Below are 272,167 nucleotides of genomic sequence, written 5' to 3'. Positions count from 1 at the left end.
CACCAGCTTTGCACAGTTCTACTCTCTCAGGGTGAATAAATTTTTTTGATGGGTGAGTTAAAACATCATTATTTTTTTCATTATCATTGTCATCAGTATAAATGGCAGAGGTGTAGGGTTTTTGCCCAAGCTTTTAAATTTTCATGACAATTTTACTAAGCTATTTTATACGTTATTAAGCACACTTGTGATTTGTTTCAACCTATACCTTAATGTGATGTTTTAAGTGAGCGTTCCCAGAAGAGGGCAAAGGGAGCCTGTACATAGGGGACCCAGCTGCAGCCTTGGGCTTCCCCGCTGCTGGGTGCCAGCGTTGGGGCCCACAGACAGGCATGCCCAAGGTGCCTGCGAGTACATTTTTCTTTCACTGAGGTTTTCTTTCGAGATTCTTTTGAAAATCCCAGCCTAAGGGATTAATGGTGTTGATCATTCTTGAGAATCGGGACACCTGTTTTGCTGAGACTCAAAAGCAATGGTTTTGTGAAAACAGGAGCTGTGCAGGTTTCTGCTGGGGGGAAAAAAAAAAAAAGACTGCAGACTGAAGCCCTTGTTTACCCAGACACAGATATAATTCCTTCTTGTGTCCATTTCTAGAAACTGAGGTCAATGCTTGTACTTATTTTTTGAACAAGACTTCAATGTGGTTTTACAGACAGCTGCTTTTTGTAAACCATTGAAAGAGAGCAGGGGCACCAGGATTTCAGCGCAACTCACACGGTAACATTTGACTGTGGGAGGAGCTGAACGGGGCCCTGAACGGGGCCCTACTCCTGAGTGAAAGTCTATTTTCATGGTATTACACTGTTCCCAGTAGTGTATTGGCCATATTTCTTGCTAAAACACTGATTTCTGTAATATGTAATGAAATTTGCCTGACCAAATCCTGAACTGTACAGTTGTCTGCTGACAGTTTATAACAGCTACAGATCTGCCTTTCTAAATTGATATGACCACACTTTCCAAATATGGGGTTAGTGCTACGTCTCTAACTAATGTACATGGGACTTTGCAGGTATCTAATTTTTTCTTGTTTGCAAAGGAAACTCTCTGCCATAATAAATTTGATTTTTTAACTATTGTAATGTAAAAAGATGTCATCTTGCACGTACAAATTACTGCTCCTTTCCCTTCTCCCCAGCCCTCAGATTTACATAAAGGACCAAATCCTGAGCATTTTCTCAACTCTTGCTGAAGTTAATGGGAGTTTTTCCTGCCAAAAAACTTACTGAAATGGGACTTCAGAATTAGATTTGAGTTGCCTTCTGAGGGCAGGATAATGCATCACGCTAGAGGCAGATGCTGGCCTCCTAGTCTAACTGGACGTGTTTCCAGTCTAAATATAGAAGCTTCCCCCTACTCGCCCCAAGGATTGTTTAATTTCCACCACATTTCTTTTCCCTTCCCCATGTATTTTCGTACTAGGCACTCAACATGTGTATTACTGTTTCTTTACAAAAGTGCCAGTTATCTATCAGGCTATTCCCCTCCCCTTCACCTCAATAATTTCTTGTTTTTCTGATAAGAGATTTCAGGCAGAAAGGTTTTTTCCTCTTCTTTTATGCTGTACGCTATGGTATGTCCACCAGGCCCTTCAGATCTAAAGCACGCCATTAGAAAAACCTAACACTCCATATCCCAGATGGGTCACTTCCCAAGTCTAGTGCTGAAATCCTTTTAGCTAATACTGTTCAGGTGACTTAGTACTAAATTATATTTTAGAAAGATATGGTCTGCCCTTTACTTTTTCATGGGGCTACCATTCAGTCAATTTTAAAGCTGTAATTCTTTTTCAGGGTTGCCATGGAAACAAGTTAGTGTTCCACTGCTGCCTTGTGAAAACGAGAAGAGTGCTCATACATCATTTTACTGCTCCTGGGTCGTTATGCAGTGTTGCTGTTCTGGGCTTCTCCTCTCCTACGCACGCGTGAGCAGGGGCAGAGCCTCACGCTGGTTTAGCTCTTCTAGCACCACGAGTCAATTAGTTCAACTGAAGTCATATTTAAAGTGTGAATGCTCCATTCGTTCCTTGCTCCTGGTGCTGTTAGCACCAATCTTATCATCTGCTCCAGTTTTGGGATTCTTGGCCTTTGAAGAACAGCCTTCCTGAAACCTGGGCTTTATAGCCTGTAGTGAAAGGATTGTACTCCATACCAAGGTTACATCCACACGTGTGATATTGGGGTTAATACCCGATTCCTAGAAGGTATGATTATACTCAGCATAAACAATATGCCTTACAGATAGTTACAAGCACATCAGCAGAAGACAGACTATAAGCCATGGTGGTAAATAACCTGTTGACTTAGTTGGCCATTACAACAGCAGCCTAGAGAGTGATCAAAATTAGTAGTCTTTCCTTAACCTTGGAAATCACTCTGGCTATGCTTTGAATAAGAAGCTTTACCAAACCCAAAACATAACAAAGAAAACTCCTCAGGTATCTCCACTGATTATCTTTGTGTGTACGAGACATATCTGTAGTCTGTATATACATTTTAGAAAGACATCTATACATAAATATCTATACAATGTTAAATATGTAATCCTGATATCCTATGTATGTTCATATAACCTGCCTAACACCACAGCATTTAAATACTTTAAGTGCTGTGGTTAACAGCCATCGCATCTTTTTTTTTTTTTTTTTTACTTTTTCTCAGAAAAAAATTGTGCAGGGGAATATTTTGGAATTTGGATTTATTTATTTTTTTTAAATATACTACTGTAAATTTTTGTTGGGGAGAGCAGGGTCAAAAAAAGATTGTTGTTGCTTTAGAAGTTCATGCCACAGATCTGAGATTTCTTGAAGATTGTTTTTTTCTCAGAAAACATCCAAGAAAACATTTGATTAAAATCTTTCTTATGTATTGCTGAAACTCTGTTACCATTTAAGATCATAAAAAATTATTTGGGTGCAGTTTGATGTTACTCTTTTACTAGTGTTGATTAGTACTGTAATTAAGGTAAGCATAGGGGTTATTTACAGGGAAAGGTGCCACATTTAAAGACCAGGCTTCACAGCACTGCTGAATGTAGATAACAGCCAAATAAGGCTCTTTCCTGTGCCTCTGAGGCGAAGCACCATCAATGAGATGCATTAAGATTTTATCCTATCATCGTATCATTAAGTTGATGGCTTTCATTTCACTGATTAATGTTGATCAGATGTGAGGCACCTCTGTTAAACAGTGCTTTAGCAAAAGTGAGCTCACTGCTTTTGCAAAAAAGTAATTAACAAATGAAAGGCATGGTGTGGAAGCAGGACATATATGTGCTACAGCACAACAGCAAAGCCAAGTAAGCATGTGGCTCAAAAGAGGATGGTGCTCCTTGTTCTTTTCTATTTAATTTTGTACGTCCCTTGGATCTGTATCTTGCTTGTTGTAACACACAGCAAATTGGGGTCAAGGAAATTTTTCTCCTTGAAAACACTTTTTCAATATTTCAGCTGTTTCTTTCATGCCTAAAATCTATTAGGACTTTTTCAGCGGTAGATGTGCACTCAGATGTGCCCAAGAAACCTACCTACCTTCTTGCCATCAGGGGTGTATTCAGTCAAACAGCTGTGGTTTGCCAGGCTGTGGGAAGTTACATCCTTACACCAGCCAGATTAGGAGCAGTTTCAGTCCCTTAGGTACAGTCACCAACACCTACACCACTGCTCTCCTCCCACCAGCTAGGTAAAAGCCCAGAGGCAGTGTGAGACGTGGCAGTGTGTGCTGCCTCGCCTGCAGCACGCAGCTGCAATCCGAGTCAAGAGCTCTAGAAGGAATAACAGTCTCAGGTTAAGTGGGCTTGGATGATGTGATTTCTTTTCTGAACGTCTTCCTCCAGATTTGGTGACTTCAATCACCGTGATTCCTCAGAGTACCAACACCTGTATCACTTGCTCACAGACGTTGGCAGACAGGAGTGAAGCACAGGGCCAGGTGCTTCACTGAAGTACATCGTCTCCGGTTTTTTATCTGTCCAGTGATATCCAATGACATGATGCGAAGGTTAAGAGTACTTGGAAGGCACGTTGACTTCACCAAACACAAATGCTACCCACTCGAAAACTGCTGTTCTTCGGTATTATCAAGTGCTAAATATACCCCAAATGCTTCTCTCGTATAGCAGTATGCAATACCCGCGACTCTGATCCAAACACTCCTCAGATACCATGGACTGTATGTTTGGTAAATGATGTAAGAGCTTGTGTAAGGTGAACAGGCTGATGGCTGCGTCGTATAGATGCTATAGTGTTAGATTTTGTTAAATGTTTTGGTGTTGTCCAGGCGAGTCTTGGACGCAGGAGGGTAGAGCAAGGCTGCACACAAAACAGCCAGGTGGCAGAAAAGCTTGGAACGGGGCACTGCCAGTCCATCCGAGCTGTGAAATGAAGTTTGCCTGGTTCTAGGAGTAAACTTGACCCTTATAGAAAGTGACTACCTTCATTTTATGATTGTAATGTACTAATAGCAACTCTTGGTATAACCTGCAGGGCTGGAAATAATGAGGGAACTGAATACAATACTCCCAGGGCATGGGCTTAAAGTGATAACTATTCAAGCGTAGCCTTTGACTAATGCAGTTGCTCTTGCACATCAAATAATGTCAGAAATGCCACACTTCATAAGAAAGGGCTATAAAACTTCATTGTGATCCTTCAGCCCAGAAATCCACACTCAAAGGACTAAAAAGTGTTTAAATCTGCTCTATTATGTATGGGGAAATGGACACAGGAATGAAAGATATTCCAGGTCACCTGCATTACATTAAAAATGTGTTCTCCCTGGTCAGTGTTTTTACAATACCACGTCCACACACATTGCTTTTTTTTTTATCTCGACAATTTTGTTTCTGCAATATTGTATTAGCCAGATAAGGCTACTGGAGGGCAGCCAATAGAGTGATACTTAGAGAACAGCATGGATGCCTCTTAAAGCATTTGGAATCTTTCGCTCCAAGCAAGCCATCTTGCAGCAGTGAGTCTGATCCATCATGAGTTTAGCCATGTTGGCAGCCAGGATAGCAAGAGCTGAAGAAAATGCAAACACAAGCATTTTCTGCCCAGCAAAGGAACAGGGCATCGGAATGAGTCTTCAGTGATGACTCTTGTGACAGAAAACAAAACTTGCTTTTGTTGTGCTTATTGGGACAATTCCTAGAAATAGTCATTCAAAGGAAAAAAAAAAAATCATATCTCAAGCATGGACACAGGCAGCACGTATGTTTGCCTGGTGTTTGAGCATCTAGCACAAAGTCCCAACTGTAATTTGCCATAGACTTACAGAAAACAAAGCAGCTACTAACTATGCTGGCTGATGGAGGCAGGTGATTTTGAGGGCATGTCAGCCAGTCAGTGAGTTTAACAAGACATTACAGCCTCTATTCCAGGTAAATGCTATTGAATTCACTTAGTCTGCAAGATGATGGGTTTTGTCATTTATAAAAAACTATTCTGGTCTCTTTTCATTTTTTTCTCATAGCTGCTAAGTGGTATTATAAAACCATTTATGACTGATAGTTCAGGTAAATGAATGTTCATGTTTACCAAAACTCAAAGGTGCCTACCAGTCTTTTTATTTCATTAAGTTCCGGCAAGCTGTTCTTTGCAAGTCTGCTGCCACTGCGAAAGCAACACTTCCCTAAATGATGGTAGAGCACATTTAGTGCTAATCTGATGGGCAGGCACCTTGCTTGCTTTAACCTGCAGTCCTTGCTCTGCACAAAGCTCCTCTCCTGTGTCCATACAGTACCAGCCTAACAGGACCTCAGCCCAGGTGGACACTGCTGTAGGAAGTAAAAATCGTTCCTTGAGACTACATGTACTTCCTTTCATGGTTTTTCAGAACTACAATAGCATTTTCTAAAATGTCACAATTTGCCAGCAGTTGCATTGCATCTTAAATATCCAGTTTTCTGTATCCATGAAATAGGCAAGTTATTCTACCTTAATGCCTGGCTTTTGTTGACTTGTTAGTGCCTTTTGTCCTGTTCATAAAATGCACCCAATTCAGCAACACCCCAAGTAGTTAGATCCAAAATGTTATTTATTTACAATGACCGTCCAAGGATGTTTTGCAGTAACTTAAAAAAAACCAAACCCAAACCTGTTTGCTCCTCTCTGCAAGTCATTGTCTACTGCAAACAATCCTTAACCTCTTCTTCCCTCCCCAAATAGGTAACCACAGTTTGCTGCAATTCTGGCTCCTGCTATCATCAGTAAACACCATGGCTTCCTAAATCACTGTTGCTGAAAGGCATTTCCCAGACTTGTTCATGCTCCATAGGATGCAGGCAGAGGGTTCCCCTGCCTGTGTCCGAAGAGAGTCTTCTGCTGCCTCTTTAGTAGTCTGCTGGCTGCCACAATGAGATGTTGAAGCTGAAGCCATGCCAACTGTGTCTCAACTATCGCTTATCTGATCTGATGGAGATGGGGATTCTTGCTGCTATTCACAGGAGCAGATGACGGCAGGACCTCACCCACCACCCACTCGGTGCCAGCTGCCATCGAATGCCCAGGGCAGAGCTGGTCCCTGGACCCCGCTGTCACAAGCTCCAGCTCTGTCCTTCGGTGGCTTTTGCCAGCCCCAGGCGGTCCCGGGGGTGTGCTGGTGCTGCAGGACTCATGGCAGGCAGAGACAGTTACTGTGGCTGGATGTGCATTAATTTGGGGCATTTGTTCTAAGTACAAGCTAAACCTGAAAAAACTCCATTGACGTGTGGGGTTTTTTTCTTTTTTTGCCCAAATGACAGCATGTTTCAATGCTTTTTTTTTTTTTTTAAGTTTTATGAGTTATTTGTTGCAAAATAAGCATTTCACAAGGGTGATTTCAAAAGGAAAACAATCCATTTTAGCATCCAGTCGTATCATTCCATTCCCAAATTGGATGTTTACCAGTGCTGTCAGACCTTCCACCCTCCTCTCCCCTGCATCCCACTCTGGGTGTGAAATTTCAGCAAATATTACACAGCATTTTGCAAGACATTTTCAGTTTGGTTATCCTCTGACAACGTAACAGGTTCTTCAGCTTTCTCCATATGTCCCCATCCAGCCCCAAGAGGCGGGCAAGGCTCTGCCTGGGAGGTTGGGGCGAGCTGCGAGGAACTGCCATCCAGTACCTGTGGGGATCCAGTGGATGTCACAGGTTGGTTTGTTGGAGTCCAAATCTTGTTTTCACCTTTCACTCCTCTACATTTCTTTCCTGGACAATATTCAGTACAGAGGCGCTCGTTTGCTCTCATATTTATTACCCTTGACTCTTCTCTGTTATATAAACCAGCTAATTTTCAAAGTCATCTTCTGACATATATGGAGATACAAGCTGGGCACAAAAATGTTCTGGGCAACGTTTCAAAGCAGTGGCAAGGCTTCCTGATGGCAGCAAAGTAAAGGCAGCCTCTCTTGTTTTTCTATCTTGCAGTATCCATTGTTTTGTTTTGCTACATGATACAAAGGAAAATTTATTTTACCACTAATACTTCCTATCAGTAGCGAATGAAATAAAAAACCAACAGTGGTATCTTTCAAGGGCTGTTCTTCTCTGAATCCTGAACATAGGCAGTATAGTGACTGAAATTCATGCTTGTCCAACACTTACTGGAGTTTACCCTACACCATTGCTACAGAAACAGGGCTCTGCTTACAGCATCAGAAGGGGGGTGGGTGGGTGTGTGTGTGTATATATATATATACACACACACACAGAAGGTATATATAAACTTTGTAAAGTTTTCTGAGTGAAACAAAACCAAATACTCCATAAGAGCTGAAAGCAGAAATCTCATTTCAAACTTTCTCTTTAGGGTAGTGGGTTAAAACCATCTAGATGGTCACATCCCTTGTATCGATATACTTTTTCACCTCAAGAGCTGCTAAGCTACAAATAAGGATCTAAAGCTCTTGAAACACCTACCTTTCAAACACTGTTTTTTATTATTGCTGGTTTCTTTTATTATTGTTGTTGTTTTCTTGGCATGTATGAGGTGTCGTCACAGAGCAGGGTCCTACTGGGGACAATCGCTTTGCGAGCACAGATAGTGCTATAACCAGTGTGACTTGGGTGTTGCATTTCCAAGCTAGCATAAAACTGCCACCAAGAATGTGGAGTCAGCATGGTAGAGAAAAGAGAATGAAAGAGAAAACTAAGCCTTTAATCTCAAAGGACCATGTTATGCAATATTAACTCTTAAAAACCTGGTAAGGGAAAAACTATTAGGAACATGATTGACTAGAAGGCTGCAGGCAGAGAAGCTTTCAAAGCATCCAACCTGGGCCAGTGACTGGAAAAATAATATCCATATGCCCTATGAAAGCAGAAGCTATGCAGTAGAAAATGTCTTTATTTGCCATGTGATTCTTTTTTCGACTGACTCTTCTTATATACCATCAAGTATGTATGGTTTCATAAAAAATTAGTGTGTGTCTATACAGACATTTACATTAAAATGTCTCATTTTAAGAAAAAAAATCATTCCAGACTGTTACTGGACTGACTGCAGTCATTAAGCATTATACACTGATAGCTTATTGTTCACTTATGTGATAATTTTACTTCCAATTATATCTGGGTAATGAATAAAGACAGTTAAGACTTTAACCTATTTTCAGAAACCAGAGTTCTATCAACATGCAGTTATTTATGCTAATGAAAATAATGATCTTTTTATAGTGCTTGTCACTGAAATGGAATGATGTCCTGCCAACTGTGCATGTTTGCCAGTGGCTACAAATTAATCAGCTAAACTGGAGTGGTAATTGGAGTAAAGACAAGTCAAGGGGCAGCAAGGCCAGCTATGGCAGAAAAGCTTTTGAAGATGAATACCCTGTTCAGCGCACAAAACAAAAGAACTTGTTTATATAATGCTGTTGTTTAATTAAATCTAAACAGCTGTTTCATCAAGAGGTCTCTGAAGATAAATGTGGAAGGTGATGGGCAGGGGAATCAAAATGTGATGATGATTGTGTTATACTGGATTACACTGTAGATTTACCTCACACCTGCCTAATGAAATGATTTCATGGAGCTCCTGATTAAAAACTGCAAAGAGACACCGGAGTGCAACCCCTGGCCCTGAATACACACAAAGCTCTGCTTTGGTGGTCCACGTGTGACTGCCCATGACAGATGTCCCTGTGTACACACAGCGAGCAGACAGGTGATACCCTCAGTATCCTGCCTTGGTTTGTTTTGGCTCCCTGTTGTAAACTGCAAGGGTGAAACATGGGAAGTGCTTGTGACTTGCTTTGCGCAAACAGCCTTTTTTTTTTTTTTTTTTTTTTTTTTTACCCTTCCTTTTTTTCACCACCTTAACTTCTCACCACTTTCTCTGCTGAGGTTTTTTATTTTACCTTGTAGGCACAACTAGTAATTGCTTTGAGTAAGACGTGTAACTAAGCAGTGGTCTGTGCTGGACATTTCTTTCCCATCAGGGGGTGGATTCCTCCTGACAGCTGCAGCACAGTGGCTGGGGAGAAGCTTGCAGTGAATCGTGATGGTCCCATAACATGCTGCAGAAGAGGGATGGGTGAAACCTCCTAAAGCGCATGCTCCATGGGCTGAAAAGCTTTCTGTTCTCTTTGGTGCTGATCCATTCTAGGAGGTTCTTCCTGTTCCCTGCCCTTCATCCCACCCTGACCTTGTGCCAAGAGCTAAAGCAATTATAAGGGGGGTGTTCCTTAGCTGAGGGCTCAGAAGCTGTGGTTGGTTGTGTAGGAATAAGCAGCCATGGATAGGAGCCACAAAATGTCGTAGGAATAGCAGGACATTTATAATTATTCATGCATATGACATTTGAAAACACACTTTGAACCTCCACAGTTGCAAAAATTGGAAAACATGACGCTAGTCTACTGTAGTCTACTGTAAGGACTCAGAAACCATAAGGCAGAGAAAAAATATGCCAGACTTCCACCTTCCCTAAGTATCCCATGATTTTCTGCATTGACTTTGCATTAACACAAAATTCAGAATTTTGTCCACAAAGGAATTTGGGATCTGGATGCTGAAGGCTTCCACTGTTTTTTGGTCCAGTCTGCTGCAGCTCAAATCTCATCGGTAGCTGCAGACTCCCTGCCTTGAGAGCCATGGATAGCAAGGAGCTTTGCTGACATATTGGTCCTTGTGGGGTCTGATACATGTCTTGCACACATTTAGTAAATATTTTGAAAGGAGTTTTCACAGGCCCATTAGTAAAAAAGGCACATTTTGTTGGTCTGTTTTTGAAATTATGAGATCCTTAAGCATTTTTGCAATATAAGCAATAATAATTAAAAACTGGCACTGGTTGAAAAAGTCTTCACAAGGGTTTTAATTTCATCCAGAAAAATAGTATTTCATAACAGTCAAAGCACGTTACAGGAGTATTTCATTTGGACTTCCTTCTTTTATTTTGTTCAAACTCGAAGAGTATTTCCTCAATGATAGATGTGGAAGCTTTTTGCTTAAAGATGAAAAATAGATTTTCAAATTTTAATTTTCCAATCAAATGTATTACAAGCAATTCACCTACTGCAAATCAGGTAGCCATTTTCCTCTGACAAAGACAAAACGCTTACTTGATGAGAAACTTATTGTATCACAGACTCAATAGAATCTTTATTTGTCATTCATTCCTATTTAAGAACTTTCTACAGCCCTTATAAGAGCTGCCACTGCTGTGCGTTGTTAAAGGCAGAGACCACATTGCATCCCAGAAGACACCGCAAGTCATTCCCGTGGGAATATCTTTCGTTCTTTAATAGGTCAACAATTTTGATCTGTGCCGGATGGGAACAAGACAGGAAAAAGGAGCTTACTAGCACTATTTAAAGAATGTTTAACATGCTACTGACAAGTCGCTTTTCATCAGAGATCATCAGGTGTCTTTGTGCTGTTAGAACCCAAATCCTATTTCTCTTGCCATACAACACCACTTCCAGTCTAAGAGGGTGTTTTCTGATCCTTAAATTCAATTGCCTTTCCTCAGTGTCTCGGGATGGAGAACGGCAGTATCCTGCAGCCCCGTGCTCAGCAGCTGCAGGTGTGATTCTGCTGTCCTTTGTGGCAACGAAGGTGAACTTCTGTAGGATCAGGCCTTATTTGAGTAAAGCAGTGTACCGTATCATATTAAATTGGCACCCCTGACTGCTTCTGTGAGCTTGGCCCTGTGGAGTTTTCAATAAAATGTGAGTAATTATTTTATAAGGTGTATAAAGAGCTTATTCAAGGCACATGCTCATTAAGCTCTTTCAGTCGTTATTAACATCAACCCCTAAAGGACAACAATGGTAATAATGCGATATGGGGCTGAAAACTGTGGCATTTAATAAGAGAGCACAGTGGAGTGATTTAAAAGCACTAAGCTTCTCTCACAGCCTTCTGCTAGGGCCCGGAGAACGTGAATGTTTGGAATTAGTTAATGACTCTTAAATTACACTTGCACTAATCTGGAAGCTTGGTATTTAATTGAAGTGAATCTAGCATTCCAGATCAATTTTATGGTGATACACGGGAATGAGTAGTTGTTCCAGACCAAAATTAAGAGGCAAATTGAAAGACGGTCTCTGTTTCAAACAGCAGAATAAGCCACCATCATGCAAGGAGCCCCTGGTGGCCTTTCAGCTGCACAGGGGCTGGGGAGCAGCTCTGCATGTGCGGGCATATGGGAAGGCTTAACCCAGTGGATTCAGCGGGGAGCTGGAAGGGTGACTACACGTGGAGGACTGATGTGCTCCCGTTTGTTCTTCACCACACCAGAAGAACAGGTCAGATTTAACAGGCTGTTCTAGATTTGCACTGCAGGAACCGGGACCAAATTCGGTCCTTCAGGCTTCTGCATCATGGCAGTCCCCAAATCATCATGGCTGTGCTGTCACAGCTGTCCCCTGTGAGCTCTCAGAGACCAGTATGAGGTCCTGGACCTTTTCCTTCTTCCATTTTGGAGTTGCAGTCTCTCAGTTTGGTCTCCTCTGTCTTTCCAGCAAGGCATCAGGGCTGTAATATCCTCTAGACCAACCTGTTCCCACCCACATGATCCAGTGCATTCAGAAAAAAGGAGGGTAATTCTTCCCTGACCCAGAATTTCTGAACAGTAAGACTCTCTGAAGGCTTACCAATGAATTGTGTACTTCAGAGGAAAAGCAAAACACATGCACGCTTCATTGGCTTCTTGCAGTCCTGCCACCGGAGCAGCCCATCACAGCACCCGCAGCCTAAGCCCCACTGCCCTTCACCTCTGCTCTCCCCCGCTGCCTCAGCACGCCTGGCAACCCCAAAGCCTGACTGCCTCCTCCGCCAGCGGGAACAGGGAAAAGGCACTTTGATTCCTGTATTCACAACCTGGCCTTCCTCACTTGCCAAATCCACCTGACCCACCCACCAGGCATTTAAGTGCCCACCTGGCCCAGCTGCTCGAAGGACAGTCCCTGTGTGAGCAGGTTCAGTTAGCTCAGTAAGACCTACAGAAAACTGTGCTCCTGCAAAAGAGAAACGCTCTGTCTGTGTAAGGATTGATCTCCAAGTCCGCTGGGACGCTATGTGCAATGAGAGCTAACTGGCCATCATACACAGCTGCACCACAGGTTTGACCATTACACAAAAAGCAGAGGCCAAGGGGCAGAGCTCATACTGCAGGCACAGCCCTCTGGGTATTGCAAATTTAACAAAAGCCTGGGAATTTTTTATAGCAAGGTGAGGAAGGAATAGGGGAGGCAGAGGAGGACCGTTAGAAGTGGTTGATAGCCAGCAGTTGAGCCAGAGGGGACTATGCAAACCACGGTCTCAAGCCCTGCTCGGGTGCTACTCCTGTGGTGCTGTCCTCCCTGCCCAGCACCTCCAGCACCCCGAAGAGACCCGCAGACACCGTCACCTGCGGCCGCCGGGGAGCAGCGGCTCAGCACTCACGTGGCCTCGCTCACGGCCCCTCTCCCGCTGCTGCCTTCTCTCCCATCAGGATTAGCAGCCAAGCTCCTCCTGGGCATTACAAAGAGGTGGCTGCTAATGAGCATGCAGCCCTGAAGTAAGGGGGTGGACTAATAACAAAGGTGGGAAGAAACATACGCTTTCCTCGGCTCTAGCAGTGCTCAGAAACCTTTTTCACATGATTGATAGGTTTCATCCGCAAGGGCCTGCTGGAGCCCAGATGGAAAAGCAGCGCTATTTCCCCAACTGCCTCATCTCACTCCCCAGCCTCAACTCCCCACCCAGTAGAGGCTGTGCACAAAAGCCACTAATCAAGTTAAAAAGCCAGCTTGCAGTGCCAGAGGAGGGGCTGGCAAGAATCATGTAAAGAAGATTAAATTCAGCAATGGGAAGGGACAAGTAACGAGGGTTAGAAGTTGAACCGATGGGTCTCTACCCATTTGGCTGCTCCAAGGTTAGCTTCTTTTTTTGTTTCCTCTGGTGTATCTTTAATATCCTCCTTCCTCTCTGATACAAATCATTGATTCCTGCTTGGGTATTCGGCTCCTATAAGATTTTAGAGCAGAGCTGAAGGCTACAAGGTTACTGAACAACAAGCAGAACCTGCTTTATTGCCAAGCATTTAATATCCTGTTTCCAACAGTGGAGGCTTAGAGGAAAAGTATGGCATGAGCCTTTCCCCAGCATATCCACCGTGCCTCTAGCATAAAGAAGGTGAGGAGGGGGGGGTACATTCAGAGCCATCAAAATAAGAAGCCATCCTTCTCATATTAGTCCCTTTTTCAAATAAATCTGCACCTGAAAAGTCATTCACAGTCAAACAAGGCCAAAACTGTTTTCACAGTTATGTCCATCACTCCCAGTCTTACCACTCGCTCATTTCTTGCATATGTGCAGTATTGGATAGTAAGTGCAATGGGACAAAGAGCTAGTCTCAGAGTTGTCCATGAAATGTCCAAAAATTTGGACCACTATAAAAAAAAGTATTTATAAATGTATTGTGTGAAACAAAGGGGGTTTTTTTCTTTTTTTTTTTTTTTTTTTGGCAACAACTGATGCTGACTTTCTACCTTTGGCTTGTATTTTTTATTAAGCTCTTTGCTCAAAGATGGAATTTTTTCTTATAGAAATTACTCCTTGCTATTGCAAAACATTCTGTCTAGCTTTCAGGAAGGTCTTTTGCTTTTGACCTTCAAAGCAGAGGCCAAGTTGTCCAAAAATTATTTTAATCCTTTTACTTCTAGGATATGTATTATGGAAAGCAGGGTATATTGCATATTCACCACAGCTCACCAGTAGCTTCACACAGCATACCATTACTACTACAAAAATCCAGAAAATCTATTGTGATCAGAGAGTTTTAGGACAGGGGGTTCTAAGGGTCTGAGTGAAAAGCTGCCTTTGTTAGAGCACATGTAGCTTGAGGAATAAACATCTAAAGATGACTGTGGAGTAGATTTTGCAATACCACGAATTTGCAGCAGCTCGTGGTCCCTACGGCTTATTTCATGGTGTGCTGCTTCTCAGGATACTCCCGCTCTGCTGCTTGCTGGCGGCAAAGCAGCACGGATGGACCTTCGACCCTTCACATGCTGAAGTCCCCGTGGGGCTCTGCCCCACGCCCGGCGGTCTCCCTGCAGTGCCTGCGGCAGCTGCACCCCCAGCCCCAGCCGGGGGCCGCCTGTCCCCCAGCAGCCACGTGTCCAGGCTGGCGCTGGCCCCGTCACCGCCTGCACGTGGCTCTGGGACACCTCACTTCTCGGAAGTCCACAGCCTTGTGCTTGTCATAATCATTCCCCAAGTTATTTCCCCATGCGTAGGGATCGGAATATGGCTCTGGTTCAACAAGGTATTTAACCATCTGCTGAACTAATCAGTTCCTTCGGCTGGAATTTGCAGACTGTGATGCAGAGAAAACAGCCTGAGCATTCCTTGCACCCCACAACAAATAACGTCAAACCTTTCCCAAGCAGAGAACTTGCCAACTTCAAAACAAATTTTGCGTCACCTCCGAGGTGGCCGCCTGGTCAGCGGAGAAGTCCCATGTAGTGCAGCCCTCAGCAGCGCTGCCACCTCTTTGGTCGAAGCTGCAGATTGTGCTTTTAGCTCTGGAAAGCTGCAGTTCATAGTTCCAGCTAAGGTGATTGTCACTGCACCTGAATCACAACCCACCAGATCACTGCTTCTCTGCAGACTCCTCTACACCCAACTTCTGCTCAGCTGGGATTTTTTTTCTACAGCTGAAAAAAAAGGCTTATTTTGAATAGCATCTCAACTGATATTCAAAACAAAGGTATACATGTGTTTTGTTGTAGCTAAAGGCTAAAGATTTTTATTATTAAAAATATTTCCAGCTTACCATTTTCCATTCTCAAGGTGTTCATCTATGGACGGGCCTTTATGTACTATATTTAGCAGTAAAAGTGAATTTGAAAAAAATTACATTTTAAAGTAAAATGTGGTGAAATTTATTTACCTAGAGAAACATTTATGTAGCTATAGATTGACAGGTAAGAGAGATCATAACATCTCAGGGTGCACTTGTGTGCGTGAAAAGGTATGCATGAATAAAAAAAGACAGTGCTGAATAATATATATATGTGTACATAGAAATCTAAGGAACAAAGACATTCAGGCTGAAAACAATGCATATATTTTTGCTTATATTCACATTGTATTCAGAAAAGATCATTTAAAAAAAAAAAAAAGACAACTCGAGAGACACAGGTGCATGTGTATATCCATGCCTTCATGCAGGACTGATGGCAAAATGTCACAAATTGACATTGCCAGTAAACAAAAATCCTCACATATTTAATGCTGAGTGGTTTTCATTGCCCTTTGTTGAAGGCATCTTTTTCTGGTCATAAAACTATTTTAGCCATCTCAGCCATTAACAAGTGTCTACAAAATGGGGACAGTGTTTCTCCCGTTAACACTTTGAAAACTATACAGGCAGCTGCCACCGAGAGAGATGTTCTGTAAGAGCTGGATTCAGATATTAGATATTTTCTTAGATCCTAAGCTCCTCTAAAATCATATCATACGGTATGTCTTAACGTTAGGACTCAGTTAGACCCTGAGGCTAAATGCACTAGAAACCCATGAAAGAATTGGAGGCAACTGTTACAGATGCCCTTTGGTGAACAAATTACCAAGCTGTGCCCTGGATGAGCAACCTTGCTTCATCTCCCTGTGCAGCGGGGGAGCAGTAGTTAAACCAGCAGCAGCGCTTAATGAGTTAAACTGATGAGTCCTGAAGACTGTGCCGTGCAAATAATGATGTATCTGAATAGCTCCAGTAAACTGAGTTGTTAAACTATTGACATGTCTGGTTGCAAGAAAAAGGCCCAGGGACCAGCAAGAGGACCCAGTACAACCACGCCTGCCTACGGCTCCCTTGGTAATAACTGCTCAGGGCTTCTGTTTCAGCCATGAGCAGAAGTCTTTAAAGTCCTACATAACTCTGCACACACAAAGTGAGCTGCTTTCCAAGTTTTGCACACACTAGAAGGAAACGACTGTGGCTCGGGGGTAGGCCGTTTGTGCTCCCCTCGGCACTGCAGGGCTGGGAGAGGGCGGCAGATCCGGCAACCCGTGTGCCCCAGCGATCCTCGCCGTGGGGCGGGCAACGCTACAGCCTTGGCACCGCAGCCTCAGAGTTTTGATCAGTTTGGCACTTTCTTAGTTTGGTCTATTTTTGGGTGCCTCCGTTTTTCAGGCCCACCTTTAAAGAAAGCAGATTTTTCAGAGAATGAGCAATTAGTTTTTATTGTCAGTGAATAAATAAATAATGCTTTCTAAATTGTTGCTAGTTTCCCACCAAAGTCCCCATTTATTTCTGAGGACGTAAATCCTTTGAGCTTGGACTTCCTTGCAGTTCTCCCAGCAAACGCACAAGAAATGTATTGCACTTCAGCTCGTGTAAATTGAGCTGAGCTCTGGGCACACTGGTGGACTTCTGAGGGTGCCACAGATTAGATGCTTGTATGTACGGGTATGTATCCATTTCCTCATTTGGGCGGCCCCTAAAATACAATAAGCACCAGCTGGAAATGGAATACCTATCTCAGACCTTCACTTTCTATTAGCTACATGGGGGAAAAAAAAAAGAAAAATCGCCTTGTTTAGTCCATTTTTGCAAAGTACACTAATATAATAACAACAACAACAAAAAATCAGTTTCCTTTGGGTTATAAATATTCCAGGGCAAAGAGCACAAGTACTCCATGCCATGTATGATGTCCCAATAAACTGTTCAATTACAGATAATAAATAATAACATATAATAATAAATTAAAACATATAAACCCACAGTGACTGCAGAAATATTCATATTTTGCCATACTTAAATGGAGCTTAGTCCAACTTGCCATGGCAGATGAACAATCCTTAGGGAGCTTTAAGGACTGTTGGGTACTAGAAGGTCAGGTTTCTTTTAGATCTGGACATCCTAATTTAATTCCAGCTAATGCCTGGCATATGAATAATTCATTAGTATTTCTCAGTTTGGAACTAAACTTCTCAGAGAATTTAGTAAGTGTGAATGTTGCTGCAGTAAACATATGCCGATTATTTTTTTAGAAACCAGAAAATGAGGTTACTCCCAAAAAAGTGGGTAAAATAATTAAAATGTAAATTGAAATAAATTATTCACACTACTAAATTTAAATAAATGACTCAAACACCTAAACTCAATTAAGGCATGTTGTTAGTTAGAATACTCAGTATTGTATAGCAGATGTACAAAGCCAAGAACTGGCACCAAAAAAGTGTTCAATGTGCATGAATGTTTTATAGGTAACAGAGTGTATACCCTAAGGGCCTTGAATATTACATTAAATTATACATTTCTAATAAAGAAAATATAAATGAATATGGAACAAATGTCGGCTTTCAGCTTAAAACACCAAATACTTCTTTCAAGAGCGAGCTTTACCATTGCATAACAGTTGCAATATTATCGTGTTTAATGGCTTAAACACTGTTGTCAGCTAAATAGCTGTGTGTGTATGTATGAGAAGGCATAAGTGCCATTGGCAACTGTTGTGTAGTGTTATGGAAACCATTCTAAAATAAGACCACATTTACTGTCACTTCAAACTCTTTTAAAATTTTAATAGAAATAACATATTCAGCAGAGGAGACTTATTAATTTGCTGTAACTCTCTTCTTTCTTTTTTTTTTTTTTTTAATGGCTCACTTGCGATGACAAAAGCAAGCTACTGTCAAAACCTAGATATGGGGAGGGAATATTGCTAGCTCTACAATAGGTGCCTAGTGTCAGGAGCAGGACTGAGGAGGAGGAATCTGGCAAGCATTCAATATATTTTCTCTGCCATGGTTTTATAAAATATAATATTGCATGTTGAAAGTTCATGTATATATAGTATTTAAGCCTACAGCCTAAGCTGCAAAATAGAAAGAATTCTTTGTTTCTTTTTTTGGATGAGGAGGGGGAAGAGCAGCTATAGAGCAGCTTTGTATTTGACATACCATGCCATCAGTCAGATTTGGATGCACAGCCTCACTTCAGACTTCACGTGGGATGGGAAGTTTCAGCTGTGCAAAGAGAGCAGGCAAAGCCCCACTCCAGCTCCAGCAGCCGCAGCATCCCGCACTTACGCGGAGGTTAGCACAGAGCTGGGCCACGTTGTGACTTGTGGGCAGTTTTAAAGACTGCTGGAGCCACAGCACGCTGTCATCAGTCGTGGGCTGGAAGGAGCTAGCAATGTGACTACAGAAATGCCACTTCATGGCAGACTGCAGACTCGGGCAGCCTGCAGTGGAAGTTACCACGCTGCTGAAGATACACATGTAAATCCAAATACTTTCAGAGACAGAGAAGATGCACTGGGAAAGAACTTCGGAAAGATTTTTTTCTCTAATCAGGTTTGAAGTTAAGATGTAAGCCAGTTTTGGTCCTCTGCAAAGCAGCATAACAGATTTTGAACTCAGCCCTAATTGGATCTGTTAACCACCTAGCAAAGCCATTGCACACGAACCATTTCCAATTACAGCGGCTATGAATAAAGATCCAAACACAAGTACAAATGAGGAAAACAGTGTGCAGACATTTTAGTCCAGGGAACCAAACTAAATAGGGGTATTGTTTTGAGAGCATTGGGCTTTAAGGAGAGGGAGCAGTGGTGAGTTACCAGCTCAGTCTCTCCCTCGAACTGAAACACCAAGCAGCCTGAACCTGCTCCACGTAGACACAAATACTTAAAGCAGCTTATTCTCTCGGCCAGCAGCTGAGTGAACAGGAGTGCTGCAAAGCAACTTGAAAAATGCAGCCTATTAAGAAGCCAAGCTCTGATCCTTTACCTCCAACATTAGCCCAGGCTTGAAGCCAGCCCAGCGCAGAATTCACTTGGGGAGAGCTTCCCCTTGACGCCAGGCAACTTTGGGGCAGAGCCTATGGGTCTGAATGATTCCTTCGTAAATCCTACAGACCCCATCAGACGGGTGATAAGAAGAGGGTTAATGCTCTTCGCCTTGGCAGAGGACACCTCACAGCTGCCTGTCCTCATTTCAGGGACTGCCAGGGAACCCTGCCATGGGGGAAAGAGGAGGGAGGTAGAATGTGTGCCTGGGCCCAGCTGGAGTGAGTTGCCATATCCCACAGGGAGCTATAAAACTGCTCTGGTGAGGCTGGCATTCCTCCTGGTTTAACTCAGCAGCCAGGTCTTTCCTGTAGGAAAGATGAGAAACCTTTACCAGAAGGGAAGACTTCCATGTCAGGAGTGAATGAACCAGTTTTACGTGTGATTTTTGCTTACCTTTGCTGTGCTCTTGAATAAAGGGAAAATACCTACACCAAGGACCAGTCTTTGCTTCATTATTGACATATGAGTGGTAATAATTCAACTAGTGTTGCTATATGCAAGCAAAATGAAGTTTGAACCAGTACAGTATACAGTGGTGCCTTAAGAAAGTAAGTAAGCTTTATAAAGCCAAAAACCATTATGAACAAAATCAACTAGAAGAAGGAAATAAGGCAGAAAATATGAGAGCTTTGTAAGAACTACTTAAGAATATCTTTTTTAACAGGAGAAAGAAGGTTGTATCTGTGTAAAAACACAACAGAATAAGCTCAGCATAATAAATCAAAAACCTCTGCAGCAGGAAGTGAATGCAGTCATAAAAGTAAGTCTTACCGATAAGGAGAAAAAAGATGAATTTGATAGTAAAAGAAGATAGATAATTGACAAGAAAACCAAAAATGTGTAGTTGAGAACATTAATAAGGGAACAGTTTTAGCAAAACATTTCTGGAGCAGTAAAAAAAAAAAACTTGAAACAGACCAATAGGTCTGTTCCCAAAGAGAAACAATAGATACTTCTTTTTTATTTAGTAACAATGCAAGAGAATTCAGTAAAGATGTCTGTTCTGTACTGGGGAGAAAGGATGATGTATTTGTTATATCATGATGGTAATATACTTTCTATTCCTACTGTAACTAAAGAGGGTATTAATCAACAGCTACTGTAGTTAGACATACTTAAATCAGAAGTTCTGGGTAATTTGCATCAAGGAATTTTAAAGCAGCTGGCTGAGAAGCTTTTTTGGCAGCTAATGTTGATTTTTCAGTAACCCGTGGACAGGGGAGAATTCCAGAAAACTTAAAGAATGCTAGTTCCTTGTTAGTTCATTAAAAAGTACGGGCAAGATGGCTGAGATTACAGAGGTTGTCAGGCTGACAACAGTATGGGAAAACAAAGGAAAAGCTCATATTTAATTCCTTTAACAGAGACTGAAAGGTGCATGCTACTGTTAATCTGATCAACAAAGTATGGAAAATATATCTTCTCAAAGTAACTTTAATCTTCTTAGAGAGATTATTAACCTGGTTGATATCGGAAGAGCATTTAATAAATATACTTGGGCTTCAGTAAAACATTGCTATACAGCTGACAAAATAAAACTATGAACTTAGAAACTTTAAAAGAAAATAAATCAATAAGTGTACTAAAAGGTCAAACAGAATAGAAAGATACACAATAACTTGGCTATAGAGTGAGTAACTGGAAAGGTAAAAGCCACCAGAAAGCAGGAACCTCTGCTGAACAAGGAAATCTACAGCAGAACCCCAATTGCTTCAACTTTAAGCAACCCACATTGTGTATATTCCACACATATTTTTCAAGTTGCTAACAGTGAAGCTTCCTAAGCAGAGGAACAATTTAATGAAGGTTGTGATAGTTTTCATCACTAGGAATCTTTATATTAAAGGTGGATATTTTTTCCATCTGAGGCTATAGTTGCACTATCACTACTGGAAGTTAATAAAGCAGGCAAAATGTTTCAAGCCCAGCAGGAAATGCAGTTTGCCCCTGTGGCTCTGGATGCTCTGTTGGGTTACAACATGTATATTACACTTGGAGATCCTCACCTCTCTTAGCTTTCTTTTCTTCTAATTGCTTTTTTTCCAGCATGTGGCATTGAGTCTTGCAATAGTATCCTCAAAAGTTTATTTATAATGTACTAAAAGATGCAATCTTTGTAGCTGAACCAAATTTACAGTAGCAGCATTGTGGGTGATGAAACTGCAGTGCTCCAAGCTTTGTGAGTGATGCTTTACTTGGCTTGGGGGTTTTTATTTGAATTTAAATAGAACTATCTTACTTGTTTTACATCAAAGAACAGTGGAAGCAGAAGTGACTAATTTGATTGCTCAGGCAGAAGCTACTCACACCAGCTCCTGGAAATTAATATTCTTCAATGTTAGGAGATACAAATTTCAGCCAGCCATACAAAATCAAACCTCTTTCCCAGGTGAATTTCACTGTCTCAGTCTGTGACTCTTAAGTAGTAAACAGATGCTGAGCATATGAGCTTTAGGGACAAATCAGCTGACCTTTAATGATTCTTTAAGTCCTTCCCTCATTTTCCATCAATAGCATATTTATTGATCAGAGAGCTGGCTGGTACTGAATTCCTCTGGAGAAATGCAGTATCAGAAAGGCTAGGAAAAATCTTTAAAGTGCATAGCTTAATTCTCTGGTCTGTTGTCATCAAAATTGAACCTCTGAAACTGCACTTTACTAACTAAAAAGGAGTCTTTTCCCTTGACTCTAACGTCTTGGTATTGCCACTTTGGCTTCCAAAGTAAAATCTTTCCTGCTTTTGAAACCTACTTGTAGGCAGGTGACTCAGCGTGACTCCCCAAACTCACATCACTGTTTGGGAGCTAGGATGCCTCAGCTCTTCAGGAAATTTCACTGGAGATTAATCTATGAATGATGTCCTCTGAGAAGACTTGAGTGAAAATGTCACTGCTGTGATGCCTTACATCTGTATAAGCTTCCCGTGAAGACAGCTGCCAAATGAAAGAAATAAGGAATAAGGAATGAGAAATATCTTCAATTTTTCCCTCCAATTACTTGGTCCATCTGCATGCATATCAGGTGTAATATTATACCATTATTGCAGAAGAGTTGGTTGGTACTCACAAAATAGTTTGAGAGCCCTCTGGCAGTAATCACTGTCTTGGGAACAAGCTCAGAAGCAGTCGCAAATTAAATCGAAAGCCTGCTGACCCTGACCTGTCATGCCAAGGCTCTACATATCATTTTGGTGTGTAAATACTACGAGAAGCAATCACCCAACACACTCACATTGCAATGCAAGATGGTGAAAATCTGGAGAGCTGATTCCCAAGCAGCTCCACCACTCAATGGTCTCAGGGGTCTTTTCCAACCTAAATGGTTCTATGACTCTATTCTATGATTGTTTGAACACTCACATGCCCTTTAGATTTTAAGTATTCAAATGAGTAACAAAAACCCGTATATGCAGTATACATTTCACATACAGTTACTGCTGAACACACATACACAGTGCATATGGTACATTATGTCGTACACCATGTTCAGTATATGTATATTGAAGTTTGCCTCTTCCACTAATGCTTAAACTCCATTGCCTGATGATGTATTGCAATAGTACATCACTGGAGTGATGATGATCTGATGGTATATTACCATCATTTATTACTGGAATATCATCACTGGCATATTATTGCAATGTATCACCACAGCAGCAGCCAGCAGGAATATAGCTGCAAGAGAGTCATGTTATATGTTTTATTAATTCCTAAGTGATAGTTGTAGAATTAGTATGACAAGGAATCAGCATATACCCTGCTTTCCTCTCATGCACATACTTGCAACATGAACTGGTATATTTTGTTTGCTATTTTCAGCATAGCCTGTTATTTTCCAGGTGTGAGTCATTTCCTTGCTGAAATTTTAGATTGGGACCCTCATTTTGAAAATTTTGTTAGCAATTACGAAATAACACGAACCAAAAGAAAATGGAAATCTGATCTTGACTGTCTTGTTTTATCATCATGTCTATCATATATTTGAGGATGATTTTTGTGGCCCTGAGTAGGAAATTGCTTCCTATTACCCAAGATATTATACAAAGACTTATAAAATGGACAAGCCATTAAGGTATAATACCCATTTACAATGACTTTTTTTCTTTTGCATCTGCATGTGCATTTTAAAATTCAGTATCATCTCAGCTGCTGCCAAAAATAAAGTATAAAACCCAGTATATTCGTGCCACTCAACCACTCAAATTGGCAAAACAATATCAGATATTTAAACATCTTCATGAAAACCAGGGGTGCTTTCTCCCATCATTGTTAATTCCGCCTATCTCACTGTGCTTTGCACAAAGCAAGAGTGTACTTACATTACAGTCTCTCTTCCACAGTCATTGCCTGAAGGAATTCTGAAAACTCTCCTGCAAACATCCCCTGGATTTATTTCATCGTACCACCAGAAAATAATGTTTGCTGCAAGCTTTATATAGAGCAACTTCTGCAAAGTGATCTCAGTATCAGCCTGTCTGATTCAGTCAGGAGGACTCTGTTTCAGTCAGTGGTAAGGCTCCTATCTGCATCCCACTAGAATCAGATGGGGATATTGGATAACCATAGTTAGTTCTAGCTACCCACTGGAGGGTTGCATTAATCATATCTCTGCTACTTCTGGCCATTATCTATCAGTACATAAATATCTTCATCTTTTTTAGCTTAAAAAGTCTCTCTGATAGACCACTTCAAATTTCCATCGTTCATCTCTGATATACTTTAGTAGAACTATTAGGATTGAAATTGAGAGCTATGAGTGCTGTATATATTTAAGAAACACTGAGCTAGTTTCAAGTTGCAGCACTAGCAGAGACAGTCAGCTTGCTTGACCGTGATTGTTCAAGACACAGACAGGCAGGAACAGGCAACCTTGGAGAGGAGCCGCCTATGCGGTTGATAAGATGTAATACCAAACTAGAGGTAGGCCATCACAGCACAGCACTTTCTCTGGAATTAATTTTTGGCTAAACCTAGCACTTGGATAACTGTAATACCCCCCCCCCCCCCCACGCCCCCCTCCTGGAAGATCCTGAATAGTAGAGCAAACTGTGAGAGAAGAGGTGGGGAGTAGTAGATGAGAAACCAGAGGGATACAGGCTCTCTGGAGAGATGCTGAGAAGCACTTTGGCAGGAAGCAGCCCTTTTAGTGGCAATTCGGCTGTGACCAGCTCCCTAAGAGCACCGCTCAGGACTGGCCATCGTCACTGAAAGCACAGGGCATGCTAGTGATAAAAGTGAAATGTCAAAGGTTATACCAACCTGTCTGAAAACAATTTCTTGTTGCTGGAGAAAGACTGCCAACATTTTGTAAAATTTTCCCTTCCTCTCTCCCAAGAAACAGTTAATGCTCATGTAGCAACATGTAGATCATAAGGTTAACCCTAGCATGTGCAGTGTATTAGGTAGGACAAAAGTGTACGAAACAGCAACATGTGTTTCAAATGACTGTTTCTTGTTTATCTGCACATCCACTGTTGACAAAAATGGATTACACTCAGCAACAATCTTACCTTAGATTAGTAGTTTGGAAGCCCGAGTCCTCTTGCCTATTGTCAGCTAGATTCTCCCTTGCTGAACACAGTGACTTTCCCAGGACCGACTACTGTCATAATGGACATTCATTTAATCATGCTGCCTGACATGTTGCAGCCAATTCCATAAAAACTGGCGGGAGGGATACAGAACTAACGGAGAATTAACGTCTCTTCCTTCTTTTTGTATATGTTGGCTGGATAATAGTGTTTAAGCTCAGCCTTAGATGTTGATGTCATTCTCTGACTATCAGTAGCTGTACTCTTCCAACACAGTCTGGCTTCTGCCATCACAAGAAAACATCTGGAGGACGGCACAAATTTTGGCATACCTTCAGAAGGATGTTTAAAACCTTTTCTCTTCTTTCCTCTCAAGACCCCAGTACAAGACTGAGAAAGGACGGGTTGGGAAATGAAGGAAGGTTCCGAATGTGAGTCTGATTAGAATTAAAAAAAAAAAAAACAAACAAAAAACCCACACACGACACAATTTGTACACTGCTACCATCTAGTGAATTAAAAGAAAACAATATCTTCCTCTGAAGTGAGATGAACCATATCTAAGGGTGTGAACCTTCATCACTGAAGTCACTGAGACTTTTGCCATTGACTTTACTTGGAACAATCCTTAATGGAACAGGCCATACTAAACATCAGGCATTTGAACTTCATGCGCAATTACAGAAAGTATCAAAGACCGTTACATATATTTGTGATCTAGATAATTGCCGTAATTCGTCCAGAATAACACTGAACCAAAAGAATCATTAGCAATTACTGCTTTAAGGCAGTGCAAATAGGTTCAACTGGATGAAAAGGCACTTTTTAAGACTGGAACAAAGGGAAGCTTTTTCATAGGTACTGCATTTTCTGTTTTAAATTAACTTAAACCTTAGGAAAGAGGTTTACCCAGCAGCTTTGGAAACCTCAGTTCTCAATTTATGCAAAGAATTTCTCCATAGAATTCGGCCACCTTGCCTTCTTGCTCTTTGGTGCTTCCCCAAAGCAGGAAGGACCAAGTCACTCCCATTCAGTCTTCAGCTCTTATTTAGTGGGCATTTTTCTCAATTAGTTTGGCACATGCTAACTCATCTCACAAGTCTGTCACGCTGAAATGTCAGTGCTAACATCCAGTGCTATTAAAATCCACACTGACTTTGACACTTCCCTTTGCAGAGTCAGCATTTTATTTACCCCAAGGCATACTTTCACTTGCAATGTGAATCAAGGTACAAAGTGTCAGGATTAAATGATTTGTACCATATTTGCAGTACTTGATCCTTTCTTCCCTATCCTATGCCAGGAGAAATCCCTTCCAAAATGATCTGCAGGTTAGATATGAAACCAGATGACTTATGCCACTGCTCAGCTGCCCTGTGACTTTAAGCAAGATGTCTGGAGATGCTAAATATAATCATGGCACACAGAAAAGAGTGGCAGCACTTCTGAAAATGAAGGTATCAATTTAACTGTGTTTCCTCTTACCTATCTGTAAGCATAGCTAGGAAGAATGCAGGGACTTTAATTACCTAATATTAGTAATACAAATGCATTTCTATGCGATCGTGCTTTAATCACTTTCACAATATTTAGCATCATCAGTCTCATATCATAGGTGAGCAAAGACCTTAAGCATATTCATAACTCAAAGCACCAGTATTTTACCCTTTACTTCTCAGCCTTAAAATTAGGGACATTATTTGAGGCTGAGCCTAGAATCAGGTCTCACAACTGCCCTAGTTTTCCCTGACTCTGCTGTGTTTATTTGGAGCTCGGCTTCTTTCAAAAGAGAATCTTTCTAACAATGCAGAACATCTGATTAATTTCCTCTTTCTTTTTTTGTTTGCAATTGGAATTGCTTATGTTAAAGCTAGTTGCAAAACAGCTCTGCAGAAGCTTCTGCAAAGCAGTTTTCTGTCACAAAAACGTATTCTTTCAGTAATTAAATCTTTCATAAGTTTGATCTTTTAGAAAGATTACAATTTATATATCACAAAAATCATGCTTTAGAGGAAGAAAAGAACTTTAACATTTTATCAATGTTATTTTCATTTTGAAAATAGGTTCTTAAATAGTCTATATTACAGAACATAATGTTGAAAGCAAAATCAAACCTTCCTGAAATTTCTGTAATGTAGGTTTTCATAATATAGGGGGTCTCTTCAAAAACTTAATTTAGATATCTTAAAATCTTCCATGAAATCACAGTGTGTATAATCCTCCTTGCATTGTCCTCCCAGCTTCCTTAAAAAATCTCTCGGTTTAAGGATCTGTTTTAAACATGTTAAACACACCCTCACAATGGCTGATGTAGCATTTCATGGCAGTGCTGGGTTGCTGGCTGGTTCCCCCCTGAGCCTCCTGTAGTGGCTCACCCATATTCATTTTAACTTGTACTTCGTGTTGCTACATAAAGCATTATTTTTTCTTTCTTCAGGGCAAATGGATGGGATCTGTAAAGCAAGTGATTTTGAAATGCATCTTAACTTCCAGATCAGCCTTTGAGAAATTAATTTCCACTTAGTTTTTGGAGTCATTCCAACTCATCCTCATGAGTGAAATATGGGCATCAGAAGGTGGAACAGAAAATACAAAGCTAATGATCTGGTTCATGTTAGTTAGTTCTCTCTTAATCCTTTGAAAGATTGCATTTCCCGTCTCTGGAATTTCCTCTCACTGACGGTTTTTAAAAGAAACAAGACAATATTTGCCATGCATTATATATCAAGATTAACTCAAGGAGCAAAAATGATCTATTCACCATCCCTATAAGCCTCTCATAATTAGGTCTACCAGCTTTCAAGGACAGGACTGCCTTAGCTTTAAGAATAAGAATTCCCAGTGAAATTTAAACTGTTTCCCAGAGTAAAGTTAGAAAGGACAAAAGGACCTAATCTTCACCCCTTATCCACCTGCCATTTTTACTGGCCTCAGAGTTGTGAGTACACAAGAGCTGCAGACCTGGAGTCACTTTGCTCCTGAAAAAAGGACACGGCTCCTTCCCAGCCAGCCTTGCACCACAGCTTGCTTCAGTTCTGATCTGCCCTACAGCAGGGACCACATTTAAATTTCCTCACACTTCAAGCTTCTGAAGTGTTGTAGGCTTTTCATTCAGTTTTTTGCAAACCCACATTGCCTTCAGCTGAGCCATCTACCACATTTTTGCTAGAAGATCCCTCAGGAGGAGGAGGTAGGAGTCAGTGCTCACTTTTTCAGCAGTGTTTGGTGGATTTTGCATTACAATGCTGTGCAAGACAAAGAGCTGGTAGTTGACCTTGTGCATAGCGGTATCTTGGGACGTCTCTGCATTTCTGTCATTGGTGGGATTAAGAGCAGGTGATGCAATGTGGTGCGGCTTGGTGGCCCATCGGTTAGATCATGCCTGCAGAAGGCTTCCCTGCAGCCAGCATCTGCCTGGAGAAGATGGGAACCTACCAGTCACTCGGAGAAGCTTGTCCTGAGAGTTGAGCACCTTCTCGCCCAGAGGCTGCTGCCATGACAAGGACAAGGGACAGCAGTCGCCTCTGAAGAGCTGGGGGCAGCTGACCCTTTTGAGTACCTGAAGACCACCCGTACTTGTCGCTCTGCTTTCGTCCTCCTGCTTGCTCTCCCCAGCCCCGTGTGAGGCCATGCACAGGAGAGCAGCCATTCTACTCCCCGCCTTGCTCCAGGAGCAGCCTTGCTCCCTGGGCCAGGTGCACAAGTGTGTGCTCAGCACTGCTGCTGCCTACGGAGGCTGCCTGTGGCCCAGTACAAACCCCAGGTACAATTCCTAGGCTAGGAAGTTTGAACCACCCCTGCAGGCTGGCTGGAGTTGGTTTTGATGGATATCCTGGAAAGATATTCAGTAGAAGTGTATCTGAATGAGAAATGAGAATTAAAATAGTATCAAGTATTTCTCCTTCTGCCCCCAAATTTCCTCTTTTGTCCAGCCAGCTCTATCGACAGAGATACAACAATAATGTATGAATGGAAGTTAATAGCGGTATTAGTGATATGCAAAGATAACAAACAATATTTGTTTGATGTCGTGAAATGAACAGTAGATTTACAGAGCTAGCAAGATTTTCTGTTTACTTACACATATGTGTTGGGGGTGGGGGGCGGCGTGTATTTGCATGAAACCATCTCAGACATCATATTTTTCCTCTCCCGGAGAGGAAATTCCTGGAGAATGTTTTCAGAGGCCCAGCCTCTTAAAGAAATAGCATCCTATCACAGTCAGATAAAGAAGGGTAAATTTGAAGAGACAGTCTATTCAATTTTGTTCCAATAGAATTGCAAGCAGTTTACTTTTTCCTACTATTATTTCAAATGTTAAGCTGCAAAATTCAGTCCAGCTTCCAGTTCTTGTACTCAGAAGCTGCAAAGAAAATGTATTGGTTCATTTCCAAACAGTAAGGAAAATTTGGGGTTTTAAATGAATGAACGTTTCTTGGAAACAGCTAATTTCAGTCTTCATTACTGAAGATCAAACTTCAGCATGGAGGGACTCTCATCATTTCTCTCAGAAAAGGTAGCTTGTGTTCAGATTTTCAGAATTTCTCATCTTTCTTCTCCTCTCCCCCCCATTATATTATACAGCTGGTGGGGCTCAGACTCTAAAATAAGACATTAAATCAGAAAGCCTGTGTCTGTCCTACTTTCTTCACTTTTCTACATTCAATTCCACACTTAATATCAGGGAAGACAAAAGAAGGAGACATTTTCAATACTCAGACCCTAATAATATCCCTCTGGGATTACCTGCAGCTCAATACATCATTCAAAAGCAAAGATTAAAAGTAATAGTCACGTTAATATTATTTCACAATCCACAAACATAAATCCTCATTTGTTATTCATGAGCTTATCACACACACCTCTTAAGGAGCAAAATACTGCAGCATGTGCAGAAAATGGTAACACAAAGTAAACAGGGAAGGAGAGGCAGACAACTTTATAGCTTATTTAAGGTAAAGATATTGCAGGTATGTTTGCTAACAGAGTAGAAGTGTTCCTGCCTGGCTTTGACGATGCACCACGCAGTAGTATTTATTGTCTCCCTAATCATTACTTAACCAGATCCCAGTCCTTATGTGCCAACATCCTAAGTATGTTGCTTTTTTGTGATGGGTACTCATAGAAATGACTTTTCTGTAAGGGGTCTGAGATGGTGCAGGGCATCAGCGCCTTGCACCCCTCTCTTCACGTGGGGTGACAGACCCATGTCTTTCACATGCAATGAATGACATGGACGCCCTTTCTCAAGGAAATTCAGAGCTAAATCTAAACCTTTTACCCACCACCTATCAGGGTATTTCTGCTTTCTACATAGAAATGAGCTGCTGACCTTGAGCACTGCGTGTTTCCTGGGCTTGTAACACGCTGCCTTCTGCACACAAATCTATTCACAGAAAGCTTGGAAGCAGAAGAGGCTGCAAGAATCACTTGCAGGCAGGCATGGGTGGGCCCCCATCCAAACACCCTGTCACTGGCCAGAGGCAGATGCAAATTCAGAGCCGATTTTTATTTCACAAGTGATCTCCTTCAGGTGCTAACTCATCACTTTAATGCCCACTATCTGAACACTCTGAGCTTTGAAAAGTTTGAGGCAAAGCAAGTGGCGCTCTGTACGTGACATGCATAGACTGTTTTTGCTCTGTAGCCATGCAGTTTTGAAACACTAAGCGTGAACCCCAGCTAGAGTAAACATGTACACAGTCCTCCTGATGGTGGTTACTGTAGAAACAGAAAGGAAACTTTCACCAATGTTTCTCTCTTATTTCCCAATAAATAGCAGCATCTCCCCTAGAAACTATATCGATCTCTAGTTGTTCAAATAACTACTATTATAGAAGTAGATGAACTCTCCCCTGATAGACCTGTCAGACTCCCTGCTGATGAGAAGGTTTCCATGCAATCCATATCCACAATTGCTTTGGAAGTAGACAACTGACATTCCCTCCCTTTTCCCCCTCCAGCTATATCCCTGTAGCTTTTTTTGGTTTCCTCCATCTATGCTTTTTTAAGCTGATACTTGTTTTGAGAAACTGCTCGAGTTGTGACAGAAACTTCTGAGCTATCCCAGTAATTGGCCTGCCTATGAGGAACGGAAAGGTTGAGAATGACAGTGCAAGGGAAGAGAACCTTGAAAACATCATGTCTTGGGAAGCTCCTATCATAAATATGGTCATGTTATGCGAGCTTGCCATACATGTGCAGTGTTCTGTACAATGAGTATTTCCTCTCAACTCAATGTCTTCTCACATATTTGTAGATACAGGGTTTGATTTTATATATTAATCCTATTATGTCGGTCTTTTATATTTCTGTAACTACTGCAAACTGTTTTCTCCAGCTCAGAGGAAAAGGCATTAAATACACAACTCTTTTAATTGTAACTGTTGCAAGTTTGCTGATGAAGACTCAAACGCTGAAGAGTTAATCTAAGAAATCAGAATCTCATTATTACCTGGAACTTCCAAGAAACGTAACATTCATCATGTGCTAAAACATTTTATAGTACAAGGTTTAAGCAAAAATCAGCATAGGCCATGTCCTCAGCTGTTACAAGCCAACAAAGTTGCATTGATTTCACTGGAACAACATTGCTTTATGGAGCACAGGCTCTGGCCCGCAGTGGAGCTGTCATAAGCGAAGACAATTTGCATCCCTTCCAAAAAGAATTAATTGAAAGTTGTTTGTTAAGTTTCTTGACAGATGCATAACACAGTCCACTGCCTGATTTTTCTGATGCTTATGGAGTGACCTGACTGAGCCAGAAAAGTTCTTAATACTTCACCACCTTGGCATCTAGGGAAAGAGTCAGGCATCTAGCTTTTAAATGTGTCTTTGTTTTCTTAAGTGTTTAGTTGAATAGACAGAGAAACAGTACTGCTTATGCTCTGTTTTTCTTGTCACAAAAGGGGTGAAGGAACACCCTCCTGAGCAGGCTTAATGGCACACAGTCTGAACGTAGCTGAACTAGAGCTGTCAGCTTTCCCATGCTCTCGTTCAGTCCTCCCACATCTGACTCGATGCTGCGCAGGAGGACAAGGCAACCTGCTAGACAGCACCACCTCCAGCTTCCCCAACAGCTCTCACCACACCGAGCAATCACCGTCCTGAACCTTCCCACAGGAACAGCTAGAAGTGGGCTAACCGGGAAAATGAGTGTATTCATCTGTCACCTATACGTGCAGGTAACGAAAACCATGGATACTCACCCTGATGCTGTTACCTCTGTAGTGTCCTTAAACAGTGTAGAAAACTGGGTGAGTGGTGGAAATCTGTTAGATTGCAAAGGAGCTGGATACACTGATCATTCAGTTCCAAACTTTATTATACAGAGTTGGCCAAGGGGGGGTTATAACCATACTATGATAACAAAGCTTTAAAATTCTTCAGGTGTTAGCCATCTGCTGACAAGCTCCCTACTTAAACTGTCATCTAGCAATGTTTTTGGCAATTGCGTTTTCCTAAGTGTATTTCCCTATTTGTCTTCCAGAGAATTTCATTATCTGCCTGCGTGAGGCTCAAAGAAAGACTTATGTAAAGGTTCCTCATGTCTAGACACATCCCAGTTTGAAGCTGACTATTCCAGCCCTTTCCAGGTTTTAAACCGAGTGCTCACTCCCAACCTTTCCTTCTCCTCCAACATAACAGACCTCCCTTTTCCACGCTTCTGTTTTTAAATGTAAAAAATATTCCTACTAGTCAGATATTGGAGCCTGTCCCTCTCATCTTAAGAATGAGCAGGTTTAGTGTAGAAATTACTGCTTTCAGACACCAGTAAGAATCAGCAGATACATCTCCAAGTTTTTTGGTTTTGTTTAAAGTGACATCTGCTTGAAAATTTTCAGGTGTCTGGAAAATTACAGTAAGTCTCCTGGGAATGAATTAATAGGCCGCAGACATGTGAGGCAAAGCTAAATGCTAAATAAAATACCTCACCTAGCACCGCAGTTCATCATGTGGGTTCCCATACCTGCAATGAACCTCTCCCATCTGTGCCTGCAGGTACAGCTTTCAACCTTCTCCAGGGAGGGAACTCCAGTCACAGTGAGGTCGACGCTGGCACAAACGCTTTGGTATTATAAAGTACTCAATCCATTTAGCAGGAAAATTGCTGACTGTCTCTCAAAAGTAGAATGAGCAGGCAAGGATTAGGTTTTTAAGTAACTAAATACTCCAGAAAGTAAGACCTCCAAAGCCTGTGGGTGGCAACGCACTCTCTTTTTGTTAAAAGGCTACCAAATTGCCTAGGCTGTAATCTGAAAAATGCTGTCTCAGTGTTTGGTACTCGATTACTGTTAAGGGATGACTGAAGGACATTCTTTATAAGATACAGTGTGGTCTCCATGTGTTTATACTGGATGTGTTGAAGGATGGAGGGGAATGTTACTAATGCTGTTTGAAAGTCTGACTCGGCAGCGCATGGCTCTTCACGAAGTGTTGGGAGACCTGTATTTAACATCGAAGAGGTAAAGACAGTGACCTTCTTTCCACGCTTGGAAGGAGAGCTTGAACTCATCCTAGTACCACCACCTCAGCTGAGAATCCAGCCACCAGATTCACTCACTCAACACAGAGGTGAGCCGTGGCATAGAGACCAACAACTACCAGCAACAGGAAGAGAGCAGATCACACTGTTCACTTAAGTTGTTGGTTAATACGTCAGTTACTGAGCTAGAATCATGCTGAGATTACATCTCAGACCCACACACACACACACACGCCCCTGCCCTAGGGCTGGAGGGACGCCAGCATATCTGGAGTGAAGGTTGTTTCCCCTGGCAGCAAGTGCGCAGCCTCCATCTAGCAGGGAGGGATGCACAGATTCAACAGGAGCCGCACAAGTGTTACAAGAAGTAAGACACAAAGGTGAAAGGGCCCAGGAGCTTCCGAGCTGAAGAGAGATCAGGAACACCAGGAAAACCAAACAAATGGAGATGGGGAACAAATGGAGATAGGGAACAAGCTCTGAAAAGGGAGGAGGGCTGTAGGGGAGAAGGAGAGAGAAACTGTCCCTACAAAGACACCCAAATTGATAAAACAGAGGGTTAGGCCAGAGCTGCAGGAAAGAGGAACTCTTTTCCTCCCTATATTTAATAAGAACAATTAAAATAATTATCCAGTTAAAACAGCGTTCATTCTATGCTGACCACAACAGAGAAGCTTGGCAACCCTGCCCAATTCTAATTTCACATGGCTTGTAATACTCTGCCACTGCTTTGGTGATTCCAGGTATTGTTTTTACTGGTTGAGATGCCTGGATTGGCAATTCAGAAAATTGCAGACTGACCTCAGAGTTGTTTCCTCCACAGAAAGCGCAAGGTAGCTGAGCTTAGCCTGCCTCATTCGGTCCAAGCCCATAAGCAAATGGAAGGTATTTTTCCTGAAGGATGCTTAGTGCACCCATCCCCAAACCAATAAAATTCTTACGTAGTGGCTTAACATTAACTCCAGTGAGCCTATTCACATCCTTAAATTTAAAGTCTGTATATAAGTACTTTTCTAGACTGAGCACTGGAGTGCACATCCCATGTCAAATCAAATCTTTACTACAAGATTTGCTGCTCCATTTTGTGCATATTAAAAAAAAAATCCCTTCAACTCTCATGTCTTTTTATGTTTTTATATATCTATCTTATAAGATTGAGATCCCCATATAAAATGCTTCATATGAGTGAGATTTCAACCTGACAGGCAAATTCTTTATTCAATCCTCGTCTGCATCGGTGGTCTGCCTTAAAAGCCAGCCATTAGCCTACTCTTCTGTTGTGTATCTCTAGAGAGCAACACCACATGGACATGACTGTATGGCACCTGCCCATATGGCAGGAGATACCAACTGACACGGCAAGAAGGCAACAAGGAGCTCCCTGCCCACTTAATGCTCTGAGAGTTGGTGTGTGGGCAGAATTCAGCAGAATTGTACTGTTAAGCCAACCAGCTCTTACAATTTTTCATAGACACTTGATAATTACAAGGGAATACATGTTGGTATCTAGACCGTTTGCCTGATGTTTGATTAGTTCACAGAAGGGTTAGCAATTCCAGTTCTACAGTTCTAATTCCAGCAACATACCAAAATTTGATTCAACTCACAATTACACACAACGCTCCAAGCTCCAAACTTCTTGCATGAAACCCTGAATGACAGCCTAATTGGCTGTATCAGATCACAAACTCTAGCATCAGGGACCAGCAAGAGCAGGGCTGCTCCACAAGGGAAGGAGAACCAGAAAACAAGGCAGCGCAACCAGGCTGTACCTGCAGCAGCAGACAGAGCTGAGGGCTGATAGCAGGGTCCATGAGGAGTCCCAGACCAGGGGAGGGGACGAGCCATGGGCAGAGGGGGAGGGTGGAGGCCACAGGTGAGGATGCTCAGGGCCATTAAGGACTATTAGTGCCCCCAGGGCCCAGATATCTAGGTGGCTGAGGAGACACAAATGGTGAAAACAAGGTCTCCAGGTTCTCACTTACCAGGCAGGTTGCCATGAAGCAGAGTTGCTGAGGTGTCAGAAATCGAGGCAGAGATCTATAACTCTGGCCTCTATTTTAGAAAATCAGATTATTTCCATGCACTGTTTAAATTTTATTGAATTGGCCTATGGCCACAGAAAACCCTTATTTTATCTCTTTTTCTCTCTCTCCAACCAGCTTTATCTATAGTACAAAGGAGAGGAGTGTTAAGAGAATTAATACTTGTTCTCATCACTTCCCTCTCTGCAGAGACTGAATGAGGAGCAGAACGCAGAGTGCCTGCATCCCCCTAGCCACACCACTCAGTCTATACTTGCACCCACGTTTCCATAAATAAGGATCATATAACATTATATGCCAGGCATGACCTATTTACTGTTGATTGCCCAATGAAAAGATTTCTGGGTGAGAGCTAGCCTTGGATCTTGTGAAAATGTCTCTATCTTCAAAGCACCACAGTGTTACCTGAACTAAGCTTCTGCTGGCTTGACTTCAGATTTCAGACTTGCTCTGTTATGGGAATGAATGCTGCCTCTTCAACATCTTCCGAAGTGTGATTTTGGTGAAGGAGCCATATGTTGAAGAAAGAAAGAAAGAAAAAGTTCCTGATTTTTTTGTTTTATTTGTCAAATGTTTTCATTAATTAATGATTGTTTGAAGCAGATGAGAAAATATTGAACTTTATGTGGTAATCTCAGTGCAAATAAGGGACAGGTAGAGACAGGGATTTTTAGTAAATTCAGTTTGGAACCCAGGTCTGTAATTTATTTGATGATGGCCATCACATATATTATGCATAACTGAGTGCACTTGTGTGTGCATGTGTATATAATATGTAACTTTTTAGTTTGACAATATTGATTGAAATCCTTTCAGTTTGATGAATGAGTGCATTATGCAGTGAACAGTGAAACTAGCCTTGATGAGTCATTGGCAGGATTTTCCCAACTTTTTGAAGGCATCCTCTCCCGTGGGCTAGAAGTCAGAAATGTCCTCCCAGCATGTCTGCTAGAGATCAGTTTTTGACTGTGACAAGACAAGCCCAGGTATTACTTCAAGCCTGTCAGTTCCTCCCACCTCTTCAAATCCCTCTACACATATCCTAATATACACATGGAGGATCAAGGGATGGAAAGTCTCTCAGGGTTCATTTGGACTTGCAATGCAGCTCTTTCATGTTAATTTTCCTTTTCCTTTTTCTTTACCTCAATTCACTCTGACGTCTTGCCACAATATTGTCAGTCTCAGAGAAAACAACAAGCCAAAGCAGATGTGCTGAACACATGGTCACCAACAGGAGCAGTTCCCAAGCAAAGTTAGCATGTGAAATCACTCCAAAAGAGGGATGTCTTATCCAAAAAATAATCTGCATCTGCTCCTGTTGTTTGGTGGATTGAAAAAACTCCCATGTCTAAGTTTACAGTTTGAATTTATCCAGTGCTCTGAAGTTAGAAGGGTCATGATTTTAGACAGTCCCTGATGATATCATTATAATGAATTTCTCTTTGTTGAATAACAGACACCTACAACTTTTGTAAATTTTTTTTATAAACAGTATAATACTGCAAAGGCCCTTATGTTTTGGTGTCACAGAGGTTATGATGGATAACTCCACATTTCTGCAGATACTCTAAGAATATGAAATTGGGTAAAAATTATTCTTCTTTCAAAGAAAGATGTGGTTTTCCAATTTAAAAAAAAAAGGGGGGGCTACTTCATGTATAATGTTTCTCTATTCATTTTCTTTGCCTTATAGAATTTAGGTGACTAATGTTAAATTTGGCTGTGAATTCATCCAAATGCAATGTATAGAACAGCAATTATACATTTTTACTGCTATTTCTGTTCCCTTTGAGATCTGTAGTCACTGAAAATGGGAGTATACGAAGTAAACCCCCTGAAGAGCAAGACACATCTGGCAAGCTCTAAAGATAACCTCAGCCTGCCAAGGAGAGAGCACAGAGTGCTGAGGTCTGGCTTGGGTCTGAAGAAAGATGAGGAGGCAGCTTTCCAGCTGAATCCTGAATTTTTAGCTGAAGTTTTGTACTGGATAAACCCATTCACTGTTCTCCCTGAAAGAGGCCATCGCTGCCCCGCAATATAAATAGAATAGGTACAGAAAAGCAAACCGTAACAGTTAATGTGAAAGCAAAATCCATGCCCATGTTTGGGAGGAGTGGACGGGAAGCTCAGATAGTCAAAACATGCAGCCTCTGAATTTATAAGGACTTGTCCAACTTCAGCACAACACCCTGAGAGACTTGCCTATTGCTATGATTTGATTACCCATACATTCAGATTGAGTATGCACCACCTGTTAACATACAGAACAAAACACTTCCACCAAGAGCATTTGGTAAATAAATGACTTGGAAAATATTATTAAGCTCAAAAACAACATTTTACCATGTTTGATTTGCCACCAGATGCTGTGGGATCTGAAGATACAGGGGGAAAAAAAAAACCAGCCTAACAGTGGCAATGAGAGACTGAAATACAAGGAAAAGGCAAGTTTTGTTGTGAAATTATGGTCAGAAATGAATGCAAGGCTCTTATTCTACTCTGGACTATGTCATGTACAATAAACCCAGCCTATTCATGGAGAGTAAGCACCCCTGCCAGTAAGAGCAGCTGGTAATGATGCCAGTTAAACTTTCATCTTTTTGCCCCTCTCCTCAAGATGAGGAGGAGGGACAGCTAGTATAAACAAGATAACATTCCTCTTAAATACCATGAATTTAGGAAACATGTACAGCACTGTCAGTCTTCAGGGCTCCTTCCTTTAACTGATAAACATTTGCAGGTTCCCTTTGAGAGTGACATGTGATTCCTGGAAAATTCAGTTAGAAATTTTAGTAACATGCCAAAGACCGTGGTTAGAAATGAGCAATGGCCATTGAAAAGACACAGTAAGAGCTGTTTGAGTCTTCCCAGATGACTCTGCTTGGCACCTTTTCACCCTAAACTGAGTTCACAATGGGGCCAACAACCCCATCACAGTCCAGACAAGACCCTAGGGAAGGCCATCATGCATGGTCCAACTGTCTTGCTACAGCCTAGAAAGAGAGGTAGTGCCCTGTAACATCTCTATGCTTCTAGAAGAAGGACACTCTGCCTTCTAAAGCATGGGACCGTTAGTGTTGGGCAACTCAGCCTTAGTATCGCTGAATTCTTTTTTCATTCTTTAATCTAGATCCAGGCCCCAAATTCAGATATAGCTCTACACACCTACAGTAGCTTGAGCTAAATCCACTAAATGCCCTCAAACTGAAATATGCACAAAGATGTTATTTTTTTAAGCTGATATGGTTCTCTTACTACTGTCCACAGCACTGTTACATGGTCATACCAGAGAGCACCAAAGGTGGCTGCCCAGGAGCATGTGCTTCACCACCAGCTCAGCTGGCTGCAGAGACCAACGCTGGCTACTATGCCAGTTTATTCTCTTCTGATATTTTTCCTTTCTTTTTAGTATATTTGAACAGAAGTTTACTCCAAATCAAACTGACTCCAACACTGATGGGGAGATAAGACCTCCTGCAAATACATGACCCCAAAGTGGATGTGTGCTGAACAAACCCATGCTACGCTGAAACCAAGACCTTCACTGGAGTCCTTGCTGTTTTCCAAGTCATAGGGTACTGCATTTGGCATCTTGGTCCCCAAGAGAGATGACACTAAGAAAGACTATTTCTTCAAGTACCCAAGTTTTAAAGTTATCTAGTGACTTGGGAAGGAGAGACTTCCTTTTTTTTTTTTCTCCCCTTTTGCTTTAAAGTGAGTGCAGGATGAGGTTATATGACTAGTTGGAACCAATGCAGGTTCTTAATGGTGCATGAAATGAAATATTGCTGTCCAGTGCACAGTGACTATTCAGTGTTCTGCTCTATGATAGATACATCCTGTGCTGATCTGACAGGGGAGAAACGCCCCGCACAGCAGCTGCAAACTCTGCCCTGCACCCCAGCCCATACTTTGGGTTAAATGGGTTGGTATCTTCTGCTGCTACAAGCTTTTCTATAGGCTAATACATCTGGCAGCCAGTTAAGTTCTTTAGCCAAGAGGCAAATAGAAAGCATGTTCCATGTCATGGTTCCTGCTTTGGGAAAACAAAAAAATCATTGACCTTATAGAATTTCTAAACAACTACATATCTTTATCTGGGACCTCTGCAGTCCAGGCCTGGATTATTTGTACATGGTACTTGTACATGGCTTTTTGCCCTTTTAATACTTGTGGAATCATTGCCAATTGAAACTGGACCTAGATGGATTAAAGCACTGCTCTGTCAGGGCCAGTGTATCTGTAGCTCTGAAAGCTTTCTTACATCAGAAGGGAGAAGCAGCATGGAAAGGGTTGAGTTACTACTTACAGAAGATTGGAGGAACATATGTACCTGTAAGAGATACACTGGAGCAAAAGCAGGGAAACAGCCTGTGAGTAGAATATAAGCCATCCATAGGTTTGTGTTGTTTTAAAAACATGTGATGCTCTACTTGAAATAGAGCAAAACTTTCACAAACTGCTGAAAAGGTAAACCACTTCAGGGCTTTCTACCCAAGAAAACTGACCAGCAAATACATAGTAAAGTGGAACAGGACTGTAGAGTAACAGTGGCTGCATAGCTTCTGAACAGCAGCTGCCTTTCCAAAGGGAAAATGTCCTTCTGGATTTGTGCCCACAAGAATATTACTCTGAACAGTTTGTTCTGCTTCAATTGTGCTTGCTTTCTTATGCAGACAAGTGGCATCATCTTTGTCACTCTTATGGAGATGAATTTGGTATAATAGAGAGAAGAATTAGAGAATAAACAAATGAGAAGAGAAAGGTGTAGGCTTCCCTTCAGTAGAGTCCCATCTCCAGTATAATTTCCTCCTTCTCCTTAAAGAGTAGACACAAGTGACCAGGGGACACACGCCTTTAAAGACCTAGTACCAAAACCAACCCTCTATCTGATGCAGGTTGCTGAAACATTTTAGATTTGTAACCTGAGCATGACCAGATGGCTCTGAAACACTGCAGGCAAATCCCAAACTGAAGGCAGAGTTCAGAGGGATTCTGTGTAATTTCAGAAAGAGAATTTATTGCCCTTTTGCCTGTGGCATAACGAGGCAGACTGGGGCAATTGTAGCAGAGATGTCTGGCTGCCAAAGGGCCCATCTTTGCACTGATTTCAGGGGCATCAGCTGGTTCACAGTAGCAGCCAGACAGGATTGGGTCAGATCTGGGAGGAGCACGCATGGGACAAGCAGTGGCATGGGGTGCTGGCAGCTGCTGCCTTCTACTCTGTCTTGCCCAAATCAGCAGGACTGCTTCATCTGATAAACCCCTTGAACAGTCAATGATACAGCACCTAATGCAACAGGAGAACCTGTTCCTGGTGCCTTTCATATTTAATGGTACACACAGATTTCCATATTCCTCCTGTTTCTGTTGGTAAATAATCTGGATGCTCCTTCTTATTGCTTTTATCCAGGTACAAAGGACACTGAAAGCTACATGCTGTGCCTCATCTTTTCTCCTGATTAGCTCTATTCAAAATGAAAATCCAGCCAGAGAAAGGACACCAAGGGCTGCTTGTTCAGTATGCTCTCTGTGATGAGATGATTACACCGGGAAAGAGAAAAAGAGGGACAGCTAAACCAGATAGTAGGAAGCCAAGACCCAATAGTAGCAGAGAAGAAACCTTTTTATCCCATGACTAGTGCAGATAGTCAGAAGAGGAGCTGTTACTGAGTTGCAATTTGTTCTCTCCTGTCCCTTGTCCAGGGAAGATTGTGGTTTTGTTATCTCAGGCTCAAGTGTTTCAGCCAGTCTGTGCTAATTCTCCATGCTAATTCCTCCCCACCCCCATCAGCTCCTGCTCCTACACACCTGACTTGAGCTTTATCTTCATCTTTTAAAGCAGCTTGAATCACCATTTCAGACCCTCCAGATTTATGGTTAAAATTGAAGTTTTGGCAAGCCTCTGTTACTACGTTGCCCATTACTGTGATACAATATAATGTAATTAATGTTTTTATGTTTAAGAAAGAGGAGGCACATATGTTCCTCAGCTGCTGATGAACAGATTTATAGGTAACACATCTGAGTCTGTGCCCATGTTTAGACGTTAGCCTGACAGATCACTAATCATTTTCTAAAAGCTGTGCACCACTGCCCTGCTTCCCTAGATTTGTAAGCAGGACTGTGCTGGGATACCATAGCGAGATGATAGATTTCAGGTGACACAAGGGGAGGAAGCAAAACATCAGTAAATGTTTCAGCATATCTATCTCTTCATAAGCAGATGTTCTTGCTTAACACGTACCATTAAGCTAGAGCACACCGTGTGCTTTCTTAAAGAGAAAGCCAGCCTGCTCAGGGTAGGCAGTTTGCAAAGGCCCTCGACCCAGCCCGTGTTCTGGCCCCAGAAACTTAAGCCCTTATTTAAGCAAAATCCTCTCCATGGAAGAGGGGAAGCTGTCACATCCACAGCTACCCAGGAGGAGCAAACTTGTAACTTAGATGGATCCTCTCCACCTCTTGTCGCCATTCCTGTTTCGATTGGCCTTAGCCGAGGGGTACAAGTTTCATGGTGCTGGAACGCTGGCAGGTGGCACCCACCTGGGCTGAGTGGTCCCTAGCAGAAAGACTGCACCCACAGCTAGAGGTAACCAACCCTCCTGCTGCCTCAGGAGGATGTTCAGATGTCTGTCAGAGCACTGTCCGATGTCTTGGTTACAAGACAGAAGCGTGCGTTGTGTTTAAACGCCACCAGTTTTCACAGCATTTCTTCAAGCTGGCACTGATCTAGCCGAGATGAGGCCCAGCAGTGGGCTGACCTTGGCCGGGCGCCCGCTCAGCCGCTCTCACACTCCCCCTCCTCGACAAGCCGGGAGAAAATCAGACGGAAAAGCTCATGGCTCAAGATAAAGAAGGGAGATCGCTTACCGCTTACCATCACAGGCAAAACAGACTTCACTTGGGGAAAATTAATCTAATTTATTACCAATTAGAAATAGAGTAGGATCGTGAGAAACAAAGACAAAAACTAAAACACACAGACGTCCCATAACCCCTTCTTCACCGACCTCAACTTCACTCTGTCCTAGACTCCCGTGCCCCCCGTCCCCCTACCCCGAGCTGGGCCCTGGGGCTGTGGCCAGCCCACAGCAGCTCCTCTCTGCCGCTGCCTCCCCCTCACACCTTTCCCCTGCTCCGCCGTGGGTCCTTCACACAGGCGGCGGGAGACTCCGGCCCAGTCCCTCACAGCGTTTCCCTCACCGCCTGGGCAGGGTTTTGCCCTTTCTTCAATCTGTTTTCCCAGAGGCGTCACCAGCTTCACTGAGCTGGTGGGGCCGTTAGGCGAGTGGCCGGAACCGGCTGGAACCGGCTGCGTCTCCTCACAGAGGGCCCCGCGGGCGCTGCCAGCCGGCGCAGTGCTACGTGTCCGGCGCGAAACAAACTGGAGCTGCGTCCGCCGGGATGGCGGCGGCGGCAGGCGCGCGGGGCAGAAAGCGCGGCCCAGAGCACGCCGAAGCACGCGGCTCTGCTGCACCCTCTGCCGCCTGCACCGGTTTGCACCCGCTGAGGAACTCGTTAGAAATCCGCTGATGGCCTTCCCTGGCCGGGGAACTAGAAGTGTGTGTGATAAATACGTACGATAAATACAGGGATTTAAGTAAGAGAAACAAATGTCTTGCAAGGAAGGAAAATCTGGAGGTTCTGTCTCCTTTGCAACAGTCGAGTTTTCCTTTGGTGTTTTTGGTTTTTTTATGGACCCCAATAAAGGGAGTCGGTAACCTGGGAGCTTGTTTTTCTTTTTGGTTCTGTCCTCAGGGGAGAGCACACTGGTAGGAGGGGGAGAGGCCTCAGCCCACGGTCCTGCGCACCAGAGAAGGGAACTCCTCTTCTTTCGAAAGGTGCTCCAGGAGGTGGGAGTTGTGGGCTTGGTGTGGGATTTAATTAGCCTAAAAAATGTGAGTTTTCTCCTATACTTATAGCTGTGGGCTGCTTATGCATTTTGGTGAGTCATCCTCTACTTCCAAGCATAGGCTCTCTTTCAGAGCCCAGTGTATTCAATCTACTGACTACTGACTTAATGACATTAAGAAAAAATAACGCAGTTTAAGAAAATCTTTGCACAGAGCAGATTTGTTAACCTATACTAAAGCCCATTCTGGGCAGTCTCATTCAGAATTAAAGTGGCTTTAATTCAAGTTAGTGTTTGAGTTAAATCTAAATTAAATTTGAATTTAAATCATTAAATCTGCGCAGGGATTTAGTGCAGTTTACATAATCAATTTTAAGTTCATACCCTTCATTAATTTGGATGACTATCATCCAGTCTTTGCTTACTTAAAAATAGTTCTAATGCATTTATTAATATTATAATACTCAAACTGGGTTATTCGTGAAGAAACAGGGAGTTTGAGCCTTCTTTGAAGTTTCACAAAATGAGAGTATCTTGCTGAAGAAACTCATTTTGTTCTCACGCATATTAAGGGCAGGAAGGGCTTTTAATTCCACTTAAAGAGCTTCTGTGTTGTCACAGCCAGTAAAGCAGGCAGAAGGAGCATGGCTCTTCCCTCACTAGCACCAGCTAGGGAGCCCAGGCTGGTGTTGCACCCCCGTGGCCGCGCAGCCTCCCTTCCCAAACAGGGGTGGCATCTCTTCTGCTCCAGCATTAGGTCCTCACTCCGCCTAGCCCTCCGCCTGCTTTAGTCCTGGAAGCATCCCCAAGCCGGCGTTGTGCTGTGAAGACCACGTCGAGTAGGTAGCGTTAGGTCCGCGAAGTCAGCCTCGCCAAACCTGCTCCCACAGCGTTGCAGGCACAGACGTTCGCACGCCTCCAGCCCAGCCCCTGCGCTATCCCCACTCCACGCTATCGTCTCCTGGAGGCAAGGACCAAACGCAACGGTGTACGCCGCGGCTGGGCAACCAGCTTGACTCCCACCTCCTGGAGCAGACTGCTAGACTAGAGTAAGGGGGTTCTGTGGGCACTGTAGATTCATCTCTGCCACAGAGATTGAAGTGCCTTTGAAAAATGCAGCCTCCAGTGCAGAGTCCCTACTTTTTCCCCTTCTCCATGAAATGCCAGCCATTTTTGATCAAAATCCCCCGTCACCCGATTTCAGAGGAATGCAGAGTGGATTCATTTTACAATATCAGAACCAGCTGCTCACAAAAATAGCTTTCACTCTCCCAAGGTCTACTAATCATTTCAGGAGACAAGCATAGAAGAGGATATCTCAGCTGACACCGGAGAGCACAAATGTTGACACAAATATGAATCTGAATTTTCTGACAGTAGTTGATTGTGTTGCTTTAGAAGGTTTAACAGACATGCCACTCAGCCGACAAGACCCTGTTTAATGCTTCACTTTAAGTCTTTGTGTGATCTTTGGGGTTGTCAGTTCTGGGAATTGCGGTTCTTTGAGAGCAGTTTCGGCAATCTCCCTGTATGTTACACCTGTAAAAATACAGTGCCTGCTTCTTTTTCAGGCTGGCCTGCTGATAATCTGGAATCACGTGACATCTACTTGCAAGAGCGGTTTCTAAATCTTTTTCATGCTTTCCCCGCTTCATAGCAACTAGCTTTCATTGGTGCCAAGCGCTCATTATGCCAACCAGGTGTGTGCAAAAGCAGCAGTTGCGTCACATGAGGATGTGACCTGTCCACCGCCTCTGGAACTTCACCTCAGATTGCTCATGCTTCAGGGCCTCAGACTAGAAATCCCGTATTGACCTGTTTTGTGTTGGTTCTAATTTTCAGTTGGTCAGGGAAATCTACTTTCAAACAGTTCAAACAACATTGGAATGTTTCAATATAGGCTTTTCTCTTTTGCTCCACCAAAAATATTTGGCTTGAATTCATAGCTAGTGATAGGTCTCCTCAAATTACGGTTTGGGGCAACCAGAATATTCGGATGAAGGCTAGCCTGTTTCTAGCAGAGGTAAACTGCTGTGTTATACTTGTAAGGCTGCATTTGTATATTGCTTGCTTCTGGGGACCTGAAATTTCATGGGAATGCACTGAAAATGATTAAAAATTAAACTTTGTATCTGCTTTATATGTTTGGCATTAACATTGTCTCTCATTGTTTTCTAATAGGGATAATTAGGTGTTGCATTACTCTCGGGTATGCTTGTAGCACCCCTGGGAGGGCTTTTATACACAAGATAAATACTAGTGTATATATAAAAGTAAATTTTTTTGAGATAAAGCCTCTGTTGGTTTCATTTTCATAATGTTTGCTTTCACCTTCTTCCTCCAGACTCACAAGTTTCTTTTAGAATTTCCCTTTATTTATCAGCTTTTTTTATTCCGTCTACATCTTAGTTGCCATTTATCTCAGACCTTTCATTCTGCACCAGCGTCATCCTCACCACGTGGGTGGACTTAACAAAGCAGTTAATGCTATTACATTGTTGGATCCTCCTGTACCGGCCTGTGCTAGTGCACATCAGCATCAGCAAGGATGGAAGTCTGACAAGTACGTGGGAACTGTCACATAGGGACCAATGTCTGTTGGTCTGTAACTGATATGTTCCCAGTGTCCTGTTAGAACAAATAACTGTAGAGGCAAACTCTCCTCACAGTAAATATAACAGCAGACATTTTAAGTGCCTAACAGCAAGAGCTACAAAACCTGCATTCAGCCTGATTTAGGGACAGGCTGGGCCATCTCTGTATTGACTAGCATCTTCTTCCACAAGTAGTCCTTGTGGTCACTAGTGCTTTTTAGTGGGGACAAGGAAATAGAAGTTTGGCTGTATGTAGTAATAATAATGATGATGATGATGATGATGATGATGATGATGAGAAGAGAAGAAGAAGAAGAAGAAGAAAAGAAGAAGAAGAAGAAGAAGAAGAAGAAGAAGAAGAAAGGCCAATAGTGATGGGTATCTGCAAGTTTTCAACATTTCTGGACACCAAGAGATTTTCTTAGCCTAAATTCTGGGTTCCAGTTTAAAATTCCTGATGGCTACATGATAATCTGAATTCTTTACATGTATCTACACAGACACAGTGTCATAAAATGCTCCAAAGTGAATGACTATTCAGTTCTTCCCACTGCCCAGGGAGATGGACATAGGGAAGCTAACTAGATCAGTTAATGTTTAGTGAAGCTAGGAGAAAAGCAGTAAGAAGACTGCTGTCATACATGCCTATTTTAGAAATTTTTAGTTATGATTCCTAGATGTTTTAAAATGGGTCATGTGTTCCTACTTTTAGGGTTTACAAAACTAAAAAATTCACTCTAGACAAAACTTGGTGCAGCAGTCATGTACAATAAAAAGGCACCCTGGAGCTCCAGGAAAGTATCTATCTGATCTGAAGGTCTGACTACAGGGATACTAATCCTAACCTTCAACAATAGGAAAATGGAGAAAGTGATCATAAAAATAAAGCTGCAGGCAATAATTGTCTGAGCATGAATTGTAAAAGTGGATCTTCAGTATTCAAACCCCCCATGAAAAAACCACATATATTGCTGAATGTTACTTATTTAGTATTATTACTATAGCTATTATTATAACAATCGGCATGAAAGTCTAGAGCTGAGTGACCACCTGCTGTTTGTGTTGATGCTCAATTTGCAAACTGTCAAGTACCATTTGGTTTGTACCAGCTTGCTGCATTACTTCAGCCATAAAAGATATTGTGTAACCTAACAGCAGCTTTTTAACTAAAAATAGGTGTTCTGCTTATATCCGGTAGAAAACTGGTATTTAATGATTACAATACAATGTATTCAGATTCTTTCAGCTGCTTCAAGCTGAAAGAACAGCTTTTTCAGCTGCTACAAATGGGACAATCCTGCTTAGAGGAAAATTTAGTAACACCGGCAAACTCTGAGACAAGACAATTGGACAAATTTACTGCTGCCATAGCACTGCAAAAGGCTGCCTGTGTGACCTTGGGCAAGCCTTCAGATGTGGTTTTAGAAAGGTTAAGCATTTAAAACTCCGCCTGAAGTTACTAGCAGGCCCAGGGACTAAGCACCTATGAAAATCAGACTTTAATCTTCACCATTTGTCATTCTGATACCACACAAGGGTGAAAGGGATCTTTTGTATTGACCTCAGAGAGTCAGACCAGGCCCTCGCTTACAGGGTCCAGTCTGAATTCAAGGGGTTTTATTTTTCTTATGATGACAGATCACCTGTCCAGAAAGAGGTCAGTTAGTGCAGCTACTGGAGAAGGGAAGTGTGCTGTTGTGTTTAGAGGGAGAAACTGAGAGTCAGAGCTCTTGGGAGCTGCTATTGTATCACATTGTGGCTTTGGGCAAGAGGCTTCACCTCTGTCTTTCGGTTAACCTGCCTGTAGTACTTACATCACCTGAGTGTGATGATACTTAATTGTTATTTATAAAATGCTTGGGGATCGCTGGAGATATAATCATCCAAAAATTAAACCCGCTATCATTTGCAGCAAAGGTACAGAAGAGGGAATCTGTGTCTGGGCAGACAGAAAAGCTGTTCAGATCCCTGTTGCCGCTGCTTGGGCACAGAATGTGTTAAACTGCAGCATGCAGAGATGTTTCTTATTCATTAACAGCCTTATTGTGTGATGAAAGGAAAGGCAAACTCTGTGACCATTTTGCTGATGTTAAGGATTTCATACACATAATAAATTATACGTGAACGTTGTTGCCATGCATCCATCCCAGAATTCAGCCCCTCGGGGACTCAATCATGCTGTTCTCCTGTAGCTAGGAATATCAATGCACCGAAACAATGAGCTAAATCTACGCGTATCTCATCAGTGGATGTTATGAAGATAACATAAAAGGGGAGTGAAGGAATGTGGACCTCGCTCCCTACCTGATCGGGGGAGAAGGTTACTGACCTCATCATCTAATGTAATAAACACCATCCAGGTAGGGAGCTATCGCAGAGCCCTGAGCAATATGAAGCCCCATGGAATGAGATACAGCACAGTACATGCAACTTTCATAAAGATTTCCGTGTGGGTAGTTTTTGGTTTTGATAAGAAGAAAGGAGGAGGCTGTGTGCCCAGTCGTGAAATACAGGCCAGCAGCACCAAGCCTTTTCTCACAGCACCCTCGTGTGCTCTCAGCAGAAAATGCTCTGTGTCACAGGGGGAATGCTGTGTCTTTCAGCAATGCTGTAACTTGTTGAAAGAACTAATTTAAATTAAATAGGACAGCCAGTACATATTAATTAAGTATCAATTGATTCTTAAAAGAGTACTTATTGAGGGTTCTCAAGTTGGGAAGGGATAAATCTGGCTGTCATGTAATTAATTCAGAATGACACACGCAACAAATGCATATTACATAGTTTTCCTCTGAATATTAACTTGTAAAGAATGTTTACATATCCAATTAACATTTAACAAGATAACCTTATACTATGTTAATTAGCTATCTGCTAATTAAAAATGTACCAAAATTAATATAGACATTAGGCAAGTCAACTGTATAACTGCTTATGCATAAGGGGAAATCAACATTAAATATTTGGAAAAACTCTTTGAGGCAAAATATGGGAGGATCTAGACCTATTATGTCCCTGCGACTGACTCCAGAAACCAGCATCCAGCTGAAGTAAACAAGGAGCGGTGGGGTTTACTTTTCCTTATGTACATGACTAATGAACTCCTTTCTGGCCACATTTCATCCCAGTGTTGTTGGTCTCCATGTTTTGGAAGCCTTATGAAACTAGAACGGATGCTTCTCTTTGTTTTTGATCTTTAACATGGTGGATCAGAAAAAAATGGGGATTTTGAGAGCTATGTGAAAGACAGATAAATAAAAGTGAATAAGAAACTCAATTGTTATTAAACTAAACACCTTGCTTGACCTCTTAAATACATCAATACTGCAAACATCTGACCAGCCCCTGTGTATGTAGTAACATATCCTCCCTGCAGACTATAATAAAGCACCTGCTCTGTGAGCAATGAAAGGAAAATGAGTGGTTGTCCCTGTGTTTTAAAGGACAGAAACAATTCTTGCCCGTTAAAATAAGACATTAAATAATATTTGTGTTTGTGTCTATTTCACTGATTTTAGCATTTGAGCACTTGTTTTGGCACCTGTGAAGAATTATATACCCCTGATGGAGGGTCGTTTTCTGAGGCAACCTGCCTCGCCTTTACCAGTAATTGCAGCTAACGAAAATGAAGCCTGTCTCGATTCTAAATTGGGCTGTGATATTCTGAAACATTTTAAATTGGCCTATTTTTAAACAAAGTAACTCTGAAAAGCTAAGCAGAACTAGAAAAAATTCACCAAGGCTTTGTCTCCTCTCTTGCACATAACAGACCTCTTGCTTACAAAGGCCCATATAGTAGAAGTGCAGCTTCCAGCCAGCACACAGATGGCAATAGTTTTCTATATGGGTACTTCAATGTACCGTAAACCTTTGGGAAAGTGTCTTACGCTCATTAGTTTAACAGTTGACTCAGTTATGTCTACCGCATGTGTTTCATTTCTGAGTGTGTATGTGCATACATGTATGTGTACGTAGTCACACATGCACTTCTGAATTTTTTTTTATGATTACTGTCTTTCTGAACTGTAGCACTGATTAAAGTACTTTGAGATATAACTGATCTCTTTAATACCATTGTCGAGCCACTTACATTCAAACATTACAATATTCAGTTTTCATCTGAGTTTAATCACAATATAGATCTGATTTAATCCCTTTTGTAAGATTTTTAAGACCTATGCGGTTCAAACCCTGTTAAGATATAATAGAAGTGAAGAACAGCAGCAAATGCAAAGCACAGAGAGAATTAAAATTTTAAAAGGAAAAAAAAGAACAATTAGATAAACACTGAGATGTAACAGTGAAAGGGAGAGGAAGAAGATGCCACAGAAAGTGGAAGGAAAGCAACTAGGATGCAAACAGGACAGGAGGTGGAAGGTATGTACAAAAATAATGGAAAAAGCTGAAAATAGAAAGTGATTCTGCAGAGTTTAAGAGTGATCAGCAGAAAGACAAGGAGGACATAGGAGGGAAAGACAGATGTCATGTTCTTGTAATGGAACTGACTGTGCTAATACCCCTGCGAAGCCTCTCAGCACGCCCCTTGTAAATGAGATGTTTTCAGAAGCCTGAGAAGAACCAGACAGGGTTGACAGCCTATGTGGTCAGAAAAAAAATCTCTGGGTGTAGTCTGTGGCCCCTCTCTGCCTCCTGCTGCTCCCTGAATCTTCCAAGAAAGCACAGTCCTCTTCAAAAGCCTCTTCTGTGGACCTAGGTATAGGGACCTGTGAAGAAATCTGAAGATTTTCAGCATACGCGCACTACTGAAGAAGGCTGTCCGTCATTCCACTGCCATATTTTCAGCTGTGTTAACAAGACAATGACCAGTTCAATTCCACCTCAATAAAATCTAAGCAGCAGAGATAAACAGCAGTGTTGAGCTGGAAAAATGCAACCAGATGTTGGAAAGGTACAGTAGTCAGTAGCTATGAAAAGGAAAAGACGTAATTGTTGGCACTTCGAAGTACTTGACTAACGGAAGCATTGTTCACCACTAAATAGCATGGACAGGTAAGCTTGGCTGATGCTAGTGCAGCACCAGCATTTATTTCTTCAGGGTGAAGGAGAAAGTCAAGCTGAGCACCAAGCATCATACAGACTAGATGTTTTCTAATAGTAGAGCAAAATTTCTTGGAAGAATGTGAAGAGTTAAAGGACAAGCTGAAATTAGAAACAGACCCCACATGAAACCATGAGAATGCAGCAAGTCATACTCATCAGGTTACGGAGAACCGAGACTGCAGTGAAGAGGCAATGCTGCAGCTTACTGCTGGTTAAGAGCAGAGCAGTTAGAGATGCAGAGTGATATAGCGGAAGGAAGACTAGGAGTCACAGTGGTGCAGATCAGGAGCCAAAAGCATTGGCTTCAAATGCCTTGACAAATACAGAAAGGGGACAGATAGAAAAGGAGTTCTTGGCAGCACTCTCTGGAATGGAACAATTCTCTGACTGGCTTTTGGCACAAGGTGGATATGCTGGCTGATGACAAGCTATTAGATGGTATGATGAAGAAACAAGTGCTCAGTGCTTCCATACAACTACAGACAAAAGCACTTTCATAAAAGGTGAAGGCATCATTCAGGAAATCCAGTGCTGGAGGCAGTTAGTGGAAAGGATATCCTTTTTAAAGTTCCATGGAGAGGAAGAAGTTAGGGGTTATGCGGCTGTCTGAGATGAACGTAACAGCGGACATGCTAGACTTCTAGCCAGAAGGAAACCATTTTTCACTGCTCTAATAGAGGAAAGGGAAAAGATACTGGGTAGGCCTTGACCTTTCTGTTGCTGAACTGCTAAATCCTGATTTTAGATTTGTAAGTGCTGCATGTATTACATCGATGAAGTGCACAGCAGTTCTAAGTCCCACTGCCCACACTCTGTGACTGTTATCTAGGATGTGGCTCTAGAGCTCAAGACTCTAAGATCAAAACCATGTTTTTGAGAAGAAGGATGCAGATAATTAGCTAAATCTGAGGTCTCTTCAGGCCTTAGAAGGTTTTACCAGCTTCTAGGAAGACCAGTTTTGTCCTTCACCAAACTCATTGCAAAATTCAACTTTTAACTGTGTGACAGGCTTCTCATGAACCTTTCATATTATACTATAGCTCAGTGATCAGTAATACATTCTTTACTACTAATTACTCTAACAAGCTTTGCCTTTATAAAAGACTGCTTCAAAACCATGGAAATCAGTATGTTCCCATTCAAATTTTAAATCACTGCAACCTTTTGACGGTTTAAGCACTTATTTGGAAAACAGCAAGCAGGTAGCAGGTATCTACATTGCTGAATTCTGTTCCCAGATCTAGGAGAGAAATACTGGTTTACATGTGAAAGAAACTGTCAAATAATTGGGCATGGGTATCGCAGTAGGGAAGAATGTTGGCTTTTGGAGGGTTTCTAAATGTTTTATTATGATTGAGCCTGGCTGAGCTTTGTGATCAGCTCAGAAAACCTCAGCATTCTTTACAGCCTTTGAACTACTTGTATCTTTCTTTAGGGTCTTCTGGTTCTGTGTATTTCAGTGTGAAATATGATCCTGGATTTTTTGGAGGTGTTAGTATTACAATAATTTCATTTCTGGATGCCATTTCCCCCATCTGAACAACAGAAATAATGATAGCTACCTTACAGATGAGTCATGAAGTATAGTTATGCTCATGTTTGTAAAATACTTTCAAGACACTGAGTGTCTTGCCTTGGCTTATAAAACCCTTTGCTATTACTAGATGTCCTGTTATCCTCTTTTCCAGAAATATACATGAACATTTTAAAACAGAGAGGGTAAGCTGCTACTCACTTTTTAAAAGATTATGTATGTACATAATCTACTAGATTCCTCACTTCTCAGCTGATCTATCCACTTTCTTATACTCCTACCAATCACAAAAAATTGCACAATAAGGGATTTTCAATTGTATCTTTACTCAGGGGAAAATTTTAAATGAGGATGTCCCTGGAAACAAGGGGGCAGGCAGTGGAATGGAAAGACAGACAAATAATAACGTTTTTCAGTACTAACACACAAGCATTTCTTACCTATCAGGTGTTTTTAAACCTAGAATAATTGGGAGGAGCGAGCTGTTTGGGATTTTTAAAGCGTTATTACTGCTGTTACACAATACTGTGTAAACAGAAGCAATCTAAGATTTCAGGTTAAATTATGTGCGTTTCAGTGTTTTTCCCCAGAACTCATAGTAAGTGTATGGCCTCTTACACCTCAACACAGAGCAGGATGACTCCTATTTGGAAGCATGATAGCTGTAGTCCCAGAGGAGACAATAGTTATTTGCTATTTATTGTTACAGACGGCTGCATTACCAGAGGGATTTAAGGACATTTAGCACAACACATGCACTCTATAACTGAGTGAACATGCCCTTTTGCAAACACATCTTCCCCTCTCAGTGCCGCCTGGAGCACTGAAACTTTCAGGCATTGCCTTATCTGCGATTGCTGACACCTGTTCTATGGGAACAGATAATTCTAGAGGCCTGTCATTTTCTTCTCCAGCTGCCATCTCACCTTCCAGCCTCCTAAGGGCCCTGTCACCCTTAATCACAGTTTTCTTTGTGATGGAAACCACAGGTGAAGAACCAGACAGGTTCCAGACTTGCCCACAGCAGAATTGTTTTCAATTTATTCCCTGGGAAAAGGATGGGGGAAAAATGGGGAGACAAGGGCGAAAATGCAGATGTACTACAATAGACAGCTACACCAAAAGCAAATGAGCATGAATAACTCTCCCGTTGGATTTTCCTCCTCATTAATTCCTTTCTCCATGTGGAGTTCAGGTATACTAATACTCCAGGCAAGCATCATCATGGTGTCATAAGGTTTGGGCTGAATTAAGTACTTGTCTTTGCAAGACTGATAAATGGATTTTCATTCAAAGCTCTCCACACCTACATACACCAGTTCCATTCAGGTCAACAACAGCAAAACTCTGATTTACCTTTGTGGAGCCTGAATTCCCATTTATTCTTCAGAACTTTTTCAGCCAGATTTTAACGTGCTCACCATACATAAAACCTTTTCCTCCATTTAGGCATCTACATGAATACAAAAATAAAGAGCAGAAGCCAGTGTTAGGACAGTGCTGGCCAGACTCTTCCATATACGTGCAATACATTAAATCCTTGGAAAATATGGCTGTGACAATGATGTTAGGCCTTTTGTGAAATCCAGCCCTCGATAATAATCCGTTGGTTCTAAATTAGGACTTAATCTAATGCACAGACATTGGGACAGTTACATGCCTCTGAGAAGGTGAAATAAGATTTTGTAGAGCCTAGGGCCAATGTGATAAAGAATTCCTTCAAATGCCACAGAATGGGGATTGGACGGGGTAGAAGTTATATGAATCATTTTTCAGGTTCACTGTTTTGGCATCACAGCTCAAATGTTTTACTCTGATCAGATCCAGCATTCAATGAAGGACTCTGCAGAAACAGCAAACCTCACCCAACTGCTACTGAAAGTAATACTCCGTCCAGCTCTGCTCGGGATTCAGACCTCAGTCACCATGTCCCACGCTACGATGTGTGGTGGGAGCTGAATACTGTTTTCATTGTCTAAGCTTACATCACAAAAAGCTGTGCAGCTAAGGTAGAGAGTAGTACACTCCTTTGAATGTCACTCCATGCCATTTTTCTCTGCTGTCACGTTAAAAAAAATGAAAGGCATGTTCTGGAGCATAGTATGCCTAATTTAACAAAAACTGTAAGAAAATGTACTGTGCTCCTACTGCAAGATTATGTGCATTTGCTAAAACTACACTGTGCTTGTTAACGACTTGGTAAAGACTCCTATTACCTTCAGTGGTCTTTGGATCTGACACTAAGTGAGGCAGCATAAATAGATCAGGATTTGGAGGAAGGTTTAACTATGTACCATCAATTTTATAGCACCTTTAAACCAATATTTACAATAGCTAGCATCAAGTGATTCACTATTTAAAATGCTCCCAAACAAACTATTGACAAACCTGCAATTTGCCTTCCATCTCCAAACTCTGGATGGGTATTTTTGGCCCTATCTTTTTTTTATATATTGACACTTAACTTTTTCAGCGCAGAATGTATATTGATGGAGCCATCAAGAGAGCAAACACATTAAACCTAAAACAACAGGAAAAAGCTCTAAATAATACAAAGCTGGACCTACAAGCATGTATGCTGAAAAGCTTTAGATAACTGGGTCTGCAAATAGATCCTCAAGCTTCCATTTGGGCTCATGTAGCAAACAAAACAAAAGCAAATCTTGCAATTTACACACAATAACAATTTATGGTGCCAGGTCAGAGCCAGACTTGGCTTCTCTGGCTCCAACCATTCAGCAGGATGTCAGTCACACAAAGGACCTGAAGCTGTTCAGAGCTGCCTTGCTAAAAACTTCACCAGCAAAGTCTCTGCTAAAATTTTTCTCCACTAAAAATCAGGTATTACTGGTTTAAATGATAATTCTCAGCTCAGCCAATGGTCAAGGCAAAGCACAGCTCTTCCCTAGCCCTGCCTGGGAAATGAACTTGCAGGCAGTTCGGCTCAAGAGCCAGCGGGCACCAGGACGCTCTTACGCAGCAGCTGTGACTCCCCAATGCCCCACTTTCTCCGCCAAGGCTTCTGCCTGAGAGAAGAATCTGGCCCATCGTTTTTGTCAGATTTCTTTCATCTGTTATTTGTAGGAGAGGAAACACCTGCAGGTCAAGTATACTTAGGGCAGTACAGCAGCAGGAATCACCTTGACCAATGCATGCTACTGTAAGGTAAAGACCAAGACATCTGAAATTACACATCCCTTAGCAGCACAGGAGTAACACACAAAATGGAGAACAAAAGTTGCAGGCAAAGGTAATGCTATTTTCTCACAAAGTCTGAAGGAGGACGGACATTTTCAGTCCTCTGCCTTCGATTCTAGACTTTGATTCACTTCTGTGTCCCTTCACTTCTTCACTCAGCTCAGCAATCTTGAGGCAACTGTTTTGATCGGCAAGCCGTGTGTGTTTTCTCTTTTATAAATCATCCCTGTCTCAGTAGGATGCAGTGTTACAGCCCAGTCATTTGCTTCAGGAAAGGGTTTCCTTCCCTCTGGCAGTATGATCTCTTCTCCTCTCATGTTTGTGGATCTGGGCTTATGAAATAAACATTGGTTTCGTAACCTCAGAAACAAAACTCCTTGTTCTTGTGCTGCATGAAGAATTCTGGCCTGATTTTAGGCCTCTCAAAGGATTAAGTTCACGGCTGGAGGTTGGAGGATAATTTCTTTTTGGAATTTTCTTCCTTTCTGTGACACAGGATCTACAGCAGCACTCAGGTCGAGCATGCAGAGGCTTAGCTTCTTCTTACAGCCAGAGAGATGCAGGTATTTCTGTGTCTGTGCAAGCGTTCCCAGAGTGGGAAATGCCAGGGCTCAACCTTACAAAGTTGGCATCTGATTCTTGCTACCTTTAGTGGGGTACTAGGGAAGAAAAGAAGAATGCTTTTCTCAGGTTGTATCTCTTCTGCAGGCTGGAGAAGTGTGAAAGCATCTGTGAAATAACTGTAATCGTCACAAGTCAGGGTAGTTGTATCAGGAAAATGCAGTGGCATGGGAATCATCAAGCACCTCACAAGCCCGGCAGGAACGCAGCTTACTGAAATCTGTCGCTCAGCTTTGCTGCTGACCCTGAGCTGGATGAGTAAACCTGTCTTGAGTACGTCTACATAGTCTGCAAGCGCAGTATGAAAGCCCATGGATGGGGAACTATTGCTTTTAGTGCGTTGAGTGCTGCAGAAGATCCCACAAGGTCTCTACTTGCTAAATCATTTTCTGTTAAGTTTATATATCTCTTCTATTGTTAATTCCCCTCAACACCTTCTCATGGGTTTGTTTTATTTTTTATTTTATCCTTCAGGCTCTTTCTTCCTACCCTCTACTGGAATTGTCTTTACTGGCAGTTTCATTCCTCTCGAATTGTTTTGTATGAAACTTTATTGAAAAAGGAATTCAGCCTCCCCATTGCACTCAGACAACGTGGCAATTGCTGAAACCCTGGGAAAAAAGTCATGTGAGGAACTGGGAATATTTCTGTATTTTTAGTGGCAAGTACTGGAAGGAGGTGCTTAGTGCTAGTCAGCTTATGTGACCTAGTTGTTGACAAAGCTTTCTTAGGAGTGTCATGCTTCTAGAAAAATTGGTTATAGCTGCCTTTTTAACAATCATGCCAAATTCTCAAGCTCTTTATTTCTAAAATCACAACATAACGCTCCAGAATTTCCCCTTAGCTTGAAAAGAAGAAATGCTCCAAACCTAAGAAGGTATACAGGATGTTGCTCTTACAGTTAAAACTGAGCATCTCATATCTTAAATTTCAGTCCTCACAGTAACACTGTGAGGCAGGGTATGATGTCATTACTGCAGCACTTCAGCATCAAGAGGTTTAGTGATTTGTCACAGTTCACACAGGGCCTGTGAAGAGCAGGCAATTCCCTTAGGATCTTTGTGTCCCTGGCTAATGGCCATTCTCTTTTTACACCTTTAAAGATAAAAGATTGATAAAGCCTTTTTGCAAAGGCAAATGAAAAAGCAAAAGTGTAACAGGTATGACCTCCTTTCAGTCCTGGGGAAAAAGTCCCCCTTGACTTCAGTAAGTTCCATCCCTTGGTTTCTAGCTCATTTTCTTCCCTTGATTAACAAGGCAAAGAAACTCTCAAAGTCCTGCTACTACCTGCTCACATAAATGAGTCTCTTCTGATTCTTCTGTGTGGAACAACAGTGACGTGCAGTGGCTGCTCAGGCAAAGCACAACAATATAGAACCGGGAATGTTGTTATCACAGAGACTGCTTCTGTACAGTAAAATTACACTCATACAAACAGCTACCAGTTAGTTGGGTGCCCATGTCATGATAACGGTTTATAAATTAGTTTGGTGAAATGCCAAGTTATGATTATGTGTTTTTCAAAACCCATTTTAAGTACTAATTTATACTGTATCCTTATTTCTCACGTAAAAGTGCTATTTAGAGGGTAATCACATTTTAACCAAATTAGCAGAAAATATTTGTATTGACTTGCAGTGCTTGTATGGGTTGCAACTGCCAGTGCAGGCTGAAATCTCTGCATATAATGAAAGAAAATCTGATGAAAATGATTCAATCTCTAAATGAGCTATTGAGGAGGTTTAGTAAAGTCATTTATTCAACTTGAGGCAATTGAATAGGAATGCTGCCATTAAAGGTGGTGAAGTGCAGAAACGGTTATCAGTTAGTCCAATGTCACAAAGTTAGTTAGTGGCTAAGTAAGATTTTGGGGATGCATTTGTCATCTTGGAGTGACATACTGCTTTCTAAGAGCCTTTAGTGTTTTAATGCTTGTCATGTTGTCTAAATTCCAAAGGAATTAGGAGTTACAAGGGGATTTGCTATGTGAGCAGTTTGCTCTCTGTGGGATTATTTTCTGAGCTCCTTGGGGCAACCGTTCCCACAGGCAAACCCAAGACAATGGGGTTAATCACAGGGTTAGCTGCTCTTTGAAAAGACTAAGGCTTACCTGTATCAAATTCAATCCTCTTCCCAAATGGTTGGGTATATGAGGTTGAGATGAGCTTCATCAGGCTTTTGGAAATAAAATGGCAGAGAAGCAGCTTTAGAAAGAGTGGGTGTGGGAGTTACTACTCCAATAAAAAATGTAGAATTGCTCAGGGAAGGATTGATGAGCTCTAGACGATGTGTAGGAAGAGGCCCTTGACGTTAGAGAGGGCAGTTTGAATTATAAAACAGATATGCCAGTTGTTATGGTGACAGAAGGTCCCAATGCACTGCTATTACTGCCAAGGAGGAGTAAAAGGACTTTCTGGGGAACAGGAGAGCAGGAAAGTGAGCCCGAGACAGACTCTGAAGGGCAGGTCTGTGCCCAGGAGGGGCTTGGGAGCAGGAGCGTGGTTCTTCTATTGGATATCTGTAGAGGAAGTGGACTTTTTTCTCATTTATGTTGCTGATTTAACAGCCTCCTGGCTACACCCACAGCAATCAGAGACCCTCTGGGGGAATAACAAGTCTTATTTTCAAAAGGAAGCCAGCCCAGCAGAGCTCTCTGCATAGAGTAACAGTCATGTGCCTCTGCATGCTAATGTGACAAGCAAGTGTTCACTAAAGTAGGACAATAAAGACGCTCTGCCGTGCCTTTTTGTTAATCAGCCTATTCAGCAAAGATGTTGCTATTCAGCTGGATTATTAACACCAACTTCCACTTACAGGTTCATCTGTGGCAAGCCACAGAAGTCAGGCAGAACAGTTCTCTCTAAGACACGGTCGCCGGTGATGTTGTTTCTTTACTTGTTTGCCCCTGCTATTTATTTCAGTGATGCCTGCGGGACCGTCAGTTACAGCTGGTTCAAACCCGCGTAGCTGCTGTGTGCTCAGCACCTCGAGACTAACACCAGTGTGTCTTGTTGATCAGGGGACTGAATGATTCAAGTAAAGATGGGGGTTTTTTAATTGTCACCTGTTCAGCAAAATGAAACTCACAGTAGTAAGTCCTGTCACTTGGGTGTTTGCATAAATTATATTAGCAGCTTAAACAATGAGTATCTGAGTATGAGGTGATCCTATAGGTCTGAATCTAAAAGACAGGCTTGTGAATGTCTTGATTTCTGTTGGCTGAGAAAGCACCCTATAGCCATTTCTTTCTTCTTTTGTTTTCATTAAATATTGCATTATTCCTGAGTTTTGATAAAGAAATATTTACACTTTTATGCTGCACACTTTATTAAACAGCTCTCTTATCTGTCAGCTCTCTTATCTGTCTCTTCACTGAATGAAACAAGCCTGGTCTTCTCAGTTACTTATGTAGAACTTTTCCATTTTATCAGAAGTGCCCTGGACCAAATCAAGGTCCTGTCATATGTGAAGTTTGCCACAGACGGGAAGGAGATACAGCTTCCAAGTCTGCTGGCTATAGCTGTTGCCATGCCTGTAATGTACTGTTTATAAATAGAAAGGCAGATAACTCATAAGACTTGTTATTGCAAGTCCTACAAAGTTTGTTCCTTCTATGGATTTTGCCTGACAGTTATAAAATTCTTTTTATGTGGTTTTTTTGCATAATTAAATGCTTCACTGTATAATACTAGTCAAGTGGGAGCTATGGCAATAAAAGGTTTATGATGCCAAAGGGTTTTCACAGTGCTGATGCAGCCAACTCCAAAAGGCTGTGGAAATAGAGACTCCTCCACAGTGCAATTCAGTCTCTCTGTATGCTGCAGGCATTACATACAACATTAGCTTATAAATATTTGAGAAGGCCAGGTTGGATGGAGAAATATGTTAGCTCCTTCAGCAGCCAGATGTGTTGTCCAGAAGCATAAGCCATTAGCAAATGCTGTTCAGCTACCGGCAGACAAATTCTTTTCAACACCTAGGGAGCATTACACTGAGAGAATCCCAGCCTTCCATGACAAGTGTTTGCCTTGTCCTTGGCAAAAATGAAAACAGTAAAATAATGAGCCAAAAGCTCTTTGGGGAACTGCCTACCATCCCTCCAACCCCAACCAAGCAGTCTTTCAGCTAGCTTTGAAATGAGTGGTATAAGCAGACTATCACAAGGACTAAGACGCTACTTTTTAATACTTCACTGCTCATCAGCTCTGGTCTGCTCCAAATGAAATATTAAACCCAACAGCTTAAACCATCATGCAAATGGGACCAGGCTGTAGAGGTGGTGTTCTGAATAAATGCATTTTAATTCTCAAGAGTGGTGGGAGATGACTTGAGAGTATGAATACATTCAGTTGTAACAGCTTGGCTGATAAGCAGTAATTCATTAACTGATGATAACTTGCCTACTTACAGTCCCATATCCCTTCCTTTCTGATAGTTTTACAAGTACTAACTTTAGTGCCTTGTCCTCAATGGTCATGGAACCTGAAAGGTTCCTGTAAGATCACAAAGATGGGTTTTCTTAGGTAATAGCATGACAAACTAGGTCACACGTAACAAGAGATTTCCATCTGTCAGTGCCACTTTAGTTACGGTGGGGTATGGTGTTGCATCCCTTCCTTCCTTTCCTGACTCCACATACCTGCAGATTGTTAACCAACTGCTGTTCATCTGTGTGGGGACTATAGTTCAGCGATGAAAGAACTATCCCCAAACAGTGTTCATCCAACATATAAGTCTAGCAACTCGATCCCGCACCACTGCAAAGAACTTCTTTTTACAGGAGATGTAAAGTAGAGTAAAGTCTACCCTAGTAATTTGGCTTGGAAGAATTACAGATGTATCTGAGTAGTCTATGCAGAGGTAAATTCATAGATCTGGAGTGGACAATGCTGCCACAGTTCCCAGAAACTAATAAATGTGAGAGGTTAGAGTCGGTCTCTTCTATTTGACAGTTGTTGCATAGTTTCACAATTCAACAATGTCTTGGTGAATCTCGCTGAAGTTGCTCAGCTCATACTGAGAGCAGAGCTTCCTGACTTTGTAGGAAAAAATGTTTTTATTGAGACACGGTAAAGAAATTAAGAGCCACAGAAAAATGTAGCATGCTGTTCCCTGCAGAAACCTTCTTAAATTTTCTGGACTGATCCTGAAGTCTGTCCTGTTCAATTGTTCAATTCTTAGACAGTCTGTCATATTCAGGAAATAAGCCAGGATATAAAGTTATTTATTTTTTTCTTATTATTTACATCCTCAGATATTCGATTAGTTTCAGCTTAATAGTTTTGACATTTATGCCACAAATGTAAACAAAAAACAATACTGGTTGATCTAATCAAAACATAACCATCAATGGAATGGCTATAGCATCTATCTCCTAGGAACAGAAGCAGTAAAACCTTTAAGAATGTTATGTGATTAATTTTTTTAAAAAACAGGGAAGGTTAACAGTACATTTCCCATCACCTGACATTTTAACTTAAGATGGGCAGTAGCTGGGATATGTTATTGACTCAGATTCAGCAGTTTCTAGATGAGATTCTCTGGGCTATAAAATACAGGAGCTAGGGCCTAGTGAGCATGACAGTATCCTCTGCTCTTCAAACCATACAAAAAATGGTATATATGGAAAGGGTTTCTTTTCAAATACAGTCAACTGCTTAGTGTAGCCATGAGATGTCAGTAGAGACCACTGTTTCTGTGCAAACAGAAAAGGTCTCTCAAGTCAGAGCATTCAAACGAGGATTACTAGCAATACAAATGCCAAAGTGGGATGTGACCCAGTATGTACTGCCACTGCTAATATGCATCCAAAGACTGAATGTGACAGTGATATGGCTGCTGAAAGGACTGGCAAAAAGGGAGGGAAAAGTTTGAGAGCCTAGTTAGGGTTAAAGCCGATGTGTAAAACATAGGAGAACGCTATTACAGTAAAACAGTGCTATAATGTTTTAGTAAGAGCAAAAAGATCTAATTTTTTGTAACATAACTAGAATGCAATCCAGTAGTTAAAGACCTGTAACCTAAATCAGGGATGGCTGAAACTCTGGGGGTTGAACCTGGCCTTCAAGGTAGTTTTGTCTGGTCTCCAAGAACATCTGACCAAATTTCCTGTGAATTTGCAATTGCTGGGCTAACAACTGTGCCCACTTAGCAAACAAACTGGGAGTACTGAGGCACAGGGGAGTCTCTCTTGAGCATGATTATACCAATTCTGGGGACAGTTTGATTCTCTAGTACAAAGCCAGAGCACTCATTCTAAACTTTTTGGTCCTGAGCTGGGGCAATTTAGTCTGTTAATATGAAAATGACAGACAGGAGGCCAAGGGACATGTGTTTTTTACTGATATATCTTGGCTAACCATGAACTGCTTCGCTGCAAGGGATTTACAAAATGAACCAGAGAAAAGGATATCTGTATTTATGAAAGCTTAGATTTCTTCAGATTTTGTTTTTCAGCTTTACATAGTTGAGACCATTTCATTTGAAAAACAATGCAAAACAAGTGATAAAACTGGAGGCCAAGATTACTTGAGATCCCAAGATGTCAATCAAACTTGGGAAAAATCTAAGTCTTTTGGATCTGTCTCATGGGCCAGTTCCAGTTTTCCTTAACAGCTTCAGTGGGCAGGCACTCCATGCCTTGCTGTGGTCACCTTAGTGGAGAGGTTCTGGGCATATTCTGGCCCTCCCCCAGTGCTGACCCATCAGGCATGGACAGAGCATGTCCTGTTTGGTCTCCAACCTACCATCCTTTTAAATTTGGAAGGAGGAAATTATGAATCACATGTGTCTGCATAGAGTCAGTCAGGTCTATTGGCTTTGGCTCAGGGATCAGCAAACGTATGAAGCTACTTTAACTGAAGCTGTGTCTGAAACAATAATGTCCCCTTGGTCATCAGAGGCGAGTATACAGAGACATCCAAGTTCAGGATGCACAGACCCAGACTGAATCCTTGTGGTTTCACGTCTGCATTATATTCACCAACATCTCTTCTAAATGTCTTGTATATCTGCAGTTTTTTCACCCTCAAGGATTTCTTTGACCTCCCCTATCCTTCTCTGCCATCCCTTGAGGAAGCCTTTAAATTAGTGACTAGTATTGGCCAGTAGCTCTGTGCACTCTACCCGCTCAAACAGTACTGCTCTGCTCAGTACATCTGGTTTTCTTCACTGTAAATGTGGCTAATTACCTATGAGTTTGCAATTCACCAGAAAGTAATGGGAACAGTCAGTGTCCTCATCTCAGTAACACATTTTGGGGAAAATACAGCAAAGAACTGAGTATTAAATAAACATTAGTTTCAGTAAGAGGAAGAAGCCGATAAGGTCACTTGTATCAAATTACATAAAGTCCTTTCCTGGATGTTTTCTCTTTCTAGTTAATTCTTAAAAATGTTCAAGGCTTATTTGACTATTCCAAACCATCTTTTTTTCTTTGTATTGAGAAGGAATTTCAGAGAAATTCAGGGGTTATACAAATATTCAGGAGCAGAAGATACTCTTTATTACCATTGTGCCAGATATTGCAGGAAGCCAGAATGAGAAATTTAGGAAAGCCATGGAAATGAGAATTGCTGTAATTCAATAACAGATTCATTGGCTTTCTAATTACATTTGATCACTAGAGTATTTGTTATTGTAGCTGCCTAAGTATCTTATAAATACCTACCACATGTGACACAGGCACTTCAAAAGCATCATATAAACTGTAGAATAGATCTGCAGAAAAAGTTAAAGAAAAATACATATATTGGTTCTTCCATGTCTTAGTAAATAATTCCCAGGTCTGAGATGTCATTTTATTTAATTTTACAACATCCAAAACCACTGTAAAATAACATCTGTAATAAATACTCAAAAAAACCCTCAGATGATATTTTACTGTTACAGCTTACAGTAATGTCTGAGTAACATCATACAAATTGTATTATAAATAGCTTCACCAGCACCAAAAAATAGAAATATTACATTTTACATAATTCACTTAAGCATATGGAATTTTGGCTACAAAGGCTTTTTTTCTTACTTTTCTTATAAAGTTGATTTGGTATGCTTTAACTTGTAAAATGACACAATTACACAGTCCCAACATAAGGCAACATGGAAAATATGTGAAAACCAATGTGGGAGCAAGTGAGAATTACAAAACTGTATTGGCTATTCACACAATTTCTACTGCTCAGTCTATTCAGGATTTCTAGCCTTATTTCATTCTGATAACAAGCAAGGTCTGCCAACTAAGGTCTTTTAGACTGGGATTCAGCAACTCAGGTTTCATGTGACCTTGGACAGTTTTTCTGCCTCAGTTCTCCATTCACAGCACGGTAGTAATAATGTTTCCTTGTATCTCCAAAGACTGTAAGCTCTCGGAAGCTCCCTGCCACTATTTTTTGTAAAGTAATTGGTACTGTGGGACTAGATTAGAGCTGAGCTCGGTAAGAGTAAATGTGCAATCTTTAACACGAGACACAATGATAAAATTGTTCTGATATTTAACAGAGGTAGGTATATGATGCCCTTTGCACTACTGGAGAAAGTACAATGGACTTGCCCAATGACACAGTGCGCCTTGCTGACACAGCTCCTGAGTCACAATCTTGAGCTATAATATGCTGAAGTCCTCCAGAAATACATGAACTAACAGAAATGTAGTGGAACTGTTAACACATTCAAGTCTTTATTCAAAACCACAGCAGTAAGGAAAATTTCTTCATTAGCTTCAGTGGGCACTGAAGTAAATTATCTCTTAAATGCTATTACCCAGAGGAAAAACTAATAAAGAAAAACCAGATTTCTTGGCATCTGAGATGAAATTCAGGTATCCTGTGTCTTCAGCTTTACTCAGCAGTTTTCAGCACATGTTAAACACATTCTAGCACAAAACATGTGCACAAATCTCATGAAAAGGAAGCATCATCAAAATTACTAAGAAAAACTGAGAAATGCATCAGATACATTTTCTGCATTACAGAATTGAAAAAGCAGCTACTACTAAGCTGAAAGAGGTAAATATGTAGCCTGACCATCTGACAGATTGGGGCTGGCTACAGTAGTTACTAAAACATCTGGAAAAGCAGCTGTATTTTTCTCTTGCAGTACACTTACCATTGCACTGCACTTGAGAACTTTACCATCATAGTCACTACCATCTGCTGGATAACTAATACCAAGTCATTCACAGTATCTAGGCCTTATATCCTTTCATTTTATCACAGCACCAAAGCTAATTTTTAGAAAATGACTAATTTCTTTGTTTTCACCCTATAAGTAATAATTTTAGGAAAGAGAACATGATGCTGTATCTCTCCTTAGACATTACACATAGCTGACATGGATTAGGCTTCTGGGGTTCTCTGGTTTCTCAAGTCAACCCATTTTTGTGTGTTGTCACAAAAAAATAGTGTGATTATGGTACAGGAGAGAGGATGGCCTCTTTGGGGAGACATGAGGGAAAAGAAAGATCCAATAAATATGGAAGGTGTACACCAGAGTAAAGATTAATATTCACCTCACTAGATGTCCTAGCCATGCCCTAGTACTCGGGATTATCACTAGAGTTCTCCAAATAGTCTGCATTTCTTCCTATTCTTGATCTTTATTTTTTATTTTATTTTGTGCAACAAAATAATGTTAAGTATGCAATATTAACTGAGGATATTTACGCCTCACACTTGTTCCCTGGGTTCAGGTGTATAGACATCATATATCCCTATGGTCCTCCAAAGGCAGCAGGAAGATCACACTACCTACCACAAAGCAGCCATCTCAGAGCAGGTCTGCTGGCAGAGGCTGCCAACATGACTGGAATCCTGGGCATACTTATTAGGAGTCCCAGAGGAGAAACCAAAAGCTAAGTGGACCGTGCATACTGGCCTGCAAGGCACTCTGAGGCACTTTGCTGGAACAGCAGAAAGGGGAAAAGCAAGCAAGAAATCTGCCTTGTTCTAAGCAATGAATGGAGATGCCTTATGAGCTGCCAGCTGAAATTATTTTGGAAACACTAACACTACAATGTACTTTCCTCTAAAGTCACAAGGGTTTTCTTATTCACAACACTTGAAATGTTTTACTGATATATCAGAATCTTCGTGTTTTATAGCTAACTGTGAGGAAAAGGCTTTACGGCAGCTGACAAGATACTCAGTCACAGCCTTGCCACTTTTATTACCCCTAGTGACCAGATGGACCCAGCAATCCACATTTCTAGGTTCTGCAGGGTTCTGCTGTTGCAATACCTGTTGTTCATAATGTCTGTTCACGTCGCTGTTTCAGACCCACAACTCTTGCTGCCAGGAGAAACACAGCCCCAGTGAGCACTTCTGCGACAAAGGAGATCCAGACTAGCGCCAGTGACCAGCCAAACCTGATGTCGATTTCTACCAGGAGATCCTTACTCCTCAGGAGGCAGACAGCTTCTTCGAAGGCAGCAGCTGAATATGCAATATAGACACTGATCCCAGTAAGTGTAACAAGAGCTGGGAAAGAAAAACATATTCAGCTAGTTAGCATTCACTGCAGAAATTAAAAATAATTAATTGGATACCTCTTAGGGCTTCTTTGCCACTCCTTCCTATCTACCCAGGCCAGATTACCAGTTAGGCTCTGTTTACCTTTGAAATCTAGTTGAGGCGGTTTTGGGGGGAAGGGTGAGAGGGAAGCAAAGGGAGGGTTATTTCTGTCCATTGAGTTTCCTGTGTTCTCACTGTTAAATACTGAATCAAAATGTATAACAGCAAGCCTCCCACAACAAAAATCTCGTCATGTCTTTTACAGATATCTAATGCATGTACATCTCTGTTTTCAATACTGTATTATAATGCATCCTGACTTCTCATTGCTGTGCACCACATACAGTTGTATACCTCTATGCAAGAAAGCCCATGGAGACAGAGATTCTTGCATTTCAGCTCAGTGACCTGAATTTAGGCTGTTTTCTAATTTTGAGTATCGTAAGTTTTGAGTGTTCAGTGTAAATGTGTTGGTCTTTACTGTCACCTCCCACCAAATGTTGTAGAGTCGTGACTATTCATCACTTCCAAATAATTAAGCCAAAGACATCCTTGGAGCAGACTAAAAATAAATTCATAATGACACTCAAACAAAAAGCCAGATGTTTTCAGAATGAAAGGACTGTACAGAAGCTAGCAAACTTAGGGAATGGCACATCTAGCACAAGTACATGCTACAGCCTGGGCCTGATGTCTATGTCACTCAAAGGACATATATTAACTAAAGTCATAACTTCACTGGATCAGTGGCAGGAAAGATGTGATAGAAAGGCCCTGGATTAAAGGACTGTAGCCCAGGGAAAGTAGATACAGGACACTTGTAGGACAAGATAGTGTCTTATCTAATTCTGAGGGAGAAGAATTTTGGTCTGGCTTTCTGTTAAATGACAGTGTAAGTCTAGATGGCATTTTTGCCAGAAAGACAAGTTTGAGTACAGGCAAACCAAGACGGAAGAGTATTGGGTTATTCAACAGTCAAAATTCATACTCATATTCCTCATTTTAACCATGCTATGATGCCTGTACCTTATCCTAGTCCTCTGCAAGGGGGGGAAAGAATCACTTTATACCTTTTGTCAGCAGAAATGGAAATGACTGTTCTGTTGACATTTTCAACAAGGTATGCCAAGTTCTCTGATCCCCCTTAAATGTGGCCATATTTCAAAAAAATGGGAAAGCGTATAGCAAGTCCTGGGATGTGGAACATATCATTTCTGCTATTTTCCAAAAAACTCAGGTCTCCGGAATTGCATCATAAAATATGTCTTTCTGCTGAGACAGAACTATCTAATCAATACCGGACTCCATGAACTGGAATATCCTATAAAACTGCATGCCCGTTATATGCATCAAGCCTCAGTGCAGCTGAAACAGCTGAACAATACCATCTGAGCGAGAGGAGGGTCTGGTCTCACACCAAAGGCCACCCTGCAGTCTGTTCACACTGTCCTGGGAAACAGCACTAGTTGCATCTTTAGAACACATTCAAGCACCCTTCTCCTAATACTGTCTTTGTGTTTCCTTTCCCTCTTTGCAACCCCAAGAAAGGCACAGTAACCCACTCCTCGGTGGGATAATCATGCTTTGCACTTCACAACTTTTTCATCTTTCACTTACCATTTGGAGTAGTTTTCAAATAGCTCTAAGCCTTTTTAGTGAATACAGCTTTCTGATGTGCTAAGGAAATAGAACTTACTTTTTTTTTTGTAATGGGGGATGGTTGGTCTTTGTAAGAGCATTTCAGACTAAAAAGGTCAGTCAAGATTTTGAGACAGCAGCATTTGTTTCCAGCCATCTCCTAGCATTCTCTTCTTAGCAACAGAACTGTATAATCAGGTGATGAGAGCCAATACTGATGATCCCCTTTTCTGTTGGGGAAAATTTCTGTTTCAATTTACATTGTGAAACAGTACTGAAAATGTATTTGGGGAAGAAAAGGGGGATGGATTAAAACCCAGTTTTTCTACTTTGACAGAAAGTTTTTAGTTTTAATTCATAAATTACTTTCTAAAACACAGAGGTTTTGGTTACAGCAAAAATAACAGAAAACAAAATGTAAAAGAATTTTACTAGCTTCAAATTGAAATGTTACACTCCAACTAAAATAACTCTTTGTGGTTTCCTTTTGTTACCCACAGTTTGGGGACACCACTGTAGTTCAAAACTAGCAGTGAAGCTAACCCAGGAATGCCTAGCAAGACCCTTTTCAGGAACTCAGTGCAAATGCCTTTGAAAAAATATCAGTTTTCTTAACAGTTGTAAGATCTGTGCAAGGCTATCAAACCCTACGCTTTACTAATTCCAAAGTCACCTCTCCGTTACTCCATTACCCTGTCTGTAAAGAATTTGAGCACTGTGCTGAGAAGGTATTGAATCTTTTGCGTTAATGGGCACAGGAAACACATAGTGTTCAAAGTATGACTCACTCCACAAGGATTTATGGTTGTATGTGATTATTTGCCTTTCGTGACTCTTAAGGGGCAGCTTTCTATTCCAGAGTCCCATCAGGAGCTGAGCAGACACCAAGTGAACGAACACCAGCATTATTGTGAAAGCAAATTCTTGCTTAGCTTTTTTCCCCCGGAACATAAAGTGATGTTTCCCAGATATAATCTCTTACTATTTACAACAGTTAAGCTGGGAGTTTGATATAGTACCTCCAAAAAGAAAAAGCAGTCCCGTCATTAGAAGCAGTAGGTAGGCCCTGGCAAGAATACTGATGAATCCAGTCATTCCTCCAAAAATCATCAGTATCAGGCTGAGGGGCATCAGGATGACAAATGTTCCATGCATGTCTGAAGAAAAATTAAGAATGTCAATATTTTAATATTTTATTATGGTGTCATTGGATGTACTAATAATTATTGAGTGCAGGGCCCCTGATCAGTCTCACAGCCTTATTCTGTGCTACACAGACAAGGAGTTGGACAATCTCTTGGGTTTTCAGTTTAAGCTGGTAGGACAAATATATGGTATGGAGAAAAATGTAACATACAGAGCAAGCCCTTCACACGATCACAGCCTGTTTCAAACAGAGACCACAAATAAAAAGGATATGTCTACATGGATATATTTAAGCAATTAAACTGTTTCAGATATTAAGCCTAGCTGGATAACAGGTCATACATTGTATATCAGGTAGTCACTGACAACCTTAATAAAAAGTAGCCCTGGTTATCTGAATCATACAGATCACAGTGAGTGGCGTTGTTCTGTTTGGGTGGTGGGATCCAGCAGATGCTTTGGTTAAACTCTTTCTTTTCTGTCACATGTCCTCTGCTGAACTGATCTAGCAAATTGTTGACCTTTTCCTTTGTTGCAGCTGACCACCAACTAGAGGTAAATTTTCCCATCCAGCACTAATTCTGTGTCTGTCATTGTTTCCTACAGCAGCTTCACTAAGTACATTAACCCATCCTGGTTGCTTCCTCCCATGCTAAACGTTTTACATTAGTCTTTCTTGATCCCTATAACATTTTAATAGTTGTGTAAACAGAGGGTTGCTATATATTTTTGCATATCACACTGTTTTTTCCATCATAAACCATCTTTATGTCATTGTTCCCTCTCATGCAATCTATCCACAACGTTCAACCCAACCTTTTCTAGAATAATAACCAAAAAAAAGTAATTCCAGCTTCCAGTATCAATTTATTTCATACCAGCATGAAGTGCAGAGTTACTGAGAAAGGAAAACTTCAAATCCATTTTCTGAAGGGCTCTAGGCTTCAGTGTCTCATTTAATTTCACAGAGGAACAACAATACACCATTAGCTGGTTCCTAAGGAAAAGGAGTCAGTTTAGAGATCACGGTTTGTATGTGATCAGGTAATCAATTTTTTTAAGTCACTGTAACTGCCCACTGAATTGGAGGTACTCCACCCATCACTGGCTAAGGATCCAGCTTTTCCTCTTCAATACCATTATAAAGATAAGACACAATCGTGTACATGTTTCTATTCAGTTCTGGAACCTTGGAAGATTACGAAAAGCCTGCATGGGATCAAGGCAGACACTTAATTTCTTTAATTGAGTGGAATGTGATTTGACGACATAATTATTTGTTACGTGTAGTACAGAACATGCTCACAAGGAAAAAGTTTTGGGAGGTGGGCCCATCGTTCTTCCATTGCTGTTTATTTACGCTGGTATTATATTCTCATATTTAGTCCCACATATGCCCACATCAGGATCAGCTGATGCTCGGAAAGCATGAATTCAGCATTCTGCATGGAAGGGAGCACTTTCTCTCCTTGCTTCTAAATCTGAGCATACTGCCTCGGCTTTCCTTCAGCAAAACTGGCCATGGCTGCTGTTGCTGGCTAAGAAACCCAAACCTATAGCAATTCTCAGACGCTAACAGTCAAATCAATCTTCAGCTTCCTGTGTATAAACCAGTATGTCAAAACTGTTTGCAAATCTCAGTTGAATACCAAGAGGAGAAATAGCCATGGAACTTAGGTCAGGAGTTAGAATTCGTTGTCAGGGATGTGATGCAACATGATGTGACAGAACAGAGATTTGGCACACAATTTAGTTCTCATATTCTAGAGAGGCAGCAGGAACAGGCTAGTCTTCTCCCCGTTTGTGCTTCCTGAGTGTATTAGGTCTGATTTTGATTCCGCATCATTTTGACATCCATGTGTCCTCTTAGATTTGGTCTTGCATTGTCCTGGTTTCAGCTGGGATAGAGTTAATTTTCTTTCTAGTAACTGGTATACTGTTATGTTCTGGGTTCAGTATGAGAAGAATGTTGATAACACACTGATGTTTCCAGTTGTTGCTAAGTCGTGTTTAGACTAAGTCGAGGATTTTTCAGCTGCTCATGCCCAGCCAGCGAGAAGGCTGGAGGGGCACAAGAGGTTGGGAGGGGACACAGCCAGGACAGCTGACCCAAACTGGCCAATGGAGTATTCCATACCATGTGACATCATGCCCAGTATATAAACTGGGGGGAGTTGGCCTAGGGAGGATCGCTGCTCGGGAACTAACTGGGCACTGGTTGGTGAGTGGTGAGCAATTGCATTGTGCATCACTTGTTTTGTATATTCCAATCCTTTTATTATTATTGCCATTTTATTATTGTTGTTATTATCATTATTAGTTTCTTCCTTTCTGTTCTACTAAACCGTTCTAATCTCAACCCACGAGTTTTACCTTTTTTTTTTCCAGTTGTCTCCCCCATCCCACTGGGTTGGAGGGGGAGTGAGTGAGTGACTGGGGTTAAACCACGACATGCATGTAAGAGGGGAAAAGGCCTTGAGGGGATAAAATCTGATGCAATTAACATTTTTAAAGTAAGAATGTAAGAAGGGTGCAACTCTGTCCTCACACCTGGCTTTGCTGGGAGGGAAGAAACATAAACAAGCTCATCACTGGGCCTGTGCTTTGTGATTTTCCAGGTGTCCCTCATGAGCCAAAGTTGCTGTTAACAAACTATACCTCAGGACAGTAGCACTAACAGTTGCTATTTCTTTGACTTGCCTTTTCATGGTGTGATTTCAGCTACTGCAGCCAGGACAAGCACGGATGAAGATGGTAAGACTCTGAATGTAACCTTTTGAAGCCAAGGGAAAACAAATCCATACCAGAGTATTCTCCTGGGGAGTGTCATAGATTACATTAATGATCTGTGACAGTTGCATGCAACATCAGAATAACTCTGATTTTTATGCCCTCTTCAGTGAAAATATAGGTTTTAGGGATATCTCAGCTGAAACCCACAAATCCCACTGTGACAGAGCCTTACTTTTCCTACACACAGCTGGCATCACATTTCACATGAATCACCTGCAGCTTTTTTAAAATCAAATATTTGATGGATTGTATTTGGTTAAACAGCACTTTTATCACCTCCAGTGTTCTAGTTCAATACCTAATACCCATTTGTCCTTCTTCTATGAAATCTGCAACTGCCTGTGAAACTTATTCTAAAATGCTGCCATGGAAACCACTCAGGAATCTGAATTCATGCCGTCTGGCATATGATATTATGTCATTATATTGCTTGATTAGAGGGACAGAATTAGTTTATAGAAGGACATGACTTAAAATATCTTTACTGTGTTTGTCTTCAATAATCATCTGTAAAAGAAGTTAGAACATTAATTTTGCTGTAATTTTAGTGTTTTTTAGGTTGTGTTGAAATACATATTTATGCATTATTATACATATGTCTTCATTTTGATGAAATTAATCTAGTATTGAAACAAAACCAACCTAAGCATTTTGCACAAGAGGAGGTATGTGCACTTTCTTATAAAACAGTTTCCCACATTTATTTCTCAACACCCGAGTTCCCTGTCAGTCCAACGTGAAAGCCCCAATAGTTTAATCCTGAAAATACTGAAACAAACTGATGAACATTTAAAAAACACTCCAGTTTTTTGTAGCAAAAAATACTTGCTTGATAAAAAATAATTGCTTGATCTGAGTTAATGAAGTCTTACATCAGCTAGCCAAAGCTGTTTTAACTAGAGGTCTGACCAAATGTCTGTAAGAATGACATCTGCAGTGTGTGTCCAGATCTGTGAATTTGGCAGACATTTCTAAATTACCATCTAACACAGTTGTTGACGAGTTGTTCGTAACAGAAATCTGTGGAATGAACTAGAAAAATTGAATGGTGTCAAAAGTAACCAACTGCAGGTCTAGCAGTTTTGTTAATCGTCTCCTGTTAACATGCTGGAGCTTAATTGTTTCAAACTAACATTGGTTTTGTTTGCACAGCTTATAATAGCAAATAGTCTCTAGAAATCTGTAATAGTCACCTCATCAGAAATACTCCAAATGGCAGCAGCTCAGAAGAGCTTAATTAAGGACCTGTTTATCTTCCCCAGCAGTAAGTAAATAGCCAGCTAGAAAGACAAAAGACTCTAGCTGAAACAGAACGCTGGCAGTAGCTAAAACCAGTGGGGCTGCTCTGGAAAGACTTGGCAAAGCCAGGAAGAAACAGTGCACTGAGAAAGCCTGACCTGCTTGCAAGGAAGGAAGGAAACAACTTAGAGAAACAACGAGCAACAGAAAAGAAGTGCTGTCTGTGTCTAAATGTGAGACTTCTGGGCTTGAACCCCAGGGACACAAAGGCCTGGATTCCTTCCTGTTCAGTAGAGAAAAGATGATGCCGGAGGAGAGCTCACAGGGTTAGAGTACCCCAGGATAATTAGCTAAGCTCTGGACTGTGTTACACATTTTGGCTTTGTGCTCTTCTTACGCAACAAGTCTCTGAGCTGAACTGGAAGACCAATTATAGACAGTAGAAATAAAATTATGCTAGACTTGGTATAGGTGCGCACTGATGAAAACCTTCAATACTAGGAATGGGTAGAATGATAAAAGTGATACGTTGTGGTTCACATTCTATGGCTATGATACCAATTAATTTGAAAATGAGAACATTCATCAGAAGTTGTCACTCATTAGGTCTCAGCTGCGGTGATGCTAAAGTTATCTCAGATTTCTGTATATATTTATTGTAATATCTACTGTAAGTACCAAAGCAAATGTTCCCTGGAACCTCTTTGAAGGACCACTGCACTGTTGCTCAGAAACAAAGCAGATCTGTTTAGGTATACACCTACCATATCAATTACATTGGAATTTCTATGTACATCATTTGGGTCTTATTTCATTTGGCCTCTGAACTGGCTCTTGCCAGGTATTCTAGCCCTAGCTGCTTCCTTCTGATAACTTAAAACCAAAAGGAAAAAACTGTGAAGAACTGTAAATCACTCAGGAAAAATGTAATGGGAGCCAGAGAATTAGGCATTCTGTGATTATAACATTATAAACATGTAACTCAGTAAGAATGAAGCAGGTCCATAAAGAATGGGGAGAAGTGTGAAAGGAGCTGGTTAGTGACTGTTACAGGGTCCACATGCTGCAAGGAAATCCAGTCTAGTTTAACTGCACTATTAAACCAATTTTGTTGATGAAGAAACCAAGGCAGCTGTTACATTATAAAAACTGAGGTATCAGTAACTGCCCCTACTGCAAAGATTTGTTTTCCTACAGGAAGCACTAACTTTTCTGCAGTCTCATGGTTCCAGCTATATTGATGTCTAAAAAAGAAAAAAATAAAAATACTCTGGGGAGAATAATTTAAGCAGTTGTGCATGGGCAGCTGCACACTCCAGTCTTGGTTTTATAACAAGAAAAACATTTTCTTCCAGCCATACATAAATGGAAACCACATCCATTAACTGATCATCTCTGGATGGCTCAGGAATAGAGGAGAGCACTAAAAAGTGACTTGTAACAGAAAATCAATCACTGGCCATGATGTTCATGTTACTAAGAAAAAATCAGGATTGTCAGAGGCTTAATCATACCTTGTAGGTACCTAACGCAGCTGGTTTGTGTGTCAGGGGCAAACCAGGCAGCTATTAACAAATAACAGTAGTTCCTCTCACATTATTTTTCATAACACTAGTCCCAGCTCTGCAGTGTAGATGGGACCCCACACCAGTTTGGGGTGCAAAGCTAAGATTCAAGAAAAATTATCTGTTTTGTAATTTTACATCTGTTTGCACTTTTGGACCAAAATGGCCTCTTACATTTTGGCCAAATAACACATATAGATGTTGCTTAGGTGTGCCAAAAGAAAAAAAGAAAAAGCTTTGTGGCAATTTGGTTTTAAACTATAAGAGGAGGGGGGGAAGTCACACAAAAAACCCTCCACATTTTTAAAAATTTCACCATGCTTTGAAAAAACCTTAGCCACAGCTTTCTAGGATCAGCAAATCATATAACATTTATTTCAGAAGAATGTAGATGCAAGTAATTTTTATGTTACCAAGCAGGGGTCACTATCCAGCCATAACTGAGACACATAGGAGCAGGTTACTTGAGTTTCCAAAAAGTAGAAGAGTTTTGACAGGATACATTAGTATCCAGTAAACACATTACTTTCTTCTTTTGACAGCTCACCTGTCCTGAAAGAAGTACTTGAACCAAGTCCAGAGTACAAACTGATTTTGACTAGAATTATTTACAAAATTGTTCATTTTGCAGGGATTACACTGATGTTGTCTTTAGCTAAATCTATACTGATTTACTAATTATTAACAACATAGACTTTGTCAAATGAAAAACATCTATAGTACAAAAATGCCCAAGAGTAACCTTTTCCCAATGTAACTTGTTGGATTTTGGTTTGGGTTGGTTTTTTTTCTGAAAGAAATTATTTTACAAAGCTGCAACTCTTGGGGAAAATTTTTCAGTAGATTAAATACTGCCATTGCTTCTACGCACCAACTTCCCCCTCTCTGTATGTGATCCTCAACATTTAGATGTGATTTTGAATGTTATGTTTCTTCTACTGGAAAATGGCAAAGCTGCTCAGAACTCCTGATGCAGCTTCCTTTCAAGTCAGAGTGACATTCTTCTTTTACCATTTAGTGAGAGATGGATTCAGCTCATCATGAAAAAGAGTTGCTCTTTCTGCTTGTCTCTCATAGCTGGCACAGGAGAACACATGGCAAGACAAGATATCTGGGGTGACTTTGCTGACAGATTTCAGTTTTAAAGGTGACTTTCAGAGGACTATCTTTAATCCTAGTGGTCACCAAGAGACCTTAATAACTGTCTAAATTGTGAAAAGTGACACTTTCATTTTAATCCTGTATGGGACAGAGGAAAATATGCATCTCCAGTAAAAAAAATTTTTTTAAAATGCAGAAATTTCAGAAAAGCTAATGTTAGGTAGTCTAGCGGTATATTTCTTTAGACAATAGCTGATGTTTTAAACAAATACATAACCATGCCATAATGCAATCTATAGTAGGAAAATGTTTTATACATTGTGGGTTTGAGGGAGAGAGAGGGTATATGCCACATATTCAGCTGGAGGGAGTGGTAAGAAAAGAAATGGAAGCTTAATGTACAGGAGAAAGCATGCTTGTGCCTAATCCATTAGAAAAATTGCTCAAGAGTATTCCTATGATGTGAAAACACATCATACTCTCAGGCTTAACAAGACCTAGATTGATTGCCTGAGTAATATTGCTGGTAGCACAGAACTTTAACTTGTACACCCAATTTTTTTTAATTTGCCAGGAGCTGTATTTGAAGTACGCAATAAGCCTAAAAGGAATCTGCTGGGGATGAATAGGAAAGAGATTGGAAATGTGGAGGGAGGGAATGTGAAGGCTTTTCATTCTCTAATGAAGGGTTTGTCTTCTGGCAGTGACCAGCACTTGTGTTTCCAGTTAGACCCAGCAATTCGCACTCAGTTATAGGCTTTCTCCCATCTTTTTGGCACTTGTGTCTGGTTAAGACATGCCAGCAAGAGTATGGGAACTCTGAAGAATGGGGAACAGGATTCCTGATGTGTTACTTAAGTGCCTGCATTAGGAGAGAGCCCCTCTAAACCTTTTTAGGAATAATCGGCAAGAAACACGTTTGATGTTGCCAGAGCTCCTGAAATTCAGTCTGCCAATCAAACAGTGAGAAATATGGGTGTACAGCTAGACAGAATGAGATCAATTCCATGTGAATGTGCCTCACACAGACACCTGCACAGGCACACACAGAGCAAAAAATAATTTTCTGAAGTAACTGATTAAAGCTGTGCAATTAGCCTGTTTGCCCCATATAGCAACACATGAAGAAATTACTGTAAGTCCACTGGAATCCACGATCCCAGAATTGTCCTCTAAAATTCTAGTTAGAATGTGTTGTAGATGAAGACGAATGTTCAACCTGATCTGCCTAAATATGCTTCAGTGACCACAGTCAGAAAATATTTAAGAAGTGTAAGGCTGAAGTAGAAGGTAATATCTCAGTACTTAACAAACCTAGACATCACTTAGAAATATCTATATTTCCTACAAGTAAGAAGTACTGACATGGCACTTGCTATGTTTAGCTGCTATTGCTGTGGGTCTGAAACTGCATTGAAGCTGAACACCTAAAATATCAAAAAGTTCACTCTGTAGGGCATTCTAATCAAACCTTGTAGGTTCTTCCAATGAAAGTATCTTTGATTTCTTATCATTTTTAGGTGGACAACACCTGCTTATAATAAAATCTGCAAGTGTCTCTGCAGACCTGAAGTCTTTGTCCAGGAACCTAAAAATAGTGTTTGATACGAGAGTGAGAGATAAAAAATTTCTCTGAGGCTCTGAAGAGTCTGTAAACTGTTATGAATCCAATTTTTACTCATATTCACTATTTTCTTACACTCCATGACTACCAAAGAGCTGTCCTTTGTTTCCAAGCCAACATCATTTTTATAACTAAAAGAGCTCTCTATAGTCGCTGCTTTTGTTTTTGCAGAATTCAGCTTTCATTGAAGAGCTGTAACCTAAAATCTCCTCGCCTGAGAAAAATTACAGATATATCTTTTGCAAATATGAACACAAATTTTGAAATGCTAATAATTTTATCCTGAAATCTTAGACTATCCCCAATATAATAGTTAAGATGCACACCTTAATGCACACCTAAAATGTGATCAGTCTGGTTAGGTTTGATTAACTCTGAACCCTCAAAGGCTTAAGTGATCCAGCAGACAATCATTTTCACTGATCCTCAGAGTTTTCAGCAACATCAAGCAGCTAAGGCCCTCTGTCTTAAGTGAGGAAGATTAAAGAAATGGTACCTTTCCATTTGAAAGCACAGAGACAATCTGTGGTGTTAGTCTTGAACCTGTCAATATATTTGTATGGCTGTTTCCGTAGCCCACTGGGATCTTATTCCTACTTTAACTTTCCAGTTACTGTTGCAACACAGCTACATTACCATCAGTACCTTATAGGCTTACTTTGCCGTGTCTGCTGCACTTTTAGCTATATCATGAGATGCTGCTCCAAAAGACTAAAGACACTCTAAGCCTTCCTGAAGGATTGCTCAGGAAATGGCTGGTTTTGAGGGGAAAAGTACCATTTTAAGACACAGGACAAATGCATATATTCCGCTTGAAAGGGAAAACAGCCAGAGTCAGAGAGGAGAGGTAAGCAAATACAAAATTAAAAAAAAGCAAGCCCATATACAAGCATATATGACCAAAGCATTGTGCAGAATATGATGCAAAGAAGTGAAATTATCTTTTAGGAGAAGCCTAAAAGTATTTGAAAATGTTTAGTTTGTACTTTCTGAAAACATTCTGTCATTGACAAATGAATCTAAAGAAAAAGAAGCAACCAGTTAGAAACTTAAAGTAATCTTTTTGAACACAAAGACTTTGAACACTCCTTTTAGTCATTGATTTATTTTCTTAAATGCCCACATACTTAAGGTTTTTTTCAGTGCAAGGAATCTCACTGAAAGGGTAGATAAGTAGCTGTCTTAAAGAGTAATTTAAATGTGTGCTCAAGCATTTTCAGTGATCAAACTCTTTTGAGGAGATTTTGAACATTTTTTCCTTTTATTTTTAACAATTGTGTACCTTCCTGAGCCATTCCAGGTAGAAACATCTTGCTCCTGTGGAAGAAATCAGCCGAACTTGACATCAAATAGATGGTCATTTTCAACAGCAATCCCACTTAAAGACCACATGCAGTGACAAATATTGTACAAAAGCAGAGTCAAAACACTATCTCAAAGAGCCCTCCCTCTGAATCAGAAATGGGAACTTGTAAGTGGACAAGGAGGGAGGGAAGGATGGACGAAACTATAGAAATAATACAAAAGTTACTCACACAAAAGCTGTCTGTGTGAATCGGTGATGTTTGCATTCTCGTGCCAGAAGGGATTTATCAAAGGGTAACATTCGCTCCTCACTAATAGAGAAGGGAAAAAACAATGAGAAAAAATTACACTATATCTTATTGCAGTAGATCCTCTTTTTCTTTCTTTTTGCATTTACATATAATTCATAGAATATTACCTGCTTTAAAAACAGTCATTCCTAGGTAGGGAAGGAAAGGAGGGGATTTTCACTACCCAGCATTGGCCAGCTTCTGCTCCCGTGGGGCCTGACCACTGAAGTCAAGAGGGAAACATCTGCTCATTTCAGTGGGGCTCAGGGCACAGCAAAGGGGAGAATTCCTTTAACCTGCTCCTTCTCCCCTGCTCCACTGGAAGTAACATCCTTTCTTGCCTATGATGAACACTACTTACTGCTTGTTCTTAATGGTGGAATCAAAACCAAAAGTAATATGCCTGGCATACAAGTTAAACTAAATGGGGAAAATCCTGTAAAATCCACGTAGGATTTATGGATCTTTCATTAAAATCCAGAACTGTGAAACACCAAGCAAGATCAAATGCAGTACAATTACTTGGTGAACCTGGTGAGTCTTTAGTCACTTACCTTTAGTTAGCATGGGATTAAGTTAATTTTATTTATATTATTTAAAGAGATACATTTCAAACTAATAATATTTATATCGATATCCCTTATATTAATATTACTTATGTATGTAAACTAGACATTGTTTCATATTCTTGATATTATTATTTACCATTTTAATGGCTTTAACCCAGAGCTGTCGCCCCTTAATTCCCCCCGAGCCGAATGAAAAGACGTCTCTCTCCTTCTAAACGGTTAACGTTTATTAAATTAGTCTGAATTAAAAGTCGATGTAAAATTGGGTTCCAGTAGCCGAAAATTCGCTATCCCCACGCCTCCTCCGGCAAGTCATCTCTTGTCGATACTCGACAAAGGACCGCCGGCGGCTGCAGGGGAGCGGACCGTTCTCCCGGGCACGTACAGCCAGCACAAGGAGCGACCGCGACCGCGACCGCGACCGCCTGCTGCGGCCCCTCCGTCGCCCCAGGCCGGAGCTGCCCCCCCTCGGCCGCCGGGAAGAGTCACGGCCCGCGCCCACCCCGCCCCGCCGGACACGCGTGGGACGGGACGCGGCGCTCCCCGCCCGCCCCGCGCCACTCACCGCGGCAGGTCCGCCACAGCCCCGAGTGCGAGCTGAGGGCGTCCGTGCCGTTGCGGGACGTCTCCAGCCTGGAGGCATCGATGATGTACCAGAAGTCCGTCGCGATGGCCACCACGAGGAAGACGAAGCTTGACGCTCCCACCAGGGCCACGAAGAGGGAGAGGACGCCCAAGTTAACCTTCATGCCGCCGGCCGCCGCCGCCCCGCCTCAGCGAGACCCGGCGGTCGCGCCCGCGCCGCCTCCACGGCGGCCTCGCCTCGCCTCGCCTCGCCTCGCCTCGCCGGGCCGGGCCAGCGGGGCCCGCCGCAGGTAGCCCGCCTCGAGCCCCGCCTCGAGCCCCGCCCCGGCCGCGCGGCACGGAGCCGGGGGGGCCGTCTCCCTTCGCGCCTCGCCTGCCGCCGGGCGGAGCGGGGGCCCCGCGTCCCGCCGCAACGCCCCGGCCCCGGCTCCGGCTCCGGCTCCGGTCCCGGCCCCGGCCCCGGCCCCGGCCCCGGCCCCGGCCCCGGCCCCGGCCCCGGCCCCGCGGTGCTCCCCGGCGCGCGAGCGGGCCCTGCTCCTGGCCCGGCCCGCCCCCGCCCCGCTCGGTCCGCTTTCCCGCCCTGCCTGTCAGCCCCGGCCGCCGGCCTTGCGCTCTCCCCGGAGGTCTGTGGTTGGGGGGCTGTGGGGAGCGGGGCGCTGAGCCCTGCGCCCCTGGGGCAGCAGGGCTGCCTTCCTAGAAAGGGAGACCCGTCAGAAAATACGGGCAGGGGGGCATCCTGATAGCTTAGGCGGCTTTGGAACTCTCGGGACGGTCTCGCCTCAGAAGGACACAAGCTTCTTTGTTCCGAACGCCACTGTCCTTGAGGAGAGGGGCCAGCAGAAGCCAGGCTCTGGGGAGCAGTAAGGGGGCGGGTGTTTTTACTGCCTTTCTGTTGTTGTCTGGATTTACAAGAGATTTCCTCGTGTTCTTTGCTTTCCAGATGCTGACCTCGAAAGGATAGATCTAATTTGAAAGGTGGTGTCAGAGAAAGCAGTAACGTGGCAATTGGTGCCCGATACAGTGATGTCTGTACCCTGCTCCGGATGATTTTCCTGTCAAAGTATCACTGATGGAGGGGAGGACACACACGGTATACCCTCTTCCAAAAACTTCGGAAGGACAAACAGTTATGTAGTTTACAAGGGCACGTGGTCATGTGTGAGCCCCTAAGCCACACTTCACCTAGCCTCCTGCTGATCTTCAGCCTGCTGAAATCTGCTGGCTGACAAGGTAAATTGCAGTAACACAACCTTGGTTTTAAATCTGCAGAGCATTTACTATGGAGTTTTACAGCATCGCTTCACTGGCATAAAGATACAGTGCAGGTAGGGTCAACGGGGCATCTTGTTTTCTTGTAACTCACTTCAGGTCTTCCAGGGAATTGCTAAGTAACTCCTAGTCATTAAAAAAATCATTCTCATTTAGTTTCTGGCATGGACACAGGGCTGAATGTGTGACATCATTACCCGTCCATGGCAACAAGCTATTGTGAACCAGTAGGGTTTCAGCAGTAGGATCAGTTAAAAGGAAAATATTCCTTGACAGAGAGCATTTATTTAAACACAGTGATTATCAGCACTACAGACCATGTTTTGTTCTGCAAAAGTACAGAAAGGTGTATATTGCTGGGATTATAATAGTCTTTCCATTCAGGAATACACTGAAGCAGCTGTAGCATTATTCTGAGCCTTTGCCATCTTTTTCTTACATCTCCAAGTTGTATTTGTAATATATGAATGTGCCTGTGTAGTTCTACAAACTAAGCAGCTGTTACCTCGTTGTAATAGTGATGGTTAGGTGACAGCAGCCGTACAAGGTTTATGAAGCAAGGTGAAATGTTTTGTTAGACTAACTGATGCAGTAAGAAAAAATGAATGAGCTTTGGGGCACATGAGTCTTAGCCGGGACCCCAAGCTTGTTTGTTTTTTCTAACTATATTTGCAGAGTTACTTGAAAGTTTTTCTTAGCCCCACAAACACCATGTATTGAGCACATGTTTTATCAGCTCTCCTCTCATAAATCTAAACCAGAGGCATTCATGCATCTAAACCACCATGCCACCACAATGATCAGCCATTGTCATCTCCCAGTTAAAATCAAGGGAAAGCAAAGGGTGTAAAACTGCAGGAATGTTTAACCCAGTTGGGTCCAAGCTGTTAATCAAGTATTGTATGAAATGCTTATCAGTGATGATCTGTGTCCTGGAGAGTTCTTGTCCTAATCTTGGGGCCCACAAAGTTTTGGACACATGTTTATTTTTAGAAACACTATTAAATAATTTGTTTTAGCCATCAAGATATAGAATCATAGAATCACAGAATCATTTAGGTTGGAAAAGACCTTTAAGATCATCGAGTCCAACCATCAACCATGCCCCCTAAACCACGTCCTGAAGTGCCTTGTCTACACGCTTTTTGAATACCTCTGGGGATGGTGACTCAACCCCTTCCCTGGGCAGTCTGTTCCAATGCCTGACAACCCTTTCAGTAAAGAAATTTTTCCTAATGTCCAATCTAAACCTCCCCTGCTGCAACTTGAGGCCATTGCCTCTCGTCCTATCTCCAGCCACCTGACAGAAGAGACCAGCACCCACCTCACTACAACCCCCCTTTCAGGTAGTTGTAGAGAGCGATGAGGTCTCCCCTGAGCCTCCTTTTCTCCAGGCTAAACAGCCCCAGCTCCCTCAGCCACTCCTCACAAGACTTGTGCTCCAGGCCCCTCACCAACTTGGTTGCCCTTCTCTGGACACGCTCCAGCACCTCAATGTCCTTCCTGCAGTGAGGGGCCCAAAACTGAACACAGTACTTGAGGTGCGGCCTCACCAGCGCCAAGTACAGGGGGACGATCACCTCCCTGCTCCTGCCGGCCACACAATTTCTGATCCAGGCCAGGATGCTGTTGGCCTTCTTGGCCGCCTGGGCACACTGCTGGCTCACGTTCAGCCATCTGTCAACCAGCACCCCCAGGTCTTTCTCTGCCAGGCAGCTTTCCACCACTCTTCCCCAAGCCTGTAGCGCTGCATGGGGTTGTTGTGACCCAAGTGCAGGACCTGGCACTTGGCCTTGTTGAACCTCATACAATTGGCCTCAGCCCATCGATCCAGCCTGTCCAGATCCCTCTGTAGAGCCTCCCTACCCTCGAGCAGATCAACCCTCCCTCCCAACTTGGTGTCATCAGCAAACTTACTGAGGGTGCACTCGATCCCCTCGTCCAGATCATTAATAAAGATCTTAAACAGAACTGGCCCCAATACTGAGCCCTGGGGAACACCACTTGTGGCCGGCCACCAACTGTATTTAACTCCATTCACCACAACCCTCTGGGCTCGTCCATCCAGCCAGTTTTTCACCCAGCGAAGAGTACACTTGTCTAAGCCATGAGCTGCCAGCTTCTTAAGGAGTATGCCGTGAGAGACAGGGTCAAAGGCCTTACTGAAGTCCAAGTAGACAACATCCACAGCCTTTCCCTCATCCACTAGGTGGGTCAACTGGTCATAGAAGGAGATGAGGTTGGTCAAGCATGACCTGCCTTTCATGAACCCATGCTGGCTGGGCCTGATCCTGTGGTTGTCCTGCACATGCTATGTGAGCACACCAAGATGAACCGTTCCATAATCTTCCCCAGTACCAAGGTCAGGCTGACAGGCCCGTAGTTCCCCGGATCCTCCCTCCAACCCTTCTTGTAAATGGGGCTCACATTGGCAAGCCTCCAGTCATCTGGGACCTCCCCTGTTGACCAGGATTGCTGATAAATGACGGAGAGTGGCTTGGCAAGCTCCTCTGCCAGCTCCCTCAGTACTCTTGGATGGATCCCATCTGGTCCCATAGACTTGTGAGTGTCCAGATGGCGTAATAGGTCACTAACTATTTCCTCCTGGATTATGGGGGGTATGTTCTGCTCTCCGTCCTTGCCTTCCAGCTCAGGGGGCAGAGTACCCTGAGGATAACTGGTCTCACTGTTAAAGACTGAGGCAAAGAAAGCATTAAGTACCTCAGCCTTTTCCTCATCTCTGGTGGCAATGTTCCCCTCTGTATCCAATAAGGGATAGATATTCTCCTTGGCTCTCTTTTTATTGTTAACATATTTGTAAAAACATTTTTTGTTGTCTCTTACAGTAGTGGCCAGATCGAGTTCTAGCTGAGCTTTTGCCTTTCTAATTTCCTCTTTGCATGACCTAACGAGATCCCTGTACTCTTCCTGAGTTGCCTGCCCTTTCTTCCAAAGATTATAAACTCTCCTTTTTTTCTTGAGTCCTAGCAAAAGCTCCCTGTTCAGCCAGGCCTGTTGTCTTCCTCTGCAGTTCGTCTTGCGGCGCATGGGAATAGCTTGGTCCTGAGCCATTAAGATTTCCTTCTTGAAGAATGTCCAGCCTTCCTGGACCCCTCTGCCCTTCAGGACTGTCTCCCAAGGGACTCTCTCACCCAGTGTCCTGAACAGGCCAAAGTTTGCCCTCTGGAAGTCCATAGTAGTGGTTTTGCTGACCACCTTCCTTGCCTCACCAAAAATTGAGAATCCTATCATTTCATGGTTGCTGTGCCCGAGACGGCCTCCGACCATCACACCTCCCACCAGTCCTTCCCTGTTTGTAAACAGTAGGTCTAGCAAGGCTCCTCCCCCGGTAGGCTCACCTACCAGCTGTGTCGGGAAGTTATCTTCCACACACGCCAGGAACCTCCTAGACTGCTTGCTCTCTGCCGTGTTGTATTTCCAGCAGATGTCTGGAAAGTTGAAGTCCTCCACGAGAACAAGGGCACACAATTGTGAGACTACTGCCAGCCGCTTGTAGAATGATTCATCTGTCTCTTCACTCTGGTTGCGTGGTCTATAACAGACTCCCAGCACAATATCTGCCTTGTTGGCCTTCCCTCTCATCCTTACCCATAAGCACTCAACCTTGTCATCACAATCATGTAGCTCTGTACAATGAAAACACTCCCTAACGTAGAGAGCCACCCCATCATCTCTCCTTCCTTGCCTAAGATATGTGGGAATCCTTGTTGAATCTGTCTAGACTAACTTTACAGTAAGCAAAAGTTAGAGCCTGCTAACCCCTTATCCTTGTGTGACCAGACTGTGATGATAGAAAAGTTTATGTCAAGAATAAATCAACTCTACATAGAGGTTTAATTTCCACATCAGCATAATCTATTTAGGCATTCATTCTCACGCTGAGGAAAAATTAATTCCTACAAAGTCAGGAAACTAAAAAAGTAGGAGTTCATCAAAACACCTTCATGTATTCATTAGGAAAGGTTTGTAATGAAAGGAAAAAGCCAGTAGTACAGATTAGTTCGTCCAGAGATGTAATTTCCAATTTACTGAGATCTCTAAAAAGAATACAAGACTCTGAAAGTCAAACTAGGATTTTCAGCATAAAAGATTCAAAATTTTCATCTAGACTTATCTTTGTGGAGAAGGAGTAATTCACTTTGCATGGACAGAGTAGGTGTTGGTTAGATCTGCTAACATCAATCCACTGCTCAGAATATCAGAATTCAGAAAATGCTTCCAAAGTTGCAGTTAATTCTCAGTCCACAGAGTGTGATGCAGCAAAATTAGCAGTCTTCCAGCCTGAGCACAGCAGAGCTTGTGTAAGTAACTTTTACCCTACCATTTCTGCTTGCAAGATTACATGGGTGCTGAAGGATTCAGAGGGCATTGTGCTCTGGCAATCACCAGCATGGCTTCCCAGGACTCTTACTGGGTAAAATGCATCTATGGTACAGTTTCTTCTGAGTTGTTCTCAACCTGTACTGTACTGGTTCAGCAGAGGCCCCAGTTCAGTTACGTTTAATGATTGAGAGCTAAGTCCAAATGAGATCCTTGAGGTAAAGTTGCTGTGGAAGTACTATACTAATTGTGTTAATACTGGAAAGGAGTGAGTGAAAGCCAGAGAAAGTGATTTGGCACTTTGTGGTCAATCATTCTAAATGGTTTACTGAATATCAGCACTCAGAGTAGGAAACAGCATGTCATTAAACCTATTACAAACAGAGTTGTCACCAGCAAAACGTCCACCTTCTCTCTGGACTTAACTTCTGTCTGGATTTAAAAGAGCGATTCCTCTCATAGGTCCAGTTTTTGTCTTTTCAAACTACATAAACTATCCATCTAAGTTCAGTAAGCATGTATACTTTTTAAGACATTCATCAAAACCTTTCTTTTTAAAAAAGACTCTTCTTACAAGATTAATTCCTCAATTTCCCCCAATGTTTATTTTATTTCCCCTGCTCTGTTTGTGAAAGAGTTGATTGAGTTACTAAAAGTAAATTACATGTAAACTGAGGAAGGGAGGGATTCCCACAATGTTTACCCATACGACTGCAGGAAAGTAAAAGCCAGTCAGCAGAAATGTGCACCAATGACTGTAATTAATCGCTGCCACAGAAACAAGTACTATCAACACACCTGATGTTATTCGCAATCTTTTCCAGGGAAATACCACATTTTTTCTCCTTTTTTTTTTCTTTGACTGAAGAATTAAATTGAAAACCAGTTTACCATTCAGCACTCCAGTAAAGCTTACTGGATTCTGAAATTTATTGTTCTTTTAAACTATTAAAAGATTACTACAATTAGTTCCCCTGTGGTTCAAAGGAGAAAAGCTGAAAGGCAATGTACAATATTACAATTTTAAGATTTGCTGCCTTTTGAAATCACTAGCTTTTGGCAGGTTGATCTGAGGTTTGACCATTACTTCTCGGATTTAATCTTTTCATCATGCAGTTGTGCATGTCCATTTTTTGAACAGCCACAACCTGCAGTGAATTTAAAGGAGCACTGCCCAGTCACAATTTATCGCTGACAAGAGAATACAGGGCATATATCACAATGTCCTGACTCTTACTCAGTATTACCTGATCTGCCAAAGAAACCCATGGAGTGTAGACATGTCATATTGGATTAAAAGAGGAATTAGAGGAGGGACGTGCCTGAAGTACCCAGCACACATTATTGCAGTCAACTTTGGTTTCTTTCAAGTCTTGTGAATTGTTTTGATGGAGAATTAGTTGTTGAGGTTATAGTAGGAGGGATATCTCCTTTTAGACCACCTGGCTAGATTATATTCTGTGACCTTATTGCAACAAATTCTAGCAATTTTATTCTAGCAAATTACAGCAACAAATATTCTGTAGTAGCATCTATCATTTCGCTTACCATTTACCAGCGGAGCATCTTCTGTCTACACATACCCAGCACCATCCATTTCTAAATGTAGGTAGAATAACAGTATCTCTACAGTGCTGTTTGCATGAATAGTAAAAAATCCATGGTTAGTGTTCAGTTTTCATTTGGACGCTCTACAATCTTTTTCATGATGCTAAGTGTAAATGTTTTAGTCTCTCAGGTTTAGTTCCACTGTGATACGGGAGTGGTCACTGAGGAATTGAGGTCACTCAGGAAGTACACTGCCAAGGACACCTAAGAAGGCTTGTTTTAATAAAGTCATTGCTTTTAGATAAAGATTGCTAGAATATACTGTGGAAAAATGAAGAAATATAATTACCTGGCTTTCTGATACAGAAAAGGAGATGAGTATTTATGGAGTATTAAAAGCAGTATTTTTGAATCTGCTCAAAAAGACGGCACAAATAAGTATGTGCTTTTCTTTACCAAGTTCAGGTTCTAATGCTTACCCATGTACAGAGAGGGAAAGTGCTGGAAAGTTAAATGCTTTGTGCAGTAGCTGCTTGTCCCATTAGAAACAGACCCCACTACATGAGGATTTTCTGCAAGCTGGGTAACCATCAGCAAGTGCTAGCATCTGATATGTATAGGAGCACTGGCAAATTCTTTGTGCAATTGTTCAACTGAAATATTCAACAAACTAAAATTTAAGTTTGTCTTGTATGTATCTACTGGAGCTATAGTTCCTGTAATCTTCTATTCATGGTCATGCCACTAAAATAAGTTGCAGTTCTATTGAAAAATGTTAATCTTTAGGCAAAATCCAGTATCATACTGTCAGAAACTAACTCTCCTATTCAGTTATATCAAAGCTTCCTACTGGAGTCATAAAAACAACAAAAAAGACTACTGTAGGCCATCTGCAGTCACTGATCAAATGCTGCCTCAGAACGCAGCTCAAAACTTTCTTCTTTAGTATTATGCCATGTTAGTTTACATCACAATGGTTTCCCAGAGAAAAAATCCTATTGATGTTACTATGGCATGTACATTGGACATAGGCAAAGTTCTGGCAAAGTCATTATGGGCTTTAGGATTATCTGGCAAGACTATGGTGTGTAATGGTGTGTAATAAGTTACTGCTGCTGCATACAATATAGGATTGTGTTTTGGTGCAAAAAAGGAAAAATATGCCAGCAAGTCCTGTAAACTCCTTACTGGATCAGCTAAGAACATTGGCAACTTATGGTGTGCCCCATAAGGTCTCAGGCAGTTGCTTTGACTATGGGTACCAAAACTACATACCAAGACATTATATAGTACCAATACTACTACACTATGTGTGTAGTATTTTGTTGTCTTTAGAGGGTTTAACTTTCATACAAGCTATAAGCAAAGCATATGAGGAAGGTTCAAAACATGCTGAATAAGCTCCCCTGGCATTCTTTCTTAATGTATTTTTGTGTTTCTGTATTTCATCACATGATACCTAAGCTTCCTCCTTTGCACTGGGGTGAACTGTAAGTCCCACGTATTTCTATTTTCACTGTGTGAGAATATAGACTGTGGGAAAGCTTTGATTATCCATGCTTATGCTTGGCGATACCATGAACAAAAACTGGACTGAAGAAGTATCTCGGGAGGCTGGTTCAGATAAGCTTTGTAGTTAAGATTTTCCAAATATTTTTCTGCTTGAAAGGCAGTTCAAAACACTCAATAAAGAGATTAGTCACATCTCATCCTTTCGAAAGTTCTTGTCTAGAGCCAAAAAAAAATATTTCTATTTTTTAATCTGGCTTTTCTTTGCATAGGAAGCCAGTAGCTGTAAACTATGCAAGACACTTAATCCAGTGCTCTGAACAAAGTGTTAGCTCAAGTATGTGAAAGAAAAGCTCCTGGTTTAGGCACTCTACTTCTAATCCTACCTAATGACATCTGAAAATTATCTTGTCGTTGTTGTATTGAATATAAGATTTCCTAACATTTTCTTCTGGGCTTGATCTCCATCACTGTAAAACACCCAAAGATCAATGCTGTTCTTATGTGTCACTTTTCTTAGTTAGTAATAAGGCCTCCAAGTCATCCACACGGCAATCCCCAGTGATAATGGCACTGTGTTTCACTGTGGGGCATCCCAGATCAAATATTGTATTTAAACACACCCCCAAAAGTTGCCTTAGCCTCACATCCCTCAGATACACAAGAAAGGTGCCAGTCAAAAAAGAAATGAGTATTGAAAGTAAAAATCAACTGCTGGTCTCATTTGTTTTCTCTTGAAAGTTGTGCACTCTGGAAATTGATTTACGGAGCACTGGTTTGAATTCTGACAGGGCTACATACAAAGAACTCCATAAAACTCTGAGAAGCATAATTTGATTTACTGGAAATTGGTGTAGGAACCACAAGGTAAAAAAGGAAGTTTGTGTAACTTAATCTTAGTCAAGCAAGTATTTATGTAGTGTGTCAAGCAGAAGACGACGTATAGGTAATAAGAGTGTACTGAGCAGGTAGAACAGATGCTGATGAGCTCAAACACTGAAAGTGACAAGCCTGACAGGGACAAATACTGCTCAGGAAGACTAGGGAAAAGAGGGCAGAACACAAAGGCAGTGCAGGAAATACAGGGAGTAACCAATCCACCCACAACAGAAATATTTTTGACTGCTGAAAAAGTATGTGGAAAAAAGAGCTTGAGATAAATTCCCCCTTAGTGTCTCAGCACCCTGACTTGCAGGATGCATTAACTTTGGTCTGTAAGACCTATCAAGAAAAAAAAAAATAGAGCCGAGCAGTTTTTAAAATAAAGAAATCATGTTAAAATATGGGAGTTTTATTTTCCATCTTGCCCACTGAGACTTTCACAGTCGGCCCTCTCCTTTTGCCTTGCCTTGCAGTCTTGAAGCGGCCTCCTGCATTGCAACACTTTGCACAGCCTTTTCTAGGTCCCTAAGTGTGTCTCGCCGTTAGCTCTGACACCCAGTCAGGCTCTGTTCTCCATCCATACCCAGGCAAGAAGTTCCATACATGTGTCTTTCACTTGCCGTTTGTCCCACCTATGTGATTCCCAGCTGACCACATCCATGTGGTCTCTGAAAGGCTGCAGTCTCATGCTTCTTCCACAGGATCTAGTGGTGCATATATCGCAGGGAAAAACAGACAGACATGTAACAACACTGAAACCTTCCTTCTTGGGCATTATCCAGACATTAATTATCCAGGCATTTTTTTAAGATAATAAGGCCCCAAGTACTCGGTATATGGATGAGAATTATAGCAGCCTTAGAGAACAGCCTGATCTGAATCCCCAAGCTGTGAACAAAGGTTGTACTAACAGCCTGCCTCTAAAACACGTCAGGGAAGAAATGAATGTGGTGGATGTGAATACAAAAACTTTTCATAGTATCAAGGTCAACGGTGATACTAAAGTGCTTAGTTTAATAAAAGTGTCTCATTTCCATTGCACAGTTATGATTTGTTACAGAGTTAAGTGAAATACTGCCCACTTGAAGCAGGTGATAAAGGTAACCTCATCTGTATGACTTTGCTCCAATGGGATTACAGCACACTTTTATAGTCTTAATACCAATAGACAAGATGGTGCATTGTATTAAGCAACAGGAACAGTAGCATTTTTTGGCTAGCCCAGCTAGCTCAAAAGAGGAAGTCTGCCATGGTATGTGCAAGCAAATACAGAGGAGGCACAATGAGAGGGACGTGAGAAGTACAGCATGTCAGAGAGGAGCAGGTCTAATGAGAATCTAAATTGAGATTAAATGACCCCTGGTGATGATGTGAACAGCCTGTAATAAACTGCTGTATTATCTAATTATTACTCTGTCTTGAATAGACCCAGTTTATCTTTAGCATAGACTTCTTGGACTCAGTCAATGGATGAAATTGGCCCAATTCATCATTTAAAACAAGCAGTTAAACCTCTGTAAAGCTGTCTGGTATGTGAGGTAAATTAAAGTCTTTACCTTCCTCTTTTTCATCCACTACAGGTCTAAGGCTGAGAAATGCCTGTGGCTGTTTCACTGCCTTGTTAGTCTGACATGCTTGAAAAAGTAATGAAAAGTATTGCTGAGCAGAATGGATGGATGGAACTTTCTCTTACTTTCTGGAGCATTGCTTAATGTGAAAGTCTTTGCTAAAATTTTAAGAGAGCATTTGGTATGGAGCATGAAATATAAAATACTTTTCTGCAGTTCTTCACTATAATCTAGTGTAGAGATACTGATTTAAGACAGTGATCACTGACTGCTGCTGAAGAATCAGAGTAGCTTTTGTATTTTGTGGATTTGATGCTTGGGAGTAAAGGGGGGCTTTTCATTTACCTTAATTTTGCTCCTTTTCCCCTGACTAAAGAGAGGTATTTTTGGTGTTTGCAATTATAGTCACTGGGTTGACGTTGTTCTAAGAATCACCTGAGACATTACATACATGCCTCTCTCAGAAAAATTTCTGTGCAAATCAGCTTGTGTTGGATGTGAGGAGTCATGATGGGGTGATGCCAAGGGCATGCAAATTATTGTTCTCAATAAGCCCATGGAGAAAAATGCTATAGTCAATGAGTGTGAATGTAACTGATAAACAACCACAAAATAGTTAATGAAAAAGAAATCACTGTGGATTTTAGCTCTGTGCTGCTAATGTTAGTGCTTTGTAATTCAGTTTTCTTGCTGGTGAGGCAGTATGATTCTTAGCTTCCCCTGGGAAGGAGAAATGGATGGTCAGGAAATGTGGAAACACAAAAGCTGACAGCTGCAGTTGCCCTTTTTAATTATTTTTCAGTTATTCCTCTCATGCACTTTTCAACTTCAAGCAGTTATTTAGGAATTTTCAACCTGGTGACCAACATTGAGGTGCCACACATACTTGGAGAACAGAGCAAAATTCTTCACTGATTTATCATCTAGACCAACAGTCCTTTTATTCGCTGTGTTGCCTGACATTTCTCTGTGCTGCTTGATGGCTTAAGGAACTTCTCTCAAGTACTTTGCATACCAGCATACCAGTAAACAAGATGAAGTGAAAACTAGTTCAGCATATCTCCTTTCAACAGCCCCAGTACAGTATGACTGAAATATGAGGGCTGATACATTTTTTCTTGCTGATAGCCTCCAGTTTGTTTTTTTTTTTATTTTTTGGTTTTACTGACCTAATGAAAGCACAGAATGTGCTTCCGTCTGGTAGACATATAATGAAGGAAAAGAAGAAAAGCAAAGAGACAGTATAGTATGTACTGGAAAAAGATCACGAGCTATCAGGGATATACTACAGCACAGTACAAGATCAAATATGTGGTGGCATATTATTCATCTGGTTATTCCTGCCTGCTTAGAATCAGCTCTGTTCTCTTATCTATTCCTAAGGAATTAGATTTTCCCTGTGATACATATTTTTCAGGATTGTCTGTATGGTATTCTTCTCTGACCCTCCTGCAGCAGTGCTGGCATTTTAGAAGGCACTCTAAGGAATTGTCCTAGCAATATCCTTTGGGCCATGAAAGGATTGGACAAAAATCATGTGGGAAGCAGTCATTTATTTTAAGTCCCCTAATTCCTGGTGTGATGTGACTAAGTGATACTCTTGGGTTGCTTTCTTTAAGCAAATTCCTATCTCACATGGCTGTGAGGAAGGTAGGAAATGTAACTGAGGTGCATCCTAAAGTCTTTAAAACAGAGGTAGATCTCAGGAATTTTCTGCCAAAGCCCTCTTGTGTGTAGTACAGAAACTGCACCTCCAGATTGTCCCTAAACACTATCATTGTTATCACCCACATTATAATGTCTGCAGCCACACTGGCTCCTTTAAGACCTTCTACAACCACAGGATATTCCTGCTTTGCCTAATGATTATATGTACATAAAACAAGGTAGCTGCATTTTTTAGAAAAGAAATGATAGCAGCTCCATTTCTCATATAATGTGCCTTTGTGTTTAAAAGATTCTGTCTAGTGTAGTGGAACACCCAGCTTTTTAGCTACTCCTCTGGTAATACTTAGTCTGCATACCAGTAAGCGTCTCTTGTTGCAAACTGGTAAGATTCTGTGAAAAATATAATTCGTTTTGTCTGCATATTGTTAGCACTTTGTAGCAGTGGGGAATATGCCAGCAGAGAGAGACTGCAGTAATAATTTATGTGGCAGCATATCACCACAGGAAGTAAAATAATATTCTGCTTTTTCACAGGAGCCAGATAAAAGGAAAACAAATCTCCAAAGCATTTTTGTCAGATGTTCATCCAATAGAATTCCCCACAGAAACTCCAATGGCAGATCTGAATGGCTTGCTGTGTTTTCCATTTCATTACCACTCAACACTCTAGACTGTAAAAACAGGGAAAGATTACTTCATTCTCTTAATAATTCTTAGCCTTTATAGAAGGATGCAGATGACGAGAAACAGACGTCTAGAAATAAATACAGACTATGCATTACATTCCAAGGGTTTTTTTCCAGCATTAGTTCTTTAATTCTTCCTTCCCCACAAGCATCGACTCCAGAAAAATACAAGGATCATCTGTAGCAATTGACATTAGTATCCTATAACAAGTAATTAATAAGTAAATGCCCACTTTTGAACCGGATCCTCCTGCTGAAAGATACGAACAACTTCAATAGCCCTTGCAGACTTGCAGAGGAACTTAACTAGAACACGGATGGGAGTTTGGAGCATACCTATGTCTATGATTTTGCTCGGAGACCGCATTGCAGAGCTATGGACAGCGGCAGCGCGTCCAGCTGCTGTGGTGTGCTGTGCCAGCACAACACCCGCGGCCTCCAGACAGCACGGCCGTAAATGAGCTCGGCTGTGCAGTGAGTACCTAAGGCACCGAGACCCAGAATGTAGATACTAAAATCTGCTAGTCAGCTGTTGCCTAACTCTGCAAGTTATATAAATTTCTATTAAGTTTCCCGAAGCACTCTGGTATGAACTCAGTCGCCAGTTTATTTTACCTGGTTCATGATACCTAGTTAGAAACTCTGCAGAATTAAGCAGCTAACCCCCCCCCATCCGCCAAGTAAGCGAGCAGATACTGCTATTGCTGCACCTCATCTTACGGCGGTAGTAGAGTTCTGACGTTATCTGGGCTGAAGAAGAAATGCCCCCTCGCCTCCATACAGGTTTTCCATGTTTTGTTTGGAAGCTGTTTGGAGGTTTTGCATGGAATTACCCATGAACCGAGACAGGGTAAGCAACGCTGAAAGCAAGTAATAAAAGAACGGGGGTGAGAAACGAGGGCCCGAACTCTGGGCAACTGCTGCGGACGCTTCAGCGGCAAGACTACGCCTAGCTGCTGGTGTCTCCTTTTACTGACCCCCCCGAGAGATTTTTACCGAGGGCTTAGTGCCGGGGAACTCCTCAATAGAGAAGAGCCTTCACGAGCGCCGGGGGCGACCCCAGGGCACCGTCTGCAGCGTACGGGGTCGGCCGTCATTCCCGCTCTGCGCCGGGAAACGAGCGAGCGGGCAGGGCAGGCACTAGGCGCAAGCATGCGTAGCCCGGGCCTTGTGCTGGCGCCCGCGGGAGGAGCGCCCGAGCCCAGCGGCCCTGGCAGCGGGACCCCGGCGGCGCGGACGGCCGCCCGGCACCGGCCCTCCCTGCGGGCGGGGCTGCCGGCGAGCGGGGCGCGGCCGCGGCGTCGGCGTCAGCCGCGCGCCGGAAGGAGCCGTCGCCTGCGAAATGGCGGCGGGCGGCGGCCGGTGGCGGCAGGTGGGAGAGGCGGGGGGGTCCGCCGGGGTGGGTCCGCCGGGCCCGGCCGAGAGGACGCGCTCGCCCTGGCGCCGTCGTGCCCCCGCGCTTCCCGCAGCCATCCCTTCCCTGCGGAGCCGCTCCTCCCGCCCGGAGGGGCTGAGGGGCGCCGGCCGGCCCCGGGCAGCAGGAGGAGGGGGGCGGCGGCTTCGTTTGGAAACGTGCCGGTGTTGGCACGGCTGGGGGCCTGCCTGCGGGCGGGGGGCGCTGGCTCCTCGGGGAGAGGCGGCTTTGGCTGCGGGCGAAACTCGAGGCTTTTCCGCGAAACGGCGCCCAGCCTTCCCCCGATAGCGCTGCCTTGGCTTGTCTCCTCCGCGGGTGGCGGGGAAAGTGCGTTTTGTTGCTTTACATCAAGTTCGGACGTAGCTTGTGCACGTATTTCTGCGGGCGAAGGGCAGGTTTGGAGGCCGGATTAGGTTTTGCAACCGTTAATAGAACTTCATAACTACAGTTACGAAGGCTGCCTGGGTAACTTGAAGCGTTTTAAGCCTGTATATTTATGATCTTGTTCAAGCACAAGCAGATAATAGAAAATTTAGCTTAATCTTCCAAGATGTTAATGCCAACATAGGAAACGGCATCAACGGTTTTTACATAAGGAGTATTAGGGGTGCTCATAGCTGGTGAGACCTGGGTGTCTGTTAACTAAATCATTCATATCATGTTTGATGATTTGTGTGTGTGTTTGTGATCTAACCTTGTCATCTCAGTTTTTGAAGACATAGATTTTGTTTTCAGATCTATGGTTCATCAGTGTTTCGCATACCTTTCACAAAATGTCAAGTTTTGTAGAGCATAGGGAAATAAATGTTCTCTTTATTTTTCTGTTCATAAGAGGTAATTCATTTGTTTGTGTCTTAGGACAGAGAGACAGCTCAGCCTTGGACATTAAGTAATGAGAATGATTTCAGGTGCTTTTATTTTTTTTCTGGGGAAGAGTAATGATCACCAAAGGCAGGAGACATTAACTGCCCAATTAGTGGAGGCGTATAAAAGGAGCTGAATTTTCTCCAGGAAGGGAAGATAGTCCTTTTACAAAGTTTGGCGAACTAACCTGTGATAATACATTCCGTAATTGTGTTAGTTTCTGAGAAAATTCAGAGATTCCTATGAAGAACAAGATCCCTTAAAATGGTGAAGTTGTGCGCCCAAGGCTTTGTGTTCCTTTGAAGACCTTGACTTGGCATTGTAAGTCTGTGCATTCGTGGCAACATCTGGGTTTTTTCGGGGATGGGGGGGGGGGCTGTGTTTTTAACACAAGCTAATTAGTAGCTCTTCCTAAAATATGTGATGTCTGCCAATGAGCTACCAGCAATTATGTATTTGATGATTCTTTGGAGCATTGTAAAAGAGAGCATTGGAGCATTGCAACTTTATTGGACACCGTAATCTGATTTTTGTCTTCTAAAATAATGGTGGAGCAGTGTTGTGTCAGGATGTCACTAAAAGCTGTCTGTGTTTGGTTTTAGGTTGAATATCCTGATGCGCCTCTTGCTGTCTTATTGGAGCATGGTGGAGCTTGCATGACCACGTGTTGCCTGAGGTCTTCTCAGAAACTATGTCATGAGGTTATCTTGCTGAGCAAAACTGTTACTTGATGCCTGTTAATAGAAGAGTATCAAATCATTTTGTGACAGCACTTCACGGGGGACTGTAGGTGTTCCTCTCACCAGCACATCATGGTAGATGTAACAGAGAAGAAGATGGATAATCCCACGTTTAAAAGTGACACTGTACTTTCTGATGTTCACTTATACTGTCCAAACAAAAGACATCTCATGGTACGACTGAATGCAGTTGGACAACCAGGTAATGTATGTTTAGACTGATGGAGCTGTATTTTAAGTGTATTCGTATATTTGTAATGTCTGAATCTTCCTTTGAATGGTTGATATTAATCTTTACATGTTTTATTCCAGTTAGAAGCAGAATCATTTCCTACTCAGTCTTCAGAAAGAGGGCTAGCTGGATTCTCCTCATAAAATTAACTACAGAAATGAAAGCTATTAATACAGAATTTGTAGACAGCCTATCTTAAAAAACAAATTTAAAATTACTTTCTGAGAAGTAGTAACCAAATTAACTTGCTTGCAGGTTTAATTTTATTTATTTATTTGTTCATTTGGCTATAATATCAATATAGTATTTTGGGAATCATGTTAAAAAGTTGGGGTGTCTCCTGCATACAAACAAAAGGTGAGAAGCCAGGGGTTTAAAATAGTGTAACTTAAGTGTAAAATAAAAATTATCAGTAATTAATTTATGAATTTTTATAAAATCTTTATGTGATGATTTACCATCTATTCCAGAGGAGCCTAACAGCTTTGTTTGGTTTGGGGGGATTTCTTTGTTTTAAAAAAATTGGCAACAAGAAAGCTCAGAATAGCAATGGTTTTGACTGACTTATATAATTTGAAGAGTCAAGGCTGTAGTGGAAATGAATTGGCAGATGCCTCTGATTGCCAGCTTGTAGGTTTCTATAAAGTTGTCGAGGAAACTGTCCTTGAAGCTGCTGGTAAAATGTTCTGTAGAAAAGTAGTGCTCCTGCTGTGACCGAAGCATTGTTTTCTCGAACCCAGTTGTGACATAAAAAGAATAACTTTTGCAGCTGTTCTAGCATATGACAATGTAAAAAATGATAAAAGTAGGCTTGACAAAGAAGTGGATAGGATAATAATTTTGACCCTGATCGGGTCAAAAATGGGTAATCAGTGCTGTAGTGTGTCTTCATGCTGTTCAAGATCTGTTTGCTGTGATTTTGCTTGATGCAAAGAACCTTTCAACAGAATGAAATGACAGCATGTGCTACCTACTCTGAAGGTACTTGGTCTGGGAAATTCCTTCATTTATTAAGACAAGAATTGGATTGTAGTATGACAGCTTTTACTCTTAACAAGTACGACAACGCTCTACCACTGTCACTTGCTGGTTTTCAGGGAACCTCATGGGGATTTAGTCTCTGCTGCTTTGGGTCAGTTTTACCTTACACCTCTTGAAACACAGTAGAACATGCAGAGGATCAGAATGGACTTGGAGAACAAAAGAGTTTCATTCATTGATGACATCGTCTAATTTGTTAAATATTCAAATCAGTTTAATCTGGTTGTCATGCAAACAGTAGATGACTTTAAAAATTTCTCATGCTAGGATAGACAATGAAGATATAAGAAACCATCCCTTTTGCCAATTGTTAAAATAAGTGTTACTAAATCAGATGAAAGTGTGCATTGTGACTGCGTAGATGCTGAGTCAGCCAGTGGACCGTGAAAACGTTTCATTTATTTCTACTGACAGAACTTAGTAACAGAAATATTTCTATGTAGCAAATTGAACTATATTTCAAGTTATCTGTATAATTTTTTATCCTCTAGATTTTTAATATGTGGAATGCATACCAAAATTTCATGTACGTGGAAGTTGCGCATAGATTCTGTTCTTACCTGGTCTTTAACTCCCCCACTCCCCGCTGTGTTCTTACAGTATTCCTGTCATATTTCAAACTCCTTTGGAACACAGAAGATTTGGCATCTGAGAAACACGTGAGAGAAGCTACAACAGAAAGAGAACACCAGTACAGAAGTGGCAATGAACTGTGTGACAAGGACAGGAACAATCTAAAAACAGAAAGAGAATTAAATAGTGAAGGAGTAGAAGCTCTGCTAGACGATGATGGAGACTTGGAAGTGGTCAGAAGACCTCGAAGTGCCTCTGATTTAGAGGCAGAGGATCTTTTGAGGGATAGAGTGTATCCTGTAGTTCTGATGAAAGGGAAAGAAGATGCTTTTGAAGATGAACAACAAGAATGTACTTGCAGTGATGTTGTTAAAATAGGTAAATAGCAGGCTTACAGTCAAGGAGAAATGGAATAAATATGTTTGTGTAGAACGAAAAATAGGTTTTCTTTAGAAATGGAACAGCAGTTGTTAAGTGAAAGGAGGTAATAAAACAAACGTAATACTGTGATATTGTAAATATTTTAAAAATATACCATTTTTGTCCAGAAGTGATTTGGGCAGTAGTATACTATGGGAAACTTGGTGGTCCTTAGCTAGAGTGGGGGTTTTGGCTTTATCTAGCATTATTATATAGAATTAATAGTGTTTAGTTCTATATTTGAAAGGGAAGTGTGACGTGGTTTTCAAATTTGCTACTATGGAACTCGATTTGAACGACATTTTGAGGTAATTATTTCTGCTCTACTTTCATTTTCACAGAACATACTATGGCAACCCCCTTAGAAGATGTCGGTAAACAAGTAAGTATTCTGCCTTGCAGTATCTTGCTGTTCATGGGTTGTGCTTCAGAATTTACTTGGTTTTAACTGCTTCTCTTATCCACAGGTCTGGCGTGCAGCCTTTCTTCTTGCTGATTACATTCTGTTTAAACGGGACACATTCAGGTGTTGCTCGGTGCTAGAGCTTGGAGGTGGCACTGGAATTACAAGCATTATCATGGCAACAGTTGCCAAGAGAGTTTATTGCACAGGTAAGGCGGTTATTTTCAGTTAAATATTTTCATGAAACTTCACAAAGCAGTGCTTTCATTCTGGCATTTTCATCCTCATCTATTCCGTTTTAGTTAATCATTTTTTATTAGTGTATATAAAGTTGTGGTGTTTATTGAAAAATAACAAGAACTTTCTCAACAGATTGAAAAAGCTTTACTACTTTTAAGTGCAAGAGTTTAAAATCAAGATACATTGCTGGGAACTCAAGATAGTGTGCCTAGATTAAAATAGGTAGTATGGGGATCTAACTTCTTTCTTCAAGGGTGACTCAGAGCTTAGTACTGAAAGACAAAAGCAAGAAAGATACTAGGGAAGCAATCATCAGTGGATAGAGTGGCTCTGAATTTTCCTTAATCTCATCAATTTGAGAGAAACTGAGTATTAGTCTGAGAGGTCAGGGGCATGCACAGCTCATGCAAAATATTCTTATTTTGAATATCATTATCACTTTTTCCAGATGTTGGTGAAGATCTTCTGGCCATGTGTGAGCAAAATGTTGTGTTAAACAAACACCTGATGGAGCCAGGAGGTAAGTGCTGTACAGTCAGTGTTTGTGCAATTGCCTATATGAACTGCTTTGGGATTAAACAGCACAGTCATTGACTACCTAGCATATTCACAAATAAAATTAAATTTTTGTCTTGGTTAGAAGTTACTCATTTAAAAAGATAGATGTGAGATACCTATATGTAATGGGACAGCTTCCTTTTGAGAAGAGCAAAATACTTACTCTTTCTCTGGTCATCATTTAAGACTAGCTGTAGTTCCTACGCAGTCATTGTGTGAGTTTCACTGAGGTACTTGGGAGGACCGCAGATATCCAGGTGCCAAGGGTCGCATAAACAGAGCGTAAATGGCAGAGGTAGAACTCTGGAAAGGAGAAGCATTTTGCAGGTGAGACTTGTGAAAGAGAACATAGGTTGCCTTTCTGACCCTTAAGTTCATCCTCTTGCGAGTGGGTAACTGGTTTTGTACAGTAAATGATTTGATGTTCAATGTTACTTGTTTCATATGACCTCATGATAGATCTTCATCACTTGTTTCAGTACAGATTTTGACCCTTTACTTTTGCTTAGGTACTGTCTGAAAGGCCATTTATGACTGATGTGATCTTTCTTCACCCACAGGAGGGGAAGTTAAAGTAAAGGAACTGGACTGGCTGAAAGATGAATTCTGCACTGGTAGGTCATTATAATGGGTCCTTTCAGATACGGTTTGGTGTTTTGTTTTGGTTTTTTTTTCCCCTTCATACCCATCAAGAAAAGCTTATTCCATTGTTTATGAAGTAAGCCCTCCAGCACACATGCCTCTGGAAAAATAGTTGAAAGTACATGATTGTCTTTGGGTGCATCATTGCCTTGTGAATGAATAAGGAAGGGTTTACTGATAGGTTGAGAATAGATGAGTGGTGGCTGTCCTTTACTTAGGTCAAAATCCAGAGGTGCAAACAAGATGTGTCTGTTACGTGGTGATAATGGAATCCAGGCACAGTGATGTGGATTGGAGTTAGTCATCTGGATTTTGATGTGATGGTATTGTGTGGCTTATGATTGCATGAATACAAAACTATAAAAGGTGGTGGGGATGGTAGGTTATGATTTGCAGATGTATAAATACTTTTTCCAAATATAGTGGTGAATGTGTTATATTTTAAATATTTGCCAAGGGAATGTATTCTGCTGCTTTTAGCAAAATAAAGGCAACTAACTTGAGTAACACTTAAAGTGCAATTAATGATAGTAAAGCAGATCACTAAAACTTTCTTTCTAGTGATTGCACTAGGTTATATGAAGCCTACTTTATAGATTTTTATATCATCAGTTGGATTTGATGTAATGCTTCTAAAAAATAGAACAACTATTTAAGCAAGCGGAAACATCCTTTACGCATTCAAAAGCCTCTCTTGGACCTCAAAAAATTCTGGTTAATGAAAATACTTGATACTGTCAGTTGAAAAGACTTTATGTTTTTAGACTTTCAGAGAAAGTTTCTATATTTTAAAAAAGTAAATTTTAAAAAGCATGATGAAGTCAGAAGCTTAATCAAACTTGTACGAACAGGCTTTTTTTTTTTTTTTATTTAAAGGATTATTTATTTTAATCTAGTTAAATCTGTGATCGTGCTACAGGGTAGTAATTGGTTGTAAATTCTAAAGTGAAAGAAAACTTACTCTTGCCAGTCAGCCTTGGGAGGATTGGACATAACGCAGAGAAAGCAAAGGACTGCAGGGAACTTGTGGGGTGCTCCGTTTATGGAGTAGCAGGTGACCACAGGAGTTAAGTTTCTTTTTTCCAGCTGTCAATCATTTGAGACATATAATCATGTACACCAAAACCAATTCTTTGTTACAGATCCTGAAGCTCCTTATAGCTGGTCTGAAGAAGAGATTGCCGATTTGCATAACCACTGTACTGTGATAATGGCAGCTGATGGTAAGAAAATATAAACAGTAAGCTTTTAAATCAAACACTTGAGCATTATGAGTAATAATTTAAACATACCTAGTTTGCTTGTAAAATCTAGTAGGTGAGATCCTTACCTAATTTGTCAAAGCTCTGCCTTAAGTGTTCCTGCCTGTATTTTTTTTTTTTTTAAACAATTGTATTTACATTCTGAATTAGCAATAGGAGAACAGATGTTGAAAACTACTAGGTTTTTCTTTCCTTTGCTGTGGTAATTATTTGTTACTAAATATATTACTCAAAGAACATAATCACAAGTGATGAATTTGACTTTCAGAAAAGTTGTTGTCCTAACTTTGTCTTGCATCAGATAACCTCCATGCAAGTAATGATAAATAGGTGGTTAGACTAATATATTCTATAATGTGAAAAACAGTTTCAGATGCTGCACTTGCCCATAGAGTCTATGCGTTTGGATATCTCTGTCTATTTTTTCCTGCTCCTTTTCTTGCTTAAGTGAAAGACTGAAACCTGACATGCTAGCTTATCTTTATAGGAGAGCCATTGTTGTTTTGATAGGTAAATAAAGGAGGATTGTTTTTCATTATGATACTGAAAGGTGTTGCAAGACCGCTTTCTGAGGAGATATGGTCATAATAGTATATTAGTAACTGCCTTTTCTGTATTTGTATAAGAAATGAGGCCCTATACATTGTGATATCCTGTCTTTTTTAGCTTTGCAGTAAGATGTTTCCAGGCTGAGAGAAATCTTGTAGAAGTTTTGTAAGTTGTCTGACAGAAGTGATTCCCATTGATAGAAAAGAAATCTTAAAGAAAGCCTGACATAAATAGCAGCAGTGGATACTATTACAGGGTCAGTTGTTGCCATTAAAAATATACTTCGGGATTTAGTTAAAATAGTGACTTGTTTGATTAGAATAATCGAACTAAGGCCTGTTGTTGTTTCATACCTGAGACTTACGTAAATAATACACTTAAATATTTTATGCTCTTCATCTTTTTTTTTCTTTTTTTTTTTTTTTTGTAGTGTTCTATGATGATGACCTGACAGATGCCTTGTTCAGAATGCTGTATAGAATCACACACAACTTGAGAAATTCTTGCACAGTTTACCTAGCATTAGAAAAGCGGTAAGTATTACCAAGAACTTAAAGTAAAAAGCACTAAAAACTTTATGTACTTTGTTTATTTGGAAGAAACATCTGATTTGATTGAAGGTCAGCTTCTGATTTTCATTGTATTAGTTGATCACAGGCTGCAGTATATGCTCAAGACAAGCATTTGTTTTTATACATGCTTAATTTTTATCAGTTTGGAATTTGACTTCCGCAAGAGTTTGGCTTTTGTTGTCCTGCCTTTGTCTCACATGAGATAATCTCTGTGCGAGTAAGGATAAATAGTTGGCTAGACTGATGTATTCTATAATGCCTGAAAACATTTGCTGTATGTTTTTGAGGTCATAGAGTGGAATGAAGGGGCTTAGAATTAGGGTGTATGTTTCCCAGCTTGAGTACCTCTATAACAATTTCTCTTGTGTTTTCTTTCAGGGAATCACTGAATGTTTTTAGCAGTCCATTCATAAACTAATATATAAATAGGCTTTGCTTAAATCTTTGGAGATATGTAAGCAATAGCTATTCATATGATTTGTTGCCAAGTGTTTCTCTAGGAAGCCAAGCCAATGATTCTGGTGTGGCAAAGTGCCTTAAAATCAATGGAAAGATTCATCCAAGAGTTATTTTGTATTGACGCTAACATAAGTCTTGCCTGCTTTTCAGGAATGGGTGGGGCGGAGCGGGTCTTACTCTTTTTTTTTTTTGCTATTGAAGTTAGTTAATTACACTGTGAAGACCCACATTTTCCATTAGCTGAGGAAGGTTACATAGCTATTTAAGATGCCAGTACAGGAGAGACATTTTAAATTAAATATTCTCTTGCCAGGCTGAACTTCACTTTGAGACATATGGATGTTACATGTGAAGCCTACAGTCATTTTAGAAATACTCTAAGTGATTTGGAGAACCTCCAAGATAGAAAAATTAAATATACTGTGGAGCCTGTTAAGCTTGATTTCTGCCAGTTTCTCGTTTATGAACGAATTGAGCAGTTGGTGAGTAGCATTCATTAAAATAAATGTAATGTGTTGGGCTAATCATCTCAAATCAGTTTTCAGCTGTTTACTTAACATGAAGTAAGAACAGGAGAACAAACATTACCTTTTCATTTATTTCCATTTAGCTTTTTGTTGTTTTAAAATGATTCTTGTTTGTCCTTTCATAATCCATACTAGATTGACATAACATACCCTTTTCTGTCACCAGCAGTACACTGACTTTGCACTCATTTCCTCAAAGGTTAAAAAACAGTCTCCATTACTTTGTAAAATACAGTTTTTGTGATTGACTAGAAAATGGGACCAATATCTCTTCTCATTTATTGGCTTGTCATTTCATAGTTTTAGTAATTCCTTTCCCAGTTCAGGGTTCAGGAAATAATGTTCTAATATCTATGAAGAAGTCAATTAGCTGTAAACCTCTGTTATTCAGAAACATGTCAGATATAATATTTGTAGTTATCTAATTACCTACCAAGCACTTATGTTTCTCTTTGTCTGTTTTTTTTTTCCAATTGTCTGCTCTTAGGAATATTATGCAGTGTAGCTAATAGCTTGCTAGTTTCTAGAGCAATACAATGTAACAAATCTTTTTAGAGAACATGCAAATCTTGTACTGGACTGCAAATCTGTTACCAAGAAATAATGTTCCTGTAGTCAACATACTCTTGCTGTGTCTTCTGCAGTATGTATGCATAGTAAGATTATGGGGGCCACAGTTACTTCATGAGATTGATTCATTTTACTTAATGCTGATACCTTCAGGCATAAAACGTGTGCAAAATTTAAAACAAGTTTTCCAAGTACATAAATGTAACCTGGATTATACCTAATTGTGTTAAACTCATTCCCTGGCCTTTTTGCGGAATGCTACTGGTCTTTGAAATACGTGCCTTTTTAAAACGCGTAAGTTTGTTATTTATCATGAAGTATATTGCCACAATTCGAGATGTCATGGTGAAGAGTATGTGAGTCTGCTTAATCATCTTTTGTATAGTAGACAAAGTGTATACTAATTCATTCTACAGAAGTGGTCTGTTTTTCATCTTCATTGTCCAACAGATTGAGAAGGGGGTGTGTGTTTGTATAAGATATGCATTTGTGAGACCTTGATTTCTCAGTAATTTGAGTATTTTTTCAGTGGTGTTTTTACTAGCATTATTGAAAGCGTTTGTCAACACAGGCTAAGAAAAAGAGCAAGATTATTAGGCAAAATACTGCAGAAGGTCATGCAGACCAATGAAATTATTTTAGAACAAATTATTTGAATGATACTAATTTTTTATTTTAAAAAATCATGCGACAAGAATGAAGAAATCAATTCTATTGCTCTGTCTCAAAGATAATTTGGTGGTTGTTCTAGGAGATTACATAGATGGGTTTAGTATCTATAGGTGGAGTATAGGGTGTGTCTTAAAATTTGTCTTCAAGTGGGCATGTTGAACTTTTTCACAATTGCAACCTAGTGATCTAATGCCTGTATGTGTTTTTTCCACTCCTACAGGAATTGTGGAAGATCATTGCTGAACAGCTAACATGACAGGGACATGAGAAAATAGAAGATCTTTATCTAAGGATAAAAGCTTTTTTGATGTTTTATTAAAAAAGGATTTTCATCCCAAGAAAAGCATTTTCCTGCTGGAACTGTGTTCTCAGAAAGTATTGCTATGCAGATTTGCTTTACTTCAGTAAGTTTGGGGTTTGGCACTTAGGTTTCTTTGATGTTTCTTTTACAAAACTGTTTAATATTGATCTTCAGAGTACGTGCTGGGTGCCAAACAGTGGCAGTGACACAGTGACTTGCTCTTTGGGATTGACGACTTAGGTTTTAGAGTCTGACAAAGAGGTATTTAACCTTTTCCATGTGGCTGGTTGGCAGATGTCATGCATTTTCCTTTACAATTTTCTGAACACGGACACTGTTCTTGGTCTCATCCCAGTTCCACATTATTTGTATTTATGGACATTTGTGAAACAGTGTTCTGGGCAAGACCTGTTTGTCTTTCATAGACTTTTCTTTAAGCAATCTGTTTACAAAACTTAATCCTTAATTTTCATTTTGTCCTATCTAAATCTTTCTAGTTTAGGGCTACTGTTGGAACTGAAAGGGAGACAAGATGCATTTTATTTGAACCTCTAAAGGTACTCCACAGAGGTCTTGGAGCTATATTGTCCTGCTGGAATTATAAGCTATTCTGTCCTTGCCAGGTTGAGGGTGGGAAGGTACCATGTGAAGTGATATGCTACTGCTCTTTAAATGTTTGGAATTCTATCCTCAACGTATACGTGTGAGGCTGGGGAGGAGGGGGTGACAAAGAATGTCTTGCCCATACAAATGGGGCCTTCAGTATCTTAGCTTTTGGATTAAAGTACAACATATTGATCAAATCTCTCCAGTGTTATTAATGAAACCAAAAATCTGTTTGTACTTTCTATAAATTTTATGTGTACTGTTATGTTTATGTCACGTGCCATATGTACGCTGTCACGGAAGTTCTTGTGCCTGCTGGATTCTTTAGCATTATGAGAGTATCGGTGATGAAGCTGTTCCGGCCTGTGACTCGTGGGAGTCTGCATACATTACATTAGAAGCATCTGGTTGACTTCTTGAAAGTCTGTTTTACATTTGGTTTAATTCAGTTGGTTTAGGTCAGTTATTTCATAACCTGCTTAGGTATATGAAGACATATTTTCTTCATGTTCTTTAATGAGATGAAGGGTTATTAGGTGATGATGGTCTTTTCCTGTGAGTACAGTCAAAACAAAAATTTACATTATGTTAGCATATATCTGCCTAGATTAATACAGAACTTCTCTCTCAGAACCCTCATTTGAACTTCAAAGATATAAAACTGTGTTTTAATCCAAAGATTTCCAAACTAGTGTTCTTTTGTTTGTTTGTTTGTTTGTTTTGTAATGTTATTAACTTTGGTAGATTAACTGAAAACAACTGGTTTTGAATGTAGCTGCTTATTTAAGTAGTAATTTTTTGCTACAGTCTTCAAAAAATTAGTACTTAAATAAGCAGCTACATTCAAAACCAATTGCTTTCAGTTAATTTGAACTGATGTGAGATAGCATGTGCAGTTAGAGAAGATTTTTGTCTTGCACAGGACTTCTGAAAGTCTTTGGAATTATCAGCAGAAACTCATCTGGGTAGAGGGATACTGTAGCTCTTTTAAATGTAGAATTTGGACATTTTACTGCAGCTGGCTTAAATTAACACCTGAAAAAGATTTTTATACTTGTATCTTTGGTTGAGTAAATACAAACATCATGGCTGCTTGGGAAGCAAGCTGAAGTAGGATTTCCTCCTAAGGAAACAAAGTTAATCTTTCTATTGAAGGGAAACAACAGCTTTGAGGGTTCAGTGACAGAGATCTAAAGGCCAAATTGCAAATTTGGATATGACCCTTTTCACTGGTGATAAGGAATAGTCAAAACCAGGCAACAATTCTAAGAACACAAGAATCACAGGAGTCTCACAATGCCTTAGCTTTGCAGTCTTAATGAGAGATAATATAGCCTGTCTTGCCAGAGAATTGTCCGTTGCTACTTAAGGATATTAAGTACAGATGCCATCTCCTCAATTTTTACTTTAATTGTACTTTAAATGTGTCATACGTGGTAGTTGTTTTCAGAACTCATCATGCAAATTTACACCTTTAGCAGTTTGTTGTTTATTAAGATGATTAAGAGTGGGGAATTTAGTCTTGAGCATACAGGTTATGACTGGAAATCAAGTTAGTGCCTAAAATGCTAATACCTTGAGCACATTATCTGTATGAAGGATTTTTTTCCTAATAAAGCATGATTTAAAAAATAGTATGGTCCTGTGGTGATGTATCTAAATTTTGAAAAATTGTGACAGGTAATGTTCTTGGATATCTTTTTTTTTTGCAGTCCTGTGTTATTACTGTTTTTTTAGCTGTGTGTTGGACACAGTTTGCCATGATTTTTAGCCAGATGGAAAGGAGAGAAAATATGATTGTGAGGGGGAGATGTTGTTAGTACGTATACAACAGTCCTGTGTAAATTTGTGTGAGTCTTTCATACAACTTACAGGAAAGTCAAGTGATTCAACATCAGGTTGGATGGTCTTGGACTTGTGAGCTACTGGGAAAGAGTTTGCATATTTCATTGTAAAACCCTTAAGAGCTCAGATGGCCTATTCATGTGGTTCTGTTCGATCACCTCATAGCTAGTAGGGAAAAAAGGGGAATTAGTAAATGTTTCTAGTCAGTATTGCCCATTCCTGCAAGTCCTTTATTTCTGTGAAGGGGAAAGAAGACAAGGTAGATGCTTAATCTAAAGTTTATTAATGTCTGTACTCTGCTGTGGAGCTGAGGTTGGAAAGATTTCATTTGGAAAACTGACTTTCTCCTCTGCTAAATAAAGTCATCTGTACTTGGATCCAGCACTTCTGAATCTGGTTGGCAAGTTAGTCAGCCAGATGGATTGTTTTGGGGAAAGAGGAGCGCAGCAGAAGTGGAGGTGAACCTGTGGAATGCTTGCAGTGCACTTATTTCTCATAAAAGACAGGAATGTCACAATTTTCTTGGGAAGTGTGGTAACGGATGGACATGTGATCTTCCAGGAAGAATCTTGTTTGAAACAAACTGATTTTTACTTTTGTCACTGGTATTTGGTGAAGTAATGCATGTCCTTTCTCAGTCCTCACACTTCAGATGAAGATGGCAGGCACCCCTGTCCTGCTTTTACCTCCTCTTAAGAGGAACAGGAATGACATAATTGTAAATATTGGTCAAAAGGAGAACTTGAACTTCTATGTGAGCATTGCAAGCTGATTACTTTTCCATCTTTGTTGATGTGGAACTTGGAGAGCTGCTTTGTCGTGAACTTTTGTTCACAAAAGTGAACTTTGTTATTTTGCAATAGAAAGAAAAGTTGTTTAAGATAATCACTTCATGGGATACATTATGTATATTTATTACCTCTGTGTGTTCTCATGTGTAGGTGGCTATTCATAGACCATACTTGTAGCTCCATCTGCCATACAACACTTTGAATCAAAACATTTTACAGTTTGTTAAACACCCTGTTACTTTCTGTTTTATCAATATTGTACTTTGGCATAACAGTTTAGGTTGAATATGTAGTTCTGCATTTCTCACCTAGATTTGCAGATGTGTGTATTAGAGATTAAGTTACCATGGAAATAGTCTTGAAAAAAAAGTGATGTTTAATTACCTACTTTTTAACAGTAGTTTTAGGAGGCTGCCTCCAGCAGTTTTGGATTTTCAGGAAACATTCTAGGAAGAAGTGGATGTAACTTTGTGTGTGTAGTAGGGACTTTTCATTCATTAGAAGATCAGGACTTAAATTGGATCTGAAAGTTTTATAGCAGATAAATCTCATGAGATTGTCTATTCACTGACTCGCCTGTTCTCGTGAACTTCTACATACACCACTAGCTCGAGTCCTTTTTTGTTTTCACCCGAGAATTAAGGACTTCGTCCCTGGCGGTTGCATTTCTGGGGTTGGTTTGTTTGTTTGTTTTGTGTTTTCATGCTGGTGCACATCTTGAAACTTGAAGAAATAATTTTGTGTGTTTGAGATTTCTACTGTCTGTCATGTCAAGATCAATAAGCCAATGGATTCAAGCATTTTTCGTTAAGGAACCAATATAATACTGGCCTATCTCTAGTGGGGTAGCACAATGTGCTTAAAGTAAATTATGAAATGGATTATTTCACAAAAATAAAAGTGACTAGAGTCAATTTTGGAAAGACTTAAATGCACTTTACCAGTGACCTTTTGCAGCATTATATGATTTTTATGAGCATTCATTACACTGTTTCTGAGGCACAGACCCATGTCTTGTTAGAGGCCTTAAATAGCATAAGAGAAAAAAATAGCAAAGAAGATTACTATACTTTTTAGAAAAGGGAGGAATCCTGGATAGAAAATGAGATTCCCTGAAAATGGTGGTGGGGAGGAAACAATTCATGGTGGTCCTAGAAAGCAGCACAAAGAATTCTGGGAAACCCAGAGGGATTTAGAGGGGCAGGGGGATTCCTACAAAACTGAGGGAAATCCTAGAAAGTAGTGTTGGAGTCTTCCTTGAAAGCCAGGAATTTCGAGGAGGTGCAGTCCTACACAGCTGTGTGGGGATTGTCAGGAAGCAGCATGGGAAAGTCCCAGAAAGTAATGGGGGTTGGGGGCTAGTTCTTAGGAAGTAATTGGGGGACTCCTGGAACACAATAGGGGAAATTCAGGAGCCCAGATGTCTAGATGATGCATACAAGTAAGCTTGATCATGATGTATTTATATTTTTTTTCTTTAATGTCCTTTTATGTAGAGGTACTGGCCTGTCAGGAGATGAAGGTGCAAGTTATAATGCTCATGGAGAAATAAAAGGGTAGATTCTTGCAGACAGAATGAGGAAGCAAGTCCTCAGTTTTATTACATCTGCACAGTTGCCCTATTTCTTGCATTGAGCAATGTGTTTTCAGAAGCAGCCTTTTATTTGGGCTGACTTGTAGCTGCCCATCTCTGAAGAGCCTTAAGAGTCTGAGTCAAGTTCACAGGTTGCTGTGCTGTAGCTGAATCACAGTCTGTCCATCTGAACTGTGATGACTGAAGCATATATAATATGTTTTTCTCTGTGTGGGCTACAGGTGAAGGGTATCATTTTGCATTATGCTTTATTTTTGATAAAAGAATGGGCAGCTGCTGTAGAAGCTGTCCTGCTTTCAACCCTCTGCTTATTTTATATTCTAGTTGTATATTTTCCCCCTCCAATAGTGTTGGTTATAGCAATTTTGCAATCTGAGTCAGATTTTTTTTTGATTTCCAAGGAAATCTAATTGCAAGTGTATTTCTCCATTGGATCAATGAGATCTAATCCAGCGGACTCCTGTGATCCAGTACAAAGTCATCAGTAGAGTTTTGTTGCTGGGGGTATAAAGACAGAGCAGACCAAGTATTCTGATGGCAACGGATAGTTGTGTCCACTTTGGGGTTATATGAAACTGTACTCAACACATGTGGCGGTGCATGGCATTTTAGCAAGCTGATTTATCTCAGCCATGTGCCTGAGACCATGATTACCTGTAGTCAGATTGCCAGAAGTGTTAAGGCCAAATGCTGCTGTTGCTTTTAAAGGCAGTTGTTGATGCTGAGTGTTGGGTACAGAAAAATAAAGACTGCTTCTGAAAAGTGGCTGCTGAATTCCTGTGTATCCGCTTGTTGTGAAGTGTCAAGGATAGCTGCCGGCCTCATAAACTTGTAGGGATTTTTCAATCTGAAAGTAAACTGAGAATTATTCACTTAATGCTTAGCAACATGTCTTTAAAATGCATTTCACCTCCTGAGTGTGGGTATGGTGTTTGTAACCTGAAAAATAGAGATGGCAGGAAAGAGCTTTCCTGTAGATTAATCCCAAAGATTAGGGACTGGAAGTTTTGTTAAGATCCATGCAGCAAGAAACAGAAAATGGGGAAGGAATGGAGTTAGAGAGCAAATAATAATTCTTCATTTCTTCCTGCATTCTGAAACTTGTTTTCATTTATTTGAAGACATTGTCAGAGAAAAACTAATTATTGTTATCCAAAACCAATCAGGTTCTAGTCTTGAATGGGATCTGCCACAGCTGCTGGAAAGAAGCTGTTTCTTTTCAGATTCTGTGTATAGTTGCAAATCCTGCCCCTTCGCTTTCCCCTACCCTCTGAAGAGAAGATTATGCAGTGTTTTTCATAGGACAAAGTATAAATTATTGATTAATGTGCTGACTTACCTAGGGAGTTACATCAGACTCACCAGGTGAGCACAGTGTCATGTGCATAGCTAGAAGAAAGCGATGGAAGGAGACAAAAAGTCTTTGGAGGTTCAAGTCAAGTAGTAGGATTTGAAAATGAGCTACTTCTTGGTGCTAGGCTTTCATATGCTTTGGCATGTGACATAGGTCCAAAGGCTTTTATTTTCTTACAGACTTCATCCTGCTTTTGTTTCACTCTTCCTGACCCTGACTTTCTGTGTGTCCTGTGCATCTGTGCTGAAAGTTTGGTGTATTAACAGGGTAAAGATTCATCTCGAAAAATACTGCCTCTTTAGGCTGCCACAGAGTGCAGTCAGATGTACAACGTATTGCCTCAGAGAAGGTTTCTTCCAGCAGATGGCATACGGACTTTCTTTTAACAATACCAGTACCCAAATGCAGTAACATAATATCTACATGTATGTGTGTGTGTTTACAGGTTGCTTGCCTAAGCCGGTGCCAGTGGTTTCAGGAAGAGGAGATGCGAAGGAACATCCCTAGCTTCTTCAGCAAGGTGAGTGTATTCTCTAAGCTCCTGCTCCGTTCGTGTGAGGGATTTTCTTTTGTAATAGGGGTAGTGACAGCAAACTGTCACTATAAAACTATAAAAATTCTCTTATTTCATGGATTTTGTTCTCTCCAGTTTCTTATAACTGATTCTGAAAGAAGGGAGTCTTGTTTTATGTTTATACTCCTAGGACTTGAGCTGATCAGGCAATGAAAATAATACACTAGCACCAACTATAAAGTTATTTGGAAAAGGGAGAAGACAGTTTATTGTGGGAGTATATGATCCAAAAATGCCTTTCCAGTCTGTGAGTGGGGTTTGGTGCTAGCACAAGTGACTGTACCATGTAATCCCTTGAACTTGTCAAGTGGCTCATCTTTCCATTCTTTGGGAAATGCTGTTTTTCCCTTTGAATACTGTGTGTATTTGATAGTGGATCAGATAGTGACAAGATGTTAATTAATAATAATTTCCCCTGTACTCAGCACTGGTGAAGCCGCACCTTGAGTACTGTGTTCAGTTTTGGGCCCCTCACTCCAGGAAGGACATTGAGTTGCTGGAGTGTGTCCAGAGAAGGGCAACCAAGTTGGTGAGGGGCCTGGAGCACAAGTCTTATGAGGAGCGGCTGAGGGAGCTGGGGCTGTTTAGTCTAGAGAAGAGGAGGCTGAGGGGAGACCTCATCGCTCTCTGCAGCTACCTGAAAGGGGGTTGTAGTGAGGTGGGTGCTGGTCTCTTCTGTCAGGTGGCTGGAGATAGGACGAGAGGAAATGGCCTCAAGTTGAGGCAAGGGAGATTTAGGTTAGATATTATGAAAAATTTCTTTACTGAGAGGGTTGTTAAGCATTGGAATGGGCTACCCAGGGAAGTGGTTGAGTCACCATGCCTGGAGATATTCAAAAAGCGAGTGGACAGGGTACTTAAGGACATGGTTTAGTGGGCATGGTTAATGGTTGGACTCGATGATCTTGAAGGTCTTTTCCAACCTAAATGATTCTATGATTCTATGATTAAAAAGTAACATTAACTCCTGCCTCAAAGATGAGGAAAAATAAATACAGTGAGTGAGGCAAGAAAGTTAACAGTGAGTTAGAAGATACAATGAGGAAAGTAGTTTACTGCTCTGTAATGGCCCAAGTCATTTCCTGCTTGACAGGGTATCAGTAGCAGATTTACATTGTAGATTGATCAGAAGGGACACCAATAAATTACCTGCTCTATTTTCCTCTCAAAGCAGAATCGTACTCATCTGAAAATTGTGATGAGTGTTTGTCGTCTTCTTATTAAAGGCTCTCATGATAGAGGGCCTGTATTTCTCCCACTAATCTGCTCTAGTGCTTTATTATCCTTTCTGATAAAAAGGTTTTCTTAACAGCTAAGCTGCTGCCTTTCTTGCAATTTTGGACCATTAAATCTTTCTTATTGTAATAAACTGTGACAGATGTAAGAGTTCTACCCAGGATAAGTGGAAATGAAGAGGTATAGACTGCTCAGCCTCAAGTGGTGTGTGCAGAGACAGAAGGGTCCTGTCACACCATTTGCAAATCGGTGGTGTTTGCAGCAAAAAGAACAGCTTTGGCAGCTCAGAGCCTGCAGGATTGCTGCCTTGCTTGTGTCCTGTTCAGCTCTCCTGTCTAGTGGCCTCCAGCTGCTCTGCCACAATACCTGCTCCAGGATACTCCTTGGAGCCTTCAGTGGAGGTACTTGAGGGCTGAGCAGGGTCTGACAGCTCCTCTCTCTTGTGACCAAGTGTGCATCTGTTGTGAATCCCAGTGCAAGAGTTCTCTTGTGAAGTCACCTGAAAGGGGAGACGATGCCTGCGTGTTGGTCACAGGAGAGGAGAGGAAGGTGTGTACATTTCAGAAGCTTCTGTTGGCCTTTTGCTAGCCAGGTCTTAGGTTTTGGAGAAAACCAAGACCGTGAATGAGACCTAGAATTCTGTGAGATGAGAGTCCACATAGGATTCAACGTGCTTGCAATAGCTTCTGTTGCAGAGGAGATACATAATACTTATTATTGGGTGGGAGTTTCAAGGGCAGTTTTGTGTCTGCAAATACCACATTGCTGTAGATGAACTAAGCAGTGACAGCAGAAGAGGTCGTTATTGCTTATAGAGAAACTATTGCGAAAGCTTAATGTTGGTGCGGAGTCCCACTCCCACGTTACAGAGAGAGGCGATTGATTGCTGAGGTCTTCAGAGAGGATTGAATCCTGGCTATAAACTTCCTGATGCATCAGGTCTGCTACTGACGTAAATCTCATCTGCATTCTGGACTGTTTCAGTGGTAGGGACGTGCATGGTGTTGGGTTGGGGGATTCACGTGCCATCGGCATGTCACTGCCATGCACATCGCATCTAGCTGCTTCATCGCATCTAGCTGCTTCGATCCGCTCCCGTCTACAAGAAAACGTTTGTTCTAGGTCAGGCTTAAATATTAGTGAAGACTTGGATTTTAAATTTGGAGTTTGGCATCGACACTAGGTTTAACTTGAATTTCTGCTCAGAGTTAAAAGCCCAGATGACTTCCCTTGCTGCTGTGTTTGCTGAATTAAGTATGTCCCAAGTGGCTGCAGGTAAATACTAGGAATTAATGAAAGGGCAGTAGATCTTTGTGAAGCTGTAATAGTGCAGACCCAGATTCCCACCGCGACTCGCAAACAGGGTGCCCTGCCCTTCTCTCGGACGCATCCCGGCCCACAGAGCCGAGTGAAGCAGGCTGGCAGCTCCCGTTTCAAGAGGAAAGGAGCTGCTAGTGCCAGCACCAGGACTCCGGTTCCTCTTCCTTGTTTTCCCTGCCAGATGTGACAGGTAGCCCGCGTGGGCGATCTCCGCTCTAACGGAGCGCGCTGTCACCGCCGCCACAAGTCGGCTCCGGCCGCAGCCGTGCGTTCAGTCCGCCAGCGAGGCTTCAGTAATCCGCCGTCCTCGGGGGCAGGCGGTGTCCCCCGTGCCTCCAGCCGGCGAGGCCGGCCCTCGGGCCCTTCGCGTACCCAGCCCCTCCTCCGCCCGGGTGGCTGGGTCGCTCCGCGGCGGAGGGAGGGGGGGAGGCACCGGGGACGCTCCCCACAGCGCAAGGCCGCGGCCCCGCCTCCCCGCGCCGCCGGGGCCGAGCCCGGGGCCGAGCCGCGCGCCCCCATTGGCCGCGCTGGGCGCGGGGCTGCGGGCGGCGGCGGCGCCGATTGGCTGCGGCGCGCGGAGCCGGGCGGAGAGCGGCGGCGGGGCCGCGCGGGCAGCGAGCGCGGGGGCCTGCGGCGGCGCCTGCCCGGCCCGGCACCACGGAGCGCGGCGGCCGGGGGAAGACGCAGCCCCGCACCTCCCGGTGAGCGGCGGAACCGCGCGGGGCCGGCGGCCGGGACGCTGGCCGCTCGGGGCGGGGGGCGCCTCCCCGGCGCTCCCCTCGCGGGGACCCGCTACCTGCCCGGCGAGCGGGACTCCCCGTGGGCCCCCGCCGGGCCGGGAGCCCGGCCCGGCCCGGCGGCACCCCTCCCTCACCGCCTCCATCCCCTCGGGCGGCGGTGCCCCTCCTCGCCGGGGGAAGCCCCGCGTCGCCCTGCCGCTCGGCGTGCGGTGGCGAAGGAGAGCGGGCTGCCCTCGCCCGCCCCCTCTCCGCGGCCCTTCCCGCGGCGGGAGGCCGCCAGGCGTCCTTCCGTCGCCGTCCCCCGCAGGGGACGACGCGGGGGCTTCCCGGGGGATCCGGCCGTGGCCCCTCTCCCCTCGGCTCCCGCTGGGCGAGCGCGTAGGTGCGGGCTGAGCGGCCGCGGTGCCCCTGCTCCCGCTCCCGTCTGCCTTCGGGGTGCTGACATCCTCGGGGAGTCCTTTTTTTGTCAGACCTGAGCGCGGTTCCGGGCCCCACCAGTGCCAGGCAGGGCGCAGCCGGCAGTCGTTCCCGGTGGACTCGGGGGACCGTCCTGAACAGGAGGATTTGCGGTTCTCCGTGAGTTTCGCCGCATAAGGAGGCGGCGAGTGTCACGCTCTGTGCCCCTCGCAGCTGCACGGTCAGTAGGGCTCGTGTCCGACGAGCAGCCGGACCCTGGCACGCACCTGCGGAAAGGGGAAAAGCAGGGAATGCGAGGGCACAAAACCCACGAGAAAACATAAAATATATGCGTACCGTGGGGAAAACACGGTTGGCTTTGCATGTGGCTCTCCCCTTCTTAATATATTGCAGCCAGCTGAGTGGCAATCTTCAGTAATGGTGTTTATGGAGGCCTACTGATGCGCTTCCAGCTGAGATTTGCCAGTTCTTTTCAGTTTTCTGTTCTCCAGCTAATGCTTGCGATGCAAAACCTAAGCCGCTACCTCAGTCTTTGCCTTGAGACCTCCCTGGCTTCACTTCCCTTACCTTCATTTGTGCTTTAAAGTAGCGTGTGGCTGTTTAGCCACAGCTTTGCCTAGCTTGGCTTTTGCCTCTGTGATTCTCCATCTCTGTTTATAAAATGTAGTGAAGGGAATGATATACAAAGAAACTGAACTATTGTGGGAGATTTCCAAGTAATTTTGTAATCAGTAATGAACGTTCAGGCTTACAAAAATTGGATTTTGCCCTACAGTTCAAAGGCATGGCTCATGGGTGTGGGCTCCTTAAAAGAGTGTTTGCTCCTATAATTTGAGGCAAGGAATTCAGTATGGGATGAAAGCCAACTGGTATGAAAGGAGGGTACTAGTAGGGTTACTTTCTGGAAGCTCTACAGTAGGGAAATTGCCTATTGAATCCTATTATAGTCTGATTTTTGTATTATAAATTGAATTGAGGACACATTTTGCAGCTCTTGTTGCGTTGGTTTTGTTTTTTTTTTTTACTGTAATTGGTCTTTCTGTGTACTTGAGTACTGTGAGTGTTGGGCAAATTGGGTCTGGGGTCAGTTTGTCTTCTCTGACTGGAGTTACATATGCAGACTTGGAGGTCAGTGATTCAAATGCTGGATTGTAGCTCAGTACTACTAAAGCACAGCATATGCAAAGAAGGGTAGTATCTGGATGTCATAGTGTTTCTCATCGTTAGCGTTTAAAGCGCTTCACAAATGAGTAAAACATCACTGGGCTGACTGTACGGATAGGAAAACTGAGATAGATAGAGGGAAAGAAAGCTGTTATTGCAAGTAACCTGCTGGGTAGCCTTTTGGACTCGGGGTCGGTGTTCAGGTCTTCTGTTGTCTGCAGTCAGCCAGTGCTCTGCCATTATACTGTTGTGCCTCTTGGACAATCTCGAGTGCAAAGACTGTGATGCAGACATCCCCAGATAATGGAGACCTGAGCCTGTAAGTGTACAGTGTTATTAGACAAGCTGACCACATGTAAAATGCATGGGGAAAAAAATGCAATAGAACTGCTTTCTCCAAAGCCCAGCCCTTTAGTCTTCTGAGGAATAACAGGCTTAGAGGCATACTGTACAGTGAGGTGTCTTGTACATTCAGATACAAAGTAAACTGAAATAAGTGGATAAAATTAGGTATTTATGCCCAGGAGGCAGTAAGCAAGCACAGCATACAAATAAACACCAAGCAAATCAGTAGGTGTTCTGCTGGCAGCTGTGCTGTCATTGGAGAAGGAAAATGTCCTGATCTGGATTCTTTCAGAAGCAGAGAGGAAATAAGATGCTCACAGGCCACACGTGTATACATCCAAACCAGTTCTTGCTGCACCTGCCAGCCGCTTAAAGGTCTCCAGGTGGTTCCCCTTGCCCTGTCTGGTTTGTACGGTGCTTAACAGTGAAGGTTCAGAACAGTTTGTACAATGCCTTGTATACCCCACAGCTGTATTCGTCAGCAGTCTAGCAATAGTTGCCTGTGTGTTTAGGTAGAACTGCACAGATCTCAGCCCTGCTGGGTGTGCTGGCAGAGACGACTCCTGCCCTCAGAGGTGTTACTCTGACTGCAGAGTGTTCCTCCTGGTTTGTGCTCTGATCACTGGGTCTGAATTAAAGCAGCTCAAGTTACCTCACGACACATACTTCCACTACTGCTTAACTTCATACTTTCGGTGATTATAATGTCAGGATTCACAGAATTAGGAAGATGTCACAGCTGGTCTAAGACAAATTGGATCTGGTTCTTGGCTTCCCAGCTCTGTTCTATGACTTCTAGGATTGAGAGTCCATTCCAGAAACACTTTTGAAAATTTGTAGCTGTTTCAAGTACAAATTAAGATTCCCTTTCTTTCTTATCCAAATGGAAACAGCTTGTGGAAATGTCTCAGAAAAAAGGGCTCTTTAGCGGCGGTACATGTGTATACCATATGAACGTTCATACGTTCATTGTTCTATCCCTGTTGTTAAGATAAAACCCTGTTGTATCTTAAAATCTTGCTGTATTGTCTGTATACCAGAAACTTTTAATGAAATGGCAACTCTCTGAACTTGGTGAACTTGGATGAATCTCCTTTGCTCTTGGCTTTGCCTTTGCGAGAGGGAGCAGGGAGAAGAAAGGAATACGTCTTGATGGGGTAATTCTCAGATTTCATGTAAAACATTTCTCATCTTTATTGTTTTCAAAGACCATTTGATTCCCTCTTGTATGTTGCAAATTGTCAATCTGTGTGCACCATGTTTGTTCAAGCAGGCTTTTCCAGTAGTCCCTACTCTTCTTTTAGAGTTCTTTATAAGCTCTTAAGTTTTTCAGGCATAATGGTAAGTCTGAATCAAGTAGTGAGGTATCTTATCCCATTTGAAAAAGTAGGCAATAGAAAAGAGCTGGATTCCATCAGTATGAGAGCAGCTAGTAATGATGTGTAGGAAGCTGTGAATGTATAGGTAAGTAATGCAAAAATGACACATGAGGAGCACTGCAGCTTAAAGATCATGAATATACTACACAGATAATTATCAGTGTGGGCCTATCACCTATGGAAGGATGGATATGCTTTAAAACTTATGTAACGGATTTATCTTTCAGGAGGCTGAAAACACCTTATTCATGTTCCAGACTGATCTGCTTTCAAATTCCTTTTCTTTATGAACAGAAGAGGTTGCCTTAGGGGTCGGAGCTGCTGCCAGCTTAAAGTAGATAATTCTACCAGCCACTGCTCTGTGGCTTGAAAGCCATACATCTCTGTCACCTCTTTGTTTCTGAATTTCGTGATCTGTTTTATCAGATCACAGTCCTGTTTCCTGAAATGACGGCTGTGGGCCAGGAAAACAGAGAAAGTGATATTTTCTTAGCCATATGGTGTTTGTGCAAAAATAACAGTATTCTGGGAGTTTTCCAAAGCATGCAAAGTGTATAAAATGGAGAATATTGTCCTAAACCATTTCTGTGGCTTTCAGACTCTTTTCTGATCTGTGGGAGTAGGGTGCTGTACTGCATCCTTGTATTAGATTGTTTGTCTTTCCTTTTGCAAAATATTTTGCTGTTCATTTCCCATCTCTTAATTAGCCAGATACTAGAAATTGAGAAGAATCAGGCAGGAACCTTGGTTACGTGTTGCAGTTCTTGGTTATATGGAAGAAGAAGGTTGTCTCTCTTGCTGTCCAGTGGTGATACGTCTATCTGCACAAGAGGGAACATTTTCAGAAAGTATGAGTTTCTTTTGAAAAGAAATCCCACTTTTTGCAGCATGAAGTTTATGTTCTTCTGTCCTAGTTTGTGGATTTGGAGAATTTTTGTGTTTTGTGCATGGCAGCTTCTACAGTTGTAAATTCTGTTGAGGAAACGAATACGTGTTCTAGCTCAGGCTGGATAGTCATTTAATTATTTTACTGCACCAGCTAGCAGCTGATCTCACTAGCTGCCTTTGTGAAGGTATATTGCAGTCGCTTCTGAAGCTGTACTCCTGAAAGCTTGACACCTGCAGTGTCAAGGACACAGGTCTGCCCTAGTGATGAACTTACTTTTTAAAAAATTATAAAGCTGCACTGTGCTGGTTGATGTGAGAAAGTGCTAAAACCCCTCAACTAAAAGTACTGCCTTCACTAAGTGAGTGCTGCCAGCTTGAAGAAAAGAGCCAGGAATATGAACTTAGTTATTCAAACTTAAGTGAGTCCCTTTTATACCATCTACTGCAATTATTTTAGTGAATCTCTCTCAGTTTTAATGCAGGAAAAAAGCATTTGAGTAGATGAGTGCTTATGTTATACTGTATCAAACTCTTATTTTGGCCTCTGGCTGAAAGGCAGTGTACTATATAACTCTTTCTGTGGCAAGGTTTAAAGCACTTTAAAGGCAATAAACCTTCAGACTTGGTGAGTTTCCCATTTTGATTTTATGATTTCACTGAAATACAACTCAGCATTGGCAGGGAGCGGAGCTCTCTAAGAAGTGTTTATCTTCTCGTGACTCTTGCAAAACTCAGTAGATGAAAAATTAAAATCTAATTCTGATGGTGTTTCTGGTGGCAGTTTAGAGTAATGCAGCTTGCTAAAGATTTCATGTGAAAAATCAGTGTGTCTCAAGTACATTCTAGGTGACAGGACGAAGTGCCAAACTACTGGTTTAGCTGTACAGCTGTAATTCTGAGAGTAAAACAACTTCTAAACCTGTCTCCAGCTTTCCTTATCTCAAACACTTAAAAATACTGCTTATTCCAGATGGAAGTTTCCTTGCCATCCCCAAGCAAAGTTCAGTTTTAATTTTACCAGTGAAAATACATTGCTTTGCAACTGTTGTACCCATATATAATTCTATTTTATGTAGGAATTTTTTTAGCAATGTCCTTGAAATGCCTGGAGTTTGAAACCTGGCATAGTTCAAGTACTTTTTTTTTAATTCATTCCTAGCTAGACCTCGGGCAGAAAATTGGCTGGATAACAGCAGAGAGACTGAGTAATCACTCTTTGAGCAATGCTTACCTGCCACCCGCTAAAACACACAAGTAGAATCCAGTTTAGCCTTGGCCTGTTTGGGATACGACAACGTACCCTTTCCCAGCCCAGCTTGGCAGATGTGGGTGGCTGCTGGGAGCCTCTGCACAAGGGTGATGGTACTGGGAGTGCATCACTGAGATGTGGTCTCCCCGAGCAGAAAGCTGTTCCTTAGCCACAGGAGGAGACTGCCATTGTGGAAGAAATTGGCACATGCTTCCTTTGGTTTATAGTGCATTTATATTTTGTGCTGACTCCCTTACTATACTTTTCACTAAGTCAGCAGAGAGATTTGGATTCAGGTTCCCGTGTCAAAGTCTGCTCTCCGTTCCCAACTGACAGTGCCGCCTTCACAGCTGTATCAGCCGTGTTTGTGAGCATGGATCCTGGCGTCAGGATCAGTGTGTCTTTCTCACGTTCCCTTTCATCTCTTCTGCCATCTGCATGTCACGAGCACCACGTTTTCTTTCCTGAAGCCTGTTAGCCTGCCCGCAGCATCAGAGTGACAGTCTCTCTATTTCTACTGGTCTTCCTGCGTAGCTTTCCAGCCCTTGTGTTTACTGTGTCTCAGATCTGTTTTAAGGACTCTTTGTCCTACCTGTCAGCTCTAAAAACAAATGCTTTTGACTGGAAGACCATTATAACTCTGTAGGAGGTATAGCAGAACATACGCTAGCCTGTTGGATAAAATACTTGCTCGTGTGGAAGGGGAAGCTGGAAGTGTGGATAGGGTAAACTGAAAGAAAAAGTGAGGAGAGGTGCTGTCCTGCCAGTGATGTTAGCGGGCATCTCAGCCTGGAGTACACAGGTTACTTGTGGGTCAGTTGGATGGCTAGAAAGCAGTGTGATATATTTATGGGTGTGGAAGAGTTACCAAAGAGTGTGGTTTCCCAGCACAAGGTTTTCTTTCTAGTTGTTTGTTGGGAGTTTGGGGGGGGGGGGGGGGGAGGTTGAGGGCTTTTTTCTTTTTCTTCCCCTTGTAACCTTGGTTTCATCACTGGTTTCTCACAGAAGAAAACAGTGGGTGTTGGGAGAAGACATAAATTAGTGATGATGTTTTCATGATGTCCTATTTTTTATGTTTGGCTCAATTTTAAAGTATCCAGCTTCCATCTGTAAGCCTTGTACCAGGCAAAGCACAAGGCAGCAAGCTCTTCATAGAAATCCGTACCCTAGTGCTGGATGATTTCATGCTAGTTTTCTTGCCTGTAATCTTGGTATTAAATCACCCCTTCCTCTTCCTCCTTCCTACCCAGCAAATGAACAACCTTACAGATTTTTTCACAAAAGATGGCACCTCTTGTCCTTTCAGCCCTTTCCCTTTCTGAATGAAGTAATGCAAGTATATAGGCTTGCAGAAGCCATGGAGGAAAACAGAAAAAAAAAAAAAAAAGTAGTTTGTAGGGAAAGGAAAGAATAATATCCCTCATCTGTATTTGTATCGCATCAGGCTCAATCTTGATTAAAGACTTTGAACATCACAACAGCATGCCAATTTTGGCTTCCTCTTTTAGCAAAGGGTAGAGCGTGCAGAGGTCTTGGCAGCATCCCTTGACAGCAAACACAACTGAAATCAACTCGTATGTTTTAAATTGGTCTGGCAATAATACAAAAATGTGAATAAGTATCATAAATAACATAAAATTTAAGCATTTTTAATAAGCTTGGTGTAACTTATTAGCAGTCATATTTTTTTGTTTGTATTGTTTCCTCCAGATTTGTCTGTCAGGCTTTCTTCATGTTAGATGCCAAATAATGGGAACCAGCCATCTTGTTCTTCTCTGTCACCTCTCTTTCCGCATCTGGTGTGAATGACACATTTTTTTGCCAGGTGCTTGCTTGATATTAGTGTTGCGATGTACACCAAAAAAAAATTAGGACACTGAAAGTAGGATTGTATTGAAGCATTTTTAACAGCTCATTGTATAACTCTGATTATATAAATTATTGCCTCAGTGGGAATTAGAGAATATGGCAGGTTAAAAAGCTGTTTAGAAACCAAAACAAACTGCTCTGGCATGACAGGACAGATTTCAGGCATAAGATGCTTCCTGGCAGCAGGCCAGAGCGTAATCCTACCGCACAGTGCTATGGACAGGCTGGAGGCCGTGACTTCGGAATCCTCACCGATTTCATCATTTCAGGCGAAGCACGCCGCTGAGTGTACTGACAGCGACGGTCCCCAGACGGCAGGCTTGAGGGATGTGTTTTACCTCTATGGACCATACTGCCATCCACCTCAATGTTCTCTCGTCCCAGCTCCAGGATAAAGCAAACCTTGTTTTTTGCTCCACAGCTATTGCTGCAATGCAGCTTCCTGGAGAGGGAAATAGGATTACACAATCAGAGTGTGCTGGTGGAGGTAGGAAAGCAGAGGATGAGCTGGCTCAGATGAACTCCACGCTCCTTGTTTGCAGTGCAGTTTTACCAGGTAATGGAGTTAGGGGGCTGAAAATCTTCAGTGTGTTCCATGGTTTGGGCAGCGGGTGTTGTAAGGGGCTGGCCTAACTGCTGTAACGTGATGCTTCTGCCTTGGCTGTTGTAAAAAGCAGCTGAAGAAAAACATAAAAAGGGCTATCTTGTGTTATTAAGAGAGGGAGTAGAGGCAAATGGAGATAATGACAAGCAGTGCTAGGGGCTAGATTCACGATGTTTTGGAGCCTTTGACTGGGAAGAACTTCTGTGATCCCAGCAACCATCTGTGTGTTGTAGTAACTATAGCTAACAAATCTTGTTGTGCCTTTTTTCTTCCAATTGTGAAGTCCAAAATGCCAGTTCTTTAAGAAATGCCTTTTAGCAGTAGCAGGAGATCAGTGACTTACTTGCTTAAATTCTCATCAGTAATCTTTATTTTTCCTTCACCACGAAGGTGATTGGAAAATACCTCCTCTGATGCAACCTGTAAGATTCCTTGTGTTAATTTATTCATAAAAATTGGATTATTACATGATCATGAATGAGTTCAGAGTTTGTTCTTTTGCTTCTCTGTAGATTTTGGTGTAGTGGGACTTCGTTCGGTCAAAATGGTAGGACTGATGATGAACACGGGTTCATGGGTAGGTGATGTTTCAACAGTAAGTCAAGCATGGTGGCTACTCTGGTTGGACCTCTTCTTCCTCACACTGCTCAGTTGTTTCCTTTCACCGGTGTACCTCGTTTTCTCCGAGCTGAACTCGTGACTACACTGGATGCTGTGAAGAGTTTGATGATGTCTTTTCTCCAAACTGGGAATGTCTCTGGTGTGGATGGGAGACTGAGCTATGCAGGTGACAGGAGAGCTAGATGAAAGTGGAGCTCTTCAGAAAAGAGGCTAAGAAGATGCTACTATCCTTGCAAACCCAAGGTTAGTTGGGTGACACCATACATAATTTCTGGATGCAGCACTTGTGTAAAGTGGGTTTGGTGTTTTTTTTTTTGGTTTTTGGTTTTTTTTTTGTTTGTTTTTTGTTTTTTTTTTTTTTTCAGAAAATATGCAGGGGAAAATCGTGTTCCAGAGTGATCTGATAAACGATGGCAAACAGCTCACGGGTCCAGTTTTATTGTTCTGAATGGAAGAGGGAGGAGAAAGGTCATCTGGTCAAAATCCATATGCAACCTTGCATAACTGATCCTCTGCTCTGGCTAGTAAGCAAGCTTTGCAGGCTTGCAGCCGCATTCCTCTCATCTGTTGCGAAACTTCTACATCTGATTATCTCTTTCAGCTACTGTCACTAGTTAACAGCAGAAAGGGAAAAGGTGCAGCTTGAGATAATACTGACACAGTACTTCTAAAGGCTGACAAAGCATGTGATTTAGTAACTTCTGTGAAGAATTATCTCATTACTGATAAATCCTGCAGTTGCATCCATTTGGTGAAACCCTGATTTTATGAAGGAGAAGAAAAATGCCTTTTTTTTTTTTTTTTTTTCCTGAGCTGCTATGACAGTGCTCTCTTGGGGCCTCTTGAGAGGGAGAGGTTAAGTACCGCTGAAGGAGGATGGAGGGCTGTGCTCTGAAGGGAAGTGCTCTGCTGTCCCGTTGTCCCATTGTGCTAGCACTGCTTACTTTCATGAGCTATCCTTAGAAAGATAAATATTTCCCTTAACAGCTTTTTCTTAAATAAATAAACACCTGTTTAACCTAACTACTAGCTCCTTGTTCCATACTGACTGTATTCATCCTGGAGTAACCTGGGGGAGCTGCTTAAAATTATACTAGCAGTAGACTTAGCTTGATCTCTTTTTGATACGACAGTCATTCCTAGTGTTTATTAGTGCCTTTGTGGCAATATTGTAGTTACAGAGGCAGGCTTGTCTGAGAGCGCAAAAAAAGAGGATAGCTGCTGCCCCATGCCACTGGACAGCTTACATTAAGATGCCTTTCTCTGCCCTTATTATGGCACTTTTGTGGTATTTGACAGAAAGCAAAATCTCATACCTGTCCTACCACATGAAGGCTAGTGGTAATGCCAGCTGATTAACTACTTAATATTCATCATTACAGCCTACATTTGCAAGATATTTCCTTGCAGCACCCATGGATGTTTCTCATGGGATGTTTGCGGTGCTGCAGGACATCCAGCGGCCCTTTTGGTTGCTGGAAATGAATAGAGTCAGTGCAGAGCTGCTCTGAGATGGTTGGTGCCAGGAGGTAAGGTGTGCAGCACTGACACCAGCTGGTGGTGGCATGGATGCTGGCTTCGGGTAGTTCTCACAAGGTTTCAAAACATGCTTGGAGTGTGGGTGCAAGTAGATATTCCAGAAAAGGTTCCCTCCCAAATCCTTAAAAATCAGTTGTTTTCCATTCCTGCTTTTAGCTTGTTAGCTTGTCTGTAATTCCAGTCCAATGTGCCTTCTCCTTTATGAAATGGAAATTGTGGGTATCTTCTGTGATTCCAGAAGCAGTTGACATAATATCCTGGGTTTGTGTCCCAGCTCCCAATTTGTGCAACCCCTCTGACAATCACAGTTACACAAGGATTCCTTCAACAGTTTCTTGATTCCAGGTCCCTCTTCTCTGACTCCAGCAACTAAGCTGGAACTGTTCAACTCGTAATAGAAAATTTTATAAAGATTTGCCCAGTACTAACAGCCTTCCCAAAAATGCCCAATGCTTTTTAACTACCTAAATGTGACATACAGGATCTTCACATTCATGTGATTCATAGTTTGTATGTACCAGACTGAAAAAACAGTGCTCAGTCTCTTATGTGGGTGTCGTTGTTATCATAATAATAGAGGGTGCAGTATAGATGTACCTCGACAAGACTTTCCCGGTGAGTTTAGCCATTAGCACACTTAGTAAGGTCTAATTTACCTCCTCAAATTTGTGTCCAGGTATTAGAACTTGTGTGAAATGTTGTAATGCAGCAGCTTTGTTATTTTTGTCAAACAGGCAATATATAAGGAGTAAATAAGCCCAGTTTATGCAGTAGCCATGTGGTTTTTTCCTCAGTGGGTAACTTGCAGATTTTAATAACCTTCAGTGAGACTTCCAGTTACCAGTCTTTCTACCTTGCTTTCAATTCAAAAGAGTGCTTTGGCTCATTCACAGCTACAATTTTGTGAATGGGCCCAGTGAAGTAAAAGGGACCACTTGAGAAATATGTATCTTGCTGAATCAGGTTGGCAATAATTTCTCTGTCCATCTGGAGCCCAAAAATAATTTTCAAAACATACTAGGGAATTTAGCCACAGAGTCTATTGATTAATGCTGTGTACCTATCTATGTTCCCTAAACTGTTTTGAAAACTGCACAATTGCTGTTCTTTGTAACCTATTGCCTGAATAAACAGGCAATAATAGGACTTTTGAATAGTAGAAATTCATAGTAATTGTGCTTAATTCCTATATCCCTTTCCTTCTCCTCCTTCCGAATGTGAAGTTCTCGTGTTTAATGGGAATTAAAGTAGGTGGCATCTGAAGAACAGAGGGGGGTGATCCCACTCTCTCCCTGTGTCAGTGTAAGTTATACCAGTTACTGATTTGTAAGTAATGCAGGCGCAGTTCAGGTGTGCCCTTGCACACATACAACTTCTGACTTCTTTAAACTCAGCATCTGCCCACCAAAAGAAATCCCTGGATGTTAGTGGTATTGATTGCGGTGAATTCCACTCTGTTCATGAGGCTTTTTACTTCTTTCGGAGAAGAAAAACTACCTCTGTACACTTAGTGTAATGTTATTGAATGTGCTAGGGTAGGAAGCAGTCTTCTGACTAGCCACAGGTTGGAAAAGCTGCAGTGTGTTAGGTTTCCCACAAAGCTAAGCAATCCCAGTCTTTCCTTTTATTTTCTGGTTTGCCCTTCATGATAATCTTCTTTGTCCAAATAAGAGTCTTATCCTTCTGTCTGCAAATCGTTTGCTCAGATTTTTATAATTACCTTGGGGTCAACATTTATACAGTCTTACTTTATGTTTTCTTCCAACTGCATTGAAAGATTTTTTTTTTTTATATATATGTATTTTAAAGTGAACCTAGTAATTACTGTTACTGTTCACAGTAACTAGTTGTTGATTTGACATTCCAGTTAGTGCTTTATTCCTTCTCCGAACATGGCAAGCCCTTAAGAGGGGTGTTGCTTTTCCTCTTCATGCAAGTTTGGGTTCCTGAGACCCTCCTTTTTAGTCTTGTGGCAACTCTGTTTTTTGAAGGAGGACTAGGACTTGGTGCTGAGTATCCTAGTGTGCCTTGCCCTCTGCTTTGTGATACTAATGTGTTCTGTTCCTGTTTCTTGCAGGTGTATATGACGTTTAGGATTTTGACATCTTGTCTCTACCCTTGAGCTGCTATTTCTAGATACTGAATTTTTCTCAAGTACAGTAGCTGTGTGTAGTTTGAAATGCTTTGTTTTTCCTAACAAATTGTAGCAGATGCTTTCTAGAGTGTGAAGCAGGGATTAAGGAGGGCTATAGATTTGCTTCTGGAGGAATTTGCCATCATTTGCAGTGAAATCCTGCAGCTGATAACACAATTAAACCTTCCAATATTTTCCGTAAAAACAAAATATCCTTTATACTAATCTTGTGCTTTTGCTTGGTCTTATGGACCAGCCTGGCCAGAATCTGATCCCCATTTTGCCTTGTATCATCATAATATATTTCAGAATGTATGTAGTATTGATACATAAAAATATTTCTAACAGTGGAAAGACATGCTTTTGATTCTGCTAAAGCAGGAGATTATTTTCTAACAGTGAAAGATTGTGTAACAAGTCTTCTTTGGAAAACTGCGTATCAATGCCAATTGTATGCTTATTGTGGGTGGTTGGCGATGTCCTTTCCAATGACAGACCATTTGATGCAGGGGTTAGAACAAAAAAATCCACTACAAATAAAAGTCTACTACTGAATTACTCTCTCTCTGGATGAGTTTCCAAGCAGTTGGACACGACACAGCTTAGCATGATGGGGCATGATGCTGGCTGGAGTCTTTAGTTGATGTTGTCATATAACTTGTTAGCACTACTGTAGCACTTCACAATAAGAAGTACTTTTCATCCAAGATAATTTTGTTAAATGAGTTTAGTCTCGCATCATGTTAAGGTAGCACTCAGCAGAGGCACAAGAATTTCTTCGTCATACCTCGATCTCCCCAGAGTGCACGCTTAGGAGCCATAATCCTGATTATTCACTGAATGAGTATAGTAATAAATCGCTGATACAAAGCATTGCCTTTGAATCCAATGTTTTATGTGGCGAGTGTAAATACGTACAACTTTTCTCAGTCCTTCCCCCTCTACCTTGTGATGTGTCCCTGCGCTAACCATCTTTCTGAATAGGATTATTGCACTTTCTGTGGTAGATTAGCTAGTTAACAAGTTCAGTTTAGAGTCAGCAGTTTGTTTTACTGTCTGGCAACCAGTACAGGCCAGTTTAAAAATGTCATTTACAGTCTGTGTATGTAATTAATAACAGATTTTAAATTATGAAGAAGGTGAGGGATCAGCTTCTGTCTTAAATTTGGATGAAATCAACAGCTTGTTACTTCGGAGTAGTATGGTATGTGTCTTATAAACAACTGCAGTCTGGGCTCCTTTCTTGACAGGTGCTAGTACTCACCGGGGATCCCAGGCCACAGTCTTAAGGTGAAGGAGAAGGGAGCTGAAACAGGGTTAGCCATGTCTCATTCCCCTCCGTATTGGTGTTAATGGCATTTTCATTAGCAGTTTGTCTGGATGGTGATCAATTGTCCATTTCGTGTTGGAGAGCTCTGGAGAACAACATGGTGACTTTAAAACATGTACTGCTGCAATGGATATGAATTGGTTGTGTGCATGCTGGCATCACATCTGTTGGTGTGTAAATTATCTGTGTCAGGACAATGTTACAATGGAGAGAGACTGCAGAGTGCGTTTGGTCTACCCGAACGACTTTCTGTCCCTCGTTGTTCCTGTATTAGCACGGTAATCATCACAACATCCACCCCAAGCGAATAAATTCTGCTGCTGTTGTCGCACTGAGAGACGGTGGAAGAAGAAAGCGTGGTGCTGTAATAGCAGCGCAAACTGGAGTCGCTAAATTGCCAGGGACCTTAGCCGCTTCCTGTAAGCATTGCATGTTCTATCTTTGTTGCTTCCTTCCGATATCTGTCCTTCCATCTGCTGTCTTAGGCTTTTCTTCACGCTGCACCGTGCTTGTGCTGAACCACGGCAGCACGAGTCCCGGGCTGGCGCTGGTTCCCCGAGGACCCGGCTGCTCCCTCGCCTCCCTGCTTGCAGCACGTGGGTGCAGGTGCTCCGGTCGCAGCCCCTCGGGCAGGCTTCAAACCCTGCGCTTAGGAAAGCGTCCTGCCAACACGTCGCATCCCACAGCTGGAGCCTACGGGAGATAGAACGTCACGCAGGTCCCACAGCTAGGATCCGGCCCCTGGCTCCCTGCTGCAGTGCAGCCCTGCCTGTTGGGGGGCACGGAGCACCCCCTCCTCTGCTTGAGTCATTTTAATGCCCTGATTACCGAAGTGGGTAAGTCACCATCTCGCTTGTGATAATTACAGATTTCCTCTGTGATTTTTCACTTGTCGGTTGCCACAGCAACCGTGCAGTGGCTCGGCCGAATCGCTGTCACAGGGATTTAAATCTGAAGTGGCTCAGCCTTTTCCTGTGCTCTGGCGCATCTTCCCTCTTGCCCCCCGGCACCATGGCAACCTGGCGATGGCATCCCTGCCTCCGCGATGGCACCCTGTGCTTGCTTTCCCTGCGTCCACGGGCCTGAGGGGATGCTCCTGTTATTCTCTTTGCATATTCGCGTCTCTCCCATTCCCCATCTCGAGCAGTGCGCGGGAGGTGGTGGTAGGATGCGTGCTGGCTGTTGTACTGCCTGCGTCTGTGCGTGACCTGAAGGAACTGAACCAAACCGAGGTTATTTTATGATGGTTGTGTGCCTGGGATATTTGCAAACCAGAGTAAAATCAAGGGTTTTAAGGACAAAACCTGTTCTCCAGCTTCCACAATTCTTGAAAACTAAGGGGCCATTTCAAACGTTAATACAGTCTGGCTGTGCATCTCAGGAATTTGTTCTCAGAAACCTTCCGAGAAGGCACTCGGGTGAACTCAGACTCCCAAGGGTCCGAGCTGATGGGCTGCACCCTCATGCCAGACGTACCGGAGTAGCAACAGGCAGAACCAGATGATCTGTTGGGTATTACTCTCCACTGGGTTTGGCCGAGCACGGGGCATAGCTTGCAGGAGCTGGTTTCATTAACCTTCATTAACTGGGGCATTCCCCCAGCTAAGCTGTGGGGTCGCAGCTCGGGGTTTCCTCTGGGTGATGCCTGTCCTCGCTGCTGGCAGTCGCGAGCGGCTGCTGGAGGGAGCTGACAGCAATGGCATTTCTCACAAATGCAGCCGACAGCAGCCGACTCTAAAGTGAAGGAGAGAGCAGCGTTTTCAACTGGCAAGCTGGCTGCGGGGAGTTTTCATCAGGTCATGTAAGTGCCTTTGCCGTGTGCCTGCGTGGGGTAGGGGTTAGCACGGACTCTGGCTGAGCCTGCAAGGGCTGTGCTCCCGTGCTTTCTGTTCAGAGGTGAATGTATGTCTCTATGTATGTGCAGGCGTGTGTGATGTTAAAATGTCCCTGTCATGGATACGCGTGGTTAGCTGTTCCCTGGTCTGTTTGCTGGACGCCTTGTAAAAGAAATATCCTGCATGCGTCTGCTTTTCTGTGTCCTCAGCTGAAATGGGGGTCACCTTGAGAAACCAGAGCACTCGCTCCCGTTGTAAGATGTTTCCCTTGGTTTGGTGCAGGCTGCCTCCAAATGAGCTATTTTATGACTTCAGGAAGCAGAAGAATAAATTGTGCTTTTACAGTACGTTTTATTTGATGCTATTTATCTATTTTCATGACCTCTGAGGAGGCAGTGGTAGGATGCTGAGGAATAAAATCTTACAAGGAATATAACTGAATTTCCTTAGACGAAGCTCCACTTGAGGGTATTCTGCAATACTTTAATTTTTCCAAAACTACAGAATGCTTGTGGAGCAACTAATCTGAAAAGCACGGCTGTGCCATAATTTAAGTGTTTAACCCTTTGAGAGCTGAACTGTTTTGGTGTGGGGAATGTATGGAAATTAACAGGCACGGTTTGGATATGTTGTTGCCATCTTCATTTAAAGTAATGGATTCAAAATATGCAGACTTGAAGAGAGGTTCTTATGCGTAGCTCACTAGTAAAGTTCACTGAAATATCAAAGTGCAGTTTTTTTCGGTGGCAACTATTAAGGAATGACAAATAAAAAAAAAATTAAAATTTTTCAGCTAGTAGTAGTTTAGTTGTGCTTGTTTTTTACCAACATTTGTGTACAGTTATGCCATTTATGGAGGTATTTTTAGGTGTGGATCTGGAACTTGCCCTATTTCTAACATGCTTTTTCAATCCCATTTTTTTTTTCCCTGAGACAATGTATTTCACAGGGATGGTGTAGGCAGATCTTATCCCAGCTTAGCTGTTCCAATAGTTCTTGAATCACAAATGAACTGCTGAAAAGTTTAGTGGGTCACTTGAATCCTAGTGTGCCATAATCGCAACATTCCCACCTGTTCTTATTCATCGGATTATGGACCAGGAGTCTTTTCTTGGTCCAGTATTTGTTGGAGAGAGGGAAAACAGACAAGGGCAGAAAGATTTTTTTTTTTTTTTTTTTTTTTTTTTAAGTGAAAAAAAAAAAAAAAGGGAAAAGAAAAAAAGATGTATTCATATCCAACCACCAGACCCTGCTTGGACAACATCTAAGGAGGACAAGCTGGACACATAAGTGTAATGACACTTCTGACTGTAGATGAGTTTTAAAACCTGATGGGAGGACTGAAGCTTTCTGTTCTAGCTTCACTGCTGGTTCAGCTCTGACCTGGTTGTTGGTCTCATTAGGCAGGTAGGTATTGCCATGTCATGATGGGTACTGTAGAGTACTTCCACGCTATAGACGTGAGGTCTTTGTCTTGTGCATTGCATCTTGCTTTGGTCTTTTGCTGCAGTTTTCAGAACAGACTGACTTGAATGCCAGCTGAATGTTGGAGTGAGATAAGGTAGCTGTGCAAAAAAGCCAGTTTATTAGGGAAGACTTATACTGTTGTGTGCAATATTTACTGTTTTGTCAAGACTTGAAGGCGAAAACCAGTCTCCCCATTTCTGTTCTTCTGAACAGTAGTGGGAATGTTTGATCCTGTTGGTGTCAATAAATAAATAAGCAACATGAATAACAGACACTTGAGCCTTACTTGTAACTATGACAACTGTGTCCTTGACAACTTAAGTACAATCATGGAGTTTCCAATTACATCCTGTTCTACACAAAGCCGTTAAGGTTATTAGAGGCATAAACAGCAAAAGCAACTGTCAGCTTGTGAAGTGTTTTCTGGCAAAATCCATTTTGGTGGTAGATACGTGTTTCCATTTGCAGATCACTGTCACTTGTTTGGTTGTCAGTGTTGCTTGGCGTTCTTCAGGGGTCGGTATTGGGACCGGCGCTGTTTGACGTCTTTGTCGGCGACACGGACAGTGGGACTGAGTGCACCTTCAGCAAGTTGCCAACAACACCAAGCTGTGTGGTGCAGTCGACGTGCTGGAGGGAAGGGATGCCATCCAGAGGGACCTTGACAGGGTAGAGACATGGGCCCTTATGAACCTCATGAAGTTCAACAAGGTCAAGTGCGAGGTCCTGCACGTGGGTCGGGGCAATCCCTAGCACAAATACAGGCTGGGTGATGAGTGGATTGAGAGCAGCCCTGAGGAGAAGGACTCAGGGGGTATTAGTGGATGAAAAACTGAATGTGAGCCAGCAGTGTGTGCTCACAGCCCAGAAAGCCAACCGTATCCTGGGCTGCATCACAAGAAGCACGGCCAGTAGGGCGAGGGAGGTGATTCTCCCCCTCTACTCTGGTCAGACCCCACCTACAGTACTGCGTTCAGCTCTGGGGCCCCCAGCATAAGAAGGACATGGACCTGTTGGAGCGCGTCCAGAGGAGGGCCACAAAGATGATCAGAGGGCTGGAGCACCTCTCCTATGAAGACAGGCTGAGAGAGTTGGGGCTGTTAAGCCTGGAGAAGAGAAGGCTCTGGGGAGACCTTACTGCAGCCTTCCAGTACCTAAAGGGGGCCTACAAGAGACTTTTTATAAGGGCATGTAGTGGTAGGACAAGGGGTAATGGCTTTAAGCTGGAAGAGGGTAGACTTAGATTAGGTGTAAGGAAGAAGTTCTTTATTGTGAGGGTGGTGAGGCACTGGAACAGGTTGCCCAGAGAGGTTGTGGGTGCTGTGTCCCTGCCCATGGCAGGGGGCTTGGGACTAGATGATATTTAAGGTCCCTTCCAACCCAGACCAGTCTATGATTCTGTGAAATGCCTTGGTGAGCTGTGCTCTCCAAGGACAAACTCACCATTTGTTGGTGAGAGTCACTGTTTGCACTGACTTTTTTGGCTGCTGCCTGTGAAATTGTGCCAGATAAGTGTTGAGCTTCAAAGTGCGCAGGGGTCTCTTTCTAATGCGTGGGTGGTCCCGTAGACCCAGCAGACCTCTTCCTCAGAGTGTCTCGGTCACTGCAGTGATCCTTGTATGTGGCCTTGATATGTTGTGGGGTGCTTGTAAACCGCCTTTGCTTTTGAAGTAGGAGGTTGTGGCCTTTAGTTGACCAAGTTGGATGAGGAGCAGCTTGTTTCCCTTTTCTGTGCCATCTCATGAGGATGGTGCTAGGTACTGTTCTTCCTGAATTCGAGAGTTTCAGCTCTGTTTTGTGCTGGGTTTGTATAGATGCTGGATGGAAAACCTAATGCCAGCCTTATATGAACACCAGATGTAAATTTTCTTGCAACTACCTATTAACAGGACTTTCCTATTCCCGTGATTTGAGACAGCCTTAATCTAGCTATCACTAGAAATTCTTGGCGTTACTCTAACAGACTTCTCTTGCAAATGCTGTTGTGAGCTAATTCAATTTTTTTTTCAGAACTATACCTTTGAAAAAAACCTGTTGAAGTAAAAAGACCTGTTGTGTTTCATTGTGTGCAATCAGGCTTTCATAACTACATAGACTATATATGAACTCTTAACTCTGCTTCTGGGACCAAGTGAATTGCAGTTAAATACATCAACATACTGGCAGGCTTCTTTATTTACGTTGTTGTTTACTACATTTAAGTGCCTAAAGCAGTAAGTCAGGATTTCTATTGTCACCCTGCCCTCTGTCAATAACAACTAGTTAAGTCATTCAGTTTTTTCCTGCTTTGATCTATTGGATGTGGACATTCCCCATCTCCCCAGAGGAGGGTGGGGTGGTACTTAATGATTGCAGTGCATTTTCAAACACTTGTTCAATGTATACATTGAATCTTTTTACATAGATACTGCGATGATGTTAGGTTGACCCGTTCTACCTCAAATGCAGACTAAGGAAGGACATGATTATGTTTAATGGATGACAGACTCGACTGCCTTCCACCTCACCCATACTTAGATTTCTTTGTGAATTGTGGGGATATTCCAGACTCTGGGATCATCTTGAGCTGTTTTTAGAAGTAAAATAATTGAGCTGCATCACCAAAGTCATGAAAGATGTTTGTTCATGAACACTGCAAAGTAGGACACTTGCCCCCCTTTAACAAATAGCCTTGGGTTTTTACTGGGTTTTTTTTAAGACAGGGCCCTTCAACTCTCTGTTTTGTGGAGCCCAGGCACAGAACACTACCTGCCAGAAGTTGATGACAGTAGTAAAAAAAAGCATAACAAGGGATTTCAGGAGTTTATGGGGTGCAGAATGTAGGACTGGTTAAGATTTTTCGTTCTAACTTGTCACGCTATTGCAGAGTAAGAGATGATAGGGCTTGGGAAGCATGAATGAGGCTGGAAAGCTTGTCCCTATTCAGCTCAGAAGCTGCAGTCCCATCCAGCTCTGGTTTTGGCAGCCGTTTTATCTTTCCTCTCTTTCAGAACTACTTATCTCATCTCTGACTTACTGTATGGCTGGCACTGCTTATGTGATGGGATCTGTGACTCCCTCTTCTTAGTGCCCGTGTCCTGGCCCCGCTATCCAAACTCTTTCCAGCTCGCCACTGATATATTCCAGTCTGCTTCTCTTCCAGAAAAGCCGTTTGAAGAGCCCTGATGTGCAAGTGTGGGAGCATTGTGGAGGTTAGAAGAGGAGAAATGAGAGCTCATGGAAGATAAAAACACAAAAAACTGGACCACTAATGCATTACCATATTGTGGTTCTTTGTAACAGTAGTTGAACTCCCTATCCTGTAAAGCCAAGGAAATTAACTTCTAATTCCAAAAGAAAATCAGCTTTGCAGTGTATTCCCACTTCTAGCACGGCTACTTGAGTACTGCCAGGCTTCCCAACATTGTTCTTTTGTTGTAGTCACAGGAACCACAGCTGACTTGGTCTCCCAGTTTGCAGTTTCTCCCACTGTTAAAAACATATGCGGAAAATGGGGTGTCAAAGCATGCTGAGCTGTGAACTGAAGAGCCTTCTCACCTCTTTGAGAAACACCCTCCTTGCAAACCGTCTGTACCAGCTCACCTCCGGGATGCCAGGGCAGGCTGGGGTATGGAAAGGGTGGTTTTGCTTTCAGGCTAACGCTGGTGCTGCCAGTGGGCTCTCCGCAGAGGGGACCGGCCGCCCGCTGCCTGCGGGCTGGCAGAGCTTCAGGGCCTCGGGCTGCTGACCCTGCGCCGCGCACGGAGCGAGCCTGGTGCTGTTTTCGTATCGGGATGGATCCGAGCAAACAGGACTAAAAGATAGTTTGAGATGTTTTAAATTTCACAGTTAACGTGTAGCATGACAATCCCCTGGCTGCTGTGCATCACAGAAAAGTCAAGCAGAGGAGTACAGCAAGAAAGCAATGAATTTGGCTTTACGTCCTGCTCCCCAAATACATATTGTGAAGACTTGTGGAGTAATTGCCGTGTGCAGCTTGTGCTGCTGTTTCAAAACCACTTAATTGTTCCTGGTTAAATGGGTTTGGAGCTGCTGAAGGACAGATGAATGTGCCCCCATGAATATAAAACAGGCTTCTGTGTCTTTCGCATGAATTGCAAGAAAGAGATGCAAATCTGCAGTGCTGACTCTTCGTCGGTGTCTTGCAGTGCCTCTGTTTCACCTCTTACCTTTGCATCTATCCCGAGGATGCTTTCAGAGGCAGGTTTTTGCAAGCTGCAGCCTGAAACCCAGACGTCATGCTGCATTAGCTTCTCTGCTAGCAAGCGAGAATGCTATATGAACTCCTAGTTTGTATATTTTCACTCCTGTATCGGGATCGAGTGCCCCTGAATGCTGGGGTCCCTCTCTAATATTTTTTTTTATTTTTCCAGGGGTTCCACCTAAGAAACATAATCTTGTTAGCTCACAGAAACAGTGTGTCTTTATAGTTCACAATAGGTTTCTGCTGCTGCATTGAATTACTGTTGTCGTTCCTAGTAACTAATTTTGCCTGTCAGAAATAATCACTCAGTACAGAATTTTAAGAGCTGCTGTTTAAAAAAATACAACCAATTTCACAGTGTGCATTTAAAAAGTCCACGTATCCTTATGTTTCATGTGCTCCATAAACTGTACTGAGCTTCTGCTTTGAAAATAATTTTTCTTGTGACTATGACTTAAGCTGTATTTGCGAATGCATGTGTTTACGTAATGCAAAATTCCATACAAAAATATATGCAAATATATTTGCAAATATATCTGCAAAATTAATGCATTGAACATTCATTTCAGAATAGCTGTTTTGTACAGTCATCTGTAATGATGGCCTTCTCCAGCTCAGGCAGTTGCCATTAGAGGAAAAATATTTAGAGAAGACTATTATGAATCTCTTTTTCTGGAAGAGTCTCATTTCTTTGAGGTCTAAGGTAGCTAGCATTTAATCACAAATCTAATCCAGACATTGTCCTTCATATCCCCTTTACAGTCTGATATCTGAAATTGGTGGATGTATTTTGCCTAGATTTTAAAGAATCTGAAACTGTACGCAGTTGCTCCAAAGCAGCAGCAGTGATGGAGCGTGGCTTTGCTGCAGTTTTGACACGTGCACGAGAGCTGATTTCTGCTGGCTTGCAAACTGTGCCACTGCTGCTTGCAGTGCTAGAACAAGCTAGGCTGGTGGGAATTGATCAAGAGATGAATTATGGAGGCAAATTTCAATTGGTTATTATGATAAGCAAATAACATGTGCTTAGACAACTATACCAATCACATCAGCTGATCTCCTGTGAGAATATGTGTGCATAATGGAGATGGAGAAGTAGTTGATTTTAGTTATACTCACATCTGATATTACATGATTTATTCTGACTCTGGACTGGAAAATGGTAAAACATTTTATATAACAACTGTCAAGGAAAATTAGGGCTAAGCTACTTTATTTTTAAACCTCTTGCAATAATTTTTTTCTACGAGTATTTCAGAAAGCCAGTACCATTTCCAAATATATTTTTGACCCTTTTATGAATACTGTATTTTAACTATTAAAGGACTTAAGATAAACGGCAGATGTAAGTAAAGGACAAAATAACATTCTGGGAGCAAAGATGTAGGAGTGGTTCACCTAGGGAAGGAAGAGTAGGTACCGCTGAAGGGAAACCTGGACACTGGTGGGTACAACCATGTAGCGTGACTGGAAGGTATGTTTGATTTGTATGTGAAGAGGCATCTCATCATTGTGGGGAAGGTAGATTAGTCAGCTGGTAGCAAAACACCCACGGGAGATGATTGAAGGAGGTTAGAATGACAAAGCAAACCTCGGTGGGTTGTTTTAGCCTTCTGCCTTAGGTAGGTTTGCACTGCTCCATTTGTCAGTTCCTGCAAAGCTATGTTCATGTTAGCTTTTAACAGACTCCTAGAGACTTTTAGAAAGTAATACTTTGCAGAGCAAATTTAAGGAGGGAATTGTAGATACAGACCAGATAAATAGCTTTGAAGAAAGGACATCAATCAAGGTGGTTATTCATTGTGAGAGATGCTGGGCTGATTCAGCCTTTAACAGCTTTTTTTCCACAGTGGTAGTCTCACTGACTTAGACTTGCATTTGTTTTTTGCTAGAGGATGGTCCTGAGATAAGAAATTTATGGTATTGGGATATTTCTTTATGCATTGATTATGCAAAAGTTAGCACAAATAAAGAAAAAAGCTGAGGGTGAAAAAAAATAATTAAATTAATCCTGTCTTATAAGTGAAGTTACTCTTTTCTGAAAAAATGTAACTAGTTCCCTTTACACTTCTGACCCAAAACCTTACCTTAATCTAGCTTTTTCCAGTGTGCGCACAAATGTTGTGCAAGTGTTTGCTCACCGTGGCAGATTTCAAAATACCTTGAATTTTAAATTGAACTCAGAGCAAACTAAGTGAAACTAAGTGCTACGTCAGTTGTCTGGGAAGGCACAGGGAATTTTCTTTGTACCTAAGTATTAATAGGTCCGTGAATTAATAGATCTCTGTAGGCAAGGAGTTTTTTGTTTTCTTTTGCCAATTTTGAAAAAGCTCGAGAATGAAGGAAAGCAAATGGTATCTTGGCTAAAGACAATACAGAAATTAAATTTCTGATATATTAGTCTTGGGTAAGAGATACTTCCTATCCTGGCAGCAATAGATCAAATGCTTCCCTGCATCTGGTCGCCAACATCTATTTGCGTATTTTATTGATGGCATAGAAATGATGTAAGCAGTAAGCTGTGATCTCTTTCTGCTGGAAGATCAGCTCCATTCTCAGAGTGTATTTGTTAAATAGAGTTCTTTCCAGGAGGTTTACAGGTAATAGTGACATTTCATTTGGACTGCAAGCCTCGGTCCATTGCTGCTAGACGGTCTACACCCACTGAGGGTGTGGAGGGACATCCAGTGAGGTGAAAAATGCCAACGTAGTCTCTGTACAGGCAAAGAAGGCCTCTAGTGTTCTACATAGAACACAGGGTACCACAATTCTAAGCGTAAAGTTTGAATTTAACCTGTATCCTGGATAATAATTCAATGATCTGCTTTACCTATTTATGACTTCCAGCCAGGCTTTCTGCACAGGTGATCCAGAGTCAAAAAGGAGTCATATTATCATTTGTGCTACTTGACTTTACAAGGTCATTTATATTTAACTAGCTGAGGTAGAATCACAGAATAGCTGAGGTTGGAAGGGACCTCTGGAGGCCATCTGGTCCAACCATCCTGCTCAAGCAGGGCCACCTAAAGCGGGCTGCTCAGGTCCATGTCCAGTTGGGTTTTGAATATCTCCAAGTATGGTGATTCCACACCCTCTCTGGGTGATCTGTCCAGAGTTTTTCTATGTTAGATGGAGCTTACTGTATTTCAGTTTGTGCCCATTGCCTCTTACCCAGTCACTGGACACCACTGAGAAGACCCTGGCTCCTTCTTTACGCCCGCCCGTCAGGTATTTATTACACATTGATGGGATGCAACCTGAGCTTTCTTCAGGCTGAACAATCCCAGCTATCACAGTCTCTATTCATAGAGATGTGATTAATTGTTTTTTCAGGGGATTGATTTTTCTTTTCTTTCCTAACATTTGTCTTGCTGTCTTTTTGTATTAGATGAGATTTTTCTCAAAAACTTAGGTTGAATCAAAATAACAGATTGGCTTGAGAGACTGACTGGAAACAATTTTTTTTAAAGTTCAATGTAGTCCACATACATAGAGAAAGTAGAGAAGAGGAGCAAGGGAAGACAGGTAATGATCTTTACCCCTGGCCCTGCTAAAGCTGGGAGATACAGATTTAGCCTAGAAGTCATTTGCCTCAACAAGACCTAGCATCAGCCTTGGGTCTCAATCCTGAGACTGCTCTGAACGTCAGCATTAATCCATCAAAGCATGCTTTCAGTTTCTTTGGATTTAAATTAGTGAAAGTGGAAATTGAAACGAATGACACAGTAATAGTGGCTGCATCCACAGGGACATGAATAAGTGTACGCGTTTCTTTTTTTCAGAACGTCAGCCAGCAAGAAATCTCTCAAGATTGAGTCTTTTTGAGTAAAGAAAAGGTAAAATGGCATCAATGTTGCTTAGTCGACAGCTGACCTGTTGCCTGCAGCAAAACTCCAGACTGCTTGTATTTGGTAAGTGGTTTTTTTGTATTTTCTTGCTTTGTATTTGGTGAGCATTCACTTTACGCTAGTGGACAAAATTCCAGTTTGAACACTACTAGATGTTGAATCTTTCAAAACTTGAAGAATATGTTGTTCTGCATCTTAGATAATGATGCAGTTGTAGTCCAGAAGTGGCCCACAAAGGTGCTGTGGGTTTTTTTTATTCTGCAAACAAGAACTCATTTAGTTAATAATGTGCACTGTAAACATGCTACCTGAAACAAAGCTCTTCAGCCCTTGGAACTCTGCTCTTGCTTTCTGATGCTACGTGGTGCAGAGATGAAACAACCATCCATCAAAATCAACTGTTTTTTGTCTTTGTGCTACGTAGCCCCCCAGAAGACCCCGCCAGTCTTCCCTTTGGAGAGGTTTTGTGTGACTGACATGAAGAGATGGCCCTCACTGGGGATGTGTGTTTCTGCTTGGAGTTAGCTCTAGTGTGAAATAAACCTACCACATGGCATCAAACTACTTTCTCCTAAGTGTATAATGGCAAGTTCTTGCTTGGCCACAGCTTGTAATTTGGCATGTGTATGTCTATATTAAACCTGCAATCTCTGTGAAATATATATAAAAAATAAATTTCTGTTGGCTTTGTTGGACAAAGCAGTGTAGAATCTAAGATCTGGCATCCATTTTGTGTGCTGTTATACTGAATACAGTATGGCTGAACAGCTTCTGTGACCGAGTAAATATTAATGTTTCTTTTCTTCTCCAGCCCTTCTTCTGCAGTGCCATTGTGCTCCTTCTGCCACTGCCAGGCAAACACAGAACGCTTCCATTTGCTCAGAAACTTAAGCATGATTGATTTCCTTTTAAATAATACACTTTGGGGAGCAGCTGACCTTTGGCTAAAGAACACAAAGTCAGGTCTTGTAACTATTGGAAAAGTATTAGGTCAGTGTTTCAGTACAGGATGCACTTCTATTTATGGGAGTGACGCACTGATTATCTGCGCTGTGCAAGAGCAGTGATCGTTTGGTCGATAGTGGACAATGGAAAGTGCTTGCAGCAACCAGGCCTTCGTTAGTTGTCAGTCCTTTGAGCTAATCTGTCATCTCAGTATCACTTAATGCTCCCTGTCCTTCCCAGTGTCTTGCACACTCCTATGCTGCTTCCCAACCACAAAGACAAATATATTGCAGTTGTGCAAGATACTTGAGGTCGCTGGAGAGCAGATGCACTAACTCATTCTTCCTTTCTCACCGTTGCAATGAGGGGGTGTAGATCTTCAACAAGAAAGGAAAGCAACTCTAGGCTCCATTAATCCATCCTTGCTTTCAGGAAACTTGTAAGTGGGAAAACCTGCTAAACTATTGAAGCAAAGAATAGAGGGACCTGGCTGCAGGTTGTGTAACAGACCTGTGGCCTTTGGGACTGAATGCTTTGTGTGTCTGTCCAGAGATTAGAAAAGATGGAGCAAGAGGAGAACCCTGCACTAGAAGAAACTGGCACTATCCTGGCAGTATCCTGGCAGTATTTTAGCTTGCAACATTCCTGGCTGACAGAATAGGCAGAAGACTGACACTTGTAGCAAAAATTAGAGCTTCAGGCCATTTTCCTGGTGAGTCCCAGCTAAGGTTGCAGTGCCGCCAGTCTCTGCTGGTTTTTAGGGAAATGCTGAGGGCGACATCCAGGAGCTCTCTGCTCCAGAGTGCTTTCCTCCAAGGTATTTTTGAGCACTCAAGTTCAGAGCTTTATAGACTAAAAAAGAGACTTGTACATTACTCCCACAAAAATCCTGTGGTGCCATTTGGTCTGTTAATTTCTTTCTGTGGGTACTGAAATGACAGGGTTTGCAAAGGGGGGATGGAGGTGGAGAGGAGGAGAGAATAGATTGCCTCTTGGTAGAAGTCTCTATGTCTGTGGGCTGTCATGTTTCAGTTGTGTGTGTGCATTAAGCACAATAATCCTGTTCAGCTTGAATCTATGATAAATTTATTTACAGAAAGAGATTTTTTCATCCTTGATTATTTCTGATTTTTAAAGCAAATGTGGGAGTTAGCATTGTGCAGGCCCTGAGCATGAAATAAGCTGGTTACTGACAAAAAAGGGGCATGTGGAAAGGAAGGATGTTGGCAAGTTTGCATTTGCTGCAGCAAAGAATTAGAAGCACATTCACTGTTGTAAAACACGTGGGAACAAAGGTAACTAAGCTTTATATGAATCAAAATATTTCTAGGAACCTTTTCTCTAGTTGTACGTGGGGGCTAGTGTTTAATTCTAATTAAGATGGATTTTAGGCCCTCAATCTTTTAAGGAACTTGGGACAAGAGATAAGCATCTGGTTGGAGAATTTTTTTTTACTTAACCATTGCTTGTAGCGTTCTCATTACTAACAGTGCTAGCCTGTGGCAAGCTAACTAGAAAGGGAAAATGAAAATATTGTGAGTTCATCAAAATGCAAAAGGTAAGCAAAACATATGAAAGTAATATGCAACTTAAATCTTCCCCAAAAATGTGAACCCTGAAAGTATTTGGAGTCCTTACACCTTCCTTAAAGATAAGCATTAATCAGGTATGGTTTTATTTTCCTTATGTATTTGATCTACTTGATAGTTTGGCCTTGAAGATAAAGTTCACTACAATTTGAAGGGTGGCAGAAGAATGACAATAGACTGAGTAGGTAGCCTAATCTTTTTTTACAAAGACTCATGCATAGTGCTGTCAGGATGATAATGGCCAGGCAAATCCGGGAGAGGCGACTCATGTTGGAGAAATGACGACGTACCTCAGTGTTGTGTCTTACCTGAATTGAGTTCTGTTGCTACTGTCAGCCTGGTGTGCTGCAAGGTGATCACAACTGATAGTCTGAATGTAAATACTTATTCTGCTTCTGCAAGCTCTGGTTTTATCAGCTGTGCCAATGTAGTAGGAAAGCTGTTCCATTTCCATGCTTCGGAGGCAGATAAAGGCGCAGTTGGTTGTTAGCTGGTAGGGTAGTACCATAATTATGAGGACAGGCTGGGACTCCAGAGATCTAGGTTCAGTTTCCTACTGATAACCCTAAGGGGTTGAATTTGTCTTTAAATCTTGAACTGGACAGCATGCCGAAAGGTCAATCTTCTGCCTTAAGGTAGCATCAATTTTTTTTAGTCGATGCCCATCCCCTTCTAGGATGCTGACCTGTTCTTAAAGGCCCCTAGCAGTGCAGCTTCTGCAGCTTCCCTAGGCAATCTGTTGTATTGCTGAACTGACCGTACCTTTAAAACTTTTTTCTAATATTTAACCTAAGTTTCAAAACAGGAAAAAAAATCAGATCCTTACTATTTGCCCTGCCCTCAAAGGACCTGGAAGCTGGAATGTTTATTTTCAATTTGCAGCAGCCTTTTATGTATTTGAAACCTATTACATCCCCCAAGACCTCATACTTTTTTCTCAACTGGTCTAAATACTGTTTCAGTCTCTCCTTGTAGGTCCAGTTTTTTTCCTCCAGATTCTCTGCAGTTTTATTGCAGTGCCCTAAATGGACTAACTACAATTGAGGCTGTACTTCACCTGTCTCAGTCTGCTTCCTGTCTCTCTACAGAGCATAATAATGTTTTATCTCACAGGTGTGCTGCAGTAAAGTTTGAGAGATGTTCATATTAATTATTGACTTGTCCCCATCACAGTTACCAGAAGGAGGCTGGAAAGCCATGAGAAAGATTTACTCTCAGTCCTACTTTTGTCTCCAGTATTAATCCTTGCTAAGACTTTCTACTCTTTTTTAGTTCAGTTTGTACATTAGGAGCTTCCCTAGGAAATCAGAGAGAACAACCTGGATATGTGTAAGGGATGTGTGTGAGAAGCAAGGATCAATTCCCTTCCCTGCCTTGTAGAGAACACAGACTTGAGGACACCTTCAGCTGATGCCCTGGGAACTGGCCATTGGTGGCTCTCGAGTGCAACCTCTCCCACTGGACTGAGGAACCTTTACTTTTCAGTCTGACCAAACGTTCCCACAAAAAGCTGAGATATATAAAAATCTTTGTATAAAAACCTGTTGTTGGAAGGAGGCTCTGCTACAAGGCTAAGCTTGGACTTCAGTTCTCAGTTGCTTGAATGAATGTAAGGCCTTTGATGTTCCTACCTAATTTTCTTGTTCTTTCTGTGCCACAAAAGGTGGCTGTGGCAATGCTGGCTGTGTTTTCCCACCTGGGCCTTCCTTGTGGCTCTTCATCTCTAGAGGTGTCCTGATGAGCTCTCGTAGCTGTTAACTCTGGTCTGTTGTGCTGCAAGCGAGGAAGGATGTTATGACTGATTCAGATCACAAGAAAACCAGCAGTTGGATGCTCCTGTAACTCTGCTGAAGAGTTGATTTGGGATTATGCTGTGATCGGGAGGGGGAACTGTACTTACTCTTTCTTACAGGAGCTTCCACTTCTGTACGGCCTGTTTGGTATCGGATTTTTAATTCGTCTTTGGAGAATCCTGTTCCAATAAAATCTCCAGTGTGTATGTGGGAGTACTGAAACACAGACAATCTCATGTGGAAGAGCTTCTGATCTTAGAGCGTAAGCACTCTGTAAATAGCAAGCTCAGTTTTCACAATATTATGCAACAGCGATGTTCGTTTTCCAAACATCTCTAGCTAGCCTGGCCTTTTGCCATTTCGTTTCAAGATCTGTTAGTAACAGATTCTACTTCCAGCACCTAAAAGAGGACTTGGGGGAAATCGCAGTCCTCCTACTTTTGGCTGTCAGGGCCTCCACGCTCTAAAAATTCTGTCTGGAAGGTGATTTGATAGACACGATGGAGTGGAAGTTAAAGGCATGTAAGAGAGATTGCGTTTCTGCACTTGCAGAGGGCAGCGGTGCTATGGCACATGTAATGTGCCTCCTTGGGGACTGGAGAGCATTCACTTTATACTCTTTCACAGCAAAACACTTGCATTTGAGAGATCTGGTATGCCAGCATTTATTTTCACTTATCTTCTTTTGGTTTTTTTCCTTGGAGTAGTTCCTTCTCTTAATTACGCTGATGTAATTTCAGTGCCTCCACTGGAGTTTCTCCCAGGTAATATCCAGTTGTTGTACACTCAGGAACTGTGTTTATGTGAGTGTTATTTGTGGTCAAACATATCAGAGGTTTAAGCACTTTCTTTCTAGCCCTGTGTTGAACCTAGCTCTTGCTAGCAGAGATCACTCCTTAGCACAGAGACCTGCTAACAGTAGTGCTGTTTGTGACTACCAACATCACAAAACGTTAGAAGGGTGTACTTATATTAATTATGTTGCTATAGCAATGTGGTACTTTGTTAAAAATTGCTGAGTGAGACACCTGGTGAGTGATGAGGGTAGCATGGAAAAGAGAAGTTGGAAAACGAGCTTTTCTGTCTGCTAGCAAATTTTGACATCCTGTTAGATGAAAAGGAAGGATTTGATAATTTGCTGATGTTACGCAAGTGTTTAGAAAGACGAGGTGTCTTGCATAGAGCTTTGAGAAGAAGCTTCTTTGCAAGAAGCAACAAAAGTAGAATTTAACTTATCGTACCCAACCTCTTTAAATGGCATGGGTAGGAAATTCTCTGCAAATCGTTCAGCTGATGTGCTCTCTGATAATTAGGTTCATTAATAGTACATACGTTTGTTTTTTGATTTTTGCCATGATGTGAAGGGACAGCTTTGTTTACCAAGGAAAAAAGGGTGCTGTTCTCGGTCATATTAGCTAAATGTAATTTAAGAGCTTTCCTAATGCTGCTTCAGAGACAGACACTCTGCTGTAGCCCATTACCTCTACACACTTTTAAGATGAGAACTGAGGTCATGTCATTTGGTCCTGTTCTTAAGTTAAGCTAACGTAACACAAGAAACCCTTTTTCTATTGCAGTTTGATCATAGACCTCAACAGAAAGTCAATGGACTGACTTGGTCCATTGGCTCAAGAGCATAACTTTAATGAAACATCTAGGTACATACAAGTTATAGTGCAATATGCATTTAAGAATATTAACATAAAATTATATTGTTTAAAAAAATAAATCTGTGAGGATGTTTAGGCCAATAATATATTTTTGTTGAGCTTCCATCTTTTCTTTTGAAGAAATTTTAAAATAAAAAAGCCACACAGGCATCAGGCTGCCTCCATGGACGAGTTAGAGCAGTACAGGTACATCAGTATCAACAGTGACAGGTTATCACGTGCATATGCTGTCAGTCCATCAGTGACGCAGTCATAATAAACATACACACTGTGGAGATTTGTTGGAGGGTTTCAGCTCCCCCATTTGGGGAAATACTGTTCTCACTTGACCTTTGTGGCATTTTCTGTATTCTAGATCTTTTATTACAAAGGTAATGCTGTTAGTTCACTGAAGGACCAGCCACCAGGGATTCTTAATTCTTGAAAATACCTTGCTCAGACATAATGAGAATCTCAGTTTTTATCTGTCCCATCTCTACCGTCCTTTGGAGAGGCAAAGTACAGTCAGTGTTCAAAACCAAGACCTGACGTGCAAATGTCTAAACTCGTAAGTATCAAAGTGGAGTAGCCTGAGTTACGGGGTGACTTCAGGGTTTCTGTTGCAGGGTAAGCTGATATTAAAAAGTCAAACAGGAATAATTTGGGCTAAGTTGTAAAGTACATTGAGTACCTTCAAGCCAGAAATGCCAGCTGAGCAGAGGACGCTGTAGTTCACTAGGGGATGAAACTACAGCGAGCGATCTGATTTACTTGCATTTACTCGCATCGTGAGGAGAACGTGATACTGATACTTGGGTTGGGGGGAAGCAAGAGAGACAGAGCACGGTCTCTGGGTTGAAATCCTCTTCCAGGCAAAACAAAGCAAGTATTGATGCGGCCGTCCGTCACACAGTGTCCGAGTGCTTGGAAAAGCCTTTGCAGGAGAGCGAGCCGCCTCCCGGAGCTGTGCTCTGCGTGCGGGGCCTTGGGCGCCTGGAAGCAAGAGGCAGCACCCGTGCCCTGCAGTTACTCGGGGCCTGAGGACAAAGCGTTGCAGAGTATCCAGCGCGAGGGATGCCGGAAAGCTGGTGAGTCTTCGTGCAGGGGATGGCCAGACCGCCCTTCACCGGGGCTCTGACGTCGGTGCCTTTTGAGAGCAGTCTGAGCTCCAGGTTTTGCCTGTACGATAAAGGCAGCCTCTGAGACTGTAATGAAACGGGCCGTCTGAAGGTGAGCAGTGCTGTGGCAAACCTCTCTGTTAAATTCTGCAGCGTTAAGCAGAGCGCGAGTCCTTAGCGAGTAAAAACCGCTGTGCTTCCTTTCGTTTCATTTTATGAGCGTTTGGACAGGTCCCTGGGCACCGAGGTAGCACTAGGCTTCAAGAGTCTTCAGCCATGTGGCTGAAGTTTGTTTTCTTGCTGTTAAGATGCTCTTAGATGAGGAGAGCTCTTTACATGTGACTGTCAGTGACTTGCACAACCTGTGTGTGCCAATATAAGTCACACAGAGACTGAGCTTTTTGTAGGAGCCGGCCATTTAGACTGTCATTAAAATTTCTGATCAGAGTCCCAGTTTACTTGAATAAGAGTAGGGGAAGAAAAAAAAGAGTTAAAAGAGGGGAAGCAGGGTAACCATGTTTTTGTGTTCTTAAAATTTGGGTTGTTTCGTTTATTTTTAACCAACCCTGTGAACAAGTATGCATATCTGATGAGTAGTGAAGTGGGCTATTTGGAATAAATCTGTTGACCTTGCTAGAAATTCTGTGAGTTCGTGCCAATCATTTATGTTATACTATCAAAGGGAGAAGAGCTTCATTAAAAAATAAAAAGTTTGAAGATTAACTCCACTTTGGTTTTAGCTTTTGCTATCAAAGGCTTTTTTAGTATGTTGAGGTTTGGGGTTTTTGAGGGTTTTGTTCTAGCCTGTATTCTTCATCCTCTACCTAAGGGGAAGAAGAAACCCCCACACTTTTCAAAATCCTATGATCTGGTAACACAGGGCATTTTCACTTTATTTATGGCAAGCTGTTCCTTCAAATTCAAACCATAGTGTTTGCCTGAGCTAGGTGATGGAACAACTCTTTGACAAGTGTAAGGATCAATAATAAATCAGTATAGCTGCCATTATACTGGTGTTAGTAAAATGAGATACTCTGTGGGCTCCTGAAAACAAGTATATAAAATTAAATTTGTATTAGTGAATCAGCCTAGAAATTGCTTGTAGAGCGTGATGACGTGTAGCGTGCTTTAGGAGATAACAAGCAAATGAAGGGAAACTTGTCACTTGTGTTGCTCATTTTTTAGATGGCTTTAGTTTGGAGACTTATTGAAAAATGATAGTGGTTTGGATAAGCTGCTCCTGAAGCTGTTGTTTAAAAAAAAGTAATGTCCCACAAATTGACCAACATTACTAATTTGATAAAAATGATCTTTAAATCAACTCTTCTTCTGGGAAGACCTGTATGTTTTAGTTTCACTTGACCAATCTTTGCTGTCTATGAAAACCTGTCTGTTGATGGACACGAGCTATGCCAGTGTGAATTAGTGCAGCACTGCACAGGAAAGTACTGTTCGCTTTTAATCACTCATCTGTGCCCTTAGCAAATATCTAGTTCAACATACCTGTGCAAAAGAGGCTGTGGCATAAACAGTTGCAAAAAGATGATGATGATGATCTATGAAGCAGGGTGACCAGTTTTGGTCTTTGTTTGTTACACAGCCTGGCTGATGGAAGCAACCTCCTCTTGTCTTGTGATGTTAAACAAGTTAGGACAACAGTAAAATATTCTCTAAATGAATTCCCTGTTGTATAGCTCTGTAAATACGTGTGTTTTCATAGGGGAGGCTGTGGCCTTTGCAATATCCACAACAGAACTTTCTTAGAGAAATAATAAAATTTGTGTTTAATTTAGAATCCTCATCTATTGAAATACTTCACAGATTGTCCTTTAGGGAAGTGAAAGAGATAAAATGTTATCCACACCTCACAGGTGATGGCCGGGAAATCTTTGACTATTGGTCTCGGTTGTAGAGCCTGGCAGTCAGGCATCTTGCATGCTTGCAGGAGTGGCTTGGTTGTTAACAGATGAGGAAATCTTTAATCGCTGTCCGAACAAGTGCATTTTTATGAGAACTCGGTTAAAAAGACTAAGGCAGGCAGTGTGCCTGGGTAAGCTGCTGCTCCGGATGGGAGGACTCTGGGAGATGGACGGAGGGGACGTGGCGGCACAGGGTCTCGGCTGCAGAGCACCAGGCAGGGCTGGGGAGGAGGAGGAGGAGGAGCAGCATGCATGCAGGTTACAGTTCCTGTGTCTTAAATTCGCAGCTGTGTCAAACAATTCTCAGTATGCTGCTGGGCCATATCTTTCCCGTTACTGCTGACTACCAAAATGTCCTATATATTCTGTGCCTCTCTCGGTGCTTTCCCCTTTATCATATCAAGTAGCACCTAGAGCCTGGGAGGAGGGAGAGAAGAGGACACAGGAGAAGGAGAAATGTTTGCCGCTGGTTTGCTGTGATCTCCATCAGGGAAGGAGCAGGGTGCACAAAAGGGTTAGTTTGGTCTCTTTTCCCCTTTTAGACTTCATAGTGTGTCTACTAAATCTGCAGCTTTATTGGCTATGAATTGTGTAGCTTTTGATCTTTTATATGCAGTAGCTTTTTTTTTTTTCCAGTGGAGCAGTTGTCATGCTGTCTCCAATTTACATGAACGCTAAACAGAATGACACAAAAATGAAGTGGTGTTGCTGAAATGAAACCTATTAATAGCTTTGCGGAGAGGCACTGACGCATCTCAGATATAAGGACTTGGAATTAAAGCTGAGGAGAATAATCATCTTTGCAGACTAAGTTTTCCCAAAATGAGCAGTGAATTTAAGTGCTCAGTTAGAGAGGGCTGCGATTTTTCACATAAAGTTTCTCAAAATCAGGCTTGCTTGAGACATCTCAACTTGGGCTGACACAAACTGAGGCAAACTCTCGAATCACTGTTGGACATTTTTTGGCCAAATGGCTGTATTCAAAACACTGCCAAGCAGTATCATATTATACCATAGTATACCTCCTTGATAAATATTTGTTTTATTTGACAGCTGTTGTTTCCAAACAAAAACCATTTTTAGTGCATTTCTGAAAGAAAACTCTGGCAGTGAGAGGTGGTTATGGATGGAAGCACAAGAGGGGCTTCCCAGCGGCAGCGCTGCACCCTGATGCTTTTTGTGTGCGTGGGTGCTGGCTTGCCTCCCCATGCGTCTCCCTTTCTGGAACTTTGCTGGATTGGGGTGTGTTGTATCATTTTAGCATCTGGCAGTGCTGCCCTGGCGTAGGGCAATGCTGGTGAACGGTAACTTTAAACTGTGCTGCTGCGCTGCTCTGAATTCCCCCAGGCAAGAGCACTCTGAACTGCAGCTTGGCTTTCCACTGATGAGGAGAGCTAAGGATCTTCGTTTTGGGCTATCCAAATTGCACCAACTTAAAAATGTCTATCACAGGCTAAAATAAGTTATGCCCTCATCTTTCGGGTGTTGATCTGCTTCAAGCGTGATACCCCTAGGTTAAGCGTATTAAGATTAATTTGTTGTTGATATTGTGCTGGGTAGAGGCTTGCAGGTGCTCCATGACAAAAATGTAATTGTTAAAAACATTAGTTTGGTTCAACAGTTTAACCACAGTGTACAGAGCAAGCTCATAGTCTCTTGCTGGTCACCTTGATAAAATTCTTGAGTCTGTACTTCCTTTGTTGCAAATGTACAATTCCCATATTATTCTGTAATCCCCTTAATGGAATACATACATATTTGGAATATACACTTACCAGAACTGTCTCTGTTATATGAAGTATGCCTAAACCCTGTATTTTGAAACAGTTACTTCAGAAATGGAAGCAGAGCCTGTTACTGACGAAGCACAGGAGATTTTTGCCTTTTGGTTTCCTTAAGATGTCAAGTTTATTATGATTCCCCAATTCCACACGTAGATAAAGAACAGCAAGGTCAGAGGCAGGATCAGAGGAAAACCTGTCACTATTTTTGACCCAGATGTCAGAGATGCATTGCAAGATGCTGGATTCATGTGAGATTTTGAATTTATTTTAAACACAGCCATTTACCTTTCTGAGACAAATCTTTCCCAAATGGTGTTCTTTGAGCTGTTGCAGAACATCACAATGGTTTTTACCTGTGGACTCTATCAGGCTTTTCAGTTGTTACTGACAGTGAACAAAACCATCTCTGCACAGGAGTGGGGAATTTATGGCAAAGGCTTGCTCAAGGCGTAATGGACAGACTCAGCAACAGAGATGGAAAGATGTGCTCTTAGTCCTCCTGTCCTTTACAGTAAGATTTGCCTCTGTTTCTTTAGGGTTGCCTTGTCATTTCACTTGATTTTTTTTTTTTTTTAAAGCCACCTCATTGGTATTAGTTTTATTTAACACTTGTCAAAGATGAGATATTTAGTTCGCTTCAGACAGTGCAATGTAATTGGTCTCATCTGTCAAGTGTTCTCAGTCAGGTAAGGTATGCATATTTATTCTGAGAGGAGAGCACAGAAAATATGGTCTGTACTCAGGTTTTCATGATTTCTTACAGGACATAGATATATCAGTCAAGCTGCAGCTAAAATTGATGTGGATTTTGATTATGATGGACCTCTAATGAAGACAGAAGTTCCTGGACCACGATCTAGAGTAAGTTCCCAAAGCATAGTAGCTTTTATGGTTTTTTTCTTTAGCTGTGTTTAACTTGCTAAAAAACAAATTTCATTCCAAAGCTTAAATCTGATATGAATAAACATCATTTCATAACAGTCTATGCCCACTTTTATCAAGATGCTGAGAATGCAAAGCTCATGAATGAAATGCCCCTCTCTGAGAGAGAGATCTGAATCTCAACTGCCAACTTCCTGTATGAAGTAATTGAAAGCAAAAGAGCATCAGTTTGATGAAACATCTCACCAGACTTGGTTACTTGTGCTGCTGGTGAAACAGAAGCTTAGTTGGCTTTTTATGATGTGAAATAATGCTTTGGTTTTGAAATGAAGCAAGAGTTTCACTTTGCTGGACATTGTTTTACTCTGGCAGAGTCAGTATTTATGTGTGTGGTGTGTTTTGGGCGGGGGGGGGATGTTGTTGTTTTCTTTCTTTTTTTTTTTTTTTTTTTTTTTTTTAAAAAAGAAGAAGCTGTCTTTCTAGAACCAGTGTGCCAGTATCCCTTCTGCGTGTCTCTGGCTTCTCTTATTTTCTGATTTCTCTCTTGTTTTCTCAGTTCAGTGGATCAATACAGAAGAGGCAGCTTTCTCTTTTTGGAGATTTACAATTAAACTGTGTTTGCAGCCCATGTAGCTCTCCATGCCACAGTTAATAGTTTTGACTGTAATATTTGCAAGATGCATTATGAAAGTTAATGTGGCAAGTAGAGTTGCCTGGTAAGCACATAGGAGTGCAAGTTTTGCATATGATTTATGTGATCATAAAAAGAAACATATGTTCTTCTTCAGTATTTGGTAATTACATACCTGAGACTCTTTGATGTTCCTTTTTCTCCAGGAATTAATGAAGCAGCTGAATGGCATTCAGGTAATTTGTCAAGTTTTCTGAATTTAGGGGGTGTTAATACTGTGTTTTCAGAACTTGTTTTAAAAATCCTGTTTTGTATGTTTACTTCCATACAAAAAAAAAATGTGAAACACTGACTCTGGGTTTTCACGCTGAGTATATAATGTATAGTATATACGTGCATTTGAATGAATCTTTTTTAGTATATTTTGAATACTGCAGAATTATTTGGTAGGATCGATGGTTTTTCTTTAAACACCCTATGTGCCTTTTGAGTTGTTATGAAGTGGCCAGTGAAAACATAGGTATATTTGAGCTTGAGCTTAAAAGTATGTCAACCTAAGTGTATATTGCCTTCCCAAGATGAGCAATTCCTCAAAGTCTGTGCTTCAGTTCTGTAGAAAAAGTGCATATTTGCCCTTTTCACAGTCCCTCTTTATAAAAATAGCTCTACAGTTAATTCCTATGTAATGAATATGTCTTTGTATCTTATAATGAGATATTTTTATCAGATTTTGTTGTATAACTGTTAGTTGGACCTTCTTACACACTGCTACTTTTTAAAGCATTAATTGTTTGTTTTTTCTTTTAAGAATGCAGAAGCTGTACACTTTTTTTGCAATTATGAAGAGAGCCGAGGGAACTACTTAGTAGATGTAGATGGCAATCGCATGCTGGATCTCTACTCTCAGATTTCATCCATCCCAATAGGTAGGAGACAGTGGTACCAAAACTTTTTGCTTTGTCCTCAAGCTGTTGTTTTCTCATCTCAGCCACTACCAGAGAAGTTGGTTGATTAAAAAAAACAAAGCTGACATAATGTTTGCCTTGTTGCAGTCAGGGTATACCTCACTGCTGTGTATTATGTAGTGGTGGTTTTGAATAGCTGAAGAAACTACAAATTCAATAGCTATAGCTCACTTGAAGTACATAGTGGTACCTGGAAGATCTAGTATTAATCTTAATTTGAATATGCAAGTTCCACAATTGAGGTTGTCTTTGTTTGCTTGGATTTGTGTACTTTGTGATTCTGGAACAGTATGTTACTGTTTTAAACATTAACATACATAGGTTAAACATTTTAACATTAAATTATATGCTTTAGTTAACATTTCTATCTCAAAAGAACTGAAAAAAGGAGTTGGCCGTGTGGACTCCAGTAGGATGAAACAAGACCAAACACTGAACTGTGGTGCTGAGTGAAAGCAAAGGTGGCAGGTCAGTTGGGCTGAGGGACCAAACAATGGACTTGTCAAGTGCGTGGGAAAGTTGGTGGATTTTTTTGTGAAACATTTCAAGAAGGAAAAGAAGCAAGGCAGAGATGCAGACCCCAACTGCAGGGAATATAGGTTCAGTAGGTGTTCAGTTTGTTTGTTCCTTGTCCACGGTTCCTCTCAGTTGCTTAAAAATATATTTCTGCAGAAGCAAAATGAGCAAAGTGCTGGGGTAGTTTAAAAGGTAGATGACTCAAAATCATCCCTACAGGCCTCCTTTATTGGGAAACAGAATTTAGTGATGTTCAGGTCATTACCAAATTTTTGGCATCTAAGACCTTGTGACTGCAATGTGTTTTCATTTATTCCAATCTTCTTTGCAGACAGTTAGTATTTTTGCTCTCGTGTAGCTCCTCAATAAATGCGTAATCATTCCAGAACTCTTCAATGTTTCTAGCTTATTTTCATCAACACAAGTTCTCGATACTTTTTATCTTTCAGAGTCTGCACGGCAATAACTTTGTCACCGATAATGTAGAAATAGGGGTGAGACAAAGGAGCACAATGCTTGTATGCCAGTGCTCATCTAACTGAAATGGGATTGGATTTTAGGTTTCTAGGAAAGGAAGTGCATTTAGTGTTCAAGACCTTCCATTCTTCACAGAAGAAATGCTAATTTGGAGAAACTAGTGCATGGTCATGTAGTCAAAGGAAAGTCAGTGCGTGCTCCAAAAGAATGAAATTAAGATTGTGCAGACAGTGCACTGAGGCTTTCTGACCTTGTAGTGCTTGATGGTGCAAGCATACCTCTTAATACAGTCTTTGTGTATAAAATACTGAAGTATTAGGGGGGAAATATTTTCTTAATGAGCAGAAAGGGGCAGGGGCTTCTGCAGTTTACTTTCTCTGGTTGATTGAAACTGGTGACATAGATATAAGACTCCAGTACCTATAACTGATCCTCAGCTAAGCCATCTAGTTCCTCCTTCATGTGTGTCAATGCCTTCTTGAGGATCAGCTGGGGTTTTTTGTCCTAAATGACATGTTGCTCAGTCATGAAGGAACTACAGTACAGTGCTTCATACACCTTCTCAGATAATGGCTTTATGACGTGTAGCAACAAGAAGTAAATGGAAATTTAATACTTACAGGCTGACCTAAATCTAACTGAACACACAGCATTAATTTATTTTTTTTAAGTTGTACTGAATGACGAGACTGACTATCTGAAGCTGCAGAGGTTGCTAATAATGTCCCGCTTGGTGACAGCATTGGGTTCTAGACTGGGACACCAAAACAAGATCACAAAATGCTGGCTAGTCATCTGTGCTTATCTCTCTGCAAGTAAATCCTATAAAACCTTTTATGAATCTGTCAGGACTCCCCAAGATTTAATAATGATCTGCTACCCTAGAATATATTTATCAGCAGAGATTGAGAGGGAATAAGTGCTTGTGCAGAGAGATAAGAATTAAAGTGTAAAAAAACCTCTTGGCAAAGATGTTCTGGGCTGTTTCTTGCTGAAAAACAAAAATTAAAACAGTTTTTTAGGTGTTTTGGGGGAAGTTGTAGCACAAAATGCTCCTTTAAACCTGTATCTAATCTAATAGAGTTAGAAACCCCATGGAGCCAAATGCAAGAGGAGATTCTATCGATGTGTTTACTAGCAAACATCCTGGAACAGCAAATGAAACAATCTGTTTTCCAGTGCTGGGAAGGTCTGTTTTTGTTTGGAGAGATGTGGAGAGGTGTAGTTTGATATTGACAGCAGCCTGCTGCTCAGTTCAAATGGATTCATTGGGCTTTCTCCATCTCATTATTCTAGCAGCCTCCAGTTTTTTTCCTTTTGCAGACAGGCATATTCATGAGCCTGGAGGACATGTACTTTCCTGTCGCATTGATCTAGACACACAGCAAGAGTGATGAAGCAGGTGCCCTTCTCTTAAGAGCCAGCTCTGTCACTTCTTATAGGCGTGTATTTGAGAGTGGATTTTTAAATCTACAAACCCTTGTGTTGGTCAAGGCAATGAAACAAGTTACTGTCTGTTTGCTGTCTCAGCCTAGAGCTTTTTGACTTTGTCTACCATGGTTATATAATAGTTATTTAACCATTTAGTTCTTACTGGTGTTATTTCATGACTATGAACCCATGTACCAGTTCAGTATCTTTCTACACACAGACCTACTCTTTCAGAAACAGTCAGGCTTTAAGGATTCTCTCTTCTTTTACTGGGCCCTGTTTGAAGATGCACCAGCAGAATAGGGAGTGTTAGGAGGAAGACCAGGCCACTCAGCCTGAAGTGAAAAGAATAGGAGAGACATCTTGTGTGGGTGGAAAAGGGTAAGTTATGGCTAATAGAAGCCTTGAATTTGTGTTACATAGGAGAAGATGCAAAGTTCTCTGCATTCTTCATGCATCTTAACAGCAGCATCAGAATTACATGTTTTTACAAGCAATACCAGAGTTAATGGTTAAGCTTCCTAAGCAATGGGAGCTATTTATAACAAACTTCTGTAAGGTTTAGTTTGGAGATTTCCAAAACACTAGATATACTCTCAGAGATGCTCTCAGTGGTAGCCACAGCTGCAGCTCTCGGCAACACAGCTTTCAACTGTGTCATTCCCTCTAGCCTAACAACAGTTCTTCCCATGACAGCAGATGCAATGCAGATATAGTTGTCTGTGTCCCAAATAACTGCTTGCATTATCTTCATAATAATTTTAACAGATTCTTTGTGGCATGACATGTGGTTAAAACAATCTGGATATTTCCTTGTTTTGAACTAAAATATTAAAAATGGAATTTATAATTGATTTGTTAATGCAGTAGCCTAATGCTCCATTGCTCAGACAGGATAATCAGGGCTATTGTCATTCAACTAGAATGAGGAGTTCAGAGGCATGATAAGTTTTTGTAATAAAATTAGAGTGGTCTGACTTCTTCAGCAGTAGGGAAAATGAGGTTTCCAACTGTTTCGACACAGGAATATAAAAGATGATATTAATCTCTGGCTTTGGCATTTCATACATTAGAAATGAGGCTCAAAATGAAATTTTCTGGGCTCCTTTGAGCTCTTTTTTTTTTTTTTTTTTTTTTACATCAGATACATTGGTTTACCTGTAAGCAAGCAAGTTATCCCATAGAACATCAATGGGTATAAATTAAGCACCTTCGTTGCGTTAAACCTGCAGCATCCTTAGTATCTTGATGTTTCTGGGTAAAAAGGACAAATTGTTGCCTCTTTTTCCAAATAAAAGTTTGTCAAAGTAAGGAAAATGGGAAGGGGAAAAAAAGCTGGTCATGAGAGAAAGTGAAAAGTGCAGAATCTCCTTCTTTAATACAAGTGTCCTAGTTTCAGCTGGGATAGAGTTAACTGTCTTCCTAGTAGCTGGTACGGTGCTGTGTTTTGAGTTCAGTATGTGAAGAATGTTGATAACACTGATGTTTTCAGTTGTTGCTAAGTCGTGTTTAGACTAATGTCAAGGATTTTTCAGCTTCTCATGCCCAGCCAGTGAGAAAGCTGGAGGGGCACAAGAAGTTGGCACAGGACACAGCCAGGGCAGCTGACCCAAACTGGCCAACAGGGTATTCCATACCATGGGACATCACATCCAGTATAGGAACTGGGAAGTGGGGGCAGGGAATCGCCGCTGGGGGACTAGCTGGGTGCCGGTTGGCGGGTGGTGAGCAATTGCACTGCGCATCATTTGTACATTCCAATCCTTTCATTATTGCTGTTGTCATTTTATTAGTGTTATCATTATCATTATTCGTTTCTTCTTTTCTGTTCTATTAAACTGTTCTTATCTCAACCCGTGGGTTTTGCTTCTTTTTCCCGATTTTCTCCCCCATCCCACTGGGTGCGGGGGGAGTGAGTGAGCAGCTGCGTGGTGCTTAGTTGCTGGCTGGGGTTAAACCACAACAACAAGACAGCAATTTATCAAACAGGTTTTTTTACGGTGATGCACAGCTGAGGTATGTAAATCTATGACTGAGAAGGAAAGATTTCCAGAGAGGTGTCTTGGAATAACTAATGGGTTGTGGTGGGTTAGAGATTTGGGTGCTTATCAGTCCATGAGTTTTAAGTATATGGCTATCTATGTAGACAGCCTCTTCCTTCTGGTAGAATTGTTAATGATCACACATGAACATCTGCAGTATGCAGGGTTGGAATATGCATCTTCATGCATGCAAATAAATGAGTGTATATATATGTGAAAACCTGATAATGTGGAGGCCAGTGCGTGCACGTCTCAAAACCAAGTTTGGCAGCATCTTGCGCACAGAGTGTTTGGATATCATTGTAGAGGATAGCGGTGATAAATGCCATCCAACTGTGAGATGTCAAGGAGTGCTGTCAAGCCATTGGCAAAATTCTGCTGGTGTCCCAGGGCTTACCCCTGCTGGGTCTGCCATAACGTGTGCTCGTTGCATGCATCAGCAATGAAAAAACATCTCTGAGAACGGCACTGCTGTGCTACTAAGGTTACCCTGCAGCATCCGGCTGTATCTGCTGAGGGAGAAAAAGCCTTTGCTGATGTTTTGTTAGCACATTATAATGCACTGAAATTACAATTGCTAAATGAGCTTTCTTTGGGAAATCGGTAAATATGTGAATTTTTGCTTGTTTATTTCTTACGGTCAGCTGCCAAAGACTGGGGAACTGCATGGAAGAAAAGCATAAAGGGGGGAATATATGTTTCTAAGTTGATTTTACAATGAGGAAAAATCCAATCAGTTAAAAAGCACAGTGGGGTGAAAAAAAACCTCTGTTATTGTGCTAGAAATAATCAGTATGATATTCAAGGAGGGTAGAAATTGCTACGAGGCCAGAAGTGTAGCACCAGCTACTGTAAATGCACACAGCTGCCTGGGGAGCTTCCCTGTGTGGTTCAGGGTCAGAAGCCGTTTCTGAAACGCGTGCTGGGTGGTCAGTGCTCAGTGAGAGCCACGTAAGCTCAGCAGGCCAGGGTTACGGTGAGCGAGAACGGGAGGCAGCCAGCTTCAGGCAGGAGAAACTGGAGATGCTTCAGTACCACAGCTAAACGGTGACTAACAGAAACAATGGCTTGTGGGCTGCACTGGCAGAAAGCGATGTCTGCTCTTAATTGAGGAAGAGGAGAGGTTTGCACGGTGTACTGTACAGAAACCAAATACATGTGGGAAACCTAGAAAGGAGAGTGAGCAAGCATTTAATAATGTCGCTCCCACAGTACTTGGTAGAAACTGTGATGCTTCAATCAGGCCCTATCAGGCAAAAGATCCATGTCATGTTCATTTATTTTCGTGTTCAATTTTTAACTTTCAGTACTAAAACATGTTTTGCTATTGCCTGACACAAAATTTGTACCAAAGTTCCAGATAATATATTTTGTAAAAGAAGAGAGGTTTGTCCTACTTCTTGTGAAGTTCTGTTATTAGTAGTTAAAACATATACAACTTACACAGAAACAGTCAAGCATTAAGTTAAGGCTATTCTCTAGGTTATGCTTTACATTAATTTATTGAAACCAGACAAATAACTGTTTTCTTTGTTTGTTCTTTTTAATTAGGTTACAGCCATCCCTCTCTGATAAAGCTTCTACAGCAGCCACAGAACTTAGTAAGTGAATTAAAACATTAAGTACTTGAAGGAGTCCTCTCCCTCCTTGTGGCGGTCTTTTTTAGTTTTTCTTAAACTGATAATGAATGCTTAATGACTCAATTTAAAGTATGATAGGATCTGCTTTCTTTATTTCTCACTAGATGAAAAGAGCTTGGTAGTGTTTAAGAAGACACCAAAACCTCTGTGAAGGTTTACAAGAAGTAAACATTTGGGAGATGCAAGCACTTGATATGTTTGCAGCCAGTTTTAAATCATAGTTCAAGCACAGTGTTTCCAATTAACTATTTGAGCAGTGTTGTTGAGTGAAGATTTTTGAGCCTGAAAGCAAGCACAAGTCCTTGCGACAGAATATAGTATTTTGAATATGAAAATGGCACCTTAAGTCTGGAATGCTTTGGGTGTTTTGGGTTTCTTGGGTGGTTTGGGGTTTTTTTGGGGGTGGGGTGTAGGTGTAGGGGTACTGGCTGATTCCCATCTCCTAAGTACTAAGTTGACTAAACCACTGACATGTCCTTGAAAAATTAAAATCATTAGACTAGAGTGACGGGATTATTTCAAAACAGAGTAACTGATTCTTAAATAAAGCGTCTTCCTGTTTTCCCTAACAGTATACTGACAGTGATTGGAAATAACCTGAATTATGGAAATCACTGAAAGACAGTTGCATTCTATTTGAAGCTTCATTTTTTTACTGCTTGGACAGAAGTTTTGGATTCCATAATGATTTTGTGCAAATTTTAAAATTGTAACTTTTTTTGGCACAATAGCTTATGCATATAGTACATAGATAAATTGAGCTCACTGGTTTTTTCACTGCACATCAATAGACATTTGTTGGTTGTACTGTCTTTAGTGACTTGAGCCACTGTTTCTGCAAACCAGTAACGGGTGTCCATGCTGCCTGCAAGGGCATAGCTCAAGTGTGGGCCAGTTCCCTCTCATACCTGCATTTCCCTTCCAAAAGAACCTGCTGGCTCACTCCAGCAGACTGTAAATCCTGAGCCAGCACGTCAGAGAAGGGAACATTTGAGTTCCCTGAGCTGATTTGCTTTATGGAGTTCTCATTTCTTCAGGATGGGAAATTCTGCCTTCCCCAGAACTAAAATACTTAAAGTTTTTAAAAAAACCACCAGGGCTAGAAATGCAGGAGTTCTCAAAAGGCAGATCTGGGTATTACAGAAGCACTAATATGTCTAAATACTTATGTTAACTTGTAAAAACTATTTCTGAGAGAATAACAATAATAATGCAGCAGTAGGCGAAGTCAGATTTAAAAAACAAACAAAACTCCCCAAAAACCCAAACCAACAAAAGAACAAAACCAAAAAAACCTGTTGCCTGGTGGCAGTTGCTAATTTGTCCACTGGAAAAGGGAAGTTAACAGTCTGCGAGCTAGAAGCCTGCAGTAAAAGGAACTGTCTCCATAGTCCAGAATGAATGGTGCAACCTGGACGCCTCTCTCCCACATATGAGCATCAGAGATGTTATTGGTACCCTGTTCCAATTTCTGAAACCTGCACTAATTGAGTGGAGAGGGTGGCACTAAACCTATTAGTCTGCGCCTGACTGCGCACTTAGGATTTCTGGCAGGCTTTAGCCTGGGCACGGTGTAGGCAGCATGTCAGTTTTGCAGTGAAGTTTTGCAGAGCCGAGGCCAGAGAGCTGCGAAGACCCAGAACTTGGGCAAACCTCACTGCAGACAGCAGTGCGTGCTGGGCTCTGACTGCAGATAAAGTGCCAGCTTTATTGTGAAAGTACTTTTTTTCAGTAATACACATTGAGGTAGGGCCCTTTTCTAATGTTAACAGTGGGATTGGTGTTTTCTTGTAGGGATTTTTTGTTTGGTTTGTTTGTAATCCTCCATGTACCCTCTTTATAGCCAGCTACAAAGAACAGAATATGCATCTGTTCATTTGAGACCATAGCAGCTTGATGTCGATGTTCTGTTTTTCTCAGTACTGAGTATCTTATTAACAACAAAAGAAAAATACACTTTTCTGCTCAATGGCAAATGTTGTCCATTGATTGTGATGTAATCAAATTCACAACAAATTTATGGTCTCGTATCTCTAACTTTGTATGAAAATTTACTTCTAAACGGAGATAAAAAGTCAAGTAAGATTTCTCATACATACTAAACAAAAACTTTTGTGTTAATCTGTCAGTAACATCCTTTCTTAGTTTTTTTTTAAGCTTAAGTCTGTTGAAACAAACATTGTTTTGGAAGCAACACACTTGTACAAGCTACAAAGTACTAGCTCATACTCTGTTATATCTTATGTGATATTTGCTTTTTCCTAAGAATTCTGATGAAGTGTTCCTACAGTAGTACATTGTGACCACTCACACCTCTTGCTGTGGTCCACACATCTGAATAAATGAGTACTTGTATTGAGGAAAAAGATTGAAGGATGCTGATAAATGTGCAAGCTTGAGTTGTGCCGAAAATACGAATGTTTGGGGGAAGGCAGTCTGTCCCCTCTGGAGACCCATAAAGACTTAAGTCATTGAAGCTTAGCCTTTAATTTTAACGATGACTTGTTACAACAACAAGAAAAACAACAATTAAACAAAAAGAAAGGGGCAAATAATGCTGCTTTGCAGTTGGCAAATTTATTGAGCTTGTCCTTTTCTGAGCAAATTTAATTTAAAATAAAAAGTAGCATGTTGTGAATCAAATAAGATTACCTACAAAGTCTAAGAGCAATGATGAATCAATTTCAATCCATGACACTTAATTTAAATTAATTGCATAAACATGACAAATTCATCTCCATTAGTGGACTGGGGAGACTGAGGGGCTTTTTCCAGAGCTGCTTTTTAGAAACACCTATGTGGGCAGCAGGCTCAGTTTTCCCACCAGCTGCTGTTCACTGACACCAAAATTACCTTTCTCAAAGGCGTGAATCCTGATGTGGCCACTTCATAGGACCAGTGGGACAACTGAAGTTGGAAGGGACCGCAGGCGGCCTCTTGCCCAACCTCCAGCTCAGAGAGGGTCGGCTGTGAGATCAGACCGGTTGCTCAGGGCTTTATCTGGGGTCTTGACAACCTCCAGGGAGGGAGACTGCACAACCTCTTTGGGCGATGTGTTCCACTGCTTCACCGTTCTCTTGGTGAAAAAGCTTTTCCTTATACCGAAATCAGCACCTCCCGTGTTTTCATTTATGCCCATTGCTTCTCATCTTCCCATTGAAGAGCCTGCCTTCATCTTCTCCATAACCTCCACGTAGGTATGGGAAGGCTGCGTTCCTGAGGTCACTTCTGTGATTACCAAGGGGTTTGCAGCAAACCAGATTCAGTTCTGCTAACAGGGAAACGGAATGGTCGGAGAAAAGAATTCTGGGAAGCAGACATGAGGTCAACCAGGTAGTTTCCTGGTAGGCTATGGAATTCCACTGTTAGGAGAGATCCATTGCATCCATGAAGACTATTTCAGCATGAGTGGCTCCTGGTCCATGTCAGACCTCGATCAGGAAATTGAAAGGAGAAAACTGGGAAGCTAGAAATCTGCTGTTGTAATGCACAATAAAGAATGTACCTCTAATTCAGGCTGAGGCACTGAGAAGGGTGACTGTGCAAACTGAAGGCCCTAGAACAGGAAATATTTACCTGCAAATCAGCAAGCTTCACGAAAACAGTACACAGTTGAAAAGGAATTTCACCACCATGTCTGGATATATCATAGTCAATGTTCTTGAGCTTGATTAAATGCCTGTTCCCGAGTAGTGAGACAATAATAACATGCAGGGTAGCTTCTCACCAATCTCTTTGCTGCACTGCCCATTACTGTACATGCCAGAGGAGTCTAGACGGGAGACAGCATGCCTGTGTGCACAAGTTTTTTGTCAGGAACCTATTTTATTGTAGCGTTGTGTTGCTGATCCTTGCATGTGTGTTATCTTTCTCAGATGTGGCACCTATCCTTTAAGTTTACCTTTGCCTTGTTCCCCTAAATCCCATTGTAATAGTATCTGGAGGGTGTTCATAACCACAGCGTTCTGAAACGGTCTGTCTTGAAGCTCAATAAGGAAGAAAGTGCTGCTATCCTAACTGAATTTAGATATAGCTACTCAAACTGAAGGCAAGTAATTAAGATTTTAAAGTGTATTTCCTGTGTATAAGGAAAATTGAGATTGAGCAACTAAAATGGTAATATTGAAGAGGAAATGTCAGTATCAGTTAGCATGTACCTTTTCTAAGAAGTCCTGCAAGAATAAAGTATTAAGGATTAGACAGAAAAACATATTCTAAGACATGAATATTATATTCCCTGGTTTTAAAACTCCTTGTGCCACGACTACAAATTTCTGGCTGGTATGTGTAATTAGAATAAAATGTAACTGCCTTGATATTAACATGGTATTTTTCATGTAATAGTAAAACCTAACAATTTCTCTTCCTTTGTCTTTGTAGAGCACTTTTATCAACAGACCTGCCCTAGGGATTTTACCTCCAGAGAACTTTGCAGAAAGACTGAAGGAATCTTTGTTATCAGTAAGTTTGAGATAGCAGTGATGAGTTACCATGTTCTGTGTTTAGGCACACGGGCATATCAAGGGATGTTATGGATTTTAATAGGGAACATTACAGATTAGCTGTTTGCCCACCTGCCTTCCCACCACAAGTGATGAGATCGAACCCTTTTCCTCAACTTGACAGCTGAATGCGAGAGGGTGACATGTCTGCTCTGCGCAGATACCTCCTCTTTCATTCTGGATTCAAGAACTGATGAGAAAACACATTTTCACTAACTTCTGTTCACTGTGCTTTCATAAGAGACAGTGGAATAAGTGGCTTCTGTTTGTCTTGATTTAATTTTGAAGATCCTTGGGACTGAAACTGAACTAAGCCCTCTCAGCTGCAGTTGAAATTGGCTTTCCTCATCCGAGGCGCGGTTGGTCTCCCATTATACTGAAGCTCATGATGTTAAGGACTGATCAGTATTATCATCACTTGGCACTATACGTGTGCTTAATATTTTGGAGTAATTTTCTGTCTTCATCAACAGGTGGCTCCTAAGGGCCTGCCACAGGTGATCACCATGTCTTGCGGATCCTGCTCTAATGAAAATGCCTTTAAAGCAATATTTATGTGGTACAGAGTGAGTAAAATACTAAGATGGTTTTTGTAGGTTTAAACGTAGAAATGAGTATTTATTCATCATCAGAACTGTTACTGTAAAACAAAGTAAGGCTTAGAGGTTCTTTTGTTCATGATGTTATTTATATTCAACCTAGTATAAAATCTTTATTAAAAAGTCTTCATCTAAGCTTTCACTTTATATTGACACAACTTTAGAAATTATAAAGAAAAGGAAATAAAGAAAATGCAGATTGCAGTCAGTATGTAAGAGCCACAGTCCCTATCTTCGTTGGCTCTAATTTGGAATACTAGCATTACTAATTTGTGATTCAGCCATAAATGCAGAGGTGACAACTACAGGAAAACTATCTGTTGGGTTGTTTTGTTTTGTTTTGTTTTTTGCAGAACAAGGAGAGGGGCCATAATAATGTCACAAAAGAAGAACTGGAATCTTGTATGATTAACCAGGTAACATTTGTTCTTTACCACACCTACAGATGTACCATTGGCTTGGGTTTATACGGGAAGATTGGGAGGAAAAATCGGCTTTACTATCTCTCAAGTGGAATCTCGGATTTGTAAATTTAGGAAACGGTGAAATACAAACTGATCCCAACAAATATCAGGACCTGCTGCTTGTATTCTTTTGCATCCTTGCCAGTTGTGAATCTTGGGAAGATCTCCCTTTTTTCATGACATATCATTTGCTATAGAGGGGCCCACGTGATGGATGGGTCCGTGGAGATCATTAATACATAGAAAAGTTTACAAATAATAACAACAGACCTCCTAATTTTTTTTTCAGAAGTTGTGATTTTATGGCTTAAAACTGATCAAGGGGTTGGTTAAAATTTGACTCACTAAATGTTAGCAGGCAGGATGAGGAAATTGAGATGCAGCTGATAAACCTCTGAAGTCCTATTCACCTTCAACTGAGGTGGTCTCACTCTTGCCAGTCACAAATCTTAACATGCAACAATAGCAGAAAACAGAGTATTTAATCTCTTCTTGGAGATAAACATGTTAGAAATTAATAACCTGCTGGTCCCAGCCTGATCTTTGGCACTTCTGTAGTGACAAGCATTCAGTTCGTTCACATGGGATTAGGAAACTCATTTGGCTTTAAAAATGAGGAGGGTTCTTACAGGTTTTCTGTTGTTGTTGTTGTTCTGTTTGTCTTCAGAATTATTTTTTAAGTTCTGTGGTGTTGCTTGCAGCATGGTCAGACACATGGCTGTGCCAATACTAGTAAGAGGATGGCACGCCATGACCTGAAGGAGCAGGAATTTTACAAGATGACCAAAGATGTGTAAAACTAATGATCACTTTTTGTCCACGTTCAGCTATCTAAACATTAGGATTCCTCTTTGAGCTAATTGTCTTGAGTTCTCTTTACAGCTGGGGAGGGGACAGATTTGAGAGGGCAACTCCATCCTCCTTTTGGGGGCGATCCTCTGGAATCCAGTTACAAATATTGCAGCCTTGACCCTGTAGCTGAGTGTGGGGTACAAGACTAAAGGTGTAAACGGGGTGTGTAAGTGGTGACAATCTTCTCACTTGCAGGATAACAGAGAGGCATAAAGAAAGAGAATTTCTATTTTTAGGGGGGGTGGAGGGTTAGCCCCAGTATATCCTTTTATTGAATTCCAGACGGTATACAGTTTGCATGTCTTTTGTCGTGGTTCCTTCTCATTCTTGGTACAGCGAGTCATCAGGAATGCACGGGGCGTCCAGCACAGGGCCCCCCCAGCCTCTCCTCGCAGAGCCCCCGCAGCCACCCCCGGGCACGGCCACCCCGTACGCGCCCCCGTACTTTGTACAAAAAGGGGCTGATTGTACTGAACGCTTAGCCTTTGTGCGTGCTCACGTGTGAAGCGATATTATGATACGGTATAAAGTGCCACGTATTCGTTAGTATTAATGATGTATTCTAGGAGGTCAGGCAGTTTTCAGGGGACGACAAATGTATTTGTTCAAACGGGTAAATATAACAATTTGCGGTGCCCGATGGTTGAAGAGGAAGCCAATCTGCATGCTGTGAGAGGCAGCAGCTTGGATCCAGCCGTCCCGCTGCGCCCTGGCCGCGGGTTTGTGCAACCCTGGGCTGCGTCAGGCGCCCGCAGCCGGGGGGGCAGCAGGGCCACCCACCCGCCGCGGCACCGCACGCTGACTGCCCGCCTCTCTGCTCTGCTTGCAGCCCCCCGGCTGCCCCGACTACGCCATGCTCTCCTTCATGGGCGGCTTCCACGGAAGGACCCTGGGTAAGAAAAGCACCGCCGGCGACAACCTCCCTTTCCTTTTCCTCCTCTCAGCCGCTGCAGCAAGCTGTCATCTCACTGTAGTTTCGGTAAAGCGGTTTTTTCCTTAGTCCAGTGCTACCACTGGAGGAGCTGTAGGTTTATTGAAGGCTTGCCGTTGAAGCCCCACCAGTACTGAAACAGAATAGTTGAGTGACGGTGGGAATGAATTTTATATTTTTTTGAAAATTTATTTTCAGAAGGTCTCCTATTTTCATTCTGAATCCAAGGTTTCCTGTCTATACTAGTAAAAATCTTAACTCCTGGGGTAAAATCACCACAATATGCAAACAAGATGTCACTCATTTTTACCATTTTATATTGGCTCAATCCCTGTTTTAAACATGTTACCCAAGAATGCTGTAATTCTGAGCTCTGCGAGCAGTTTTCTTTGGACAGGTGAAACCCATCTTGTCTGAGTAGCCTGTTCAGATTAACAGAGGTTCTCCGGTTCTTCTGGAACAGTGCATGCGGAAACTGATGTTTAAAAGCTAGAGCAATCCACTTAAGCTTGACTAAATCCCATTAACCAGTATTTCAGAAAATGAAGTAAAAACATAGAGCAATTAAGAGAATTCTACAGTCCTGGTGTCAGGCAATTTTTCACCTCTTGGTAGCTTTTTTCCTGTATTGTTCCTAGACAGGTATTATTTTAATTTTTGCTTTTCTGGGTTTAGGTTGCTTAGCTACAACTCACTCTAAAGCAATTCACAAATTGGACATTCCATCGCTGGACTGGCCTATTGCTCCATTTCCAAGGCTAAAGTATCCTCTGGAAGACTTTGTGAAAGAGAATCAACAGGAAGAAGCCCGTTGTTTAGAGGAGGTAAAAAATTCACTGGCAGCTTTCTGCTGGTTTTGTTTTGAAATAATGAATAGTGCTAGTAGGATTAGCTGTTTTTCACTAAAAGAATGTTTTCAGGGATTGGAACAGCATGTGATAAAAACAGCATTCACTGTTGTTTACAGTCAGAAGTTTGTCCCTGCCTTTCAGAAGAACAGCCAGCTTACTGTGAATTAGAGGTCTACATGAATCATACCAAAGTGAAATTTCACATGCAGGAGAAGCTCTTTGTATCACAGTCAACTTGTCTGCCAGATCTTGCAAAGGGACATGGACTAAGAGAGCGCACAGCATGCATAATCCTCTGCAAAGAGAACCTGTAACAGTATTTCAAGTTTTTCAGCTTTTCTGTGGTAACCTTCTGGCATAAAGCTCTGATCCTACCCATGGCTGCAGGGAGTGAGTGGGCAGGGACTCTGCCTTCCCTAGCCCAGGAGAAAGGAAAGGTGTGCAGAACAGAGTTTAAGGGAGGAAAACTGTCTCCAGGTACCAGAACCATGGGATTGGATTCCCTGTTGGGCACACTGGGATCCAGGATCTGTCACTTGCAAGGGCTCACTCCTGAGGACGGAGGTGGGGAGCAAGGCATGGTGTGCCCTGTGACTGGACCTGCAGTAGTGCACAATCTGGAGCGTCGTCAGCGACCAGGGCAGGGGGTTGTGGTGTGCTGAACGGAGCACAGCAGCGCTCTGGATGGCTGCTGTGGCCCGCATTCTCCACCAAAAAGACTGTGGTGGGTTGACCCTGCTGGATGCCAGGTGCCCACCAAAGCCATTCTATCACTCCCCCTCCTCAGCTGGACAGGGGAGAGAAAAATATAACAAAGAGCTTGTGGGTTGAGATAAGGACAGGAGAGATCACTCACCAATTACCATCACGGGCAAAACAGACTCAGCTTGGGGAAAATTAACTCAATTTATTGCCAATCAACCACAGTAGGGTAGTGAGAAATAAAACCAAATCTCAGAACACCTTCCCTCCACCACTCCCTTCTTCCCGGGCACAACTTCACTCCCGGATTCTCTCTACCAACCCCCCCAGCAGCACAGGGGGACGGGGAATGGGGTTTACGGTCAGTTCATCACACGTTATTTTGGCTGCTTCATCCTCCTCAGGGGCAGGACTCATCACACTCTTCCCCTGCTCCAGCGTGGGGTCCCACCCACAGGAGACAGTCCTCCACGAACTTCTCCAACGTGGGCCCTTCCCACGGGCTGCAGTTCTTCACGAACTGCTCCAGCATGGGTCCCTTCCACGGCGTGCAGTCCTTCAGGAGCACACTGCTCCAGCGTGGGTCCCCCACGGGGTCACAAGTCCTGCCAGAAACCTGCTCCAGCATGGGCTCCTCTCTCCATGGGTCTGCAGGTCCTGCCAGGAGCATGCTCCAGCGTGAGCTTCCCACGAGGTCACAGCCTTCTTAGGGTGCATCCTCCTGCTCCGGCGTGGGGTCCTCCCCGGGCTGCAGGTGGAGATCTGCTCCACCGTGGACCTCCCTGGGCTGCAGGGGGACAGCCTGCCTCACCATGGTCTTCCCCACGGGCTGCAGGGGAATCTCTGCTCCGGCGCCTGGAGCATCTCCTCCCCCTCCTTCTTCACTGACCTTGGTGCCCGCAGGGTTGTTTCTCTTACGTGTTCTCACTCCTCTCTCCGGCTGCCGTTTTCTGCCTGTCCCAACTTTTTTCCTTCTTAAAAATGTTATCACAGAGGCGTTACCACTGTCGCTGATGGGCTCGGTGGCGGGTCCGTCTTAGAGCCGGCTGGTGTTGGCTCTGTCGAACACAGGGGAAGCTTCCAGCAGCTTCTCACAGAAGCCACCCCTGTAACCCAACCCCCCCCCCCCCCCCCCCCCAAAACCTTGCCACACAAAGCCAATACAGCTGCGCAGAGCTGGATCAAAGAGACTTCTTACTCAAACCTGCCTGACTTCAGAGAAAACAGAAAGCACAGCAAATTGCTTCCCTGTGTTTGCTCCACAATAGCTTGGGGTGGGGGAATTGTGATGCAAAAAATCAATCCACAGACTTGAAGCTGTTATTTAAAAAAAAAAACAAACAAACAAAATAAAAAGCCAAATGCTTTCTTTGAAAGTCTGTGGATTGGCTTATTGGCACCCTTTGGAAACCATTGGGTTTTGAAACCCAATACAGCCTACACGGGTTGTGGGCCCTGAAAGCTGTAAAGGGTATTTCAAGTACAAATGACACTACTAATCACGGCAACTGGTTACTACAAGGTTAATTAAAACTTCTCTGTAAGCCCCTTGTCAGCAACAGGATTTCTGCACTATTTCATCTGATTAAGTATCTGAAGTAGGTGACCAGAGAAAGCAAATTTACCAGATTACCTTCTTTAATACATTAGCCGAGTTTTATTTCCTGACACAAAATCTGTTTTCTTCTGTATTGCTGAGGTGGAATGACAGCAATGGCATAGCAAGCTACAGTGGTTTCCACCATACCTGCAGCTGAAATTTGCTAGAGCTTTCACACCTTTGTAGATAAATGTGCAACTAGTTACAATGTGTTTAGGGTATGATTTAAACTTAAGCATTATTCAGGAACAAGAGGGCACTGTTAAATGCTGGAAGAACTACTTGTTAATTCCTCACGCTTCCTGACACCTTTATAGCCAGGAATGCTTATGAGAAGTTGAAGTTCTGTTACTGAGATTTAATCTTTCTGGGAGGAAATGTGCGAATGTCCTGAAAGGAGAATGTACCATAAATGTTTGATTTACAGGTGGAAGACCTGATTGTAAAGTACAGGAAAAAGAAGAAGATTGTGGCTGGAATCATTATAGAACCAATACAGTCAGAGGGTGGGGACAATCATGCTTCAGATGACTTCTTCAGAAAACTACGAGATATTGCCAGAAAGGTAATAAAATATTTCACTGTTCACTCAGTGGTAGCTAAACATGCAGATACTTCTTGGTGTCTCCAGAGGCCTTCCCCCCTGCCCCAGGCACTTTGAGAGCTTCACAGGCCTCCTTGGTAGCAGTTGGGGTAGTCACGTACAGGTATGTATTCAGATACAAACAACCCATTGTCAGCACAGTATCTTCTCTTCCATTTGATGCGCACCTAGTGGTTTCCTCAGTCCAATAAATTTTCTTCTAATGTCTAAGTGAGAGAGAAATTACTCTGATTCATTAACTATGGATTTCGCAGCAGTGTTCTTTATATGATAATGCCAATTTGTTGAGGGGGTTCAAACAATTTCAGAAGAGGCAAGTTTGGAAAAGGGTAATTTTCTGTTGACATATTTGGTTTTAATTGCAAAAAAAGCTGAAACACCAATTGAGTCCAACTGTAGAGCTGATGCTCTAATAAAACAATGAAAAGGACAGATGTCTTGATACTTGGAATGTGAAGTTACCTGTTTAGAAGTGATGACCCTCAATAAGACCTACTCCATGCTTTTTTCACCCTCAAAACATTTGTTTGCTTACAGAGAAAAGCATAGGTGACGCTTGGAACATTCTGTTCTGCCGTGAGAAAAAGCAGCTTTTCCCATTGTTAACAACTACTCATGCAAGGGTGATTTAGTAAATAAGGTGAAATGAAAAGGTTTGCCTTGTCTAAAATGAGATGCTGTCAAAAGTACTTACCAATTGGTTCTAATTACAATATCATGATATAGCTTGATCTCCCTGTCCCAAAGTTTCAACGAAATAGTCCTTCACAGCTGAGTAGCTCTTTCAGCAGACTCATCTGAAAAGGCAGCTCTTCCAGGATCATTTTAGGCCCCTAGACTGAACAGATCATGCTGCTGGTATTGCCTTTGTGCCACAAATGCCTGACTCAAATCTGAGGCAGAGACTTCTTATTTAAAACAATCAAAACTCCTAGAAATTATGTTCTGCCTCCCTCAGGGGTTTTGAAGATGCTCCCAGATGTCTTCAGGTATCCTCTAGAAACGTTCAAGACTATATAAACACATGTACTTTGTTTGTGAATTTAGGTAGAAAATATGTCTGTAGTGCCTTTCTGAAAAAACAGCTGAATTTTTAATTGTGAAACCTAATGCACAGTGAGTGGCATTGGTATGGGGGTTGAGGAGGGGAGATTTGGAGCAGTCAAGGGGGAGGAAGGAGGGATGTTGCATGTAATTGGCTTCTATTTATCTGTTCGAAAAGTGAGGTGTTTTTGTTTTGGAAATGAGGGCTCACATTCCCTGCTCTTTACATCTATCTCTGCAGCATGGCTGTGCGTTCTTGGTGGATGAGGTGCAGACGGGAGGCGGCTGCACAGGAAAATTCTGGGCACATGAGCACTGGGGCCTGGATGACCCAGCTGATGTGGTAACATTCAGTAAGAAGATGATGACAGGAGGATTCTTCCACAAAGAGGAGTTCAGGCCAAACGCTGTAAGATTTTCAATGAAATTTGAACTCTGTGCTAGTTGGTGACCCATTCATAAGGAACTCTGAAGTCCATGGAAGAGACAAGCTTTCCTTCAGTAAGGCAGGCTCAGCTAGATGGACCTGCTATTTCATAGATACTTGCTTTGTGCTTACACAAAAGTTGTCACTTCTTCACTTCTATTCCAGTTGCTGTCAGTCCCAAAGGTCATAAAGCTGGTGGGAGGGAGTGGAGAACTGGGGTTTAGCCTAATGAACTATCCTTCAGTACAAAATCCAATCACAAACTGACACCTTTTTCTGTAGGGCAACTTGGTATCTTCAGAGTTCGTATGTCAGCGTTATGGATTCTGTCAGCAAGATTTCTTCTTTGCATTAATGACATTTTTGATGTAATAAATGGAAAAAAAAAGAGGGGGGGGAGAACCTAAAGCTTGAATGTAAAACCTGTATAGATGATGCTGATTTCCATGTCATCTATGGCCATGTTTCAATGAGATGTCAGAGCAGCAAGACAGAACGCACTAAATTTGTAGCACAAGGTAGTTGCCCTTTGTTTCTGCTCAGCAGGGCAGCTGTATTTTGCGCTTACAGCAAAAAAAGGGGGTTGGTATTAGGGCTTGCTTTTTCATACACCTGATGTTGACATTACCAGTTCGATGGCTTGCTTTTCTTTATTATAGTGATTTGCCTGTTAACATGTTTCACAACTCTCTTTCCACCCTTTCCCAAGCCCTATCGGATTTTTAATACCTGGCTTGGAGATCCATCCAAGAACCTTATGCTTGCTGAAGTCATTAAGGTTATTAAAAGAGAAGACCTTCTAAACAACGCAACCCACGCTGGGAAAGCACTGCTGACTGGGCTGCTGGATTTACAGGTAAACATCTGGAAGGATTACAGATAAGAAGTTTGCTGATCAGGTAGGGTCTGACCTCATCCAGTTTAGACACCTGGAGTAAGGAACTCCAGCTGGGGACTAGACCACAATCAGTAACTTGCTGGTTTAGGTACTTCGCTGCAAGCCTGAATAACTGTCCCCCATTTGGAACTGAAGTAAACTTTCTTTTACTGACTTAAGAATGCTGATTTTATATAGCTTAATCTAAAACAGAGAGTGACCCCCAAATATCTGAAGGTATGAACTGTAGCTAGTTAAATTATTTTGCTAGAAGTCTCTGTTATCACAAGCAGCTAGCATTTCATTGTCCCAAAAGTTCTTTTTAAAGGAAAGTGCCTTCATATTTTGCTACAATTCCATTGGGCTGTTGAAACGAGAAAATTGTAGCTTTCCTTCCCTTGACTAAGGGAAATTCCTCACAGCTTCAACTATGCAGCCCCACATGAGAAGGAAAATCAGATAGGCATTTAAGGGTAGGCTTGCAGCTTTCGCCTTTCAAAAGGCATTATGCGCAGAATAAACCCAAATACAGTCTCTGCTCTCTCCACAACTTCAAGGCATAGCCAGCAGGAGAACACAAAAAATTATAATCTTCACACTTTGGAGGGCCAGAATACAACTAGTACTATCTAAAGAAATTTACTCTTATAAAAGATGAGGATTGTAACTGACAGTAAGTGAAGCAGATACTACTAGCAAGCGTCTTAGTGCAGCGTAAGAATGAGCTGGTTTCTAGCCCCATTCCAGATTATTTATGCTCACGTTTTCCTGGAGTGTGTTTTAGATGCAAGGTGCTTTACACTCACTTCAGGAGGCTCGAAGTAAGATTTTACTTTACCCAGCTCAGGGGTGCAAATTCATTCTCACCTCCTGCTCAGATGTTCATCTGCTTTGCGAGGAGAGAACCTGCCTGCTGTTGGGCTCTGCAGTCTATGGCTGCTCAGACCTTTGTCAGAAAGGGGCGAACAGGACACGAGGTTTCGTGAGAAATCCAGCCTGTGCAGTGGCTCCACTCCACCGGAACGGAGGCGGCAGCAGGGTTTCCATGTGGCAGAGTGCCTGGAAGAGCAGAGCTTGCCACCAGGTGCCCTCTGTCACAGCAGCTGCCACCATGGATACTTCCTCACCTCTCTTTGCAGGCTCGTTACCCCCATCTTATCAGCAGAGTGAGAGGAAGAGGAACATTCTGTTCGTTTGACACTCCAAATGATGCAACTAGAAACAAGTTAATTACAATAGCCAGAAACAAAGGTAAGAAAGTCTCTGTGTGTGGATTAGCTTCAGATGACAAACTGTAGCATATGTAATGCTTTAAACCTTCCTTTTTCGTATGGTGTATGTGTACTACACTATCAGAGGACCCAAGTGAAGTTATGAACAAAGCTGTATTTCGATATTTCTGGAAATACAAGTATTTTCAGAGACATCGGACCAGTCCATAGCATGGTATATATGTTTACCTTTCTCTATAGGTCTAACGTTGCTGGAAGAGATCTACGTAGGGCATGAGGTTTTGTGACATCACTTTCATATTCTTTTGCAGTGACCTTAGGTGCACCTAGGCATGGCTTACTTCTAGAAACAGATCAGGAAAATTAGAAGTTAATGTAACTGTCACTCAGGAAAACATAGGGAGAAAAACTATGAGTTTTATGGAATACCTAATAAGGAAATATGAGTTGCCTAAAATGGGCACAGATCTACAACTACATCCCTCTTTTACTACAGAACTCTTACCCAGCTGTAGACAAGCCCCGGTATCAGGAGGGGAACCTCAGGATCTGAAGCCTAACATTCTCTTTGAATTTAACTGTGTGTGGGTCCTGGGTTTGCTGCTGTCAGTTTTTGCTGTTACTTATATCTCTTGAAAGAAGCAGGCATGATGCATCTAAACTACTGTGAAGCCAAAATTTTAGAGTGTAAAAGACTGGTATTTTTTTGTTCTTGGAAACTAAGCCAGCAGGGAGAGAAAGCAAGCAGTTTGTTTCATGGTAAACCAAGGCTACTCTTATAGGCAAGGTAAGCTCAGCTCCATGGTATGGATTTTTGTTGTCCACAAAAGTTTCAAAGAATTAGTTTTTAATTACAAGAAGTTAAAAATCAATTAAGTAGTTTAAAAACAAAATTGCAAAGAAACCTACTGTGTCTTGTTCTGGCATTGAGGTACTTAACCAGTGGAGTATTGCAGCTTTGAAGTTTCAGATGCCGTTTGAGCTCTGTGCTGGATGGAGTCTTTCCACTGAGGCTGGGATTAGTCCCAACACTCCCAAGTGTTTTACAGAACAGCTACAGGCACCCGCAGTGTTCTTCTGAGTTGCTGGGAAGCTTGAGGCCCCTTTGCACCACTGACTGGGTGCTGTATCATTGTGTGGTTAGCAGTGATTTGGGGAGCTTGTTGGCCCTCCACAGTGAGGTGAACCTCATTCAGAGATTTGCATCTTCTCGGTATTTGGCGAAGATGGAAATGACTAGAGGACCTCTTCTGTTCTTGTTTTAGGTGTTGTGCTGGGAGGCTGTGGCGACAGATCAATTCGTTTTCGTCCCACGCTGATCTTCAAGGATCATCATGCGCACCTCTTTCTGAACATTTTCAGTGACATCTTAGCAAACTTCAAGTAAAAAGCAGTTCCCTCGCACTGAACCGCTGATTATGAAATTAGTTTGCATTAATTCATGTCTTCTCTACTTACAAGATAAGTGTAAAGTCATAAACTAAGGTTTGTGTTCTGTCTGTAATCCTGCCCAAGGCAAGCTGCTCCATGCAATCTCGATCCAGGCAGAGCGTTGGTACTGGTCACCAGCAGGTACATGCAACTGTCCCACACTGTGCATTTGTAGAAGCTGTGGCCCTCCATCTTCTGGCTTGGGTCATACTAACTGCCGTCCTCTCTACATTCGCGGCCCTATCCGATTGTCTAAATGCGACCTGGTACAGTCCGTTTTCACGGGTAATCCCAGTAGATTTACTCTTGTGTCCAGAAGCAGCAACAAGTATGGCGTAACACTTAAAAGCCACACGCCTGTCATACAGAAAGTGCCATTCTCTAACGGTAGCTGGAATAAAATCAGTGTTTCAAGGAAAGCTCTGCTTTCCACCACTGCCAAGTACAGTATTTTACAGAGTAATTTCCAGCTTTATTCCCCTGAATACAGACATCTGCCACACCAACTGGATCAGGATGCCATCAGCTACTCTGTGCCCAGCCTTCAGCCTACACATACTGCTTCAGAGGCACTAATGCACTCAGCCACATGTGCAGCGCTGTAAGTGGAACTGAAGTACTTGTACTTTTTTCCTCATCCTGGATTTTAAAACTTTTGACTTCTCTTACAATCAATCAGACTTGTACAGAGAAAACTATACCCTGAAGTATGTAATTTGACAAAGCTTACAGAATCATGTGAAGCACATTATGGCCACCTCTGTCAGCAATCTAGAATGATTTGAGATTATCTTACTGTTTGCCCATAACACACAATAGCCATTAATTTATCTATTACAAGTTCTACATGAATACTTGAGGTATTTTGTAAAACTACCGCAGAACTGCTTGATCTTAGCCATTCCCTGACATCAGAGCCACTACAGTGAAGGCCTAGTCCTAATTGCACATTTATAATGCAAAGTAATTCTATTTTTGTTCTAATAGTTTATTCTAAGTCATTGATACTTCAGAGGTCTTCTAGAAAGCCACAGGGATCAAAAAGTGTCAACAGTTCATTAATTTGTTTTTCTTCAAAGAATTGATTTGGAAGTCTCTTTACTATGTACTCTTTGCTTAAGGCTGACTTGAACTAGGTCTGGTGCCTTTTTTTTTTTTTTTTTTTTCTTGGCTAGCAAGCATCTGGATTTTGCTAAGTTTAACATCATGTTGTGCACCAAAAAAAAAGGACCACAGTGGACTTTATAGTTGCCCTATTAAGATCTGACCACAATTTTTAAGTACATAATAAGAGACAGAGGAGTTAAAAGATTTACTTGTTTAATACGGCTACCAAAATATGAAAGGTTTCTTACCTGCTTTGAGAAGTGTTGATCATGGTTTTCCCATTTTATTTTTTGAGTGCTGGTATTGGGAAGCTCAAGTACACTCACTTCTGCTAGCTTGAAAATAATGGGATTTCTGTAGGCCTCTCTGCAGAAACCAGAATTCTGGTACCAGCTGGTCAGAACCTGAGCAGGTTTTTGAACAGAGGTTGCAGAAATCTGGGGGCTGGTAAATTGGTGGTCAACAAAACCTCATTGTCATCACTGTCCTTGTAAGCATATTATCAGCAAGAAGAAAGTCAAACCGAGAACTGTATTTGACAGCATTTTGGGAATTAGTTTGTTCGACATATCAGTGCAGTAGTTTTAGTAAATGTCTCTAGCAAGTCTTGTACTTTTACAGAAGCAAAGGTCCAGTAATTTGAAGTCTTACCACATCTTCACTTTTATTATGAATACTCTAGGTGTTTTTATAATTTTTACTGACACTCAGTAACTGTATAATTGTGTACAACATGTTGATGAAATCATCTTAGAGAATACATAGAAAGCACTGCAGCTGAAGCATATAAAGTTAATATTGTTTACAGCATACTGTGGACAGTGCCAAATAAATGTTTAAACAAATACTTAACTACACTTCATGGTGTAACTAGTAACTGCACACAGATTCATAACAAATGACATCTCATGTGTAATCAGTATTCTTAAATAAAATATTTATAATTGAACTTCTCCAGGGGTTTTTATTTTATACCTAGTACATGCCTAAACTGAATCATTAGTGCATATTAAATATATTCTTATGAAGATCAGCCTCCAAAAACCACAGTGTATGCATACAGTGTATTTTGCTGCCATGGTCTTTAAGCCAAGGACCATTTCTCTTTTCCTTTTGATATTGCTGTACCACACAGTATCAGCCAAAATTTAAAATAATGGAGCCCCCATTAGGAAAAGTTCAACACAAATAAATAGTAAATCAGGGTTAGCCTGTGCACTTAAAGGGCAGTTTTACTTACCTGCATCTGCTGAGCCACCAAGAGACAGAGGTTTCAATACGTGTGAGGAAGAAAGAGAGAAAAGAGTACTCCAAATTTCTCTATTGGTGCGGGTCAGTTTATTTGCCAGTTTCAAATGAAGTAACAGCTAGAAGAGCAGCGGAAGGAGTTCACTTGCTTCTGACAACTCACAAAAAGTTTTACATGTTACAAGTGATCAGGTTTGATTCTTTCTCGAGTTTAAATCCTGCTCCTCGTTTCTGCTGAGGTTTTGGAAAATGAGAAATCATACCAACACCACAGAATAAGACCGCTGTCCTTCACGGACACAGATGCAGGGGTGATCAGCCCTATTTTCAGCCTTAATTCAATGTAGCTTTTAGGTGTTTGTCTTACCTTTTTTTCTTTTCAATTTAGCTAAGCCCAAATTGGGGGAATAGGGATTGGAAAGGGTATTTGGCAACAGAGCTTTTGATGTTAAAATATGCCCAAATCAGGAAACACATCAAGGGATACAGATGACTTGTTTCCCAGGCTATATGGTATTCTTCACAGAAGACTGCTTGATTCACATAGTCCAAGATACTTTTGGTAACATTTACTGAAATTTTTGCAACTCAAAGTGTGACAGTATCGATTAAACATCATTCATACATACAAAAAAACCACAAACGTGAATATACGCGAAGAAGGACAAGTAGTTCCAAATTTTCAGATGATCATTAGGATCCAAACTGAACAAAGGATCACAGACTGTCCCTGTAATTCACAGCACCATAGTTTAGGTGTGTTTTTTCCAACGGGAAAGCAGTTTCTGCAAGAGGTTCCCAAAATGCTGTCCCAGTCTTTAACTTACCCTTACGGCTGAACTGGCAACGTGTCTTGGCACCATGCACCCTTGTTTTGCCCAGTTATGTTCACATCCTGGAAGACCATGCCAAGAGACCCCACTCTCCTTATACAGCATTATATACCGCTCTTTCCAGTTACCTCAATTGCATTAATGCATGAGCCTTATTTATCATATGTATGTATGTATATATGAGACAAGTTTCAATTTCAAGAGGTTTCCCAGTCAACCTCAATTTCGCTAAAAGACTGAATTTCAAGTGAGGATGCTCTGGCAGAGTTACTGCATCTCACTTCAAGAGTTTTTCCTGTTTCAAAACAACCTAAGAGGCCAGCTGAAACAGTCAGGGTCAGCACCAGTCATTCGGCCTACCGCACGTTCCAGGTAGGACAGTTTAGACTGAGAACTGCTGGTGACAGTGCACTATGCACATCACTGTATCTGACACGGAAGAGACACTGCTCACACCTTAAACAAGCTGCAAAGACATTTAATCCAGTGGATTGTTCTTTACCATTTCTACTTTCTACACTGAGTGCACTTACCAACAGGCTTTGCATAGGAAAATGACTGAAGTATGTCAGTTTGGTAAACCAATTAAACTTCACAGAAGAATAAGCACAATGAACATGCAACAAGGAAAACCACTGGAAATTAGCTGCTGTATCACTCAAGTTTTCCAAATATTTGAGTAAACTTCTGTCTGTCTACAATCTGGCCAAACTTAATAGTAAAATATAAAATATCTGTACTATTATACCGTTTGAACTGGAGAAGTAGCTCCTCCTTGCTATCTCCAACTTCATCCAAAGTCATCACTGCCTCTATGGGACAGTAAATGTCATTCCGTTTTCCCCAGAACGTCAAGTGGGCCACTCTGACGGTACGGCCAGTTTCATTTAAGTAGATGAATCCAATAATTCGTCTGAAAAAGTAGCTCATACCATACAACATTGCACCAGCAAAGAACGCAATGCCAGTTGTATATATGAGGATATTCTGAGAAACCTGGTCTTGCAGATAGAGGTAGCAGACGGGAGGCAGCATGACCATGGTGGTGGCAGTCTGTAACAGCTTCAGTCTGGAGAGCACCCTGCAGTACTTAATCCCTGGAAACCTGTAGACCAGTTTGAACTCTTCTGTTTTCACATCCACAGCCTTCTGTCGGACCACAGCAGCAGGGGCTGAATGGCACAGACGCACAGGTGGCTCTCGCTGTCTCCCAAGATAATTAAGACCACCATTAACTCGCTGGTTTTGTGACTGCAAACACTCCCACGTACCAAAAAAACACGGTGGGCGAGCATCTTCCTTCTTCCATGACCTTGTCCAGAGCCCATTTTGTGCACATCTCCCAAAAGACGGTGCCACGCAGACTTTAGTCCTAATTCTGCAGAGCCTAGCCTATAAGGAAATATTCCCACAGGTCATCGTTTGAGTCGTCTTTATAACCGAATCGCATTTAGCTCAGAATCTGTTCCTCAGGCACTTAAAGACAGTAAGCTTAAGCCCCAGCTCGCTGTAAACTAATACTTCAGTGCTACGCTAGGAAACTGGTATTCATGCTTGCATCCCTGCCTGCAGATGAAGAGGGAAAATACTTTTGATAACACACCTGAACCACGGTTAGCTCACTGAACTAATGCCCCGTGGCATCCCCTGCCTGCCTCTTTCTTTGAGCAACGTCAACGTGAAAGCACCGTCAGGACGGGATGCTTCTAAGCAAAGAGCGTCTGAGGACCTGGGGCTGCTAGCCCGCGAAATCAGTGAAATAACCACGTCAATAACAACCTTAGGGAAACACACAAAAGCGGGCTAAGCACGATGGGGGGGGGGAGAGCACGAGCAACGCCGAGGGAAGGGCCAGGCCCCGGGGACGCGCGGGGCAGCCGCAGGCGGAGGGCAGGGCGGGAACCGCCGCGCTGCCGCCCGTGCCCGCCCGAGGACGCGTGGCGGGGCGGACAGCAGCGCTCACGGGCCCGGACCGCGGGACGCCGCCGCTCGGGAACCCGCCCCCCGGGGCGGGCAGCGGCAGACCTCGCGGGCACATTAACGCTGCTTCCCCCGGCCCTCCGCCGCCGGGCCCGGGCCCCGTGGCTCCCGCGGGGGCGGCCCGCCCGCCCCCCTTCCCTTCCCTTCCCTTCCCTTCCCTTCCCGGCCCGGCCCGGCCCCGCCGCCGCTGCTCGGCCGTTAGGCGCCGCGCGCGGACGCCCCCCGTGCTCCCGCCCCGTCCCGCGCCGCCCCTGAGGCGGCCGCAGCCGCTCGCGGCCGAGACGCGCTGCCGGCGCCTCACGGCGGTACCGCTCACCCCGCGCCCGGCCGAAGGGAACGGAACGGAACGGAACGGGGAACGGAACGGCAGGGCAGCCCCTCTCCCCTCCCCGGCGGCGGAGCCCGCCCCGGAGCCGCGGCCCGCTGCCCTCACCGCGGCCATGGCTCCGCCGTCCGAGAGCGCGGCTGCGCCGCCGCCTCCCTTCCCTCCCTCCCTCCGCCGCGCGGCAGGGCGGGAGGGGGCGGCGCCCCCCCCGCTTCCCGGCGGCCCCCGCGGCGCCGGCTCCGCTGGCCCGGCCGGTCGCTATGGCGGCGCCGCAGCCCGCCGCGCTCTGCCTCTTCGACGTGGACGGCACCCTCACCGCCCCGCGCCAGGCGAGTCCCGCCGCGGCCCCCTTCCCTCCCTCCCTCCCTCCCTCCGGGCTTCGCCCGGCCCGGCGGCCGTCGGAGGTGCCGGGGCACGGGCTGGGCTCCCGGCCGGCGGCGCTTCGTCGGTGCCGCCGGGCCGGGCTTCGGCACGGGCAGCGCTTCGGCACCGAACGGGCACGGGCTTTCATTTAAGGGCGCTCAGCCCCGAGCGAACAGCACAACGTGTGCGCACGTCGGGCTCTGCGTCCGCTTCCCCGATGCCCCGCGGGCAACTTACCTTGCCGTTTAAGGCAAAAAAAAAAAAAAAAAAAAAAAAAAAAAAAAAAAAAAATCCCTCCCTTCTTCCTAAAGATCCGCACCGTGTTGCTGGGCTTTAATAATTACCGCGAAGTAGAGAAGCCGGTCTCATGATAAGAATGCTGACAAATCTAATAATTTCGTTTTGGATCCCAGAAAATCACAGCGGAGATGGCCGCGTTTCTGCAGAAGTTGCGCCAGAAGGTGAAAGTTGGAGTCGTGGGTGGTTCAGACTTCGAAAAGATCAAGGAGCAGCTTGGCGATGACGGTAAGGATGGCGACTGATGCAATCCCTTGCGCCGAGTGGCCTGCAAGGAAGTTGTGAAGGTTAAACGTAGGTTAAACCCCATTCATTCTCCTCCTTCCTTGCTTTTAGCGTTTTTCCTGGTTTTGTCGTGCTGCACTCAGTCTGTGAAGAACCATTTACAGGCATTCAGAAACTGCAACCTGTGTTTGCATTTTACAGATATCTCAGTGTCTTATTAAGGGATCGTTACTAATGGCAAAACCCTGAGTTTGTGACAGTACCTTGCAGGGCGTTTTAACATTGTCCTTTTACAGTGGAATTATGTACCTTACGTATACGTGTGCAAGCCGCTCCGTTGTCGAGCGCATCCCTGAAGGATCTGATGTTGTTAACTGTGGGGTTACGATGCAAAGATGGATCCCTGCTTTAGTCCTTTGAGCGGCATTTCCTTTTCTCTATAAAAGACTATCTTTAATGGTCTTTACTGAATTGGTGCCACAGGTAGCCTTCCTTAACGCCCAAATAACTCAGAATTTGTTTGGCTTACAAGTGGTCTCCAGTAAGCCGTATCATCTTGCATTGTAGTAAGATTCTCACAACTCTCGGACATCTACCGTAGATTAGCAATGCTGAGAAAACAAACCTAAAATGGTAGTATTTGATTTGCTCTCTAGCCAAGCCTTGTGCCAGGTTTTTGGCAGATTTGAGGTGTTCAGTCACTCCCTTACATTTAATGCTTGCAGGAGAGGAAGAGCCTTTAAGCAAAAGTACAGGTAACCTAACTGAAAGATTCCATGTGATTTGAGGTGTATGTTAACCTTGGAGAGAAATGAGAGTGGTTTTGATCTTGTGCTCGATGTTACGCTGCTGAATCTTTCATGCTTTATGATCTAATGTTTGCTGTATTTTAACCTATTTAATGTGTAAGACAATTCTGCATTAAACGTACAGGGGAAGTTACAAGTTACTGTCTTTTTGTTTGGTTGTAGTGGTTGAAAAATTTGACTACGTTTTTCCAGAAAATGGTCTTGTAGCATACAAAGATGGGAAATTCTTGAGCAAGCAGGTAAGTGTGACATTTCCAGTAAAGTGAAAGAGAAATTTTCTAAACAAGATTTTGCTTTGTTGCTACAGTGCAGTCCTCTGCAATCACCCTTCTAACTAAGGCCAAAATTGCTGCTATTTTCATGTGTTACTTCTGTAACAGATCGTTCATTTGGCGCTCTGATTCATGTAATGGCAATCTTCACCTTAAGCTTTATTCCTTGGGGTATTCTCCAAACTAAAGCTATTGGAGTCTGGAGCGCCTGATTAAATAAGAACAGTGAAAATCCTGGAACAGCCTTTCCCTCTGCTTATCTGTAGGAAATGTGCCCAAGCCCTCTGCTCCTGGAGGTCCTATGGAATACGGCTTTTCATAGCTGATGCCTGTTGGGCCTTAGGGTTCAGAAAGTTTCTTGTAGCTCTCTTGTAGCTGCTTTTTAGTGTTAATTCAGAGTGCACATTCTGATACGTTGCATAAACTAGAAGGTAAATACTCTAAATTAATATAAACGTACATCTGATTCTAGATACCCTAATCACCTTCATGGGTTCAACATAAGTAACGGAGATGAAAAATTTAAAAGAGATCCTGGCTGAAATTGCCAACTTGAGCAGTGGTTTCCAATTTACTGCAGTAACATCTCCATTTCTTCATGCTTGGCTACTGTAGACATTAACTGCAACTTTTTGTTTAGGTCTGCAGTCTTTGGCCCCCACTCTTTCCTTCTAAAGCAGGTACTAGTAGGGAGTACATTAAATGAGAGTTTGGTGGTTTGGTTTAAAAGAAACAAAGTAAAAAGAAAAATGAGAGCCTTTAGTTAATACCCTGTGTGCATCAACTGAGAGTTACTTATGGAAGGCATGTTTCTTTGTGGTATTAACCATGCCCGATTATCCAATGTCTGCATTTTCCATGCAACTTGTTTCTAGAATCTCAAATTCTGGACTCTTGGTTCAATGGTATTTATTTTGTTAGAACATTCAGGGTCACCTGGGTGAGGACATACTTCAAGATCTAATCAACTACTGCCTGAGTTATATTGCGAAGATTAAACTGCCAAAGAAAAGGTATGTGCATACACACATCTCAGTGTCACCATATTCTCCATGTTACAGTGTTGAGCATCAATATGTAAAGCAGGCTGCTCAGCAAAAAATGAATACTTTGTGTTTTAGGAACACTGTATACGTGAAACAGAGCTCAATCCATGCGTACAAAGACAAGATCCCAGCTGGAGCATAGGATTTGAAATACTGATTCAGCATTTTTATTTAAGAGGGAAGAAAGTTCAATTTCAAAGTAGGAGCATTTCCTTGGCATGTTTGGAATTCGGCAGCATAATGTTTTCCAGAAATTAGAAGTGTGCAGTAAGATCAGCTCTATGCGACATGTCAGGGTGCAGCTGACTAATACGTACCGTATGTGAGGATAGACAGAAACACTGCCAAGATTGCTCTAAATTTTGCCGCTTCACCCCAAAGCTGAGAGACTGGCCTGTCGGGGTCTGAGAATTGGGTTGGCAGGATGCTCCAGTCATATTTTTAAAACGAAATCATACTTATAAAGTCAGTAAGAATGATGTTGAGGTTGCCAGATGCAAATAAAAGTCCAAAAGACTCCTTGATGCCAGAGGTATTGGTTCCTACATGTTTGGGGGTTTTATGAACACAAGGAGAGGCTGAAGGAGACACCTGATTCCCATTGTCTTCAGAATTAAACGGAAGTTCATTGTGATATTCAGTATTTTGAACAATTTTTCATCTATTTTCTGTCTCGCTAATCAATTCTTTTTCAGGGGCACTTTTATTGAGTTCCGAAACGGCATGTTAAATGTGTCCCCCATTGGACGAAGCTGCAGCCAGGAAGAACGAATCGAGTTCTATGAACTTGATAAAGTGAGTTGCAACTCTTGAAAAATATCCAGCTCTTCTGGAAGAGGCAGTTATGGCCAGGTTATGATTTTTAAAAAGCTTTTAAACACTGTGAAATTTTTTTCATTTTAATCCTTTCCATGTGGTTTAATTAACTTCTTCGTTCAGACTTCAGGAAATGCACAATAGGGTTTCTCGTTGCAATAGTTAACAATGATTACTTGCAGAAGGGATGGGTTCGGCTTACGTTTCTTTTCCTGAAAAGCACTGTCATAGATAAAACCATACTTCTTTGGAGTGCTCTTTCTTTAGTATACCAGCCTATATGCATTCAAATCAATAAAACTATTCCTTCTTTTGACATCATCTCTTTAAAGCAGAATTTAAAAGCTGAAGTCAAACTATTCACCATTTATTTTCCTTTGTACACAGCTAAATGTGTGAGGCTGAAATGAACCTGAGCCATGGTATCAGAGTTCTGTTCCCTGCTACACCAATAACAACTGTTTCTGACCTGATACAAAACCTGAAATCTAATTCCTCAAAAGCAGTCTTTGCCTGTGTCTCAGTTAATGGATGCTGAAAAATATCTTAAGCCCAAGGCATTCTGAAGATACCCTTTTTGGAGTATATGGCGTCAGAAGATTAGTACCAGTTTTGAGACTCTCCCTATGCCTCAGTCTCCCCATTTGTAAAGCTGAATTTTACCGGGAGTTGAGCGTACTTCCTTAGTATTCTAAGATTTTCAGATAGAAAAGCAAGTAAGTATCACAGCATGCATGTAAGGTTTTGCTCTCATTTTTTACAAATTGGTAACAGATTGAAGTGGAAATATTCTCAGCATGCTTTCAGTAATAATAAAATGTAGCTATATCACACTAGTCCTGGTACTCAGATCTTTGGATATTTTGGGGGTGGGTTTTTGGGTTATTTTTTTATTGATGACTTAACACAGCACGTAACTGATGTTTGGTTTTGTTTTGGTTTTGGTTTTTTGGTTTTTTTTAACAGAAGGAACATATAAGAGAGAAATTTGTAGCTGATTTACGAAGAGAATTTGCAGGAAAAGGCCTCACATTTTCTATAGGTATCAGATAAAAAGAATTTCATTTAAAACCTCATTTAATTTAAATTTCACTTAAATCATATCCTCTTATGGCTGTGGCGTATCCTATCTCATCTGTGTAACAGTTAGCTTTCTGGGGGTGGTTGCAGGCATTGCATGCAAGACTAAGCCTCTTTTTCCTCTTGGGCTTTCATTTGGTACATTTTAATTGAAATCCATCAACAAAGAGAACTTCATTGCTTGTCATCAGTTCATTGTCTTTTAATGTCAGTTACGTGACTGATTGCTCATTTTGAAACATATTACATGCTTCTGATTAGTCAGAGTTGTTTCTGCGAACCAATTTTGATCAGAAATACTACATCAGTAATGTTCCAGTAGCCCTTGGTTCTTCAGCTCTGTAGCTGCATTGTGTGGGAGGAAGGAGAGCAATCCAAAAGCAAGCGCAAGCTTAAAGAGAAAAGCAATAATAAGGGGGAATTGATTTTCCATGCTTTTTTTTTCCTCTTTCCCCCAATATACTACCACGTTCTTGCCTTTTATTACTTTTCAGAATTATAAAAAAGTATGGTTGCGATCAGTGCTGTGGTATTGAAACACTGAATAGAAATGAACTGCAATATAGCTCTCCTACAGCATGTTGTAAATACCTTTTTGATACCCGCTTCAACTGGGAATCGCGCTTTTATGTATTGGTAAAATCCAGGCATTTTGAACTGGAACAGTTGTCCTCTTAGGCTGTGTTAAAAAGGCTAATTTCCTCCTTTTTCTATTCTGAAAGCTTTAGAAATTCTTTTGCATAAGACTTTATGGCTGTACATACACCAATGGCTGTATTCATTCATGTAGCTTCTTTCTAAAAGTAAAAAGATTAAATGTAATTTTTAAAAAAGGTTCAGTTTGAGAGCAGTCAGCATTTGAGAACATTCTACGACTTTCATATTTGTTTAATGGGTAAATAATAATCGGTAAATCACAACTGTAGTAACTGATGCCCTATAAAACACTTTCTGTACTTTTAAGACTTAACTCCAGCATCTCATAACATTTCTGTGACTTCTGCAAAGCTCCCTCTACCAACAGTCTTACCCAGTTTAGTTTTTCTCACTTACTCTCCCCTCAGAAATGTGTTCTTATAATAAAACAAAGTTCACTTGGTTCATGTCTATCCTAGGAGGCCAAATAAGCTTCGATGTGTTCCCAGATGGCTGGGATAAGAGGTACTGCTTAGGAATCATTGCCAATGATGGATACAAGACGATTTACTTCTTTGGAGATAAGACTATGCCAGTGAGTATATTGTTCTGTATATACATTTCAGAGCTTCTCTTTTAAACCACAAGCACTGTAGGTTCTAACCAATTGCCTTATGCCTGACAAGAACTGAAGTCAGAATATAAATACGTGTCCGTGTTTAACTAGCTGTGCAATACTGCTCAGCATAGTGCTGGGAGATAGCTGTGAGCATAGAATTTTTTCTTCTCTTTCCTGAAGTGAACACAGTGTTCTTGACAGACTTAATAGAGTATGTTTTTAAATTGAACATCTGTAATTTTGTTAAAAACCTAGGTGACACAACGATGTAAAACTGATTGTCCTGTTTGGTTATTGTAGATGGACGCTTCTTGTTGGCTGGTGTTTATTAAATGTATTTGTTTTCCATTGCATTTAATACTGTTCCTTTGGCTAACCACTCTGTCTCCACACAGAAGAACTGAAATTGTATGTAATCCCTGTCCCTAGTTATTGGGAAGAGCTAACAACTCTGCAGGGTGATTGAGAGGCTTTTGAAAATACTGAGCAGAGACCTAACTAGAGCTACTGAGGGCAACGGCAAGCACATGGGTGAAATTAAGGCTGTCTGAACACGGCCAAGGGACAGTGTCAGGCTAAGTTTTATTAGAAAAGGCTTAGTTTTTGTAAGAACTTATGGTTTTATAACTGTAAGTTACAAAGAACTTCATAGCTTTAGGAACTTAAAAAGGCCAAGTTTTATAAGAAAAAGACAAGCTTTAAATTAAAAGACTTTCCCCCCTTGACACCAGCTGCAAAAGTAATCACCTGTCCCTCTGGCATGGAGTTTATGGACAGTTGACTTTAAACCCTATAATTGGCAGTGCAGCATTTTCAGAGTTTTGAAGTAGCAAGGGTTGCTCCTGACTCACTGGAAAGCAGTGTGGCAAACAACGTACAAAAATTCGATAACTGCTTCCTGTAGTGCGCGAAGCTGCGGCTTTCAGCGATCTCTGCTCATGCGGGTGGCAGCGCCTGTTTCCTGAGCCAGCTGTGAAAGGATCTTTCATTGCTCTCCTGTGATTAGAAACCAGTTACAAATGTCACATCAGACCAGTAGCTAGCAAGGCCAAAACACTCCTGCAATAGCAATGGATCAACAGTCTTAATAATTTAACTAAAAGGGAAGAAAACCAAGCTAGAAGGAAGAGGATAATGCAAGTAAGTTACAAACACCATGTGTTGGTATAGTGTTCTGTAACAAACTGTACATCCCAATATTAACAAGTAAACAAATTTTATAAATCAATACGGGGTTGCTATCCAAAACCAAAACCACAGCTAAACTTACACTGGGAGTTCTACTCTTTCATTACCAACACTAATGTGCAGGTCAGGAAGTTCTCATGCAAGTGTTCGTGGTATTCAGCAGAAGTTTCAGCACAGGTGTGCTATAAACATATTATGCAAAATCTCAAAATGGTGGTTTGCAGTTTTTCAGCTTTCTGGAAGACATCTTGGTCGTGACTATGTTCTGCCCCTTCTTTTCGTAATTTCCTTTTCCACCCCAAGACTGTGACTGTACGTTAAGTTAAAATTAAATTCTCTTCTGCTTTTTTCCTCTTCTGTTTTCAGGGAGGGAATGACTATGAAATTTTCACAGACTCCAGAACAGAAGGCCACAGCGTCACATCCCCACAGGATACAAGAAGAATCTGTGAAGAGCTATTTTTTAAATAAAAGACTTAGAATTCACACTTACAAAACAGTCAAGACAGCTTAATAACAACTCAAAACATCTTCCTTCATTCTGTATTGTTTTTTGTAATTGATCATGAATAGCAAGTGCTTTGCAGGTCAGTCATTACTGAAGAGAAATGTTTTAATTGAAGAGAACCTTGCTGACCAGTGGAATACAGCGGAGCTTATTTAGCACCATCCTTTCACTGTTTCCATTTACACAAGTACTTTGTTCTCCTTTTGGCTGGTTGTTTTTTAAGTCATCAGTAAAATTCCTTAGCTAATTAATTACACCAGGGTGGGGAGGCATAATCTGCCTATAGTTGATTTATGGTCTCAAAATCAGCCTGCAAGGCTTTATCCCTAGTTTTTATTTTGAAGCTGCTATTTATAAGATGAACTTTTTAGAGTTGTTTTTTTTAAAATACTGCGTTGTGCTATAAAGACATGAATTGTAAGACAGTTGGAATTTTCTTGTTTAAAACTGGAAGATGAATCAAAGAGACAGGTTTTATTTCTTTCTGGGGTTGGGAAGGTAGAACTGAGCCAGAAGTCCCTGACCTCACACACGTTCCAGTGATGGTCAGAAGGTGCATTGAGTCTACCACCACGGGAAAGGCTGGACCAACTCGTGCTAAAGTTACCTCCTCAGTACAGTTGCAGTGCCAATGCACAGTACGTTTCAAGGTACCTACACTTTTTGCAGACTGTTTTTAAATCTTAAAAAAATTATACAAATTAATTGAAACAACTTGAGCACGGTTGCAAAATGTACTTCTGTCACTAATTACATTTCTGATTTTCCTGGTAAGACATTAAGGGTAGATGAGGTTTTAGTACTAAGGAAGATTACCTAAACTACATTGCTATTAAAATTCAAGTTGAAGCATGACAATCAGTGTAACTGTTAATATTACTTTTCTCATCTGGCATTAGGAAAGTAATCTTGTGTATGAACAGTTTAATTTAGTAAAGGAGAATAAAATCTCATTTTATCATGAAAAATTACTATTTCAATTTGTCATTTTGGCAAATAAAATATGCAAAGCAGACTTGTCTTATGCTGCCTGTCTGTACAAAGAAATGATTGACTTCCATTTTTCCAATTCAAAGTTTATGTGACACTTACTTACACAGTAAAAATGGGGAGAATACAACCTTTGTGTACAAACCAAAATCCCCAAAAGGGCTTATGAAAAAGGAGGGGGAGCTGTGATGCCTTCATGCATCAGAACTTGCCTTCTAACACCCTTCTCGTGTTCCTAATTCCATAGAGTAATTCAGCCTCAACCATTTTAATGGGAACAGACTTTGGACCAGAACCATCTGCAGCGCAGGAAGGCTCTTTAAAGACAGCCAGATTTTCACACCTGCTGCTTTGTGTGTACACACGTGATGTATCCTATTATTTGGTTACTGTACTGCATGGTTGTTTCCTGTATTTGCAGAAAGTTACCTACGCAAAACATCCCGTGCAAGACCAAACCCAGATTTGTTTTCAGCTTCAATCATCTGTGTGCACATACCTGCATATATTCAAGTCTTAAAAGCTTGCTAGTTAGACTTGCACAGCCATTGCCAATAGCTAAGGTTTATCTTCTGCCTCTCCTGCCAGCAGATGCAAAGCTAACATTGTCTCTCTGAGGGGAGAAAAAACAAAACAAAGCAAAGCAACCCACAACGCCTAGTCCCTTGCTTCCATCTTACTTTCTCTAGTGCAAGTTTAAACAAAGAGGGCAGGCACAATTGCTCCTGCCTTCAGCAGCCCCTGCTTGGATCCCGTCCCCTGAAGCCCGGCTAAAGCTTTGCTGCAACATTTTTGAAGAGTGGCTGCTCTGTCTTGGGAGCCTCTTCTGAGATGTTCTGGCCTTCCTCCCCCAAGTTTCAGCTCAAATGACCAGGCTGTGCTATACCTCCCTGTTCCCCCTACTATATGCTAATATAAATAATAGCTAATACTAAATATGTTACAACACTTTTTAAAAAACTTTTAAATATCATCATACAGGTGTGCATATGCAAGGCATGTGCATTCTCCTCTGTCTCTAATGGTAATCATCTTCAATGCCGACTGTGCAGAGAGCAGACTGAAGACATCTATTAAAGCATTATAATGGTCACATTTATTGTAAACGAAGCAGCGTGTGATACTCCAACAAACTGGATAGTGTTAAGTTCGCCACAAGTCTTATGGTTAATAAAAAGCAAACAAAAACCCCAAAACCCCACTACAGGCTGGTCATTACCGTACACTATAGTGTAATACAGGTACAGCTAAGGTAAAACAAGTCATCACAGCAGTTACTAACCTCCATACACCTGTGGTCTCTCCCAGTCAGACCTCGGAACAGATTGTCTCCTGTGACAGAGTCTTAAGACATTTCATGACAGCGAGCGCCTATTGTTAAGACTACAAATAGGCAACTGAAGTTATACTGTTTCACACAACTAACAGAAGAGTATCATGTCATCTTTTTTACTTTTTTTTATTTGCAAAGTCAATAAAAATCCACTGTTAGGAACATAAAAGAGAAAAATGCTTCATTTGAAAAAAAGGTGGAAGGCAAACAGGAACAGAACTAATGTAGTCGCACTACAACTACATGAAATCTTGCAGGCAGAGAAGAGTCAGGGCAAGGGTGACCATACCACATCCTACCAAGCAAGTTTTCCAGGGAAACAGCTGGAGAATCTACTTCACCGTGACAGCTGAGCCTGTTAAGTAACTCGCATAGTATTTTATAGACTGTCATCTGAATAGCATATAACTTGCTTTTCAGAAGTACAGTTATTGTGCCTGCCCAGTGAAATACCATGGCAGACATTCAACTACACGCAATCAAGAAGGTAATCTTCAGCTTTGTCTAAATTCAGGCACAGTCAGAGGCTATGAAGTATCCACTACTCTACAGCTTTCTACCACTTACCTTGAAGCAAATTTTTTAAATTTTGGTTTGGTTTTGTTTGTTTTTTAATACTGGCCTATAAAATCTGTTGCTAATCAACCATCAAGGCACCTAAGTAAATTCACAAACAATCCGGGCTTTAAAACCACAATATTCCACACATACGCAGATATGCCATTTGCAAATGATGCACCTGAAGGGCACCCAGCCGTGGCCATCGGAGCGTAACCACCAGATGGAGATTTTCCACCCTGCAGCAGCTGCTCTGTTCGTGAACTTCCTTCCACGAGGAAAACAAATCACAGCAATGAACACCCCTCTCTCTCTCTCAAGCCAAGGCATTCAGGCACCGTTATCAGCAATAAGTGTACTCCAACCCTTACAGAAGAGCAGCTCAAGGGAACGCAGTGCTCGCGCACCTCCAGGGCCTCGGAGTCGTGTCTCTGCTACGGCCATCTGCGCTAGAAGAGCTCTCTTTCAAATCTCTCCCCGATTCCCCTGGGCATTTCACAGAATCAGCTCACAAGATAAAAGCAAAACCAAACCTCCCCTCCTCCACCAAGCACACAAACTAGGTCTCTTTAAAATATATTTTTTGTAAACACATTACGCTAGATTTTTTTCATTAGCATTTGAATTGCCTTTTTTTTTTTTTCAGGCCAGCTATGAAAATGGTAATTTTGGCCTGCGTCTGATTTATTGACAATGCAGTATTTCCTCCCACACAATACGTAGAATATTCTTAGGACGGGTCCCCTGCAGCCAGTTGTTGAGCGGTGACCATGCAGGCAGCAGCCACGCTCCCTCTGGGACGCCTCAGGAGCTGACGACGTGCCCCGACCAGGTCTCGTGCTTGGTTCCAGGAGCTAGATGGGTAATCACCACCTCCACCGCCTGAAGCTTCTCGTTCTTCGGAGGGATGGTGCACATCTTGTAGGTGACCTCGTCGCCTGCCACGGGAACATACTCGCCTTCGATACTGTGGAGAGGACACTTGGGTTAATCATAAATCACATAGACACTCTTACTCTTTTGCAGCTTATTTAAATTTTTATCGTAATGATTATCGTAGGTGCTCAAGATACTTAAGGTTTTTTAAATAGACCCCATCATCCACCAAAGCCTGAGGTTGATTTTGGTTGTCTTGCAGCAAAACCCTATGAAAACACTATAAACACCACGACCCCCCTAGAAAAACAACCAACCAAACAAACAAAACAAACAAAAAAATCCACAATCTAATATAACTTAAAAAAATAATCAGGTGAGCCCGGCCTTGGACAACATTGCTGTAAACCATGCAACAACCTCTTACTCGGTGGCAGCACTAGAGGGCAGGGCTGACACTGTTTGGTACCTCGTTTGGGGATTTGGTTTTTTAAACTATAGGAAGTTGATCTTTTTTTTTTTTTTCTCCTCCTCTCACTTAAGCTTTTGAAGTTTGGTTGTTGGGGGTTTTTTCTTTGTTTTTTTTTAAAGAAGTATAGTACTACTGCAGTCATTGATTTTACCTTTAGGTTACTCCACCATAACACAGTTTGTCTGTGGTATTAAAAAAAAAAAAAAAAGCCCAAGTAAGACACGGTGTCAAATATTTCAAAATTACTTGCTGTGAAAAAAGAGAGTTCTGTGACCCTGATGTGTTATGCCACAGAAACTCTCCTCCAGCATCCAGCACTTAGGAAGATTTCCAAGAGTCACTCGCTCCTACCTAGCCTCTACCAGCATGATGACATGGGATGCTGGAGGACCCGCACCGTGCATTTGTTGCTGCATGCGAGTCCTTATCTGGAAGCAGTGGGAAACAGCAAAAGGACTGTCACCTTCTGTTCAGAACGATGTACTGATGAAAGAGAGAACTACAAAGGGTAACAGCTTTTCTCACCTCTACCACTGTGTTCAAGATGAGAGCTTTTTAATTAAAATAGCAGCATGTACCAATGAAGACAGGCAGAGTTGCCTTCCAACCCGCATTACCGTGATTCTCTGACAGTAGAAAGGATGCTACTTCACCCTTCTTTAAATATACCTACACAATCCCATGCTCAGGTTCCCCTTCTCTGACAACCTAGGCTCTAGATTTCTTGTTGTTTGAGGGGGTTTTTCAGTGCTTCACAGGAGCATTTGTATTTGTGAGCAGATAAACACTAATTATAAATTCTACTGGATGCCTAATTGGTATGACTTGCTTGTGTACTCATATTACACTGGGGGTAAGATTTGGGTTCAAGGAAAAAAAAAAAAAAAAAGAAAAAAGTCTTCTAGGTCAGAAATTCTGCACACACCATTGGGTTTGTTATTTACCTTAGCTGACAGCATACTGGGAGAGCATACTCACACCACCAAGGAATTTTACCCCACAAATGTTTCTGTTAATTGCAGGGATCTAAGATTTCAGCAGTGCCCTTCGTATCCACTCTCGTCTTGTGACCCATTATTGTTACAGCTTTTCTATTGCAGCAAAGACCAGCAGGACCGATAGGACGTAAATATACTGGCCCTTACAGCTGTAACTTCACACCAGATTTTGCTTCTCCCCACAGTTCTGCAAAACTTCTTCAGCTTCATCTCCTGCACTGCCTCTGCCCCACCCTTCCCCTCGCAAGGACTGCCTCCGCTTCCTTCGGACTTGTGCATCGTGACTGCTGCTCAGGGAGCTGCTGCATCGGGCTGTGGCTGAGCAGAAGCAGCCTGTACTCAGGGATGAGACAGGGTAAGCAGGCATGTACAAGGGAAGCTAAAACTGACCCATAAATTATAACTTCTCCCATGGGAAATTTGGAAGCAAAGTCATCGTTTGCTAACTGATTGTATCAACATCATATTGAAAATGCTCCTTTATCTAAATATGGATCTAAAACCTGCTATGAGGAGTTAAAGGCATTCCCAAGGCCTGTGGCTTGAAACATGTCTTTCAGACTTTATTTCCCTGGGCTAAACCCCTACTCCACAACTGCCCGTGACTGTGGTAATCAAACCCAAGAGGGCATGTCGTAAGCTGAACTCTTCAGAGCAGTGCCTGGGAAAATGGCAGTAAATTGAAGACAGAAAAATTATTTACAGAAAAGTAAAGATAAAGCCTCCTTCATCAGACCTGACAGCCCTTTCCTCCCCACGCAGGCCGATCCAACTGACCTTTATTTACTTTCAAAGTCTCCAGGCCAACCTGTCAGCCCAGCCCTGTATCACACCAGACAGACTATGCTCAAGCTCCCACATCTAGACTCTTGCTGTGGCTGTCCTCTTCAGTGATTGCCTTCATTTATACTCCACTTCCCCCATTTCTAACAGGTTTAAGATTTCTTCAGGTGTGAAGGGGTTGCATACCCAATATGTACTGTCCTTTCAGGAGCAGAGATTAGTTTACCTTTTTTACTGCCAAAGGAATTTGCCACCAAATTCTCTGCAGTTTACTCTGACTTTGAAACAGAGGATTTCAAGCAAGGATGAGAAGATGCTACTTGTACTGTCTCAGAGCCTGACAAGTGGACATGAAGCCCCAAGAAGAGACACAGGAGAGGGTCAAACCACGGGTGAAAACAGGAATGCCCTGTAAAAAAATTACATAATCTTTCCCACTTGAATCTCTTGAATGATCCCTTGTTGCCAAAAAACCTGTTGCTATTGAGCTAAAACCACATTGCTGTAAGCAGTAACTCACAACACAACCCATGCAGGATGGCAGTCCCACCTGAGCAAGGTAGCATCTTTCAGTGGAAGGCAATACAGCACAGACCTTTCATCCATGCAAAGGAACACGGGACTAGCAAAACACAGTGAGCAGAAACATTTCCCAGCTCAGACATAATGAACGTAGACAATACGAGACGAAGCATAAAGTCTACACTGACTCAAGTACAGCTGAGCCACTGGAACAAGTCATAATGAAACATGTTTCTTCATGTGGCCTCGAGCACCAGGACCAGCTGCGGACAGTGTTTCAGGGAGCACAGGCAGAGCAGTTACATCAGGCTGGAACTAAAGCAGCATCTCCTCTTGATATTACAGCCGCCCACTCCACAGCCCCCAGTATTGCCTTTGATTCCTGCACAGAAGATGAACACGCACAGCAAGCGGTGAGCTCAGAGTCACCACTTTGCAGGCATCAAATGAAACAGATACCCTGCCCAGGAAGGGATCTCATGTTTGGCTGAAAGGTTTTTTTTTAATGAACAGGAACCTTACATGTTCTTTAAAAGCTGCTGTAAAACAGGATGAGATGCAGTTAGCAAAATAAACATTTGAAATATGCAAGAGGTATCAGTAGGTATGGTTAATGTAGAAGGAAAGTGGATTCACACCGTCTCCTGAAGAACCAAAGATGTGCCAATACACAAAGGCAGGGTTTTAAGCTCCTGAAAAACAGAGATAAATTAGATATCACTTGAATCTTCAAGTGTGGAAGAAGTACAGCTTGAGTGCTAAAAAAGATGGGTGTTTTTTGGGTGAGTTTGGTTTAAAATTGAAATATGAATATATACCAGGATAGGTTCTGGTAAGAAAGGGGTTGTAGGTGTACTGGTAACCAAAGTGGTCCTGTTTTTCCAAGAAATTAAGAACAAGTGAATCAGTACACACACAGAAACTGTATGCCTAACATATGACAGGCTGCAGTCAGGGACAGGAGAAGCAAAGGGACGAGCCCAGACTGGAGGACACACTCTCAGCTATCACTGGAAGCCACTGCATCCCTCAGCACTTGTTAGATGACCATTTGGGGTAGAATCTACAGCCCCTGGTCTGGACAGGGTCAAAAAAAACCCCAACAAACCAAAAAAACCACCACCAAATCAAACCATTTGCTGACCCAGACTTCTTACACTCAAATCATGAGGTTAATTACTCCTGTTCCTTCTACTAAACAGATTACATTAACCTCAAAACCTGCACAGCCCTAAGCATTACGCAGAAAGGTACACTCTTCTCCACTAGAAAGCACTTCTTACAGTTCCAAGCATTATGCTGAGAGCATCAGATCCTTTCTTGGTTTCTTTCCTTACCCAAACTGACACTACAAAAAGACTGAAGCTTGTGATAAAGCCTCATTCAACCCCAACATGGCTTCTTCTCATCCTCTAGTTTGTCTTCTTTCTTTCCTTGCTTGTTGAGGTGACCTTACCTCATCAAGACCAGGCCTGTCCTTTGCACAGCTGTGTAAAAAGGTTGTGGCCAAACAAACAGCTCGAATTTCATTTTCTGCTTTTGGCCTTTAAACTTTTCTCCCACAGATCAGATACTCTTTTCTTTCCTGCAGCTTTCCAATTACCAGTTATTCTTGGTGCCTACTGAATACAGGACTATTAACTCATTGCCCCCAGTGCACAGGAAAAGCGAGAGGACAATGGTCTTGGTTTGCAGCCTGAATAAACCTGTTTGTGAACAGTGTTCCCAGCACAGTGTTTGCCCACCAAATGCTGCTTCTGGGATAGATGCATACTAACTCCAGCATTGCTATCGCTAGGTGATGCTTAGAAGCAGGAATAAACAACATCCAGATTGTGCAGTACTTCTGGTGGTGTCAAGAAAGAACAATATAATGGCACCTGAAAGGTGATGAGATGGTATGGCACTGGAGGCAGAGCCCTACACAAAGTGCCAGGAAGGTCCTCCATTAGGAAGCAATTGCCTTAAGCGCTGGGAGGGAAATGAACTGGAAAAGATCAGAGAAAGTAAACAGAGATCTTGGAACAGATTCAACCTATAACAGCCACTCTATATACAATATAAGTTACCTGGATAATTTGGTAGAGGAAGTTAAACATGGACTTTTTTGATGTTATACACTGATTAAATATTTTTAGATCTGTATTTTTTACTTTTACCCTAACTATATATTAAATGTTGATCTAGAGGAAAATGGAGATTTTCACTGCTATTTGAGAGATTGGTATGCATGTTCTGTTCAAAATAATGGATATCTATGTATCCAGGAACTTTAAGACACTTCAACAAATTAAGCTAAAAATAGGAAATGCTTTTCTGATGTTAGTGTCAGAGTGAGACACAATAGAGTGAGTTTTAGATTATCCAGCAACTCCCATTTCCCAGCTCAGCACCAGTCTGGTACAGTGGAGCATTTTATCCCGCTCTATTTTTAGGGAACTGGGAGGTTATTAGGAAATTACCTAAATAAGGAATGTTCTAGTTCTTCCTTCTCACAGCTGCTATTCATATTCCAGGGCTCTAGTTAAACCTCTTGGGACAAAGACTAAGTTACATGGAAACATTTTTGAACAAGAGTTTTCAGAGCCTTGCTGGTCAACAAGGCTACCACCGATCACACCACGTAGCTGCTTCCCACGGATCAATGAGCTATTATCTTGTGGCCTTCTTAAAGCTCATTTAACACCTCAACACACCTCCTAGGAAACCCATATTTATATTAAACAACAGGACACGACAGAGTAATGAACTATTATGAATTACTAATCCATCCTGAACGCCCTCCCATGCAGTCCCGGGGTAAGCTGACATCTCCAGAATTCATCAGCAAAGCCAGCAATGACCTTATCAAGCTGGCTGGCAGGCAAAGCAGAAGCAGGGCTGCCTCTTGCCCACCAGTCACACTCGTAGCTGGGACAGAGAAGTGTCAAAGAGGTCCAAACAGTGAAGAACCCCAGCTGTTAATATCCAAGGTCTCTGCTACGGGATTGGCCTGGTCTCTGTGCCACTGCAGAGAGATCTTCCCAGGAGCTGCCTTGTCTAGGACAGAAGTTGCGCTTCCCTCCCAGTACAGCAGATGCATCGTTTTCTTGCCCAGTTCTCTACTGAGATTTCTAGTCGTGGTTTTTGAATCCACGTTCAGGCTTAGTTATGGCTCTATATCCACTTTCAGCAGCTAGTTCAACACTGGGCAGCTCACCATGCACTATGAGGAAGAAACTGGTGATCACAAGAGGCAGAGCTTTCCAAGGGTACCTATGCAGACTCACTCAGAGGTACAGAAGATGCCTGTTCCTGCAAGCATCCAACTTGGATCCTGTCACAATAATACCTGCTGTTTGCATCTGGACACCAAAGCCCAGGGCAGTTACGTTCTGTGCTCACTAACCACAAAGAACCTCCACCCTCGGGTGGCCACAGTCATCTTCAGTGCCCACTGCCTGGCTTGCAGGTACAGTATAAGTCTTGGCTTTGACCTATTACAGTTTATATCATTTAGGTGGAGATTCTTGGAAGGTTTTGCTACAATCATGACCACAGCAAGCTGGCTGTCCTGCATTCACCACTGCAACGTGAGTTTTCTGAGCCAACTGGGGGGGTGTGGGGAACCATTAGGAAAAGGCTATCCATATTCTATTCATTTCCAAACCCCTCTCAAGTAAGATCTGGTATTCTGCTGCCTCTCCTCCCCACCCCAGATAATCTACTTATTTCAGACATTTCAACAGATGCAGCAAGGCACCAGAAAGGGAGCACGTCAGGAAGGAAGTGTGCAGCCCAAAGCAGATAAGTCATCAAGCACTTCAAGTATTTTGAAGGAAATCAGAAAACTCAGATTTGGCTTCCCAGCAGCCCCAGAGCAGTCGGTTGCAGCCAGAAGAAACTGTTTCGCTGCTAGTTCACAGAAGAGGCAGAGAGTCCAGAAAAGTTCATTCTCTCAGCTCAGATTCAGCTATCAGTTTGTTTATAATTATCAGTTAATTTCCAACCCATATTGTTACACTCCACCAGAAGAACAGCATCACAGAAGAGCCAGAAGAAGAGATGTGGCGTTAATGCTTTTCATTAAACATAGTGATCTGGCAGAAAATCAGAGGAAAGAAAGGAGCATGAAAAGATGATCTCTCCATGCACATGAAAAGCTCAAAGCCAGCTCCTCAATGCAGCAGGATAGCAGCAGGGACGCAGCTGGATTCCTCCCTGCAGGAAGATGTGGCTGATCGTACATCTCCAGCATGGCCAGAAACTGAGATGCAACAGCAGAATGGGACCGTATCTCCACCTGGGAGCCCACTGAGAGACAACTTCTGTTCTGTTCAGTACTCCTCAGTTACAGGCACTATAAGCATAATCTCCCGAGATCACAACACAACGCACAAGCAAAGCACAGCAACCTCCAGAGACCCGAGGGTGCTGTGTGTCAACGTCCCAGGGGAAGTACAGCATCAATTCTCCAAAGCCTTCATTAAGCATGGGGTCAGGAATCCAGCCTGAAGGACAGCCTGAAGGCCTCTCTGCAATGCAGCATTTTCCCCTTCAGAGCCAAGCACTAGCAAACTGCAGAAAACCCACAAGCACTGCACGTTTTTTCTGTTCCATTAAATCAGCTGCTTTTGCAAAATAAAATCTTTAAAAAAACCCAAGAGTGTGGTCATTCATTCGTCACTGCTGTCTGGTAAACTACCTCCTTGTCTTGCCCTTGCAGCTACGTGGGCTTCAGGCCAAGTCCCAGTCAAATGCAAAAGCCCAGAGGGTAAACCAGTACCCATCATGAGCCCACTCCCAAATACACTGGGAAAGCAGAAGAGTGGGATTCTTATGCAGTGCTCTAAAGCACATCATTTGATCTGCCGCTACAGGCGCCCACACCCCACCTCCCCCCACCCCTCTCGGCCGGTGCCCTCAGGACCCCCCTTTGGAAGGGGAGCTGATACGAACCTGTCTGTACAGGCAGCCGCCTCCAGCAGAAGGCAGGGGACCTCAACAGCCGGCACTGCAGGGATTCCCCATCTGCTCTCCAGAAACATGCCACGTGTATAGGAAGAGTGGCAAGAGAGCGAAACTGAAGCCACCAGAGCCATTACGCTTCAGTAACAACCAAACTGGCTCGTATTTGAGAGAGCTGACTTACTCCCGCTATGAAACAACAGCAGAGGAGGTAAGATATCGAGAAGGATACGGTTCTCAGCACTGGTGCTACAGTAACACCATCAGTTTGCTGACAGTGGATCATGATACAGGCTGGTGGAAATGAAAGCATTAACAGTACATGTCACACTTAAAAACGTAATTAAGGGCTTTTTAAAAATTTCACTCCAGGCAAATGAATTTGCCTTTGCTTCCAGCTTTCCAGAGACATTATCTGGAATTACCATCTCAGCAACTCCTCCATCCCCAAGCTTGCCAGCTAGGGTTTTACACTCACTACTAGCGAGCACATTTTGTTTTCTGTTCTGGAGAAGGGCGAAGTATTAAACTGAGAAAAACAAAATCTCACCACATTCAACAAGCCATAACATCTTCCTAGTACAATTGTTTATACCCACTTGAGAAGCGTTTCCAGTAAACACAAGGAAGCAGGACTCCCTGTGCACGGAACGCAGAAAGCAGCAGTGAGCTTATGGCCGGCGCCTTCGGCCGGGTGGCAGGGGTGCGACAGCTTTCTCGCTGCGCCAGGCCACGCGTCCGCAGGCAGGAACAGCGCCTCAAGCCTGTGTGCATGAGCTGGCTTTAATCTGTCCATCTCGAGCACCGACGGTGTCGCAGTTGTGGTACAGGGTTTCAGCCACAGATGCTTTACCCGCAGACTGACACAAGGTGACTGTCACCAGAGCTGCCACCGTGCCCCTACCCGCCGCTCAAAAGGAAACGCTACCACCTACCAGCGTCAGCATTACCAGAGAACTGCAGGCTGCCCTGGTTAATCGTACAGTTTTGCACATTTGCACCTAGTCAGTTAAAAAGGAGAACTGGCTCCACACAAGTGTTATCAAAACCCAAACCAACTCTCTGCAGTCTTCAGAGCCGCTCGTTAAAACAAAGCCACACAGACAAAAAACACCTTTAAAACCTGCGTTTCAAACTGGCATTTCTTTACTGTATATCCACCCACACCTGACAAGTCCAACTTCACAGTAACAGAGCTTTGCTGCAAGTTCCACTCATAAAACATGTCCACATGCCCACATTCACCTTAAACTCTCGCACAAATGCTGAAATTTAAAATTTTGCTGATGCCAAGTGAAGAAGCTTTTGAATGCCACGTATATTTGACCTTATTTTCAGGCTAATGCTCACTTACGAAAATGGAAACGCCATGCTAAGTGTTATTATCTTACAAAAATAAATGGAAAGCTATGGGAAACAGACATTCCAGTTCATGGAAGACATTTTCATTGAAGTGTAACCTTACAGCTCCCCAAAGCTTAGGGAAGAAAAAAATTTAATTCCTCAAATTAAAATTTTACATTTAAAATCATATTAATCTACAAGATAGGCAGCTGGTCCCAATGTTCAAAACCTTCACTAATCATCACAGCTTAGTCATGAACACAGAGGAACAGTCAACCTTGCTGAATCCAAACTGGCGTACCATTTTATTCACATTCCTGAAATCCTAGCTTTCAGGCAGAACTTATTCAGGAGAAACAATCCTCTTTCATTTCACAAGTAGATGCCTATACCGCACTGAGACAGTAAACAGATTGATGTGTCTTTCACATTCAGGTTTAACTGAGTAAAATAGGTAGAAAAGAATACATGATAAACATAAGCAGTATCTCAAAACTCACACTATGCAAACCCGAGTCATTGAAGTCCCCTGAGCCACAGTGATTGTTACAGAATGCTGCTGCAATAAGCAATTCCCATTAATGAAGAGCAATATTTCTAAGTCACTGTGAAATAAACTGAAAGGCATTATTAATTTGTCTTTCCAGTGCTGCCTTGCATCAGAATCAAGACAGTGATACCATCACCCTCTAGCACTAAAACGTGTTTCCAACAATTCAAATACACTCAGAGTAATTAAAGAACACAATGTGCTGAAACCTTCAGTACTTCAATAATAGCACTTTTTACTAACAGGTTGAGGCAGAAACATCAGCTATTTTTGAATTTAAGTTCCAAGACAGTACCTACATAAGAAACATGTAAAACAGTGGCCCAGTCCTGGTTCAATAGAAAAAAACGCCTGTTGGCTTCAAAGGAGCAGAACTGAGCCTAGAAAGGTTGCATAAAGCACATCCTTCAGTCCTACAAAATTCGTATGAACTAACCTTGCTGAAATATTTCTGAAAGAGCAAGGAAAACAGTCTTTGAACACATAAATGATAGGCTTAAAGAGGAAAGGCATCATTTACCTGCTGCGGAGATGGAAGGAGGAGTGAAGGGCCATACTGAAAGCGAGGGAGATGTCAGTTAAATATCAGAAACAATTAAGAGCCAGGTCTGTTAATTGGAAGAGATCGCCCAGGGAGGCAGCGGATCCCCAGTACTCGAATTGTTAAGAGTGCATTGGGTAAAGCATTTGCCAGAAAGGCACAGGTGCCTTCCAGCAGCGGACAGGGTAGAGGAGGTCCCCTCCAATCTTCTCATCTACAGTAAAAACTGAAGAGAGCTGCCACACTGGAGAAAGACTGCAGCGTACTGCAGCATGGCATATGGAGACAGTTCCCCACCTGTGTGAGCATTAGACTGAAATGAAGTAACTGAAAATGAAGAGAAGCAGCCTGGTCCAGCAGGTAGGGCACTAAGTTGAGACCTGGAAAGCCGGAGCTCAAGCCGAAGACTGTACGTGAGCGGGCCAGAGCCCGTCACCCCCTGCCCATGCAGTGGATCTCCCCCTTTCAGCCTTTATCTGCTCCAGCTTTCCCGTGCGGGGTGGTCTGAGGGCATGGCAGGGTGAGGGTGAAAGCAGGCAGAGAACTGGACACATATCAGCAAAATAGACATGCTGAAAATACCTCAAGAAGTGTGGTTGCCCATGAACTTTTACAAATTTGGTGACGCATTCGATAGTGTTTTTAGGATAGATTGAGTGCATAGAAGAAAGAGGAGGGTGGCACACCACATTCAGGGCACAATTACTCAAATACAGTTTATTGATGGCTCACAGTTAAAGCATTTTGAAAGCATACGGGATCAATACACCAACTAGCACAGCCCATGAGAGGGGACTCCTGTGAGAGGGGGCCTCTTGCACAGACCACCAAAATCACAGCAGACAAAAAAATGTTTTTCACAATGTCATAAAGGATTTCAGTATAAGAGACATATGGGAGTCTTAAACAGCCAAACAGAAAAAAAATCACTGGAGTTTCTAAGAAATATAGCTGATTGGAAGGGGATTGAGGGTAGGAGCAGTTAGTGCACCCAGAAGCAAGTACTGAGGTTTGGGCCCAGTCAGAAAGATGTGCTGGGCCATAGGATAGGAACTGGGGAACACCTGAAAATTTAGTTCACATTTTGTACAGACAAAGGGCAGACCCAATCAAACAGTTATCTCTAGGGTTTTGAAAGGGTTAATTTCACATAACTGAAGAAAATTTTGCTGAACTAATTGGAAGAGAAAATGTAGAGGAAAAAAACAGGACTGAAAATAGACAGTTCTTTAAAAAGAATTCATTAGCAGGCTGAGAATTCATGTTTCTGCGAGAGGGCTGTTTTAACTAAACCCTTGCTGATCAGTACCTGTATAGGTCAGACTAGATGTTCACAGTAAAATTTTTAAATTGTGATATAAGAAATGTTATTTTTAAGTTATTCAGGAAATAAGGAGAAATTGCGCATTTCTATCAGATGACAGAAAAAGAAGGTATTAAATAACATTTCCTTGGGTTGAACACGTAAGTCAGACCACTCAGCCCATTTGCACCCACGAGCCCTAAAAAGCTTCAGCTTGCCAACACACATCAGGCAGTAAACATTTCAGAAAACTGGAAGAAGGCCAATGTGTTCCTTCTCCAAGGACACGTGCTACACACACAAGCAGGAAAGATAGTTGGGGCGATGTGAATAACTTTGGTAAGGCTTTTGTTGACTTATCACTGGATAACCACTCCAAACAACAAATAAGGATTATACAGCTTCAGTACTGTAAACAGTATGTAGACTAAAAACTGGTGATAGATCTAAAAGAGGTTATTAGAGAATAAACATTGAGCAATCTTAAAACACACCCTCAGAGACCAGTTTCAGCCCCAATGCTGGTCAATATCTCAATCTAGAACCAAATAAAAAACTGTCTATTAAACCTTGCAGGTTAGCCAAGCAATAAATAACAAAGACAGTGCAGTCATGGAGCACAATCTGGACCCCTTGGCAGGCAGGGCCTATTCAAGTAAGGCATGCTGCAGTGCAACTAAATATGAAGTCGTACATCTAGGAACAAGGAATCCAAACAGATGCCAGACTGTATCTGGGACTGCACCAAACTGACGCTGCAAAGGATGCCGAGGTCAGAGCAGATAAGCAACTCAGCAAAAGACTAGGGATGAGTGGGCTAATGCGATTATGGCATGTACAGAAACAGAAACAGGGCAGGAGTCTGGAGGAGATTTTATCTCCATATACTGAAAGTATGTGTGCACTCTGTTGTTTTAAAATGATACTTAAATTCTACAGCACACTTAGAAAATAGAGTGGAAAAACTGTTTTAGACTGGAGAAAATTCTCAGTGAGGGACTTGAAAAGCTTAATCTGTTTAGTTTATCAAAAGGTAGATTCAGAAGCGATGGTTCTCAGTGTGTTCAAGGCAAAAAAGTGGAGGTACTAATGAGCCCTTTAATAGAGAAAGCTTTAGCTATACACTGCTTGAAACTGAAGCTAGATAAATTCAAGGAAGTAATAAAGTATGAATTTTCTTAACAGTACAGGTAATTAACCTTTAGTTTAATAATGGTACAAGCAGTGCAAAGTAAAAGTAGTGAATTTTCAGTGTTACAAATCTTTAAAACTGGATACTGCATAGATGATTTGCTTCAGGTAAATGCAAGTTTCTGGGTCTGGGTGAAACTGCAGAGCTTACTCTAAGAGATTTGACAGGATCATGTTCTAGTTTTTAACTCAACAGCATAATCTATCGCTGCCAGTAACATCGGCATAACTCCTCTTTGCTAAGGTAAGGGTGACAGATTATAAACTATTCTTGTATCTGAAGTGTCAAAAGCATTCAGTAATTAAGGCAAACCAAAGCTCCAGCCTTCCTCAGCCACCCAGACAACTTACTCAGAGATGTGTACGAAGATGTCGGGCCCTCCATCTGCAGGGGTAATGAAGCCATGGCCTTTGGAGCGACAGAAGCATTTACAGACGCCTTTGTAGATGGGACCCTCTGATGCTCTCACGGTTCTGCAAAAGAAAGCACAAAAAGAGCAGATCATTGCTGAGCATGGATGTGACAGCTTCCAGGTGTGTCAGCCAGAGCACACCAAGCAAATGGGCACAATGGTCCAAATACTCACTCCCAGTGAGTATACTCCTCTGTAGCAACTGCTTAATACTCAGTTTCATACACTGCACGTTTTGCCTGTAGCCTTTTTAAGGAAGATAAAGATGATGAAGATGTTTGCTAGCATTATAATCTATCAGTTGCCATCCTGAATCCATCTGCTGTATCACCCTGCCAAATTTTCTTTTAGACGCTATACTAAATGTAAGCATCTTACACCTTTCATGAGTTCAGGAGTACCAGTGTGCACCTAGGTGTTTTATGTGCTTTCATGAATTTAACAGTAAGCATGTGCATGTATCATCAAGAGAATGCAATGCATAGACATGTATAAATGTGTACTCATGTATGTATATACATATACACACACCCCTTCTGCATGCATGTCTATCATTATCCTGCCAGACTAGGATCCAGTGAAGTCAGTATTTCACCTCCAAGTGACTCCAGCAGGCTATGAAGCCTAACTGATGTGCATAACACCAAGACTCAAGACTGATCTCCTCCTCCACTGTCATGGGAGCTGTATTTTAAAACAAGACAGATTTGAAGACGAACCTTTAGGGTGACTTACTGCCATCAAGAAAAACAACTTGCATGAACTATAACATCCTGAAAACTGTGCGATTAAATCCTTTTCCCGTCAAATATGCTGAGGTGAATCTCCAGAGATCCAAACTCACTCAAATACTTTCATTAATGAGGCCAACTGGTTTAGACATCTTACAGGGTTTACACAGAAGAGTTACTAGATCAGAACCTTCTCATGACATGACTATCTAGTAGGTTGCTTCCATGTTGTAAGAGGATTTTGGTGCGATTCTTCAAATCCAGTAAGTGATCATGTTGCCATCTGGTTACATGAATCATAGCAATTGTGACATCACTTTCCCAAATGTTTAAAAGTTTACTGAAGTCTAAATAAAATAATTAAAAAATGTGGTAATGGCTCTGTTCCTTAAGGCAAACTAACACTAAAGAAGTACAGTTGAAAGTGTTAAAGAAAGAAGAAATCTCCATTAAATCACTTCATTTCCAGCCTATAAAGCTGTCAACACATCTGACGCCACAAGTGCCTGTTACACAAAAAAGCACTCACTGCCCTAAATAAGCCACTAAAGCTCAATTGCATCTTTCAAGGAGATAAAGGACTGTGGGGATAAGGCCCCACACTTGCAATGAACCAAAATTAAATAATCCCACCAAATAATAAGCCACTGTCTGTCACATTCACCTTTTCTATACAACTGTGGGGCCAGAGCTCACCTAGAGCTCCTCTTGTTTAAAGAGGACACTAAAAAAAGTTTAAACCTATTTTGATTTTCAGGGCAAACAAATACAGCAAGATTCCTACACTAATTAATGATTAAAGAACTGTGGAAGCCAAATAACAAATTCTTTACTTTTGTAAGAACCAGACTAGCATTAACAGCTGAGAAGAATTACAAAGAGTTCATTATTAACACAGCACTGAGGCAAACTAGCCTGGAATTGCTTTTCAAGGGCAATCCCAATTATCAAGTCAATTATGTTCCTTTTAGCAATCTACTTCCATTACAAAGTTTAGGGCATTTGAAGGCTTTTGGAACTGACAACATACAAATTTTTCTTCTGCTGCTGCTGTTCTTTTTTGCTTCCTTTTGAATACAGAAGTAATAATACAAAGCATCACTGAGATTGATGCTCTTTAAATCTGCATGGATAACTCTTGAAGAAAAGAGCTGGGTAACACTGCAAGAAGCAAAAAGGAAAAAGCATGCCAGCTAGATTCAGTGGCACAAAATAGGCTAGCTGTGGGTTTGAGATCTTACTTCCACAGTGTTTCACTCAGCACTGCCAGACTTCCCTTACACAGAAGTAACTGCAAGACTGTGGCCTAAGTGCAACGGATTGACCACAGCTTCATGTTACACTCTCAGACCCTGATTCAAAGGCCGCTGAGATTAACAAAGAAGCCCACACTGCCTTCTGCAGGTCAGCACCTCACTGGGAGACCCATCATAGGCACTGGGAATTTTCTGCAGTGGCCAATCCTTGCAACACCATCCTCTGCTGCTGCACTGCAGAGGAGTTCCCTTCGGGCAGGGGCCTCCAAGGAGCCGGCACAGCAACATGGGGCCACAGGAAAGCTCAGGGAAAGCCAGCTCTGCTGTAGGATCACTACCTCAAGTAACTACAAATAGCAACAAACCTCATCCCATTTTAGTGAAAACCTCATATAATCTTAGAGAATCAAGGAGACCAGGGTTCATAACCTTGAAACCCAACATATTCTTTTACAGGTCTATTTGAGCAATCTTAAGATGGAGATATGAAAGCTGAACAGGAAAAGGAAACAAGCCCTCTGAAAAGTGACAGGGTCATGAACCATCCCTAAAATGTAACCTGGCTGATGGCAGCATAGGTGTCAGGAGTCAAAGAAATAAAACCTCCAGTGAGGTCTGGTCCACTGCTTCAGGCGCAGCAAGAAGAGAGGTCATGCCAAAAGAGGAGGTGGAGCTGATGAAGAAACACCAACAGGAGCTGGTCCTGAGAGCCACAACCCAGTGTCTGAAGTGAAGCAAAGCTTCAGACAAGAAACTCTGTTTTGAAAAATCTCAGTGTATTTTCCCCTCCCTGTAAAACTCTGGTCTTAAAGAGTGGAAAAGACTTTGAACATCCTTTATGCAGAGCATTGAAAAACTACAGGTGATTTGGACTAAAAGTCTAGTGGCATCAGAATTTATTGGAGAAGAGATAACAGTAAAATACCAAAGCACCTTCCAGATACACCCGCCACCCCCCACCCCGACTCCCTTCACCTTGGAAGGGGCCAATCATTCTGCCCAAAGGCAATCGTTCGGTTGTCGTCTATGAAATGCAGGTTTCCCAGTACTCACGCCGAAAACGTCCTGGTCCGTCGGGTGGGCAGCGGACTGGGGATGAGGTACCCTCTCATGGGCGATGGAGAGCGATCTCTCGCCCTGCGGTTTTCAGGCAGATGGAGAGAACCAGGTGAGGGTGGAGAGGTGGGGGGCTGCTGCGAGGTGGATGAAGTGGGCTCAGAAGACATTCCTGATGCCTGAGAAAAGCCTAGAGAGAGGAAGAGATCTGCACTTAGCCCAAAATGGTAATTGTCATAAAAGCCACAAATTCTTCAGATGATGATTTTGTAAGAATACGACTCACTTCCTGCAGACGTGCATGTGGACGCAGTTGCACCAAAAGCCCCTGCTCAGTGTCAGTGAGTTCATTTGTTTGTTTGTTTGTTTTTTTAAGTTTATTGATTTTTAAATCTCACAGCTTTTGTAAGCTGTACTAGGAAGCTCCACTGAAAACATATTACTCCATGACCAAGTCGTATTTGTTTACTCCTGCCTCACTCACAAGCAATGGCTCCTGAAGCAGAGCTCAGCCTCAACACTAGGTATAAGTGTGCCCCGTGCAGCTCGCAGACAAATGGGGTTTGACCACTGACAGCATAGAGAAATCTCCTGCATCTGCACACAAACATGTTACAAGAAAGAAACACTAGAAGAAGAAATGCTGAAATAAAGGCTGCACTTCCACTGCTGGATGATAGTTTTGCGGTGCAATCGCCGATGCTAACTTCATTGCTGCTGCTCAGCTTTTAGCACAGCTCTGTCAGAGCTTGTAACACCTTCAGCTTGACTGCAAGAAGAAAATCATATGAGTGCTCCTTAATTCACTTCAGACAGAGTCAGACAGTTAATTTACTCTGCTAAGGACAAGAACATGGACAAAGCTGGCAGGCAGTGGCTAACTGCAAGGAGATGACCCCTCCAGCCTGTAAAGATCTGGCAGACGCAGCAGTCCCCTTTGGCACGTTGAGTCTGCTACAATCTTCCAGCAACTAGGAAGCCAATAGTCCATATTTGCATGCAGACCCCCAGCAGCCCAAGTTAGATTTGCTCTTATTCACATCCTACAGCAGAGGAGGGAGAAGGTCCCTTTCTCAGCACACTAACAGCAATACGCGTGTCACAACAAGCAAAACTCATAGAATCCACGGAAAGAGAACTGATAAGAAACAGCAGCCCTTCTACACACTTGTGTGCATGGCTTACAGGTACAGCAGTGACAAAGAGAAATCAATCAGCACTGCTCTGGTATTACTGTCCGCATTGAAAGGGGAGTAAGCTGTACAAAAATAACCAATAACCCGCCACACTCTTACTTAAGAAAATCTAAAAATATCTGGATATCTGGATGAGTTAGCAAAAAGTGTGGTGATCTGGGTCAAGCAAATACCATGAAGGCAAGAAAAGCTGCTTTTAAGACCAATAGTTTCACTGAACTGAAATATCTCATATCCATTATGCACCCTCCTTTTGACACCCACACTCCCCAGCCCATGAATTATGGAGCAGATCCTTCAGATGACATCCGAGAGATGCAGCCTTCTTGTCAATGACAAATTCCCATTATTTCTTCCCGAAACTAAGGACTAAAATTAAAAAGGCCTCTTAAGAATGAAGTCACCAGGGAACAAAGGCTTTTGTGTTTAATTGCTCAGGGTGCTGAGAAGGTAGAAGTGGATAGTCATGTTCCCTCATGTACCAGCTTGAGCTTTCCACACTGTTCTCAAGAGCAACAACTCAGCTGAAAACAAAACCACAGCTTTACGAATGGCATTTCAAATTCGGATGGCGTTCGCCACTAATGAGCTAATGCCCTGCCCAGTGTCATGGCACGGTGTTCAGCTGAGATGGAGATGATAACACCAAAGGGACAGGATTTTCCAAACTTCCTCTTCCTCCAAAGAGACCTGCTGTGCTGGCTGGTACTGAGAAAGTCTCCTCAGATTTTGAAAGACCTCTCCTTTGGGTGCCTTGCTTTCAAGGAATGCATATTTGACATAGTAGGACTATAATAAGTCACAGGAAAAATAAGAGCAAACAATTAAAACCTCATTCTGATAACTCAGCACACATGGTCTGGCCTTTGCACAAGTGAAAACGCAGCTTTCAGAATTGCACGCTTTCTCTCCTAATCTAAATATAAACCAGTTTGTCAGGTGACAAGCAAAATGCAGAGCTATTCACCCATCCACAGCAATACAGTAGAGCCAACAACAAAGTACTGACCGTCCCCTTCCTCAAACAAGGGTAGAGAGGCAGGAGAATTTTCCCTCCTTTCTTTAAAACACAGATGAACCACAAAAATATTTACAAATAAAGAAGGCTAAATGGAGTTAGAAGTGTGCTACCGTACGTTATTGTTCCCATTTATGTTATTTTTGTGCCCTCTGCTCTGTAAACATAAAATAAAACAGTGCTGTAGAACATTCAGTACCATTTCACTGTACAAATACCCTTTTTGTTCTCTGCCCACGGTCAAACTATATGAATGGCCTCAACTCTCATAATTTCTATTACACAAGTCCTAAATTGTGACCAGAGCTCAGTGAGAGCTGCTACACAAATGCATGTAGCTGGAGGCAGCCAGGAGCAGCTACGCTCAACTTCACACCCCTTGCAGCAAGTGAGTACAGCTCAGAAGAGGAGGGGAGACAAACAAGCAGCAGTAGGAAGCCTGTGGCTACACTACAGCTCAGCAACAGTCTATATTGGCATGTATGTTGTACCACTGCATGTGCAAGTGCACTGGCACATCCATTTGCCTCTTAGGCTTCTCCAACAATCATAAAAATTGGACGCAATGAAAAGGACTGGACACTGAATTACCAAGTTTTACCGTGTGCACTGCATACAGTGAGATGACAGCAGCTCCTGCCTCCTGCGAACCTCTGCTCAGCTTGCTCAGTGCCGATCACTTCATCTGAACCTGTTTGAAGACAAAGGTGGAGTTTAGCTATTTCAGTTTGTCCTGGTGTCACCACTGTCTTGACATTGTTCACACAGGGATTAACTCATTTCCATTGGTAGCACTCTTGAAGGAGCAGAAACGCTATCCCCACTTGCACATGCAGCTGGAGGCACTCCGAGGCTGGGCAGTGTCTACGCAGGAAGCCTACAGCAAACACTCAAACCAAAACCCCACACCCCCAGCCCTCCCAGCCTTCCTGTGCGCAAAAGTTTGCCTTCCAAATGCAGTTACTGGCAGTCTTCAAAGGTGCTTTTCAGATGTTATCCTGGGTTCTGAACTGACCCTCTGCAAATCAAGAATCACCCTTGGGATTCCAAGCGCTGCCTACCAGCCCTTCCTCAGCAGCCACGAATACCTTCCCCTCTCTGTGACTAGCTGCACAAACCTACCTTCTTACAACTCTCACGAACCCACCACCTCCCACCCCATTTCCATTAGTTTTCCCCTGTCCCTCCAGTCCAGCCACCACTCTCCACTTCCCTGTGGCAAGGAAGGCACCGCAGGAACCCCAGACCGCGCTAACGGAGCATCCCGCCCCGAGCTTCCCACAAGCATCCCACTTGCTGTGCCTTGTGAAGGCAACCAGTACTTCACAGCAGCAAATCATAGCTACAAAAAACCCAGCAGCGTGAGATTCCAGCTACAACAGAGATGAAGGACAATACAGACAGTACCTCCCTTCTCCCTGAGCCAGCAAAATATTTGCCTTCAGATATTCACAGAATGAATGTAACATGACGCAAGGTGGTGATATTTTCAGACTCTTTAGGAAACTCCAACCATGTGCCACATTACCCTTAAATCTGCCCATATTTCAACATACATCATTTATCTTTCACCAACGTTTTGGTGGGTTTTTTTAGACTGTAGGTATACACCAAACTAAAATATAAATAAAATAAAACACAATAGACTTATTTAACATTTGAAATAAAAAATACTTTTTTTTTTTACCATACTTTTTTTCAGAACAATCGGCCAATGTGCACACAAAGAGACCCCAAAATGTCATCTGTAACAGGTGACCTACAAAGCACAGAGTGCAATACATGCAGGAGAAATTTCTGATATTCTCCATAAAATACTAACCCAAAAAATCTATTTAAGTAATTAAGGTTGGGGGTATGTAAACACCACTGTCATTTCTCTATATATCTATACATTCTTTTTCTATTCTTAAGTCTAGCCCATACCTCTAAAAATACCCTAAAAATAGCAGTTTGGGGGAAGTTATGCATTCTGACCAGCACAACACTACCACGGAAATCTAGTCGCACTTTTAATTAAAGGAAATGCCTGGAAAAAAAGTCAAAACGGGTAGGGTAGGGTGACAGACTCCAGGAAATCTCTGTCTATGAACAGTTTCTTTTTCACACAACAGACATTGCAACACATCCAGCAGGCACAGAGCTCATAGCCAGGAAAAGTTGCTCTGCATGCTTCAGTGCTCCAGCGCAGAGAAAAAGCTCCTTCTAGCCTCCTTAGCCTGGAAATGAGACTCTCTGGAAGAGCTGCTTTCAGAAGGTACCACGACGGTCTATGAACAGGACAGCACTGGCCACACATGCCTGGAAAACCAGACCTTTCTTCAAAGAGAGGGTGAGGTTTCTGTACCCCGAGAGCAGCCGCTTTCGGCTGGGTTTTGCTGGAAGTTAGCTCTTTCATTTCAACCTCTAAAAGGAATGTGGACATCTGAAAAATTGTTTTCTGGGCTTTCCTCAGATTTAGAAACGTCAAGAACTCTTTTTAAGTGACTCACCATTAAATGTCCTGGTTTCCAAATTAATTCTACACAGCTGCATTTCTTTCCTTCTCTAAGGAAGCCATGCAGATAAACCCCTGAGCTTTGCCTGCTCTTCTGCTGACAGCTACAAGCTCTTTTCAGCAAGAGAAAAAACACAGCCCCATGGTACACAGTGAGCACTACAGAGACCCATTCTGCTTCAAAGTGCCCTTTCCCAGCAGTATGTCCTTTGCTCTCATCTACTCAAAGAGTGAAGGCAGCAGGACCTCTACTCCCCGCATTACCTTGCCCTGATGAAGGAGAGGAACTGGGGGTGCTTGGCTCCCAAGGGTGCCCCCAGTTCCTCTAGAGCAGCTCCCAGCTCCCTGGCACCTCTCCAAGGTACACGAGCACCCACTCGCCCTGAGCACCAGGTCACAGCTCTTGCTCCCACCTGCAGTTTCTTTCCAAAGCACTTTCTGGCACTCGGACCCCAGTGTATGCAAGGATCCCAGCGCCGCAGAGCATCACAGCACCCTGCGTCACAGAGTTAAGCACTTACAAAACACACGCAATTACAAAACAGCTGGTTCAGAAAGCTTCCCCTTCCAGCTTAGTTTGCATGACTAACCTTCTGCAATTAATACTGGTATTTCAATTAACACTGAAACTCAGAGGAGTTGCAACATGCATGTGACATGTCAACACAAAGGATTACAGTATAAACATTACGCTCTTAGAGGCTGCAGAGGAGTGCCCACATACTGTAGTGATTTGGCAGTTAATGGAGACCAGGACATTGCCCAACCGTCCCCATGTCCAGTAAAAGCCTAATTATAAGGTAAGCAAAATACAACAAGGAAAATTCCTATTGCTTGTCTGTGCATACAAATTAATTTGGATTAAAACAGGGTTGAGTTTAAGCAGCAACAGCTATTTCCAAGCAGTCTCAGCAGTGAACACCTTTTCCCCAAATGCTTTGGCTGCCCTTCTGCTCCTCTAGTGAGCAGTTTGCTGTGTCTAACAGCAATGCTGCCCGAGCAGCACAGACCAGCCCTGCACAGCGGAGACCACAGAAAGGGGCGGGAGGGGAACTAAGCCACCAGCAGCTTGTATAGTAAATTGATAAAGATGAGGACTTCTTACAGTCCTGTATTTTCCACTGTTCATGTAAGCTGCCAGAGGCACTTAAAAAAATGCATTCAGGTTAAGGAACAGAGTGGATAGTTAGATTAGGTAGATGTTTCAACTGGTTTATAGTTATACTGAAGGATATACGGTGATACCCTGTAGCTCGTTCTATCAAAAATACAGAGGAATCAAGATCCTCTCTCGCTGGAAATCCAGTATTTGCCGTGATTGACACTGCATAAACTTCTTGCTCCCAGTTGCACAGAACAGAGTTAACCAGGGTCCTTCACCTGTAAGCAAACACAGGAGGCCATAACCAGCTGTAGTGTGTCGGCTGCCACAGGTGATAGCGCTCACTAGGATTTGCCTAAAGGGAGAGTATGCACAATAACATGAGCAGGACTATATTTCATCCTAGATCTTGTCAAAAAGTATTTCAGTGGGAGCAGAACACAACAGCACCCAGCGGTAAGGTAACTTCCTCGGGACAATGCTGGGCAGCAGTCACCAAGCTGGGAAGAGCACACAGCTGTCCTGAGACCAGCACACCTCCCCTCACACTCTCACAGCACAAGTCCAAGACTTCAGCCTGCTTACAGAATCTCACTTATCTAACTCTTTTTGTTTAAAGATCAGATTAAGAGAGATGGAAAACTCTCCCCAGCTCATGGCGAGCCTGGACAAGCAATGACAGGTCCCAGGCAAGCATCCTCCTCTGGGCGCAATTCCCAAGCAAGGATGAAGATGATAGTGATAATTAGTTCACGTTAATCAGGTGCAAGTGTTGCTGAGTGACTTAAGTTCTTGTGCACATTTATTATTGGCTAGTGTCATTAAGTATTTAAATGTCTGTCACCTGCAATGCTGTTCACTTTGCTTCGGTTATCCCTAGTACAAACCAAGTCCGCAACAAGGCAGGGACAGCAGGAAGAGTGGGGATTCTCACGAGCACCTGCCATGCCCACACTATCATGGCTGCAGGCACAAGGCCATGAGAACAGTATGAGAAGGGCATGGAAACAGCAAGGGAAAAGTGCTGTAGCAGCAGCTCTGGGAAACCCTGCCTGATCAGCAGGGGGAAAAAGTCTGCGGTGTTGTGAAGAGTGGGCCCATAGCATTGCCAAGGCTAAAGGCTGGAAGGGACTGAGCTGTGCTCTGCACTGGAGCTGCCACCTGCACGGCATTAGCCTGTCCTGTGCACTGAAACCCACTCCCATGGGGCGAGCGCAGGCATCTCCAGCACCAAGATAGTAGAGGTGTAACCTTACCTGAAACGTAAGCCCACAATAAGTCTAAAGATTGTGCGTACAGCTTCATTTCCTTGCCCATGCAAATCTGCAGGTTACAGAGCACCATGCTGGTAGTAAGTCTGGGAGACAGACCTGCGCATCAGCCCCTGCACTGATTGCCTGCACCTGGGCAGGACACAGCAGCCTCTCGCCGTCCAAACACGGCGGGACCAGGTGGGAGCCACCGCAGTAGGGACGAGCTGTTACACCCATCCATGTGCTGCTGGGGCACCTAACGGCCCAGAGCTGAGCCACTCCAAGGCACAGCTGCAGGCAGATTGTGAATCATCACTCCTGGACTAGCAGGATCACCATGCTGAGCCAGCACAAGCCTGGGGTGTGATGCCAGGCGTCTTGCCTTGCTTTCAGTCTGCCAACTGCTTTCCGCATGAACTGCCAGTCTACAAACCCAGCTGTTTCTGTAGCAGCACGGTGACACAATGTCGCAGCACTGTCCAGCTGTTTGCAAAATCACTGCCAGCAACACCCGCACTACCAGAGCTGGGAGCAGAAGCACATATGCCAACTCCCAAAGCCCTGCTCCAAGTGCTCCTTCCCTGGAGCCAAGTACACAACACGTCACCTCCAGTAGCAAGTGTTGCTTTCCCCAGATATAAGTTAGTCTTCACATGTCCCAGATGGGCTGCAGTAAAGGGACAGGGACAAAAGGCCTTTTGCAGTGAAATGGAGGAACACGAGGATGACTTTACTCAGTCTGATGTTGATAGCCAGGTGCGGTTGCCTTGGTCAGAGTTAAGTATAAGGCAAGTACACAGTGGTGCTTACCCTCAACATCTTTCCAGCATCCTGGATGTACAGTTTAAATAAATGCCAAACTAAAGGTTGCACAGTGGCACTGAATAACCTATGAGGTTTTTTCACGGCCTTCCTAAGTTCATACCATCTTTTAGCATCCACAGTATCCTGTGGCAAGGAGTCCCACAGCTTAACTGCCAAGTGAAAAAAAACACCTCCTTTTAGTGGACAGTGAGGAGTAACCCTTTTTACAGAGAAATTAAGAAAGGACAGTGAGAGCAAAAGACAGAGCATAGCAAATGAGGTAAGAAAAGGAAAGGGAAGGGCATGATATGCAGGGGACCAAATGGGAAAGAAGCATTACCTCAGAGTAGCACACAGGGAAGGGTGCAGGCTTATTCGCAAATCAAACCTTAAATTTTCCACCAGAAGTGACATAAATGGGATAGGGATAGAGAGCAAGAGGAGCTACAAGCTTCTTTCTGGTGTTCCCCCTCCCCACTTCTAAATTTCTAAGCACAAAAGAAAAACCTTATGCCTTTTTAAAAACACATTTTAGTATTTCTAAATCACTGCCCTGATTTGTCACTTGAATGGCTGCCATTACTCTTTCTTAGACAATAAGCGTCACTAGCATCAAATATTTCTAGAGAGTTAGCTTGCCAACAAGTTAGCTGGTTTTGGCCAGAAACCAGATACTATCTATTCAATGTTTTATGGTCTCCAGCACAGAACCATTGTACTGATCACTCCAGACTCCTGCTCCCTTCATCACGCCTCCATTAGCAAAGGCTGGTAACTCCGTTCTTGGATAGCAGAGGCAAGATTTAATACACTTCATCCTATTCTTGCTAAACACACTTAATCACAGTAAGCTTACTTATCTCCCAGATGAAGGACAATATATGGCTGAACAGGGAATGAGCTGTCCCTTCCAGTGCTTGCTCTCAAGCTCCGCAACTCAGCTCTTCCTTCAGTGCTTCTGCAAGTCTGAAGCTCTTCCTCTGCAATTACTTCCATGCTGGCACATCGCATGTGAATTTATTCCAGGATTTATTTCATTTTTGGCAGAAAATATTTATACAAAACATGAGAAATATCACACGTGTCTTGTGTCTAAGCATCTTAAGGCTCATCTGCAAGGCAAATGTGTTTATACAGTGTCATACTATTATAAAGAATAGTTATACATATGTAAATCCCTAGGCACTTGTGAAAAGTTCTCCCTTTTTCAGCCTCCCCTCACATCACAAAACTTCAGCCACGATTATGGGTAAGTTTGTTCATGTGCAATTTTGAGCCTTTTAAGGCTACGAAAATCCCCTGAAATATTTATGTGGCTCAAGTGTTACTCAGAACAGTAAGTTCACTATGTTGCCTCCCTAATCAACATTTTCAATACGGAAAAACAGTTCACATTACAGAGATCTATAACCATGGAAATTTATGAGGCATGCAAGTATTGGCAAAGGAAAAAATAATCCTCTGAGGATATTTCATCTGCCAATATTACAGCAAGATGCAGATGGCAGGGTGCAGAATCAGAAACCACTCACAAATAACTTGATCCTCACACCAGTACCGTGAGGCACCCACAGACCCCAGACTCCCTTGTTGCTAGGCCTGGCTCTATTTTCTGGCTATCCCAATGCACAGGCCATCTCCCAGTCTCACTGCCTGACACCTCCTATGCATTTTTTTTAAGCATCCTAGTCTAATAACCTGAGTATATTTCAACTGGATCTCTCAGAAATCAATTAAACAAAAGGGTTGTGACTGAGACGTCATTAGGAACATGCATCAATATCAATCAATGACCGACAGATATATATTTTACTGAAACACTTTAGGAAACAAAAGTCCTCTGTATTTGACACAAGGGTAAAGAGAATTCTCACTTTCTGTTGAGCAACAAAGAAATGCTCTTGATTTCCATTAAAGCCTCCTCCTGTTCTATACTGTCCCACAATTTCCTACCTGCATCCTACTTCCCAGGGTTCGGTAGCACAACTGCTCCCTACACAAGTGGCTGCACCCTCAATAGGTTTTTCTACCACAGCAAAGTTTTAAAACTACATTCCACCTGCATGAAAGGTTAGCAACTGGCTTCATCACTCCAACAAAGATGGCTTGATGAAACATATATTCAGCCTTTGCTAACTGACAGAGCACTCAGGTGCAGAAATGCACATTCCATTAAAATCAAACAAAAGGGAACATTTTTACACACACACACACACTTAAAGACAGAAGATGGGATGACAGACCTAAATTTTAATGGAGAAAGTTCATATATATACACACATATATATGCTTATAGATCACTGGCCCATTTAACAATTGCATTTCTGTTTTTCTTCTTCCCTCCACCATATTTCTCAACCCAATTTATAGTATATCTCACTATGCTGTACACCAGCTTGTGCTTGTGACCCTGAGACCCCACTCAGTGTCCTCATTTCCTCAGCTCTGAAGCGAAGATAACAACCTCCTTTGCAGCAGCACACTGAGGACCAGCCATGTCTGTACCTTTAGATACAAAACCCTGACTGAGCCACAGAGGTTCATCAGGCTGATGATAGCCAGCCTCGGCTCCCTGCTGTCGTGGTTTAACCCCAGCTGGTAACTAAGCACCACGCAGCCACTCACTTACTCGCCCTCCAACCCAGTGGAGTGGGGGAGAGAATCAGGAAAGAAAAAAAAAAGGTAAAACTCATGGGTTGAAATAAGAACAGTATAGTAGAACAGAGGAAGAAACTAATAATGATGATAATAACAATAATAAAATTACAATAATAATAAAAGGATTGGAATATACAAAACAAATGAGGCACAACGCAACTGCTCACCACCCACCAACCTGTGCCCAGTTAGTTCCCGAGACCCACCCCAGGCCAACTCCCCCCAGTTTATATACTGGGCGTGACATCACATGGTATGGAATATCTCTTTGGCCAGTTGGGGTCAGCTGTCCTGGCTGTGTCCCCTCCCAACTTCTCGTGCCCCTCCAGCCTTCTTGCTGGCTGGGCATAAGAAGCTGAAAAATCCTTGACTTAGTCTAAACACTACTTGGCAACAGCTGAAAACATCAGTGTGTTACCAACATTCTTCTCATACTGAACCCAAACATAACAGTATACCAGCTACTAGAAAGAAAATGAACTCTATCCCAGCTGAAACCAGGACACCTGCTCAAATCCAGTCAGTCTCACTCCAGTCTGGATCACACTGCTGGAAAGCAACAAGACCTGAAAACAGAATTCTTGCAAACCAGCTTAATAGAGGGAGGTAATACTCCCTCGCTTTCCTCTGCCAGTGGGCAACTGTGCGGTGCCTCCTCAGCCTGGGTCTTGACTGTGGCAAGGCTTTGTTACTGCTGAGCCCGTCCCAGCGCCTGCCCCTCCTGAGGCCGCCGTCTCTGTCCCACAGCAGCAAGCGGAACACAGCACATGCACTGCCAAAGTGCCTGTCCCAAGAGCAAAAAACCCCCCTGCAAGAAGTCCCATCCTGCTTTTGGTGAAAAGCAGACTGAGGCAAAGGATCTTCACACTCTGCATCTGTGAGTGCCACTCACAAGCAAAAGTCATACTCATGCTCCACCAAAAGGCAAGTGCTTCATCAACACTATAAAATTAATGGTTAGTTCCCAACTCTCAAGCTGAAATTGTCTTAATTTGTTTAACTAAAGTCTATAGGACAAGCACTACATAAATACACACATTGCACAAATCTGTTTCTTCTTACATAACCAAACTACTTGCAAAACAGAGAATACATAAGCAAACACACACAACCAAACTACTCACAAAACAGAAAATGTTGCCATTTTACGTCTCATTAGACCGCTCCTCAGCTTAGTCTTGGCAGCACAACTATCCCCACTGCGAGCTGCTGCTTTAGATAGATCCGTGTGGTCTACTGCACTGACAAACAAGTAGTCCCTATATGGTGTAATAAATCTGTGATTGCATGAATAGTATTAAAGCCAAAGCACACACCCACAGCTCACAGCCTCCAGAACTGTTTCAGGGACAGCAGCCACTTCAATAAACACCTTGAACCCTTTGGAAACTACATGTTATACAAATCCTCCATCACATCCTCTTGGACGATAGTTTGGAAAACATCACTGATAATACACTTCAGATTTCTAGGAAAAAAATTATTCTTAGTCTCAAAAATGGCTTACAATATCAACAGTCCAGCAAGTCTACTGTAGGCAATGCACTGTTCTTAGCCGCCTAATGAGAAAATGGACCTACAGGGAGTTTGATTGCTTTCCCTGATAACCATGTGTGCACAAACTAGTCTTTCTTGCTCAGCACATTGACTCTCTGCGTTCAGAGCCAGTTAAATGGCAAAAGAAGTCGTATTGTGTTTTACTGCCTGCAAAACCGCAGCGCCAGCACAGGCACATGTGCAAGGCTGGATTTCGTGCCTACTTACACATCAACAAAACTATTTACCACGCTGTGATTTCGAGAGCCACGGCTCCAGTGATGTGCTGGAAGTGTACAGAACAGGACAGAGCTGTCCAGAATCACAGATGCTGTCGCTGTTGTTTACGTCTACTGTGTTAATGCCCAAAAGCCAACACAGACCAAAGCAAGGGAACAGGCAACACAAGCTCTTCAGCGAAGGTAAAAATCAACTGTTACAGTTGAAAAAAAGCAGACGAATCTTGAGGCACATATGTTCTTCAGGTATAAAACTAAAAATCAGCAGAGAAGCACATGTTTAATAGAAAATTGTACTAAGCATTGTATTACAGCAGTCACTACCCCGAAGAGCTGTATCTACTTCAATTGCAAACACAAAGGGAATGGGACACACAAGCAAAGCAAACATTGCACACAGCAATGGCGGTGAGTGACTTTATGAAAGATTACTTTGATTCAATTTACCTGTTTGGCCATGTGCTAATAGTTACATGACCTTAAGGTTTTCCAGATATGCTCACTGGGAGCTGATAGCAGCCTCCCATGTGCACAGAGCCACGCACCAGGAGCACAAGGGGGTAACGAGACCTACTAGCTAGCACCAGGGCTCCTGCACCGAGCCTGATGGAAGGGGCCAAGAAAACGGCCAAACCTAGAAAACCATATGTACTGAGGGCAGGGCGCAGGCCAGACTGCTGGCAGTCTTGACAGGGACGGATGAAACCCAAAAGGAAGCTGGGCTTCTGCTTGCCACACACACAGAGCGCAGGGCGAGCAGGGAACAAGCCCCGTGCACACACCACAGGACACACCAAGGATGGAGATGCATCTTCAACACACCCTCTCACACAGGGCTCTCCGGGGAAGCGTTTTCACATATCCAAGATTCGCAGCCCAACACCCTGCCCTGCAAACTGGGACCCACAGACTCTCCTGCCAAAAGTAGGCAGGAGTCATGCTTGCAGGCAAGAGGAAAGGGCTGCTGGGGTGCTCTTTCCTACAGCAGCCCCGTGCACACAGCAATGGCGTGCAGTCCTTCTCACGAGGGTTTAACACAATGCACGAAGGGCCTGTACAGGAGTGATGCGAAGCTGGAACAGACCCACAACCAAGAAAGATTTGAGATCAGCAAGAAATTGAAGGCAGGGAAATCTGTAACAGTGCCTTTGTTATTTTTACCTAGACCAATGCTTTGCATGAAACCTGATGTTACACATCTAAGAAACCTCAGGTAAGCTTGCATGTCTGCCTGCCTCAGGAGGAAGCCGTAAGTCCAGAACAAGTCATGTCATGGCACTGGGAAACCAAGTGCACACACATCTGGTGGGTTCATCCTGGTCTTGGTGGCCAGGAGATTCCAGGCTGCACAGCTCCACATCGGTGGAGTACCAGAGAGTTTATCCTTGGGATTGGTGCCAGGGAAGAGGCAGCACTGCAGCCCAGCCATGCTAAAATGTTTAAGAACAAATTCGATTAAGATCCCAGACCCTGATTATATCAGCCTAGCGAGTGTCCAGCAAAACCACTTTTTGCCCCACTGGGCTGTGATAAATGCCAATACAGGTCTGCACTACCTTTGTTTCTTATTTTATTCCTCTGGGAGGATTTTCAGGAGAGGTTTATCTACATGAAAAGCCTGAGGGATGGAAGGGTGGGAAAGGTCAGCGTGTGAAAAACTGACAGTGCAGGCAGCAGTATGATGACACTGTGACCCTGGGATGCTGCCAGCAGTGCCTGTGCAGCAACTCTGCCAGATTTAACCTCGCCTGGTTCCAGCAGTGAGTTTCTTTCCCAAAGTCCCTGCTACTGTAAGTAAAAGACACTGCAGTGCATCTCATGTCCCCAGGGAGAGAGACCTTTCTTGCCTAAACCTGGTACTGGGGAAAAGTAAAAATAAAATTTTAAAAAATAAGGTATCAGAAGACAGTGGAGCTGCACAGATAGGTAGATAGATAGATACGTATAAATTTTCTCCTTTAGAACCTGTGTTCAAGTATCAGTGAGAATAATTTTTAGGACTCTGCCAGAGTTCCTGGGATAGGGAAAAGCAGCCTTTCTGCATGAAAACAAAGCACATGTTTATTCAGAAACTGAGACTTGTGTTAGATCACTTTGCAGACACACTTTCCGTAACACCATAAAACAGAAAGTGAATACAAATACTCACTCTATGTACTCTCTCCCCTACCAGTGAAATGAAAAACCCACCATGTGAAATACTTTAAAAACTCCTCCTACCAGTCTCCATCACAAAGAGGCTCTATGAAAAGACTATCACCAGATTTCATAATACTCATTACTAGATTTTCTTCAAATATTGGAGGAAATAGAGTCACAATCTACACAGCCGAGTAAATTCTGCCTTTCCTGGCTGCTGTCAGCAGAGCTCCTGGTCTGGACGTGCCACTGCAGACAGGCACTGCTTTGCTGAGCTGGGTGAAAAAATCCAAATCATTTATTTACACCTCAGTAACAGGTGTAAAGTTTTTAAACAGGAAGTTCTTTTACATTGCTTTTTGGCAGTTTCATTTACCCTTTTAAGTAATTGTCAAGAAGTTGCAATCATGACCGTGGTTTACTTAAATCAAGTAACTGACGTAACTGAAAGCAAGCAGATGCCTTTGGCCAGCCTTCTGAAACGATATCACAAAGAGAAAGACACCAGACAATAATCACTGAGAAGGCAAGAGCTCATAAAACAATGCAGTCCATATCGCTAGAGTGCCTTGGTCAACCTGACTGGCTGTGCAATGTAAACAAACCAAACATTAAACAAGTACTAACATAAAAAGAAAATTCCTCCCCAGCTGGACAGGCAAGATTAAATGTTTATTTCCTGGACACAGACTACTCTTTGTCTGGACAGTCTTTAAATAGCAAGTGGCAAAGAATCTGAAAGCTTGAGAAAAGCAGCACTCCTGGAAAAGTTTTAAGATGCAGAGTTGTGCCTGAACCATCCCTACCACTCTGCCCAAAACCAGCACTGGAAAGGCAAGGTGAACATCAGATGATGGGTTGGCTACAAACCTCCTTACTCCTTACCCCAATAGTCAAGAGCGTAAACAGCCTTTTGGAAGCAGAGGTTCACTCTCTGATTCTCAAGAATACGTGGGTTGTTTGTTTTTTTTACTGTTAGTCATCAAAAAGCTGCAACTGCAGCAGGCAGCTGTGTCTCCACACCAACTGGCAGTCTGTCCTCCACCACGGGACAAATACACTACTGCTAATGTGACATGCAGCACGCTACACGCAGCTAAGCAAGACAGAGACCCATCACTACAGGCTCCTACAGCCCAGTACGGGAGTGCTTATCACACTGGCCATGCTCCTCTAGTGTCTCATGGCTGCAGCCAGCTCAATCCAGCTTGGCTTCCCACCCCAGTTTTGCAGTAGTCCCCAGCACATTAGCTCACGAGTTTCCACTCAAAGTAGCACCAACATGTACTTTGCTTTCCTTCTTGGGATCAGCCTTAGCTCTTAATGCTCTGCCACTTCTGAAGTCATATGCTGCTCATGAGGCATGGCAAAGGACCAGCATGGTTTAATATTCAAGAGAAACTATCAGGTCAAGGTTCTCCGTTTTCCTTCGTCCCACACAAAGCAGTCTGTGATCAGATCAGGCACACAGCCATCGGGGTAAGGAACACAACCATGCGACGTGGTGCACGCAGGCTTACTTGTTTTTTCCAGAAAACTGTAACAGAGCCCTTCCCTGCAGCATTGCTCTGAGTGGAAAACCACCCAGGGATCTAACCGCAGGTTATTTTGTTTTCTCTGTGCCTTTATCCCTCCACTATCTGATCACCTTTCAAAGGGAGCCTGCAGCTCAACCCCAAGTTTACCTTCCCAGACCCCGTTGCTAGGTGAAATGTGTGGTCACAGGGCACAAACAGAATCATTGCCCGAACAGCCTGACAAGAACCCAAAGGCCAAATTCACATTTGCTGTCCTTGAAACACGCTACTATTTAAACATCTGTCAAGACCTTCACCCTATCTTCAGCTCCTCCCTGGAGAAATGCAGAATTCCAAGCAAGCGCTAGATTAGCCTGCAGAGCCTAACACTCACACCGTGGATAATAGGTCAAAATTTAATGTTCGTTTCCTTTAGACTACTATTCAGTTTCCAAATTGTATTAATAATGCAGCAACCTCTTAATGCGAGTGTCATTACGCCCCAAGATACTCAATCGTTATTTAAAAAGGATTTCTTAGGTTACTTAATTATTCATCTATATTTCAAATCGATCCAATGAAAAAAAGCAGCTGTGCAACCGCCTCAAACCAACGGCAAATAAAGAACCAGCAAACCTGTGAGATCAGTCAGTAAGATTGTAGCATCAGAGGAACCACACAAATGAAACCTGATTTAACTGAAGTGGGAGGGGGTTTTCCAGGCTGTTGAAGCCCTCTCCATTAGCACAAGGTCAGGCTCCCAGGGCAGAACCCATGCCCCATTTACCCGTAAGCCCTACGGCCAAGCCTGAGAAGATGCGACTTGACTCGCATGGTATTTTACAGCTTCCCTGGGGGAGAGCAAACAACAGAAGCACCACTTTAATGTACTTTGCATGCCCCCAAAATGACAGAAACGAAAGCTAAGTAAGTGTCTTTCTGCACCATGCAGAGACAAAGAACGCGTCAGTTCGGTTCCTCTCCCAGATGCACCTCACAGCTGCCACTGAGGTGGGGATGGTGCTCTGAGGTGTCACCTCATGACATAGTGGTTCCCATCTCTGCATCTTCTGTTCCTTAAATGTCTTTTTTTCTTAGTCACTAGCTGAGGGGATAAAAAGCAAAGTCTTCCTCCAAAGTGATCTCGCTCATGCCTGTTTACAAAAACCAAGAGGCAGATTTTTATTCTCAGAAAGGGGAGACTGTGCAAGAAGCAATGCTGCAACAGGGAGAGTTCAACGCCTCTGTGTATGCAGCACTGTCTTTGTTAGCTGCACAGACACCATTCACTGCCTCATTCAGTGCTCTTCCTGGTAACATGGGTTATATCACACAAGCTATATCCACACGCATGTCATGAAAATGGAGGATAGGCACAAAGAAAAATCCTGAAACTGCTACCTAGCTAGCAGAGGTCAGCTTAGAGGAACAAAATTACAGAACTGAAAGAGCAGAGAGCAGCGCAAGGCTACGGCTGCTTCACCCGGGCTCCGAGTTACCCCCTGCAGCCCCCAGAGATCATCCAGACAGCGATGAACAGAAATGAGCAGAGATCAGTTCGGGAGGCAGAGGAAATGAAGATTACTGATCTGTCCAGGGGGCTGCCTTGTACATGAGGAAAAGACAGTATTAGACTGAGATAGTAGGAAGCAAAACAACTGTAACTACCCTGCCCTGAGAAAAAAGAGAAAGCGGTTAGTCAGATGAATGCCTTCTGTTTTTCCATTTTATCCGAGCTATGCTGGGGAGTGACACATCACGCAAACCCAAATCAACACTCTGCACCACTCGCTTCTCTACACAGTGTTTCAGCTGTTTCTTTTTGTTTGGTTCTCCACATCAACCTGTTGCAAAAGCAGGATTTGAGGTTTGTTTTTTTAAAACTGTTGTGCTGAAAAAAGCCCCAAACATGCCATTTCATTCCTTTTTTCCTTCACAAAGATTGCTGCCCCTCTACTGTGGAGAGTGCTGCTCCCAGCCCCACTACCAGCCGGCCCCCAGGAGAAGGCAGCTCCCAGCCCCAGGGAAGGGATGTGATCCCCACTCACACCGACTCGCTACCCTCCCCTACTCCAAGGTGGAAGCTGATGGGCTTTGCACTTTTCAAACTCAATTCCTCTCCTTAGTCTCTGTCAGAAACCTTCCAGATGAGGGGCAGATTAACCATCAACTCTCACCACCAACATCCAGAATATTTATCAACATAGACTTGAACAGTTACCATCTCATTAAATCTTGCTAATGATGATCCTCAACAGTCTTCTTCCAAGTTTCAAGCAGTTACTATTAATCCCTGCTGAGTCTAAAAATGTGATCCAAAAGTGGTTCCTGATAGAAACTTGAGACAAAAATAGATGAAAAGTTGACATCAGTAACAGCTTTCACCCTGAAGCCACCCAAGCCACAACCAGCAGGTGCAACTGCTTCTGCACCCCACAGCCCTCCCATGGTGAAAGGGAAGCAGGGGTGGGATTTCTTTACTTCTGCCACTGACAGGCTTAGCACCAAGAACAACCTTGGCCATTACCTGCTGGTCCTATCAGCTAGAAATAACCCTCCACACCACATTTCATCCAAAGAACCACACTTCATCTAGCGTAATACCAGCACGGTCTGGCAGTTTGCTGTAAGGGATCTTTACTAGTAGCAGATACATTCGAATTCATGGTGCGTTTAATTGTTCTAGTGTATATAAAGACTGGATTCACCAAAAGTACACCACTACCCAAAAAGCAACAGTCATAAGAGAAGACAGAAGTCAGCATTACCTGGCCTTATCTGCCTACTTTCAAATTACTGTATGCAAATATTTCTGTGCTTACATGCATGCAAGTAAAGGATGGGACGATGCTGGTTGAAATATTTACAACCATGGGCAAACCACAGCGACAGAAGCTCAGGGCAGCGGAGAGGGTAGTTGTAGCCAGAAGCAGGTGCACAGGACATGGGGGGACAGAGGCAGCAAAACCATGCGGTTGGTTATGTCACACATGGGTGTCATGACATACACAGTGCTGTGGGATGAGCTCCAGCCTCAGCTCTGCCCCTGAGAAAGGCCACTTGCAAGAAACACGTTTTCTCTCCTTTTACATCCCCACATAGCATGTGAAACATACCCATTGTCAGAGAATAGTCAGATCTTTCCCACATTTTTTTTGGCGCACACAATTTTTTTCTGTAAACACACGAAGTCTTCATACATGCATACTTTAAAAAATATATATATATCCTTACTACATGTTAGTTAAGCCTCTTTAGATTTAACAAGATACTAAGCTGCATTTGTGAAAGTGCAAGCTCTCTGCAGCTACATTCACAGGACTTGCTATCTTCCATTATTAATAATCGACATAAGGAAACAAAATGTGTTTGCCAACCATACTAATCAGAAGGCGAAAGTTAAGAACAGCAGGCAAAAAAACCCTTCTCAACCTCACAAAAAATAATGATCAGGAGGGTCATGCCAAAGCAGCCTTAAAATTTTCTCAGACTCTCGAAGAAATCAAATCTGGCACCACAGAATGTTTTGCAAACATTTCTCAGAAGTAGCTCTGCAGTTCCAGCAAAAACAGTGTCCGAAAAAGCACATCAAATCCCCTCCCTAAAAGCCAAATTCAGAGGCACTGATCCAAACATTAAGCTCAGAGGCTTCTCCACATGGGCAACAAGTGACACGCATGCACATCCAACATTAGAAAAGAACATGCAATAGGGGTTGTTTTCCCCAGTTTTAATGGACAGAGGTGCTGACTGTAAGAGCGAATCGTTCATGCCACAGCAATGGACTCTCCAGCAAGACTCCGTAAGAAGTTTTAAAGCATCCCTCTAAGCAATCGGTGCTGTTAGACCTTTCTCTTCCTAGTAGGAGAAAACTCTTATTTAGCGTGTGTTGTCTTTCTCGTGATTTACCAAATAAGCAATTCTGAGTGTAACAACGACACAGCCCCAGTTCCCAAGTGCAAAAAAAAAAAGCATAAATAGGTGTTTAAAAAAAAGGCAAGCAAACCAGCCCTAGTATCTGAAGTGAAATAAACCCACTGGAACGGAGGCGGCGAGAGCAGAGCACGACGCACGTCCCAGCAGGCACACCCGACCCGGCTTCCCCCTGCTGCGGGGCGTTTCAGCCCCGAGAAGGGCTGCCCGAGCCGGCCACGCCGCACTCCCGGCGCCGAGCGAAAGGACCTTCCCGCCTTCGCCGCCCCCCCCCGGCTCCGCTCTTTACTCGGGAGAAAACCGCGACCGGCAACAACAGCAGCCCGAAGCCCCCCCCTCCCGTCCTCCCGTCCCCCGCGGCGGGGGCTGCTGGCAGGCGGCCCCGGCCGAGCCCCGCTCACCTCGGGCCGGCCGGGCGCAGCGGGCCGGGCTGGCGGGCGGCGCTGGCGCTGCCGCGGCGCGCCCCGCGCTATAAGGCGGGTGGGCCGGGCCGGCAGCCCCGGCCGCCCCGCTCCGCCCCGGCCGCCCCGCTCCGCCCCGGCCGCCGCCTTCCCGGGCCGCCCCGCCGCCGGGCGCGGGGGCTGCTCGGGGGCGCCTGGCCGGGGAAACAAAGCCGCGAGTGGGCGTCTTGGGATGCGTTCGGCTAACTCGAGCGCCTTGCTTTTTGACGCTTCGTTTTCTTGCCGCTCGCCGTGCAGTTTCCCGCGGCGGAGGGCAGCGCGCCTCGCCGCACACGCGGGCTTGTCTCCTGGGAGCAGCCGCGGGGACCGCCGCGCTCGGCCCCGAGCCCGTTCGTCAAAAAACGAAAATTACAACAGCGAGGGAAGACGGCGTTAAAGAAGGGATGATACGGCCAGAGAGCTCAGTAACACCAGTGGAGGCTGCGGGAGAATAATCCGGGCACTGTCTCCCGAATTTTGCCACGAGGAAGGGTGACCAACTGAGCTGTGGTGCAAGCTGATGAGAAAGCCCACACGTGTGCTCCCTAGTAGCGTCATTTGCGTGTGTTTGGCATCTCCTGCGTGAACCAGAGCTGCCACAACAGGGCCTGAAGTGGAAGCTGCAGCCCGACAATTGATGAGACGGTACAGGACAGTGATGAGGACAAACTCCCAGTTAATTGTCACAGACTTTACTAGGAACACAAGAATCACTGAAAGACGTTAGGGCAGAGAGAGCTGTCGTCATCCAGTATCCAGTCACCAGAGTTTCAGCAATGCTTTCATTTGTGCACAGTTTTCCTAGCTGATAATAAGCCACAGTATTTTAGAACATGGTTTTAAAAAGATAGCTCAGGCACCGACTTCTTTCTGGTTCTCTTCCACTTATAGGTACCAGACAAAGCATGTCCTCATACCATTACAAAGGTAAGATCTGTAGGAGACAGACAGAAGTATACACTCTTTTAGCCGACTATCATCACGTAAGAAACAGCAGTGTGCAACTTCCGGTAAAACTGCCACAAACAGATTTTGGCAGGGCTTTTTTTCGCAAGGAAACATAAACAGAAGTCCTATAACATACCATGTTTGATCTGAGACAGGGGATCTAGAAGAGGTCGCACGATATGAAGTAACCAGCTTCCTACATCAAACACACGGTCGTCTTCCAAAGTATCTTATCTCTGTCCGCTTCTGTTCCACACAAGATCTTATCCCTTTGGAAGACGCGTAGTAACGGGACTGATGACTTCTCTTGCTTAAAACATTAATTATATTCCTGGAAATCTTTTCTCTTTTGCTTTGTGTGGCAGAACTGACTGATTTTTTCAAGGTGGAGGAGGATGAAGGGAAAGCACTACATAAGTAAGCACTGTTCAGAACAATCTCCCCAGTCAGACGGTCTGGGATTACAGCTGTGCTTTCCTCAAAAGTTCAGCACTCATGAGTCATCCCTCTTCCTTTCCCCTCTCTCCCTCCTCTTCCCAAACAGAAACGCACGGCCTATGGGAGATACGTGACAAAGTATGTCCACAGTCATGAGGTTGGTTTTCAATACTAGATTGTGGGCTTGGGGACAGTTAGGAAATGTGATTTTGCCTCCTGCTTTTTTCACCAGCTGCTGGAGACAAGAGAGGTTCCAGCTTCCCCCTAAACTCCAAGTTGTCTCCCTCCCCTTCTCCTTTCCCTCAGTACAATTACTAACAACGAGATAATCATCTTCAGCACACGTGCCTACCTTGCTCTCTCTGTCCCTGGTGTGGGGTGGCCAGCAGAAGGGTGGCATTGGCTCCTTCCCAGGATGCAGGCAGGGCTGGGAACCCTCCCCAAGGCCACTGCCGTTGGGTTGGGCCAGCAAGGGGCACCTCACAGTTAGGAGGGCAGGAGGTGGTCCAGAGCTGCAGGACTCTCCTGCCTCTCTCCTCTCCTGCTGGCTGGTCCCCTGCTTACTCAGACACAGCTCTGGGCTGTTGCAGGGACTGAGCGCTCCCCTCTGCAGTCCTGACAGGGAAAAAACAGAAGGATTTCTTGATAGCACAGCATCATTAAACCACTTTTCATTCATTTAAAGTATTCAAAGTGAAATTACTTACACAAGTTGAGTCAAGGAAATGACTGTGTAGGGGGGAAATGTGTCAGCTAATGTGATTCATTAGTAAAGGTGGGTGATATACGTCCCTGCGCAGCAGCAAGGATGAGGTGGCTTGGACAGCTCTTAAATAATTAGATGAGTGCTGGTACTCAACATAGGGCGAATACTGTCCACCTCTCTTAGAAAGGCATGAATTAGTCTAGGACAGCTCCACACATCCCAAAGGCAATCCTCATTTCCAATTCCGGCTTCTGGATTGGTTTTTGGAACTATTTAATCTAAAAGATACGATTGGCGCAAGCACAAAGAGTGTAGGCTAGACATAAATGAACTGTGCCTGGAAATTAGAAGCAGGCTCTTAATGATTAGAGTAATCAGATTGTAGCAGAGAATAATAGGAGGAAAAATACCCTTAACTCCTTGAATATGTGGCATATTAAGTATGCTTCAGCCCAGAGTGCTCTGCTGCACTTTATGTTCTCATGTCCAGTCACAATGCTGACTGGAAATTCAGTTGAGCAATGCAACACCAATGTGCCAAACTGAAAACATGTGATCCACCTTTCACTTAAAGCTGTTTACTGTACAATGGAATACAGTCATTCTATTTTATAAGATCAACTTTTTCATACCAGGTCTCTGACAAGTAATTGTGTGCTCTCACTATCTTAATCATCTGTAATTTTGAATCATGCTTCAGATGAGTTCTGTTCAGTTTGCAAAGCGTAGGAATTGAGGACATCTTTGCTGTTCTCAGATAAATCATAGCAGCAAGACTGGGGGGAAAAAATGGTTGTAAAGAACCAAATCCCCTTCTGTGGTTAGGGTTTAGAATTCAGTTAATACTAATTACAGATACAAATAACCTTGCAAACACTTTACAGAGATTTGAAATAATGAAAACAAAGTCCCAAATCGCCATATAGTCACCAATAACACAGTGTAGTAAAAGTAGCACTAACACAACCTTCTCAACAAGAAATTAGTCAAACATCTTTCCACCTTTCCCTCAGGGGGAGAATTTAGCCCCCAAACTTAGTTATCAAATCCAGAGCATTCTCAATAGCAGGGTGAGAAATGACTTCCAGAGTCTCAAAGCCAAACTTGGGACACTATGTCATGGACAGGGAATAAGTCAGCTCCAGGTTGTAATCACCTCCCATTTTGTACTCCTGGAAGGTGTACACACAAAACCCTACCAAACAGGTTTTGCTTAACTCTTAATTTGGCCAGTTGGCTATTTCACTTGGCTAGTGAAATAGTGAGAGCTGGCGTGAGCTGGCCTTTAGCAGGCTTATCTTCCTATGTTCATTCTTCCTTTTCTTATACTAAAACAGTTCCAGGTTATTCCTCCCCTGATTTGCACATAGGTGAAATTTAGTTGTCTTTATTAGGAAGCAAGGGACTTCATACCAGTGCAGGAGTCATCAGTGAACAGCTTAACAGGAGGCATAATCCATCTAGTCGCTGCAGATCATTTTTTCTCTTGGCTAGCACGTCTTCAGGTTCCACTCCTTCTAAAGAAAGATTATGTTTATCATGAGCAGAGGAATCTTTTAATGCATGAAATCAGACAGAAGCTACACAGCTACCAAATATTTGAGGGTCAGTCAGGTTGTCTGTTCATTGGTCCTGAGGCAGTCACCTAATATTCAGCTCTCAAACCTGTTCTTTCAGATCGCTTGTCTTCACAGTCAAAAGGATACAGTTTTTTACTTCAGGAAAAATAATGTATATGGATAGTGCTGAAGTAGAAACACAGAAAAGCTAAGCTTTTCAGCAAGGTAAGCTCCAGGGAAACTATGGTGTTTTAAGACCAGTATGTCTTGTCTTCTCTGTGTTTTTACTTCACATGGAATAGGCATCCTTAAAATAACCCAAACCCTGTTCTACTAGGAAAACAAGGCCTTAAAGAAGAACTGTTTACTCTGCCATTTGCTTTTTATTTTGTAAATACTGACCACCTGTCAAAAATAAAATATTCTCCCCTGCTCCCTCTTCAGTTAGCATCTTCTGTCCCTTATGCCTGTTGTTTGTATTTACTCTCGATCATTATCACAAGTTGCCTCACTGGCCACTCTACTTGCCCAGCTACTCTGTGGAGACTCACATGCTCAAGCCACCTCAGCCTCTGCCCTCCCTGAAAGCTTCACCTGTATTTTCAGTTGATGCCCTAGCAGACTTAGCATTGCATTTACGATCAGGCCTGTTTGCTATGAACTTGCCATAAGAAGTCAAGAAGCCAGCTTGATTTCTGTTCTTTACAGAGATCCACATGTGAGCTTGTGCCAAGTTTTGCATTATGCATGCTGGAGAGTCAGGCCAGGAACTGATAGACAAAGGGCATTAACATTTGAACACAAGATGCAGCATCCCAGCTGAAGTTTCCTTTCTAAGGTACAGTGTATTAAGGAGAAGTTAATCTACAAGCGCGATGCAGGGCACAAAGCAATCCTTAAGCACTGAACAGTGGTTATCCTTCTGAGTATACAGACTACAGCTTGTCACTAGAGACACTAACACACTACACCTCACTAGTATATGGCATTGAATTAGGAAACTACTTTTTGGAATACAAAATATAAAAGCAGCTGCTCAACAAACATATTACTATGGCCTTTATACAGATTTCCAATTTTAAACTGGAACAGAGATCGATCTGACTCATATTTTACTAGTTCTGACAGATGTCATGATCAAAAGATGGCTGCTAGTTAACCAGTCAGACTACTAAGCCAGTCTTTGACAAATGTGGCATATATATCATGTTGTGTTATCTGAAGTTATTTAAATACATTTGTTCTACCACACACCGGATGGTAATATTCATAATTCACAATGATGAATAATTATGATAATGATCACATAATTCATAATGATGACATGGTGATAGTTAATTATAGCAAAAAAACCAAAATGGAAGCTATGGTCTGTCCAAATGAACACATAGCAAAATCTTTATTGTGAAAAACAGCCTACAAAACAATCCTATCACACAAGTGGGTTGGGTTGTTTTTATGACCTGCCTCGATAGATGGCAACTGCCTGGAGGAAAACCACAAACACCGAGTTTGTAGACAGCAGCAGCACTTGAATGCATGGCAGCTGCAGCTGTTCAGAGCTGAAATACAAAGGCTGGCGATTTTCATGGACAGCTTATGGTAAGATGTTTCTTATTCCCTCACTATCTGGCCATCTTCAGAATATGCACCATTCTCCTCTTTTCCCAGTTCGTCTATTCTGTTTACATCCCAAACTGCACACAGAGGTCATGTCTGTGCTTAAACTTTACATCTTTCAAAGAGCTCAGTTCATTATCAGTTGATTCTTTGTGATAGCTGTGATTAAACTGGTATAAATATCTTTATACCAGTGTGACACCTGTGATTAAACTGGTATAAATATCTTTACATCCTGAGGGCTGAGATTACTCTCTCTTTTTGAAAAAGATCGGCTCTTACTGGCAGTATGAATTGACTGGACAGCTAGATTCTTCCAAAATGCTTGTAAATGCACCATCCTGCACAGCAAGAGAACACTGTCAACAACTGGAATTTTTTTCTTGAAAAAAGGATTACATAAAAATTCCTGTGATGCTAGAACTATTAAGTGAAAGAAAACAGAGATGGAAAAGAATATGACGGAGAGACATCAGTACAAGGTTCCAGTGTCCTAGCACTTAAGAGGATTCTCTGTACTTCTGTATCCAAAGTTGTAGCAGAAACTGCATTCACAGTCCATGTAACAAGATACTATTTCCTGTGTTTGTGATCAATGTGTTAGAATATTTGTGTTTCATTTTGAGCATTGATCCCATTAGCATTTTCACTCCCGCACCAGGGAGAGAAAAATGCATTCTCCAGCTACATTTCTTAATGTATGATTACTTGTTCCAATCTACAAGACATGATTAAAGGCACACTCCTTGTCTGCATCTCTGTCCTCGTTTTCTCTTAAAAACCACTGGATATAAAATCTCATGTACACATTACCTCAAGTCCTCTGAAAACTAACAATGGCAAGTTAGATCTGGTGAAACAAGGGTGTTTTCACAGGCTAGTAAGGCTGCTGCTCTTGAAAACCTTCCAGGTTTAAATATTTAATGATCAGACATGGCATTCATCCTCCTAATCAATTCTTTTTTTAGATACAAGTCTGAAGAGTCTCAGAATGTGCAATCAGGCAGTGCTGGAGACCTGCAGAGGCTTCTCACACCAAACAGTAAATAGCTACACTTGCTAGGAAATGAATAGGGGAGGCAGAATTCTCTGCCCTGTTCCGTTAGAGGCACATTGAAGCTGCAAAAGGGGTAGACTGCCTTGAAATAAATTGGCTTTTATAAAGCTTTTTCTTTGTATCCTTCATGTTGGTGGCATTTTTTTACTTAGAGTTAAATGAAATGGAAACTTTTACAAAGTTGAAACAGGCAAAATTCTTTCTTGGAAGGCAGTGGATAGCTGTAAGTTCCACACACACATCTAAGGGATGTCTGCTTACAGACCTGTCACGTACGAACCATGCAGTGGGTGCACGTAAAAGTAGGCATGGGTTTTGGGTTTGGCCAGGCAGAAGGTTACACCATTTGTTTTAGAACCACATGGCGTATGTTTGGGCTGGTGTAATATAAGAAATGTAAGTGACAGAAAGTCAGAAAAGCATGTCTGAAGTCATCTTTTGAAAAGAACTTAGGTATTTTCAGCCAAATGCTCCTCCTTCTCTGATTGGGATTCCTAACCCTCCCTCCCTTCAGGAGCCAAATACTTATCCCATTCCTTTCTGCAAAACAATAGCCAGAAGAGGGTTGGTGCTTTTCTCCTTATTTAGTAGCTGAAGGGACAGGACACTCAAGCTGAAAGTGGGAACCTCAAACTAAGGCAATTCCCAGGGGATACCAGACTGTTCTTCAGTGTCTCTCTCTCAACTGGTCTCCGTTGGCCCAAAGAGGCTGTACAAGTCATCTGAAGAGGGTCTTGAGTACTGCACTCTCCTCATCCAGAAGATTCCCCTCATCAATGGACGATACTGTAATTCCTTCACAACTGGATTAATAAAAATTGGATTATTCTTAGCAAAAGGAACTGCATCAACAAAGAGCTCCAAGACTGAAGACTACAAATATCCACAAGAGATATACATGCCAGATGTAGGCTCAAATCAATTCAGACAGAAGAATGGACTAAAACCCACTTCTCCCGTATCTCTGGTGAAGTGTGTAGTTTTATGACAACTTTTATTGTAGAGAATAGTCCCTAGGAAATTATTTTGCTCTAACTGAAGCCAATAATAACATTTCTATTGTGTTCCAATGAGATCTGAGCAAGGCTGATAATGCATTCAGCAGCTAGAGAAAAAATTTGTGAGGATGGCAATGCTAACAGATAGCAGTGCTCTCTACCCTTGCTCTTCTCTTATGGGCCCCATGGATACAAGTTTGTGATAGTTCATTAGCACAGGTTTCCTTTGGGCCCAGAGTTTTATACTCTGCATTTGACACTTAGATCATGATGCAAATACTCATGTCTAAATAATAGAAGGTATTTATTCTGTGATGACTCAAAGGGCATCAAAAAATTGGTTTGAAAGATTCAGCGACAATTCTGGTTTGTAGAAAGAGGGGAATGATGTATACAGGGAAAAAAAAATCTCCTTAGAGAGGATTGATTTGGCTTACTATACCCACCCAATAAACAGTGGTGCTGTTATTAACTGTAGCTTGTCCTTATGAAAGAAGCTTGTTTATGCTTTCCACAATGTTCACAGGTTCTTTTTATGGCAATTCATATTTCTCTACTGCACAACAGAATAGAGACTAGGAAAAAAAATGTAGTTGTGCTTTATTTCAAAGTGCTGTACAATAAAGACTATTGTACAGTCCTTTGGGTTAACTCCAAGATAGTGACAACTGATGTCATCTTCTTGCAAGGAGGTGAATAGGATGAGTTGATAAAGGTGAACATGCTTAAATATGATTGTACAGTTCTCAGAGAGTGTTTTTATAGATTAGATGCCTGATAAGAAAGTAGATACGAGTTTATTGGGATGGAAAATGCATGGGGACATTAGCAGTCATGTTCTTATGTAACTGCATACTTCTCCATTTAAACTGCTGCTGCATCCACCTTGGGGGAAATCCTTCCAATCATTGTATAAAGATACAACAAGCCATTTAAGCTTGTAAGTCAATATTTAGTTGAATGCATGGCAGTACTGCACTGCACAGGTACTGCACTGAGTGGGTACTGATGTGCTCAGTTTCTGTATTTATATCAACAGGAACATTCACAGAAGGTAGAGGAAAATGTAAACAATCCTTGATGCAAAGAATTCAGTGTGCTTTCTGCAAGTCTGTGTACAAGATAAGACCAAATGCTGACAAAGAACTTGACAATTAGAAAACTGAATAAAAAGCATTCATCTAATTATGAATTTTCATCAGGAGATCACATATTGGAAAAACTGCTCAAAAATGTTGGGAGTGGAGGCGTCAAGGACAAGTCAAAATCTCCTGTACAAATCTGAAGGAGAAAGGGAGTAAATGTTGCATTAAGTAAACAAGCAAATAAGATGTAAAATTTTCAGGCAGTGCCATCTGCATTAGACGAATGTGTACTGAGACTTGCCCCATAGTCATTACTTGGGGAAGGATCTAGAACAACTGTGAGGGTGCTATAGCTTGTCCAGGAAACTAATCAGTTATTTGAATTGGTGCCTGCTAAGGTCAGTACTTACTAAGCTTCACTGTGTCAGTGTGACCTTGTTTCTGCTGAAAATATTACAGCACCAATGAGCTACTAGAATATTTTGCAGCAGAGTGGGCTGGTTACAGTTATTCTCAGCTCTGATTAGCCAAAGGCCCTTGTGATGATGTTAAACATACCACATTTCCCAACAATGACCGTGATCTCATCATCAGGAGGAAATACTTTCCAACCCTTTTGTTTCAAACAGATAAAGCAAACAGGAAATACTCAGCTACCTTGCTCCCAGTCTTTTGCCATCCATTTCACTACTTCCTGCCTATGTCTATTTTGGGAGAGAACTGTTTAAGAAAATTGCTTCTTCAAAAGTTCAGGTTTCGCTTACACAGGCAGCTTGAGCCTTCAGTATCTCACTGGCTTCTCCCTCCTCCTACCCTCATGGTGGGGGAAAGAGCAGGAGCAAAAGGAGGATTAAAACAGGAGTGTTCACAACATCTGCTTCTTTTAGTTACTGCCTTTCCTTCCTTTTAACTAAGGGCTATTTTTCATAGCACAGAGAAATGGATCATGAATATTCTCTCTGTATTGACAGTCTGGGATCCTTTGACAGCGGGAACTGGGCATGCAGGAGCAGGCATCACAGGATTTTTTTTTTTTACTCTTTAAACTGACAAATCCAGGTGTCTGATTCCTTCATTAGTTATTTGAGGAGAGTTAGCCCCTGGCTCTGTATTTTTGAAAAAACCAAAGAATTTCATGGAGTCCAACAATCTCCTGTTGTTTTCAGAAAATTTGGAGGCATGAATGCAACACTAAAAAAAAAAAAAAAAAATTAATTCCTGTTTATATGATAAATGTAAGGATAGAAGGATTTTGTGTTTGTATCACACTAGTGTATGAAACAGGAAAAGAATGGGAGCATAAGAAAGATCTTTGCACAGAGATGGTAGCCTAAAAATGGTTGTGGTTTCTGCTTATGATAAGCTTTAGGGAGCTGGAAACTGTGGTGCTGAAATGTCACATCTTTGTTGTTTTCTTAGGGAATACTGCATTTTTTTCATGCCAACATCATGGCAGCTGACAAGGAAAAGGCCAAGATCAGGGTGCTCTCCTTTCACCAGTCATATTTCCTCAGGGGGAAAAAAAAAATCAGTGGGAAAGTGTAAGAAATTCCCAGACACATTGTTTGAATTAAATTATATTTTTAAAAGGAAATCAACTGAACACTTCATACTAGTTCATCAGGTCAGTTTCCACCTCATCCATCTCTCATTTTACAGCCAGATAGCTGTCTTCAGGTGTTTAATTCCCTTCCGTTAATCCCTAAATATCTTTTGACTCTGGAAAAGATTTCACAGTAAGCCTATAGATAGCCACTCCTGTACAATAATGTTCAAGAACAATAACTCCATAGGCATACATACTCAGTTTTATATGTATTAATGACAAAGACAGCTTTGAAAGGCATTTTACATCCTTAAGCATCTTGAAAACAGAGAAAATACACATAAAGCAGAAACACTTACCAGCTCTGATTTTATCAGAATGACACTGTATTCGGTTCAATTACAGATTAAGATGATCCCAGGACTTACTCCAGTTTCAGCTGAAGTAAATAGGAGTATTCTCACCAAGACAATCACTGTCACATATAATAAGCACCAAAGAAAGAAGAGGGCTCCTGTGCTTCTCTAGGGTTTCTCTACATATCAAAGGTGTATCCAGGTGACAACACTAATGCAGTACTCCTCTTTGTCTCTTTTTAAAATTTCCTCCCGTTAAGGACAGTAGCCTTGTATTTTTCCATTAATCCTCCACCTGCAGCCTCAAATTCCATACTGACAGACTAGAATTTGCTGTATGAAGGATGCTTTTATTAATCATATAAATCTTTGTATGTGGTGCAATACTTAGCCCAGACACATAAATGTTTCAGTGGGCATGAGAGAAATAAAATCTTAAGGCTGACACAGAAAAAAGTGCTCACTGAAGTCATTACAGTGAGCAATGAGGTGATTCCCCACTCCGATGTTAAATCTGCTGCAATTCCTCCAATGCTATCATTCAACAGCCTTTGGCAATATCACCTCAGTAATAGGTTTAGACAGCTTAGGTTAATTATTATTATTAGTTTGTGAATGTCTTAAATTCTGCAACATGGCAAAGATGCTTTATGCCAAATACAATGTTCCATTTGATGCAATCGGTATTTTTCAATTCAGTTCATGTTTTGTTTTGAGCTGATTCAAAATGAAATTGTTTTCAATTTTTCACTTTGGCCATGCAATTGAAAAAACAGCCCTTCAGCCTCACCACTCTGTTGCCAGGTACCAAATTGTTCAGTGATGACTTACAGCCTCAGTTATTCTTTTGAAGAAATTGGCCAGTCTCAAGTCTCACTCTTGTTTGAAGTTATTCACCATCTATTCATATCAAAAAGAAAAAAACCCCAGATATTAATTACATTTTCAAGTTCACAATGATTTACTCAGGTGCCTTCATAACAAAGGAAAATGTGCTGACAAAACTGACTTACAAATAAAGGTATTTAAACTTGACAGGGTTTAAATAACCCAGCAACACCTGTTATTTAAAACTAGGAATCAACAGAAACATTGCATGGTCATGGGGTGCAGCATTCACTCTCCTAATTTTCCTTAATTTGGTAAAGATATTAAGTCTGTATCCCAACTTTTCAGACCATCATGTGGGAGAACTCAGAAGGAAGATCCTTCAGCTTAAATAGCAGAAGGGCTTGAATCAGCCAGCTCACAGCTCATTATCTGAGGAACAGCCATGCTGAACGTACAAGACTCCCTCTCCTCACATCCCAGGCCACAGACTGACGCAGTTTTTCCATCTTCTCAAACTACACACATTTGTCTACTCTTTAAGTACTGTGCTGTCTCTCAAGCAGAAGATCTGAGGGCAGCCAGTGGTTTGGCAGAGAGAGTAAAAGAATCAGTGTGTTTTCTGTGGAGCAAAAGGAGAGCGAGAGAAAGCACAGGAGTAATGCCCCTTTGACAAGGTAGCTTCGCAGTTTTGATGTTTCCTCTCCTTTTCTCTTTTTAATTAGCTACATGGCTACTCTTTCCACAGAGCCTGAAAAATGCTTTTGCACTGGAGCAACCTTGGTATTATTTTTGGGCTTCTCATGTTGTTATGTAAGTCTAGTCTATACCAGTGTTCTTCAGCCTGTGGTCTGCAGAGATACTATGGACTATTTCTTAATTTGGGATATTAGAATATTCCATATTTGGGGTACTATGGACTATTTCTTAAGGTAACACAGAAAAGTAAGATATTGTCAGTTAGTGCAAATTCACTGTCCCAGGGCCAAGAGCTCAGTGATGTCCCAGTCACAAGAACCGAGAGCCTGCCAGGCCAGGATGTCTCCATTTCTGCCGACGCTGTGCACTATTGTCAGGTCTTTTGTAGTCAGCATCACTGTAACAGGTAAACATTTACTTTGCAACCATCGCACACCATGTTCCTGCCTTCTAAAAGATTTCAAAGCTCACTAGCAGATGGTGAATTTTGTTTAAACAACACGCCTCTCTTGTGGCTCCATTCTTGACTGAGAAACTGCTTATATTGGTTTTCTCTCAAGGGCTCCACTTACAGTAAACACAATTAAGGCTAAACACATTATCTACTATATATCCTCATTAGAAATTGCCTTTTGCTTTTAGCTTTGTCTTTGGGTGTAGCTTGTTCTAGACACAAGCAATCCCCCAGTGACTAGGATGCTGCAGCTCTACACCTTAAAACCCTTTTTAAGTTTAAGTGGCGGACAGGATTAGGTGCTGCAAACTCTAAATAACAGTACAATGACATTACTCAAAAAATACTCCAAAAGATTTTAAATCCTGTTCCAAATTGAAGCCAGAAAGGCTGTACTACTAGTAGCTGGCACACCAAGCTGGCTCAGATGGGGGACAGGATAGTGTGGGTACAGGGTTCCCAACAATGTAGAAACCCATCTTTGCATTTTCCTTCTGCATCAGCCTTGTTCTGATGGTCATGGTGAGTGACTTTGTCAGGAGCACATGTAAAAAGCCTAATCAGCATTTCCTGGCTTTTTCCTGAAAGTGACTTTTGCTGTCAGAGGATGCCAGCAGGACACAGTACTGATAAACTATCCTTCCAGATTAACTGGGAAGGATATAATTTTTCACACTTGTGTGTGTGTTTGAGTACATGCTGGTGGAGTTTCACTACTTCCTCTGCACAGATGGACATATGCTATGAACACACCTCCTTTCAGCAGATCTCATTACAGTGTCTCCTTATGAGAGAACGAGAGGGATGATCCATATCTGAACTCTCCAACTCTGGATCGCTCAGGTGTTCTCCGAGGGAGGCGACTATTGAAATACCCAGAAGTACCTTCATAAACCATAAAAAGGGAGATCTGACAGTAGGTTGTTTGGATCTGTAAAGCTACTCTGCATTTTCTCAGTCTCTCTTTCTCTCTTCCTGCCCTCCACACTCTGCTTTACCCCAGCAAACCCCCACACTATGCCCCAATGCAAGAACACTGTTTAAGAGGAGAGCAGCAGAGCAGCGAGCTGACGAGATCAGGTAGAATGTGGCTGATCAGCCCATGCAAAAGCATTGATGAGGTAACATCTGGGTCTTTCTCTGCTGTCAGTCATGTAATTTGGTTTTTGTAGATTCTGCTGATTAATGCTGTTACAACAATCCAGAGACGGGTTGCAAGGGCAGATGGGAAAGTGTCACAGCTGACAGATGGGGGGGAAGGGGGAAGTAGTATTTCTGAGCTTCTCAATGCACTGGTCGGTCTGACTGCTACAGGAAACTATTAGCCATTTTACCATAAGCCATTGAGAGCAGCACTTGAACAACAGCAGAGCAAGAGAAATACTTCTATTTGCTCTGCAGAAAAAACTCTGTATTTCACAACAATGCCACTGACTGATCTATTATTTGACCGTTTCCTGAGAAATAAAATTGTAGCCAGGGACAAATGGGTCAGGCAAAAAGACTAGGTTCAGCAACAAAAAGTTTTACTATCTTTTCATTTCTTGCCTAATGTCTTTCTTACATTCCTAATTGACAGAGGCACCAGGAAACAGATGCGTTTTAGTATATTTTTCTTACCAGTGTTTTTGCAAGAGTTAATGAGAGAGAGCAGTGCAAAGCATTTCCAGAGGTACATAATCTAACTTACTCTTGTTGAATTATTTTTTGAGAAGAAACACCCCCCTCCAAAAGCAGGGCTGCTTGAGAGAAGCATACTGTGTTCAAATTAACCTGCTCTCTGATGTGTCATATGAAGAATTCCTTATGTTCCAAAAGTGAAACCATTTGGTTAGGAGCACCAGTGTGTCTTTTGATCCTTCAGTACATTATTACTGGGCGTCTTGTCTGTCAAAAATATCTGAGAAGCAAATAGAGCACCTCATGTACAGCAGTGAAATCCTCCTAAAAATAGTGCCTAGTAAAAGACAGGAAAGATCTGGGAATGAATGAGGCTGTGCTCTGGTAATAATGATGTGCTTGGTGTCACAGTGTCACAGTAACAGTAGTTACTCGCGATTTCAGTCCTTGAAGGAAGGACTGCTCATGTCAGTAGTATGTTGCCTTTGATGAAAGGCAAACAAACGATGAACCTCTTTTACCAGAGACAGACTTTGCCACTTCTCTCTACTCACAGTCCTTATTTGCCCACAGATGTAAGGCAGGCAGCAGAGACATTCTTGATTAATTTTCTGCATAGAAAATACTGCTCTCTGGAATGACCTTTAAATAAAAATATATTCAAGTGATCATTTAGTACCTACTTCCCAGTTAAAGTAGGAGGCAGGTGTGTGTATATGGGAACCATCCCGTAAGCATTTCCTTTTTGCCTGAAGAAGGATCAAAAGAGGACTGAAGACAAGTGTTGGGGGTGGGACTGGGCTGCTCAGTGGTGACTCAAAGCCAATGAACCCTTCTCAGGACTCTGCTTCAACTCAAATCACTCCTGAGTAAGAGCTTCAACCCAAATCACTCCTACCTGAGTAACAGCTTCAACCTCCGGCATAGCACAGCTTGCTGCAGCTGACTCACATCAGAGTTTCATGCTGAAGCAGTTTCCTGTATCTTCTTTTTTCAGCCTAACATAACTCAAAATCACTTAAAAATTAAAAATAGCATTACAGAGCTTCAGAAACTTCAAAACTAAGCTAAACTGCATAACTGGAATACTCAGCTTGTATTCAAGATACACTATGCTGGCACAAAGACATCTTCATCTCTCTGGTAGTGCCTCCGAACACCACTCATGCACACCAATTAGTTTTGGTTGTGCTATACTGGCGTTATCTCCACCTACTGCAGTCAACATTTGAAGGACCTTCCAGGAAAAAAACAAGGAGTTTAGAGCACAATGGATCTTTCTTTGGCTTATTTTTTCTCTTTTTGTTTCTATACAAATGCACACACTCAGACAGCCAGGACAATTCCCAGTTCCTGCACTTATTGGACTAACTAGCCTGGTCAATTCTTAAGGGTGTGTAATTTCTGGTCTTTGGGTTGTGGTTTTCAATTATTTTACTATCACCAGACAAAGGGATGTTTAAAGGCTCTCTCAGTAAGGCAGAACAGTTTACTGTCCAAATGAATGACATGGTAGCCCAGCCAGCTAGGTACCAATGATGGTACAGTATGCACAGGCAGAATACTTGTCTCTTCATGCCAAAAAAAAAAGTGGATCAGTCTAGTTTTCACTTGACCATAGTGATCACAATTAGCAACCTCTCTAGGGTATGTGACTGCTTTTTCATGTCACAGTGCCTGCAGAATAAGGACTGCATTAAAAGGAGTAGAATTTCAGCAGTTAAATAGGACTGAAACCCGAAATAGCAGAAAATTGCTTTAAACTACTACACTGAGCACAAATGACTTGTAAATTCAGAAGGGACATACACCAATGTAAGGATGTGTTTTCACAGCCTGACAGAAGAGCATTAAGCAAGTTCTACAGTACAGTAAGTACCTTAACAACCATCCTACTTACAGATGATTTCAGGATAATTCCCTCTCTGATCTCCAGTGCTACTTTTGCACACCTTTAACTCTCTGCATGTCCCTCTTGGCATATTTCCAGATACAGACTGATAACCATTTGAACATTGCTGGACAACAGTTTCAGAGAATTGTTTCAGGCAGAGGACTCTTAACTTCCTCTACAATGACCTATCGTGTCTTTTGTTTCCATCAAGAAAAGCAGTGCATATAAAGTAGATGGGATCATGTTAATTAGTAAGGACTTGATACCTCAGCTGCTGCCCAAGGCTCAACAATAGGGTTATTCAGATGTGAGAGGGCTCTAGGAGCAAGTCCAAAAATAACCTTAAATGTACCTAAAATATAAGGAACAGGATAATGGAGGACTGTAGGTTCTGGCCCAACTTTAGCTACAGGAAAAAAACCCCTTGTCCTCTCCCTACACAGATCTTTGAATGCCCTATCTTGAACTCAGCGATGGAAAGTATTCATAGCTTTTAAACTGTAGCTTTCATGTAACACATAGCAAGACGAGATACTGGATTAAAGACTACTTGTGAGTGACCATTAATAGGCAATACTGTTTTTTCTTATATTTTTGATGGAATGGGTGGTAAAAGATCCAAGTAGATGGCTCTGGGGTTTTGTGGGTTTTTCGGAGTTCTGTTTGTTTGTTTGTTTTTGTAATTCCATAATTTTGCTAATTATTCTATAAAATCACTTAGAAGCAGATATGTCAGGATAGCAAATACGAATACATTTAAACCTCAGGCTTCTAAAAGTGAGAAAGAGATCTGACAGATTTGTATTTGTTTTGTCAGTGACTGAATCAGAGATCTGGACCAATGCAGACTGCAGGTGGCAGCATCCAGTAACCAAGCTGCAGGGTGAGCTGAGCCCAGATCAAAGTCAATATGAGGTTTGTTGGTTTTGAATCCATGTCCTATACTGCAAGTGCTTTGGTATCTGTCCAATTTGTCTGATTTTTCCATTTTAATACAATATCGATTCTACTAATTAATGTATCATTAATCTGTATTTTAATTTTTGACCTTTTTGACTTTGCTTTCTACATATTATTGTCACATTCTCATATAACTATAGTTGCATACTTCACAGGTAACTTGCATAAACTACTCTTTGACCAACATCATCTTCATCAACACACCAGCCACAGAGAAAACCTGTTTTCTCCTTCCTGCCAAGTACAGAGGTACAGGGAATGCTGTTCTCCCTAAGTGGAACCTCTTTTCTGGCAGATTTTTGTTAAGTGCTCCGGAAGCTCAATCAAGTGAAAGGCTAAAAAAAGATGCAATCATCTACTGTAAAAAGGGAATATATGTTCTCTTATACAATGTCATTCTCTACTTACGGAGCAGTTGAATTAATCTTCCAAGAAAACCTCAGCATAGGAATTTCAAGAATGCTTAGCATTTCCACCAGTTAACAGATCAGGATTTGTATCTTTGATTATGTTAGTAGTTCAGCCATAAACCAACCACAATTAATAGCTGTGCTGAGCTCTCTCCATCTTTTCTCTTTTAGATATGATGCTCTAACATACCACTTCTTTCAAGTGAAGAAATTGAAGGAAGATCCAGGAGTTCAAGATTTAAAGTTATATTCTTCTCTTGGAAAGAAAAAAAAAAAAATCAGTTTCAGATCATTTTGTTCGCTTCTAGAAGCTGAAACCATTAGTATTATAGAATCATAGAATATCTCAAGTTGGAAGGGACCCATAAGGATCATCGAATCCAAATCCCTGCTCCTCACAGGACTACCTAAAACTAAACTTATGAAACACGGGTCTAAAAAAAAAAAAAAAACACCAAAAAAAAACCCCACACAAACCACCAAAAAACCCCAAATCCACACATGCTCAAAATTAACAAAAGGATGCATTTGTCAGTGCAGCGCCCCACGCTGGGACTAAGGTTAATTACTGTCCCAGTTAATTAGGGGACTCAACAGTCTCTGGGAGCCTCCTCCAGGCAGGCACTGGACCCTGCAAGCACCTCCTTTACCCTCGGACTCCCCCTGGCTGCAGGGACCTGAAGCCCCTCTTCATAAGAGGCAGCAGGCAATGGGATTCTGCGTCTTTGTGCCTTTGACGTCCTTTTCCTTTGTGGTACCAGATCGGCGCACATTGACCTTTTTGTGTACGGCAGGGTCCGCTGTGGGGGAACCAACATCTAAAATATTACGATTGCACCCGCAACTAGTCTTTGCAAAGCCTGTGCAAAGTCAGCACAGCCTTTGCAAAAGATTATATTTTTGGCCTATTTAAACTACGTTAAATCTCCTTTCCAGATTGTCCACTTTTATAATTAAAACAAAGTGGAATTCTAGGGACAACTGAAAATCTGAGATACTTATTCTTCTGACAGCACCAAAGTTCATAATTAGACAGTAATTCTGTCATCTGACCACATAGTCCTTCTTACATCAGAAACCTCCCTGGCTTGCAAGCCAGCCCTAGCAATCAGCTCTTTCAGGCATCTTAGCTCTTACCATTTAAGTTAATAACTTGGCTGTGGATAACGAACTTTCCAAAATGACCCTGAGGGCTAATGGTCCAGTCCTCTTCCTTCTGAGGCCAGTATGATGATCTATAAGGTGGTTTTGTCATATGCATCACATAGATGGATATCCTGTTGATTGCCATTGTCTAGAAAAGTCAGAAAGCCCATTAATTCAAGCAGAAAATTTTACAACTCTTGGACATGCCAAACACAGCCCAACTGTATAATCACCGGTGTCAGTACCATGGTCATGGCAGCAGAATGGACTTTGTCCTCTCTGCATGAAATTTCTCAATTCTGTATTTTTTCCAGTCTACTCCTTCGTGGTTCTGGCTCTAGCAGTTGTTAAGGTGTGATAATAACCAGTAGATGCAATTTCATTCTTATAGCAGGATTTCTCTGTTGTAGTGTTTCATGCTGTGGTCCATTACTTCAAGGCATGAAGGACTCAGTAGTAATCTCGCAGCTCCCAGCTGACTTCCTGGAGCCTTGCCTGCCTTGTCCAAGCCAAACTGTGTCGTGCCAGGTTGGAAGTACAAATATTACTATTGGTAGCAGGGATGTATTAGCATGAAAGTAGAATTTGTTGTGAATGTGAGGACTTGGCTTCTCAGCTAACAGAACAGAGTTTCCCCTTGAAAACCATTAACAGCCAAGCTGGTCAAAAAGAGCAAAAATTAACACCACACTTTAAATAACTTCTCCATCAACGTTAAAATGTTCTTACTGACTTGTTCCATGTACTGTTTAAAAAATATGATTTTCAAATACTAAGTAAGGATTGTGGATATTTTTCAACATCCAAAATAAAAAAGGAAACAATAAAACATTTTTCATAAAGGTATTCCTTGCAAACCAAGGCAAATGTTCGCTAATTTTCCTTTGATTCAATGATTAACTTTGAATTAAACTGTTAAGCTTTTTCTGCCTCACATTGTCAGTAAGTAAGACTATGTGAATGCTACAACCATCTTTCTCACACCAGGCTCAGAGCTTTTAGAACTGTTATATTAAAAGGACAAAAAAAAAAAAAAAAAAAAAAGAAAGGAAAATCATTACTTAGTTGCTACTAACAAAACTAAGTAATGGTCCCCACTGTGGGTAGGCACACAGTCCAGCTATAGCAGGCTGGGGTTTCAAATCAGATTAGTCGCAGAGTGTACAATGATTTTTCAGATTCCTGCATGGCATGTGGCTGGTTCTCTTTTCTACATCTTATTTCAATAGGAAAATTACTAGAAAAAGCCTATGTATAATTTTTCATATTGGAGATTATTTTTCATTTGGAAACCACTGCATATAAGTGGTTTCTGCTTTGTTTTGAGCTATGTGCCACGTGTCACCCAAATATTTACTTTGCATATTAAAGTAACTCATCTCTAGATCTTATCTGAAAAGAATGATGTTTCATGTTTGAGTCACTCTTATCCTTCTTGTGTAATCAGTGTTCTAAGAAATATGTTGCATTCAGATACCAAACAGGACAGGCAAGTTCTCAGTCAATAGGATGTATGCTCAGCTATACTAAACTGGCATTTTAATTGGGAGAGGAATTTTTTCTACCTGCACTATATTTACGGTAGACAATAGCAGGGATATTCACAGACATTGGGATTTCTTGAATTACAAAACACTTCCAGCTCCAGATACCACTGACTACAAACAAATACCTGCTGGTGTAAGCAGAAGAGGAATTGTGCACACAAGGTTTCTGGTTTTTATAACTGGAAAGATGGTTCAGATTTTTCTCCAAGCTTTATTAGGAAAGAACCTTTATTCATTGTTAGTTTTCCAGTAGCAGAGAAACTATATCAAAATATGGGTTATCTGTAATAAGACCTCAATTCAACTTTGTTTTTGTCATGCTTTAAAAGGTTTCAGTCAACTGGGCTAGACCCTGAACGCAAAACAGCAAGAAAGAGACAATCGTGCTTCAAAGAACATATGAACTATTTAAAAGGGAGCAAAGGGAGGAACACATCTCACAATTTCATCCACCTACAAGTTAGGAGCACAGTGTGAGCCAGTTGGCTGAGGCCCCCCCTAAAGTCAATGGAGAGATACAGAAAACTCCACTTTGCTCCATTCTACCCTCATACGTGGCGTGAACAAGGCCTGGCCAAGGAGGAGAGCTGCCCTGCCCTAGCAGGGGCTCACTGTGTTGCTGTGTGCTCTGTCCTGTGTGCGTCCTCCGGATGCTCTCAGTCCTGGGCCAGGCTCCTCCCAGAGATTTCACTGGGGCAGCTTCCCCATGATACTGCCTTACATATGGGCCTGTGTAGGGCTCGATATCCAGAAGTGCTCTGGCTCCACCAGCAGCTATGCAGGAATCCCCAGGTTAGGTTTTACAGCCTTTATCATACACAATGATCCTTCTGATCTTAATTCCATGGTTACAACATCCACAGGCAGAACTAGGGCTATCAACTACATACAGGGGAAAAAAGAAAAAAAAAAAATCTTGAATCCAGTTGTTCCATCATACGAGAGACTGTAAGCAAAAATATGAGAGAAGCCCCCAAATAATTGTCAATGTAGCTCCTACGTGCAACAAGAGGCTATCTTTTGTGACAACAGGAAAAGCAATCAGCTCTTGATCGACTCATTTATAACAATTATTACACCCTTGTTTGTCTCTGATAGCATACATCATATTCAGGGGACTGATATAATGACTCAAGGGGACTGATATAATCTTTCTCTTTGCTAAGTATCACACTGTTTCTCTTAGAGCAAACAGCTTAATTAAGATTGCAAAAGAAAGCCAGTGATACACATGGAAGCAGAAGTTTAAAATCACTCCCCCCATAGGCTGAAGAATCACGATGAGGTTGGTGAGTGACCACAGCAGGGAAAAAAGCATGTATGGCAGGAGACAAGGAGATCTTTGCGTCCTCTCATCTCACCTGTAATAAACGCTGAGAATGTGAGAACGTGTGCGTGCCCAGTGCCACTTGGAACGGGTGAAACAGAGCTGGGTCTCAAGTGAGTGCCTGCCTCCTGTACGCCTGTAAACAGACCTAAGAGCTTAAACAACTTCAGGTTCTTTCATAAGCATCAACTTGGCAGTGTGTTAAGCATACTAAAGCTGTTCTAAATATTTAAGTACTTAAACTACCCTACACCACAGTAAGAATTTCTTGTGCATGAGCACTTTTGGATGCACTCATGGTTTCATCACTTTTTTTTCCTCTACTCTTTAGAGAAAAAAAAGAGATGAGCCTCCCCAAAGAAATGGGCCCTTTCTCCCACAGATTCATTTCCTGCTTAATGGTAGTGTCTCTGCAATGTTACAGTCACTGAAAAGCAAGGAGTGAAAGATTTCAGGGCTAGTGATTACCATCTTCACAACATAAACACTAAGAATACAGGTAATTACTAAATTAACATTTTTATATGTCAACATGGAAGAGGGGAACTGTGGCCTATGGCTGAGTCTAAACTGTGCGCCCTGCAGAACACCCAGTATACATTCAGAAAAAAAAAGATTTATAGAAAAATATACAGTCTCACAATATCCTGCCACAAAGAAATATTAATTTGATGTGCAACCACAGCCACCCTAAAATCTATCTTTAACCTACCTTATCAAATGTTTCCATAAACAAAAGAAAATCCAGTCTGTGCCAAGTATCTACCTGGTTCCCCACAGAGCTGGGCAGGAGCAGGAAGGCGAAAGAGGCAATCCTGCGCAGACAGCCCCCATGGCACACATCTTGGCAGCCATTCCTCTTCCCCAGTCTCACATGCTGTGGACACTTGAAAACAGAGAGAAACACATGCACTTTTTGGTATCCATGGCTTTTTTTCCCCATAGACACACACATGCTCACAAACCTATTGCTGAGGTTCACACCACAGGGGATCATCTCACAAACATCATTTAACAGATATTTAGCTACTATATATATATATATATATAAAAAAATAATAGAAATATAAAGGGACTATCCCTGACTCCATTTTGTTCTACAGATTGTTACTGTTTTGACACTTCCCTCTTTTCTTTCTTCAATACAGAATGTTTTCACTAGACCCTAAAACACCTCTTTGAAGAATGGTATGTTGCAGTATGAACACGCGGTGACTAAACCTGATCCAGCCTCTGTCTATACTGACAGGTAAGTTCTAGTATGGAACACCTAAAAAGTTAAGAGCACATTATGTGCTTCTCTAGCACCAGCAGGACATTCACCAGCACAGATAAGAATACCCAGAGATGTATTCTGCCATATGTTCTCTATATCCTCTTATGTTCTGTGGTTTCGTCTGAGTTCTGGGTTCATTCACAATATGTCAGTCTCAGAAGGCTCACTACCCTTTCCATTTTCATTCATTTTATTATTCTGTTCATCAACATCATTCCTTCATTCTTGATTTTCACCAGTGCAAAGTATGTCATGAACATGAATAAGATGTTTCTAAGAAAAACTTACAAATGTCTCTAATGTGCTAGTAGAGGGTCAGATTTTTACAGATGGGTTTGTTGTTGAAGAATTTGAGGCAACTGTTGACTGAAAAACTTATGATGATGTTTGTATCTCACAGGAACCATGAGTTGTTAATGACTGCATCTGCAAGGAACAGAATGAGTAAAGACATACATAGAGTGAGAGTTTGTGGTGGGTTAATGTCCTAGTTTCAGCTGGGATAGAGTTAACTGTCTTCCTAGTAGCTGGTACGGTGCTATGTTTTGAGTTCAGTATGTGAAGAATGTTGATAACACTGATGTTTTCAGTTGTTGCGAAGTAGTGTTTAGACTCATCAAGGATTTTTCAGCTTCTCATGCCCAGCCAGTGAGAAAGCTGGAGGGGCACAAGAAGTTGGCACAGGACACAGCCAGGGCAGCTGACCCAAACTGGCCAACAGGGTATTCCATACCATGGGACATCACATCTAGTGTAGGAACTGGGAAGTGGGGGCAGGGAATTTCCACTGGGGGACTAGCTGGGTGCCGGTCGGTGGGTGATGAGCAATTGCACTGCGCATCATTTGTACATTCCAATCCTTTCATTATTGCTGTTGTCATTTTATTAGTGTTATCATTATCATTATTCGTTTCTTCTTTCTGTTCTATTAAACCGTTCTTATCTCAACCCATGGGTTTTGCTTCTTTTTCCCGATTTTCTCCCCCATCCCACTGCGTGGGGGGGGAGTGAGTGAGCGGCTGCGTGGTGCTTAGTTGCTGGCTGGGGTTAAACCACGACAGTTAACCTTTGCTAAAAGCCAACCGCCCACCCAGCCACTTGCTCGCTGCACGACAGGGAGAGAAAATAGAAGTAACAGGAATGAGAAAGCTCATGGCTCAAGATAAAGACAGGGGGATCACTTACCAATTACCATCATGGGCAAAACAGACTCAACATGGGGAAAATTAACTTAATTTATTGCCAGTTAAAATAAATAATTTCAGGTAGTGGGAAACAAAAAGACAAACATTAACACAACACCTTTCCTCCCCCTCTCCCAGGCTCTGATTCACTCCTTCACTCCTGACTCCTCTACCTACCCTGAGCGGTGCAGGGGAACTGGGGGTTGTGGTCAGTCCATAGCAGCTCCTGTCTGCCGCTCCTTCCTCCTCACACTCTCCAATACAGTCTCATTCCTTTTATTTATACCGTATTTCAGTCTCTTCAACACCCTTTTACTACCTGTTGTATTTATACGTTATAGCTATACTTCCTGACTTTTAACCTCATCAAACATTCTCAATACCTTACCATATTTAGCCATACACGCAGAAGTAATCATCTTTTTCCATCAGAAATGACCACTGAACCCTGAGAAATAAAACCTTTCCTGAGAAAGTGTTGTCAAAATAACCTATCTCCCCAAAGCATTTCAGTTTCATTAAAGCAGCATTTTAACATCTCTATTAAAATCAAGTTGTGTAATAATATTATGATCAATCTATTATCCCCTTTACAAGGAGAGAATGCAAAGGAGTGAATAACTTGCCCAATATCACACAGGAAACCTGTGAAAGAGCAAAGACTTGAAATGCAAAAATAGGATTAGCCTCAATTACTGTCAGCCATCTTTTCATATTTTTAGTTTAGCCTGGAGATGTGGCTCTTGTCAGGGGAGGCCACAACTACTGTGATGGTAGCTGAATGTAAATCGTAGCACGTGTGTAGCGTACAAAGTGCTGAGCATCCATTCTTGCCAGTGAGGCAAATCTGAGCAAGTGCTCTGTACCTGGTCCTTCAAGTCCAGATGAGAGGCAGGTGAAGTGCTTTCACCATTAACACCATCCATTAACAACAAAAATCTCTGTTTCAAAGAGTTTCCAACTTTTGGTGACAAAAGGGGTATGAAAACTCAGCTGTTCACTCTCTTCTTCCTTTACCCACTGGCACTGTCTCACCCATACCTTAATATTTTGCTAATTATTGTGCAATTCTGACCTCTCAAGGTCAGGGGCTTCCTGCACTGCTGCAGCCCTTTCTTGAGTAAGACTTTGTTTGCCCAGGAGCCAAGTGAACAGCATGTTTTGGACCACAACGTGGGTCCCCCAGGCAAACCCGATGCATCATGCTCTCTCCTTGTCGGGAGCGCTGCGGATGGGCTCCTGTTGTGGAGAACAGTCTTTGCACAAAACAGTTTTGCAGTGGGTTCGGATGAAGCAAGAACAATCCTTACTAAGAAGTTCACGTGGCCACCATTATACCTGGAGATGCCAAATCTGTGGCAGCTGGAGGAGTGTTTTAGGTTTTGTCTTTGTTTCTCACCATCCAAATGTATTTTAATTGGTAATAAATTAATTTTCCCCAAGTCAAGTCTGTTTTGCCCATGATAGTAATTGGTAAGTGATCTCCCTGTCTCTACCTCAACCAAAGAACACTTCCATCTTATTTTCATCCCCTGTACCACTGAGGAGGAGAGTGAGAATGTCTGGGTGGGTGTCTGGCAGCTGGCCAAGGTCAACCCACCACAGAGACAAAGCATCTATTTAAATAAAAGTCCAGTTCAGCTACAAACCTAGTTACCAAGGTTATCCCAGCTATAATGTCAATGGTTACCAACCTGCACAGGTATCTTTCCTGATCTAAGCACAAATGCTTAATCTGTCAGGAAGCTAAAGTGATCATTGACTTTGATAGCAAAATATCAGAGCCCCATACACAACTGTACCTAGTTTTTTCATCATTCTCTGTGATGGTTTGTACAGAAGCACAATAGGTTAAGATATACACTTTTCTCTCCATTGTCCTCACGTTATTCCCATGCTGCTTCTAATTGTCTTCATCTAGCTTTCAGGTTAGCATGAAGTAAAATTTCTGGGATATTAGAAAACTATCCATGAAAAAACTCTGGTGTAAGCCTGTCACACAACATTCCTTTTGCTGCAGAGCAGGTGTGAGCGGTAGGCTGGGACGGCTGGCGAACTGAGGTAATTATACACTGTCTACCAACCCGACTCGTTCACATCTTCAACTGGATACGCTACTGAGGCATGACGGCAGGTCATGTCACTGATCATGTGTGCTGCTTTATTTCCTAGACACAGCCGCATTGCAAAGACATGGATGAAGTGATCAACTTTTGAAGTGTTTTTGCTCCCCATATTTGCCAGAGCTACCTAAAGGTAAGAGCTTTCAAATTACTTGGGATCAATACTATGTTTACTCCTTAGGAAAAGAAAGGGAGGTGGCAAGGACTAAAAAAGACAGTGAGCTCAAGGAGCATGACAGCTCTGGCTCACTGTTGTAAATGTTAACTCTATGATTAAGTTGTCGAGCTTTCAAAATCTGCAAACTCTCTCTCATGTTCCTAAAATCTGGAGGCAAAGATTCTTCTCAGGAAATTTTAACTTTCGCCTAGAACAGATCAGAGATGGAAACGAGGAAAATGAGCTTTCTGATGAGGTGAAGATGAGAACAGTAATAAGAATGGAAAGTCAAACTAATGCACCAGAGGAAAGGGCTTAGCTCACACATAAAAGCAGGGCACACACCTGCTTTCTTCAAATGAATGTTTATTCATAATAACTTTGTAAGAGTTGCTAAACCAAGTCCAGATGCTATGTGACACATTACTTGAGCTGTTCTATCAGTTTTCAATTGAAGGACAAGTTATGGACATTATTTTTACATAGGTATACATGAAATGCTGGCTACCCATGATTCAATGCTGTCAGTAAGGGAATGTTAATCCCTAGAAGAATTAAATTAAAAGATGGCAAACATTAAACTTTAAGGTAATGATGAAGTGCTGGAAACAACTGTGTAAGGCTGCCCTCAATTCCAACAGCCAGAAGGGAACGTGAAAGACAAAATTGTGTCAATAGAGGACAAAGGCTGAATCTAAACTCAGTATTTCCTATCTTTTGTTGTTTGCTCAAGTTTTAAGACGAGCATGGCCAAATGCAGAATGGTTGCAGTGTCTCCCCAATACAGTGTTTCTGTATACAACAGAGCTAAGCAAAACCAAGACTAATTAATTTGCTCATCGTCCCCGTTGCAGAACAGGAACTGAGCCCATCTTTTTTTCCACCCCCAGTCCAGGTTAATGCACAAACCACTGGACAATGCTTCCTTTTAGTGGTTAGTACTCTATTTTTGGAATGGTAATTAGGGAAGGACAAGTTCTAATGCAATCCCAGGGCCCAGTTGTGCTCATCCTTCAGAATAAGGGCCCTTGAAATGTGAGTGAAGTTGGTCATCTGAAGGAAGCAAGGGATTATACCTTGAACAGTAAATTAAGGAACAAGATTTAAGAAATACATCTGGTTTGCATCAAAGGTTAAGACAGAAACCAGTGATGGATCTTATTCAGTATTTTAATTAATAATCTTGACAGAAATATAGGAGTGGCTAATAAAATGTATGAATGAAGAAACAAATTATGGAAGCAGAAAATCTATTACACAGAATGAGAAAACATAGAGAACTGCTGTGACAGAATTCATATGTATCATAATGCTACAAAGCAGTGCATTTAGAAAATTACTTCAGAAATTTCAGCTACAAGCTGGGAGTTCATTAGTACAAAATGACACTGGAGGAGAAAGACCTACTGCTGGTTAATGACAGCATAAATACAAACCATTAGCACGATGTGGCTGTGGAAAAGTGCTACTGGATTATTCTAAAGACAGCATTTCCATTAAATACAAGATGACATCCATACCATTATATAGGCTGAGGACAGAGCTCATTGGCCACTCATGGCCAAGAAGGAGGAATTCACTGTACAGAAACAAGAAGGACTCAAAAGCTTGCTTAGCCCTATGAAGGAAAGGCTGTAGAGAGACAGGAATGTTCTCTGGGCTGTCTCGAGAGAAAAAGGTTTTTCTATAAAAGCATGATGCTGCCACAATAACAAACAGGAATAAACTACCATGAATAATTTTAGGCTAGAAGGTTTGTGAAAGTTTACAGTATTTTGAACAGCTTTAAAGGTGAGAGCAACAGGAGCAGTAAATGTACTAAATTATAGACTGGAGCTCCCTTCATTAAGGAATAACCTAACATGAACGTCTGACCTGGGACAGGACTGGAAAATCCAGTGAGACCCTGCCTATCCAGCAGCCTTGTGAGTCCACATAAGCAGAGCCAGGCTGTTGATCTGCATGCAGAAGTGCTGCAGCTGCCTGCACAAGCCCAGTAACCAGGCGACCAGCCCTCTGGGCACACATCACAGCAAACGAACACTGGGTTGCACTTTTAAAACAAAACAAAACAAAACAAAACAAAACAAAACAAAACCCCCAAACCTTCCAAATCTCTTTTCATCTGTGTCACCATTTACAATACCATGAAGGAGAAAAGGTTTTTTCCAAAATGGAAAAAGCAAAGAGGTCTTTCTTTCTCAGTGGAGCTTACTTCACCAACATTTTACTCTTCAGTATATGCTTCCTCCTGATTTTGTGAACAATGGTTACGCTCATTTTACTCTAAACTTCCATGTAAGCCATGGGGACTTCGATTACACATAAATATCTCCCTTTCCACATGAGAGGAGAAGCGGTATCTGCACAGTGACTTTCTGGGTTCTGCCCAGCTTCCTGGCTCAATGACAAAAACATCCTGATTACTTCAACAGATGAACAACCAACTTCTTCCACTGACCACTTCAAGCAGTGACCTTACATATTGGCTAGTGAGTTAACGCAGTCAACAGACAAGCCAAGGGAACCAGGTGGAGAGTTGGCAACAAGAAATACAGTTCATATTCAGTTGAATCCCCCATAGCTACAACCTCTCCATTTGGGAAGGGAAGCTGGTAGCCTGATACAGGCTTAAAAACCAGAATAACTGTAGGATTAAAAATGAAATTCAGGAGTAAAGAACAGGGAATTGGCAGAGCATCCCTCATGTCACTGAAAAGGTTGTCTACTTCAGACATCCTGAATACTTTTTAATGTCCAACTTCTAATTTGCTGCCAGCAGTCATCTCTTTTAGCTTCTATTTCAAGAATCAGAATAAACAAATACCTGAATGCTGCTCCCCAACTCTTTGTTTATCTGTAATAGAGCTGGAACTATTCCTTCCTGAACATCTGAAAAGCCTCAGCACATTGTGAATCTTACCATAAACGACGAACTCAGGGCTTAAGGGAAAAAAGATCTCTCCACTGAGGAATTCAGTATTTCATTGCTAGCTGAAAACTAGAATTAACTGCTTCAATAAAGTAAAACAGAGGCACTCGATATTGTTCAAGCTACAGATGCAATTGCACGCCAGCAACGGCATTTTATGGTCACTCTTTAAAATAGCAGAAATTGAAACTGTCTCATAAACACAGCTGGAAGGGCTAAATGCCCAAGAAAACATTAAACTAGTGATGACAGGAGAACAAGAATGCATTACAGCAAACTGAAAGCCTTTGGACTAGTATCCTACAAGCCAACAGATCACTGGTGAAAACTGCTATACCTCCACGTGTCCATGGAATCTGAAGATCACGTACTATAACGTTTTAACATTAATCTTGCAAAATACAAAACTTCTGAATGCATTACCTTATCTTCTTCAAATATCTTATTCACTTAATGTTTCCTCCCAAATTCCATGTTCCCTTTTTTCTGTCTCTGAACCCACTCTTGCTAAAGTCAATGGCAAATCCCACACTGACATCAGCTGGAGCTGGAATGGAGATTAAACACTTTTCTTACAAAGTCACTGCTTCCTCTCCTGCCTAAGATTCTGGATGCCATCCTGGTACATGATGTGATAGCCAAATATGATAACCTCCTGCCAAATGACATGATACTGATCCAGCCCTTATTGCCAGCTGTAGTACAGACAGGGCACAGAGACAGCCCTTTGCAACTTTAGTCCCTCTCTCACATATCCAAGCTGTCCCTACATCTTCTCCACTCCCAGAACTGCTAGGTATTTTGTGCTGTTACATCCATGTCTGGGTCCTGGGAGCAGCTCCACTGCTTCAACTGGAATAGAGATAGGCCAGTGCCAAGCACTTTTGAAAACTTTTTATAAACTTCACTTGGAGTCTGCAGTACGAGACCAACAATTAATGTTCTTGCTAAAACGAGCCTCAGTTAAATTAAAAAAAAAAAAAAAAATTGTAAACCTTCATCAGCTTTCACAGAAGTACCACATCATTTTTTTAACTAGCTCAATCTACTTCTTAGGAAGAACCACAACAGAACAGAATACTGAGGTAAGGGAAATGTTACCTGGACTCTGATACACGTGCCCCTGCCAAATCCCATCTGCCTCCTCTCCTTTTCAGACTATAATTTTTGAATCTGAATGGAGAAGAATTAGTACTGCAATGAACTTCAATTTTCAAATGAAATCGTAAATACTTCATTGGCACAGGCTCATAAGACTAAACCAAAGATGCATGAGCACTCAGGTAATGAGATTTCTGAAATGACTGTCAAGTAGCCCCCAGTTTGTGTTCTGCTGAGCTGTATGTAGGTCAAAACAGACACAAATCCCACAGGATTCTCCAGGCTCATGAATGCTTCCATTTCAAATACCATAACATCACCTTTGAAGAAGTGTTTGTGGGAAAAGCATACTTCCAATGAACTTGAAATCAGCCTGGAAAAAGTATTTCTGAAAGGTGAAAAATGATTTGCATAGACGGGACTGTCTCTCTGCCCATCACTGCAAACATGCAGCACCCAAAAGGAGGAAAGTCAACTATTTGAACCATACATGGGAGGCCAAATGACAACTCTGTCAGGACTCCTGAAAAGATTGTCCTCCATGTGTCTCAGATTCCCCTTTACAAAACACAAATGACACTGCCTGTGCCTCTTTGCAGGTACACGCTGAACTATTCTCATCTGTGGGATTATTTAGCTGTCAGGGACGTTTGGGAAGGAACGTGCAGAGTTGCGGGTGAGAGCCAGAAAGCGGGGCCCTGCCGTGGAATTTTCCAGTTCAGCAGCTTTGCTTGGCTGCATGGTGACTGCTCTTCACACCAGAACACAAGTGCCTGGAGAAAATCCAGAGGAAGATGATGGAAACTGCCATTGCCCATTCTCCCCTAGGATATGTCCTTCCTGGAACATAAAGGCTTTGTCATTTCCACCTTCCTTTCCCTGAATTGGCTCTTTGTGTGTATGCCTCAGGGTGTGATTAGCTTTTTTTTTTTTTTTAAATACTAATTTCCACAGGACTTAAAGTGAACTTTGTTTTCCAGTGCAAACTGATTATACCCATATGTAGAAGAGACTGAGACTTCAGAGGAGGGAAGGCGCAGACTTGTTTCAGTGTCCCCAGGACTATACATTTCTGCCTGCAAATCAAGCAGTTTGCAGTTGCTTGAGTCAATCTTGAGTGCTTCAGATAAACCAAGCCCCCACTTCAGGAGTGCACAAGGGTCTGCTCTGCCCTTGCAGAGAACTCTGCTCAGTGTGACTGCAAAGAAGACAACTTACATCACCTCCCTAGCTATTAAGCGCGGGCCTCCTAAATGTTACTGGTTTCTGGAAGGGAGTTTATAGGACGTTTTCCTATTCTTCAGGAACTGCTGCCTGATATTTCTCCTTACAACTTCTTCCTGTATGGCTACTAACACTGTCTGTTCTCTCCCATACCTTCCTCTCCAGCAGATGATCACATCTGAGAGAGGAGAGGAAAGTCTCCAGCAGATGATCACATCTGAGAGAGGAGAGGAAAGTCTCTAGCTCTAATCTATGGCAATAACACTTACAGGTTTGGGGGTCACAGCCCCAAATAGCTCTCAGGCATCACAGGCATGGCTGCAACCAAGAACTGAGAGTAACCACTTATGCCAAATGAAAGGGTCTACTGCATTGCAAAAAACACCCTAGAGAATACCTTTCCTGGACTTCTGAACTTGCAGCATTCAGGCGCAGGTGTCTAACCCCCTGGTACTTTCTCCTAGGTAGGCTGAAGAAGCTTGTGCAGAAGCTGAGGCCCAGCTGCCCATCCAGTTCTCCCAGCTCATCTGCTCTGGGGCAGGTCCTCCATCAGAACACACAGAGCTACTAGCAGCACTATTAGAAGCACATAACAAGACACTGAAAATGAGCAAATTCAGGGCACCAACTTTATCAACAGCCTATGGCCCACAGCTTCTCTGCTTGACAGCTCTAGGAGATCAACCACAAACCTGGCATCCAGTGGGACTTCCACACTATTCCTGGCTCTGCTGCTGATTCACTTCTCCATCTCTTGTCCTATACATTTAACTAGTGATATTATACTAATACCTCACTGGGTGGAGCAAGCATTAGTCAGTGTTTGCTTGCATTGAGCTGTTAACTTGCAACGCTGTCACTGTGTCAACCATTATTATTCCCTCCTACTCTGTGCCTCATAACAGGCCTTTTCCCTGGGCCTATAGTCACTGGATGAAATTCAAAAGCCCTTTCCTCTTTTTCCTATTTAACAGTGAGAGAGATGAATTCAGAAGAAACGTCACCCCAACTGACACCACCCAGTATCTAGTGTATGGTGTTTAAGTACCATAGATAAGATAGTAATAAGCTGAAAACTTGAAGAGACTCCCTATAATTTTGCCCACTTATCCTTGTCCCAAGGAAACAGCCCTTGGTCAGCACTGGCTAACGCAATATTGTCTATCATCACACTCCTGAGCCCACAGTTACTATTGACACACTGTCTTCGCTGTAGATCATTACTCTCCCTTGGCTCTCATAGCTTCATCTTACCCAAGTCCTCTTGATCCTCAGCTTTTCTTTTTTCTTCTCAGTGGGATCTTTACAAAGTTTCAACAATGGCCTATTAATACCTCTGACATTCCTAATCACCTGTTTTAGCTTCTTTATAACAAGCATACCGAGATGCACCTTTCCCCATCCCTCCTCTCCAATGCATATATTAGCAATTTTCTCCAGCATCTTTGGCCTTAACATGTATTTCTGATTTTTTTCTCCACACCATCCTACCTATTCCTTTTATTATTCATTCTGCTACCACTTTCTGTATCACTTCCCATTCATCCAGATTTGTGAAAATTACATCACTTCTTCCCTAGTGATATTTTCAAATTCCTCCTTTTCTTCCTCCCTAAAAGGGCTGATGCTTTATCTCAGCACTACTAATCCCCCCTTTTTTGGCCTCCCCCATACATATTGCCATCCAACACACCTTGAAAACAGACCTCTTGAGACCATCTTGCCTTGTTCAGCAATTTCTATCCCACTCCAGTTTGACTTCACATATTCAGGCAGCTTGTGCCGACTTGCCAAATGTTACATTTCTCAGTCTCTATTAGCTTATCCAAGTGTCTCGTAACAATAAAACCCCTCACTTTTGCATCACCAGTGAGCAGGTGAGATGGGCACAGTCCTGATGCAAACCAGGGAAGCGTCTGCGCAGCAACACAGGACATTTAGCTGGACTGCAAGGAGCTATGTGGAGTCACATGAGCAGCCAGTAAACCTGCATCAGACTCATGCAGCAGCTTCCCACAAACATCTTTGCTCCTTCTTCCCCCCAAAACTGCCCTTCCTTGCTGACCTGCGCAAAAGGCTGTAACTTACTTCTGCAAAAGACTGCTACAGTTAACATTAGTAGGAAATCAACCAGTTAATACTGGTTCAAGAGACAGCTAGGAATAATTAACACCATTCCATTTACAATAATACAAACACACATCTCCAGCTGTGTCCTCTTCCTCCCACTCTCCATTATTGCAAGGACCAGTTCCTGCTAACACCTGCAAAACACAAGTATTTTGTGGTCTGATCTTGTTCAGAGCCTTAGGCAGCGCAGTCATATTTAATAATAATGATCTTGTCCAACAAAAGCCTGTCACACTAGTGATGAGACAATAGTTTCACAGTACAAAACCAGTCACAGTAATGATGATGATAAGGTTGCACAACAACCCGACGAAAGACAGATCCGAATTGCCACTGGTTGCACTGTTGCAGGCTCTGACTTAATGACACATGAAGGTTTTTCACAGGTGCTCCAAAGTGTGCTCTTCCCCTCCTTGATTATTTTGACAATCCATAGAAAAAATTAGGTTAACTTTTCTGCAAAGGTGACACTCTCAGTCACGAGTTTACACACTTTGAATACTGTGTTTTCTGGGGGAACATTTTTAGCTTTCCAGCACAAAGAAATATGTAAAGATGGTATTTTCTGCTCTTCCTTCCCATCTTCCTCATCATGAAGTTTAATAGGAACTGACTGCACTTCAGTCTATAAAAAACAGCCAGAATATGAGAACTGCTAATTTTCCTTTAAGTAAAATCTGAGTGTGAGAACTAGGAATTACAGAATCAGGCATTGACAAATACAGGGCACTGAAAGTCACTTACGGCAGATTTTATTTTGCACTACTTTTGGCAGGTGAACTGCAGAGATGCCTAGTGAGAAGGCACATGTGGAAATTCCTATGATTATGTACGAACCGCACCATGAACCCTACATGCAAGAACCCTCTGCACCAGGGTACTGCAGCCAAGAAGGTAAGCAGGCTTCACCAGGAGGGTTTTAGAAAGAGCACCCTCTTGGTGGTTGTGTGGCAAACATTGATAGTTGGTTTCCAGAGTGTAACTGAGCCAGCTCATAAGGGGCGCAGCTTTGCCAGGACCTGATGGGTTTAGAAAGCACCTGTGCCAGGGCTTATAAAACCCAGGGTTGGGATAGGCAAGGTGGTAGGATCTCCTAACAGAAACATCACTTAAAATGACAAAAAATATTTTTGTTGGTTTAGTTAATAATTTTTCAAACAACACATGCTTTATTGGAAAAGGAATTGCAGTTGTATCTCTACTATAATTTCATATTCCTAACAAGAAAACGTTCAGCCAGCAAACTTTGTACATGGACGGGCTATGTCTTGCTTATATTGTAATCTAGTTTTCCAGAGGACTGGCCTTATCCCAAACGCTCCTGCTGTCCAGAGCTGCCCTCCCTAGATGAATCAGTTCTGCAGCCAGGTTCTATAGGGACAAAAGACCCCTCCCCATTGCTGTCTGAAGTGCTGACAATTCAGCTCAATGACTGGAAGCGGGCACTGACAGCTGCTGCTCTGCTGGGTTGGCTTTTCCCTCTGAAACTAGGCATTGCTCTCACACCTACACATGTATCTCACAACACTCCTTTGTCTTCTGCCTGTTCAAGCCCACGCTCATTGAAAGACAAACCGAGGTATCAGTGATTTTACCTTTGTTACCTTCCTGCTATTGAGGAAATTGCTATTCAACAGACAGGACTGGAGCAAAACATCAGACTGGGAGGTCAGAAGGTGACCAGTAAGGCTCAATGCATCAGTACTGGGCCTCTAAACTTGACTCATTTTTAGAGCATTTTACTCTGATGAGCTCTCTCTAAATATTTTTGTCTTCAAAGCCCTCTCTGGCCTCTTTCTAAACTCAGAAGAGCTTGCAAGAAGTTGGGGAGAAAAAGTTTCACCTGTGAGCTACTCAACCAAGGGATAGACACTCAACACATCTAACACCGAGTTGCAGTGTCTTGTCCTTGCGCAGGAAGCGGGTCCTTCACAAAAACACATCAAGTGATAACTCACGCATACTAAGCACATTCCTCTTCTAGATCGGAAGGAATTTCTTTACATTTTAATTTTTTACAAATTTGTTTTTCCACTAATATCACCTCCTCCTCCAAAAAAAAAACCAAACCCAAAACCTAAACACCCCATCGCCACCATTAAACCCAAATGCCATTGCAAATCTCTGCCACTTCTGGCAAGCCATTCTAGGAAACATTGCTAACATTTTTTCAACTTTGCTATTGTATTTTGTCTCACTCTGGAATATTCCAGTTTTGTATCCCATTCTGTATCCCTGTGGGCTTATTCCCTGGTTGGACTCACATTGTTTCTGAAAGGCTCAACAGTGCAAGCTGGACTCCCATGTCAGGGCTGCTCTGCTTGGGGGTGAGGGCTTCTCTGACACTGTGCAGGCTTGACTTCTTGTAGGGACTGTCCTCCTGCTGCAGACCAGTCTTGTAGTTTGATACCACATCCATGCTAGCTGGCTGTAAAGTTTTATACATGAATTTATTTTGAATGTATTAATGAATGTATTTTTTTATACATTCATTTATTTCATGCTCAGGTAGGCTGATTACATTCTTAATTTGTAAGATTAGTATAAGAACTAAAAAAGCATGAGGTGTCTTAGTCACCAGCTTCCCTTCTCCACAACAAAAGGGAAAAGTTGTTTTAACTTTTTTCTAGAACAAAGGGGATGATGAAATTACTTGGCTGGAAGCTGAGGTCAGATAAAATTCAAACGAGAAAAAAGGCTCTAAATACTAATAGTAAGGGTAGTAATCACTAGTTAGAGGTACTGTGGATTCTTTATCAATGAAGTCCTTAATTTAAGACCAAGTATTATTCCAATGTTATGCTGGAATAGCTGCAGTTACTGCCTTTGTGTTGAAAAAACGATTTGGTTTCTCGGTTTATGTTATATAGAAAGTGAGACTAGCTAGTCACTGCGGGCTCTTTTGGTTTTAAAAATGCAGTAATCAATTCAGTAGCATTTTTCACCTGTCCTTTACTTCACTGAGCCATGTCAGGCCTCCCCTGCAAGGCACCTCCCCATGCAGCTTCTTGTCAGACTCCAAATAGGGCTTCCAGGAGGCATAAGCTGTATGCATTTTTATGTTTTGCTCTGTCTTCTTTGCATAGGGGGTTATGAGTATCCTTCTCCCCCACCTTACTCCTGTCGAGAAACAGCCACCCTTGAGCAACCAGGTAAGTGCCAGGGGACTGTGTTTCTGACAATGTTTGTGGTTCTACATGCTAACAAAAGTGAAATGTTTTTAGTTTTAAAATCAACAGAGAAGACAGAGTTTTGTCACCCAACCGCAATCTAAGACACTGGAAAATTTCCCTAGAAATGTTGGAAGATAAACAAAGATGAGAGACTCAGACTTGTTTTTACAGCATTAGCCGATCTACAGAAGCACCCGTTTTTTCTTAAAACCAACTAGGAGCTAGGACTTTCAGAACAAATCATTTTAAGTCCAGTTTATTTCGTTGCTCCTGTTCTAGTCACCTTTATGGAAGCGGAGAGCTCAAAGGAGACACTGAGGAAAGGCTTCAAAGAACAGTCAGATAACATCTCTTACAGGATCGGAGACACACATTTTTAAAAATCCCTAAGACCAGCAGGCAATTAAACTCAGATATGCTATATCTTATCTATCTATCAAACAACACCTTCCCACTCCTGAAGTTTTGCTTCAGGCTACAGTGTGAATGTACCCTAAACCTATTCTAGGGTGCTTAAAATTGTATTTTTCACTGAAAACACTTCTGAAAAAATACCCTTCATGTACCTACGAGGGGTGTGTCCCTCAAGGAGTACGACAGAGTCAGGTCCAGACTGAAAAAACACGAGGGAAGCTACAGACTTACTAACTGGGGACAGCACCAGCATCTGACTGATGACAATTGTATGTTAGAATGACTATTTTGATTAATTTCTTGTAACTACTGAAAAGTTGATCCAGAAAGCTCCTCTATATACTTCAAATATCTTCTTCAGCAAGAACATGCATTTTCATATTATTTTAAATATCAGAAGATAAATTCTCAATGTCAGAGTACATCTGCTAGGGGGTGGTGGAGACTGCCTGACTATGGGGGATTATCCCACAGGCAATTCCCTGTATATGTGCTTATCCAAGTAAATACTGGCTGCTGGTAGAAGCAACATATTGGGATACACAGAACAAGCAGTACAGTGGTTCTTATGAATATACTTGAAATCAATAATAGTAACATAGGCGCCTCTAGATCAGCCACATTAAGAACCCACATTCTCCAATTAGGACTTTACAACTTGTAAAATATTTCCTGTGCTTCTAATTTTGCTGCTTCTCATTTCGTCTTGAACTCAGTTTACTTGGTGTCTCAGCCTCCAATCATCGTAGCAGGAATCTTCTCAAGCAAACCAACATCCACAATATGCCCTTCCTGCCGCCAGCACATCACCACACAGGTCACCTACAGACTGGGCAGACTGTCTTACCTTCTGTGCACCAGCTTGTGTATGGTTGGGTAAGCTTTCATGTATACTTTGAAGATTCTTCATAGCAGAAGGTTAAAAAAGAATCATTAAAAAATAAAAAGTTCTAGCTAGTGCTTATATAGACAGTTTGCCCTTCTTTACTTGATAAGAAGTCATTCTGCCCATTCTAGATGCAGTCATCATGGCTACAGGAGATGCAAACTTGCTAAATTTTAACCAAGTATGTTATTACTTTTTATAAGACAAACAAAAATTAGTACGAGATTGTCCAATTCCCTCCTGTAATTCAGAATCAGGCTCAGAATCAGACTAATGCATAAGATGTTAGCAGTGAAGACGATTAATTTTTTGGAAGATACTTTAAACATTAAGAGACTTGGGAAAGAAGTGGATTGATGCAGTGAAAAGGCAGACAGAATAAGGCAGAGAAAAAGCACAGATGTAGCTAGCAGAAAGAAAAGTCAGTAAACCATTCCACGTGTGTCCATCTCTGGCTGTAGGTGCTGTTTTGGATGCTGCTTCGTACCTTTCTTCGTGAGGATCTTCAAGGACGCAGACCATTACTGCCCATGCTGCCAATTTCATATTTATAGATACAAAAGACTATAGAGACAAAGTTTACGCAACCAGATGATGTCAAATCTCTGTTTCCTAATAGCTTAAGATTCTACACATAAAACTACTGCTAAGAAACATATATGAGTAGGCTTAGGTTCTGCAGCTCCCTTGCTGGTGAATCCATCTGGAGTTTACCATCACATGGTTGGACTGACTTTAATACAAAAAGCCTTGAAGACTAATTTACAGTGTCACTTGAATTTATGCTCTATTCGAATCATCATTCTGAGCTGTGAAGTGACCAGCTAGTGAGTACTTCAGCGCTACTACTACTCCTCTCAAATCTCCAACCCAGCTGGGACACAGACTCTTCTGGAATTTTCAACCCACCAGTAACCGAGAGGTTTGGACATGGACGTTTTACAGAAGCACTTACCTTCTATGCACTGGAACTGACTGGTCGGGATTTCATTTCTCTCTGTTCTTCTTCCTATGGGATCCACCCCTGCAGGGCTGTGGGCGGTACAGCGTGGCTGATTATTTATACGAAATGCTAAGTTATGAGACTATCTTTACTATGTTATATATGAGGCAAGAAAATAAACCTGTTATCGTTAACAATACTGGCAAAACATCTCCTGTCTGCACTGTTTCCTTTCCACTACAGTGTGTCATCTCCCAGACAAGGACTTACTAGGCTTTACGCTTTACAGAGAACTTTCACGGTTCTCATCCAAAATCACTTATCTTGTAAAATCAAGTCTCCGTAATTATCTCCCCAGAAGGTGCGCAGACCCTGCTCAACACTGACAGCAGCAGCGACTGCTGCTGTTTTTGCTGGCTGGAACGATAAAGAGAAGAAAACGCTGTATTTCAATGTTTTAAGATCACATTTGTTTTCACGTTAGTACCATAATTACCATAGGCAACCGGGGTGCATGACGCAGCGCTCGGGCTGCTCCCCTACCGTTGCATTTCGTTATGACTGAGGGACCCTGCCCATGCTCTGAAGCTTCTGTAGATACCAGGTAGTTAAAAAACCTTTAAAACTTCCTACTTAGCCTGGCATTAAGTTTGCTCTAGCTCTGTGTTTTAGCTATTTGGTCAATTTAAGCCACGAAAGGAAGAGCGCTCCCCTGAACAGCTATTTACCAATAGCGACTCCGGACTCCTGGAGATCTTCCCGAGGCCAGGCCTATTTGCCGCAGGAGAGGTTTGCCGGCTCCCCGCACCCCGCGGCTGCCGCCGCACAAGGACCTTCCTCGCCGGGCACTGCGGGAAGACGCCAGAGAACCGGACAGGCTCTCCCGCTTGCCCAGCCAGAGCCGGCGCTGCCGCAGGCCGCAGCCGGCTGGGGACCGCCCGCGCCGCCGGGCCCGGCCCGAGCTGCCCTAGGAAGGGACCCGGAGAGGAAAGGTCCGACCGCGGGGAGCGGCAGGCAGCCCAGAGCCCTTACTAGTTCACCTTCCGAAGCGCCACGCCACTCCCCGGTACCCTTATCCTGCAGTTTTTACACAAAATCACGGCCGATCGCGACTTCCCGCAGCGAAACGGACCGAGCCCCCCCCCCAGCCGCGGCACCTTCCCCTCAGGGCGGCGCGGGGCGCGGCCGGGCCGCGCGGCTGAGGGACGGCGACGGGAGCGCGCGCCGCCCTTCCCTTCCCGCCCCCTGGCGGGGCGCGGGGCGCGCTCCCGCCCCGCCCGCGCAGGCCCGGCGGCTCCGCGGAGGGAGGCGGCGGGTCGGGGCGGCCGGAGCAGGGCGTTGTACCGCGCTCCGGCAACGGCCTTCCCGCTGACCGGTCACCTTACAGCAGCCGGGGCTCGCCTGTGTTACAGACGCGTTTTAATTGCAATTACAAAGCACGTTTTGCCACGGCTTAGGTAACGCACACCGTGGGCTTTTGCTTCAAGAAGTACGCGAACTGCAGTCTTTAGACTGCAAGACACGGGGAAAAAAAAAAGTACGCTTGGATCAGCGTCAGTAAAAACCGTTAAGCAACCGTTTTCCAGGCGAATCAAACCAACGCACAGAGCTAGCTCACGTTCGCGCCAGAGCGGGAGGCTGACCTTTCAGCCTGGTAGACACCGCAAACTGAAAAACACGCACCGCCCTACTGAAGAAGATGAGAACAGCAAAACCAAGCGATACCGTTGAAGAAAACTTGCCAGTAGCCAAGCGGAAACCGTTTTTAGAGCAAGCGCGGTGGGATTTAGCATTCCAAACTTCAGCTGTAAGGCCCAGATTGATGCTGATGAGCACCACCGAGCCTGAAACGGGACTTTGTGCCAGAAGGATCCCATGCAGCAAACCCTTCCGCGGGCTTTCCTCAGGGCCTTGGCACAGGAGGTGGCCAAAGCAAGCCGCTTGGAGACAAACTGCCCATCATCTGCGTTTGAATTATTTTTAAATTTTATACATTTAGAATCTCACAGCCTCTAAGAGGAGTACAGGCTTGGTAGGGCAATTTCTCAGGTGAGGTACTTCTATAAAGGAGCTTTTACGATGACTCCATGGCCCCGCATGAAGCCCAGAGCCAACACCTCCCAGCCTCCTCAGCCCAGGGAGCGGTGCAACGAAGGCAATTCCAAGAGCAGCTGCCCCAGCTTTTACTCAGTACTAAGGCCAGTAACTCCCCAAGCTACTCTGACCTAATGGGAAATAATACCACAACGATTAAATCGACAAGCAGCCATGCAGATGTCAGCCCAACAGGTTTTGTACCGTTTCACGCTTTTTTTTTTTTTTAAAGTGTTAAGATTTTTCTTCATTTTAAAATCTGGCTGTGAAACAGCAAACTTTGCTGTTAAGTAGTGGTAAGTAACACATCAAGTTGGTAACATTTAGGAGGAAAGGTGCAAAAAACAGAAACACATGAATATATACATAGCCAAGAAATTATATATATGATTTACGATGTGCAGGAGACATTTAACAGATGTAGTCAGAACATTTTTACACCAGTATTTGGAGGCACAATAGTTTAAACCAGTATTTCATTAAAAAAAAAAAAAAAAAAAGGGGCTTCCAGCTACAGCCTGGTGGTTACCAAATTTAACTTCTGCCACGTTTGGTACACAGCTAACTTCAACATCACCTGGGACAGAAATTAAGTTGAGCACAGATTTGAAGGCAGATTTGGGTATATCACACATGAACATATTTTCCCCTTTTTCTGGAGCTAAAGACCAGGCTGGTTTAAAAACCAACAATAAGTGACACCACATCGCTCTCGCACCAAACACCGACACTCTTCACCTCAATATCCAAATGCTTGTTTAGTTCCCCTGAGAAAACACAAGAGTTCAAAACCTGGAAATTGCCACCGAAGTCACCATTTACCTTCTGGCCAGCTCTCCCTACACTATGAATGTCATTCTTGACACACAGTTTGGCTGAATTTTCCAAAATTTATCTCTTTGATCTAAGCAAAATCACCCTAACGTCTGAGCAGCCTATTAACTTCTGCTCCCAATCTTCTCTAAAATGAACGGACAAGACACCAATCCAGTGTTTATCCTAGTCTATTTTATTTACAATATATACAGTTCCTACAGAAAACGATTTCTCACAAAGGTTATTAAATAGCAAAAACACGGCATAGCTCAGCTGCGGGCACTGACGCCTGCAGCCAAGCGCAGAGCCCGCAGGACAGGCTGGTCCAAGCTCCAGGGAGATGCCGGGGCGGGATGCTGGCGTGCCAGCTCCGGAGGGGCAGCAGCTGAGGTAGATCCAGTACGCAGGAGGCACTGCACGCTCTGCGCGTCCTGCGGTACGACATC

At 42.4% G+C, this 272,167-nt stretch overlaps 7 protein-coding genes and 1 long non-coding RNA gene across 17 annotated transcripts; 4 read left to right on the top strand and 4 right to left on the bottom strand.

Moving 5' to 3' along the window:
- Positions 1-53,735: 53,735 nt before the first annotated feature.
- Positions 53,736-80,962, bottom strand: TMEM114 (transmembrane protein 114). 4 transcript variants are annotated; one of them, XM_030001892.2, is made up of 5 exons: positions 80,543-80,962; positions 79,349-79,429; positions 69,365-69,502; positions 66,435-66,674; positions 53,736-53,833 (listed from the first exon to the last, which is right to left on the bottom strand). In XM_030001892.2, exons 1-4 carry the CDS (start codon positions 80,724-80,726, stop codon positions 66,442-66,444), a joined length of 636 nt encoding a protein of 211 aa, XP_029857752.1. In that variant the 5' UTR covers positions 80,727-80,962; the 3' UTR covers positions 53,736-53,833; positions 66,435-66,441. The 4 variants fall into 4 exon arrangements, with proteins under 4 accessions (XP_029857752.1, XP_029857751.1, XP_029857753.1 ...); XM_030001891.2 differs by lacking the exon at positions 53,736-53,833 and adding an exon at positions 63,681-63,918; XM_030001893.2 differs by lacking the exons at positions 53,736-53,833; positions 66,435-66,674; positions 69,365-69,502 and adding an exon at positions 70,380-70,488 and having other exon boundaries at positions 80,543-80,961.
- Positions 80,963-95,353: 14,391 nt separating this feature from the next.
- METTL22 (methyltransferase like 22) lies at positions 95,354-108,312 on the top strand. Of its 2 annotated transcripts, XM_041120286.1 has the most exons (12): positions 95,412-96,355; positions 96,529-96,632; positions 96,914-97,253; positions 98,925-99,275; positions 99,659-99,699; positions 99,785-99,929; positions 100,409-100,480; positions 101,079-101,132; positions 102,303-102,383; positions 103,402-103,504; positions 104,316-104,484; positions 105,992-108,312. In XM_041120286.1, exons 3-12 carry the CDS (start codon positions 97,124-97,126, stop codon positions 106,025-106,027), a joined length of 1,182 nt encoding a protein of 393 aa, XP_040976220.1. In that variant the 5' UTR covers positions 95,412-96,355; positions 96,529-96,632; positions 96,914-97,123; the 3' UTR covers positions 106,028-108,312. The 2 variants fall into 2 exon arrangements, with proteins under 2 accessions (XP_029857750.1, XP_040976220.1); XM_030001890.2 differs by lacking the exons at positions 95,412-96,355; positions 96,529-96,632 and adding an exon at positions 95,354-95,405.
- A 4,449-nt stretch (positions 108,313-112,761) lies between these two features.
- On the top strand, positions 112,762-178,578 carry ABAT (4-aminobutyrate aminotransferase). 4 transcript variants are annotated; one of them, XM_030002429.2, is made up of 16 exons: positions 112,762-112,782; positions 140,960-141,088; positions 152,586-152,683; positions 153,542-153,571; positions 154,144-154,261; positions 160,318-160,367; positions 164,787-164,867; positions 165,382-165,474; positions 165,861-165,923; positions 167,653-167,716; positions 168,430-168,578; positions 171,335-171,472; positions 172,797-172,964; positions 173,692-173,838; positions 174,999-175,110; positions 176,357-178,578. In XM_030002429.2, the coding sequence occupies exons 2-16, from the start codon at positions 141,019-141,021 to the stop codon at positions 176,476-176,478; spliced, it is 1,503 nt and encodes a 500-aa protein (XP_029858289.1). In that variant the 5' UTR covers positions 112,762-112,782; positions 140,960-141,018; the 3' UTR covers positions 176,479-178,578. The 4 variants fall into 4 exon arrangements, with proteins under 4 accessions (XP_029858289.1, XP_029858286.1, XP_029858288.1 ...); XM_030002426.1 differs by lacking the exon at positions 112,762-112,782 and adding an exon at positions 115,984-116,093; XM_030002428.1 differs by lacking the exon at positions 112,762-112,782 and adding an exon at positions 123,978-123,999.
- A 1,594-nt stretch (positions 178,579-180,172) lies between these two features.
- Positions 180,173-182,236, bottom strand: TMEM186 (transmembrane protein 186). The gene is made up of 2 exons (XM_030002432.2): positions 182,124-182,236; positions 180,173-181,102 (listed from the first exon to the last, which is right to left on the bottom strand). Exons 1-2 carry the CDS (start codon positions 182,130-182,132, stop codon positions 180,365-180,367), a joined length of 747 nt encoding a protein of 248 aa, XP_029858292.1. The 5' UTR covers positions 182,133-182,236; the 3' UTR covers positions 180,173-180,364.
- On the top strand, positions 182,214-190,558 carry PMM2 (phosphomannomutase 2). Its single transcript, XM_030002431.2, has 8 exons — positions 182,214-182,344; positions 182,792-182,903; positions 183,872-183,948; positions 184,903-184,994; positions 185,723-185,822; positions 186,810-186,885; positions 188,039-188,154; positions 189,733-190,558. The coding sequence occupies exons 1-8, from the start codon at positions 182,276-182,278 to the stop codon at positions 189,835-189,837; spliced, it is 747 nt and encodes a 248-aa protein (XP_029858291.1). The 5' UTR covers positions 182,214-182,275; the 3' UTR covers positions 189,838-190,558.
- Positions 190,559-191,937: 1,379 nt separating this feature from the next.
- Positions 191,938-230,092, bottom strand: CARHSP1 (calcium regulated heat stable protein 1). 3 transcript variants are annotated; one of them, XM_030002433.1, is made up of 5 exons: positions 230,032-230,092; positions 212,544-212,643; positions 209,736-209,928; positions 206,634-206,756; positions 191,938-193,722 (listed from the first exon to the last, which is right to left on the bottom strand). In XM_030002433.1, exons 3-5 carry the CDS (start codon positions 209,906-209,908, stop codon positions 193,560-193,562), a joined length of 459 nt encoding a protein of 152 aa, XP_029858293.1. In that variant the 5' UTR covers positions 209,909-209,928; positions 212,544-212,643; positions 230,032-230,092; the 3' UTR covers positions 191,938-193,559. The 3 variants fall into 3 exon arrangements, with proteins under 3 accessions (XP_029858293.1, XP_029858294.1, XP_029858295.1); XM_030002434.1 differs by having other exon boundaries at positions 212,554-212,643; positions 230,032-230,086; XM_030002435.1 differs by lacking the exon at positions 212,544-212,643 and having other exon boundaries at positions 230,032-230,066.
- Positions 230,093-230,746: 654 nt separating this feature from the next.
- Positions 230,747-231,799, bottom strand: LOC115336011. The gene is made up of 2 exons (XR_003921588.1): positions 231,155-231,799; positions 230,747-231,004 (listed from the first exon to the last, which is right to left on the bottom strand). It is a non-coding gene; the product is annotated as an uncharacterized LOC115336011 (long non-coding RNA).
- A 23,992-nt stretch (positions 231,800-255,791) lies between these two features.
- On the top strand, positions 255,792-268,868 carry LITAFD (LITAF domain containing). Its single transcript, XM_030002436.2, has 5 exons — positions 255,792-255,984; positions 264,171-264,289; positions 266,482-266,547; positions 267,699-267,858; positions 268,330-268,868. The coding sequence occupies exons 2-5, from the start codon at positions 264,184-264,186 to the stop codon at positions 268,436-268,438; spliced, it is 441 nt and encodes a 146-aa protein (XP_029858296.1). The 5' UTR covers positions 255,792-255,984; positions 264,171-264,183; the 3' UTR covers positions 268,439-268,868.
- The last annotated feature ends 3,299 nt before the right edge of the window (positions 268,869-272,167 follow it).

The sequence above is a fragment of the Aquila chrysaetos genome, chromosome 25 (assembly GCF_900496995.4).
Source record: "Aquila chrysaetos chrysaetos chromosome 25, bAquChr1.4, whole genome shotgun sequence".
Taxonomy (NCBI): domain Eukaryota; kingdom Metazoa; phylum Chordata; class Aves; order Accipitriformes; family Accipitridae; genus Aquila; species Aquila chrysaetos.
Note: the sequence above shows the minus strand (reverse complement) of the source record. Positions and strands in the feature narration are given on the sequence as shown.

Coding starts and splice junctions, on each gene's coding strand:
- LITAFD (XM_030002436.2), top strand. CDS start 264,184: ATGCCTAGTGAGAAGGCACATGTGGAAATTCCTATGATTATGTACGAA. Junction 264,290..266,481: donor AGGGTACTGCAGCCAAGAAG/GTAAGCAGGCTT, acceptor TTCTTTGCATAG/GGGGTTATGAGTATCCTTCT. Junction 267,859..268,329: donor ACCAGCTTGTGTATGGTTGG/GTAAGCTTTCAT, acceptor CTCTGGCTGTAG/GTGCTGTTTTGGATGCTGCT.
- CARHSP1 (XM_030002433.1), bottom strand. CDS start 209,908: ATGTCTTCTGAGCCCACTTCATCCACCTCGCAGCAGCCCCCCACCTCT. Junction 206,757..209,735: donor CGGACCAGGACGTTTTCGGC/GTGAGTACTGGG, acceptor TTTCTTTTGCAG/AACCGTGAGAGCATCAGAGG. Junction 193,723..206,633: donor ATCTTCGTACACATCTCTGA/GTAAGTTGTCTG, acceptor TCCTCTCCACAG/TATCGAAGGCGAGTATGTTC.
- PMM2 (XM_030002431.2), top strand. CDS start 182,276: ATGGCGGCGCCGCAGCCCGCCGCGCTCTGCCTCTTCGACGTGGACGGC. Junction 182,345..182,791: donor CCCTCACCGCCCCGCGCCAG/GCGAGTCCCGCC, acceptor TTTGGATCCCAG/AAAATCACAGCGGAGATGGC. Junction 188,155..189,732: donor TTGGAGATAAGACTATGCCA/GTGAGTATATTG, acceptor TTCTGTTTTCAG/GGAGGGAATGACTATGAAAT.
- TMEM114 (XM_030001892.2), bottom strand. CDS start 80,726: ATGAAGGTTAACTTGGGCGTCCTCTCCCTCTTCGTGGCCCTGGTGGGA. Junction 79,430..80,542: donor GCTGTGGCGGACCTGCCGCG/GTGAGTGGCGCG, acceptor CTTCTCTATTAG/TGAGGAGCGAATGTTACCCT. Junction 69,503..79,348: donor TTCACACAGACAGCTTTTGT/GTGAGTAACTTT, acceptor ATTTTTCTTCAG/ACATGCATGGAACATTTGTC.
- METTL22 (XM_030001890.2), top strand. CDS start 97,124: ATGGTAGATGTAACAGAGAAGAAGATGGATAATCCCACGTTTAAAAGT. Junction 99,930..100,408: donor CAAGAGAGTTTATTGCACAG/GTAAGGCGGTTA, acceptor CACTTTTTCCAG/ATGTTGGTGAAGATCTTCTG. Junction 102,384..103,401: donor TGTGATAATGGCAGCTGATG/GTAAGAAAATAT, acceptor TTTTTTTTGTAG/TGTTCTATGATGATGACCTG.
- ABAT (XM_030002429.2), top strand. CDS start 141,019: ATGGCATCAATGTTGCTTAGTCGACAGCTGACCTGTTGCCTGCAGCAA. Junction 168,579..171,334: donor AAGCCCGTTGTTTAGAGGAG/GTAAAAAATTCA, acceptor TTTGATTTACAG/GTGGAAGACCTGATTGTAAA. Junction 173,839..174,998: donor CTGGGCTGCTGGATTTACAG/GTAAACATCTGG, acceptor CTCTCTTTGCAG/GCTCGTTACCCCCATCTTAT.